The sequence below is a fragment of the Meriones unguiculatus genome, chromosome 17 (genome assembly GCF_030254825.1).
Source record: "Meriones unguiculatus strain TT.TT164.6M chromosome 17, Bangor_MerUng_6.1, whole genome shotgun sequence".
Classification (NCBI taxonomy): Eukaryota; Metazoa; Chordata; class Mammalia; order Rodentia; family Muridae; genus Meriones; species Meriones unguiculatus.
In genome coordinates, this window is record NC_083364.1 from 61,081,655 (window position 1) to 61,370,012 (window position 288,358).

Below are 288,358 nucleotides of genomic sequence, written 5' to 3' on the forward strand. Positions count from 1 at the left end.
CAAGAGACAAGAGTTTAGGGGAGTAAAACAGAGACATTTGCTCTTCCATTGGCAATTTGTGATAACAGTTTAATTCTGTACATTAAGAAAATCAACGTTTACATATAGTTATGCTGCCTGTAGGTTACAGAGAACAGAAAGTGATTTAGATGGAATAATATGAGACGTATTCAAAGAAGAAAAATAGCTGTAGGTATAACTCTGTTTTAATGAAACTTACATTTAACATTTTATAGGTAAATACTTCAGCCTGCATCTATCATAGACCTTCTCCCTCCTGCAGTTGTCTTACCATTTTGAGATCTGGCAGAGGTAATATAAACGAAGAACACCAAGTGCAAGGATACTTGCAGCTCTCAGTACTGTTCATACTCGTCACATCCCCTCAGGTTGCTCACTACAGAGACAAGAGATAAATAAAGATCGAGACTCAATAAGGATGGAATTAGACAAAGTTCACATTCCTATATGTTCCTTCATCAACAAAACAGTGAGCTTCTGCTTTTAAAGCATAAGAGAAACAGAATGCTTCCTCTGAATAATTTTGATGTGTATGTTTCTTAGCGTGTAATTCTTTAAAGGTAATTGAGGGGGCCATAGACACGAAATCACTTGGCTTTATTCATATTAGTCTGAATCACTATGAAGTATATGAAAACATAATGGATGCCTTTCATACAGAATTTAAAATGAAAAATGCATATTATATTTGATATTACAATATCTTTTTATTGGGTTTCAAACTTGATTCCAATCTCTCTCATTTTTTTAATTTTATTTATTATTTATTACAACTTATTCATTTTGTATGCCAGCTGTAGCCCCCTCACTCTTCTCCGCCCAGTCCCACTCTCCCTCCCTCCTTCTTTTCCCCCATACCCCTCTCCTAGTCCACTGAAAGGGGAGGTCCTCCTCTCCTTGTATCTGACTCTAGCCTGTAAGTCTCATCAGGACTGGCTGCATCATCTTCCTCTGTGGCCTGGCAAGACTGCACCACCCCAGGGGAGAAGTGAGACAGTTTTCAAGTCTGTATCATCTAAAGAAAAGAAGGCAACATTAGCCAGACCTAGAATAAATGAATAAGTGAACAAATGAGTAAAAGAATAAATCATAATCATAGGAGTGAGTGTTTGCTGCACCCATTCAAGTTATTATCACAGCAATGGTGATGCAAACATTACAAGTACCATGGCAGGAAAGCCTTTGTGCTGGGTGAGAGTTTCTCCAGCTGCTACTACCTGAAAGGACCCAGCTCTAAAGCTCTGCCAACTTCCTGGAGAGATGTGGCTATACCGACATGCTGAGCAGGTGGCCTAACACACTTGACCTGCTTGCTGCTTCTCTTTTCTCCTCCCTTTTTCTGTGGTAATGACTTTGAACAATATCTTCAATAAAGACTACCTCATTTGAAAAGTCTTTTTACAATTTTTTCATGAACTTTTTCATGTATCTTATGAGAATGTTTTAATAATATATTTAGATTAATGATTGTCTTACTTCCTCCTTCCCTTTTCTTTGTCCAAACCCTGTCATGTATCACCCTCATCTTTCTTCTTACAAAAAAAAAATCTATCTAAAATTTATGTGGAGCTACAAAAGACTTTACAGTCAATCAATCACTAGAGGAAAAAATAAAAAGAAGCGATGTTGAAATGATCATACTCACTAATTTTTAAATAAAGATGTTTTAAATAAAGATGCCATAAAGATGTTGCTACCAAAACATGTTACTGGCACTGAAAAGAAAAAAATTACACAGTAACAGATAAGGATGGAAGACCCATAAGTAAACTCAAGTATAAACGGTCAGTCTTTTTCAGCAATGGTGACAAGAAGTAATGGAAGGTCTATCCAATAACAAATGTTGAGAAAGATGTAGATCTACAGGCAGAAGAATCAAATTGGACACTCAATATCTCACACCACATATGAAAATAAACTTGAAATGGGTTTAAGGAAGCTTAGATGAAGTATTTAAATCTGTAAATACATTATAAAGAAAAATGGAGACTGCTTTTTGGCATCATTCTTGGGAAAGATTTTTATTGCCTTCACAAGCATCGGCAGAAAAAACCAAGTGAGATTATGTAAAACTCAAAAATTCTACACAGCAAAGCAAGCAACCTGCAGGGTACAAAAGCAGCTCTTTGATCTTAGCTATCCTGATTGGGCTAAAATGAAACACCAAAGTAATTATTTGCATTTTCCCACAGCTTAAAGATATAAGATGTTTTAAAAATATTTCTCAGACGTTTGTATCTTTTCTTAGTTCTAAACCCAGAAATGTAATTCATTTTGGTTTGATGTTTACCCTTATAAATTCTCTGTGTCGTTAGATGCTACTCCTCTGTCACCTGGATAGCTGATTTTTTTTTCCAGTCTGTTCGCTGACTATTCACTTGAGTGACCATGTCCTTTACTGTACAGAGGCTTCTTAGTTTCATCAGGTCTCATTTATCAGTTGTTAATGTTTGTACTTGCACTACCGCTATCCTGTTAAGAAAGTCTTTTCCTATGCCTGTAAATTGAAGCATATTTTCTATTTTCTTCTCCATCAGACTCAAGGCATTATGTCTAATGTTGAAATCCTTGACCTTCTTGGATTTAAATGTTGTAGGTTTTTTGTTTGTTTGTTTGTCTTTCTTTTTATTTATTTATTCTTTATTACAATTTATTCACTTTGTACCCTGGGTGTAGTGCCCTCCCTCATCTCCTCCCAATCCCTCTCACCCTCCCTCATCTTCCCTTATGCCCCACCCTTTGTACCACTGAAAGGGGAGGTCCTCCTCTTCTATCTGACCCTAGCCTATCAGGTCTCATCAGGACCATCTAGATCCTCTTTCTCTGTGGCCTGGCAAGGCTGTACCCCCACAAGGGGAGGTGATCAAAGAGCCTGCCACTGAGTTCATGCCAGAGAAATCCCATGCTCCCTTTACTAGGGCACCCACTTGGAGACTGAGCTGCCTATGGGCTACATCTGAGCAGGAAGTCTAAGTCCTCTCCATACATGGTGAGAGATAATAATCTATTTTAATTCTATACACAGATATACAGCTTGACCAGCAACATTTGTTGAAAATGCCGTCATTTCTCCAGTGTGTATTGTTGGCTACTGTGAAAATCCAGATGGCTATAGGGATGTGGGTATTTATCTGGGTCTTCAATTCTACTTTCTTGAACAATGTGTCTGTTTTTATGCTAGTCCCATGTTATTGTCATTACTACAGCTCTATAGTATAACTTGAAATCAAGGACAGTGAGACCTCTGACAGCATTTTTTATTTTACAAGATTGCTCTGGCTATCCTCAGCTGCTTATGCTTCTATATGGATTTTAAGATCGGTCTTTCAATTTCTATGAAAAATGTCACTAGAAATTTTATTTGAATTACATAGAATACATACATTGATTTTGGTAGGATGATTATCTTCACATTAATCCTATCAATCCATGTGTGGTAGGGGATGTCCTTCCATCTGGTATCTTCTTCAGTGTCTTAAAGTTTTTGATGTTAAAGTCTTTCATTTCCTTAATTAGCTTCATACCAGGTCTTGTTTCTTTGTTTCATTTGTTAGTTTGAGGCCTTTGTGAAGGTGACTATTTCCCTGATTTCTTTCTCAGTGTGTTGTTATTGGTATATAAAAAAAGTTTTGGGTTGGAAATTTTGCATCCTGCTACTTTGGTGAATGTGTTTATCAACTGTAGGAGTTTTCTGGTGGAACCCTAGGGGTCTTTTATGCATAATACCATTTGCAAACAAGAATACTTGAAGTTCTTAATTTCTTATTTGTACCCTCATTTTTTTTCTCTTATCTTAGTCCTATGTGTAAGACTCTGGGCACTGTCTTAAACAGAGGTGTAGAGAATGGACATCCTTTCTTTGAACATGATTTTAATGGAAATGTCCTTCAGTTTTTATCTGCTTAGCCTGATGTTGACCATGAGCTCATTGTGTCTTACCGTCATTGAGTTGAAATATGAACCCTACATCCATAGATTGTTCAGAACTTTTATTATGAAGGGATGTTGAAGTTCATCAAAGGCTTTTTTCAAATCTCTTATCATATTTCCGTTCTTGGGGCTATTTATGTGGTATATTATATTTATTGATTTGTACGTGCCTTAATCTCTGGGATGAAGCAAACTTGAGTGGTAGATGAGGGGTTTTTGTTTTTGCATTATTAGCTCTTTGAGAATTTCATTCAATGTGTTTTGAGCATATTCACCCCTTACAGATAAATCCCTCTTCTCTACTCTCCCAAATTTTTGTTCTCTCTTGTTTCATCATTAAGCCCAATTTATGCTGGCCATTTATCCTTGAATGTGTGGTCTTCCACTGGAGCATAACTGACATACAATTAAAGAGACCTGACTCTCCCTTTACCAGCAGCTATCAACTGCTAATGGCTTCCTCCCTAGGGGTGGGACTTTATATCTACCTCCCCATCCTCATGCTGGAATTTGATCTGTCCTGAGCCTTTCTGAGACTTGTGCATGTTGTCATGATTGCTGTGAGTGTACATGTGCATTGTTTTTTCCAGAGATACTGTTTCCTTGTAATCACCCAATGATTCCTGCCCTTGATGTTCTCTACCTCCTTTTTTACAGTGTTCCCTAAGTTTTGGGAGGATGGTATCTGATATAGATATTCCATTTATGGCTGAAAATTCCGAAGTCTCTTATGCCCGGCACTTTGATCATGTGTGGGTCTCTGTGTTAACCACCATTAACCATAAATAGCTTCTCTGTTGAGGACTGGGAGATACGTTAATCTATGGGTATGATGATAAGTCACTAGAAGTCAGTTTAATCTGTCTGTGTAGCAGAATAACACTAATAGGTTCTCTTCCACATGGCCTACAATATGTCTAGTCATAAGTTCTTGGACAAAAACAGTAAGGCCAGGTATGGGTTTCATCTTGAGGAGTAGGGCTTAAATCTACTAAAAAGTGCTTGGTTGTTCTCATGATGTTTGTGCCACTGTTACACCAATATGCATGCCTTTCGAATCCAGTCTTTATTTCGGCCTTCACAAATTATTACATTGTTCTTCTAGATCCATAGCACTGTTTAGCTCTATGAAAGCTAGCCAGTAGGAATGAGGTTTCCATGTCAGTACCTGTAAAAACAAAACAAACAAACAAACAAAAAAACAGGTTTTACTTTCACAAGCCCGGGAGTGGCAGAGGCGAGACAGCAGAGTCAGCAAGAAAGGAGGTTCAAAGGCTTCAGTACTAGGAATACGGTGCTAGGAGGTGTTTGCTTCTCGTGTTTCTATCTTTAACTCTTAAGCTTGCAGGCTATTTGGGACTGCTGGTCATGGCTAGAAACTCTGAACCTTCTTAACTCTTAACTGCCAGGCGGACGGCTCTGGCTGCTGTACTTTACCTCTTAATATTTCAGGCTGGTAGTCTTGCTATTTGAGGCTGCTGGTTGCAGTGAGAAACTCTCTCCATGTATATACTTTAACTCTTAAATTTTCAGGCTAGTAGCCTTGCTACTTGGAGCCACCAGCAGTGGTGAGAAGAAAGAAAAACCATACATTCACACAAACATATGGGGATCCCACAGATCATTCATTTGAAAAAAAAACATATATAGACAAACAGAAGAACATATGTAAAAGTAGCTGTTATTAGTCTGGCTCAGCTGTGGTCTCAGAGGCTTACTGCCTTTATCTGCTACCTAGACCTAGTCCTAGAAGCTTCTAGCCTCCATACAATCAAACTAACCTAGGCTTAGAAATTTTTCTGCCTCTGAGACTTACTCCTTAATAAGTCATCTTTCCTTTTCTTACTGTGCTCTGGGCTGCTTGTTTTAACTCAGCTGTTGTGACTCAAACTCCTCTCCCAACTAAGTTATTCCATCTGGCTTCTTTCAACCTCTGAATTGCTCTGTTTCTCCTCAAACTAACTCAAGCAATCTGCTCCAATCTCCTGGCTCCTTCTCATTGTCTAGCTCATTTGGTCTTCACCTGAGTTCTTTCTCTGCAACCTGTCTCTCTATTACTGTCCCAGTAAAACTGCCTCCTCTCTCTCTCTCTCTCTCTCTCTTTCTCTCTGTCTCTTTCTCCATTGCCCCTTAAGCAGCTTCACTTAAGGAATCTCTCTTTCGAGAGTGTCGGGCATATCTTATTCTGTCAAGTCTTTCTCTGATTCATCACTATTTTTGCCACTCAATTAGACATCACTTTCAAACATGGTTGCTTCCTTCTACAAATTATTTTACTTTCATTGTTTTGAATTAAAGGCATGTACTACCACCCCTAAACCTAAGCTTTTCTTTACCTGAAACTTGCTCTATACCAGGCTGGCCTTGAACTCAGATTTGCTTGCCTCTGTCACCTGGATCAAAGGCATATTCGTATTCCAGCCTGATCACATAGACTTAGAAGGTCTTTGGATGTGATCTCTTGCCAGAACAGCCATGTTCTGAATTAACATTCCACCACAGCCATATTTTTGGATGAAGCAGAGAACACAAACACAAACACAAACACAAACACAAACACATACACATACATACATACATTTACAATCAGACAGACAGACAGATTTTTGGATGAAGCAGGTTGATCAACAGTTGGGCAGCCTCCAGGAAGTTCACCTGCGTGCTTTTGCCAATCCGGCAGTCAATGGCTCCCAGCTAGTACCAGTTTGATATCTCCATGTTTTGTGATTTCAGTATATGATGTCTTAAGTAACAAGATCTCACTGCCAGGTTCTAGAAGACAGATAATAGTATTGGCAGTAGTCTGTAGGGTTTGGTGGCCTATGGACCTTCTTTGGCCAACAACCCCAATATTCATAATAGTCATAGAATGGAATCAGCCTAGGTGGCTATCAACCGGTGAATAGGAATGAAAATAGGTAACCCCTTCCTGGAACTCAGCTTTTTCTTTGTTAGTCTATGGTGTCTTGTAGAGGTATTGTCACCATTATAGGATTATTTCATTATCCCATGATAATGAATATCCATGTAACTTTAAAACACCTTTAGTTTTATTCACTTCTCACCATATTCCCTTCTCTTCTTTATACTCTCATTTTCCCACCCCAACTTAAACCCTCCTTTTCATTAATCAACCTTAAGCCTTTATACCCCTGCTTTATGTTCCTCTCCCATAAAAGTCATTCTCCCTATTGTCTCTTACTAACTTCCTGATTTCTATGCATATTTAAAGTAATATATAATTTATATTAATATAAATTATAATAATATAGAACAATAGATAGTATAAATTATATATATGATGATTCGAAACTAACATCTGCAATTGAGAGAAAACATGCCATGTTTATCTCTCTGAGTCTGGGTTCTAGTGTGTTCTTGAACTCAGTTTGCAAGTAATTTATTAAAAATTTTTTCATCTCAAACCAACAGAGCCTAAAACACTGAGCCCTGGGGGCCCTAAAGAGAATGGTGGCCCAACCAGGAACAATGCATGGAGAGGACCTAAAACCCTGGTCCATAGACCCGGTCTCCCTAGTAAGTGGAGCAGGAACTTTCTCTAGCATGAACTAAGTGGCAGGCTCTCTGATCACCTCCCCCTAGTGGGTGCAGCCTTGCTAGTCCACAGATATAGTTCATACAAAAAAAAAGTTATTCAGCTGTAAAGAGAAATATTTAAGGGAATCAAACAAATTTATTACAAGAAATAAATAACTTGATTTGAAAATGGATGAAAGAATTGAACAGACATTTTCTAAGTATTTTTATAGCTATCATATTCAAACCTAAGATTAAGAGATACACAACTCCATCCTTAAGCCTAGAATTCTTTCCAAATTTCTTGTTCCAAAAAAGCATTGTCACCAAATAAACCAGTGTACAAACTACTAAGATAATTTTCAACTGCATTTGGTTCAGTCACCAACTTCTCCAGTTTTCTATCCTATAGATTAAGTAAAAACCTATTTCTTCCCATCTTTCAATTACTCACCACTATGGCTTGAATGTAAAATGTCACCAGAGGTTCATGTGTTTGAACACTTAGTTTGTAACTAACATTAGTGATTGGGGAAGTCAAACAACCTTTGCAAATGGTACATAACTTCCAAAAATAGGATACTTAGAAGTGAACCTTTGAAGATAATACCCATCTCTCTTGACAATGAGTTTTCTGCCTCATGGGCATCGACCACAATATAATGAGCATGATCTGAGCCAGCCCAGCCACTATCTCTTCTGTACCATGTCCTCTGGGCAAAACAAATCCTTCCTCCTTCAAGTTGCAATCTACTTTAGAAGAAATTAATTGTTAGGATAGATAATTGTTTGTTGATGTTATTCCCTGTGTTTATAAGTAAAATAATATAACATGCACTGTTTTGGGTCTAATTTATTTTATTTTCCCAATGTTTTAGAAATTCATCTATGTCATTGTGTACCCTTAGTTTAATCAATTGACTGTTTAATAGCTGTGCAATTTTTGGAAGTTCCACCAGTGACATCAGGGGAATGATTGAAGCTCTGTAGTTTTCTCCATCTGATTCTGTGAGTGAGATGAGTTATTGTAACTGAGGAGAGATTATATTCTAAGGAGCAATAGAGAAAAAGAATACTGAGAATTAGGAATTTGGGGGCAATGACAACTTAAAGCCTAGAGAAACAGAAAGGTGACAAAGAAAAACTGTAAAGAGTCTACAGTTTCAAACCGGGCTATTAGAGTGTAGGTAGGAAACTCAAAGCCACAATTATGCCAGGTGAGTCTGGTGCCAAGAAACTGGCAGTCTTGAATGCAGGAGAAAGAAACAGTTTCCACAAGGCTAAAACCCATTGTATGGATTCTTGACAGTGTCTTTTTAATGGCATATCAACATTAGAAAAAAAAAAAAAACATCATGTTATTCTGCCTGTTTCATGCACTATAACCAATCACCGACCTGAGGAGGGCCTGTTGTTTAAAACTAAAATTGTCTTGAGACCTAAGAATAAAGAACTAGTGTGCTGGAGAGATTTCTCAGTGGTTATGAGCACTAGCTGCACTCCTAGAGGACCTGGGTTCAATTTCTGGAATCAGTGACCCACAACCATTTGTAACTACAGTTGTAGAGGATTCAAGGCTCTCTTCTTGCCTCCTCAAGCATCAGGCACACACATGGTGTACAAATATACACATAGACAAAACACTTACACACATAAAATAAATAAGCTTTGAAAGAGAAAGAGAGAACTATCATAAATGAAAGTACCTAGCTAGGGACACCCTGCCCCAGTGTGTAAGCAGGGAGACCACTGTAAGAAACAGTGGTGAAGAGTCACATGGAGATCAGCTCAGAAGTTTAAGCAGCATGAAGCTTGTGCTGTGGTTCAGGAATAGCTGTGTACTGGCCACTCAGACACCAGACTCAGACAGATGGAAGTTTATTGAATGCTTAGCCATGTCTGGCCAGTCAGGGACACAGTCTGAATTTGGAGACAAAAACAATGACCCTGAGCTGAACTCAGTGTAAGTTTTTAAAGGAAAAAAAAAATCATAACTAAACAGAAAGAATCAATTCTATTTTGCCTAACCAAGCAAGAAGAATCAATTCTATTTCAGGTACCTTGTGCCTAGGTAGCTAGACAAAGCATTTTAAGCTGATTGGCTGATACTTAGGGTAGGGAAACTTTGAGGACTGTTCCAGAGTAAGGAACATAGCATGACATTGTGGTCTTGCTTAAACAGAACATAAATTTATCATCAATTCAATCAGAACATTCAACAAGTATTGAATTTTAGGTAAAAAGATATTTTTATGTCAGGCAGGCAGGGCCTGAGACCTTGAAGTCATTTTCAATGGAGACTAAAGGCAAAATGGCTTCAATTATGCTAAAGAAGAAAGCAGGTGTCAACAGAGGAGCAACAGTTATGCTAAAAACTAAAGTAGGTCTCAGCAGAGGGACTGTAGTTATGTAAAATGCTTTTTTGTGATTTTTAAAATTTATTATTTATACAGTACTTTGCCTGCATGTGTGCTTTCATGCCAGAAGAGGGCACCAGATGTCACTATAGATAGCTGTGAGCCAACACATGGTTGCTGGGAATTGAAATTTTGGAAGAACATTCAGTGCTCTTAACCTCTGAGCCATCTCCCCAGCCCAGTTATGCAAAATGTTAAAGCAGGCCTCGGCAATTGAGTTGTGGAAGGCCCATTGCTCAGTGCCTGGTATTTGAGGTGAATTGTGAGCCATATTGCCCATGGATTACTGCAGAAGCTTATGATTCTGAGCCTGTAGCAAGAGAGCTTCTCAGCCTCCACAACTGTCTTATTGTGACATATGGTTTGTTGCCTGCTGTGAGGACCAGCTCTGGGCCCACATCCAGCGAACTGCTCATTTCTATAAGCTTTCTTGTTCCCACAGGGTTATGTAGAGCCAGGTACTGAAAGTGCTGAGACTTGCAGGGAAAGTGCCAGGTTCCCTCAAGTCTCTATTTCCAATGCAAAATGTCAGCGCTCTGTTGGCTCCACTCCATGAGGCATTGGAGGCATCCCACTTGCCTTGGAGGATGGCCATTCCTGTGGTGTGATCTTTGAGGCCAATGAGAACGTAGTCTCCACTGCAGAGACTACAATTTACCACAGCAATCAACTGCTGCCACAATTCTTCCAATGTAAGCCTCTGAGGTTGATGCAGCTGTAATACCAACACCTCGTTGAACAAAGCGACCCTCAGCCAGGACAGAGTACCAACCAGTGTGGTGAGAACAAAAAGGAATCTAATGTGGACTCCAGACACAGCCCCTCTACCCTTACGAAGAACTGGAAGATTCTAATGCTATAGAATCAAAAATAAATCATGACTGGTTTTATTGGTTTTTTCCTTTTATTCTATTGCTTCATTTTTTAAAGTATTTTAAGTTTTTTCCATTGTTTTTCCTGTTCTCGCCTTTACCAAATGTTGTTTGCATATTTCCTTCATTTGCTTTGTTTAACCTAAAGTATTTATTTTCTTTAGAATCCCACACATGAATTCGCTATATTTGTGTCTTTTCCAGCCCAACTCAGCGACAACATGTTCCTCTGTCCACCGCAGCCTTCTCTCATACTTGTCACGGCCAATGCATCTCTAGTTCCACCTTTCTCCACCACCCACTCACCTCTCCATTCGTCTACCTTTCCCACCTCCCCATCAAATGTCATTAGTTGTAGTGGCATTGGAAACTATAGTATGTCATATATGTATATGTTTTTTTTTTCCCAAAACAGTTTTGCATGTAAATATTCATTGCAATGAGTCATTGGTCTGGTTCAAGGTTTTGGGTTTCTGAAGCACCATAATCACTGGACCATTAACAAGACCCATCTCAGATATCCTGCTGTTGCCCAGAGTCAGGGTGATATTGCAAGGAGGCAGGGTATCTGGGGACAGGTTTTAGGGAAGCTCCTGGCTGCCGCTCATCTCCCAGCCCTCAATGTTCACCACCCCAAGGTTCTCCAGGCTCAACCTTTGTGCCTACAGCCTGCAGGTAATGCTGCTTTCACCCCACTCTCAGTCTCCCAGAAGGGCAAGCAGCGGAGAGAGCAGCTACAGCTGCTTCATGATGGCTGCTGGATGGTGAGCCTCAGACTGGCTCCATTCAGTTGTGACATGTTTCTGAGGAAGCTCCAGACCACTGCACACTACCCTGACCTCAGCGCCAGCTGCCCTGCAGCTTGGTTCACCAGGCATAACTGTTGAGCTTGTAGGCTGGAGGCCAAACTCCTGGCCATGGTCTCCGTCTGTCAGCAGGAAAGGAACTACTTTTATCTTTATTAATTTTTCACATTATAATACAAAATATTCTAAAGTATGTGTCATTTACTTCTTTCATTACTATAGTCACTGCTGCATTATAGTTTTAATGATTTTTGTTGTTGTTGTCTATTTCACTTGTCTTTGGTGTTTTTACCTTTACCATAGATGTTTTCTCCTGTCTGGAAACTACTGAGGATTGAACTCTGGGAGGAGGCTGCTCATTAAAATAATTCTCATGCAAATGATAAGAGATAGCCATCCCAAGAGATACTTAATTAAAGAAGCACAGAGCAAGACATGTGAAAAGATAATGCAGCATGGCCTGTTCCAAAGTTCATTATTCTTCAATACCTGAATCAAAATGGACTGACATGGTAAAGTTCCACAGAACAATTCAAATGCTGGGATTAGGGTGGGCAGTGTGCACATGCGTGTGGTGTCACATATGCTTGTATTTGAATGTGTGCGTGTTCTGTGTAGACACTTGCATGTACATGAGTGAATGGGTTTGTTTAAAGACTTTAGGTGTCATTCTTCTGGGGATTTCCCTTTTATTTGTTGAGGCAGGGTCCTCACCAACCTGAAGTTTGCTGAGTAGGCTAAACCAGTCATCCAGTAAGTAGGTGAGCTACAGACATACAGAGGCCCACCTGTCACCACATAATGCAACGTGGGAGAGGAAAGATAGATGTCCAGAGACCAGTCCTTCAACATGCCATATGGGCGGGCTGTAGGCATGTGTTTTGACATGCCAAGTGGTGTGGGCAGAGAAGGTCACCCAGAGGCCCATCAGCTGTGGAGCCCCCCTGCAGCAGAAGCCACTACAATGCGCAAATGTGTGCTAGACAGGTAGAAGAGGAAGAGAAGCAGAACAGTTTGAGCATTGTGAAGAAAGATGGAACTAGAGAGTTGAGAGTGGAGAGAAATAGCCTGCTGTGAGTAGTTAGCCCCAACTCCACCACCTGAAGCCATGGTGAAGTCCTAGCCCATGCTGGATGGACCAGATATGGTTTGTGGCCATGCAGTAGCAGGGGTGTCCAATGGCCATGCAGAACTGGACCCACCTTTCACTTTATGCAGCACTCTGGAGAGCTGGCCCCACCTCTCACCAGCTGCAGCACTCAGCTGAGATCCAAGCGGGCCCTGCACCTTACATGGGCAGCACAGTAGAGCCAGCCCTGGTAGAGGGGGCTGGAGTGCATTGGCCCTGAGAGCATAAAAGCAAGAGAGCTGACTCTGCTCCATGCCGGTTGCAGCACTGGGTGGACTAGCCAAGGTAGTGCTGGAGAGCTCACCCTGGCAGTACAAATGTGGGAGGCCTGGATGGCTGTCCAGTCCCAGATCCAGGGCTTTGAGTTGGCCCACCCCAAAATCCACCTCATCTGTAAACTGTTGGAGCACCTGAAAGGGCCAGTTCCACTGATCCAAAGCTGCCGGATTTCCTGCATGACACAAGGAAACAACAGGATAACCAGGAGGAGTCCTGGTGAAGATATTGATGGTGTGAAAGAAGCCAGAGACCTGGAATCAGACCAATGACTTGTTATAGTGAACATTTGCAAGTGAAGATGTGTGAACAGAGGAGGACACTGTGTCCACAGCTTTGTTTTGTTTGTTTTTATTTTCATTTAGGGGGAGGTAGCAAAGGTAAAGGGGCTGATATGAGGGGGACAGGGAGATGAATGGAATAGGAGTGCATGATGTGAAACTCACAAAGTACCAATAAAAAGTTGGGGGGAAAAATAGAGGAAAGAATAGAACATTAAGTCTACAAACCAGTGAACCTCACCATAAACAAAAGAGATACAAAGTGATACAATACAAAGATACAAAGAGATACAATACAAATTTGTGCCCGGAGTGACGGCATATGCCCTTAATCCCAGTACTCAGAAGCCATACAGGCAGGCTGATCTCTATGAGTTCAAGGCCAGTCTGCTCTTCAGAGTGAGTTCCAAGGCAACATGGTGAGAGTTTGTCTCAAAAAAGTAATCTCTCAAAAATAACTCTCCAAGCAAAAGAAACTAACTCCTGGAATATCCCTAACAGCAGAGTAAAAGAGCTCTACAATGACAACTTTAAAACACTGAAGAAAGTAGACACTAGAAGATGGAAAGACCTTTTATATTCTTGGACCAGCAGATAACGTGATGACTTGTCTATAGCATAAATTCAAGGTAATATGGCATAACTGACACATAGAAAAACATTGTTGATATTCATACAACTTGTAAATGGAAATATATTTTCTTTCCAGATAATCTGACAACAAAAGATCGCATTTTTAACCACTATGTTTTACTGACTCTTTGTGATTTTCCAAAGTGATCTATACCTACTTGTGATTAATTGGAAAAGGAAGTGAAATGTTTTCCTTTTTAAAATTCATGTATTCTCTTTACATCCTAGTTGCAGCACCCCTCCTCTCCTGCGGGTCCCTTCCCTAGCACACCCCTTCCCTCCCCATTCATCCCTCTCCTTCTCCTCAGAGAAGGGGGAGGTACCCCCGGGGGTACCAACCCACTCTGTCACATTAAGTCTTTGCAGGATTAAGCACATCCCTCTCCCACTGAGGCCAGAGAAGACAGCCAGGTTAGGGGAAAGAGATCCAAGTGAGGCGTCAGCGGCAGAGAGGGCCCCACTCCAGTTGTTGGAGGATCCACTTGAAGACCACCCTGCACATCTCCTACATATGTGCAGGGGGCCTACAGTCAGTTCATGCATGCACAGTCTCTGTGATTCCCCATGGGCCCAGATTCTGTAGGTCTTCTTGTGGAGTCCTTGACCCCTCCTGCTCCTTTGATCATTCTCCCAACTCTTACATAGGACTCCACAATCTCTGTCTAATGGCTGGCTGTGGGATTCTGCATTTTTTCCCATCTCTGCTAGGTGAAGCCTCCCAGAGAAGTTATGCTAGGCTCCTATCTATAAGCATGGCAGGGTAACATTAATATTAATACTTATTAATAACTTTAAGGAAGGAAAGAAGCTTTTGAATCACTCAGAACCCCCCTCATCCAGCCCCAGAGCTCCCCCTTCCAGCACCTGTAGATCTCCATGTCAAATAGTATTCATGTCAGCAAGTCATTTTGACAGAAAGCTCGTGTTTCCACTGTGTTCATCGCTGTTTTTTGATACTTACAAATAAAATTATTTTCTTGATATAGGAAGAGGTAGCACCTTAAAAACTATGCTTACTATCCAATATGAGAAATAAGTATCATTAATCACCATTCCAGGAAGAAAAGATACAGTTACCTTATTAACAGGATTTAGCCTTTATTGTTGCCTAAACCGTTTGACTGCTTTTCATTAGTCTTCTCTTTCCCCCTCCCCGTGTTGACAAGTACATTAATTTTCATTCTGTTAAGAAAAAGTGTGTTCAAGGACCAAATATATCAGGGCACAGGGGTCTTTCATGAGACTGTTTTTCCAACCAAGGACCATGTATGGATATAACGTAGAACCCCTACCCGGATGTAGCCCCTGGTAGCTCAGTGTCCAAATGGGTTCTCTAATAAGGGGAACAGGGACTATTTCTGCCATGAACTCAACGGCGAGCTCTTCGACACCACCACCCCTACACACACACACACCCGAGGGAGGGGCAGCCTTGCTAGGCCACAGAAGAGGACATTGCAGCCAGTCCTGAAGAGACTTGATAAGCTAGGGTCAGATGGAAGGGGAGGAGGTCCTTCCCTATTACTGGACTTGGAAAGGGGCAGGGAGAAGAGGGTAGGATTGGGAGGGTATGAGGGAGGGGGCTATGGCTGAGATACAAAGTAAATAACCTGTGATTAATATAAAAAATAAAGATAAAAAAATTAAAAAAAAAAGAGCAAGTGTGTTGCAGGTGGGAATGTGTGTGCTATGCTTCCATCTTATGGCAATATTGTGCTATTACATCATAATGAACATGGCTCACTCTAGTGCCATGATCCTGTACAGAAAAACTGTGCTCTCACTCTTGCTGGGTGTGAAAGGGGAGTGAAAGAACTATACTCTGTAAGAACTGCATCATACTAGGAAATAGAACTGTTGATTAAGAGCAAAGATTTAGGGGGAAAAATCACATGTCTTAGACAATTATATTTCTGACATCCCATATGGTTCTAATTTTATTTATTTATTTGCTTATTTATTTATTTATTTATTTGGTTGGTTGGTTTGGTTTGGTTTTCCAAGACAGGGTTTCTCTCAGTAGCCTTGACTGTACTAGAGTCACTTTGTAGACCAGACTGGCCTTGAACTCACAGCAATCCACTTGCTTCTGCCTTCCCACGTCCTGGGTTTACAGGTATGCACCACTAAGCCCAGCCTCCAATTATATTTAGTTCCCATTATAAATTTAAAGCACAAACAGATGAATTGATGACTTATTACGTAGCCCCAGCTTCAGTGTACAGTTGATTTTCCCTAAATCCAGGAAAAACATCTGTAGTTTCAAACAACTATGGTTCCAAATTTATTATCAAACATTGTGCCTACGTGGAACATATACAGCCGGTTTCCATTATCTTCAAAAATACTCCAGTGTGACAGCTATTTACAGAGTCTGTACTGAGCTAAAACTACGAGCAGTCTAGATTTACAGTATAAAAGAGGAGCCTGTGAGATGACTCAGTGGGTAAGAGAACCTGTTGCCAAGCCTGATGTCCTGATACCCTGAGCTTGATTCCCAGGACCCACATGGCAAAAAAGGAAAACTGACCTGCAAAAGTTTTCTTCTGATTTCCACATGTATGTACACACACATACAAAGAGAGAGAGAGAGAGAGAGAAAGAGAGAGAGAGAGAGAGCGCATGCACAAGGGCAAAACAAATGAATAAATCTAATAAATAATTTATCTCTTGGGGTGTGGATTGATTAAATACAGGTACATCATCTCATGTACAAGACTTGAGAATCATTGAATTTCAGCCTCCTTAAGCTCCTGGAACCAGTTCTCCAGTAACACTGTGGGGTGACTGCATAAAAAGAGAAGAGGTAAAGAGCTGATATGGACCAGATGACCTTCAAAAGTCTTCTGGATCAACGTTCCATGACTACAACTTCCAGATCAATATATTTGGTCTATGTGACATCCTGCAAGTGCACTTGGAAATTGCTGGAACATTGGAAATATTATCGTTGTTGTTATTGTTGTTGATTGCATTTGATCCAACCTTAAAAGAAGCTTGGCTTTCCTCTTATTTTTCTTTATGGGCTAATGATAGCTACTTGCCCAAGAAGAATCTGAGAGCACAGCAGGCTTTCTGAGTTCACACTTGGTTCCTTGCCAGAGAAACAGGAAAATACCCTCAGAATGGAGGAGGAGTGAACAGGAGACAATTTATGCAAGGGACAGCTGAGGCTACTACAAGGTTTGGCGGGAAATGTGGTTTGCTTTGTTTCCTGGTGGTCACCACTTTCTCATTTTGACAGATGTGGTTTTCTGCTTTTTTTTTTTTCCTCCTTAAGATGCTTACTGGGCTTGCAAAGGAAAATGCTGAAGGGATAAGGTCAACAAGCTGCCTCAGCACCAAGAGACAGATGCTTCGTTTTAATTGAATGAGAACTCTGAGACCTCTTAGGAACCAACTGTTTCCACTTTAAGCCGCTGGCTTGCTGTTATTTTTATGTAGACTATTTCTGACTTAAAATTCATCACCAAAAATCATAAACACTTTTTTTTACGTCTTTCTTAAATACTGCAAGTAGTTGGTATAGAAAATAGATGTAATTAAGAGTCGAGATGAGAACATTGTTGATTTGTCCTTACAACGAAGGGGCAGTTCAGTGACAAATACAGTGTGAGAGGATCTGCATATTGTTTCAGAGAGACTTGTGAACGTAATGTCTTCTGCTTCTCCTCCTCACCCCCATTATCTATTATCTATACTGCAAAGGAGGAGAAGAAATAGAGAATTGTGTGAGAAGAGAAGGAAAAGAGGAATGGAAAAAAGAAGAACATACTTAAAACACAAGAAGCTCTAATGCTTGGGCTAAAAAGACATACAATCTAAGTTAAAATACATTCATGTGATAAGTTAATAACAACCTATACAAGATAGTGAGTTTGCAAGTCTATCCAAAGCAGTTTGCAGATCTTATCACATTGTGTTTGTCACTGTTGCCCATCTTCCCATGATCTTGTTGGAGAGCCGTAACTTCACTGAATGCCCCCATGCAGTGACATTTCACACTCATATGGTGAGCTGGCTAGTTGTCTCCTTATCTTGACACAAGCTGAAATCATCTGGGAGAAGAGAACCTCAACTGAGAAAATACCACGTTAAGATTGGCCTGTAGGTAAGCCTTTTGATTAATAATTGATGTGGGGAAGCCCAGCCCATTGTGAGTGATGCTACCCTGGGCAAGTGGTACTGGCATATATAAGAAACCAAACTGAGTAAGCCATGAAGCTCAAGCCAGTAAGCAGTGTTCCTCCATCATCTCTGCTCCAGTTCCCGCCTCCAGGTTCTTGCTTGAGTTCCTGCCTGACTTGCCTTAATGTGGACTGAGAGCTGTAAGATGAAGTAAATCCTTTCCTCCCCAAGTTGCTTTTGGCCATACTTTATCACAGCAATGGACACCCAGCTAAGACCTACAGGGAATATTACCAGCCAGAATTTTTACACTCTGTATGTAGGTAGCAGGCTTTCAGGAGCATGTATGGCCAAATTTAACGGTGACAGGCAAATGTTTGGCACATTATCCAGTACAGTAACGTTTCATTTAGAGGTTGCTTACCATATTTAAACTTAAGTTGAATTATTTTTTGTTATGAAGGGAATAAACCGTCATCTCAAAATGAGATTGTTTACTTGAAAATATAGTAATATGATTTTTCTGCTCTGCAGGGAGTTCCGTGTGTTTGAGGAGAGGAAATTATTCCTCTCTGGATTAAATGAAGCCATGAGATAAAAGAGAAGGTCTTGCAGTGTGTAATTAAGATTAAATTAATCATCTTTTTCTCATTAAGCATATTCTTTTACAGTCATTACATATATTCAAATTATATTGCATTGGATTAAGAGGATTAGCGCTTCTTTGTCTGCTGAGGACAGCGGCTGAGAGTTTATTGCGCGGGGAGTCAAGCATCCTATTAGGAACCTTCCCTGGAAAAGGGGGAAAATGAAAACAACAGAAACCTTGTTTTCCTTGCAAAGAGGCAGACATACACATGCCTATGAGTGATGCCGTTCTATTTAATCTAAGGGAGGAAAAGACATCACTGAAGGCAATGACTGCTTTTTTTCTCCTGAGTTCACATTTATGATGTGATATTTGTTTTTGTTTTGTTTTGTTTTGTTTTGTTTTTGAAAGACTCGTGGACAGGGAATTTCAACAGCTGCATTCCTTTCTTCTGGAAGACATGGTCCCAGCTGTTTGGTGGGTCTCCTTCACCTGCACCTGGATCACACTGATGCCAGATGCTTCTGCAGTCAAGAGGTCCCACCAGCAATGCCTTTCTTCACTGAAACAAGCCCGGTAAGACACTGAAACAGTCATCAGTTACTTCCTGGTTTCTCTCAACAGCTGCCTCAGACCCTCTGCTAATCTAGAAACCTATCATTAAGAGAAGCAGTACCTGTGTCTGGAATAGCACTGACTCATCAGAAAGAAAAAAAAAATCATCTCTGGAGAATATCCAAAGACATGATCTCATCCATCTTTGGCATTGTTTGTTTAGTTATTTTTATTTGGGGAGCAAATAGTGAAATGTGTCACATGTGGACCATCTTTCAGGGAGTGTGTTTCTTCGAGGAGGAATGCACTTATTATTAGTAATGATACTTGTCTACAGTTTCTTCAACTTCTGAATTAACAGTTTAAGAAACAACTTCTCTCCATGTCGATTTTGTGTGTGGCGGGGAGGGGGGTTGTATTGTAAAGAGATAGCGTTAAAAAAGCATTAAGGCCATTTGTTATCTGTGGAAAATAGTGTCCCTGTATTTAAAATACCTTTCCAAAGGTCAGCCCGTCATCATTGGTATTTTTCCATCAATAATATGGGATGCCTGGATATAATCATATATCCAGGGGAAAATCAGTGTGTTACAACAACCAGGGCATTGCAACATGCCTGGGGCTCTCCAGGTTTTGCGGAGAGTTCTCCGAGTTGCCCAGCCTTGCAAATGGGACAAATTAGACACTCTTCTCCCCAAAGAATGTCCTTGCCAAATTCTTCCTTTGTTATAAGATTTCTCAAAAGACTTAGTCTGTGAAGTAACAGATGTTGGACAGATTGCCCTGAATGTCTTGCATATTCCATATCCGTGAAACACCGAAAGATCAGGAGAAAGAACAAATACATTTGATCAATACCTTCAAAATGGGCAAGTTTAAGAAGATCAGAACTACAGTCCCGATTCCTGTCCTGCTTTGTACTTTTAAAATATATATTAATTGAAATATAATGTCATCATTTTCCTCCTCCCTTGAGCTCTTCCAATGTTCCACACACTCTCAAGCTGATAGCCTTTTCTTATTTGACTGTTATTGCTACACAAACACGCATACACGTGTATGTATACATATGTGTATGCAGAGACATATAAATGAAACCATTTTGAGTCCATTCTTTGTTGTCTGTGTATATGCAGTTTCAGGGCTGATCTATCTGCACTGATAACCACTAAGGGAGCTCCTCCCTGGGGGAGGCTAATTCTCCAGCAGTTGTTAGTCACTTTTTTGTTCTTTCTCTAGAAGTGGGACCTTGGGACTCTTCCACAGTCCACAGTAGCATGATCATTGCCATTGTTCCAGTCTTGTTTATGTCACTGTTTTCTAGGAGAGATTGAGTCACAGCAGACTTCCATGCATTTAGCTCTTAAATCTTTCCACCTATGACAATGGCCGTCATGGCAAGATATGGTAAGGGTGCAATTAAGTGCCATTCACATGTTGGTGCCAACCAATAGCTGAGTGAACTTAAAGGTCCATTCAACAGGAAAGAAATCATATATGGTACTGGAGACCTAGACAACAAACCTGAGATGGCACAAGGTTTTACTGAGGATAGCTCTTTTTGGGATCCTCTTCAAAGAAATTAAGCATGTGAATGTTTGGTGAGTATAAGGTTATGCCAGACTATATGTGGTTTTTGCTTTTGTTTGTTTCAGATAGCTTCCAAAATTCATGTAGTTTATTTCATAATAAATGTTAAATATTGTCTATCATGTAAAGCAATAGATTTTTTTTCCTGGATGTTCCATAACTGCTTAAAGAAGGAAAAAAACACATTATAATAAGAATTATAATAATAGCTATTCCTTAATACTCGTCCACATCCATGGCACAGTGTGGAGAAAAAACATCATACAACTAATATCATCATTTGGTCCCATCAATAGAAGGGGATCATCTGCTCCCTTAGAAGAGTGCATACATGATCAGTCAAGATCTTATCAACAATCCTTCAAGAAAGGGGCCTGACTCAACAGTTACCTCTAAACTACTGGCAATTAATGGATTCTAGAATGAAGGAATCACTGTATTTAGTTCAGTACCCTCTTCCCAACATCCAACAGATAGCTCCAAACATGTGATCACGGTGACTGCCTGGTTAATTTCAGTAGGTGACAAAACAAAGCAAATGAGAGAGAAATTTGTTTGCATGGTGGGGAGTGAACAATGGTGGCAGGGAGGCAGGCGATAAAAGCAATCAGTAGGCAGGGTTTGCGTGCATGACGCTGTCAATAACAGTAATATTTTAAAAAGCTGTGCTCTCCTGTATGTGTACCACCTATTCCATGTTTTTTATTAAGTCAACAGGAAACATGAAACCTTTCTGGGAAGGAGGAAACTTTTCCCTTAGGTTACATGTTTCTTTCCTCTAGAGGAAAGCCTGGGGTATCTGCTGTCTGAAGTCCAGATGCTTATTTTCCGCGTCTCTGTGTAATAACTCAAGAACCCTTCAGGCCACAAGCCAGAATGTGATTCATTAAAATTCCTATCAGCTGCTTTTGTGCTGCGGTGAACAATCCCCTAGGGCACGGAGGCTTGTGGAAACCACCACCCTGGTTCAAAGCACCCACCCAGGATGAAACAGAGGCACTTTCCCTGAATGAACACAGGCATCCAAGAGCCAGCTTCTACACTGCTTGCTCTCAGCACTCCCTCACGCAAATTGTAAAGCGTTTGACAAAAACAAACAAACAAACAAAAACAGAAATGACTATAGAGCTTGCTCCATCCAGAGAAGTAGGGCCAAGCTTCTCCATACTTACGTTGTAAATAAATATTGTGACATTCTCTGCGTAATGCCCAACCTGATTGAGCATTACAACAAAAAGGAGTGGCATAACTGATTGATAATGTACCCCTTAATAATGCAGGAAAAACCAGCAAAGTGTAGGTGAAATGAAGACATAATCTTTGTTTGAAAGTCACACACGTTAGACGCCCTGCTTTCCACTTGTATCAACTCTTCTCAGCCCAGCTTTCATGCAGTCGGGCCTATGTATATTATATTAATAGAGCGATTTAGTTTCAGTAAGATTGTAAACTTGCTTTCCATCCAAAGATATCCTTTTCTTAGGCTAAACATTTTAAAAGTCTTTTATTCTAATATTCTACTTGCTTTTAAGAAAGATGGTGGGGAAGAACACGGATAAGAAAATGTTTGTCAAGTGAAAATGTCTTTTTCTGCCTGGAAAAGACATCTGCTTCTATTGTAATGACGCTGTCCTCAGGCTGTTTAGGCCTATTATAGCTCTCCGGTAGAATTCAGTAATTACTAAACCATCCTACAATGGCCCTGTCAATATCTTATGACAATGTCCTTATTTGTTTGTTTATTTTATTCATTTATGCATACTTTAACTGTAACTTACTTAATTATACGTTTTACAAGCTAAACTTACTATTTTATAGCAGGCTTATAAATCTTCTGGAAACTAAGCAATTGGCTCTTAATAACTGTTCAGAGCACTCTAGAACAGACCTGTATAGTAATCTACAAATTACTCTGAAGGCTACAATCAGGGTGCATACCTTGAGCGTTCTAACCCAAGCCCAGCACTGGTGGGAAAAGTTACCCAATATGGTTGTGGAAACATTAGCACAAGTAGCAGATTTCTGATCTTTTTCAAACAAGACAGGAACTCCAAGTTTCATATTAAATTTTGTAACTTCCAGTACCGTGTGAGCTCCAAATAATTTCTACAGACCAACTCTAAAATTGCTTCAGTTTCCCAACTCCGCGAAAAGGTGTGAACCCTGAGCTCTGAGCTCGTGACCTGGCAGAGACCCGGATGAGATGCAGTGGCTCCTGGGAAGCAACTTTCTGGCTGTCCCGTGCAGGGAGATGTTCACCCGTACAGGTGTTCCCTTTGAAGGAAAAGGATATTGAGTGCACTCAACCATGCATTCCGGACGGAGTTCTCGTGTCTAGGAGCTGTTCGGGCAAGGCCACGGGTCTCTCCTCATCCTCCCTAAGGCTACTCACAGCATCGGGGACCTGGAAAGGAACACTGGATGCCCAACTAGGAAGATTTTCTTAGTGTTGAAAAGCAGGGCAAGTTATTTCCCTGCTACTTTACTATATTGTGAATTTGTACCTATATAGCATAACAGAACTTTTTGATAGATTTTACATTTTTTTAAAATAAAAAAAAAATGTGATTTATAGCACCGTGTGGGTTTCAATCTGGGCTTCTGTGTTCGCTTGTGATAGAGCTTGAGTAAGAAAATGTTCTTCCTGAGTGAGATCACTACATCACTCAACCCTTATCAGAGAAGCTCCTTCCTGCAGTAGACAACAGAGAGCACAATTGCACAGTGCGCAGAGAGGGAGAGACTGGAGCACTCGTTCCTGAGTGAGGTGTCTTTATCAAGCCGCTCCCCTCAAGGCGCAGGGATTTATGAAGAGGGGGCAGAAAAAAAATCACTAGCCAGAGGTGTGAACGACTCCAAGGAAATGGGACTGATGTACATACGAAATCATAGAAACCGTAACGGCGCATACAAGGCCGGTCCCAGGCCGGAGAAGAAGTGGGCACAAAGTCCCACCCCTAACCGAGACGCTATTTGCAATTGATACCTTCTGGGAAAGACAAAAGTTCATTTTCTCCAGCGGAGTGTCATCGGTTACATCATCCGTGCGCCAGCACCGGCTTGTACTCAGGAGTACTTGGCCAACACAAAACTGGCTCCGAGTTTGTTTGGTTGCCTTTGTCGTTATTGTTAACGGTTTGATGACTGGGGGGTCTTTACCGGTTGCTTTGTTCATTTTTTGTTTTTGGAAATTTTGTTTTTGAGTTAATGGGTGGGGAGTGAGGAAGATCTGGAGGGACTTGGAGAGAGAACGGAATATAGTCAAAATATGTTGTATGAAAATTTAAATAATAATGATGATAAGGAAAAGTCATCATGATAATAGGACATGCTCAAAGAATGACAAGAACAGGTGACTTCTAGAATGACTCAAGAAGATGGATTGGATGTAAGGGTTTCCAAGCTCATTTTTTTCCCCAAAGATAATGAGAGACAATTTGCTCAGTTGCTAAATATGAGTGACCATGCTCTAAAACACAAATTCAGGTTACCCCATGTACCATATTCCAATGTACTTTGTGAGGTTTTCTTGTTGTTGTTTTGTTTTGGGTTTTTTAAATAGAATTTTAAATACAACTATTACACACATTATAAATAAACAATATCTAATTGCATATAATTCTAAATATATATGTCAAAAGTTTTCAAAGCAAACACCTGTATTCATGAGGCTTCATGTATCTTTAAGGGCACATGGAAGCTATCTGAGGGGCATGTCGTCTTGTGCAATCTCTAAAGAGTTTCAGGATTCCATTCTTTATGACCTCCTTATGAAAGTAGATTAATCCCGAAACTCATCACAGTCTCCTTCATCACCCCCCATTGTCACTTAAGACTCTGTCTCATACTCTTTCATGCAACAGAACACAGGCAGCTCCCTCTCTCCCAATCTTGCGGTGTGCTTTCCTGGCAAACGGGGCTTCTTGAGTACAAAGGGACATTTATAAATACTGAGGTTGATATAGTGAATGACTCTACTCCAAGCAATGCATTCTCTCACACTGGCTGGTTTCCCACCTTCTTTCAACAAAATTAAATGAAGGACCCGGCTAATTTGTTAGGTTATAAATCACCAAAAGTGATTGTGGGTAATCGGTCACACGGTGTGGCTTTTAAAATATAAGTCAGAAGGAATGTAGATAATTCAGTTGCATTTTTCGAACGACACAAAAAAATGTTTCTTGAAAGTCAATGTATGTACACATACATAAAATTCAGTATTTTCATCTAAAGAGTTTAAAAAAAACGAGTTTATGCAAAACCAAGTTTTCCCTTTCTTTCTTCCTTCCATCCTTTCTTTTTTAATTTATTTTTTATTAATTACAATTTATTCATTTTGTATCCTAGCTGTAGCCCCATCCGTTATCCCGTCCAAATCTCACCCTTCCTCCCTCCTCTCCTCCCATGACCCTCCCCCAGTCCACTGATAGGGGAGGTCCTCATCCCCTTTCATCTTACTCTAGCCTATCAAGTCTCATCAGGACTGGCTGCATTGTCTTCCTCTGTGGCCCAGGAAGGCTGCTCCCCCCTCAGGGGATGTGATCAAAGAGCCAGCCACTGAGTTCATGTCAGAGACAGCCCCTCTTCCCCATACTAGGGAACCCACTTGGAGACTGAGCTGCCATGGGTAAACAATGCTAAAATCTGTACACCTAAAGAAATTAAGCAAGAAGGAGTTTCCTCATTCAGAAAGGCAAATGGGATGGACATTGGAAGGAGAAAACAGGGAACAGGACAGGAGCCTACCACAGAGGGCCTCTGAAAGACTCTACCCTGCAGGGTATCAGAGCAGATGCTGAGACTCAGCCAGACTTTGGGCAGAGTGCAGGGAATCTTATGAAAGAAGGGGGAGATAGTAAGACCTGGAGGGAACAGGAGCTCCAGAAGGAGAGCAACAGAACCAAAAAGTCTGGTCCCAGTGGTCTTTTCTGAGACTGATACTCCAACCAAGGACCATGCATGGAGATAACCTAGATCCCCTGCACAGATGTAGCCTTTCCTTCCTTCCTTCCTTCCTTCCTTCCTTCCTTCCTTCCTTCCTTCCTTCCTTCTTTCCTTTCCTTCTTTCCTTCTGTCTGTCACTTTTTGTTTGTTTATCAAGACAGGGTTTCTCTGTGCATCCTTGGCTTTCTAGAACTCATTCTGTTGACTAGGCTAGCCTCGAACTCATTGATCCACCTGCCTCTGCCTCCTGAATGCAGATATTAAAGACGTGCACCGCCACTGCCCAGCTCCATTTCTTAAAACATAAAATAACTGGAAAAAATATACTCCCCAAATATACCACCATTTAATTAACAAATTCATTTTCACTAAGGTTTTATTCTTAAATTTAATACAAATCAACATTTTTATAAATTATTTTGTTCTTTTGGTAATGGTAATAAAATTTTAAAGGCAATATCATTGTATATACATATTTTCTTCCCCAAAATACTTATATAATGGGTAATAAAATTACTCAAGTTGCTTTGGTCATGGTGTTTCATCATAGCGATAGTAACCCTAACTTAGACATATATGTATTTTTTTCTTGGGGTTACAGCATGCGGGAAACCAGAATGAGGAAAGACGACAGCACTAAAGTTTGGCCCCTGAAACGTGACCAACTGTTGCACATCGAGGAACATGATTTCTCCACGAGGCCTGGATTTGGAGGTAAGTGTAACATCAAAAACTCTGCCTGCCTAGTGTGGTAACTCACACCTTTAATGCCAGCCCTCGGGAGGCAGAGTGCGGTGGATCTCTGAGTTTGAGGCCAGCCTGGTCTACAGAGCAAGTCAAGGACAGCCAGGGCTCAACACAAAATGAAACAAAACAAAAAACAAACATGCTAAAATCCTATTGCTCTCTCAAGATGGGACTGGAAATTTGAAGCAATTAGAACCAAATCATTAGTAAAAAAGCCATCTGCTAAAATAAGTAAACAAATAAATACATTTAAATACCTGTATATTATCTGCTCTTGACTGAGAACATCTGACAATGCATTCATTTTATACTGACCTTCAACTTCTTTTTTTTTCTATTATGCACACTCTTGCAAATAGGATGCATTCAATATTTAGAAGACAGATAAATGTGCAGTATAAACAACTTGCTGTTTCTACCGTAAGCTTAATTGGATGACATAATTTATAGAGTCTTACTGTTATTCCTACACGCTAGAATGCCTGGCTTTAATGGAAGAACAATTATAATATCTAATGCCATGACTTCCTGGGCCAAGTTTATTTTCCTCCTTTTTAAACCCTTTTAACAATTTAAAACTGAGTTTTAAGATCGGGCACTGTGTTAAGCCCACCCTTTGATGCACTGTGCCGTTTACCTTCAGTCACTACAAATAGGCAGCATTATGAACCTTCATATTCCGATGCAGAAACTCATGGTTAGAGAAGTTAGACAGTTTCTTCAGACCAAGCAATGAGTGGTGAAAGCAAATGGAGGATGATGGCGCAGAGCCCTAGGAGAGGGGTACTGTGGAGCACAGAATTCTTCCCTTCGAGTTTTTCTATATGATTTCATCATTGAGAGACCCCCGGATTGGCAAACCCCTGGGTTTCTTTTGTAAACCTCTGGGAACCTTTGGGTTGCTACTCTAAGACCTGGCCTAAATTCTATTTCATAAGTTATTCGAACCATCTTGAGCATCAGAATGATAGGAAAGGCTCTTAGCAGTCAGGGCCCTGAGCCCCATCTGCAGCATTCGTGGTCCAGTAGGTCTAAGTGGGACTGAGAGTTTGCGTGTCTGCACAGTGGGCAGGCGCTCCTGACGCTGCGTGGTAAATGAAGCGGATGAGAGAGAACACACCCCGAGAAGCACTGGGTTAGCATGCCGCCATCAGGTTTAAGTCTCGGTGAGCCTGTCGGCTTTTCTTTTCCGGAGTGTTTATCACTGTGGTTGGATTCCAATTCATGACTGCAAAAGCCTGGAAATTAATCAGGTTTAAAGCTGTGCTTGTTTAGGGCTGAGCCATGTATTCTGATCCATCTGAGTCTCTGAACTGACTGCTCCCCTCTGCCAAATAAGCTTCTGTGCCCAAGGCTGGTACACGTTTAGAAGGCGGTTCAACCAAAGGTGGTAGATTCCCCTCCTTCAGACTAATGGCCTCCCCAACGTCTTTTATCAGGAGAGAATTTCCTCCTGTGAAGCAGGCCTCTCATCCAGCCAAAGAAGGATCTGTAGAAGCCGCGCCCAGGATCAAGCCAGCAATAGTTCCAGCATGGGCAGGAGAGGGAGTTTGAGGCTTCATGCCTGCTGAAGACTTGTTGGCAACTGATGTTTTCCCCAAGAGACAGCATCCTTTTTCCTTGAGGGTGTGGCTACTGGAAGGCTGTCCATCCTCATGCCAGCACCGCTAATTGGGCTTGAATTTTTTAAAAAGGAAAATAAGGAAGAGCACATAGGGAGTGCCTAGGGTTCTTCCTGAGAATGGGGCATTGGTGGGGATGTGATCAAAATACACAGTGTGTGTGTGTGTGTGTGTGTGTGTGTGTAACTATCAAAGAGTAAGTAAAATACATGGTTTCAAAAACAAAAGATATCCACTTCATTGTCCTTTTGAAAACTCTCTATTTTTCTTTCTGCACCTCACTAGTTCTCTGTCAATTTTCCCTCAATAAATGCCAAAACATTTAAATAACATTTATTTTAAATAAGCTGACACTCACTCCAGAAAAAGTCTTCCGAAGTTTGGATAATATGGTCTACAACAATAATGCCGGTGTAGTGACCTCTTGAGGAGTCTGAGATTTCTAAAAACTAAGTAAAATCATTTGTAGTTGGATCCTTTGTAGCCACTAGGAGGCGCCAGTCTCACATGAATTGTAGACATTGGCCTCACAGTTGGACGCCGCTGTTGATACATTCTTCTCCATAGAAATTCAAATTTTATTTTTATTATTTATTTACTTTTTTACTTAATATTTATTATTTATTTTGAAGCTCTTGTGAAAGCTCTTACTGATTTCTTCCTCAGTATGTTTGCCATCTGTATACAGAATAGGCTACTGGGTTTTGTGCATTAATTTTGTATCCTGATAGCTTCGCTGAAAGTGTGTATCAGCTGTAGACGATTTCTTGTGACGTCTTTAAGGAAGATGTCCTCCTTCACCTCCTTCAGTTGTCTTACTGCTCTAGCTAAGACTTCCAGCCTTAATTCCTGGAAGCTAGGTTCCTCAGTTAAACTGTTCTCTGTTATAAAGGAAGGGTTTTTGTTGCTTTTTGTTTTGGTTTTTTGTTTGTTTTGCTCTGTTTGTTTTCCAGTAGTGTCTATTTTAGGTACATTAGCAAGAAAAAGGGAGAAATGGCTGTACTTGTTAATGGACATTAAAACAAACAATTCACAGATACCTTATTACTCAATATGTTCCAAGGATTAGCTGACGCATCAGGGCGTTTGTCTAAGGTCTGAAGCTTAGAACCAAAGTAGGCTTCTCAGTAGAGTCCACATTGTAACATTGTAACATTGTAGCATTGTAACATTGTGATATTGTAACATTGTAGCAAGATGCCCACATACTGATACTGCAGAATGCTAAGACTGCACCCTCTTTTCAAGGTAAAATATTTTTGCGTTCATCCTCTACCTGGTTCATCATCCTCACCTCCAGAAAGGCATAAGATGGGTCTAAAAATTGCCTGTTTGCCTGACCTATTAAAAATACATGTTAAGAAATTTTTATTGATGATGCCTTCTTAAATTATTTTTTCTGGGGTTACTTTATGACTATTAAATATGCTATTGAAAACATGGGACATACTTAGTGACAGGTGGCGTAACGTCTCATAATTATGAAAATCTTCTGACAATCATTGGCTGGACTAAATGGTGTTCAGGTGGCTTTACTCAGTCGTTCAGGAGGGGAAAATTCATAAATGCAGCCAGAAGTGTCAGCCTACCAGCTCCATGAAGGAGTCTCTAACCTTCGTTTGCTCAGCTTGAACAGAACAGTGCCTTCTACAGTGATCCATTTCTCTGTTCTCGGACGGCCGGCCTTCTTCCTTTGGGAAATCAGGCTACGGGATACGAAAGACAAGCTTTAATTTATCCCCCCTCTTTTCTATTTGTCCACAGCACAGGCTCATGAACATACTTCTCTCCAGCTAAATGTAACTTCAGCACTTCTCTTGCCTTAATGTGTTTTCCTAATTAGGTTTAGCATTAAAACCAGCTGCTACCGGGGTGGTATTTTTTTTTAACTTTTATAAAGCATTAGAAGATTAATTGACTCATTATGTGGAAACAGGAGGATGTAAATTTAGGGAGCTTTTTGTTTAACTTGGGTAATAAATTGCAGCTCATTTTCTTTATTTATGTTTTTCCCCCCACTATGTCTCCTATAACAAGGGCTTTCTGTTTTAGTCTTCCAGATGATGATTTCTTTGTTTCTAGAAAGTCAATTCAGCACCTAGATTCTGGCTGCTGAGTTGAGACAAAAGCCATAATTATCAAAGCCACTTGTGGTCTCTGAATGTCACAAAAGAAGCCTGGTAGTCAGAAGGACTTGATCTTATCCCTACCTAGCTCTGGATTTCAAACAAGTGCTTAGCCATGGAAGTTCATACAGAGGTCAGGTGGAGGAAAACAAACAAACAAACATGTGTACCAGTACCTAATGGAGTGCCTGCAAGGGTACGAGATAGCACATTTTACAATGTATTATAAAGACACTGGAGAGATGCATAATTGATACTTAACCCTAATTAGTCTACCTGTACAAAAAGGGATTCTTGTATACATAAAAAAAATGTTTATAAATGTGTGTTACTATCTAGTTAGTGTTCCTTGGATGTTAATTAAATGGGTTACTATTCAGCTAAATTTTATTTGATTTTATGCTTAAATTTGGGGACAGTTCTTACAACGGTATTATTAGTTATGATGTTAAGTCTATTGTTGACTCAATAGAGAGTAAATGTTATTTGGCAGAACATTTGAATGGGGTTAAGGGCACATGTTATGCACTTCTTCATTATTCTCCCAATCGTCCTACAAGGTGGGCACCATATTTGTTCTGTTTTACATTACCAAACTGAAGTGTGAAGATGGAGGAGAAACATAAGAACTTTAGTCTCTGTTTGGTTTTATGTGGCTACACATGTCGACATTTTAATCAGGTGCTTAATTGTCACTTTCTCTTATGAGAAAGTGCCACTCTGCTCCTTGTCTACAAAACAGATGTTTAATGAGTAGCCAACATTCCATAACTCTCCATCTTGCCTTTACATCTCCCTACCTTCCACTTAGCCCTCAGGCGTCAAAGCACAGGTTCTTATGCCCATGTGTTGGATGCCGTTGACAGGGACTCTTGTTGCCTGCTCTTTGATCACTTCTGCCTGGTGGAGAGGCCTTGCCAGGCCACAGAGGAAGGGGAAGCGGCCTGTTCTGATGAGACTTGATAGGCTGGGGTCAGTTGGTAGGGGAGGAGGGCTCTCCCTTTCTGAGGACCAGGGGACTGGGATGGGGAAGGAGAGAGGGAGGGGAAACTTGGATGATATGGGGGAGGGGATATGATCAGGATGTAAAGTAAATAAATTAAACAAGTAATAAATTTAAAATTTTACAAAAAGATGCTGAAATCAAAGCTCTTCTTTGGTTTCATCAGAAAAAGAGTGGTGGGAAATCACTGCAGATGTGTGTGTGTGTGTGTGTGTGTGTGTGTGTGTGTGTGTTTGTAAATATGTTGATAACCTATATGTTTGCATGTAGAGTTAAGAATAAAGGCAGGCTTGGGTTTTTGCATAACCAAGCAAGTAGTATTGCTTTATTGAGGACCAATTAAATCTATTACATCTAAAAACTGTACTGCTTATGACTTGTAACAGAACCCTTCGAGTGTATCTGTGCAGATTTTTTAGTGGAAAGCAAAAAACAAACTGTGGAGAGATTCCTTACTCCATAATATATAGTAGTGATGACTCTGTGCTCAAGTTTTCATCTGGAGACTCTGTTCACGATTAACCAGGACATTCTGCCACCCTTTCCAGACCTTTTGAAATCTCATTCTGTCGAAGTATTAGAATTAATGGGAAGATTTATTCACCAAGAAATGCCAAGTAGGGCTACGGATGAGATGTTTTCATGAATTTTTATTTTGATTGTTAATTCAAGAAAAAGGGCAAATGCAAACTCACCAATGCTGAGCCCTATGAAGGAATAATACTAGGCTGTTCCCAAGTCTATACATAGTCAAAATCTGCAGTAAACAATGATAGTTATAGAATTAGTGTCATACAAGTTAATTGATCCCATATGCTAGGAAGATGGTGGTTAGGACACAAGTAAGGCATTATTAATAAAAGGTAAGACATTAAGATATGTGAGTGACAGGCCAGGTACCTGTCTAGCTGAGACTCTTCTAAATAACAAATGATAATAAACAAAAAGGGAAGCTGGTGCTGATAAAGGTAGCATCAGGAATTAATGAGGTCCCAGAAAAGTGTCAAGAGAGTTGGCTTATTTTATAGTGTAATATGCATCCAGAAGGTTGCGGAGTTGTACGCATATGTGTGTCACATATAACACACTCGGTCATTCTTTAGCCAAGTATGGAAGCTTTTCAGGATGAACTCATCTAAATCCCAACATCTTGATTAAAAAGCTGGGACTCAGCTGTGCAGGATTAATCTGTATTTGTTAGTAGTTGAGAGTTCTTTTTAACTCAGGCCAGGCAATATGATTTAAATGAGAATGACTTACTATGGTAAGAAAATACATGCAGAGATTATGTATAAACATATGGATTGTGTCAACATGGATGCATATCAAATTTCATACCCCAAACAATGATAAAGTTATTAAAAGCAATCCCCCTACACACACGCACATACACACTCAGAGAGAGAGAGAGAGGGTAAGAGATGGGGTGTTGAAATTTCTTCTTAGCAGAACTAGAAAATTTTACAATGGCTGTCTGGCCTGCATTCTTTTGATTGCCATTTATACTTCCTGGGCTTGGGAGCCCTGTTCCAGGAGCCTCAGGGGCCAACGAGTTTGCAATCCAGCCACTGCCTGAAATTGCTTCAGTTTCTGTTGAGTGTATTTCATTGACCAGGCTTCAAAGATTGTTTGCTTCTTCCCCCGTGCCCTTTGTGGATGCTGACATACAAGGGAACACGTCTGAGTCTGCAGCCTTGGCAGAGTACTCGCGACTATCTCTAGGCCACCAACCACTGTATGAATGAAAAAGGCTGACACTGGGAGCAGAAGAGAAATGGGTTTGATGTTCCAAAGCCAAGGACTCTATAAAACTCACTGAACTGCCATTATCATAGTAAATGCACAATGCAACCTGCTCTTACATATATTTTCAGAACACTGTTCCTCCTTAAATCCATATCAGCCAGAAAATGAAATAACAAAACTGGAGAGCCTACTTCTGTAATTCATTGAACAGAAAATCTTTGGGACACTCCAAGCAAGTGATGACTGGAGTAACGTTTATTCTAGCACGTGCCCTAGGTATTATGTTTGAGGATATGATAAATGATTCAATGGAAAATAGATGAAACGATGAATAAAAATTATTGGAAAAAACAGATCACTGTCAATTGCTGAACAGTGGTCTTTCCCAGTTTTGGAAGATGTCCAAGATGATTATAATGCATTTCTCAGTAAATTATTTCTTTTTCTTTTTAAAGGTTCCCCAGTGCCGGTGGGCATAGATGTCCAGGTTGAAAGTATCGACAGCATTTCAGAGGTCAACATGGTGAGTTTTCCCATAGGGTACCAACCTTTTTCTGAAAAGAGTAAAATAATAGGGTTGAAATAATTTGTTTTTGAATAAACCACTTTAGCCATGTGTGTTATTAATCTATCCTACTTTGCATCATAGTACAGTTGTTTTGCTTCTCTTTTCCATTTACTTCCTTTGCCCTCCGATTACACTCTTATTTTTTTCCTCCCTTGTTGCTTTCTCACAATTTCTCATTTATGGTTTCCTGCAGAATATCATGCTAAATTTGCTGTCTGTCACACAGTCTTAAACACTTGATCCAAAACATGTAAGAAAAAAAAAAACGTGCAGTTTGCTCACTATGAAGCCCCAGCCACAAGACCTTGTTCATAAAATGATTGATGGACAGCTGTCCAAGCTTTATAGATAACTTCCATTTTCCTTGTTTGCAAATAACTAATATCAGGACATTTTAAAACATCCTACTTAATTCAGAAAAGGTCATTTCTCCCATGGTATATTATAGAAATACAGAAAAGCTTGATGTGTTATTATCCAGTGTAATACCAATATTTTCATAGAATATTTTTATTTTTAAAATTACTATTTTATTTATACTCATGTATGAAAATGGATATGTAATCATTTTATATACATATGCATGTTGGAAACAAAAAATTTAAAAAGAGTAAACTGTTGGATACAAGTAAATTCAAAACTTGTCTGTAGAAATAACTATTCATGTTAGAGCTCATCTATCAAAAAGATTTACTTAACAAAAATCTACAAGCAACTTCTGAAATTTTTATGAGGATACACATTTAGAAGCTTCAGAACAAGAGAAAATGAAGCGTCAGGGTATAGGTAGAATCGCTATTAAATAATAAAATAAATATTTTCAGGTAAAAGTGAAATTTAAAAAGAAAGTACATGAAAATGACCTCTTGTTTTCAGTCTTCCCTTTAGCCTTTTGCACTTCTCCACCCCCACCTAACTTGCTTTTTGTACCTTTTCCCATTGTTTAACCCGGTTTTATTCTTTTTAGCCATTTTTATGTTCTCTTGGCCTCAACCATACTCTTTTCATCTCATTGTCTCTATTTTTAATGTATAAGGACTGTCTCTGTCTAGGTAACATTCAGAATAGTTTTTCATTTCAGTGAGCACCATCAGTGGGGGGAGGGGATGTTTACTATAATAAGACTTAGCTGTGGCCAGCTTCTATGACCAAGCACTTACATTCTTTATTTTCAGATGGATTTCTTTTATGTTAATTTATTTATATGATCTGTGTTTTGATGAACCCTTTAACTTTATGTTTGCATGCCGAACACAGTGTCTTTCTGTTTTGTTTTGTTTTGTTTTGTTTTTTGGGGGGAAGGGTGATTTTGTTTGTTTTTTTCCAGACATGGTTTCTCTCTGTAGACCAGGCTGGCTTCGAACTCACAGTGTTCCTCCTCTGCCTCCCCAAGTGCTGGGAATAAAAGCGTGTGCCGATCATCACGCCCTACATTCAGTGCCTTTCTAAGACTCATTCTCCATCTTCCCATCCTTGCTTTTACCTGATAGTAGCTGCCAACATCTGTAGGGAGCAGAGGCAGCCCTGAGTGAGGGAAGTTTCAAGTAAACTATGTGCTGTCGACATGAGCCCAGAGCCTCAGCTGCATGGAGTGATCTCAAACCTTCTTCCTGGGGGTTGAGGTCAGAAGGAAACTGCAAAGCTTTCTCTTCTGGTCCACGTGTGAAATATGGACAGTATGTGCGGGAAATGTCCTGCAGAGCCTTACCCCTCCGCCAGTATTTTCAGCCTGAAAACTGCTCCCCTACAGAGATGGCTCCTACAAAGACAAGCTAAAGCTGTCTCCTGGGTCCAGCTGAGTACTAGAACCCCCGCCTCTTTGCGCATCTGTTTGCAATAACAGAATCCTTGCGGAGCTGCTCTGTTCAAGTCCATAAAATACACGAGCTGGGGGTCTCGGGTGCACAGGCTTCTCCAGCAGAGAGCCCAGACCACCTGACCCCCAATTTTATTTCCTGTCCGTGTGTGTTTGTCCTGTCGTCATTCCTCTGAAACACTCTCAGTTTTGTCCCTGGAGACACGCTGGATGAGTCGCAGCTGCCCCCTCCTCTTTTGTTGTCTCTTCTGCCCTCTTTACATGGGTTTCCTTCGTAAATGTGTGCGTGTGTGTGTGTGTGTGTGTGTGTGTGTGTGTGTGTGAAGTGCAGCTTGTAGGCCTTTGGGGTAGCCTTTGTACCCCTGTATTAATTTAACTTTGGATGCCTTTAGATGGATCCTGTGCCCTCCTGTTGGCCCTGGACCCCAGGCTCCGCCTTTCTCTAGCTTTGGTCTCCCTGTTCGCAGAACTTGCCCCACTGTTTCTTACCGTTATTTGAAATCAGCCTGATAGGAATCATCCTCGGTTTTCCACACTAAACATCACCGCCTGGACTTTTCTCTCGGGGTGTTAAAAGTGTTTTGAATTGAAAGTGTCGGTGGTGCATTACGTGAGGTATGCATGTATGAGATACACAGTATTCCGATCAGCACATAGCCGTCTCGTCACGCGAAAGCGCTGAAACGTCTTCCTGCTTGCTGAAATGCATACCACACTGCTGTCCCTCTGCTGAGTAATGCCACCCTGACTCCCTGCCCTCCTGTAACTTGGCCTCTGCTTATCTGCCTTTTCTCACCTCCCTAACTCCTCAAGCTCTCCAACAACAGTGCACTCGCAACCAGGATAAGGCCAACTGCTTTAGATTCTTTCACATGCGCGACACCTGCCTTCACAAAAACCAAGGAGACCTTCCTCCATGAACAGGGAAAAATCAAATTATTTTCATTCTACATTTTACATACATTAACCCTTATGCTTCATTCCCTTTTTTCCATATCTTTCACATGTGTATGCTAATGAAAATGTCAAAGGTTATTTACAGATATTTTAAGTTTTTTATATATATCGTTTATATATATACTGAATCATATATACTTATTTTTATAGAAATAACTTTGAATTTAGCTTCTACATAGGATTAAATATGCAAATACCACAATTAAGGGTACAGGGTGAGAGAGGAAAAGAGAAAGTAAATAAAGTTAGGTAACTGAAGAATATAAGTTCTCAGGACAAATAACCCTTTCAGCTGTTTTTTTAAAATTCTTTTTTTTTTTAAATAGTGATTCCTCCTCATAACTAAACGAAAACTTCGGGAGGTGTGAAAATTCCAGACTGATCTAAACAAAATCTTCTATGAGCCATTCATACCTATGAGCCCTATTTTGGCTTGAAATTATCTGCTTCAGCATCTATTCAGTTCACCAAGAGCTTAAGTTAACCATCCTTCATTTCACCACCGCTTGCCCAAATGATAGTGCTATGGACTCCCTAAAACAATGGGCCTAATCTAGACTGCCCTCACTCTTCCTGTCTCAAAGGCAGCTCTCACTAATACTTCTTGTTGTCTATTGGAATTCTAAAACAGATTTAAGTAATGTTTAAGTCATTCACAGTGGCCCAGCTCTCGCATGTGACATTGCCATCTTCTCTATTCTATAAACCCGCCCACTGGGAATCCCTAAATTAGGTTCACATTGCTGGTCGTTATCAGACAAACTTAGGCTTGTTTCATCATGCCCAATTAGAAAACACTTTATAAACATGAGTGACCTCCACCTATTGTCCCCCACTTCATGCTACCCACAGGTTACATTTTTTAGCTTTTTCTGTGTTTTCTTCCCATCCTTTCTCGCCTCACTCTGAATTCACTCTAACTTCTGTCTCGCTCTCCACTCAACAAGCTTTTCAGCTTGATCCTCATGATTGTGTTGGCTAGAGGCAAGCACCAATGTCAACTATCAGACTTCATAAGTTCAGTGTTTGACCAGTGTCTTAGCAAGGGTTTCTATTACTGTGAAGAGATGCCATGTCATAGTATCCTTTCTATCTTTCAAGTATCAAAAAGTTATCGTCTGTAGTCTTGAACCTCCAACTGCTTGCTTTCCACTAGTAAATGCTATATTCATGTTCATGTAGAAATACAGTATATTCAATTTGGTTGTTCTTTTTCAAAAAATAATTACAAAGTGATAAACATAAAAATAAATTTAAAGGTGAGTTACATATATATATGCTAGCACATGCTATATAATTCCAGCACTGAGGAAACCAAGGCAAAGGATCCTGAGTTTAAACCTAGATTGTGTTTTAATAGTAGGACCATAGTTTAAAAGAAGTAGGAAGTGGAAGGTAAAGGAAGAAGGAATGAAGAAGGGAGGAAGAGAGGAACGGAATGGGAAGGAAGGCAGAAACAGGAGTGGAGGAGGAGGTGTGAGGAAAATAAAGGACTAGCTTCACCCTACGTCTGTCTGAAACTGTGTGCCACACAAACTACGCACACCCTACGTCTGTCTGAAACTGTGTGCCGCACAAGCTACGCACACCCTACGTCTGTCTGAAACTGTGCGCCGCACAAACAATAACGTACAGGGCGTGGGCATCACTGCCGTTAGTGAGTTCATAATGCTGAAGTGACGGTCTGAGCTCTGTCTGAACCCTCCTGGTTCTCACTGTCCCCTTTCTCTGTGCCCAGGACTTTACCATGACGTTTTATCTCAGGCACTATTGGAAGGATGAGAGGCTCTCCTTTCCTAGCACTACAAACAAAAGCATGACCTTTGATCGCAGACTGATTCAAAAGATCTGGGTGCCTGACATCTTCTTTGTCCATTCTAAGAGGTCCTTCATCCATGACACAACCGTGGAGAACATCATGCTGCGAGTCCACCCTGATGGAAGCGTTCTCTTCAGTCTCAGGTAGGAGGGCTCCCTTTGGCTTCCTTGCACCACAGCCATCCAACCGAACCTGCTGAGTCTCACTTCAGACTAAACTAACAGCTCTGCTGTGCAGCTCAAGATGCTGAAGACTGATATATGAGCCAAATATATCATTTTATCCACTTCTGTTACCCCAACACTAATGAATTGCTTTCTGTTCTGTATATTGCTACTCTGGCCATATATTGTTTGGACAAAGAGAGTGAAGCTGAATTCTGGAAATCCTTAAAAGTCTGACACAATTGTTTAAGTATGGAAGCCCATTTTTTAAAAATTCACTTTACATCCCATTCATAGCCCCCTCCCTCCTTTTCTCCCGGTTCAACACTCCCTCTCTCTCCCCTCTACCCACCGCCATCCCTACTCCTCAGAAAAGGTAAGCTCCTCCATAAACCAACCCTGGCACATCAAGTCCCATCAGGAATGAGAAGAAGCCTCAGTGGGAAGTGATTGAAAAGCAGGCAACAAAGGCCATGTCAGACACAGCCCCTGCTCCCCTTACTAGGGTACCCACATGAGGACTAAGGTACCCATCGGCTACGTATGTGTAGAGAGTCAAGGCCAACCGATTCCTTTCTGTCCCTGTATTTCCAATGCTTCAGCAATTTCCAAGTGCACTTGTAGGATGTCATATAGACCAAATATATTGATCTGGAAATAGTAGTCATGGAATGTTGATCCAGAAGGCTTTTGAAGCTGCCAATATCTATAGGGAGCAGAGGCAAAATTCTCTTTAGTCATTCATTTCTTCATGTATACTGTAAAGCCTGTGGTATAAAAGGCCTCAGAGGACACTTCGTTGTGACATAGCAGAGTAAGTATGTGTTTTTACACACAAGACCATCCACACACTTACTTTCTTGGTGCTTTGAATAGTGACAATAAAATGCAGGTCACAGAAGATAAATGGTTCCACTCTTCAGGGGCACTGAATTATGTATTATGCACATGGATCTATCACTAAATATGCTGCAGGCTTTTGCTTCAGTACTGGAAAAAAAATTTCCAAGTGCTTTGTAAAGGAAACCTATAGATTTGAATGATCACCACTTCAACTCATTTTTTACTAGAGACTGCTAAATTTTGCATCTTCTAGAAAGCAGAACATATTTAAATCCACTTAAAGGCATCTGACTTTGAAGTCTTTTTTTCTGAAAGAAAAAAAATCATCAGAGCCAGAAAATGTACAGAGAGCTAAGCAGGAAATAGTGAGATAAGCAGTAAGTGTAAGAATTCACTCATCAATCTCTGTTTGAGCAAACACTACCCTGGTGGGTTTGCTTTCTTGTTGTTTGGACAGAACACAGTCAGGCCTGTTTCTCATTATCCTTGAAAGGTACAGACAGCAAGCAAACAATGAGAAGCTTCATTGCTGCACGCTAGTTAAGCCATATGGGTAAACGATCGTAGTTCTCTTTCTTACTCTATTTACAGGATAACAGTTTCGGCCATGTGTTTTATGGACTTCAGCAGGTTTCCTCTGGACACTCAGAACTGTTCTCTAGAGCTGGAAAGCTGTAAGTCTTTCTGCCTGGTGAGACAAGTGTGCATCATCGTAGGAACACACCCTCATACACTCACACACAGGGAAGTAGGCATGTGCTTAGCAATCATTTAAACATCTTATTTTTTCCATCTTATATAGTTTGGCTTTTCATTATTACACCACCTCTCTATTTTTCTAATGAATATAACAAACTGTCTTTACAAGGAGATGATTCAAGGGGAAATACCATGGTAATTAAATATTCTGTGATTTTCACAATAGCAATAAAAAGGCAACTTCTTTAGAGGGTGCATTTTCCTAACATTAGCCTGATTTCCCATGTTCGTAAAGTCCAGGAATCCTATAGAGAGACAAGTCCCAATCCTTTATCCAGTGTGGGTGGGCTCCCCAGAGGAACCCAGCTTGGAGCACAGACACTCTACTTGATGTCTAAGACTCATTTTAGAATTTCATCCAAGAGCGGTGCCGCTAAAGAAACGTAAAGGAATGGAATAAGCCCATGTGCGGGAGTACTGGGACCTTGCTCCAAGGCCTGGCTTAATTTTATGTGAAAATGCACACAGATAGGGCACACAGGAGAATTTTAAACATCACAGAGGGTGAAATGTGTCCATCTTGCCAGTCTTCAGGCCCCAGATTGGGGCTGGTGTTGTGATTTGTTTCCTTTTTGAAGTATGGGTTTGTTCCGTCCTTGGAAAATATCTTTCAATACACAGCACACGAATGCCACTGAGCCAGGAACTAGTGATTCAGAACTGTGTAAAACATGGCTACAGACCTCACCTAACTTCTAAGAGAGGAACCATTTGTGCCGTTTTAGATGCCTACAATGAAGAGGACCTAATGCTGTACTGGAAACACGGCAACAAGTCCTTAAACACGGAAGAACACATTTCCCTTTCTCAGTTCTTCATTGAGGAGTTCAGCGCATCCAGTGGATTGGCTTTTTACAGCAGCACAGGTACAGTAGCATGCGCAGTAATTCTTGGCAACTATTGAGCACCTAGGGTTTGTGAAGTAAGCATCTTTGTCTCCCCATTGTGAAAACTCTTACAACAAGATGCTTTGGTTCCACTCATGGTCCTCCATTCTATGCTTAGTAGAACACACAGAGTGATCTTTGCAATATGGAAATCACTGCTCAAAACCCTTTCTAGCCCAAAACCTTTTAGTGTTTTTCAATCACATTTAGAACCAAAGTTAAGTTTCTCAACATGGTCTACATCCTGAGTGCTCCTGTGAGGTCACCCCAACCTCTGCTTCTCCATCATTTTGTCCTCTACTTTCTGCTTTCTTGTTCTCAGACAATCTCATCTCATTTCTTCTATGTGGATATGTTCTGTCCCTGCCCATCTCATGACCAGCTGCCTGCCTCAGTCAGAACTTTATAAAATATATCCCCACATGGTGATATCCCAATTAGCCCTTCTAAGCTAAGCCGCTTCCCTCACTATTTCCTGTCTCCTTTTGTCTCCACAGACACACTACTAGCTGAAAAAGATGCCTCATTTTCTATTGTCTAAGTCTCTCTTTGGAAAGAGGCATGAAACTCTATCTGACTTGTTAACCATTTCTTCCCAGATCCTGGAACATGCCTGGGATATGGTGGATGCTCAATAAAAATCAACTGACACAACTGATTTAATGAGATGCACTGCTGCCCTAAAGAGAAAATTTGTTTAGAATTAGAAATACAGTATATACTCATCACTGTAATTGATGGAGTTAAGATTTTGGTAGTATTTATCCCAGGCAATGTAAAAACTGTTAATATGGCTGTTAACTAAAGGTAGGAGCAAAGCTTTTTTCTGACCTCCTCCATAACACCCCAACCCCACAGCCCTTTCCATGATCTTGTTAGTTCCTAGTACTCTGTGTCATCTTAGGCAGATGAAATATTGGTGGCTTAAAAGATCTGTGTTCAGCTACAAACAGTGTTTGCAGCTGGCTTACATGGGTCAGAGTTGCCCTGGCTAGGATCCTTCCCACCTGCTCAACCTTGGGAGCCTGAGGATCAGATACTGAGTTATCTATTCAGAAGCCTGTGTCTTAAGAGTGCAACCAAAATTTAAATCTCAAAGAAGCTAATTGCATCCCTGGGACCAATGGGTCTCTAGCTATTTAGTTCTGGGAGAAATGTCTGTTTCACCCTGTTCACTTGCATTCTTTAATATTCAACAACCAATGCTATTAATTTTAATCATGTTCATTGCATTTTCTGATATTCAAACAACACACATTCATGTTCCTTGCTCACTGATATAACTCTGGCACATAGATTTTTAGAATCAAATCACTGAATAAATATGTGATGGATAAATTGAAAAGAATTTCAAAATTCCAAGGAGCCATTGTGATACTAAGAACACCTCATGTACACAGGATGTTTTGATTCTGTTTTCCACTTCTCCTGCTCTTTTTTCAAGATGTCAGATATTTAATGGTTTTAGTCATTAGTTCAGTTAAGTCAGTATTTAAATAAATGAATGTATACAATGAATAATGATACATATGAGTTTTAATTTTTTATTATTTCAATGATAAAATAACTGATAAATTTCAACTATAATGTTTTTTAATGTTATAATGTGATACATAGAAAACACAGAAATCTAAAGGTAGTATTTCTGTACATATATATAATATATCTATATTTATAACAATTGCATTTCTTATGCTTTGCAAGCATAAGTATTCATAAATATATTTATTAGAAATTGAACTATTTCTCTAAATGTAGAGAATAAGTGTTCCAGTTTCTAACTCTATCTCTAAATCATTTTCATTCAATGTACTATTTATGCTTGTCACTCAAGCAGGATCAACACTAGGTAATTTTTATCCTCTTCTCTTCACATTTTAGAGTCTGTCAAAAATCAGACAAAACACCACTGAAAATCTGTTCACAAACATGCTTTTATGTATTTTTTAAATGAACTATAAAGCCTAAACATTCCAGTATCATTATACTTTCAAGAAATAGAACATCAGTTCCTATAAAAATGGAAGAAAATAGAATTAATTTCAAGTGTACAGCCTTATGTATCATGATGCAAGTTTGTTTTAATTTTTTTAAAGTAACAGAAGACTCTTTGAAAAAAGCTCATATTTGTTATAGAAGAAATTATTTATACACATGTAGGTATGTTTACTTGTGCCTGTGCATTCTACATTTCCAAGAAGTGGTTAGAGATTGGAAAGAATATCAATTTTATTTCAATACTTTGTAGTTCTAAATTTGTTAAAACATGCACATTTTTAATGAAAAGTAAAATGGATTCTAATAGAAAATGCAAGAGTATGGCAGTTTGAAAGCTGTGTTCATTTATCAAATGAATAGTCGTAGCCAGATTTAACAAGTTTCTGAGCTTCAGAAAAACGAGTTTAGAAACTGATTTCAGTTCATGAGTAGATAAGAGTTGTCTCCCGTTATCCATAAGTGTTAAATGCTGTGTCCTCCTGCTTGAAAATATCCACAGCTTCATCAAAAACAGATTGTACATAGGTGTCTTTACTCCTACCATCACACCTGCCAACTCTAACTACCAACATCAAATTGCTGTAATAGATAGATAGATAGATAGATAGATAGATAGATAGATAGATAGACAGATAGTTAAACCCATTTGGTTCCCATTGCGAAAGCTAGAACTTGGAGATGCAGAGACTTCTTTTCCATCTGTAAGTGAGGCTTACTTTTTTCTTACAATTCTTTTACTACTACCATTGCCTCTATAGAAACCCATGGCCAACTAGTAACATAAACAAATAGGGGAGGGTTTTCTGTCTTTTATCCATTTTAGTGCTCCTCTAAATAGAATGCTGTGGGTTCAAAAAAGAAGGACTCCTACCCCTGTGGAATGCCTCAGGAAATTATTTGTTATCAAAACTGAAGTACAGGGACAAGTGCCTGAGTTCAAACTCTAGCCTATCACCACCAGGGCCATCTTGGAAGAGTGGCTTACTCTAACGCTCAATTTCTTCACCTTTAAGAGGGTTTCACAACAGTCTCTGGCTATTGGGTTTTACAGATGAGTAGATAGATTTAAATGACTTAGAGTAGTGTCTGCCATGTGGGAAGTACTTCAGCAGTGTTACAGGATAGAAACCTACCATAGACTTCCTCTGAAACTCTCTACTGATCAAGGTATCAAAGCAGAGGCTGATACTCGTAGCCAAACTTTGGGCAGAGTGCAGGGAGTCTTACAAAAGAAGGGGGAGATAGAAAGACCTGGTGGGGACAGGAGCTCCACAAGGAGATCAATAGAGCCATAAACACTGAGCCCTGGGACCCTACAGAGACTGGTACCCCAACCAAGAACAATGCATGGAGAGGATATAAAACAGAGGCTAAGATGTAGCCAATAGACTCAGTCTCTAAGTGGGTTTGTCTAATAAGGGAAGCAGGGGCTTTCTCTGGCATGAACTCAGTGACAGGCTCTCTGATCCCCTCCCTCTTTTTGGGGAGGAGGGTGCAGCCTTGCCAGGCCACAGAGGAAGACAACGCAACCAGTCCTGATGAGACCTGATAGGGTAGGGTCAAATAGAAGGGGAGGAGGACCACCCCTTTCAGTAGACTAGGGTAGGGGCATAGCGGGAGAAGAGGGAAGGAGTGTGGGATTGGGAGGAGATGAGGGAGGGGGTACCGCCCGGATACAAATTAAATAAATTGTAATAAATTATAATAATAAATAAAAACGTTTTAAAATAAAAAAAATAAAAAGAAAATATCATCATCATTTTTCATCACCACCTTCCTTGTGATGCTTTTAATACAATCCAGGACCTTAGTGTCAGAAAATGGTTACAGATATAAAGGAAGCTTTTAACCCTGTCTTGGGTTGGCATCCCAAGTATTGCCAGCTTTTTTCTCACAGTCTTTAGTTATGTTTCCTTCTACCGATGGAGGCATCAGGAGAGGACTCCCTCCCCGCCCCACTTACACATGCCAAAAATTGAGTTCATGTTGCAAAAAGGATGATGCCACACACATCAAGGTATGAAGAGTTTATGACTCACATTATGAGCTTACTAGAAAGAGCAATCCAGGCTACAAAGCAGGTCTGAAAATAGGTGAGAACACAGGAAGAAACAATTATCTTAAGAGTTTTATGATGGCTTGGGAGTAGTGCTAAGGTAGAGTGCATTCACTTTAATGGAGTAGACAGTAGTGGCTTGGAGTTTTCGTGGATGCCAGAAGAAGTTTTGTTTTGTTTTTCTGTGTTTTCATAATTTATTATTATTATCATCATCATTAGTTTTTTGTTTGTTTGTTTTTAATCTGTGGGAAATAAAGGGGAATACAAATGGGGCCTGGGAACCCTCAGTATTTTAGTATTAAAGATCAAGTCAGACTCTGTTACACTAACTGGAATGATGACTCAAACTTCTTATGAGGTGTAAGGGCTTGTTGTAATGGGTTAAGGAGCTCTTTTGGCCTACTGTCCACCCACAGTACCATCCTGGTCTTCCTTTTCTGATCCACAGGGTGAAGAACCAACCCCACCAGCCAAATCCCAGATAGTAATTCTACAGAAAATTATTAAGTGAGATATACTTACTTAGTATTTCTGAGGGTCTGGGTTTAATCCTTAGCATTGCAAAATAACAATGAATAATGATGATGGCCAATTTTTGAAAGAATAGTCATGTAAGTTTATTTCAAGAACTCAGTAATGAACAGAACACTACATACAACCAACCCTCATTGTTCTCACATCCACGGGCTCATCCAATTGTGAGCTGAAAATATTTGTAAACATATTTGTACTGAACGTGACCATAACCAACTTTCTCAATAATGTAGCATGACAGCTATTTGCATTTACATTGTATTAGGCCCCATAAGTAGATTCTTTAAACTATATGGACAAATATAAATGGGTTAAATGCAAGTAATTCTACAGTATTTTATATGAGCATTTGTATTTCTATAGATGTTCATGTCTATGGGTCCCTAGGACCAGTCCCTTTACAAATCTGTTGGAGTAACTATTGTGGAATTCAATCTTTCTTTAGGAATGACTATTATTGTTTATGTGGACCTTGCAACAAATTATGTGAAGTTGTAGAGGTCGATATTTTATTATTCCACCCTACAGCCATAATCAAAACTTTCAGTTACACACACAGTAAAGTGAGTTATCAATAAAAAACAATGACACTTTGTAAGTTTTTGGGTAAGACCAAGCACAAATACAAGTCAGTGAATAAAGCAAAGGTAATGTATATTTTTAACTTTTGCATGTTCTGTAGAATTTCCATTAATGGAATTTGTAATGTTGAATTGTGTATGGGTCAAGGCATGTGTGTTAGCTAACAGTGAGAATCTTAATAATCTAATAAGATAACAAGGCTAGTTGTAGAGCCTCCCAATTCAATGTACTTGTCCTAGTTCTCAGTGTTAGGCCAATATACCTGCTTCTCCCAACACCTCTACCATCTGTGTCTTCTAAGAAATTACTACTAAAAAGAATAGAAGAGTTCTTTAGCTTTATGTTACCTGTAATTCTTTTTATAATTTGACCTATTATAGTCTCTACATTTTTGAATAATTTTATTTCAAAATTTTATTTGACACATAAAAATTAATCTATATACCCATTCATAAAACATATTTTAAAGTTTATTCATTATGTTATTTCAGTATGTATTAAGGTTGATACATAGTTATTACTCTGCATTAAAAAGTATGAGTAAGGGGCTAAAGAGACGACTCAGCAGTTAAGATCACAGGCTACTCTTTCAGAGGACCCAGGTTCAATTCCCATCGCTCACATGATAGCTCACAACCATCTGTAACTTCAATTCTGAGAGATCTAGTACCCTCTTCTGGCTTCCACAGGTACCAGTTATGCATATAACATACACACATACATACATACATATATACATATGTACAGGCAAAACATTCACACACATAAAAAATAAATAAATATGAATGGCTGGTTCTTTGATCACATCCTCTTGGGGGGTGGCAGCCTTACCAGGCCACAGAGGAAGACAATGCAGCCAGTCCTGATGAGACCTGATAGGCTAGGGTCAGAGAGAAGGGAAGGAAGACCTCCCCTATCAATGGAACTGGGGAGGGGCATAGGAGAAAATGAGAGAGGGAGGGTGGGATTTTGAGGGGATGAGGGAGGGGGCTACAGCTGGAATATAAAGTGAATAAACTGTAATAAAAATAAAAAATTTAAATTAAAAAAATACAAATGAATAATAACAACATAATTATTCAATGTAGCCTGGGAATGATGCAGACTAACACTAAGAGATTTCCTAAAGATGGTTTGAAATTTTAGCTTTAAATTTCTTTATATACTTTGGTATCTCTTAAGATCATATACGTCTTCCACCTTTTAAACTTCCATTTAGTGAATATGAAAAAGGGAATTCTGTTCACTTTGCTATGGATATGACAATAATGATATTTTCATTAGATTAAATAAAATCACCAACATAAGCTTACACTGTTCTGACAATATGCAAAGAATTATCACCATTTAATTGCCTGTTTGCAGATTTATCATGATGTCTGTGAAACCTCAAAGTAATGCAAACATGTTAAAGATGCCCCTTCTTTCCTTTGAATCCTTAGTGTTCTAGATCCCAAGCAAAGGTCCAGTGATCTACTGCAAGCCTTTTCTTACAGTCAAAATGTTCCTCATCATTTGTACCAGCTAATAAACAATTATTGACTAGGAAATATGGCCATCAATTAACACTGTCCTTACAGAAACACTACAAACAATGTAAGTGTGCAAGAGGGTCTTTAAAGGCCACACACAAAATGCAATTGCTATTCACCCCCAGCTCAAGTCTGGAAGGTTAGCGTATGTTTAGATGAATAATTAAGCATGCTGTAGGTCAGGCCATCTAACAGAGTTCTGAGAGCAGGTGGGACCCAGCAGGTGCTGAGTAAACAGAGGTGGGATATCACGTTCTATGTCCCCCGAGAGTTTCCCATGTGAAGAGCAGGTTGTTTGGCTGAGCATGGTGTTTCCTAGAAGCGTGCTTACTAGCTAACTGTTTCTTTCTCCTAGGGTGGTACTATAGGCTTTTCATCAACTTTGTTCTACGGAGGCACATTTTCTTCTTTGTACTGCAGACCTATTTCCCAGCCATGTTGATGGTGATGCTTTCGTGGGTTTCATTCTGGATTGACCGGAGAGCTGTACCTGCAAGAGTTTCCCTGGGTAAATACTGTATTTTATCCGTTGTAAAAACTGCAATATAGAGGGAAGGCCACGGATGCCGCATGGAGAAGTAGAGAGAGAGGTAGATTTGTCAGGATGAGGCTGAGTGTTCAGGCAAAAAGTGCTTTGTCTTCAGCTGACTCCAAGGACAAGTTGTAATGGGTTCTTTCTTTGGCAACTGAGTTTTTGGGGATGAGGGTTTTGCTGACTGACAAGAAGCTGAGTGGCAGATAGCAAGAAAAGAGAATAGGGTTATGAAACAAAAATAAACTCACTTTAGAAAGATTTCCTTTGCCACTAAAAATACCCCCTGTCCTTTACCCAAGTTTATTTGTCTTTGCAAGACAAACCTTTCACAGTATAGAAGGAAATAATTCATTTCCTTAAAGTAACTCACACTGCACTGTTGGTGTCTTAATAAATCCCAGGCCAGGGCATACTTAATTTGAGAAGATAGATGCTGATGAAAAATTAGAACTTAACTCAAAGGTCAGAATGAGATTCAATGACAGTAGAATTTCAAAAGAAACATGGTGCCTACTTCATTAAGTCACCATACAGCAATGATTACCCAAGGCTAGAGCACATTAGATGCTGCTGTCATTTGAAGCAAATGAATGGAACTGGAAGACACTATGTTAAATGAAGTGATGTTCTGATATGCAGGCACAGTCAAAATAATTTAATTACTCATTCAGATGATATTTTTCCTTGAAGATATTCAAGTCTGAAATGCTTGCAGACTGTGGCTTTTATACGGGAAAGAGGTGAACAAATTATTAATATTAATAATTTATGTCTTCAAATGATCTTTTGAAGTGTGCATAAATTTTGTGAACATTAACTTAAAAATGATCCTTTGGGGGAGGGCTTTTATTATAGTTATAATGATTGTGACGCACTTATTAAAATCTCTCAATATAGAGCTCTACAGGTTAAAAAAAAATATTAGGGCAAGCCGGAGATTGTCCTAAACCAGACAAGAAGGCAAATGGAATGAGCCCCTGGGTCCTCATTAAGTAACATGTCTTCCAAGGGCTTAGCTTGGCACACTCAACTTTACAAGGCCTCAGTGACCACCAAGTGGTTCTGAAATGGTTCCCATAAATTGGGGTGTGTGCCAGAGAACCTGCTCTGCTTGTGACTGTGTACCCACTGCTAGCCTCTCTCTACCATTCCACATCCCCTTGCCCTTTTCACCCTCTTATATTTAATATTATGCATTCTGCTAACTCAGAATACTTCGACACTTGAGGGAGTATGTGGAACTTGTCTCTCTCTCCTGACTCACTTCATTTAACATACTGTCTTCCAGTTCCATCCATTCGCTTCAAGTGACAAGCTATCACTTTTATGACTTAATAGTATTTCATTCTGTCTAGGGGAGATGTTCATCTATATGTCTGGTTTTATAAAAGTTTTTACAGCATTTGTCAATTGTACAAACAGATGGGCTTCATTATAATATTCTTATTGTGTATGTAATATCTTTTGATCATCTTTAATTCTTTATTATCATATCCTACTCCCCTTCTTCCAGTTTCCCTTCCTTTGTCTCTGAACTCTCCTTTTTTTGTTTGCAATTTTCTTGTAATTATCATTGTTATATATATACACATATAGATATATAAGTGCAATTTACTGAATATGTTTAGTGTTGCTCATATATTTTGGTGGGCTGATGCTTGCTACTGGATAGTCACTTAGGGAACTCATCACTATGAAAGACTGATTCTCCCTCTCTCATCAGTTTTTCATCTAAGGGTGGGGTCTCTTGAGATTTCCCCCATCCGTGTTGACAACCAGTGTTATCATTGCTCTCATCTAGGTAGCCATATTGTTCAGATTTTGTGGACATAGATTGCCTGACCTATATAAAAACACTACCCTGCAGCAGACATCCTGGTCCTCTTGCCCTCAGAATTTTTCTGTCCCCCTTTTCAAGATGTTTCCTGAGTGTTGGGAATAGGGATTATGTTTCAGATGTATCAATTAGGGCTGGGCACCTATGGTCAGTTGTTGGCTTCATTTTAACCAATTATGGCTTACTGTAATGGTCCCCGTTTGCTGCAAAAAGAAGTTTTAACCAGAATAATTTCTAACTAAATTCTAATACTTTTCTTTATGCCTACAGATAAATGTACTCTCATCCATATATCTATTGATAAGCACTTAGACTTAGCATTGAAGATCTTCGTTATTTTGAATAATGTAGCAATTACCTGGAGTGTGCGGCTACTGCACTGATGTGTTGATATTGTTTCTTTCTGATATATATCCAGAAGTGGGGTAGCTGAGCCATAGAATAGATATATTTTTAGTGTCTTGAACTTCATACTGTTCTTCATAAATTTGTTAGTATATATGTATGTTGTGCTTTTATTGGCCATTTAATTGGGGTATGATGATCACTCATTGTCGTTGAACTTGCATTTCCAATGTGTATGAAAAAATTGAGCATTTTATTTTTTCACAAATTACTAGAAAAATGAATTTCTTCTTTGAGAAGTATATAACTATATTCCTTGCTCATTAATAAGTGGATTGCTCATTTTGTTGTTAGGTTTTTTTTAATGTAAACCGTGTACTTTGGGTATAATTTGTTTCTCAAACTAATAGATTAGTTAGCAGTTTTTTCCCATTATGTAGGTGGTCTGCTCCCTGTGTTTGTTTCTTTTGCGGTGCTGAACTTCTCAGTTTGATTTAGCCACCTTTGTCTATTTTTTTGTTTTCATTTTTTGTGCCTCAGGAGTGTCACCCAAAAGTTCATCTCCCGTACCAATGCTTTGAGGTCTCCTTATATTTTCTTCTAGCAGTTCAGCATTTTACTCAGGTGTTTTACTCAGACAAGTGATTCAATCAATTTCTTCGGACTGTTACGATAAATGACTTTTCAGGGAAAATAGTGAGAAATCTGAACTTGTTAAATGCCTCGGGAAATGATGGTTTCTAAATGGTTAGTTACAGTGTAGAATCTGAAACTACCTGCTAGATGAAAACCCACTGTTCTGCATTTTACTGTGAACAGATCTTTCACCCATGGGCTTAGTTACCTAAAAAGCATTCACTTCCTGAGTAACCACCAGCTTTTCCAAGGACTTCTGCAATGTATTATATAACATCAGAAATCCCAATTGATATTTCCTTTAGTTTCTCATAAAAATGGAGAAGTAAGAAGTTCACAATGACGTGTATGCATGGCAGCATTCTAGCATGGGCCTGAAAATACAGGTCATGTGGTTAATAATCAGCAGCATCGTTCTTTCACTTGATGTGATAGAGGGAGCCGCCCAGGTTTAAGAAAGTCAGGGCTGAATACTCCATTGGTGATTGCTTTGCCTTATTCTCAAAGGCCTTTGTTTATCAGCACAAACAATAAATGAACAGATGAGCAATTAAGTTCCTAGCTCTGCTCTTGACTCCCAGAGCTGAGGGTTTTCCTCAAAATAGCGTCTGTTCTTTGGTTTGTAAAAACATTGTATAAACTTCACAAAATTGCTTAAATGGGTGCACACATGCAAGAGAAAAATCATGTAACCATCACAGAGATTACCAGACTATCTAACAGTCACTGGACTCTCTGGTAGCCCTACGAATAGAAATTGCTGCTTCTGGCCACTGAGCGGGGCTATGATAGCTAGTCCATATCTCCCTTATATGCTTCATATTGTTATTCTTCCTATACCTATATGGAAAATGTTCTTATAGGAATAATGCCTTCTTACATGAAGGCAAACGAAGACCATCCCCTCCCTCAGGAAAACAACTTATAACCCATCTACTGAAGAATGAACAAAGTCAGAAGTGATCTCTGTGTGCCTATTGCCATCATCATGCCTGGCCAAAGGTGGCCAATGAAATGCAGACATGAAAAATTCTCCCCAGACTGCCTTTAATTCACCCACGCATGTGCTTAAAAGTTAATATGGTAAAATTGCGAGAGCTCAGGGGAGCTGAGTCAAATGGCCTGACTAAATATTTTCTCATAACATCTTTCTAACTATGCATACTGATATCAGTAGGTGGGAATGTAATTTTCTAATGCAATATATGACCTTTCCTTGACTAAATGGTCAGCTCATGTGATTCAAAACCCCTTTATTGGAATGTTCGCTTTAATGGATCTGCAAGGAATATCATTTGCCAAGATTAATGTATTTCCAAGGGATGGCTCAAGATGTAATAAGTATGTTTAATGTGGTTCTAATAGTCCCAGCTTCCACTTCTATTGCCCTAAGAATTTATGTCAGCTATCATATCATTTACTCCTTTTATCCAACAATTCCTCCTACCCATTATAATTACTGATCTTATGAAATCTGGACTGCAGTAAAAAAAAAAAAATCTGAACTGGTAGTTATTAAAATAACTAAAGAAGTAGTAAATTAGTTGGGCTAATTTAAAGAAAATTATTGATAGTTAACTCCTCCCTGGCAAATATAGATACTGTAGTTCATCTTTATTAATCAATAAATAGTCAATGCTTCCAGTGTACACTCATAACTCGTGTATACTTGTAACTTCTCTAAGCCATTATTTTATCACTAAGTTCAAATTGCTGTCTATTGAAAAACATTAAAGTTCTATGAGCCATGTCTTATAAAATGAAGAGAAGACATTTAATTTTTTTAACTATTTATGAAAGTTACTTGATAGGAATATGATCTTAGGCTTTTCTCAGTTCCTAGAAGGATGGATTAAGACTTCTGGCCCAGAAAAAAGGGGAGGAGGTCCTCCCCAATCCGTGGACTTGGAAAGGGGCAGGAAGAAGCTGAGGGAGGGAGGGTGGGATGGGGAGGGAATAAGGAAGAGGGATACAGCTGGGATACAGAGTTAATAAAATGTAACTAATAATAATAAACAATAAAAAAAGAAAAGAAAAAAAAGATTTCTGGCCCCTGGAAGTACAAAGTACGCTCTTTATGCCTTTTGACATGTCTCCACAGGACTTTGTAGTGTCTTGCCTCTGAAATCTACCATATAAGGAAATTGGCTTATAATTTTATAAACAAAAAAATTCCCTTTCAGTTCCAAAATGAGAGACAATAGGTGTATAATAAAAACCACAGGTTTAAGAGGGACCGGGAGAAATCTGAATCTTGTTCCTGACAAAATGTGGGCCGATGACTCAGCCATTCTCAGCATATATTTCCTTCTTGTAATGTCTGGCCAACATTTACCAAAGTGCATGGTAGGTAAATATCTGATCAAAGCAAATCACTTTTAAGCTATAATCTTGTGTTAATAAAAATTCACATCTTCATTTTTATGTAACATTGTGTTTTAGAACCAAAGAATGGAAACCATATTTAAACCATGTTTAAAGACTATTTTCTGTTGTTTTTATTTATTTGTTTAAGTATTTATTGTTACTATTGTTACCAAGAGACTTGAGATTGAAAGAGACAGTCCCTTTGCTTAATGTTAAGAGCTAGAGCTGAGTTTAGAAGTTCAAATCAGTATCAAGGTGAGATTCTGGTATTTTCCCATGGCAGCTGTCAAACTACCAGGGTGAATTGTGCTTTGCTATACAAATGGAAACTTTATTTGAAATTGAGTAGCTCTGTAGAATTCCCATTGTGTTTGTCTTAGGGCTCCCTTGGAGGACCAACCTCAAAAAATCCTGCAGAAAGAATAAAAGGCTCTTGGTGAAAATAACTCGCAGTCAAGAGCAAATCACAGTGCTCTTCCTGATGTTGGAGACTCCCAACATTTCATAAACTAATTAAGGATTTCATTTGTACTTCCCTGATGTGAAGTTAAGAAATAAAACCACTCCAGCCAGTGTGCATTTCAAGTATGTACAAGATTGTACCATTTCTCCAGACAGTAATCTAGCAATATTCTTCTGAGAAATTATGGTAGAAATCCAATAGCTCCCTTAGCTAGTGTTTTACTAAAATTTGAATCACTTCTTCCTCCATTGTCTCCCAGAGCTCATATCTCTTCACCTAGAATCACAAGAGAACAAAGAGAAAAAAAGACAGATGGAGAAAAAGAAAGGGAAGAAGGAGGCGTCTAGATTCTAGGAAAAGGGAAGAGGAGGAAACAATGTTAGGAGAGGGGAGGAGAAAAAGCAAGGGTAATGACTGGCATTTAACAGATCCTCAGAAACAGGCTCCTACATGCACTCTGAGTTTCAGTTGAAGTGTAGTTTTATTTATTGGGGACCAAAGAGAATAATGATTTTTTTTAGCATTTTTTAAAGATTTATTATGTATATAGTGTTCTGTCTGCATGTATACCTGCATGCCAGAAGAGGGCACCAGATCTCATTATAGATGTTTCTGTGCCGCCATGTGATTAGTGGGAATTAAGTTCTGAAGAGCAGCCATTCTCTTAACCATAAAAGAAAACTGTGGGAAACAGTAGTCTTCAACATACTTAAGAGCAACCAAGAAAAAAAAAAAAAAGAAGTCTCTTTTCAGCATGAAAGAGCAAATTTAGATATGAAGATAACTCCTTAGAAGCAATAGTTATTAAAGAATTTAGAGAATTTACTGAAATGGCCTTATTATTTCTTTCCGAGAATTCCTTAAATTAATAGGGCACATTTTTACCTTTCTGAGACGATCAGAAGTTGCTCATTGAAGGACAGGCTCCAAACATGTTAGGTTTGGAGTGTTTAAATGGAAGGATGTTAGATGTTAGATATGGGCAACAAGACACAGAAGTGGGGGGAAAATCCACTGAAACCTTGAGATGATCAGAGCTAGGATGCAGAGGCTCGTTCCAGATCTGGGACACCAGACTGATTCTGTCCTCAGGAGGAGCACACTGATGACTCAGGAGTCAAATGGCTGTGTCACTGAGTTTGTCGTCCATTCTTCTTGAACTGCAGGAATCACCACGGTGCTCACCATGTCCACTATCGTCACCGGCGTGAGTGCCTCCATGCCCCAGGTGTCCTATGTCAAGGCAGTGGATGTGTACATGTGGGTCAGCTCCCTCTTTGTGTTTCTGTCAGTCATTGAGTATGCAGCAGTGAATTACCTCACCACAGTGGAAGAGTGGAAGCAACTCAACAGGAGAGGAAAGGTACAGCTTTGCCTTGAGTGTCAGCTCTTTTCAGAATGTGGTTGGCTTGGTTTCCTTTTCCAGTTGCTGGAATAGAACACCCTGACAAAAGCAATTTCCAAGAAAGAGGGTTTATTTTGGCTCACAGTTCAAGGGTACCATCCATCACAGTGCGGGAAGTCAAGCTGCTTGAAGCAGCTGGTCGTATTGTGTCCACCATCAGGAAGTACAGAACGAATAATGCAAGCTGCTCTCCTGTTCTCTGCTTATGCAGTTCAGGGTACTAGCCAGGGAATGGTGCCACTCACAGTGGGAGGGGTTTACCACCTCAGACAATGCTATTTAGAGAACCATCTACTGACAGGCCAGAGGCCCATCTGGCAAGCAATTCTAGACTCTGTCAAAATGACAATTAGAAATAAAAATCCCAGTTACAAAGAGTAATTTGACAAAGGAAACGTGAGCAAGAGTATGAAAATATGTGAAACTTTAGTCTCTGCTCCATGCTGGCTGTTCTTCTCAGTATCCTTGTTCATGTTCACAAGGAGCTTTCTTACATGATTGATTCCTCTTGGTGTGGATTGGTCTCTTGAGTCCTCCCTATTAAGAAAGGGGGGCTGTTGTACAAACCTGACCCTAATTGATAATGATGATGGTGGTGGTGACAGCTAGATAATATTAAGTGGTCATTTTATATTGGCATTATGCCAACACCTAAAATATTTCATGTAATTTGATTTTCATAGTGACCCTGAGAAGTCAAAGTCTTCTCACCTTCGTTTCACAGAGGTAAAGTAAGCACATAAAGTAAGGGTCACACCGCTAGAAGGGCTCTGGATTAGCGTTTGAGTTTACGACTTCAAAGGCTCTGCACTTAACCAATAATGACATTTTTTTTCTTGTGATGTAGAAGAGTGTTAGAACAAAACAAGGAGTTCTTCCACTCATAACGTCTTGGCAAAGGGATACCTTTTGCACTTTAAATGTGATCATGCTTTTGTTTTTACATTGCTTAATAAAATGTATTTGCTGCTTTTTACTGCTCTGTTTCACAAATGGTTTGGGCACCAGTCTCCTATTCTCAAAAAACTTATATAAGGTATTGCACTTCTGAATTCTGATAAAAGTCACTCATTTGTTTGCTAAACTACATTCAAGAAACAATCTCTGTGTGTGCACATATACATAATTTTAATGAAATGTGTTCACTCTGGCTTGAGAGATATTTTTAAAAGATTTTTTAATGTATGTATATGAATGTTTTGCCTGTGTGTTTGTTAAGAGTTCCACATGTGTACAGTGTCCACAGAGGCCAGAAGAGGGCATTCAATCCCTTGCAAATGGAGTTACAGACTCCATTGTAATCTATCATGTAGGTACTGGAAACAGAACCCAAGTCCTCTGCAAAAGCACTAAGTGTTTTTAACCGCAGGGCTATCTCTCCAGCCCCAAAGTTTGCAGATTGTCAATATGAGCATTTGTGCATACTCAGAACATCATTTGTTATTTTAATTTTCCTAATGAGAGCATTTCTTATTCTCACATTTTTTTACGTCATCATTGGCTGAAACTTCATATCAGTTGCCTTGTTTAAGTCATGAAGAAACAATCTTCTCTGCTTAAAATTGGACAAGCAGGATTTTGCTGAAATAGAATGATTTGACAAATGATACACAGAACACTGAGTTGTGATTCAGGCCTCTGAGAATAAATAACTTCAGTCTTTCACGTTATGTCCTTTGAGTCAAAGCCCTTTAGGAACTGACTGTTTTAGTCAACAAGCTTTTGTTTCTTTTGTTGACTGTGTGAAGCTTTGTCATACACACATGCATCCTGAGGTTGATGCAGGTGGGAGGACCCCAGAAGCTTTCAGTTGCGGGTGGCACTCTAGTGCATGTACACTTCCAGTGTTCTTGTGGGGCCTAACTGGTCTACATATCTGACAATCTCCATGTGATGCTCAAGCTCCAGGTGATGCTGAAGCCACTGGTCCTTACCAAGGCTGGAGAAAACTATGACTTGGATAAAATGGGATATGAAAGATAAATGGGAGAAAATGTGTGCAGAGGGAAAGATTTTCTTGTTTGTTTTGTTTTAATGTGGTGAGTGGTTAATCCAAGGATGAGATACGGAAGTAAACTGGGATCGCTAATCTATTTCTTTGACTCTGAAGTACACCTTCCTGCTTTAACCTGCCACACGATGTACCTGTTCACACCGCCTGAAATTTTTATTTGTTTATTTATTTTGTTTATTTAATCTCTTCAAAGCCTAATCCCAGTCTCACCCTCATGGCTTCCCTCTACCCCATCCACCTTCTCCTTCTTCTCAGAGAAGGGGAAGCCCCTAAAAGGTATCAACCCACCCTGGAACCTCAAGTCACAGCAGAATATTTCTATTATTACTTAAATTTGTTATTTGACAATTTTCCACATGGATATTCCACACACTGAATACTTTCACCCCAATCTTCCTAAACCCCTGTCTGTTTCTTCTACTTTCTCTCTCCTCTACAAATCATTTTTCTTGTCTCTTCATTTTGTTTTGACACACCTAGTTTAACCAGGGTCGTCTGTATGAAGCTATCTATTGCAGCTTGGTGAGCTCAGCGGTGGACACACAACTAAGGACAAGGACCTCTCCCTCTTCCAGAATCTGTCAGTAACCAATAGTTCAGCTGTTATATTTAAAAATGACATACAACATATCTGTTATGAAAGAGCTTTATTTGGAGGAAGGGAAGGAGAAGGGAGTTAAGGTCTGAGTGGGCCAAGTGAGTAGAGAGAGACAGATGGCGGGGGGGGGGGGGAAGAGGGGAATGGAGGGGAGGGAGGGGGAGATAGAGGGAAAAGGGAGGGAGAGAGAAAGATGGAGAAGGAAGGCTCCCTGGCACAGAAAGGGGACAGAGTCACGAAACAGCGAGGTGGGAGGTGGTGGGTTGGTGCACACGTGAACTGTGCATCTGCCACATAGCTGCCAGGCTGCACATGATGGACCTCATAGGTTACCAGGCAACCCAGAAGCAGGCTGCCTGCATGCTAACATCAGCTGTAATGGGTATCTCCCTTGAGCTACCCTCTTACCATGCCAATCTTACTGTACCTGCCTTTTCATCCCCAGTATTCCCCTCTGTACTTTGCTTTTACCATGTTCTACTATCGCTCCTCACCGAGAATAATACACCCTACCAACCTCCCCTTCCTGCTTTCCTGGCTTCCCAAGGCATTTCAGGCTAAACAAACACAACTAGAGTTAAAGCTCAGATCTGCACATGAAAGAGAAAATGCAGCATTTGTACTTTGTGGTCTGGATTGTGGCTTGGCAACGTTTTCCAGTTTCGTCCATTCAACTGAAAAGATCATAATTCCAGTTTTCTTTATATCTGAAAAAAATTATTGTATTGTTTACCACATTTACGTTATCTGTAGACATTTGGCTGCTTCCATTTTGTAACTACTATAAACAGAACGGCTATGAGCATAGATGGGCAGGTACCTCTCTAGTATGCTGTAACACCCTTTGGAGTTATACCTAGAATTGGTGTAGGTGGTTCCTATGCTAATTGTAATTCTAGTTTTCACTATTTTTTTTTTTGAGAAACTTCCAGGTGGATTTCTAAAGTGGCTTCAACCATTTACACTTCCAGCAACAGTGCATAACAATTAATATCCCTTTCTCCACAGCATTTGTATTCATGATGATAGCCATTATAGCTGAGATAGAATTGCAGTCATTTAAATCAGCATTTTCTGATGGCTAAGGATGCTGAACACTTTTAAAGTGACTCCTTGACATTTGTGCTTCTTCTTTTGAGAACTCTCTCTTCTTCTGCGGTCATTTTAAATTAGATTGCCTGAGTAATTGTTCAGTGTTTTTTGGGGAGGATTGCTTTGTTTTTATTCCTTTGTCTATTCTAGACTGAATCCTCTGTTAGATGTATAAATGGCAGAGATTATCTCCCTTTTTGTGAGCGGCCTTTTTACTCGATTGACAGTTTCCTTTGCTGTAGAGAAGACTTGAGTTTCTTGAAATACCTCTGTAGATTATTGGTCTTACACTGTTTCCTCTAGCAGTTTCAGAATGACAGTCCACTGTGTAGGTCCTTGATCCATTAGGAGTTAAGTTTTGTGTAGAGTGAGAGATACAGATCTTTTGCACGGTGATGCCCAGGTTTCCCAGTACTGCTTGTTAAAGATGTTGTCTTTTCTCCAATGTGTATTTCTGATAACTTTGTCAATGACCAATCACCTGTAGTTAGGGAGTTATATTTGGTTTCTCTATTCTATTCCACTGTTCTAGGAGTCTACTTTGGTTCCACTACCATGCTGTTTTTATTATTTTGGCTCCATAACATAACTTGAAATCAAATATGGTGTTACCTCCTACAATATTCATTTTGTTCGGGATTGTTTTGGCTGTTTGATCTTTTGGCTTCCACATAAATCTTAAGAATGTTTCTCTCTCTCTCTCTCTCTCTCTCTCTCTCTCTCTCTCTCTCTCTCTCTCTGTCTATAAAAAATGGCCCTGAAACTTAGGTTGACTTTGGCAGTTTGAATAGAAATATTCCCCATAGACTGTGTTTGAATGCTTGGCCCATGGCAAGTGGCACTATTAGGAGGTGTGGCTTTGTTGTAGCATGTGTGGCCTTGTTGGAGGAAACCTATCACTGCAGTGGGGGAGAGGGGTGGACTTTAAGGTTTCCTGTGAGTGCGCTATGCCCAGTGTGACACACAGTTTCTTGCTGCTGCCTGTGGATCAAGATGTAGAATTCTCAGCTCCTTCTCCAGCACCATGTCTGCCTGTATATCTCCTGCCATGATGATAATGAACTAAACTTCTGAAACTGTAAGCCAGACCCAATTAAATGTTCTCCATTATGAGAGTTTCCATGTCTTTTCACAGCAATAAAACCCTAAGATATTGATATTGCATCGATTCTATAGATTGCCTTTAGTATGAGACAATACCCGTGTTCCATGAGCATGGAAAATCTTTCCATCTTTTAGTGTCTCCTTCAATTCTTTTCTTCTACATTTATTTTAGTTTAGTGAAACATAAATTTTAATGTATGTCTTTATGGTTTTATGAATTTTATACTGTGATATCTTCCTTTCATCCTTAATTTTATTCATTTGTACCTTCTCTTTTGGCAAAAAAAAATGTAAATCTTGTTTATCTTTACAAAAAGTCAGTTCTTCATCTCATTGATTCTTTATATTAGCATACTTTTTAAAATTCTGCCTTGTTGATAATTATTTTTCCCCATCTAGTATTTTTTTGAATTTACTTTTTCTTGATTTTCAAGGCTTTAAAGTACATCACTAAGTTATTTCTATTAAATCTTATTCATTTATGTCAGCACTTAGAGATATAAATAAACATTACACAGGACTGCCTTCACTGTATCCCATAGATTTGGGTATGTCGTTTTCATTTTTATTTTATTCTAGAATTTTTAAAATTTTCTTTATTAATTTCTTCAGTGAACTGTTCATAAATAGTGTGTTGTGTTATCTCCCTGAATTTGTGTGTTTTCTATATTTTCTTTTGATGTTGATATTTAACTTCATTTCATTGTGGTATGATAGAATGCAAGATCTTTCCATCCCTCTTTCCTATTCCTCAGAAAGGGGTTCTCCTCTTTCCCTACCAACTGACTCCAACCCATCACATCTCATCAGGACTGCCTACATCTGCTTCCTCTATGGCCTGGCAAGGTCGTCCCACCAGGGGGAGTGATTGAGGAGCGGGCAGCAGAGTCCATGTCAAAGACAGCCTCTATTCCCCTTACTAGGGAACCCACATGGCTACTGAGGGGCCTATCAACTCTATCTGAGCAGAGGGCCTAGATCCTTACCATGCATGGTCCTTGGTTGGTGCATCAGTCTCCACAGGCACCCCCTGTGCCCAAATTTGTTGTCTCTGTTAGTCTTGTGGCACTCCTGTCCCCTCTGGCTTCTTCTATTTCCCCACCTTTCCAAAAGATTCCATGTGCTCTGCCCAAAGTTTGGCTGTGAGTCTTAACATCTGCTTTAATCCCCTGGTATGTGGAGTCTTTCAGAGAACATTATGGTAGGCTCCTGTCCCGTTCGCTCTCTTTAACCACTTCTTGTGTCTGTTCTATTTGGCCTTCTGAATAAGAATTAAGCATCCTCCCTAGGGTCCACTTTGTTACTTAGCGTCTTTAGATCTGTGGATTGTAGTATGGTTCTCCTGTATTATGTGGCTAATATATGCTTCTAAGTGAGTATATACCATGCTTGTCTTTCTGGGTAGGGCAGAATAGGTTAAGTGTGGCTAAGGCTCCTGGGGCTCTGGGTTCAAGAGAATCATGGGAAGAGAGGAGGAAGAAGCACAACACAATAGGTTGCCATGGAGAAGGAACCACATAGGACAAAGACCCCAGGAATGATATGAGAGTAAAAATATAAGCAAGTATTTATAAGATTTTGGATAGAAGGTAGCCCAGATAGGAATGTTTAAGGCAGATGGCATGAGATTCTAGTAGGTAGGTTATTGAACTAACATAAGTGGAATTATCTGCCCAGCCCAAAGTATTATAAGGCAATTATAAAATCTAACAGGTGTCTGTGTTGTATTGATTGTGATAGCAGGTTAAATACTGCTGTAATAATTATAGGGAAAATAATAAACATTATATAGCCCAACACCATTTAATTTCCAATGACAGCAGCCTATACAAAAGACGTGGAAGAAGAAAAATTTTGCTCTTTGCCTGCTTACTCACACTCATTGGTAAGTCCATTCCTTCACTGGCATTAGAACCTACTTCTTTGGGATTCTGAGGTATACTGAAGACCAGCCGAGACATCCAGCCCCATGGCTTGAATGACTACTGGATTCTTGGACCTTCTTTTGGTAGACAGCATTATTGGATTAACTGGACCATAAAACCATTCTAATAAAACCCCTCTATACACACACATATATCTAGAGAGAGACATTATATATATATATATATATATATATATATATGTATGTATGTATATATTCTATCAATTCTGTTCTTCTAAAGAATCCTAATAAGACACTTGCTATAAGGCGCTAATATGCAGTCAATTTTGGAGAAAGCTTTATGAGCTACAAAGAAGACTGTGAATCCCTTAGTGTTTAGGTAGAATATTCTGTAGATATCTGTTAGGTCATTTGATTTGCTATTTCCAGTGTTTCTCTGTGTGTAGGTTTTTATTTTTTATTTTTTGGTCTTGTTTTGTCCCATTGGCCTGTCTATTAGTGATAGATTTTCACGTATGAAAATTTCCCTCTGTTATGAATTAATCTGAAGCTCTATAACAAGTGGTACTTACTTTATGAACCTTGATGTGCAAGTGCTTCGTGTGCATCTGTTTAGAATTTCAGTATGCTGTTCATGGATTGTTCGCTTACTGAGAATGCTGTGACTTTATCTCTTCTTACTAGTTTTGGTTTGGAGTCTTCCACCGTCATGACCACCTCTACCACCACCACCATCCTCACTGCGCAAATATCAACATCACTACCATCACACACACACACACACACACACACACACACACACACACACACATCTCAGCCAGCAACAGAGAAAGCATCGCAGATAATTATTTTAAAAATCTTTCCTTAGTCCTGGACTAAACTCAGAGGGGAAAAGAAGGGTATGCCTAAATCCAGATCCTGGAACTCAGTTTATAACAGTCAGCTCTGTGTCTAGATAAAACATGCCTTATTTATGTGATTATCTGCAATCTGGAGGGAAAAGCCAAAGACCATGTCTAAATCCGTTTTTATCACACAGCTTACTCACAAACCTGTAAAAAAACAGTAGCTTAGATATATTTGGTCCTTGTGGAGCTCCTATCCTTTCCACATCATACTAACTCCCCCTTCTTTCATATGATTCCCTGCACTCTGCCAAAGGTTTGGTTATGAGTCTTAGTATCTGCTTTGATACACTGCTAGGTAGAGTCTCTCAGGGGCCCTCTGTGGTAGGCTCCTGTCCTGTTATTTGTTTTCTCCTATGTCCAATGCGCCCCCCATTTGTCTTTCTAAGTGATGATTGATCATCTTACCCTGGGTCCTCTTTTTCATTTATCTTCTTTAGGTGTATAGGTTACATTATGTTTATCATACCTTATAGGACTATATGAGTGAGTATGTACCATGTGTGTCTTTCTCCTTCTGGGATAGCTCACTCAGAATGATCTTTTCTAGATCCCACCATTTGCTGCAAATTGCATGATTTCCTTGTTTTTGATTGCTGAGTAGTATTCCATTGTGTAAAAATACCACAATTTCTATATCCATTCCTCTGTTGAGGGACATCTGGGTTGTTTCCAGGTTCTGGCTATTACAAATATATCTGGGCACAGGGGTCTTTTCTGAGACTGACACTCAACCAAGGACCATGTATGGATATAACCTAGAACCTCTGCGTGGATGAAGCCGGTGGTAGCTCAGTAACCAATTGGTTTACCATAGTAAGGGGAACAGGGACTATTTCTGACAGGAACTCAATGCCAAGCTCTTTGACCTCCCCACCCCCCAAAGGAGGAGCAGTCCTGCTAGGCCACAGAGAAGGACTTTGTAGCCAGTTCTGAAGATACCTGATAAAACAGGATCAGATGAAAGGGGAGGAGGTCCTCCCCAATCAGTGGACTTGGAAAGGGGCAGGGAGGAGATGAGGGAGGGAAGGAGGGTTTGGGAGGAAATGAGGGAGCAGATACAGCTGGGATACAGAGTTAATAAAATGTAACTAATAATAAATAAAATAAAATAAAATAAAACAGTAGCTTATTCGCAAATTGGGACTATATGCTTTGATTAATTACAGGAGTAATTCTAGATTGTCAGTGTGGAGAAAGAAAATAATTCTATTTTGTAAAATTAGTTTTCTTAAACATGATGATAACATTTATTCAGATAAAAAGTAGACACCAGGTTATATAGGTAGGGAAAATAATGATGATACTGTAGCTTTTATATATTTAAATTTGTCGTTGAATATTATTGGCTATCTGAGGCTAATAAGTCTTAACTTTACTGCATCTTTATCTTGTCCATATTCAATTTATTACAGAATGATTCTCTTATTAAAACAAAAGGAGAGATGTAATGCAAAAGTGTGGGTCCCCACCGGTTAGTTAACTGATGGCACAGAATCGTCTCCGTGTCTTTTTGATTTCGGTAAAATATTATAGTTTTAAATTGCTATGAACCAAATGCACATCTTGACAGATTTTACTCTGCAACCTCCAATTTAAATTCTAAATAACTTCATCTAGAACAGTCTCTCCACATTTGTTCATTTTTCAACTTCCCAAAAGATCAAGAAGGATTTTATTTTCTCCAAAAGCAATTACTAACAGCTGCTTCCTAGACACTGCTCAATGGTAGTGACAGCCACTCTCTTCCAGAATAAAATTCAAAATTAAAAAAAAATGCCAGTATAGATTCAATCAGGAACTGTTGCTAGAAATCATTAATAATTTACTTCATCAGAAAATTAAGCCAATTTCATTGTACTTAATCTGGCTTTGTTAGCATTATTTAGAAGTGGTTTTGGTTAAAAAAAAAATGGGAAGGACTGGCCAGTTTCATTTTAAAAGAATGAATAAAATCCTTTCAATAACTCTTCCCCAACTCAAGTGTAAGTAGAAAGTTACTATTATTCTGGTTTGAGACCTGAGACTAAAACAGAAGACATAGATATGTGCTTTACTATGTTCTGTCTACAGAAGAAAAATAAGTTGGAAAGCAAATACAAGGAGCCTATATGATGACATGATAGATCATACTCACTCTCAACTCATAAAGCCATGGCAGACTGTTCATGTTATTCAGAACAAAGAGGGATGCAAGTATCTGTGGCAACTGTGTATCAGTTCAGGACTAGATTAGAAATTATTGATAGTATAGTTGTATGGCATTTACTCATGCAATGCCTCAATATGTCATGGAATTAAATATAAACCTCCTTGCTAAACCAGTATCTCCCAAGACAATGTTTTCCACTTATTATTAAAATCATTTTTTTAGTCAAATGCCAGAAGCAAAACTAGAATTCTATTCTGTATGACAAGCAAGACAAGCTTAACATTTATGGAAACTATTTAATATCTGACTTACACTTTTCTATAGCTCTCATTTATAAAATCATATTTGTGACTTACAGAAGCAAAGTCTTTTTTTTTTTTTTTTTTTGGCAGATTTCTGGAATGTACAATATCGATGCAGTTAGAGCCATGGCCTTCGATGGCTGTTACCATGACAGTGAGACTGACATGGACCAGACTTCCTTCTTTCTACACTCAGAAGAGGACTCCATGAGAGCAAAGTTCACAGGAAGCCCTTGCACAGATTCACCGCAGATAAAGAGAAAATCCCTGGGAGGCAACGTTGGTAGAATCATCCTGGAAAACAACCATGCCATTGATACCTATTCGAGAATTGTATTTCCCATCGTTTATATAATATTTAATGTGTTTTACTGGGGTATATATGTGTAAAGAGGACTTTTCTGTTTGCTGATTTTTTTCCCTGTCTTCACAGCACTCAGGACTTGGCACACGTTAGATAAGTGCTCTACCATTCCCAAACTGAAGAGGAATTTTTTTAAATGCAAACTTCCAATGGAGTCAGATGGCGTTATATGCCTCCTGGATATGAGTTGGACAGTTAAACTGGGATAGAGCCAGCTGTGACTCTTGGCTTAAAGAAGATGTAAAAACTGACTGATTTACATTTAGTGCAGTGTTTAGAGTCTTGGGAAATTTGACTTTATAAATAAATCCTGCAGGTATGTGTATTATGGGAGAAAATTTTCCACCAGAAATGAATTGTTTGTAACTATTTCATCTTGACACTCTCTTATTGTGAAAATAATCTTTTTTAAAAACTAGGCAATAAAGCTTATTATGATATTTATTCAAGGATAGCTGATTTCTTAGTATCCGCCGAATGACAGATAGCACTGTCCTAAGGGGGAACTCCCATCTTCAAGTAGTTCCATCCACACACAACTGAGTCCTGTGAGCGACCTCTTCTTCTATCTCTAGTCACATTTCATATATATTAAATTTCACATATTATTAAGTCCAAAATGGGAAAAAATATTTAAACATCACTCTGTTTTTAGGAATATTAAATTTACCTACAGTCATCAATAACAGTATTTAGTATTTTGTAGATGAGGCATAGGTTTCATAACCTTGTGTTTGTATTGGTTATTTTTCTGTGCTGTCACACAATGACCAAAGCAACTTTTGGAAGAAAGAGTATATTTGCCTTCACAGTTCCAGAGAGGTAAGGGCCCACGTCGGTGAAGAAGCACAACAGGTAGCAGCAGGCACGGTGGCCCGAGGAGCCAGATGAGATCTCACATCTTCAAACCACAAGCAGAACAAATTGAAAATGGCTCGGATTTTTAAACTTTCAAAGTCTGCCTCCAGTGATGTAATTCCTCCAACAGTGCCACACTTCCTAAACTTCCCCCAACAGTGCCTCCAATTTGGGACCAAATGTTTAAATACACGAGCCTATGGGAGACATCCTCACTCATACCACCACAGCTTTTGTCCAATTTTTCTCCATAGTGTTCATTGGCTGCCTACATGTTATAAGACACTTAGCTGTCACATACTAAAAAGAGAACAAGAAATGCCTCCCCCCAATGTATAGTCATGAAAAAATGGCAAACAAGTAGAAAACCCAATTTAGTGATGGAGAGCATGGACTAATGTACACTGTCCTGAAAGGGAGGTGTCAAGGGAGGAAAAAGAACACCAATAAAGAGACCCTCAACTTATAAACAAGTGAGGGTTATCTGGACATCGTACCAAGCAAAGAAACTGAATAAAATGTGTGTGTCCTACAGTAATTTTCATTGCAACAACAAGCAAATCAGGCCAAGTGGGCATTGCATAAGCGTTGCTCAGTATAAAGCCTTCCCATGACCTGCATTCATTTTTCAGATTGGCTGTGTACGCGATTCAGCGTTGAGTATTTTATTCAAAAGGCACAATTTAGAGCAAATATATTGGCAGGAAATCAGAAAATGTCCCCCTTCTTATTTTGACTGCTGAAAATGAATTAAGGGTATGAACTAAATAATGTAGTTGGTTCAATGTAGTGCCTTTTATTTTACCACACAAACAAAATGGTTTGAATTATTGAATGCCAGTTAAAGAAACAAATAAATTCCTGCATGACTGACAGGAATATTGATTTTGCCCCTTATGAGATGCATAGGTTTCCAGAAAATTCTTTCTCTCTCCTATGTAGAAAGGAGTAAAGGAGAATTCTTTCTGAATTATGGCTTTGCTACTAGGCATTCTGAGACACTTTATTTTATTTTATTAATAGTTTTTCCAGTTCTTTAAAAAGCTTCCCAGGATTCTTCTTCTAGGATACTACACAAAAGTGAGCTAATATTTATTTTAAACATTACCCATTTAATTGTAAATAGACTATAATTTAAATTTTTAATTGTATGTTTAATGGCTGTTAAACTTGATTTATTAAGGAAATTTTATAGGGTTACATTTTGGAAAATATAGTATAAATTAATATCTTAGGTGGCTGAAGATCTATAGCTATTAATTAGTGTAGTAATAGTTGGATTATATTTATGATTTTAACAAAATCTGTGTGTGATTAAAAAAGAAAATAATTTAGAAACAGAAACACCCCAACTGTTCCCTTCATCCAGTTCTCTGGCTCTTTGGAGCTGGCTGTTTTTCTCATACTTTGAATTGCAGCATTCACAACGCCTAAAGCTTCCCCTGAGCATATTCATTTCACTATTTTAAATCAGATGTGTCGCTGGATACACTTGACAATCTAGGCTAGGAGAATGGGCCTCACTCATACTCCATACATTCTCTGTACTGTCTTGAGAGTAGTCGTTAATGCACAAGTGTTGGCCAATCAAATGCAACTTCTGCTAATATCTAGAAACACAGGCAGTATATCTTCCAATAATAAATGTCTAACACTTGGAAATAAAATCCGTTTCCTGCACCGGGGAATTATCAGACCATTCAGAACGAGCTGCAAGGATGTTCGTCAGCATGCTTCTCATCAAATCTGCCATTTGTGAAACTGAAGTGTTCCCGTTTGCTTCATTTCTACAAGGGGGAGACAAGATTTCTGGGGAGGTTCTTATTTCAATAAGAATGAAAGCACAGTTATTTGGAAAATATAGACAGGACAGAGAGCATATAATAGTTACCTCATTTCAATTTTCACTTCATTTACTGATCAAAATCCTGAACAGACTGCATGAGCGTTCACAGAGGGATAAGCCTGGATAAAACAGGGGGATTTCAGAACACAAGCTGCTTTGTAAGATATTTTTTAAAAGCCAGCCAGCTTGTAAATTGCCTAAATATAGAAATGAGCAGGTTTGTAAGTACTGCTCAAGGAAACCTATGAAAGTGTAGTATTTGAACTTAGCTTTATGGTTTTTGTTATAATTAGAAAAGTATAGTTTCCCTAGCCTTTAAAAATGGATACCAACTGATAAAACTGTGTCTACCAAAAATTAGACATTTAATATTTTAATTATATTATTAAAGGTTTTCTGTTAATAACATTTTTTCTTTTTTAGTCTGAATTATACTTGGATTTCTCCATGTTTCATTACCATAAAAGTTAAGTTGCAATTCTTTTGCTCTTGGTAGGATGGCCATTTTTATTATTTTAATTTTACTATTGATTAGCATGAGAAATCTTTCCAACTTCTGGTATCTTCTTCAGTCTCTTTCTTCAAAGACTTAAAATTCTTATCATACAAGTTTTTCACTTGTTTGGGTACATTTACCCCCACCATTTTTATATAATTCGAGGCTATTGTGGAGGGTGTCGATTTCCTGATTTCTTTATCAGTCTGTTTGTCATTTCTGTAGAAGAGGGCTAATGTTTTTTGTTTATTTTGTTTTGTTTTTTAGTTACTCTTATGTCCAGACACTTTGTTGAAAGTGTTTTTCATCTTGTAGGCATTCTCTGTTGTATTTTTTTGGATCACTTATGTTTACTATCATATAACCTACAATACTGATACTTTGACTTCTTCCTTTGCAATCTGCATGCCCTTGGTGTCCTTCAGTGGATTTATTGCTCAGGCTAGAAACTTCAAGTACTACATGAATAGATATAGAGAGACAGGGCAGCCTTGTCTTGCCCTGATTTTAATAGAATTGCTGTGGGTTTCTCTCCATTTAATTTCATGTTAACTATAGGCTTGCCATATATTGCCTTTGTTGTGTTTAGTTACATCTGTTTTATCCCTAATCTCTCTAGGACTTTTATCATGAAGGGGTGCTGGATTTTTTTAAACATCTAATGAGATGATCATATAGTTTTGTTTTGCTTTATTCAGTTTGATTATATTGTGAAATGCTTTTTCTAATTTTCATATAATGAACCATCCATGCATCTCTGGGATAAAGCTTATTTCAATATTGGGAATAATCTTTTTGTGTGTGTGTTCTTGGCTTGCAAGTGTTTTATTGAGTATTTTTGCACCTATGTCCATAAGGAATTGGTCTGTAATTATATCTCTCTGTGTTTCTCTCTGTGTGTATCTCTCTGTCTCTGTCTATATGTCTCTGTCTCTCTTTGTTAAGTCTTTATGTGAATTGGGCAATGTTCCTTCTCTTTCCATTTTGTGGAATAATTTGAGGAGTACTGGAGTTAACTCTTCTTTGAAAGTCTGACAGAATTCTGTGATAAAACCATCTGGCCCTTGCTTTTGTTCTTTTGGTTGAGAGATTTTTAATGACTGACTGTTTCTATTTCGTTAGGCCTTATAGGTCTATTTTAATTGGTTTTTTATCTTGATTTTGCTTTGGTAAGTGGTACCTATTGAGAAAATTATCCATTTCTTTAGATTTTTCCAATTTGGTGGAGCACAAGATTTAAAGTATGTTTTTATCATTCTCTGGATTTCCTCTGTCTATTGTTATAACCCTTTTATTTCTGATTTTGTTCATTTGCATATTCTCTCTGTGTCTTTTAGTTTAGATAAGGGTTTGTGTATCTTGTTGATTTTCTTCCTGTTCCACTTACTGGGGAAACCCACTTGGATACTGAGCTACCATGGGCTACATCTGAGCAGGGGTTCTAGATTACATCCATACATGGTCCTTGGTTGGAGATACAGTCTCAGAAAAGACCCTGTGCCCAGATATTTTTGGTCCTTGTGGAGCTCCTGTCCTCTCCAGGTCATACTAACTCCCTCTTCTTTCATATGATTCCCTGTACTCTGGCAAAGGTTTGGTTATGAGTCTCAGTATCTGCTTTGATACACTGCTAGGTAGAGTCTTTCAGAGGCCCTCTGTGGTAGGCTCCTGTCCTGTTACTTGTTTTCTCCTACATCCAATGACCATCCCACTTGTCTTTCTAAGTGAGGATTGATCATCTTATCCCAGGTCCTCTTTCTCGTTTATCTTCTTTAGGTGTATAGATTTCATTATGTTTATCATATCTTATAGGTCTATATAAGTGAGTATATACCATGTGTGTCTTTCTCCTTCTGGGATAGCTCACTCAGAATGATCTTTTCTAGATCCCACCATTTGCCTGCAAATTGCATGATTTCCTCGTTTTTGATTGCTGAGTAGTATTCCATTGTGTAAAAAATATCACAATTTCTGTATCCATTCCTCTGTTGATAGACACCTAGGTTGTTTCCAGCTTCTGGCTATTTCAAATAAGGCTGCTACAAACATGGTTGAGCAAATGTCCTTGTTGTGTACTTGAGCAAATTTTGGGTATATGCCTACCAGTGGTATATCTGGGTCTTGAGGAAGCACTATTCCTAATTGTCTGAGAAAGCGCCAGATTGACTTCCAAAGTGGTTGAACCAGTTTACATTCCCAATAGCAATGGAGGAGGGTTCCCCTTTCTCCACAACCTCTCCAGCATGTGTTGTCCCTTGAGTTTTTTATTTTAGCCATTTTGATGGGTGTAAGGTGAAATCTCAGGGTAGTTTTGATTTGCATCTCCCTGATGGCTAAGGATGTTGAGCATCTCTTTAAGTGTTTCACTGCCATTCTATATTCCTCTACAGAGAATTCTCTGTTTAGCTCCGTACACCATTTTTTAATTGGATTACTTGATTTATTGCTTTTTAACTTTTTTAGTTCTTTATATATTCTGGATATCAGCCCTCTGTCAGATATAGGTTTGGTGAAGATCCTTTCCCAGTCTGTAGGCATTCGTTTTGTTCTGACAACAGGGTCTTTTGCTTTACAGAAGCCTTTCAGTTTCATGAGGTCCCATTTATTGATTGTTGCTCTTAGAGCCTGTGCTGGTGGTGTTCTGTTCAAAAAGTTGTCTCCTGTGCCAATGAATTCTAGGCTTTTCCCCACTTTTTCTTCTAACTGATTTAGAGTATCTGGTTTTATGTTGAGGTCTTTGATCCTCTTGTACTTTAGTTTTGTGCAGGGTGCTAAATATGGATCTATTTTCATTTTTCTGCCTGTAGACATCCAATTGGATCAGCACCATTTGTTGAAGAAACTGTCTTTTTTCCATTGAAAAAGACTTTGGCTTCTTTGTCAAAAATCAAGTATTCATAGGTGTGTGGGTTTATTTCTGGGTCTTCTAACCGGTTCCATTGATCCTCCTTTCTGTTTCTATGCCAATACCATGCAGTTTTTATTACTATTCCTCTGTAGTACAGCTTGAGATCGGGGATGGAGATACCTCCAGATGATCTGTTGTTGATGCAATGAACTTTCCTCTTAGGCCTGCTTTCTTTGTGTCCCATAAGTTTGGGTATGCTATGTATTAATTTTTATTGAATTCTAGAGAATCTTTAATATCTTTATTTCTGTCGACCGATTTTTTTCATTCAGTAGAGAGCTGTTCAGTTTTCATGAGTTTTTAGGCTTTCTGATGCTGATATCTAGCTTTAATCTGTGATGTTTTCATGGATAAAATTAACTTCCTCGTTTTGGGTTTTTTCTTCTAGTACCTTCTGTAGGCCTGGATTTGTAGAAGTGTATTGTTTTAATTGGATTTTGTCAAGGACTGTGTTATTTTCTCCATCTATGGTGAGTAATAGTTTTGCTGGGTATGGTAGTCTGTCCTGGCATCTGTGGTCTCTTAAGAGTCTGCAGCACATCTGTCCAGGCACTCCTGGCTTTTAGAGTGTCTATTGAGAAGTCTGTGTAATTCTAAAAGGTTTGCCTTTAAATGTTACTTAGGCTTTTTACTTGGTAGCTTTTAATATTCTTTCTATATTCTGCATGTTTAGTGTTTTGAATATTATGTCATAAAGAGACTTTCTTTTTGGGTCTAATTTATTTGGTGTTCTATGTTTCTTGAGCCTTTATAAACATCTCCATATTCATAGGTTAGGAAATTTTTCTATGATTTTGTTGAAAATATTTTTCAGGCCTTTTGTCTGAATTCTTTTCCTTCCTCTTTCCTATTACTCTTAGGGTCTTTTCATGATGTCCCAGATTTCCTGGATGTTTTGTGTCATAAATTTTTTTTAGATACAACATTTTCTTTGCCTGGTGTATATATTTCTACTATTATATCTTCAAGCTTGAGATTCTCTCTTCCAATTCTTTTATTCTGTTGGTGAAGCTTGACTCTCTAGTTCCTATTCAAATTCCTAAATTTTTCATTTCCGTAATTCTCCCAGTTTCTGTTTTCTTTACTTTTTTCTATTTCCATTGTCAGGTCCTAAATAGTTTTATTCAATTCCTTCAATTGTTTGTTTGTGTTTTCTTGGCTTTCTTTAAGGACTTATTAATTTCCTCAAATTGTATTTTTCTAGATTTATTTAAGGGATTTAATAATTTCTTCTAATTGTTTTTCTGGATTTTTTTAAGGGATCTATTAATTTCCTCCAGTTGTTTGTGTTGGATTACGTTAAGGGCTTTATTCATCTTGATCTTAAAGACATCTATGAGCTTCATATTGCGAGGTTCAAGGTCTTTTTCTGTGCTTTAGCTATGTTGGCATATTCAGGGCCCACTGTGGTAAGATAGCTGGGCTCTAGCGGAGACATAGTGTCCTGGCTGCTATTGATTGTGTTTTTAGGCTGTCATCTAGGCATATAAGCCTAGGTGCTGATTTCTACGTTATTTGTTTGTTTTGTTTTTGTTTTTTGTTAGATGGGTTTTTTAGCATATGTGTTTGTTTATTGAACATTTTTCATGGGCATGTGTAGGATTTATGACAGGGCAGCAAGGACAGCTTCAGTGGAGTCATGACAAGCGGCATAACCACCCACATCTGAGGTTCGAACCTGTGGGTGGGAAAAAGTTGTCATCATCCTGTCATCCTGTGGTCTGGGCCTGGCCCCAACACCCAACCTGTGCAGGTACACCTAATGCCAGCCCCCAGGACAACCTAGCCTGTGCCAGAAAAGCAATCATGGTCTATTGACTAGATATTCTCTTCCCTGGTCCATTGTACTAAAGGGATGTAGGTAGCATGGTCCTTTTGAAGTTGTAGGGAGTAAGGGCTCTAGCCCCCATGATGGTGCAGGTGGCCAACAACAGACTTGATGAAGTCATTTGTGGTGCTGTAGCTTCTAATGTCTCAAGTCCAAACTCTGCCAACTTTGATCACCTTCTTCATTGCATCTGCAATCATGCTGGAGTGATACTCAAGATTGAGATGCTGCACCATCTTGGAAGCTGACAACAGCATGGCTGTGGGATTGGCTATATTCCTGCCCACTTCCTGAGCAAATGGGTGTTAAGCACCTATTTCAAAAACTGCATACTCAGCGCTGGAGAGATTGCTCAGAGGTTAAGAACACTCACTGTTCTTCCAAAGGTCCTGAGTTCAATTCCCAGAAACCACATGGTGGCTCATAACCATCTATAGTAATATCTCGTGTGCAGGTAGAATGTTGTATAAATAATAAATAAATATTTAAAAAAAGACCCTGCATACTCTGCATTGTAGCTCTCACCAGGGACCACACCAGCTCCCACAACATAGTCAGCAGCCAGATTGTCAATAGTGTTCCCATAAAGAGTGGGCATCACAAGCACATCAAACTGGCAAGGATTCTGAAAATTATACAATGCTACTCATTCTCTAAAAGTGGCACAATTTCTAATGACATAGCTGGAAAGTACACCAAATGCATTTTTTTTACTTGAGATTTTAGTTAAAGTCACACACTGGAGACAACATTTTCCAGGCCCCATTTTTAAAGTTTGTCCTAAAGATTACTAATAAACACCAAAACCTCTGAGGAAGAACTCTATCTGCTTTCCTGCCTGAGAAAGAACAGACAGCAAGAGACTAAATTATCAGCAAAATCCCACCACCGACTCACAGGTAAAATAGAGGATTTAGTATAAGCAGCTCAGCTTTTTAATAGGATTCGGCCAGGTCCTCTGGGGTTAGTAACTAAACACTTGCCCCAGCATGCCAGAAAAGTACTTTACCACTGTGATGCACCCCAGCCCTTAGGCATGGTTTCTTGCCCTTGGTCCTCTTGGCACAAATGATGGTTTAATACATTTTTTTGTGTGTGGAATGTTGTGATGTACCTTGCTTTGTATGGTTTTACCAGAATTCTGGGCATCTAATGCACTAGATGTCAAAGTGCTGGAAGAAAACTAGGCTGTGAAGTCTAGTATGTCGAAGACATTAGATAATTTCTTCTGGGGGTGCCCTGCCCCAACTTTTAGATTTACAGTGTACTAAAGTTAAGTTTTACCACACTCTCCAGAAGTCCCAGACACTGCCCTGGAAGCTTAAATAAAAGTAACAATAGCTCCAAGCTCTGCAAAAAGACTTGATGTGTCTTCGGGAGGGTTGCTGGCTGCTTTGGGGACTGTGAAATCTATTTCTCCACTTTCACTGGAGCAGCTCTTGGAGAAGATCCCAGCACTTCTGGAAGGATCTGTAATTCCTAAGGCTTGGCCTTAAAGCTTCAGGGTGAAATGTGAATTGCTGCTTTTCCTTTGAAGATCCTAAAGAAGGAGGTTGGTCTTGTCTCAAGCAGCAGTTAGAAGCATGAAGTCAACAAGGCATCTAAAGAAAAGGAAGACTATTCCACCCCCATTCACCACTTCTCTTACTTCATCAGAGAATATTAATGCAGGCATTTCTGAGCATTTCACACTTCACTTCAGAGAGATGCTATGACCACAAACCCAGACGCCAAATAAATTTTTTAGGGCAGCCAGGCTATCCAAAATAACTTAAAATGTGTTTTGTTAATTAGGTTGTGCCTCCAGGAGAGGTCATATGTATATTAAATCTTGGATCAATGAGAAAAAAGCCTGAGGACCTGCTGCATAGTTTTTAAATAAATGTGGAACTCAAAGATCCAGGGCAGGGGCAGAAGAGCTATTTTGTGAGAATGAGTTCTAAAAAGATAATGTACTTCCTAAGGTTGGGGTGGAGGTGGGGGTTGGAACTGAGGTAAAGGTGTTCTTAACCCTAAATAAAGTAGGTTTAGTAGGTCAAAATTCCAAGCCTACAATGTACCACATTAGACTTTAAGAAGAACATTCTGTGGACCAACCACATTTTCAGTTTCTACGTGTCATTCCTTTGTCTTTTATTAGTTTCTATTTCTAATTTACATTATCTTGACCTCTTTGTGGGTATAGACAGAATGCAGATTTACTTAGTTACTAATTGACTGACTAATAAATAACCACCTGTGTAAAGACATGCATGTATGCAGAACACTTCAGTACTACAGACTTATTTTCAGGCATTGTGGTGGTTTGAATGGCTTACATAGGCTCATATGTTTGAATGTTTAGTCATGAGGGAGTGGCACTACTTGAAAAGGATTATAAAGTGTGGTCTTATTGCAATAGGTGAGGCTTTGTTGGAGGCAGTGTCTTGAGTTTTGAGGTTTTAAAAGCACAAGCTAAGCCCAGTGCCGCTCTCTTCCTGATGCCTGTGGATCCTGATGTAAAATACTCAGCTACTTCCCCAGCATCTTGTCTGTCTCCCAGCAGGGCACTTGATGATGATGGATAAAGGCTCGGAAACTGTAAGCTAGTCTCAACTAGTCATGGTATTTCTTCAGAAAAATAAAACAGTAACCAAGACTGGCATAAGCTTACTCTTATTCCAATCATTTTTGGTTCTCCTCAGCTCAAACCTTAAATCTGGTCTGAAGAACCTGTCATGAAAATAATGTACAATTTGAGTCTTAACCACAGCCTTTCCCCAACTCTTTCATTCAGTTCAGGACAGAAGTAACTGACAAAAATCACTTTTTAAATTTAAGATGTTTTAGCTTTCTGTTTGTTGACTAGTGAGGTGAAGGCAGGGGCAGCTTCATAAGCTTACAGCTTGGTCTATGTCAAAAGGGATTCCCCTTGGGAATTTAACATCTGAGCTCATTATCTTGAAATTTGATTTGCTTTATATATGGATGGAAGAACAACAGAGCATTGGGGATGGACTTTCACTCAGCTCCCATAGTTGCCCCCTGTTTGGCATGGCCCATGACACAGATTCTGGAAAAGTTAGCTTGGTCCTTGTAATTCACAGCATTGGTGGATGGTCACAGAAGACACCAACTATACGTGAAAATTGCAGGACCAGTGCATTAGGAGGTGAAGTGTAACAGCTGGAGTGAGCTGATTGCGCATCCCATTTTCAAGTAATTAGTTGACCTGGCTGGGAGGGTGCTACTTCTTCAGTTTGACTCACTCCCTGTGGGTTGGGGTATTCTTGCTTACTTCTGAATTCTGCACAGTGGACAGAGGATGGGAAACTTCACAGCTCATGGACCTACAGCTTGTTGACACTCATGGGTTCACTTAAGTAGGGGACAGACACAGAGTCCTTCTGCTGACAGATAAGCTCTAAAAAAAAAAAAAACAGGAATGTTAAACATACAGGGTTGTCTTTTCAAAGGAAGAGATAGAGATATATAACCTGTGTCTTCCCAGAAGGCTGGGACTAGATAGGCTTGATAGTCTAGTACCCTCTGCACTTTCTGTATGCCCAGGTCACATTCTTAGTTTATCTCAGTCATCTTCCCTAGACCCTCCTCTTGAGCTGTTTCTCTGTTACTAGAACCCATCTTTATGGGAGAGTCATGTTGAACTGCACTTCCTTCTTGCCTCACACGGATTGACATTCTGCTGGCTTTGGTGGTTGCAGACACCCCTACACACACACACACACACACACACACACACACACACACACACGCCTGTGATGTAACGGCCTAAAGCACCAGTGAGCTCAAGCACTAACCCTTCCAGCCAGCAATGAAGTACATCATTTAACATTACAATCAAACAAGCAATCACCATGATAATAAACATATAATTATAACAGAAAGTAATATTTTAATATGTTAATATCTTTAATGGCAATTTTTCACGCTACTTGCATTTTCAATTGGTTTTGGGACCTCAAAATTTATACACCTGGCCCTTGCAGTCTGTGTTAAAATGTTAATGCAGGTGAAGGTTCTTTGGGAGGTCTATACACTAGGGTTCACTGAAATTAACTTTAGGTCTTGGCCTGGTCTGTGTGACTGCATGTCTCCTTTCCCGTTTATGTCAGCACATCCCACCCTCTCCTAATGACTGGCTTTCTTCACCTGCGAGCCACCTTCTAGATGATGTGAGCCCAGATCCTTTCCACGAACTGTCCAGAGCATAACTCAGCATTCTGCAGTGAGTGTCAGATCAGGCTGTCCACTCAGCTTCATGCTTCTAACTGCTGCTTGAGACAAGACCAACCTCCTTCTTTAGGATCTTCAAAGGAAAAGCAGCAATTCACATTTCACCCTGAAGCTTTAAGGCCAAGCCTTAGGAATTACAGATCCTTCCAGAAGTGCTGGGATCTTCTCCAAGAGCTGCTCCAGTGAAAGTGGAGAAATAGATTTCACAGTCCCCAAAGCAGCCAGCAACCCTCCCGAAGACACATCAAGTCTTTTTGCAGAGCTTGGAGCTATTGTTACTTTTATTTAAGCTTCCAGGGCAGTGTCTGGGACTTCTGGAGAGTGTGGTAAAACTTAACTTTAGTACACTGTAAATCTAAAAGTTGGGGCAGGGCACCCCCAGAAGAAATTATCTAATGTCTTCGACATACTAGACTTCACAGCCTAGTTTTCTTCCAGCACTTTGACATCTAGTGCATTAGATGCCCAGAATTCTGGTAAAACCATACAAAGCAAGGTACATCACAACATTCCACACACAAAAAAATGTATTAAACCATCATTTGTGCCAAGAGGACCAAGGGCAAGAAACCATGCCTAAGGGCTGGGGTGCATCACAGTGGTAAAGTACTTTTCTGGCATGCTGGGGCAAGTGTTTAGTTACTAACCCCAGAGGACCTGGCCGAATCCTATTAAAAAGCTGAGCTGCTTATACTAAATCCTCTATTTTACCTGTGAGTCGGTGGTGGGATTTTGCTGATAATTTAGTCTCTTGCTGTCTGTTCTTTCTCAGGCAGGAAAGCAGATAGAGTTCTTCCTCAGAGGTTTTGGTGTTTATTAGTAATCTTTAGGACAAACTTTAAAAATGGGGCCTGGAAAATGTTGTCTCCAGTGTGTGACTTTAACTAAAATCTCAAGTAAAAAAAATGCATTTGGTGTACTTTCCAGCTATGTCATTAGAAATTGTGCCACTTTTAGAGAATGAGTAGCATTGTATAATTTTCTCTCTTAGAGTCTTTTTTTTTTTTTTTCAGAAGCAAAGTATAGTCAGAAAGTTTGCTCCTCATTGGAAGTTTGAGCAATGTTATTTATGGACTGTCAGTTCCTGAGTGTTACCACTTTGAGCAGTTGGCCACTTTTAGTTCTTGATTATTTCTGTTGTTGTCTTGTTTTGTTTTTTGAGACAGGGTTTCTCTGTGTAGCTAGCCTTGGCTGTCCTGGAACTTGGCTGACATTGAACTCGCAGATATCTACCTTCCTCTGCCTCCCTGAATGTGGGGATTACGGTCATGCACTACCAAGCCTAGCTTTTTGATGTTTCTAAAAAGACTTATTTGTTATTTTATGTGTACAGGTATGTGCCAGATTGTTTTTATGCATGTCACCTGCATATTGGAGCCCTTGGAGGCCAGAAGAACATATTGGATACCCTGAAACCAGAGACAGAACTGCTATGAGCCGTCCATGTAGGTGTTAGAAACTGAACCTGAGTTCTCTCCAAGAGCAGTAAGTATTCTTACCCACTGAGCCATCTCTCCAGTACCAGCTCATAATTATTTTAAAAGAGAAAAACAGAAAACAATGAATCTACCCCCCTGATGCTAGGCTCTCCTGTCTATCCATATAATGCTAGAAAACGTCTTCTATACCATCTTACTTCTTTCCAAGTGCCCCCAAACATACCCATGAGAGAACACCTTATTCTCATAAGGACCAAGAGTAAGTCTATCTCAAGGCTTATGGGTAACACGATAAGTAACAAATTATCGCAGTAAGGAAAACGGTCATTTCCACCTACTATTTTGAGCTTATTGAGAAGGAAAGTCTGCAGTATCACTTAATAAAAAGTGTTATGCAGTCTAAATGGCGTTGCTATAGGCACAAACTGCAAAAGAAATTATACTGTCAGCAGTGAAGAAAATAGAAAGGATAACTTAGTTCTATAAACACTAGCACCAAATACTTGGTAATCTCAAAATGAACTAAGCACATTTTCTGTCCCCTGTGGACTTATACAATTGCATGAATATGTAAAAATTATTCCAATCAGTGTTGGTATAAATTTATCAAATCAAATATTTTAAGTTCCAGGAGATTTATCACATGTAGAATAGTTGAAGACCTTGGGCTGGGCCATTCAGTCATAGGCAAATCTGCCTTTTCTATAGTTACTAAAACTCAAAGATTATTGCGAGGTGCTGTGACTACATTAACTGGTCTTGTTTGATGAGTCTCCTCAGAGAGCCAACTGCATTAAATGCCTGCTCTGAAGATTTCTATTTGAGATGCTCTGTGTGACTTGTCACGTTCCTCTCAGGTGATAGCACCTTGCAGTTTTGAGACTTTTGCTTGCTTGGTGTCACTGGGAACTGGGAGCAGCTTTCTTAGGTAGGTGAAAATGAAGCATATTCACAAATACAGACACAGAAGTGTAAGGACAGTAAGGATACGCAGCTTGAGCTCTGTGGTCTGAACGTCTGTGTCTACCTCTTTGTAGATGAGGCAGTGTAGTCACCCGTGTCAGCAGCATGGCCTTGTGGGGAGAGTAGATCTTGAGGGTGGAGCTCTCGTGACTGGGCTTGATTCATGCTTTTGTATACTTTAAAAAACGTCAAAGAGCTGCCTTGTCATTCCAGCCAGTGAACATGCTCTCCAAAGGCCTTGTTCATTTACCAATCTTGGTTTGAGGGACCCACAGCAGACGCCGTGAGATGCAGAGTTCACTACGTATTGATCTCGGACCTCCCTGGCTTCTGTTGCTGATAAAATAGCCAATCAATGACAATTTTTTAAAGCCCTTCCCTTTCCACAAATGACAACCTATGGGGTTTTCATTCATGCTCCTGTTCTGCTATAACCATTGTAGTCTTTAAAGCTACTGGAACTCAGATTCTTTATACTAAAAAGTTAGCATAGCCATAAAACAGAAACAAAACATTAAAAAACCATCTTAGCCCTAAATGTGATGTTCTTATCAAACTCTTCCCCTCAAGGCTCAATGATCTATGAGGAAGAGGAGGCAGAAAAGATTTAAGAACCAGACATCGTAAATCCGTGGAAACAGCATCTTCCAGATATCCCAGGGTTGGTGCTCACATGAACTCACAGGCTATGGAAGTCCTGCACAAGGGCAAAGTTTCATTCCCAACCAGGAAACTATTTGCAAACTGATATATGCTGGGAGATAGGAAATCAGTTTTCTCCAAATGATCTATCAACCACACTCTAGGGCAGGCCCCACGCTCAGGAGCATCTGGTTAGCACAAAAACAGATGCTTTTTGTGTGTGCTTTTTTTGTTTTGTTTTTGCACTTTTGACATTTTGCTTTTACTCGTTTTGATTTTTTTTCTCTTATAAAAAAGAGAAAGAACATGGAATTGGAAGGAAAAGAAGGTAGGAAGATTCTGGAAAAAAGTTGGGGGAGGGGCAAGAATGCGATCAAAATATAAGAAAAAGCCAATAAAATAAATAAAGTAAATAAAATTTAGAAATGCTAGAATGAAAGTACATGAAGTGTAAATAAAATGTTTGGTACTAAAAATGTTACATTAGTAACAACTGTATAAATATTAAAGTCATATGTAATGAAAAACTATTTGGATCTTTTTTTGGTCCAACGGAGCACAAGCACTCTCTCAAGAAGCAAGTTCATATGCTTTTATTAGTAGAGGGAACTGTCCTCCTTTACAGATTAACTCCTAACTTCAGAGTCGGAGATATCAACCGTAAGAAGCACCTTGACAGTCTCTGAGTTTTAGGTTCCTCGATGGCTACTTTTCAGGCCTCAGGAAAAGGCTAGTAGGCGTGGGCGTGGCTGCGCTTCGGGGGCGGAGCCTGTTGCTCCGGGGGGCGGGGCCCCGCTTCGGGGGCGGGGTCCAGAGCGGTAGCACCGCCCCGACGTGCACACGCCGCTCCGCCCCTCCACGCTGTTGTCCAGTCAGCTTGTGGCCACGCGCAACAGGCCGGGCAGGGTGAGTGTGGTGGTAGAGGCGGAGTGGCAGTGTGTGGGCCTCGGGTCGGAGGGCCGAGGCCTGGGCGGCTACCGGGCGGTGTGCCCCTCGAGCCACCCGGGGACGCGTCTGTCTGGCTGGCGTCCTAGAGCCAGTCTGGGCGCGCAGGCGGGGAGGGCGCGGGCCACGTGCAGGCCTGACAGCCCGGCGCAGGGCTGCCGCGGACAGAGGCGGGGCGCAGGGCCTAGCGCCCCCAGTCCTGGCTGGGATTGGCCTAGGTGGCTTCTTCTGTCTCCACGAGCAGAAGGCGGCCTGCCAGTCGCCGGGTTGTCCAACAGGTGACTAGGAACAGGTTTCGGGAAGTCTAGGCTCCAGTTCCGCCAGTCATTATTTGAACTTCCGGCGCTGAGAGTTGGGGTTCCCCAGCTCTTTTTAATACCCGGGTGCCTCTGTCATTTGTGATCTCATGGCCCCTTAGATACATTAGCAAGACATAATTCTTAGTGTTTGTGTAAAGTTCCAGAACATAACCACCAGTCAGTAAGACATCTCTGAATTGATGAACATACTCCGTGTGCCGAAAACAGGTTACCCTGATGGTCTCCTTACAAGCAATATATATAATTAAAATTTTTGTTTCTACACTTTATTTTGTGTGTGGGTGCACAGATGCTATGGTGTGCCGTTGGAGGTTGGTCCACACTTTGAGAGAATCCTTTCTTTCCAGCTGTGTGGGTCTCAGGGATTAAACTCAGGTGGTCAGGGTTGGTCAGCAGACGCCTTTTTTTTTTTTTTTTTTTACCCACTGAGCCATCGCTCAGGCCCGCAGCATATAATTATTGCCAAGAGTGTTTAATTGAGCCGAGTTCAATTTAGTGTTCTCTAGTGGGCCTAAAATTCATCAATTAGGAACTTCTGTGAATGTAGATTTCTGCCTCCTGGGGCAGAAGTGGTAATCCAAGAGGCTTGATGTGTCTCTAGAAACTTGCATATTAAAAGCTTTAATGGTAAAATACTGTTCAGATGGAGAGAGACTTCCATCCCTGGTACCAATAGCTACCAATTTCTATGGTGACTCCCCAAGCATAGTCCTTATTTAGGCAAGTCTCCGAACTGTTGTTTTGTGGTTTTATTGTTCTGTTGTTTTTATTTGGGAGGGGGTGTGGTTTTGCTTTGTAAGGCTTTTGAGAATTTGCTAAGATGAAAAAAGTGAAAAAAAAAAATTCTGAATTGACTGTCTCATGCCATGCTTGGCTAGGTTTTGGCAAGCTAGAGGTAGCTGTACCTTAAGAAGCTCTTGTGACTTCTTGTCATTCAGTTTTACCATGGGAAGGATTAAGGCACCCTAAAATGTAAAGATTCTTAAGTTTGTTGGCTGTAGGAAGGGTGCCAACATTGATTTTCTTTTTTAATTTATCAGTGATATAGCAGTTACCAGCTTATATCTGGAACTCTTTTGGAAGTCTTTAAGTGCTTTTAAATCAACTTTGTGAAAAACAATCCTTCTTTACAGCTTGCCTCACTCTCCCTAGCTCTATAGAAGGAAATAACCTTATTCATATCTGAATGGTCCATAGGGCTTATAGGCATGTGCGCTGCGCCATTCTAGACCAAGCAGTCTCCTATTTAATGACTATTTCTTGGAATTCAAGAAATGTCATTTGTTGCCCCCCCCCCCATGCTTGTTACTGAATCTGAAATTATGGCACAGCTTGGGGTATTTGGAAATAGGCCTAATGGGGTAATTATGTATCTACTCTCCTCCACCCAAGACTGCTAAAAAAAAAGAAGAAGAAAGAATGGTATATTTACCCAGTGGCATCTGAGGTACTTTCCAATTAGCTGAGGCTCAGATCGTTCCAGTGTGAACGTATGGGAAAAAAATGGTGTAATAGTAGGCAAGGTAAGTTCTAAAGTGTTAGGGTTGATGTTTGTTGCTGATTGTAGGTGGGAAAAACCCTTAAGAGGTTTTATATTTGTTAAGTATTTTGGGTATGGTAGCCACACCTTCAGGTGAGTGTGCTGTTTCATTCACTGGTTATTCTTAACAAACCTTTCACTTGCATCTTCCTCTCCTCTTCAAATGTAAAACAGAGCAATTGTGAGGGTAAGAGAGGTGTGCCTCAGTTTGGAAGGTACCTGCCCTGGATTATGTCTTAGTCTTATGTCACCTTGGCACAAACTAGAGTTATCTGAAAGGAGGGAACCTTAATTGAGAAAAAAATCTTCCTAAGATCCATTTGTAAGGCATTTTCTTAATTAGTGTTTGATGTGGGAGGTTCCAGCGCGTTGTGTGTGGGCCACCCTTGCGCTGGTGGTCCTGGAATTCTATAAGGAAGCAGACCATGGGGAGTAAGCAGCACCCCTCCATGGCCTCTGCATCAGCACCTGCCTCTAGGTTCCAGCCCTGCTTGAGTTCCTTTCCTGTCCTGACTTCCTTCAGTGGTGAATGGTGGTGATGTGGCAGTATAAGCCAAACAAACCTTTTTCTTCCCAAGTTGCTTTGGTCATGGTGTCCATCACAGTGACCTTAACTAAGACAGAACCTTTAGTGATAAGTTTAACACAGCAGTCTAACAGTTTTAAAAATTAAATGTGAGAGGTTCAGCAATTTGCTAGGCGAAGTTCAAACCAAAATTAACATAGGAAAAAGGGGTATATGGGATGAATTCCTGTGGTGGCCAATGCAAGGTTCCAAGGGTATCTTAATGGAGTCATACTTCGTTGTTCTTCACATGGTTATATCAGCAGGTGGAAAGTGTTGTCCACCAGGGAAGCTATTAGAGACTTGGTGGCGACCGATTATCTAGGCAGCCTCTGCTTGTCTTGCACGTGCAGAAGAAAGGTGTGCTTATGGTGTCAGCAGTGTTGGTTGTGTGTTTGGGTTGCCTTTTCATTTAATGGTGCTAAGAACTCTCCAGAAATATTAATTGTATATCAGCCACAAGTTGGCCCTTCACACAGCAGGGGTTATAGTCTCCTTAACTGTCTATACAAGTGTCCTTTGCTGAATCTGTCTTCATATTTTGTATTTCTACATCTCTAAAGAATTCCATCTTTGGCAGTTCTTCATCTCACCAAAACTTTGCTTGCTTGGGTTAAGAATTGAAGCTGCTTTGTTTGAATCAAAAAGTATATACAAAATATTTTCAGAAAGCTTGTCTCATTGAGCACTTATCTTAACACTAGATTTATCTTTTTCCAATTGTCTTCAGCGCCTACTGTGCATTGTTAGTCCCAGTTATTTGTTATAGTTTGCTATGGTTCTTTGCTGTTTGAAAGCACTGAGCGCCTTGGTGTTACAATTTTAGATGCTAAAATGAAATCATTAGAGAGTTTTATATTTGTTCAGTTTCTACTTCCTAATTTGTTCATCTTATATCTGGGTTGCATTTTAAAAGTTCTTTTAAAAATTGGTTGATGCAGATCATTCTAGGACTTGCAAACCAGAATATACACTCATTTTATTCAGTCCACAGTGCTGCCAGAATGCTGCTTCACATAGGATGGTAGGGAAAACCAGCTTTCTTGCAATCCTGGCTACTCAACACTATAGGAAGTCATAGCATTTTAAGTTACTAGCCTTGAGGAAAATTTGGTATTTTATTATCACTGTGACTCTCAGCCCTCTTTGGGAACAGGGAATTTGCTAGGAATTGGAGGAACAGAACCTCTTCTCAGGATAAGAAAGAAAAAAAGAGAAGTTGTCAAGGTTGAACATTCCTAATCCAAACATATGAAATCTGACATGCCCCAAAATCTAACTTCTGAGTACCAACATGATGCCGTAAGTGAAAAAAATTTCTGGACCTCAAATTGGAAGTACATGAAAAGCAGCCATAAAATTACCCCCGAGCTGTGTGTATAAGCTGTATATGAAGCATAAATGAATTTTGTTGTGGTTTTGATTTTGACTTATTTACCCCACCACCACACAGTCTTGGTTGCTAGACCCTGCTACTGTTGGGTGGACTCTTCAGGGCCTGGTGGAAATTAGGTCATGGAAATATGCCCTTGAAGTGGATGTTGGTACCCTAGCCTCTTCTCTTTTTGCCTCCCTGCTACCATGAGGTAACTGCACTGTCTCATCCTCTTGCTGTGATTTTGAATCTCTCCACAAGACAGCAGGGCCATCCAATAGACTAAAGCCCTAGAAACTGAGACAGAATAAATTCTTCCTGTTGTAGTTGATTATCTCAAGTACACAATTTCAGGTTTACACTACATGTCTCATTTTAGATTTACAGGCATTGCAAAATCAAATACCTCTGGTCTCAAATACTTTTGCAAATGATGTTTGCAAATTATGTATTCTGTGAATATATTTGCACATTTTGAATTACAGTTCTTGAACCCACACAAGGGAGACCTATGTAAGTGACAGGAGTTGTAGTTTTGGGTGTTTGGGAGTGTTAATCCTCTTGCTACTCAGATGTGTGCCACAGGCTAACAGGGCTGTTACCATGGTGTCTGGTCCACTTGATGCCCTTGTGCCCTTTGTGCATGTTAAATTGGAAAAGTGCTGTGTTAGAGGTTAACAGTATTGGTGAATGATGACATGAATTCAGTGGCTGGCTTTTTTACCTCTCCCCACCCCCGCTTAGAGGGAACAGCAGCCTTGCTAGATCACAGAGGAGGACATTGCACCCAGTCCTGATGAGACCTGATAAACTAGGGTCAGATGGAAAGGGAGGAGGGCCTCCCCTATTAGTGGTCTTGGAGAAGGGCAGGGAGGAGATGAGGGAGGGAGGTGGGAATGGTAAGGAATGCTGGAGGGTGTTACAGCTGGGATACAAAGTAAATAACTTGTAATTAATATAAAAAATAAAATTTTAAAAAACAAAAAAAAGTTAAATATTTTTGAAGACCTGTCATATACCTTCATTTTTAAAGCCCTTAATTTTTTTTTTTTTTTTTTTAATGGGCAGAGGGCGAGTTCCCTGATAGTGACAGTTCTCAAGAATTTGAAAGTGCAGTTTCCAGTGTTTGGCATCTCATTTCAGCCACCAGGTGACACCACTGGCCCAGGACACATTGGATTCTGCCAGGGAAGGTTTCTGTTGTATGTTGAGCACCACCTGCCAGCAGACAGCTGTTCCTTCTTCTCTATCAAATGTTTATAACAGAGAGTTCATCTAATTAGATTCAGGGCATGGTGCTGATTGCAGCCAAATTCAACATTTTTTGGCTTTGCTGTTTCAGTGGCCATAGGCTAAACCTTTGAGTAAGGACTGATGATAGAGTTGAATGCTTTAATTTGAGATAATTAAGTCTCCTAATTAATAATGATTTCCAGGACTTAGTGCTTGTATACATAAGAAAATTGTGTTTTCCTTTAGATGAATGTACAAATTGAGTGGTGTTTAAGACTGAATCATCTTGGAAGAAATGACACTGGCTTTTAGCTGTCTCATCTTGGAGGCAGAAGTACTGACTAATATGGAGTTCTCAAAGAGGCAAGATGCTCATGGTCATGCATGGCATGTGTGCACTCCTGCAACCTAACCACGGCTTTTATTCTTTTGGTAGGTTTGCATTTCCTCCCTGCTTGTGAACCATGCCAAAGAAAGCAAAACCTACAGGGAATGGGAAGGAAGAAGAGTCTGTTCCCTGCAAGCAGGTGAAGAGGGAGGCATCTGGCAGGCCTTCTCTATTAAATTTTGACAGCCCCAGTAGTCTCTTTGAAAGTTTAATCTCACCCATCAAGGTAGAGACTTTTTTCAAGGAATTCTGGGAACAAAAGCCTCTTCTCATCCAGAGGGATGACCCTTCATTGGCTGCATATTACCAGTCTCTGTTCAGACTCTCAGATCTGAAGAGTTTCTGCAACCAAGGGGTGTACTATGGACGAGATGTGAACGTCTGCCGGCGCGTCAGTGGGAAGAAGAAGGTTCTGAATAAGGGTGGCAAGGCACACTTTCTCCAGCTGAGAAAAGATTTCCACCAGAAGAGGGCGACAATTCAGTTTCACCAACCACAGAGGTTTAAGGTAATAGCTCTCCCCACAGCAGACTTCTCATACATATGAAAGCGGTAGGATTTGGCCTCATATCAGTTTAAGATTGAATGTCTGGTTTGATGGTGGAGATCGTTTTGAGAATGTGTAGCATTATTTGGTTTTAAAATACATTTGGACTTGAGAGAATCTGTTACCTTTTAGATAAAGTTGTTGTGTGCTGGGGGTTGTGCGATGCAGGCAACCCTGTATCTCCTAGTACTAACATTACAACCTATACTTTGCCACATCAGCTTTTATGTGCATACTAAGGAGCTGAACTCGGGTTCTTCTGCTTGTGCAGCGGGTGTTCATCTTACCCACTGAGCCATCTCTCCATTCCAATCCCTGGCTATATGTTTTGAATCTCCAACAACCTGAGGTGGATGTTTTAGATATTATAGAGCTGTAAAATCCAAAGATTCCAACATTCTAACCTTACTAAAGTAACATTGCACCTCTAGGGTATGTTTAATGGGCTGATTGATTTTTGTGTATGGTAAGATCTTTGTGTTTTGTCCTGTTGCTGTATTTTAAGGTAGCATCAAGGTGATACTTGAAGTTATCTCCCTTTACTGCTTCAAAGCTGTGACTAGTTGACTTGCCAGATAGATATTCAAGAAAGACATGTTAATGTATTAATAACAACTTTTTGAGAGGTTAAGTCCTGGAATAACTTCTGGGTGGCCGTCATAAGTGCGGATAGCACCCTTTTATAAATCAAGAAAGCATAGTCACTGAACTTGTAACTGCAACTTGCACCCTATTCTTCCCCACTTGTTATTCTTAATACTAGATTCCATACAGTCCAGTGGTAGAACTGACTCTTAAGCTTTGTTCATTGGTATACTCAGCAAGCCAGATGTTTATACTATAATGTCTGTGTTAGTTGCTGTGCCTTCATTTCTATTAATGCTTTGGTCTCTTTAATATCTGTTTAGAGTTGGTGTCTTAGTTAGGGTTTCTGTGAAAAGATATCATTACCATGGTAACCTTTATAAAGGAAAACATTTAATTGGGCTTGCTTACAGTTCAGAGCTTTAGTCCTTTATCATCATGGCTGGCAGGATGCATGGTGTCGTGCAGGCAGACATGGGGCTGAAGAGATATTTTGGAGAGTTTTACATCTGGATCAGCAGGCAGCAGGAAGAGTGAGCTGGCTTGAGCTCACTCCGTGGGCCTGGCTTGAGCTCAAAGCCCAACCCTAGGGACACACTCCTGCAAGACCACAAATTACTCCAACAACACCATTTCTCCTAATACTGTCATTCTGTAAGTAAGAGTCTGTGGGAGCCCTTTTCGTTCAGACCATCACAGGAGGTTGCTTGGCTTTTCCAAATTGTCTTGAAGGTATGGATTCTGGAGCTGGGCTGCCCAGATTGGAGTCTTGGCCCTAGTGGAATGGTTGTATGCTTAAGTTTCCTTACTTGTAAACTAGCTTTGACCTTTCCCACCCTGTGAGGAGCATTGTTATGAGGGGTATTCAGTTAGCAGGATAGGATCTGCTATTGTCTACAAGGCCCAGTTGCTGACTTCCTCTTCCCTGACTTAGGTAACTGATCTCTCAACTCAGGCATATATGGCTCCTCAGTCTGCATTATAGCTGAGGAGTGACTCAGGAGGAAGTTTTACTCAGCTTCTTCTCCTCTGTCTCTACCCTTCCCAGGCTGTCACTTCTGCTTCCCTTGCTTTAAGTGTTTATTTTTTAGGAGTTTCCAAATGTAAATTGAAGCAATCACGGAAATCTTAGTGCCTCAAAGTTAACATTTACAGATTAGAACTTTTTTTGTCCTTCTGAAAACTGGGGGAAGGGAGGAATGCAAATGGGGCCTGTGGGTACAGGTGGGACATGGGGAGGGATAGGTGGGTGCATTTTGTTTTGTGTGGATATGTGTGTGTGCTTGCATACATACATGGTGAAGGCCAGAGACTATATTTTCCTCTATCACTTTCCATCTTTTTTTTACTTTTATTGATTGATTGATTGATTGATTGATTGAGGCTGGACAGTGCCTTCTTAGAGCTGGAGTTAAAGGCACACAGTGGGGAGCCAAGCTCAGCGCCCCTGTCTGTGTGGCAGGCCCTTTACTGGCTTAGTTCTTGCTAGCCCCTGAATACTTCTTTTTCCATAGTCTTTTCACAGCTCCATAAATGGAATCAGTAGCTCATGGATCAAGTCAAGCATGTTGTTTCTATTTTCCTCCTTTGTTACAGAGTCCTCTCTACTTCTACAGTGTCTCTACCCTTTCCTTTCTCCTTGGCACTGTGAGCACTTTGTTCATTCCTTGCTTGTGCTGCTTAATCAGAAGCTTCCAGATAAGTCTCTAATTTCTGCAGTCCCTTCTATACCCCAAAGCCAAAGCAAGCTTTTAAAAGCATAAATTGAATTGTTTCTTGCCAGTCTGTCATTTACCTGCTCACATCCGTTACCTGGAGTGGGTACACTACAAAGATTCCTGAGGAACCTTGAGGAACCTAGTGCTGTTTAATTGCCTGGCCTGTAATAATTGTAGAGCAGAGTCAGCCTAATAGACTTTGCTTTCTTATTTTCTGTTCACACCCCTTTTCTTTTTTCTTTGTCAAAGGATGAGCTTTGGAGGATCCAGGAAAAGCTGGAATGTTACTTTGGCTCCTTAGTCGGCTCGAATGTATACATAACTCCTGCAGGATCTCAGGGCCTCCCTCCCCATTATGATGATGTCGAGGTAAGCTGATGAGAGCCAGACTTGTTTAGTTGTCAGGGTTCACTTTGTTACTCTCGAGGTCTCTTGGACCAGGTCTGTGGCTGTTCTTGGTCTGTGGCTGTTCTTCTGTGTCCTCCCTGAAGATCCTGACCTTGTCTCAATGTTGGGGTGTAAAAGTATATGCCTGCAGACCAGATTTCTGCTCCTTCTCAAAGCAGGATTATTGCTGCAGCCTTGTTGATGAAAGATTGAAATAGTCTTTAGGAACGGGATTTTTATCTATAAAAGAAAAATCAACTTAAAATTAAGAAGTAAAGTAAAGTGAGATCACAGTCCTTACATTTGCTTTCACTTTGTCTATTTTCAGGCTGCCAACAATATGTATATTTTTTTCCATGTCTGAAAGTCTTGGTGCAGCCTCAGTGAAGGGCCTGATTCCACTTAAGCCCTGGCATGTTGACAAGTGTTGATTTAATTCTTATGTGGCTTCCAAAGTTAACTCATTGGCTTGGAGTTTTTGTAGTTTGATTTTTGTTCTTATACAAGGTGTGAACATGGATATAACAAAAGTTTCTTTTTATTCCTCTGAGAGCTATTTGATATTAACACATTGTCCAAAAGTGTTTCTTAAACATTCTTAATATAATATTAAGACAGTTTTAGTCAAATGAATAAAAAAACTATAGTGTTTTCTTATCTTCCAAGGCTTATTGTAATATTTAAGCTTTGGACCATTTACTTATATCAGATTTTTCTATCAGAGATTATGGCTTTCAGCTGCCTTCCTAGTAGAAAATTCAAAAGCTAGTAGAATATATAAAGAATCCAGCAATGTCTGAGACAGTGAAAAGAATTAAATATCTAACACCAAGAATCTTGTTTACCTGATTCAAAATTACTAGTAGTGGCAGCTTATGTCTGTGTATTATTTCTGATGCATGTTCTAGAAGCTTTTTGCCCACCAGTTGTCAGGAAGCTTTCTGATGGTCTCTGGTCTGTGGCTTCTTATAGGTTTTTATTCTGCAGCTGGAGGGAGAAAAGCACTGGCGCCTGTACTCCCCAACGGTGCCCCTGGCACACGAGTACAGTGTGGAATCTGAGGACCACATTGGCACACCAACACATGACTTCCTGCTGAAGGTATGGGAAGAGCATGGTGCACATCTCTACAGCTGGTTATCTATTTCTATGACAAGTTCAGGCTTGTAAAGGTCCCTATGGGAATGTATCCTGAGGGTTGTGGGTAGCCCTCACTCTAACCCACCAGATCAGGCGGCTTCCATAAGAGCTAAGGTAGTCTTCTATTCATTTTCCAAAACGTCTGTCTCCATGTATGATCAAGCTCAGCAGAAATAAGTTGAATTCAGTGAATCACCAACTTCTCTAGAATAAATGTGGAAGGTTTGGCCTTGGCCTGTTTTTTTTTTTTTGTTTGTTTTTTTTTTTACATTTAAGTCATAGTCAGCATGTAAACAGAGCACAGCCAAGGATGCCTTCCTTGTCTTGGGAGAAATCCCAGTGCCACCTGTTTTCCTCCTGCTAGTGTAGGTCCTCCCATCCCAGCATAGAGTTTCTAGCTGAGTAGCTAGGAAAGTGCTCATGGCATCCTCCTCCAGTGAGCCAAGTAGTTTGACCATATGTCTTGGAGTCTTGCTGCAGTTAGTTTGGATAGAAATATAATCAGGCTCAGGTAGGAGAGGGTCTTGAAAAAAGGATATATAGAAATAAGAATAACTTCATAAATGAGCTACATACTTTTCTTTCGATTGACTTAGATCATTTCAAAAATTCTTATATTGTAATGATTTGTGTGTAGCTAATGTTCTCACTTTTTTTTTTTGCATCTTGAAGGTAAAGCTAGTGCCTAATTCATATCTGTGCCCCTATGTCTTTCTTGATTTTAAGATTTGCCTGCAAGTAGTTAGGCAGAAACAGTATCCCTTTCTGGATGGGTGCCTATATTACAGCAAACTTGAATAAATAATAATGGTTTTATGTGTGTTTCATGAGTTGTCATGAGACAACAGCTCATTGGCCAAAATTCTGGTTTGCTAAATAGTTTATTGGAGCACAATCATACCCATTCAAAATGCATTGTTTTAATGTACTGCTCAATTCTATTGTGGGGCCTGTAAACCAAACATTGCTCAATAGGTCCCTTCAAATGAACTTGGAATAAAACACTGTGGCCAAGGTAACTAATAAAAGAAAGCACTTAATTGGGCTTGTAATGTCAGAGGAGTAGAGTTCATGATGGTGGAATGAAGGCCTAGCTCTCAGCAGGAACAGCTGAGAGCTCACATCTCACACTGCAGACAGGCAGAGAGTGCAGTGTGGGTGGCAGAAGGCTTTTGAAACCTCAAGCCTGCCTCCAGTGACACACCTGCAACAGGACCACAACGTCTTCATCTTTCCCAAGAAGCCACCAACTGGGAACCAGTATTCAGACATAAGAGCCTGTGTGGGCCATTCTTTTTCAAACCAGCACACTCATAGTCAGGAGTAGTGGGTCTCCTGTAAGAATCCCAAAGTCCATATCAACCTTCCCACTTTTCTAGTTCTAGCCTATGTCCTCGGTCTAGTGGGGGTTTAAGGATGCAAAAGTCCTTCTAGTCTCCTTGGGGTTGTACCAAAGTTAGGGTTGAATTAAGCTGAAGTCACTTAGTTATAGTGCCCTTTATAAATTATATAAATCAGGAGATCATAATATTTAGTTTGCAGTCTGTGGGGATTGAAATATAGAATTTTGATGCTTCCTTTACAATGAAATTCCTTTGATGAGATGTCTGTAGGTCTGTGTTAGCATAGTGGTTGTTGTAATAACACAGATTTAATTCATAATAGTCCCAGAGGTCAGAAGTCTTTAAGTGGCCTCACTGTTGGCAGAACTTCATTCCTCCTGGGGAAAATCTGCCTCCTTGGCATTCCCGAAGAGCCTGGGGCCAAGTATTGAGATCGCAAGTATTGAAATTCTTGTGGTGTGAATGAAGTATACAGATGAAGACATCTGTCAGGGTAGCACAGAAATGATAAATATTGAGTGTAATTCTTAAAAAGTGTTTATTTGCTTGAAGTACTGCCATTTTTGGTGTCATTCAAAGCAAACCAGCAGTCAAGCAAACCCTTAAGAATATATATACATATACACACTACATACATACATACGTACTTACTTACATGCATATATATATATCCTACAAACTTACGTGCATACATACATACACACACACACGTGTATATATATATATATATATATATATTTTTTTTTTTTTTTTTTTTTTTTCCTCTTGCTTTGAAGAAAATCTTTTACGTTCCCATTAAGCTGATATATTTGAGCTCTGTCTCCCAGGCTCCGGGATTTTAAACAGATCTTGGCTGTTTATTGTAGTTTGAAAGAGGACGAGAGCAGCTCTCAAGATTCCTTCTCAGACAGTCACCAGACAGAATGTTGTAGTCTGGATAAGATGAAAGCAAAGGTAGCTCTGGGCAGCAGTAAGCTGAACAGAATGCTTTTGTCATTGGTTTAGGAGAGAGAAAAGGTACAAATTGGAGGTAGCTTATCCACAAAAACTACTACTTTTTAATTACATTCACATGCTTTGCTGGGGTAGGCTCTGAGGAGTACAGGGTAGGTATGATATAGATGCTGCCAAGGAGACCTAAAGAACATTCTCAAGAGGTGAGTACTACAGTGACTGTAATAAAATCATACCCCCATTGCTGCCCTAGCCCTTGGGAACAGCATTTTTTTAAACTACTGAATAATACTGTAGGCTGTGGGGCTGGTGTCCCTCTTTAGTGATAGAGAGACTAAGGCCAAGGACAGCTAAGCAGGTTGCACTGGTCCTATGACTGAAAGCCCTAACTTAACCAAACCCAGAAACAGGGTGTTACCTTTTTGGATCTCAATCCTGTGAGGGTAGTTTCAGGTATGTCTTGTGTCACTTTAAAAATAAATACAATGACAGGCTCACAGACACCCCCTGAACCGGGCACACAGACTCCTTGGAATGTGTAGTGATTTCTAGAATGGAGAACTTAAACTCAAAACATGTTTATCTTAAAGCAAAAAGGACTAAGCTGTATATTAACACTTCTTTTTTTTTCTTTTAGCCTGGTGATTTGTTGTACTTCCCCAGAGGGACCATTCATCAGGCAGAAACTCCTTCAGGTATAGGCCACTCTACTCACGTGACCATTAGCACCTACCAGAACAAGTAAGGCCTTTTGCTTCCTTCTTGGGGCAGCTCTGAGGTATGGCCCAAAGCAGCCACATACAGGATACACCTACCGCTTATTCTGTGCTGACTCCCTCCATATTTATTTGATGTGTCTTCATGTGTGATTGGCCTGTCTGGATAGCCTGTGGACATCTTAGATCTCTCTCTCTCATATATATATATAATGATATGTATAGATACTGAAAAGTAGAGCATAGAGGGTCTCTTAGAGAGGCAAGGCAAAGCAAAAATCTGTTGTAACTGGACTTTTGGCTACTGTATTAGGTTCTTTTTCGTACCACTCTTCTCCACTCCAATCCCTTCTAACCCCCCCAACACTAGGTAGGAGAGAAAGAAGGTTAGAGGGGAAAGGGGGTGTTGTGCACATTTTTAAACTCTACTTTATTTGGAGTTCCTTAAAGCTTTTCCCTTCCAACCCCTCAACCCTAAGTAGGAAAGAGAAGGTTTGTGAGGAGAGGGGATGCAGACCCCTTTACTTTTCCCAGCTGTTTAGGGTCAGTGGGTTCTTTTAGGGCTATGCCAATTCTCTGTCAACAGCAAATTTAGCAAGCAGTCTCCTCAGCCTATCTCCTTCAAGCTGCTGCACCACGAAGCATTTTTCTCATGTCTCTTCCAACTATTATACCAAAGGTTCCTGGTCTGTCCAAACTGCCACAGGGCACACTTTCTCTAGTCTCTCCTATTTATATCCCTCAGAGTCCTAGACCATGCCCCTTTCTATTCTATGTGAGGTAGGCCATTACCAGCTGGCAAAAACCATGCCCTACAGGAGGCAATTATCAGCTGTGGAGAAAGTAAAGCCCAAACTAAAATCCCACACATGGGATTAAAACAAAAATATATGTATGTAACAACTGAGTTTTTAAGAAACCAAAACTTCCGTCTACAAGGGGGTGTTGATATCATTAGATTACTTCCTGCTGATTAGGGGCATTGAGTTCTTTGGGGCAAGGTTGATCTTTGCTGACAGGATATCCTTTTTACTCTGTGCACGACTACTTGACAAAAAGAAACGACCACTTGACAAACCAAAGCAAACTGCAGTAGCAGGGGGAGCAGCAGCTACCCCTCTTAGGGCTCTGGTATTTGTATGCCCTCTGAAGAGTCCCCAGAATTCCAAATATAAACTCTTCCTTAGCTAGCAAAGTCATCTCCCTGCCAGAGCATGCGACACATTATAGTTAGCTGCTATGTAATCTGAGCAGCCTTATCTCCCACACCTGGAGCAAAAACAAAAATCTAAATCACATAACATTTATGTGTTTTGAAAGAAACTAAAATTCTCACTATAACCTATAGCTCATGGGTATATCACTGTTGGTTTGCAGAGAGACCATTGGAGCTTAGAAGGATATGCTCAGCTCAATTGGGTATCAGGGATGGGTTCAGAGAAGACTTGACTTACAGCTGAGTGAGGCTTAATGGATAGTTAAGTAGTAAGGGTGGGTCATAAGGTCATGACAGGTAGAAGGCATTCTAGGATCAATGGACATCAACCTACTGAAAAGCAGTAACTTCTAAGGTGATTTAGTAAGTGTATGTCTTCTTCATCGGGACTGCTCTGCTGCTCGCTCGTGTTCAGGAGATTTACTGGGGGAAGTAGCTGCGTTCTGCCTGTGGTGGGGTTAGTGCCATTTGCACACAATTGGAAGGCCTAACTTTGTATCAGGCATCCATTTTCCAAGATCAGATGAGACTAGGCACATTCAGGGTGGTATGGCTGTAGACTAGATTTCCATTTTCAAAAGTACTTTGTTACTCTGACTAGGTAAAGAACAGAAATCTCTGAGGCCAGTCAAGATGAGCACGGGGAGATAGAGAGATGGCTCAATGGTAAGAATGCTTACTGTGTAAGCATGAGGATGTGAGTTTGGATGTCAGCATCCATGTAACAGAAAAGGAGTTTGGAATAGTGTGCGTGCATCCATAACCCCAAGGGAGAAGAGGGTCACTTGACTGGGCTACCATCATGGCTCTAGGTTCTGCTAAGAGACTGTCTCAAAGGAATACAGCTGAGAGAGAGAGAGAATGGCATCAGGTGCCTTGCTTGGTATGCATGCACACAGTCATGTGTATATCATCACATTAACTGACATGTGCTCATGTATTTACACATGTGCGCAAAAAAAAAAAAAAAAAAAAAAAAAGAGTAGGGAAAATTTCCAGGCATCTGAACCTTAGCAATCACCTTGTAAATGTTTGTGTATATTCTGGTGTCCCACCATTACTGTCACACAGTTAATCCCTTACTTCCTAATTCTGCTTGGTGGGGAGCATTGGTTCCATGGTAGAATTCTTGCCTTTTTAATTCTGCTTTTCTTTCATTTCTGTTTCTATTGCCATCTGGTTTCCTTTCTCTTACTTTTTTTTTTTTTTTAATTTCAGCTTTAAAGATAATTTTATTTTCTGTGTATTGAAATTTGGCTATGTGTATGTATTACATGTGTGCATAGTACCCTCAGGACACAGGAGGGTGTTGAATTCCCTGGAATTAGAGTTACATATAGTTGTGAGCTACCATAAAATTGTACTTGCAACCAAAACTAGGTCCTCAAGTTCTTTTAACCACTCAAGCCCGTGTGTGTGTGTGTATGTGTGTTTACTTGAGTGTGTTTGCACTATTTTCAAGCTGTTTTCTCTTTCAACTGTGGGCTCTAGGGTTACAATCAGGCATTCCTGGCAAGTGCCATTACTCACTGATATGTCATAACAACCCTGGCTTTTTTCACTTCCTTGGTTTCCTTTATACCTTGCATGTGTCATGCTATCAGCAATTCTGTCCATCTCTTGTTACCTTAAAATATTTATTTATGTTTCTGCTGTTAAGTCCTTCCTGGCTCTCTGTCTCCTATTCCTGAAATGTAGATCTCATTGGCTCCCTCTGGGTGTACCCAGTCTTTCTTCAGTCAGCTAGGGCCAGGAAAGAGTTTTTCAAGTTACAAGTTGCTGCCCTCACTGAGTGGGTACCGTGTAGCTCATGTAGGTACATGAGTCTGTGCTCTGATAGGAAATATAGGAACGAGAATGGAAAAGTATAATCTTAGGGCCACACCTTTCTTAGGTGTTTCTGTGCTCTGAACCTGGGTTCCCACTATGGTAAGGAAATTTACAGTCTTCTCCTAACACCTCTCAGAGAGGCATCACTGGAATAGCTGGGTCCTGCTGTGTGGGCTCCTGCAGACTGAATTGGGTAATGCCAGAGCAAAGCCCTCTGGAGGTGGTGGTATTCCTGAATTTTGGAAACTCCCAAGATTAATATTCTTACTCTTGGACTAGCGAGAGTTAATCTGCCATCAAATTCCTCTGTGATATGACATCCACCTACAACCCTGCAAAAGGGCCATGTATTTTCCTTGTCCAGAGATCTGCTTCTGTCCTCTTTGTTCAACAAGAGTGACAGAGGCCTGACATTAAGTCACATATCAGTATGACCTCCACGGAGTGGACACATTGGGGAAAGTGTGTCTCAAGAGGCTCTTGTGGCCTCTTTGCCACTCTTCTAGGATGGCAGGCAAGAAAGTGTCAGTTTTCCTGACTGAGAAGCAGAAGCTGTGCTGTGATTTTCATTTTGCTTGTAGCCCTCAATTTGAAATCTGTTGGCTGGCTACATGGGAGAAATTTAAACAAGCTAAAAAGTGTTTAAAGAAAGCAACCCCACAGACTTTTTTTCTTACTTAAACAGGTATACAGTTGGGAAAGAGTCAATTCTAACTGCCACAGAGGAGGAAATGAGATAAGTCTGCCTACCTCAGGGGGTAAAATTAATTGAACACTGATATTTATTTCCAGGTGTTATTTTTGGCTACTGGCTTGCTCTCTGCCCCAGTAAAACCATTATTAGGAACCAGTTTTGTTTTAAACTGTTGATACTGGTGTATATTTTACTGAGGATCAGCTTTCCTCTTACTAAGTAAAATGTAGCATATCTCTGTTCAAGTGTTTATATAGTATGATCTGTCTGCTACCCTAAATGTATTTCTGTTGGACTTAATGTATGTGAGATTTTTTTTTCTAGAACTTTTATTGAGTGTTGAAATTTTCCTTAAAGCTGTTCCTATGGAGGTTTGTGTTTAGTTTGAGCTGTTGAAATTCCTTTTTTGTGATAGTATCTATTTAATATTCTGAGTGCTCAGAAATGGTCAAATGGGAACCCAGTTTGCAGGTTTTGGTAGTAACGGGTATTTACATTATTGTTTGTTCGTTAACAACTTTGGTTATTTTTCATTTTCTTGTTTTATGTTCTAGTTCATGGGGAGATTTCCTTTTGGATTCCATTTCGGGGCTTGTATTTGACACTGCAAAGGAAGATGTGGCATTAAGGTCTGGAATGCCTCTGCGGATGCTCATGGTGAGAACAGAAGCAGATAGAAACAGGTGGCAAGTCAGGGATCAGGCAGGCAAAGTCCTGCCCCTTAGAGACCCAAGATCTTCTTCCCAGATGAAGCAAGCTAACTTGCCTTGCTGGCCTGCTGAGTGGCAGGACTTAGACAGCAATGGAGTATGGCTTCATGTGGTACCATTCATCTGGGACCATCTTTGATTGTTGTTCAAAAATGTTTTGTGTATTCTCCTAGCAGCAGCAAGACTGGGAATATCGAATAGATAGTTGAACAAATAAACATGACCACAAGTCTGTACCAAGCACGCATCAGCATCGGGTGCCCAGTTGGAGAAGAGGCACCTGGGGGTGTGTTCCTTGGCTTTCCTGACCTCTCCTGCTTTTGGGGCTGGAGTACTTCCGCTAGCTTCCAGACAGTATGTTGATTGGGACTGAGTAGGACAAAGGTTGCATTCATTACCTAAGGCACTCAGTTGTCTTAAGAGAGTGACTTGCTTTCCAAAGAAAAAACCTGTACTATACTATATCTCCAAGGATCCACTTTTCCAAGCTAAATTTTAAATATTACTGTAGTTATTGTTTTTATTTCTATTTTCACAAATGATAGACAGTGTAAGATAAAAGTTGCCGATAAGGAAGTAATAGGCTTCCTTCTCTTAAGGTCCAGCCTGTCCCTTGTCCCTCCCCACCATGGAATGGCACGATTTATGTCAGTGGGTGTTAGGCTACAGTATTGGGATTAAGCTCAGCATACTACAGTGAAAAATATGACCTGTGTAGCTACCTCTAACAGCATCTAGTAAAGGTTCACTTCTTTGCTTCTAGCAGGTGGAAACCCCAGCTGTTGCAACAAGAAAGTTGAGTGGTTTTCTGAGGACTCTTGCAGACAGGCTAGAAGGTAGAAAAGAACTGCTGTCATCAGACATGAAGAAGGATTTCATCATGCACAGGCTCCCCCCTTACTATGTGGGAAATGGAACAGAGATGCTGGAACCAGGTAGAGCTTACTCTTTTTCTCTGGGGTCATGGGAGACACTTCATGCTTTACTGGCTGGTCTCCACTTTGAGCACATTAAACATTTTAGACTTCATATGGCCAGCAATCTCTCCTCACTGTATGTGGTTTCACAGTCATGCTGCCCTCATTAACCTCCCATGTGATTTGCAAGAACTTACTTTGCAGTATGACAGGAAAAGTAAGAACTAATTTTGGTTGAGGAATGTATCTGTAAGTAGTCTTTTATTTATCATCTTCAGAAATGTTGAAGAACTTGAATATTGACATAATCTTGTTAGAAGTAATGTAAGCATGTTAAAATGCTGTCACACCAGATAAAAGAATGGTTGAAGATAACATGGATCTCCCAAGTTGTAGGTGCCTAGTATTCAACTGGTATATAATGCACTGCCAGATAAGTGCCATCAGTGTCCTTTATTTAGGAAAAGCTACCAAGAACACTCTCAAATTCAAAGTTGTATAATTTGACTTGTTGCAGTGTAAGGGTGCACATTGAGAGCTGTGGAGTATCTCCATCAAAAGGCAGTAGGCTTAAGCTAGGACATTTCAGAGTTTCCAGAGGACTTATGGAAGCAAAGCAAATTGGTATGGATTGGTGCTCTCCGGAAGTAGATGGGTGTCTTAGATATTCCCAGTGCGTGGGAAAACTGAGGCTTAAGTTATCTCAGATAAACAGCACTTTCAGGGTAGAGGAGTGTTGGGTCACTAATAACTTTAGCAGTGTTTGTTTTTGCCTGAGTTGAGACATTTATCTTAACAATGACTTGTTAAACAGTGTTCAAGAGAATGCTGAAACCTACTGCTAACTGGGCCAGCTCTTTGTCTCAGCGACAGCAAGAATCTTTTTCCTATCATAAAAGTGTCACCTGTTACCAGGTGACAACCACTAAAATACATAAAGTCCCTACTTAAATGCATTTTTATTATACAGGCTGAAGGAAGTTCAGAATTTAATGTTGATCACATCTGTTCAAAATGGCATATTTTACCAGTAGTGTTCTAGAATAGAATTTGCTAAATAAATCCCTGAATATGTTCCAGAATATTTATCTAATAGTTTCCCAAGTAACTACTATAGTCAGTAAGGTTATGATTCCTTAAAATTTTCCCATCCAGATAGCCCTATAAGGCCAGCTTGTTTCTTGTGGTGGCTCTGTTCATTTTACTAAATCCACCTTAGAAAGAATAAACTTTTTCTGTGTTGGGTCTTAAAGGACACAATGCTTCACTTACACAGACTACGTTTACACCATTGTCACACGGCTCATTCTTTCCAGAGTCCAGGTGTAGTAGGGGGGTGAGCATTCGTGCAGAAAGCAACACAGTTCTATGCACTGTGCTTTGATGGATTACTTATACCTAATGTGCTCTTTGTGTGTGGTGTTGGGAGGTGAATATAGGACCTTGTGTATGCTAGGTAAGCACACTCCCACCAGCCGCACACCTAGCCTTCTAATTTATTATTAACTTGGATTATTTACCTAATGATATATATCACTAGAAGAATGAGATCCATGGAGGTGCTAGCTGTACTTTTAATTATCACGATAGATGTTGGAGTGAGTACTCGGGAGAGTGTAAGCTATAAGATGCCTCACAAACAAGTTTGAACCTATCTGTTGGTATCTTTTTTGATAGCTTTCTCTATTCTAGGTAAAAAATTGCCAAGGTTGGACAGCATAGTAAGACTGCAGTTTAAAGACCACATTGTCCTTACAGTAGGGCCAGAGGAGAATCAATCTGTGAGTATCCAGAGGGATGAGAGTTCTTCTATAAATACTATTTCTGTGAGTTTTGGGTTACTCCATTTAGGTCATGCCTGTTTCACCGTACCTGTTGCAAGTTGCCCTGCCTGTTCGGTATGCAAGGGCTTACCTTCATCCTCAGAATCCTAGTCTTTCTCATGTGAATGTATCCATTCTTTGCTTCCTAATCTACTTCAGGGTACACTGCTCTTGCATGAACAACTGAAGACCTTGTTTGAGTTTCCCTGCCTTAGTCACTATCATCTCTATACTGTAGAAATCTGGCTTAAATTCAATACTATAGAGTACAAGATCTGTGCCCTATAATTTGACCTTTTTATTCACTGGTTCCCCAAACTGGCTGATAGGACAGTTTTCTAAAATTGTAAATTTCTGTAGCTAAAGAGATGGTTCAGTAGTTAAGGGCACTTGCTCCTCTCCAGAGGAGCCAGGTTTGATTTTCAACACCCACAGGCAATTCACAACTGTAACTCCAGTTCCAGGGCATCTGATGTCCTCTTCTGTTCTCTATAGCTTCCAGACATGTAGGTGGTGTGCAGGCATACATGCAGGCAAAACACCCATAAACATAAAAAAATGTTTGTTTTTGAGTTTTCTATGGTTTGAAATGGATCTTCTCCATTTATGATTTTTTTTAGAGCCTGGAAGACAATGTCAGATCTATGAGAACTACTCCATACCTTGTAGCTTTATCTAGTAATTCCTAAGCATTGAGGGAGCTGCAAAAGTAACGCCTAGCCATCAGGGAGCTTGGATAAGGATGACATAAATAAAACCACTAAAGTATGCACTCATACCTTGTTTTTTATTCTGATAACTACTAACTCTGAGACACTGTATGTTGGCTCAGACGTTTAGCTAATCAGTGACAAATAATAAAGGTAGGTTGTGGAAGACCAAAGGGAGTACAGATCATTTGTGACAAACTACTTAAATTTAAATGGAATTTTTAGTAAATAACATAGCTTCTATTTCTCAACAATTGATCACTTGATAACTTTTTACTTGTTCCTAGGAATATCAAACTTGATAGAACACAGTATAGGAAATTAAAGATGAAACTGATAAGCTGGCATATAAATCAGGTTCTCGTACATGCTGGGGCTTGTCTGTTAAAACAGTGACTTCAAGAATCAACAGTTGTATTGGTAACTTTGTGCCCAAAGGATTCTGCACAGAAATGAATACATTTCCTTTAAGGAGAAAGGCTATATAATATTTTTATTGCAGCCAGGTATGATGCTGTATGCCTTCATCCCAGGCAGTTTCCTATGAATTCAAGGCTAGCCTGGCCTACAAAGTGAGGATCCTGCTATCTCTATATTCCCTCAAAAGATTTTCCTTGATGTTGAAATTTTTTAACTCTCCTAGTACTGAAGCCCTCAATATTTTTCTTATAACTTTTTTTTTTAAAGGATGAAGCTCAACAAAAAATGGTTTATATCTATCATTCTCTGAAGAATCTGAGACAGACACACATGATGGGAAAAGAGGTGGAAACAGAGGTGTGTTCCAACTTAAAACAACTGTCTTTCCTGTGGTTTGGGTTATGGCTGGGATAAACACTTGTGATGGAAAGGGTCATGTGCCTTTATAGATGCAGTGCGGACCTGCCATTTTACCTGACTGATAGGACAAGCTACATCAGCCAACTTTGTGAAGCATGTATTGATGGCAGCTTTAAAACATAACAGCTGTAAACTTACAGGAAAAGTGTGATAAATGCTAGTCATCTGCAACAACTTAGCTACTCAAAGTAGGTTGTTGATAGGAAATTGATGACTTTTGTGAATTACCTAATTACAGTTGAAGTAGTTTTCCTGAAACAAGTTTCACTCTTATGAAGGATATATATTTTGAATTATGTAAGGTTATGCAAAATCCATGAAGTGGTGTTATTTCTGTACTAAACAGTGTATCCTCTTCAGGCTTATGGACTTCGCTTTCCTTTATCACATGTGGATGCTCTGAAGCAAATCTGGAGTGGATCACCCATTCCTGTCAAGGAACTGAAACTTCACACAGATGAAGAAAAGGAGAACCTGGCACTGTCTCTCTGGACAGAGTGTTTAATCCAAGTAGTCTAGGGCCTTTATACAGAGGAGTGTCCTTTTCTCTGCGCATACACTCCGTGAAGGGAGATTTCATTTCTAGGTGACTCATGGTGCTCTGATTAGCACTCTGGGTGGAGGCATGGTTAATGTGCTCATGGACAGGAGAGGGAACTCGGGAAATTACCAGGTATCCCAGACTATGATAAAATCATACTTCTGACAAGTTTATTTAATCCAGTGTTGTAGAAAAGGCACAACTCCATTACATGTGTCATATAGAACTATGTCATTAGCCTGGCTCTGTCATGGTTCTTTGGAAGAAACAACTCCGTTAAAGAGCCTCCTTAGCTCCAAAAATACTTTTTAACAAAACTCGAAAGTTGTTTTTTTGTGGGTTTTTTTTTTTTAACAACGAAAATATACATATCTTTGAGTATACATGCCCGTTTTCCCCATTAAAATAAACGTTTCATGAAATAATACTGCCACACCCATAAGAGGCACCGGTCATCTGTGGACATGCAGAGCTCTCAAATGTTGTTTAGATGATGACAGAAGCGCCAGAGACTGAAAAAAAAAAAAAAAAAAAACACCAAAGACCAGTATATATACATGGGAAGCCCAAGTGTATAAAAAAAAATACTCAAAGTAGGTAGCTCTTTGAGTTTAAAATATTCACTGTTATTTTACATTCTAAAGTGCATAGAGGTTGATACTTTTAAAAATATTGCTGGAGAATTTATGTAAAAATAGAGTTTTTTTTCTTTCTGGCAAAAATTGGGGCTGAAAGCAGTAGCTGTCTGAATTAAGTTTCCTGTCTCAGGAGGGTGCAGGCTCTTGACCTGTTCCTGAGCAGGAGATGGTAGTGCCTCTCTGTGTGGTTTTGCTTAGCTATAGTCAGTTTAAAATGGGAGTGAAACTGAGTTGTCTGTCACCAAGTAGAAAAAGTCAGGTGACAGAGGCAAAGTAGAAGCCCTGTTTGTTTTAGCTGAACCTTGGTTCAGTCCTTTACTCCGGGGACACATTCAGCTCTTAGATGTGACTCAGTCTTGCTATTCTCCTCCTTAAGCACAAGTCAGACAAAATGTAAGGTCACCACAATCAGAAGTATTGTCACTTCAGGACATCTTGGTTAATTAACACCATAGTGCTAGGTGGGCACCCTAAAGTTTATACATTTGTAGTTAGAAAAATGATACAGATTGGCCACACCACAGAAAGTACTTTAGGACTAGTGGCTTTTCCCTCAATAAGCTGAGGTTCCTCCCTGGGGTCACCTAATTAAAGAGTATAAATACTTATGGGTGTTTCAATTTTAAAAGTTTCTAAAATAGAAACTACAAGGTTTATTTAGTACAGCAGCAGCTTTGTAGGAAAGCTTAGTATGTCTTCAGGTGGTGCAGGAGTATGACAACCCGTAGGAATTGTTTCCCTGTGCTTTGTTCACACAAGCGTGGAGTAGGGCACTCATATGATAGCTAATGCAGGTAACAGCATTGTCTGTGTAAAGTGCCATCAAGAAGAGGATTCATGTTTGGTGGTTAGGAGAGAGAATAACATTTCAGCAAATTGGTCACTACACTTGGATCCATCAGGAAAAGAAATCATTACATTTCTTCACAAAGACACTGCATAATAACCAGTGAGAATATTTTAGCTTTTCCATGGAGCAGTAGTTTCAGCGCTTGGGAGAAAGTTCTTTCTGTGAGCAGTACAGTAATGTGGACACAGCAGCTTCCTTCCCATGCACACAGGGCATGAGTAGGTGGAGGTGCCTTTGTGTGATCCTCTCACAAGATTTCAATGTCCCATTTCTGTGTTTCTTCTCTCTCCAAGGGACGATTTATAATGACATGTGTCTTGTCATAATAGTTTCCTCCTAGAACAGAAATTTCAAAAAAGATGATTTGCTCACATGTGTGATTAGCAGTTGCCCAATTTTACAACCTTCTGTTCAACACACTAAGAATATTTATTTATATATATATACACACAAGGCATTTTGAAATGGGAAACTGAGTTTGAAGAACATAGCCATTATTTACCTCAAATTGGACGCTATTGTCAACTGAAAAGCTAAAAATACGTGATTGTAGATAAACAATGCCCAACAAAACAGTTTCCAGAGTAAACTCTAGCTTAGTGTCAGGTACTGGTTTTTGTTTCTATAGCAACAGTGGCTATGCCTGGACCAATTAAAGGAACAGCCACAAATATATTGGCTCTGACCTTGCAGAATTAAAGAACATAGTTAATTCCTCCTGCCATAAATTTTAACTGAGGGCTTTTAAGGATCATAGCAATTCAGTACAAAAGATGTTACAGGAAAAGAAACAGATGGCATTCTTTATTTTGTAGATTTTGGTGCTTCAAATTTAGAATTCCAACAGTTCATGAAAATTAAGGTTGCAGTGAAGGAAAAGCTATGTAGACTTTATTGTTGGGTTTTGTTTCCTGGCTGCATGACCCTTAGAGTTCATTATTTGCTTCTTCAAACCCTTTCTGTTTGTATATGAAAATTACTTCATTTGCCTTAAAACAATGTTCTTTACCTGGAAAGGGGTTTGGCACTTCCACTGACATTCAGAGGTAATAAGCACTGATTATTATCAAAGGCCCACCTTTAACATCCAGGACAAGCTCATCACTGAGGTAAGAGCTGATGGTTCCATCTCTGTTCAGTCTCCACTTCTGCCTGAACTGCCCATGTTCAGTCCACAATGCTACCTTGGCTCCAGGTGTGTCCCGACCACCAATCACATCAAGACATGTAGCACTGGCCTACACAATGGTTAAGAAAATGACTCCACTGTATTTGCCAATATAAATAGACAAGGTACCTTTTCTTTAGGGAAAGTCACAGGCATGCAAAGGCTATATCTTAAAAATATAATTTCAGTTTTATCTTTAAAAGTCTTTATGGCTTATAATATAGCATAAACATACTAAAATATATACTCCCAAAGGAGCTAACCAACAAGGAAGACTTGGGAAGTTGCTCAGTCTTCATTCAGAAGGACAAATGCAATAGACATTAGAAGCAGAAGAAGACAGAACAGGACAGGAGCCTACTACAGAGTGCCTCTGAAAGGCTCTACTGATCGAGGTTTCAAAGCAGAGGCTGCACTCTCTCCATATCTCTTCAACATAGTACTTGAAGTCTTAGAGCAATAAGACAACTAAAGGAGATCAAGGGGATACAAATTGGAAAGGAAGAGGTCAAAGTGTCACTATTTGCAGATGATATAGTATACAATAGTGACCCCAAAAATTCAACCAGAGAACTCCTTCAGCTGATAAACACCTTCAGCAAAGTGGCAGGATACAAAATCAACTCAAAAAAATCAGAAGCCCTCCTGTATACCAAAGACAAAAGGGCCGAGAAAGAAATTAGGGAAACAACACCCTTCACAATAGCCACTAATAACATAAAGTACCTTGGGGTGACACTAACCAAGCAAGTGAAAGACCTGTTTGAGAAAAACTTCAAGTCTCTGAAGAAAGAAATTGAAGATCTCAGAAGATGGAAAGATCTCCCGTGCTCATGGATTGGTAGGATTAACATTGTGAAAATGGCCATCCTGCCAAAAGCAATCTACAGATTCAATGCAATTCCCATCAAAATACCAACTCAATTCTTTTCAGACCTTGAAAAAAAGATTCTCAGCTTCATATGGAAAAACAAAAAACCTAGAATCTCCAAAACAACCCTATACAACAACAGATCATCTGGAGGTATCTCCATTCCCGATCTCAAGCTGTACTACAGAGCAATAGTAATAAAAACTGCATGGTATTGGCATAGAAACAGAAAGGAGGATCAATGGAACCGAATTGAAGACCCAGAGATAAACCCATGTACCTATGAATACTCAATTTTTGACAAAGCAGCCAAAACCATTCAATGGAAAAAAGATAGCATCTTCAACAGATGGTGCTGGTCTAATTGGATGTCTACATGCAGAAAAATGAAAATAGATCCACATTTATCACCCTGCACAAAACTAAAGTCCAAATGGAATAAAGACCTCAACATAAAACCAGACACGCTAAATCTGTTAGAAGAAAAAGTAGGGAACAGCCTAGAACTCATTGGCACAGGAGACAACTTCCTGAACAGAAATCCAACAGCACAGGCTCTAAGAGCAACAGTCAACAAATGGGACCTCATGAAACTGAAAAGCTTCTGTAAAGCAAAGGACACCATCATCAAAACAAAACGACTGCCTACAGATTGGGAAAGAATCTTCACCAACCCTCTATCTGACAGAGGGCTAATATCCAATATATATAAAGAACTAAAGAAGCTGAAAAGCAGCAAAACAAGTAATCCAATTAAAAAAGGGGGAACGGAGCTAAACAGAGAATTCTCTGTAGAGGAATATAGAATGGCAGAGAAACACTTAAAGAAATGCTCAACGTCATTAGCCATTAGGGAAATGCAAATCAAAGCAGAGGCTGAAACTCATAGCCAAACTTTGGGCAGAGTTCAGGCAATCTTATGGAAGAAGGGGGAGATAGACCTGGAGGGGACAGGAGCTCCAAAAGGAGACCAACAGAGCCAAAAAAAAAAAAAAAAAACCAAGTCCTGCAGAGACTGATAACCCAACCAAGGACAATGCATGGAGAGAACCATAGACTCAGTGGGTTCCCTAATAAGGGGAGCAGGGACTTTGTCTGGCATGAACTCAGTGACAGGCTCTCTGATCACCTCCCCCTGAGGGGTGCAGTCTTGCCAGGCCACAGAGGAAGACAATGCAACCAGTCCTGATGAGAATTGATAGGGGAGGGTCAAATAGAAGGGGAGGAGGACTTCCCCTATCAGTGGACTAGTGGAGAGGCAGAGGGGGAGAAGAGGGAGGTAGGGTAAAGTTGGGAGGGAGCTGCAACAGTGATACAAAGTGAATAAATCGTAATAAAGAATAATAGTAAAAAAATGTTTAAAAGTCTATGGCTGATGAGGAAGAATAGGGACAAAAGTGAAATGCAAAGACTTATTTTTAAGTGGCATTGCCTCTGGCAACAGGTCTTCAGTAAAGGTCTGCTGAACTGATATATTAAGTCCCTATTAGCTTAGATGTATATTATGTGAAGTTGGTTTTCTATTTAAGAAAACAAAACACTGTACAAAAGATAATCATATATAGTGAGCAGGTATTAATTTTAACTGCTTTTCATTTTGATGCACAAAAAGTAGATAAGTTATTGGTTTTAAAATAAAAAACATGGTAGTGTTTTTCTGTATTAGTGCTCTGTTCCCCAAGCATCAAGTATAATGGAAGAAGAGAGGGACACTTGTATTTCATTTTTTAAGCATCGTTCATAACAGTTTCTTCTACTATGACTCCACTGTGTATTCTGAAAAGAAAGGGTTTTAATGGGTTTTGAATCTAAGGAACCCTTCTCACAAAGGCATATTGCCCAGTTTGGCTCCTAGGAAGGGAATTATTACGGTATGTGTTACCTTTGGTTCTTAAAAACTGAAATTGTACTTTACAGATTTAAAAAAAAAAACAAACCCAAGTCCATTATATATATGTCAACGTTTTTATGATTGTACAGTAACCTGTTTCTAGGAAGCCAACGTTGTTTTTGGCATGCCAGCTGAATCTGGCAGTATTGTAGTTAACACAGAGATGACAGAAAAATCTTTACCTTGGATTTAAAGAGTCCTCGGCAGTAATGCCAGATCTGAGTGTCCTTCCCACTGTAGGGAGAGATGCATACAGACATTGTCCGAGCATCAGCTAGGTTCCCAATGACTGTCAAATACTCATCCTTGGCCCGGTTCCTTATTCTGATGTACACTGCAGGCTACAAAAAGAGAAAAAAACATTTTTGGGGTGGGGGGGTGCTTAATCTTCCAGATCAGAAAAGCAATATTTTAAAGTGAGAACTTACTAACTTTTAATAAATATGGGTTCACTCAGTTCCTTTGGCTAATATGTATATAATTTTCTGCTGACAAATCCTTGAGACCCAACCTTAAATTATGCAGTGTCTGTTAAACATTCTGAAAAGTGCCCATTTGAGAGGGTAAAAGGTAGTAATTGCATTCACCAGAAGTCAGTGTGGCAAGGCTTGAACAGTGAAGAATTAGGTACTTGATGAGTTTCATCATGTCTCAGATATGCTGGGAAGGATATGGAGTGTACTGCCCAATGTAAATCTTGGTGACAACAGCAAGCATGGTAATCAAGCAACTGTGTGGGGCAGTAATTAGATGGTCAACAGTTGCTAGGGAAGGTTGAAAAGACAAGGCCTTTATCTAAGTTGCTTCTGCATCCAAAAATCAGACTGTACTTCTTTGGAAAACATGACAGTTTTTAAAAGAAATCCAAGACCACTAAGAGTAAGAGCTAGTATTTGCCCCTAGATATATCAAGTCATGTGCTAAATGTTTTCTGTGTTGATAATTTTGTCAGAATAACTAGAACCTTTCAGAGAAAACACCCGTGGCTCCAGTTTTACTAATAGAGCTCATACAGATAAGGAGCCAGATCTCTGGCAGGATGGCTCAGAGACCCATGCAGAAACACACTGGTTATCCCTATGACACTATTCCTGTGCACATAAAATGGGCTCTGGAAGGAGCTCTACAGGAAGCATCCTGAATCCAAGGCCTTGGATCCTGAAGATAGAACAGAAAATAACACTATCCCCTCTGGATGAGAGTTGGCATCCCAAGGAGAACTCATGGTAAGAAATGATCTACTTTGTGTACTTTCACTGGACAAGTGCTGCCCAGCTAAGTAAAGCTTGGTATTATACAGCAAGACCCCCAATCAATGTTGTATTTTAAAACCAACAACACATCAACTTGAAGCTTTTTGCCTTTTGGTAAACTGCTACTGTGTTTAACATTTCTGAGGAAGCATTACCTAAGCACTTAAATTACCAAGTAGAAGGGCAAAATGATTTGGCCATAGACACCCATGAACAAGTATTTTAAAAAATGAACTGCTTCCATATTCAGGTGTATAACTATCCTGGTGGCACAAGGTATTATGTGGCCCTCCTTTTAGCTATTGACCCAGGAATCCCATGCTGAGAGAAAGGGAACTGCCTCTCAACAATATTGCATAGTTCTGACAACTTACCAGACTTGCAGGACAGTCTTGATCTAGACAGTGAGTCTTGTGCCATCAGCAGTGCTGGGGACCAAACCTTGACAAGGACTACTTAATTATGCATTCCTTTAGCCCTCTATTTAAACCTGTACCTCACATCATTGCCTCCAAGATAGTCTGGGTGTGTGGAATGGGTGGTGTCAGTGGGATCTTTTATTCCGAGTGTGGCATATTCAATAAACTTCTCTTACTATTTATTTGGTATATGGAAGACATGAAATTGAGAGTAGCTTGTTGAGGTGCCAGACCCAGGCTTTTACTCTAAGAATTCTGGCATCAATAATTATAACTAATATGTATGTGAGTATCCACAACTCAGTGTCGTGTCCTGCAGTAACAATTATTAATTCTTGAAGCTTCAGTGAGCTTTTATAGTTGCATTACCTTGCACATATAAAAAAAAAGTTATGACCTTCATGGATGAAAGCACTCCAATTACTTTAGGACTAAACATCACAGTTTTAATCAATTAGATCATGCAAGGCACTAAGCTAATTACCCTTATTACCATTTGTAGTCTGACTCCTATAATTACACTTAAAAATCACTGACATGCATTATAAGTACCTTAGTGACTTCTGTATTCCCACCCTCAAGGAGGATCATGTTTTGATTTCATTTCCTGGTTCCTTAACAAGTATAAGAACTATGGCAGTACCTGTACCAAAGCTAAATGAAGTAACAAACTCAAAGACTGAGAATTCTTTTGTTGGATTTAAAAGCTGTGGCCTAATTAAGCAATGGGAAAATAATCTAAAACATTGTTTTGAAATTAAATTAAATCAGAATATCTGGTATGGACATGCAATCTCAAGAACTTGAGAGATTGAAGGTGAGTCCTTTTGCTGAAGACTCAAATACTTTGGTCACAGGACTCAGCAGATTTGAACTGGAATGAACCTGAAAGTCTCCTCCCAATGTCTGGCTTCCAGAGTGCCAAAGATGCTGTGCACGCTGCCAAGGGAGGGCAATAATTAGTAGTCCCACCCAGCTGTGATGCCTGTGAACCACAACATTAACCTGTATGGCCAGATAGCCTTAAAGGTGCCACAGTGGCAACCATATCTTGGCAACAACCAATGGCTTTCTACTTAAGACTAAAAGCACGTTCACTAAGAGGGAAACCATGGCTGGTATTGAAAACCTAGCTAGAACTCCAAAGGTTATGGGTCTTAAAAGAACGACCTACTACCACTATAGTAAACTGCCACAATCCTAACTGCATTCTCACATCTACCTTGCTCCCCTCTCCCCCCCTGTGGCTATTTAGTTGGATTTCCCTTCATAGACTGGGAGTGAGGAGCATCCTGTAACATCAAAGTACTGAGAACCTTCTAATGTTGTGGTGTCCTTCCACAGAACAGCCCTGGCTTTGCCAGAACACAGTAAGAAACTTTCAGAGTAAGTGACTTTCAAAGTCACTGTGTTACCATAGTTAATACACACCCAATGTGTGCCCATAATGCTCCTCAATATTCACAATGATGACAATACGTTCTCTAGTGAGAAACTCGAGGCCCTAAGAAATGAAGTGACTGATCAGATGGCAAGGGACTATTTGGTTAATTATTGAACACTGTGCAAGGTTGGCATGTCCAAGCCTCACCACCTTTATCTACTAGACAGATTGCTCACTGCCTGGAGTGTCTGGTGGAGCTCAGCAAATGCTCATCTTGGTTTGAAGGAGGCCAGGTGTTTAACCTAAGTACATAAAAGATCTGGGTTCACATCTTGATTCTAAGACTTGGGTTGCCTTTGTCAAACCGCTTCAGTCTTGATTTTCCAATAAAAATCCTTACCTTAACAGACTACTGTCAGAATCCAGTGAAGCAGTGTTATAAAGAGAACACAGTCAGGTAGATAGCTCATCTGCTACCCATTACATACCTGGCCTGACTGGGAAACCTCACCCAGTTCTACATGTAGCACTTCCATTCTTGGTACCATAAACTGCCTATCGCTCTTGCTAATCATGCATTGTTTTTTTAATTACAGTTTTGTGGGGTGTTGGGTGCTCACCAGCATATATGTGTACATATATGTGGAAACTTTGGGTATGGACCCTTGGATTTCACCTACATTTGAGTCAGGGTCTTTCACTTGTCTGGAAATTGACAACTGTTCTAGGGGACCTGGCCAGGAGATCCCCCTGCCCCACTTCCCTCTCAATGGAATTACAAATGTGCACCATCATGCCTGGCTTTTAATGTGGGTACTGGGGATCAAATGTATCAGCCTTGAGCTCAGCATGTTTAATCTAAAACTGCAGCTCAACTAAGGGACAGATGATATCTGTCCTAGTATCTAACATATCTTCTTAGAGGACACTAAGCATCTATCCACTCATATTCATTCTTTTATCAAAAGTGTGACAGGTATTAGAGATAGAACAATGAGTAAAATAAGCACTGCCACTTCTTAAAAGTAGTTTCCAACAGATTTTTGAAATGAGCCCAATTCACCTGGACTGATGTGCTTATAAGCTATATACCCTGTCTTATAGAAAAATGATTAAGTCTTTTAAGATTTTAGTTTAGACTGGAGAGGCTGGGAGGCATCTAGGTGGACCAGGCACATTGAATTAGAAGGACAGTTACAAACCATTTGGTGAAGAATGAGAAAGAGTTCTATGAAGAGGGCATGGCCTTATTATCAGACTGGGTGGAAAAGCTCTTTGCACTTGGGTACATGTGATACAGACATGTGAGTGAGGAGATGAGGGTGAGGAAACAAGGGGGAAGCAAGGAGGAGTCAGATCCCCCAGGCTGTGATGAACACAGACTGTATCCTAACTGCAATGGGAAGCTTTGGAAGGTAAGACTGACAAGCAGTAGGTGTATGATAAATCCTATTCTAATTAAATTGCCAGGATTTAACCTGAAGATTACATAAGGGAAAAGCTCAGAAATCAAAGAAACTAAAACTCATTATATTAAGGATCATTTGATGGAACTTTGGATTCAACACTAAAATCCAATATTGGGTAAAATGTAAGATTCCTGCAAAAGAACATAACCTCCCTCCCTGGGTACAAAAGTGACAAAGTGGTCAATGCTTCCAATACTGTGTTTATGCCACTTCTGCCAGAAAATCAAGTTCTTTGGGTCGGGTGTTTTTCTACTTCTTACCTGCTTCATGGGGCGGATAGAACCAATAGTTTTCCACCCACTAAACACAGTCCAGTTTGGGATCTCATCAGGCACAAGGAGGATCTGCCTTCCTAAGAAATTGGATCCTTCATAAGCTATCCACCTGCAAGAATGCGTCAAAGAAAAACGTGGGACACTAAACAAAAACAACATCTTACTAAAAATAACTATCATACCATTATAGTTTACAGCCTGTAGGCCTGAAGATTTTAAAAATATATAATTACACATTTTTCCTTGGTAGACATCCAGAAGACAGCCACTGCATCTGAAGTCAAGAGTTAAATGTCATGCTCCTGTACTTTCAAAATGAATGAGGTTCCCTCCAACTATGAAATTCTGTATTCCTTTGATATATGAATCCTCAAAGCATTTTAACACTGATATATATGCCTCCCACCATTACTTAGAAGGGAAATATTCTTCCTTCCCTGGATTGTCACATGTGCTTAAGAGCTTCTCCAGATAGCAGAAACTTCTCTAAACATTTCTTCTACAACTGTCCACAACTTCCCAAGGCCACCAAGGACTACCCACAGAAATCCCCCTTTCACTCCTTTTTCAGAGATTGCTCCTCTGCAAACTAACAGTGTTGTGTTAGTCCCTAACACTGTTGTGTTCAATCTTGGTTGTGCTAAAGTCTGAAAAAGTGCTCAGCTTGGGTGAAGACCAAGACATTACTGGTGCACAGTCATGTCCATTTCTTCCCAGCCTGGCTATGGCTGCTTTTGCCACACTAACAGTTTCCTCGGTGTGAGACACAGGTGGCCCACAAACTGAAAACACTACCTGTCCCTTGACAGAACAGCTTGCTGAACCCTGTGTTCACTAGTTGCCAAACTGTGTGACTAAACAGGAGGATTTCCAGAAGAAACAATTTTCAGGGAGACTCAGGTTTCTGCAGAGCCTTTAAAGATTAAAGCATGGAGGATAAGGCTTGCTTCAGACACAGGACTCTGGCAGTGCAGTATATGTTGCCCAACATTCAGGCTGTCTCTAACCCAGGAGATAAGGTGGAGAGCAGGAAGTTTGTCTGCCCATCAGAAGGGAGACTTCCCAGAAGCAGTTTCTCCAAGGCTTGTGCTATGGACCAGTGTTCCCTCAGGTCCTAAGTGAAGGACCTGGTCTTCAGTATAGCTCCACTGGGATGTGGTTGAACTCTCAGGATATGGCACTTGGTGGGAGGTCCTAGAAGGGACAGTGTTAATCTGGTCCATTCCTCTTGTTTCTTGGCTTGTGTTGTTGGTTTTCACCAACTCATATTCTATCTTGGTATGCTACTTACACAGAGGGCTAAAGCAGCAATGAGGCTGCTGATCTCAATCTAGAACCTTCAGAACCATGAGATAAATCTTTTTTAAGTTTAAGTGCCTCAGGCATTTTGTTATAGTAACAGGACACTTTTGCTGCTATAGCAGTGGCTTCTATTCTTTTTTTCCAGAAGAAAGTGACTTTATGTTATAGAGAGCCATTGGTTAGTGTTGGAAATGACACCAACTACTACATAAAATTGTGGTCAGGAGGGAAGAACTTAGGAAAGCCTGATTTATTAAGTCAGCAGAGTCCTGACTCAAACTGATTAATGTGAGGAAAAGTCTACTCTTTTTTCAAAAAAAAAAAAAAAAAAAAAAGCTAGGCCAAAATATGGGCTGGGCAACCTTCCCTTGACCTGTTAAAACTGCCTGTATAAAGCTAATCAGCTGTGTGCAAAGGCAGGTCAGCATGACCAGAGATACTTTGCCACCTCTCCAGCTTTTAGCAAAGGAATCCCATTCCATGTTGATTTAAATGAATTTGACACATGGAAAAGGTACGTGGGATCTCATTACCATCATAGATTCAAAATCCAACACTGCACAAAGAGTAAGAAATACATGTCTTGGAGTAGGTGGTTCAGCATGAAATGGTATCCTGGAAGCCCACAGTTGCCAAGGAAGGGCTTTAAACAGATCCATAGTATTCTCCAATTTGCACAGAAATTCTGTTGTGGAGATTTGAGAACAGTAGATAGGAGGAAGAGGAGGAGGGGGAGGGATGGAGAGGGAAAGGGGGGGAGGAGGAGGAGGAGGAGGAAGAGAAGGCGGCGGCGGCTATCAAGAATAAATAATGTCAAGGTGAAATGGCACACATTTTCTAGAAAGGAGTAAAAATAGAAAGGTGAGAACTCTAGCAGTGTGTCAATTATCAGTTTAACTTAGATATGTAAAAAAAAAGTGTGAAAATCCTATATAGGGCTTTGAAATGTAACCCAGGTGGTCTTAGCTAGAAAAGGAATATTCTGGAATTCTATACTAAGAGTAAACCAATGTGAAATATTTTTCAGAGGAAAATTTAAGTTGTTATATGTATAAGCTATATAAGAACCATTTGATGTAATAGTTGACTTAATTTTCTTTTTTTTTTTTTGAGATTCCATTTTATTTATTTTCAGTTATAGTGGTTTTAACAATGTCAAGGTATCTGATTTGTAAATCATACCCTTGATTTTACATTCTTAAAAATGTTTCAACCTGGACAAATGAGAAAAATTTCTATATCAAATATAAAATCATGACAATACTTGTGCAGAAATTTCTATGTATAATTCATGAACCTTTCTGTGCTCATTGAAGGATAATCTATGAAATCTTTATGATAAATACTGGGAATTTCTTAAAAACATGATTTCTTAAAATCTTTTGTAAAATATAGAAATGAGAATAGCCTAACATCATAACATAATCACCAAGAGCAACTGGTAATCTGTGAAGCAAATTAAAGACAGACCAATTTCCCTTATGAACATAGATTCAAAAGTTCTTAATAAAATAGTTTCAAACTGTTTCTAGGAACACATCAAAAATATCATCCACTATTATCAAGTAGGCTTCACCCAAGATATACAGAGATGGTTAAGCATACAGAAATTGATAAGTTCAATCCACCTCATAAACAGACCAAAAAACAAAACCCACATTATCTTCTCATAAGATGCCAAAAAATAAAAATAAAAATAAATCTTTGACAAATAAAAACATCTTTTCATAATAAACGTCCTGGAGAGACTAGGGATACAAGGAACATTCATCAACATAACAAAGGAGATTTACAAGTCCATAACCAACATCAATGTAAATGAGAGAAACTACAAGCTTTTCCACTAAAATCAGGAATATAGCAAGGACAGAAAGTCCACTCTTAATTTTCAATTTATCTTCTGACATTCTTGATTTCCTTATATATTTAAAACAGTTAATTATCCACAAGCAGTGGACTTGGGGAGGGGCATGCGTGAAGAAGAGGGAGGGAGGGTGGGACTGGGAAGGGAGGAGGGAGGGGCTTATGGGGGGATACAAAGTGAATAAAGTGTAATTAATAAAATAAAATTAAAAAAAAAAAACCTTAAAGTTTTTATAAAAAGCCAGTTTTCCAAAATGTAAGCACCTAGGGCCTGGGAAACCTGGCTCCACCTTGACTAGACACAGAGATAACAGAAATGCTAAAACTACTATGGACTATATGAAAATGAGCACTCTTGTAGGGGCTGCTTTAGACAAGCTGTCATGTCAGAGTAAAATCAAACCATCTTAGTCTTTTAAATGGTCACTTGCCTTAGGCAATGCTTTTCACAGTCAAAGTAGATGATTTCCTGGAATTTCTCCCCAAAACGAAGTAGGCTCAAGTTATGAGCGTTACCTGGTGGAACTGCTCAATGATCCATGCTCTGATAGGAAACCAGCCCTTGTCCTTAAAGCATCCTTGTTCCAGATCACTGCATGCTATCATGAACTGGGCATGGTTTCATCTGTCTTATTTTAACAGAAGCTACTATGGTGTAAACAGGAGCAGGAGCACTGACAGGCTGGCAACAGTGGTGGGGACATAGCAACCCAGCCACTCTATCTCAAATCAATGACCCTCACAGCGTGTGCTCCCTCCCGTACTCACAATCCACTCTTTATCCACACGGACTGGGTATAGAAGTGTAAGTCCTTGTTCAAAACAGAATTCACAGCGTCTTCAAGATGTAACTCTCTTCCCTCACAATGTTCCAGGGCAAAAAGGCTGATGGAAGGTTCTTCAAAAACCTAACACACAGGAAGAGAAAAAGCATCATACTGGGGTTGGCACCTCTGAAAGACATCCTAGTCTCAAATACAACCCTAGGAGGAATATAGAAGGTACTGTTAATTGAAAACATTTAGAATGTGTAGATACAGAGACAATTTTCTCACTGAAACTAATTCATATCAGAAAACAGAAGCAATACCATTCTTTTTTATTCACGATAGCAGCTATGAGAGTTGGTGAATGGGACACCAAAACAAGGCCACATCCCTGTGTTTGAGGTATTGTTGGCTAGCAGAGAAGTTGGAAGTATAGTAATAGTATAATGCAGCATATAGTATAAAACAAATAAGCACGCCTGTGAGAGTACTCAGGAAAAGCAAGGTTACTTTTTAGCAGGAAGAAGAATCAATGCTGATGCATGGATCTGATGGTGCATGTCTGAAAGGATGCAACAGGTTTAGAAGGTAGAGAAGACTGGGGAAGGTGCTTTGTGAAAAGCAGGCATGTGGAGGGTCACATGGGAGACACAAACATTTACAGGCTTTGTTAGAGGAGGAGCCAGTAAAACCAACCGGCAAGAAAACAAGTCCCACAGGAAGGTGCTAGATGTGCTCACGGTCATCACTGTACCACATTGTCACATTGGCTGCTACCCTGACAGGGCAGGAACAGACTGACTGCTAAGGCAGAGTCAAGGACAACACTATGATGAAACAACTTCATATAAAGGAAGCAGTACCAACGCAGCCAGAACTGTGGCTGGTCAAATATGAGTAAGACAAGGCTCTTAGCGTCTCATTTTCATATATGCTTATGTATATGCAAATGCTTATATGTGGAAGCCATGAGAAGAGAAAAAAAAGGCTTTAAAGAAGAGAGTAGGGATGGTAACAGAACATGTGTTATGAGGGTGAAAGGGGAAACACTGGAGATGGAAGAGATTGGGGGAGAGCTGAGGAGTGGATCAAAAGGGTCAAACAAAACTAAGTACCAGGAAAAATGTCACAGGGGCACCTGCTACTTTGATAGCCAATTGAAAGTTTTTTTTTTTAAAGACAATAAAACATCATAATCCAACTGGTTCACTTACAAATGAACCTACACAGTGGAGCAAAATGACTTGTGAGTCATCCCTTCTAGAGGTGTTTGGAATTGCAAAGGCAGGAATCATTTAAATGTGCATGTTAAGAAGGGACTGGCCCAATAAATCAGGGAATTACATAGAGAGGAATCCTAGAGAGCTGTGGAAAGGATGAGAATCTTTTTATGGAGATATCACCAACATCAGGTCTGCAGAGTCAGGAAGAAAGAGATGGTATAAAATAGCACACCTCACAGGAGACTGGCTTGTAGATAAAGGAAAACTTATACATATAAATATGTGCTTACATATGTATTAACCTTGTCTAGAAAAACTGCTTCTTCTGAGACAGTGTCTAAGAAAGTAAAGGGCACAAGAGGAACAAAAACTTTTCACTGGAAGCCTTCTGCTGATTTATTTTGAACCCTGGTAATATATAGTTTATTCAAAAATTTATATTGGTAACTATTGTTTATTTATATATATAAATAAACATACATATACACACAAAAAATATATATATATGTGTGTGTATATGTACGTTTTTTGTGGGGTTTTTATAAATATGGCCACTAGGAAATTTACCTAGCAACAGCATGAATAAAGGAGAGTGAGATGGGAACTAACTGTGCCAATATACTAGTAGAATATTTGAGGTCCAATAGAAAGAGACGTGATATGGGGAAGAAGATAATTCAGAAACAAGGCAAGGCCAGGAAAACCAGAACAGTGATAAAGTAGGTATGCTAAGACAAACAAATGGATACACAGAGAAAGAAGTACAAAGATGGGGCTGTGTGTGTGTCTGCATTGGTAAAGAATTTGCCTTGCAATCATAAGAACCAGAGTTTGAATCCGCAGCCAAGCCTTAAAAGCTGAGCCTGGTAGCATGCACTAGCAACCCTAGTCCTGAGAGAGTGGAACCAGAGAGCTCACTGGAGCTCTCTGTGCCTAGCCAGGCTAGCCACCTGGTATGCTGTTAGCTCACTGAGAGACCATGCCCCCCAAAACAAGGTGGAAAGTGAGAAAGGAAGGGACCTCATGTCAGCCTCTGGCCTCTAGTACCCCCATTTGTGCATGCATACTGACACTTTAAAAGAAAAGCAAAAAGTTATGACTAGAAGCATTGGGAGTACACATTGTTATCCACAAGGAAATCCGGAGAAAAACCCTTCCCAAGAGCTAAGAACATACCGTTAGCATTGGAAGTCTTCATCCTAGCATAGGGCAAGAATAAGCTAGAAAGAGATGTGGGACATACACTGTACCTAGATACAGACTTCTGGGAGAAGCCCTGGTGTAGACAGGGTACCTTTGAAAACAACCAGAAGCTGTATAATAACTGAAGCATGAAAGAGGAGACTAGCAGGAGGATATCATTGTAGTGACTGACACATGAGTAGGGGCGGGTGGGGAGTGATCACATACTGACCAGGAGAAGAGAGCTCTTCACACTACAAGACAATGCCTGATGAGTCAGAGATGACAATGTGGCTGTCCACACAGCCAGTTTGCCAGTGAAGCTACCGATAGTGACCTGAGTGAGAACCCTTTTACTGGTGTGTCAGATGAGGAGTGACACAGCACGGGGAGGGCTGAGGGGTACGTGTCAACAAAGTGCAGACAAGGTGGGTGTACACATTACCCTTTAGAAATAATCATGTGGCAAATGAGGGAAATGTACAGGGGTCTATGAACTTGTTGTGGACACCACAGAAAATCACCGTGAATAGAAAATGAATGATAGAAGACAAGGGATGGCTGAGAGGTAGAGTAAGACATTTAATCTGATGGTTCATATTACTTCAGAATCTCTTGCTAGGCTGGTCCATGGGTATGTGTCTCATTGAAAGGAATTTACTATACATTCTCTGAAATGCAACCTGTTCTGTGTAATGTTACTTGTACAAATATGATTTCAAGGCCAACAAATTGGTATTAGGTAACCAATTGGGAGCTCTACCCCAAGGAAGACTATTTCTGGTGCTTTCAGCATTCTTTGGCTGCCTGTAGTCTCACCAACATGACTACTTGAACAAGCCCCCAAAAACCAACAGACAAGCTAGCATGGAAGGCAAAAATCTCATAGGTCCTTAATTCTAGACAAAGAGAATGCATACTCTCTTTTATTATGTGCCCAAGGGCCTAGAAGTCAAGTCTTGCACTCTTCCCACAACTTTCTGTAGCTGCACAAATAATGTATTATCTGCTCTGTCCAATATGGTTCTACTAGAGTATGTTGCCAGTGAAGACTTTGAATGTACTTCATCTACCAGTGAACTAAACCACTTAATTACATTTAAACTTAAATAACCGTATGTGGCTAGTACATGAGCTTAGTCTGTGCTCACCTAGATACCAGAGGGTAGCAAAAAAGAAATGAGATACTTCCCGGAAGCATCAGTCCTCTCTCCATGAACACGACTTACTGGGTTTTGAGGACAAAGTCATTACTAGTCACTGAGTTCTCAGTTCTCTAGTCGCTTCCCCTGATTTCTACAAACTAAAAATTAGAAGTATTTCAATAGTTGTCTGAATAAAAGTGATTAAAAATGAGGTAATCAACGTCCATAGGAAACTTGTAGATTTATTGTTGAGACTTTCCAGTAGCCTTATCCTTAAGGTTTTTAAAAAGCATTTCAACTGAACCCTGTCCACATATCTATTTGGTGAGCTATGGTTTAGGGAGAAAGGGCAGACAGGCAAGGAGCCTAGAAAGGGATGGAAATCAAACATCAGCAACTCTTTAGAAAAGGGAGACAGACAGTAAAGGTTTGCTAGTCACATAATGAAACTTGTAACCCAGGAGGGAAAAAGAGCCTATGAGAAAATGTAACTAAAATTCTATGCAACATTCTAACTAAAGCTTGCATACTGTATATGTCCCTTCTCCTGTTACAGAAGCGTGCTATGGCATTTTTGAAAAGGCTGAGTTTGAGCTCAAATTCCGTCAAAATTCTTAACATCTTAGAAATTTATAATAAAAACAAAAAGTTTGACTGTACAAAAATGAGTTATTGCTCTGTTTAAAATGATGCAGGGAAACTGAGGAAAATGTATCAAACAACCAAAATTCTTTTTAAATTTTAATTTTTTATATTAATTACAGTTTATTCACTTTGTATCCCAGCTGTAGCCCCCTCCCACATTCCCTCCAATCCTACCCTCCCTCATCTCCTCCCATGCCCCTTCTCCAAGTCCACTGATAGGGGAGGTCCTCTTCCCCTTCCATCTGACCCTAGCTTATCAGGTCTCATCAGGACTGGCTGCACGGTCTGTCTCTGTGGCCTGGTAAGGCTGTTTCCCCCTCTGGGAGAGGTGATCAAAGAACTTGCCACTGAGTTCATGTCAGAGACAGTCCATGTTCCCCTTACTACTAGGGAACCCACTTGGAGACTGAGCTGCCGTGGCCTACATTTGAGCAGGGGTTCTAGGTTATCTCTATGAAAGGTCCTTGGTTGGAGTATCAGTCTCAAAAAAAGACCCCCATACAAAATACTGTTTTAAAGGGTTTCTAAGAGTTTTATAAATCAATAAAGGGTACTGAAGTGAGAAAGCAGGTCTTACTGGCAAACAGTACAGACTAGCAGCACTGACCAAGTAAGAAATGACTAACATGACTCGATAAAAAATTAACTCAAAAAAAGTAGCCTATAAACTCAATCTTGAAGTGGATTCCCTTAGTGAGGAGAGCAGGGGCTGTCTCTAGCATGAACTCAGTGGCTGGCTCTTTGATCACCTCCCCCTGTGGTGGGGGATGTGCAACCTTGTCATGCCCCAAAGGAAGACAATGCAGCCAGTCCTGATGACACTTGATAGATTAGGGTCAGGTAGAAGGGGAGGAGGACCTCCCCTATCAGTGGACCAGGGATGGAACATAGGGGGAGAAGAGGGAGGGAGTGGTGGGACTGGGAAGCGACAAGGGAAGGGGTCAGGATACAAAATGAATAAATTGCAATATTAAATAAATAAATAAAGAGAAAAAATTAAAAAGAAAAAAAGAACTGGTGATATCTCCATCCCTGATCTCAAGCTGTACTACAAAGCGATAGTACAAAGTCCCATAAGTAAACCCACACAAAACCATACAATGGAGACAAGAAAGGATCTTCAACAATGGCGCTGGTCCTGCTAGATGTCTGCATGTAGATGAATGCAAAGAGTTTCATATTTATCACCCCACACAAAACTCAAGTCCAAGTGGATCAAAGACCTCAACATAAAACCAGATACACTACATCTAACATAAGAGAAAGTGGGGAAGAGCCTTGAACTGATTGCTACAGGAGACAACTCAAGAGAACACCAACAGCTCAGGCACTAATATCAACAATTAATAAATCGGACCTCATAACTCTGAAAAGCTTCTGTAAGGCAAAGGACACTGTCAATAGGACAAAATGACAGCTTACAGACTGTGCAAAGATCACCAATCCTACATCCAACAAAGGGCTAATATCCAAAATATATAAATAACAAGAAATTAAACACCAACAAACCAAATAACCCAATTAAAAATAGGGTACAGAAGCCAGGTGTGGTGGTACACACCTGTAATCCCAGCACTCGGGAGGCAGAGGCAGTCTGATCTCTGAGTGTAAGGCCAGCCTGGTAACAAAGCCAGTTCAGAACAGCCAAAGCTACACAGAGAACACACACCCTGACTCAAACAAAATAGTATACAGTATTAAACTGAGAATTCAACAGAGGAAATCTCAAATGGCTGAGAAACACTTAAAGAAATGTTCAGCATCCTTAGTCAGCAGGGAAATGCTTATCAAAATGACTCTGAGATTCCATCTTACTCCCACTGAAATGGCTAAGATAAAAAAACTCAAATGAGTGCACATACTGGCAAGGATGCAGAGCCAGGGGAACACTCCTCCATTGCTGGTGGAAGTACAAACTTGTACAACCACTGTGGAAATCAATCTGGAGGGTTCTCAGAAATTTGGGAGATCTACTTCAAGGCCCAGCTGTACCACTCCTGTACATCTACCCAAAAAGACACTTCACTGTACAATAAGGACAGTTGCTCACCTATGTTTATAGCAGCTTTATGCATTATAACCAGAAACTGGAAACAACCCAGATGTTCCTCAACAGAGGAGTGGATAAAGAAAATGGGGTACATTTACACAGTGGAATACTATTTACTATTAAAAACAAGGACATCATGAAATTTTCAGGCAATTGGATGGAACTAGAAAAGATCATCCTGAGTGAGATAATCCAAAACCAGAAAGACACACACAGTATGTATTTGCTTATAAGTGGATATTGGCTATAAAGTACAGGACAACGTTGCTGCAATCCACAGACCCAAAGAAGCCAAGGAGGGCCCAAGAGAGGATGCTGAATGACACTCAGAATAGGAAATAAAATAAACATCTCAAGTAGATGGATGGAGGGAAGTATGTGGGAGAGAGGACGAGAAGGGTAACAGGCGGGGATCAGGTGTGTAGAAAGTGGGGGTAGGGAGTAGACTGGGAGAGACAAAGGAAACCAGTGAAAGGTCACATCTCTGGGACAGGGGAGGCTCCTGGGAGTCTGCAGGGGTGACCCTAGCTGAGACTGCTGGTAGCAAGGGTTAAGGAGCCTGAAGTGGCCACCTCATGTAGCCCAGTAGGACTTGCAGTAGACGGAGGGGGACAGCACCTATTAAACCTTAGACCCAAAAGTTGTCTTGCCTTCAAAAAGTGTAGGGATTAAGATGGAGCAGAAAATGAGGAAATAGCAAATCAATGTCTGGCCCAACTTGAAGCTCACCCCATGGGAGAGAGCCAACCCCTGCCACTAGTATTGATACTCTGCTATGATTGAAGACAGGAACCTGGCATAACTGTCTTCTGAGAGGCTTCGTCCAGCAGTGTATGGAAACCAAGGGTCCTCTAGCAATTGGAGTAGGGGCTATCTTTGACTTTGTTGCCTGCCTTTGGGTCCTGTTCCCCTAGCTGGGCTGCCTTGTCAGTGGAAGAGGATTAGCTTAGTTCTGCTGAGACTTGAGGTGCCAGGGTGGGTTGGTACCCCTTGTGGGCCTGCCCTTCTCTGAGGAGAGGAAGGAATGGGGGTAAGCGAGTATGAGAGCCTTACGAGGAGGAGAGCAGGGAGGAGGCTGGGATCAGGCTGTAAAGAGATTAAATTAATAAATAAATGAAAAAATAAGAAAATGAATGAAAAAAGATGACTAACAATGCAAAGTGTGGAAATAACACACTTTCTTACTGACAATTGAAAGGACATCATTTAGTCAAATCTGACAACCTTTTCACTTGTTCCTAATCTCAGAGGCTCTTCTGATGTATCAGATATGTCTATGTGTGAGTTATTAAATTTTATATTGTTTTAGTTTAAATGTCTCATGTATAAATATATGTAAATGTATTAGCAACATTAGCAACACAGTGCTAATCTGGACAGGATTATGGCAATGGTTATCTCTCAGAGTGCTCAAGAAATACCTTAAAACACCAGCTATGTTCTGAGGCATTTCCCAACCTTTTAGATAGCAAGATACAAAAATTAATGGTAAGTATTCAAAACTGAAGATGACAGAATAATCTGCACTTTATAAGAACAATAGGAACCACAAGAATTTAATTACAAATTGAGCTCTGTAAATGTCATGGCTCCAGTCCAGGCTAAATTAGAAGACAGCAAACCACTCAGGGCTAAAGGTTCCTCTTGGGAGTCAGCAGTAACAAGACATTCCTGCCAGGTCAAGTCTAAGCCATGCAAAGTGGATACAGTTTCAAAGAGGAGTATGTGGGCAGGTTATGAAAGTCAAAGAATGTTTGAATAATTTATATATAAGTGAAAATTTAAATTAGGAAAAAAAACCAGTTCATCCTTGTCCCATCAATTAATAGATGTTGAGATTAATAATAGTCATACTTAGCATTGCTTAATAAGTGCTTATTTGTTATTAATGCTCTGAGATTATTAACACTAGTCTTATTCATATAAGTGAATAAATATATATTCATATTTCTATGATAAAAAGGGTCTAAAACAAATTTTCTCCCTAATTTATTTGGCAACAAATTTAACCTGAATAAACATCAGAATATTTATAATATTTGTCTGGTCTGTATCAATGCATAAATTTCATTCAAGAAATAGAGTGTGTTTAATTATAGAATGCTTTCTGTGACCCTCGGAGTGTTTTCTTAACCACCATATATAAAAACTCAACTCTTAAAATGTGAAAAAAACCTGAATCCAAAACTACATTCACATTAGGGATTATGGAGCTGAATTAATGCATTTAATCCCTAAGGTTTACCTCTGATATAGATACTACTCGGGCACAGGTCAAAGTAAGGGAAGGGGCTGGCTTTTGCTATGCCTAATGGCCCCAGAAGCCAATCCCTCTTCCGTTACTCTAAAACCTTCCAGGTACCAATCATTTTATGATGCAGGACACGAACAGTCAGCAATCTGAGTTTATCAGAGCTTCTCCATGCTCAGCTGGTGAGCATCTACCATCCCAACTTTCTACAAACAAATGCATCTGCCAAGTACGCCTGAAGGTCTGAGACATTAGTATATGTGCTCTGCTAGAAAAACTGCAATCACGCATCACACCTTCAATATAATTGTGCTAAAAGCTTACACCCAGTGCTAAGTTCAATTTCTTAAGAACCAATCTATGACATACTTTGATACTATAGTTCTTTAGGTTTCAAATCACTGTTTACAAGGAAAACGTGCTGACAGTAACTCAAGACTTTTTAACTGGTTAGGCTGTAAAGAGGACATTTTCCGTTGGTATTAGACACTGAGAACAGATCTTATCTGTACAGCCCAGCAACATCAGTTCCCCCACAAATTTGCCAAATGAACCAGTTTAAAAGGAATTGCAACCGAACTAACTTAAGAGACATGAACCATAATGTGTGATCTAAATACCACTTCAGAGAAATGTCAAACTACTGGGAAAAGCTAAATGAAATGACAATCTACTAGAAGGCTCATAAATCTTTTTTTAAAAAAGACTCAAATACTCTGGCTACAAAATCCTATTAATACTTCCAGCCTATCAAATCATAATTTTGCATAAACATGAATTAGCCCTCATCTGTGGGCTTGCTACCATGTCAGCACTGCCTTAAAGAGCTTCATTAGCATTAGCTCATTTAACCCACATGTTCAAGCAGATCATCAAGTGAAGATCTAGGAAGAACTCATGCTCGCCACATTCAGGTACGCATCAACAGTAGAGTCCGAGCTGAGCCAAGAGCTGTCAGACACCGAGACAGACTTGAGCAGCTACCCCACTACTGAGCCCCTTTCATTCATTTTACAAAACTACGTTTCACAATTTGATGTTGACACTCTTTTAAGATGTTATAACTCATTTCTGAAAGATCAGATAACATAGCATATGTCCATCCATCCAACACCCACAAGTGTTACATCTGGGACATTCCACTTGGAATTTCTAACTTTAATTGGCAAACACTGTGCATGTATTTATTTAGGCCCACTATATATACAGTGCAAGAGAATCAAATCAAACCCTTGAATATGAAACTATCAAACCTAATTTTTTAATGCAACATGTAATGAAATAACAATACTAATAGTATTTAACAATAATCAAAAATTATATCAAAAATTTAAGTAAATGAAATACATTGAGTATATCTGAACTTAAACTCAAGAGTTCCTAGAGATAGCCTGCTTTTCTTGCCTATGGTGTTGAAACTGTTCATGCATGCCGCTGCCCTCTGCTAACTCTACGTGGATACTTTATTTGAATGTGCTACTGTTTTATCTCCCAATGCTACAACAAATGCCATCATGTTGCCCTCACTGTAACTGCACTTCTTCCATTAGCTACACATGAATCATACTAACCTGCAGGTCTCTAGGATTCTAAGACAGTGATTTCCTGTCAATTGACTGCGTTTTTCTGCAGTTACAGCAAATCTTGTTACTGTCACATTTTAAGTACTTATATCTAAAGTAAGGTGACAGTGTCTCATTATTGTTTGGCTTTGTATTCCTGCTATCATCCTTGAGGCTTAGTATCTTTTCATGTCCTAAATCATTTTCTCCTTTGTCTGTAAATGGCAGATTTATATCCTCTGTTGATTTTCTCACTTCATTTGAAGCGCTCTCCTTGTATTCTATACACAAAGCCTTTACAAGTAAATATGTGCTGCAAGCATATTCTTTTTATTTGTGGCTTGCTGTGGCAGGCTGAGTAATTAATGCCTGAACATCCAAAACATACACATATCAACATTGTAATGCTGCGAGTCAGTGAATACAGTGTTATTTAACACCAAAGTTGGGACTTTAAGGACATGACCAGCAGTTAAGGATCTTAATCTGGACTACTGTAGTAGGTCAGTTATGACCACAAGGCTCTCTGAGAGGAAGGCAGGAGGTCAGAGATAAATCACAAGGAGCAGATACACTTCAGAGACCAGAATGGCCCTGAATGAGGGAAAGCTGGTAGTCCGTAGAAGAGGGAAAAAAATGGATTCCCACCTAGAGATTTACAGAAGGAAAGAAGTCCCATCTGCATCTTAAAATTGTCCCAGTGAGACCATTTCAGAATTCTGACCTCCAGGACTGTAAGACAGTGAATTCCTCCTAAGTGACCCCATTTTCAACAATTTATTACAGCAATGCTAAGACTCAGTGTCCCTACCAATAGACATGAAAAAATATAATCTTCATTATGAAGTGTGAAATGTGTATAAACTCATCAGAGTATGCAGAGCATGCAGAGTATGGGTGTTTGGAAAAGGGACCTCAGGAGGTAATTAAGGTTAAGCGAGTACATAAGACAGGGGACTGAATCTCAGAAGAACACTTGTTTGTTTTTTGTTTTCCTTGTTTTTTCAAAACAAGGGTTCTCTGTGTAACTGCCCTGGTTGCTCTAGACTCGCTTTGTAGACCAGGCTGGCCTCAACTCACAGAGATCTGGCTCCTGAGTGCTTGGATTAAAGGTTTGTGTCACCACACACAGAAGAATGGCTCTGTATAGGAAGAGGAAAAATTATAGCTAGGGAGCTCAGGTCCTCACCCAATGTGACCTTCCCTGCTGCCTGAGGCCCGTAGAGCAAGAGGGATATCACCAGAGGCCATTATACCTTGTACTTGCCACATTTCCCAATCATAAGCTCAACAAATACTTTTTCTTTGTAAATTACCAAGACTGTGGTATTCACTTATGGCAAATCACTTATGTCAAAGAGACACATCAGCTCATGTTTGCCTCTTAACCTTTTTTGTTACAAATTCCCACTTTCTGTGTCTAAAGATGTTCATCCTGATCTGGTGTCATTGGGAGAATTTCCTGTACTTTCTTCTAATCCACAAAATTTGCTTTTCATGTTTTGGTTATGTTTTGAGTAAAAGACTCTAGTTACTGTTTTTTGTTGGTGGTAATGTTTTTTTTTCTTCTTCATGTGAGAGCCACCTCTGTTACATTTTAGTGATAGTACACTGTAATGTTAAACAGTCTTAATTCTGATGCTACTTTTTTTAGGATTGTGTCATCAGAATGATAATTTTACTCTAATGTCTCCTACAGGCTCTTGTTACCATGTCTCCTTGGCTTTGCCCACTTAAAGTTTCCATGAGAAGAATTATTACTTCAGAAAGACAGGCTTCTATGCCAGGCCACCATGGAGACAGTAGACAAGCAAGGAACAGGTCTCTGCTCCTATGGTAATGTAGTTAGCAGGTTATTCAACAAGACACTGGGCCAGCCTTTACTTGTCCGAGCCTGGCAGTTTCAAACTCACACCTCCTCACAGCCAATAACTGCTCAGGTTTCCTATTCTCATGTCTGTGCCCATTATTCTTAAAATAGGCTGTTGAGCTTTAAAGCACCCCATCAACAGATGGCAGGGGAAAACTGTTTTCCCCATCATCCATCAACTCTGAAATCTACGCAGAGCATTGCAAGAGGATGAAAATACAAGCCCCCCAGAAATCCAAAGTACAGCCCCTGTTATGGAATGAACTGGGGAGCAGGACTAAACTGTACACAGGCACTACCTGGTTATATTTTGGTAGTCCTGGGTCATTTGCCTAATTATTAAAAAGTGAAGTCCTGAGTTTTAGAGCCATGGGCTAAGCTGAGGGCTAAGCAGAGGTGACTACAGGTCACACAGTTCAAAACAAACACAATGATCTGTACCTGATCCACAGTGACTATAGTTCAGTAGTTGTGAATAAGTGCAGAGATTAAAAAAAAAAAAAAAAAAAAAAAGGCAGCTAGAGCTGAATTGTGGAGAATGACAATTTAGGGCAGAAAAAGAATGTGTGTGTGTGTGTGTGTGTGTGTGTGTGTGTGTGTGTGTGTATGTGTATGTGTGTGTGTGTGTGTTTCTTTTTGTGTCAACTTGACACGGCCAGGATCATCTGTGAAAGAGAAACTTCACTTGAGAAGATGCCATCGTAGGACTGGCTTGTAGGCTGTAGGGCATTTTCTTGATGAAGGATTGATGTGGGAGGGCCGAGTGTGATGGCCTTAAGTGTGTAGTCCTGAACATAAGAACTATGATTGGTCCTTATGATTGGTGTACAGTAATTAAGCTGGATAAATAAATGTAAGATGAATATTTAGTAATACCATTTAGTAATATTTAGTAATAAATAATAATTAGTAATATTTAGTAATACCATTATTGTGCAGTATTCTTACTATTTCAAAAGAGAATTCAGACACTTTAAACTTTTCCCCCCCAATCAAAGCAGAACAAAAAGCCTTTCAGCTTTCTTCTCCCAAATCACTCATCAATTGTGCTTTCTATCCCGGAGCCTGCACAGCATGTATGCCACAACCACCAGGCTCAGCCTTCATGTCATCAGGCTGCTCATTTGCACCCAATACAATCATTTCTAAATATAGGAGGCTATGGTTTCAGCAAAACACTTAAGCTTCTTTAAACCTAACAGTTGATCTCTTTCATCTCAGAAAAAAATATCTGGTAGCCATCACCACGTACACCAGCCAGCGCTGGTAAAACCCTGACAGAGAAGCAACCCAACAGAAACCCGCTCCAGGGTGACTTGAAACTTAGATGAAGGAACTCTGTCAAACACATCAGTTCCCATAAACACAGTTACACCTCTACAGGCTCTGGATGAAACCCCCAGGCCTCAGTTTACTTTCCCAACACCACCTGCTCTGCCACTACTTTTCTCAGACGCTCATACAAAACCGGTGAATTTTCCATGGTAAATCCCATAAGAAATCTAAGACGGAATCAGGACCATATTCTGCTCTTCATCTGACAGGTCACCAAACCGTCTCTAGGCTCACTGACTAAAAAAGTACCAACAATCCTTTTCTTCTTTTTGAAAAGGAAGCTGGCTCTGTGACAAGGGTGGAACAAAGAATATGCAGAGGACAAACTTCCCCATCTCACTGCCAAAGCTCTGATGGCAGAGGTCACCACTCTGAGTTCCTACGTGTATAGTGGACTATTCGAGTAGTATCTTGTTAGCTTTAGCTATACCTGGGGAAAGCCAGTCAGGCCCACTGATGATTCTGTCTTAAAATGCTTTTGGCCACTGAGTGGAAATAGACATGTGAAGCCTCATCTGTGCGCAAGCACCCAATGTGGGTTTTCTTTTTCCCTGTCCTCCACTGTCATGAAAAGAGCCATGACCCCTATTAAAGACAATCTAATCACTCTCATCCACCACTAAGACACATGACAATCTCCAACTGAATCTATAATCAGTGCTCAGTCTCAAATGGAAACCACTCCACTGCTCTGTGACTGAGAGAAGACATGAAAAAAATCTGCGTCAAAAAGTACTAAGATTCTGGGGACTTCTGTGAATATTAGCAGACAATAGTCCGTCTAACATGTGTAAACTAGAAATGGATCGACTTTTTCATACCCACTATATTTATTAGTAGTATATTTATCTGCACTAGAACTAAAAGCTGTTAGTTCTAGTTCTACTGATTTGAAAATACCTGTTTTAACTGGTTTCTTTTTGCAGTGTTAACTGAGACCCAGACAAATTAAGAGACTGTCCCCAGATCACATTGGTGGGAATGAAATTTATTAAAAAATGTGGAAACCAGGCTGGGAAGCTCCTCTCACTGAGAAATTACTGCAACACTATTGCAACACAGAAATTACTGCAACACACCCAGGGATCTCTCGACTGTAATGTCCATCTCTACAGTTAATCTGAATAAAACTGCCGTTTGTAGAACACACTGATCCCAAAGGAAGATGAAGTCTTAAGGCTCTTCAATCTGACGGCATTGTCACTGGGCATGAAGTCTTAACATTACAAAACTGTAGGCAATACCCTTGAAAACTACAGTGCTCAACATCCAAAACAAAACCTATAAATTAGCTTATACGTGAACGTAACTCAGCAGGACAGAAACATTTCCTCTACTGAATCTGGAACCACACGGGGTGGTGCCAAAGGCACATACAAAAAGGTCTATCTTTCTAGGACCGCACTGGACAAACAGAGAAAGCAGACAAAATGGGAAAACAGGTCAGGGTCCAGGACTCTCCAGGAAAAGGAGACATGGAAGCTGCATGTGTTTGGGATCTGGAGAGATGGATCCTTTTATGGGGAATGCTAGCCAAGGTGTACTGATTTTGACATACATGCCTTACTGCAACCAAATATTATGCTCAAAAACTATCTTCTCGGGACTAAATCCATTTCACATGATCTTCCGATGGCAGAAAATGCCCATACATACTTTTCAAGTATTTGTACAGATTACCCAAAATTTAACTGATTCAGTTCACCAAACTAAAAATCTTTCAAAAAAACCTTTCATTAAGGTACTCTCATATTTAGGGCATCCTTTGTTTTGGGGGTGAATTAGCATCAGACATTATTTCTGTTGATGTGATCAGTAAATTTTCCTTTAAAAATAAAATCCCTTTTCCTGTAAACATGGGTGATTTTTCAGTGCTTTTTCAACACTGTCGAGACCTGTTCTGAGCGCACCACATTTTCCGTCTCTGCCTCTTACCATTTTAGTGGTCTTCCCTTGACAGACAGAAAGCATCAGGAAGTGCTTACTCTTTTTGAGTTACTGTCCATGGGGCAAGTGAGAGGGACCAACAAGTCTATTTCTATTTTTGTTCCCCAGCCAAGATGCTATTCTTAGCTTGATACCAAGAATACTCTCTCCAGGAATGCCTTGTGAAACAAGAGGAAATTGCCTAGGTTCAGATCAAAGGAGCTCAGCATGGACGCTATCCCTAAAGTCAGCTCTGGTTGCAAGGTCTGAGTCACTCCCACTCTTATCCAGGGCTTCTCATTAGCTCTGTGTGTGTCTCAGACTTTGACCAGCCAGGTTCTTGGAGAATCATCTTTAAGAGAATCTTGACGTATCCTGGACTCTTATAACTTTGGTTGCACAGACCCTAGAGAACAGTAGCCCAGGACAGAAAGCCCAGAGGGCTGCTTTTCTCATGCTTAAATTTCTGAATACATCTGTGGCAAAGAAGAATGTAGTCATTCAACAAATATGAGCCGCTATGGGAAATCAGATAATTCTGCATAGATTAGGGGGTAAAGTCCTAGTTTCCCAAAATCAAGATTGAAGTCAATGTTAATGGTACCCCCTATCTTAATATACACTGGAAACCTGAATAGCAAATTGTCCTATGGCTCAATTACTATGTAAATGTAATGATGGTACCCTTTTTATAATTAAGCAGCTATAACAATTTTAAAGCATCTCATTTAATACTTTAGTGGCTTTATAGGGTTGGTTTGTTGTTGTTGTTACTGTCATAGCTAACAGATGAGAAACTGCCAAATGTCAACCAAGCTGAGGAAGAGGACCAAACTGAGATTTAAGCACCAGTCCGAATTACTCTAAAGCTTGAGGGTTGCATTCCTACAGGTCACCTTTGGCTGGATGATTTCATGAGCAAACTTCAATTTCATAATAACCAATAATGAAGTGGTTCTTGTTTTTATAATTTGCTGTTTCCCACTGTAATATTTCTTCTAACATCATGTCATGAACTGTTCTTCAAAGAGGTCTGCCTTTCATGTACACTATTGCACTTAGGACACATTAAGAAGCCCGTAAGGCAGAAGTGAGCACTGCCACCTCCTTTGCAGACCTCAAGCTCAAGTTCAGAGGGATGACCCAATTTGTCTAGAGTTAAAGAGCTTGAAAGTGGTGCAACGACTTGAATCTGTGGCCCCTCTCAGGTACCCCGGTAACTTACACAGTCGCCTCACAATCACCAGGCCCAGAAGATTACTCACGTAGTCAATGGGCTTCAGCGCTCGGACTCTAGCTGATGGGCAGCCACAGGAAATAAGGTCAATGTAGAGGCCTTCTTCCAATACACACTGATGGTAGAAACCATCTTCTTGGTAATACAGGAGCCAGCTATTAAACAAGCAGTAAGACACTCAAATTACACTCAGTTCTCAAGGTTGCCCTATCACCAAACTATAGGAACCAGTGCACAGCAGCCATGGTGCTGGGCAGTACTGGTCAATAAACAGTGACTACTCTTGTTTAGTTTCTGCTTATTAAGCCTGGGTATGAGTCATATACATTATTTCTTGGTGTCCTCAATAACTGCTTCAATTGAAGATACACATTCATTTCTACATTCAACATGCTACACTAAAGATTATAAAAGTTAACATGATTTTTCTAAGATCCACCAACTAAATAGCAGAGTTGAAATCTGAAACAAGAAGACATCTGCTTTACACTAATGACATTTGTAAATTTAGTGTCTTCAGGTAAAAAACCCTGGGGTTAAATTATAGTGATGATTAATCAAAGTAATTAAGTTATTTTAGGAACCAGTTTTATTTTAAAGTGTATCTGTCACTTTTGTATCACACAGCTTAGAGAATTTCTTTTTTAAGTGATTCCTTCATGTTGAGTTACATTCAATACACCACAAACCAAATACCTGGTTAAGGATGCTCTTTAAAAAAAGAGGAGCCCAAGTGAGAAATTAACTGGTTATTAGTAATTTAGTTTGGGTGTATTTAAGTTTTAGCGCTATAATTTAACAATGTCAGGACTGTCTATAATTTACCTAGACCAAGTTAATTCTGAATTACTGTAAGAATGAATGCTGGCGGCACTATAATTTACTGTCATTTTTCCCTATGTAATAAACATTTCATTGTTGACATGTATCAAAGGTTTTAAATGTATTAGACAAGAATCACAGTCCTTTGTTTGCATTATTTTATTTATAATTGCTTAAGAATCCTGTGAAGTATGGCTCAGCAGTAGAGCACTTGCCTAGCTTGAGTAAGACCCTAGGTTCAATTCCTAGCACCAAAAGAAGAAAACAACCTTTTAAGGAGGGTGCTATCATTATTCCTCCATTGTCCCCGAGGAGCCTGAGCACTGGGGATGACCCGATTTACCTACTTCCATAGCTGGAAAGGGGTGGAACTGCGCTCATAGCCAAGTCTCCTAAAAGCTCAGTGTTCAAACAATCTCCGTGGTTCTAAAATTCTTTCCTCTTAACTTACTGTTTTACCCTTACACATACTGTATATCAAGGCATATGTAACTAATTTGTCTGAGGTCTCAGTAGCAGGAGAAAACAAAGATTTTCTTGTAGGAAAACCTAAAAGCTTCTTTTGACTTGATAAATGACAATTCATCTTTCAGAACATTTTCTTTTTCACCTTAGTGGAGACGAAACTCAAAGCCAGAATATGGTACTTAAACTATTTCAGGCCCTTGCCACATCTCTCTCTCTCTCTCTCACACACACACACACACACACACACACACACAACTGAGTGGCAGATAATCTTTCTGAACTCACAAGACTTTATGTTTTAGTGCTGCAAAATTCTCAAACCCTTTGGAAGTAAATATAAAAATAGTAACAAATGTAGAAAAGATCCTATTAGAAGAGTTATAAGGAAACACAGAAGGAAAACACTGGTTTTCTGAATGGGGAAGGGTTGAGGTCCAGGAAGTAATGTTTGTGCTGGAAAAATCTATCTGGATGAGTAGTAAACAAGTCTTAAAATTTTGCAGCTTAATGGAGAGCAAGTAGGTAATGAAAGTACATGAGGACCATATGAACAGCAACTGGGAGAGGCAATGGCTTTGGAATAGTGGGTAGCAAATAATGTCAATCCTTTCAATGCTAACAATTTTTTTCAATGGTGAAAGGTTTCTTGAACTCATTTAGGGAGACTGTAGGAAGAATGTGCTGCTGAAATAATATATTTTAGATCTGAGTATCAGTATGAGAGAGTTTTGTTTTTCAAGATAGCACTTCTCCATGTAGCCCTGGCTTGTCCTAGAACTCACTCTGTAAGCCAGGCTGGCCTCGAACTCACAGAGACCCACCTGCCTCTCTCTGCCTCCCAAGTGCTGTGATTAAAGGCATGCACCACCACCACCAGGCACTATGAAAGATTTTAATGTATCCTATAAAGTGAATAAATGTCATGTCATCTGCTGGCTCTATTTACCAAAGACCTGCAAAGTTTGCAAGGGTTGGCAAAGCAGACAGTGTACCAAACAGTCCTATCATTTATTTTCAAACATCCCACACGCTCAAGATTTTTACGTTTTAAATCCTTTTTAAAGTTAAGAGAAAGCTACCTCATGATACATATACAATGCAAATCTCCATGTACCTTAAAGTTTCACCACAAGTGAGTGTACCTAGCCATTGAATTAAACACAATAGCCATTCACTTTTGTGCCACCATGACAAGGAAAGGCACCATGAGCCCAGCCCATAGGGTTGATGGAGTTTGCCAATATGGCCCTGGCACAGAGGTCAAAGCATAACACAAATGGCTAAGTGAATGCTGGTGGAAGAGGAGGGGGCAAGGAAAAGTGTGGAGAACGGGTAAGGAAAATGCGAGCAGCTAATGGTATACAGCCTGGAAAAGGAAGAGGTAAACTTGATCTGCCTGAACAAGGGCTAGGAATACAGGCAGATTGGGAAAAATACTCAAGTGAGATGTGTGGCAGATAATTATGCTCTGCCTGGCTTGGGTAAGCGGGACGCTACTCCTCTGGTGAAAACATGATCTTGACATCCACTAGCTCAAAGAAGAAAAGGAAAATGAGGAGCATGAGGGATTCTGAAGGGAATGAGGGATTCTGAAGGGGAACTGTGAAATTCAGATTTGCTATCATGTAGACACTGGAGATATGGGGAATGCAACAGAACTGCTGACTTAACAATAGCTAATATGGTAAATATTATGCCATGTAGACTGTATTTGTTTTTTTTTAAGCAAATAAATGACAAAAAAAAAAAAAACCTGAGGTGTGATGTGAAGGTTCCAGAACCCTAATTCCTTATATGTGAAATAGATATAGAAATATTTTAAACAATAATAATATATCTTGTCTTGCCTGGATATAAATAACCGCTATTTTGTGGCAGTTTGTTGTACAGTAAATGTACAAAATAAACATTAAAAAAAACCTTTAGAAAATCATCTAAGAAAATACTGGACCAGGCACTGTGGCTCACTCCTGTAATCCTAGCACTTGGAGGAGATAGAGACAGAGGCAGGCAGATCTCTGTGAGTTCGAGGCCAGCCTCATCTACAAAGCTTGTCCAAGGACAGCCAAGGCTACACAGAGAAACGCTGTCTCAAAAAAACAAAACAAAAACCACTGAGAAATAAAACTATTAAAGGTCCCCATAATCAGCATTTTTAAATATTCTACATAAGCAAAATTATAAATCCAGCAAGATTTACATAGACTCATTAGCAAATGATCAATGCTTTAAAAGGGGGGAGTGATTTACTGTATATTCAATAAAACCAACATTTTAAATTCCCAAAATTCAAAAAAAAACAAAAACAAAAACAAAAACAAAATCTGATTATTAGGTAAGAGCAAAGGACCCAAGGAACACACTCACCAGCCACGGAGAACCTTAAAGGATGAAGGCACGAACGAGGTCAGATCGGCACATTCTTTTATGAAATCTATACACTCGCCTTGGAAGCCTGCTTTACTGAATGCTTTAAGCTGTGAGAACATAATAATAATTGACTGTGAAATGGCTGTCTAACATCACAAGCAAGTAAACTTTAAGGCATTCATAAAAGTTAAGCAGGACACTGGATGCATGTTTTATTTAGTATCAGTACAGCTGTATGAAGAATGGTGACATTCTCTTTAGAGTGCCTTTATTTTTCCTTATGTGAGAATGAAATTTCGATATTTATCATTTTCATCATCGTTTGTATCAAACTGTGTGGGATTAGCCAGATTTAGGGTGGTGAGGCATCTAGATTATGGATTCACTTTTCTGATAAGTATACCTCAAATGTACAGTCTATAGTTGAATATCACACTATATTTCTACTTGAATTTTTGTCAAGGTAAAACAAATAATAAAATCTCAAGTAAAGTTCTCTTTTGCAGCTCTAGAGGCATTGGATCAAAAATCAGAAAGAATAAATTAATTGGCCCTGTATATAAATATTTCGTGATCCTGTGGAGACTCTTAACTGGCCTGGCCCAAGGGATACGCTGCACTGACAGGCTCGCAAAGTAGCAAGGAACGCCCTGTCATAAATGACTGGCACCCTGTAATAAATGACATGGCCCTCCTGCACACCCAGCCATCAGAAACAAGACTCCTTCATCAGTGGACACTTGCCTCTTTCATCTCCCTCTAATGGGATCTGTTTCTTGGCAGTCCCATTCTGCACCAACTTTGTTTGGTCTGATATCAAAGATGAGCAAAAAGCCAGGAGGTGAGAGCACCAATGCTCCCCTGACCAACTGTGGCTTTCACAGCGTGACTTCCTGTTGTGAAACCACACTGTACTTCGAGCACCAAGCACCAAGGAACTCCCAGTTTTATGAAGAAGACCCACCACATTTCAACCAGGGTCCTTCTTGGGTAGACAGGGCATCAAGAAAAGAAGTCCCAAACAAGATGTATGCCTCACATTGTAAAGTCATAAAACATGAGGCACAGACTTCTGAAAATAGAGAAATTTTCTGCAGCTTGTGAACACTATCAAAAGTCACACAAGGACTGGAAAAACTACTTGAAAACGGATCTCAGAGCTGTCTTATTCACTACATGTGTTTCTGGCTTGTAGAGTATTTTTCATGTATTGATGGGTTTAATATTTGTTTTTCATTCAGGCTAAAGACATTACTATAGATATTGAACTTGCTCAACATGCATGAGTTCAATCTCAGCCTACCAAAACACACACACACACAGACAAACTCTTCAACATTTCACCATGAGATCAGGATATGTCAAGTTCCAGACACCAATAATGCAGGTATATTACAGTTATCAGACAACTCGTTAGAAGCCCCTTCCAGTATTTAGTCTAGCGTTATAAGCAGAGGAATTTAAATTCATACACAATATTTTTGTGCTAACATTTAAAAACTGGGTTCAACATATGTTTGAGTGTATTTTTCTTTTACCTCTAAAGTAAGAAAGTGTACAGTGAAGTCAACAGTAGACCAAACCTGCAAAATAACAAGCTCAGCCTGGCCACCCCACCCATCAGTGCACGAGCAGAGAGCAACTCCTACAGTATGTTCTGAGAATGGTCCAGAGTGGACCATCCATGTAAAGCATTCTCAGGGTATCAGAAGCCAACTCCAGGTGCAATAGCACCTAGAGTTAGGTAAATAGTTAGGTTGTAGTTTCCTAATAAAATTCCTATAAAATTAAATGATGGTGTTTTTGAAAAATTAAGGTTGGAGAAAACCCAGTCACACAAGTCATTATATTATTTTTCTTTAGACTTTAATGGACAATATATGTATAAAACAGATTAATGGGTTGCTTAGAAACTAAGTACACAGAAGAACAAGGTGTGAGTTATCTTCAAACTACATGCATCACCATGGACTCTATGGAAATATGTCTATTCCTAACAGTCTCCTCCATGGAAGTGTACATAGGCACGAAAATGGAGAGAGGAAAGAAGGGAAGGAGACAAGAAAAAAAGGAAGAAGGGAAGAAGAGACAGAAGAAAAAAAATTCTTCTACCTGATGACAAGGTTATCTCTTCACATATACTGCCACATTTTTCCCTTAAAACTATGCCCATGTGGCAGAAATTATGAACACTTTACGACTAAGATTTTTCAGAAATACATTTTACTGTATAGTTTTTATTCACGACCCACATTAAGAAAACGTAATAAAATCTAACTTGACAAACTAAAAATCTAGTAACTTAATTACTGACCGAACACAGATGGCCTGCTCAATTTATTTCACAGGATCAGCAGGGACATTCAAAGTAATTTCATTTACTTTAGCACTAAAATAATTTATATGAGAAGTTCTAATATTTCCCCCAACCATGTGGACCAGCATCACTGATACACAATGACTATTAAATAAACAAAAACCTCTTTGTTTCTACTCTTCAATTACACTCTACACAAATCACTTCAATTAAATACACTAAAAACATCTTATCTTTCTGATCACCCATGCAAAATTTTCTTTGTTTAAATAGTTCTTCCTGGGTGTGTCTGGCTCTGGATTGTATAAAAATCTCCCTATATCACTGGTTCTCAACCTTTCCTTAATACAGTTCCTCATGTTGTGGTGACACCTAACCACAATACATTATCTTTGCTACTGTAATGAATTGTAATGTAAATATCTAATATGCAGGATATCTGACATGTGACCCCCCAAAAATGGGTCATGACCCACAGAGTGAGAACCATTGCCCTGTAAATAAGAGAAGGCATAAATTATTATAAACCCTTCAGTTACTTCAAAGCTCAAGGAGGCTAAGTTATGCAACAGAAGAAAGTCCCTTGTCTCTTCTTCACAGATACAATTATGTATGGAGTACATTCAGTATTTCAAGAATTTTAAACAGTTATGTTCACAAGTAGGCTCAAGAAAGTTCTCAGGAATCTGAGGCAGTTGTTTAGGTCAAAGAGTGGAGTATATTAGAATTGATACAAAATAACCTCCCCTGGAAAGAAATTATATTTTGTAATATCTAATCTAATAATATTTATGACACTCAATAACCCGATAAGTCAGAGAAATAATGACAAGAATCCATAGTCTATTTAGTGTTTGTCTTGTTTGGGGAAAAACAAAACCACCACCAATTGTATGTTTGTCAGTCTCATGATGTATAGTACTCTCTATACATTTTATAGATTTTTTCCCCCTCAAGTGGCATCAAGTTTCCCTTAAGACAATTAAGGTAAAATAAAACAAAATTCCCTGTCTGACTTGAACGTGGAAATGTAACCGCCTCCTTACTCAGGAAAAATACTTTATGTGAACACACCCAAGACTTGCTTTTGTTTATGTAAACATAGATATGAAAATAGGCTGATACAGTGTGTGTGTGTGTGTGTGTGTGTGTGTGTGGTCTGACGCTGTGTAAACCGAGAGGCTTTGTACACATATCACCCATCATCGGTTACCACAGCTAAAAAAAAAAAAAAAAACACAGCTGATTTCACTGGGCATTTTCTGCTGCTTCCTTTCTTCAAGCTGACCTGGAAGCACTATAAAGAAAGTCCAACAATCCTGCCCCAAGCACTGAAGTTCATTTAAAAAACTAAACAGTAAGGAGTGGGAGGGGGGGAAAAAGAACTTAAAAGAATGGGATGATTTATCTGCACTTGAGAAATTCAGAAAAAAAAATGAAGTTATTCCTATTAACTTCATTATGTACACATGCTATTTTGACTCATGCAAAAAACATATGCTTAAAAAAACAAAGCAAAAGAAAAAAGGGAAGGGGGACACACATGCTTTAAAAATCCACAGCTGGAGGCTTCGAAAAATCCAAAATAATGTTTCTGGCAGGAAGTGTCTTTAAATACAACTATTCAATTATTTTCAAGAAGGAACTGTTCCCAAACAGCCTCAGCTAAGTAGAAAATAAAAACCTCAAAGCATTTCCAGTGAGTGGGAACATGATTAAGCTGAACCGAAGTGTAAAGACAATGACAGGAACAAAGAAAATGTACATACTCAGAAAGGACTTCCACTGTGTTAAGGCAGTGAGTATCACTAATCATCCGTCACTACACATGGTTTTCAGACAGGGATTTTTCTAACTAGGTTATTTGAAAGGAAACGGAGCAAGCAGTGTTCTCCTCCCCCTCTTTCTCGTCTATGGTGTTTCTTCTGTCCCTATCTAGGTCCTTCTTTCATTTTCATGAAAAGAGAAACTACAGGATGTCTACTTTCCTTCCTCCAGCTGTGTAATAATGACACTGGCAAATTCAGAATCTCAGGTTTTATGTTCATACATGAGGTTAATACTCACAGAATGATAACAAGTACTAACCACACACAATTACTAGCCCTTACCAGATATTAAACCAACACTAGGCTTACCTAATAATTCCTTTTTAAAACACAGAGAAAGAAAGAGAGAGAACACATGAGGGATGAAGAGAGGGAGGAAGGGAGAGGAAAGGAGGGAGGAGTTTAAGGTTATTAGAGCTTTAAAAAAAAATGATTCAACTATCAGAAGTCCGTGTACAGGGCAGTGAGAAGGCTCTGTGAGTAGGGGTGCTTGTTGCCAATCCTGATGGCCTGAGTCTGAACACCAGGGTCTACACGGTAGAAGGAGTGATTCTCCCAAGCTGTCGTCAGACCTCCACACACATGCAACCATGCCAGGAGAGCACAACCCTCCCCAGAAAATAAATCAAGTTAATGTAGTGGACATGTTTTTTAAGCCCGTGTTCACAATAAGCACGTCAAGCAGCAAGCCCTCCGCTCCTCTGGGGAAAGTGTGACATGCGGTGTGAGTGAGACGACCACAGGGACAGAGCAGGAAAGACAGAGACACGCAGGCTCCAAGCACCCACTGAGGTCAGAGCCAGAGCTCCTTCAGGCGGAAAGGAAGGACGCTGTGACAAATCCCAGGCAATCCAGCTAACAAGACTGCGTCTCTGCTCGCAGGCACCCACGGCAAGAGGAACATGCTGTGTCCCAAAGACATAAAAGTTATCTCAGGGAAAGAGAGAGATTTGAGAAAGTGTAAACGCTTTTGGCAAACGCTCCAACAATGATAAGCTAAGAATATTTTGAAACATACCAAATGTGGAGGCTCATTTATCCCAAGCGGCTCCTGAAAGACATATTAAAATATTTTAGAGATTGCATCCTATCATCTTAGCTGACTTTCAGGATATTTTGAAAATACCATTCAAAAAACAGTCTCACCAATTTCCTAATAAGTTCCTTCACCTGCCTATGACCCCTTCTATCCCACATAACTGACAGAATTTTCTTGGAATGGTTTTAGGATTCAGGACTAGTTTATTTGGAGTACCACTGTAGCTAGGAGAAAAAAGCTCCCCCTGGGAGGAGAAAGGGCCTCAGTTTCTGATACTAAGGCACAAGCAACTAGGCAGCTCTGGGGTGTGTCTTCCAGTTTACTACATGGTCAGAGTGTTCCATACTTCGTGAGTGCACACGACGACAGGCTGTTCCTTCTGCTTGGAGAACCCCGTAAGGCACCACAGGGATCCTTTCCTTCGGCAAGGTCTTAGCCCCCAGAGACAGAGCGTCCTTTCCCCGGCTCTTCCAGTACCACCACACACTCCATCCTCTTACTAACCACACTATGATTAACTGCCCAGAAATCTCTCTCCCTTGAGAGATCAAGAGCTATCGGGGCAGTCATATTCATCTCCTATCTCCAGTGACAAGTCAGACACACTGAGTGATGCTGAATAAATGAACTGGTCCTACCGTAGAGATGTCTTGGGTGTGTACTCCTATCTACTAGCCCCCCTCTGTCACCAGCAGAAATACATGTGATATTTTATTTATTATATACAGATACACAAAAGAGAAGCTAAACCTAATCACTTTAAAACAAAGGTGTACACCACCGCTTCTCAACCTGTGAGTTGAGACCCCTTTCCACAGGGGTTGCCTAGGACCACTGCAAAACACAGATATGAACATTATGATTTGTAACAGTAGCAAAAATCACAGTCTATAACTGCGACAGAAATAATTTTACGGTTGGGGGTCACCACAACCTGAGGATCTGTATCAAAGAGTTGCTGCGTTGGGAAGGTTGAGAACCGGCGCTCTATCCAGCCAACTGTACCGTCTGCACGCCTCCGGCAGCAGTCCGCCCCACACTTCACTCACCAGCTGGATTGGTCGGATTGACAAGACTGTATTACTTGATCCTCCCCAATCAAAAAAGCATTTGTATTTTCCTTTCTCTAAAATGTACTGATCTCCACAGAAGAACTTCTGGTTGTAGGCAACCCATCTAGTGGGGGGAGAAGAGGAAAGTGTAGAATTGAGCAGCTAACAGCTTTAAGCCCCGCTGACTCCCCCGGGCTCTCCAGGCAGGGGCTACATACGCGCCACTCTTCACGTGAATGGATCTTGTTTCACTGCCAAAGCCGATTTCTTCCAAGTCAGAAATTTCCTGATTTGTAATGTCAATAAATTTCCCACTTTCTAGGTCAGATTCAAACAGTGTGATAGAAGATTCTATAAAATTCTAAAAAGAAAGAAGAGGCCTGTTTAAAAAAGCATACGCAACACAAATTCCACATATGGTCAGACACAAGTAACTCCAGGAAGAATGTTCAATGGCATGAAATACAATGTTATAATCTCTATTCCTATATAGTTTAGAGAAGAATATTAAGCCTGGATTTTCTCTAATCTTAAAAAAAAAAAAAAAACACATGTCAAATAAACGGAAATTAGTCAACAGTTTTAGGTAAATTGCTAGGATTAGACATATCACGTGTAGCACTAATGACAGGAAATGCTCAGACTCTCACTTGAACAAAAGCTGCACAAGGCAAAGTCAGAATATAAAGTACTGTGGGCAACAGGAGGCAGTTTTATGAGCCTTAAATACAACTAAAGCTTTCAAAAAGCTACTTGTTCAAAATCAAAATGAGGTCAGGAAAATTATTTTTAAAGTTGATATATTTATGATCTTATAAAACCTTTATACATAAACACAGTGAACTAAAATGTCAGGGGCCACTCACGTGAGCAACATTAAAACTCATTAGTAGTACACTAAGAAACTTTACAATGACTGGATGCAATTTTGTATCACAGCCCTCCAAGAAGAAACTTAAATAATATATAACAAAGGATACTTGTAATCAAATTAAAAAACAAATAAGAAAATTTTCCATTTCTCTCTATCCAATGATAAGAGTCTCTTAAGAGTATCTTAAGATTTCTTAATATTATCTTAAGAGATAAATACTTTTAAGAGATTTATATAGATACCTATATAAATAATTTCTTTATGAACATTTCTTTCTGAATATGTGTAATATTTGTTGATTAAGGTCCTGTCCTTTCATTTCTATTAATGATGAAGAGCTCGGGGTAGATGAACACACATATTTGGACTCAAATTCACTGTCAGCTCCTTAGCAGCCGTGTGACCTCCGTTCCATTTCCCACGGCGAGGTGTGGAGGACTCCTGCATAAAACAGTGCTTCCGCTGCCCCACACCTCACCTGGGGAAATGGAGCGGAGGTCCCAGGACTAGTGAGGAGCCTAGAAATGAAAGGATAGCCCTACAGCCCAGCACAGTGGCAACAAAACTTTTAAGAAGACATGACATGAAGCTTGGGGTGCATGGTGGGGACATGGAGAAGCTGGAAGGAGAAAATGGGAAGCAATTAAGATCATATTTCATTGTATGCATGAATAAAATTCTCAAAAACAGAGAGAAGCTTTGTACAGTGGAGCACAGTGTATTCCCAGGCTGTTCCACCTGGCTGGAGCTCTCTGGCCATTCATCCTGGCCAAATCAGTGATGTCCAGGTTCAGCGAGAGAGCCTGGCTTGAATAATCAAGTGGAAAGCTTAAGTGGAAGATAAGTGTTGAGTGTCAACCCTCTGGTCTAGACATATTGGAACACACACACCCCAACATACACATACAGAAACTCATGCACACACCTACACACACATGCCTTCCTATTAGTTCAGTGTTTGTAAGTAAAGAAAATGGTGTCAATTTCTCTATACCTCATGATGCTAAACTTCTTGCCTTCTTAATTTGTAAAAATAAGGTCTATAAGTACAAGAATTCTGGGTGAACACTGCTTTCTTACAGACAAGTAAAATAGAGTTCAAAATGAAGAAACAACATCTTCAGTGAGAATAAAATTTCTTTAATCACCCTACACTAAACAACTTGTCAACTAACTTTCTGTCTGTCTGTCTCCTTCCTTCCTTTTTCCGGTTTTTTGAGAGAGGGTTTCTGTGTGTAGCCCAGGATGGCCTAAAATGCAGAGATCTACCTGCTCTGTCTCTTTAATGCTTGGATTAAAGATGGTGCCACCACCAACCAGCCAAATTTCAAGGATTTAAAAATTGCTGACAAAGAGAGATCAAATGTCATATCAAACTTCAGGGTGAAAGACAACAGATTATTTATTTAATTATTTATTGTCTAAAATGTTTTCCACAAAGTAATTTCTAATCCATAACTGAATTTTCAATTCTATCTCCAGAGGAACCCTTTGTAATCCAGAAGAATTACCTCTTTCATGGCTTTCACATGCTGCATTGAAAAAAGCAAGCAAACAACAACAACAAAATAAAACCCAAAACTTTCCAGCTTACATTTTTTTTTTTCAGGTTCATACTGAATCAGCCACCATCTCAGCTCTTTTTAAAATAAAACTTCATTCCTAAAACACATTCCTTGTTTCTTCTAATCTCTGATTTAACAAACCACACACACACCCACTCATAGTCCTTGAGCCATATGAGGAATGAGATTTCAGGAGCCTACAATCACCTTTCTAGTCCCCAGATAAGCTTCCTGAGGAGGGTGCAATGTTATCAAGTGATTTATTTACAAGTGATTTATCAACAACGTTCTGCTGACAGTATGAACCTTCCTCCTCCAGAGGAGCCCAGACACGCCTCACCTCTTTCCCTCCATGCTGAAAGTGCAGGCACCAGCTTTCAGCACAGGATCCAATCATGACTGGACAGGGCTCAGCCTGGTACTTGTCAGGAACCAGTGTCAACAGTGACCAACAAAACCAGATCTACCAGTAATGGTAAAGCTTCGGGGGCAGCCCTCCATTAGTGACCTCTCTATTTCTCAAGACCAAAACTCCCTGTCTCCATCCCCCGTTCCTCTGACTCTGCTGAATACCTGTTATTTACTCTTTTGCTGGGATCCTAGGACTGGAAGGCACAGTGAGTTAAGATGTGCCTCTGATCACTGCGCTTAGTGGAGAAAGACGTAGAAAAATGACTGACACTTGCACGTGTGTTGTGTATCTGCCCTTTCAGAAATACTTGTGTTAGAGGGATGCATTGACTTGAGCAATGACTTGCACATGTCACACTGCAGTAGTAGGGGAGCTACTGCAGCAAGAAGAGCCAGGAGAGGAATGGCCTGGAACTTCAGGACACATCTGACAGTGAGCTTAGGGGAGGAGGGGCCTCCTGCCACAGGATTCACTACAGAAAGCAAGTGCTGAGAGCATGCAAGATCACAGAAATATATCACACACCCTGAGTTCTCTACATTGTCTCCCAACCCCAGAGTCTAGTGGGAGTCTGCAGGAATGGCCCTGGTGGTGTAGCTCTCCAGTTTCGGATTTCTGCTTTATTTTACGGCTTTTATTGCCTTATAGCTTTTATTTTCCATCTTTTTCCCATGTACCCCTCTCCCTCTGAACCAATACCCTGCCTTGATTATATTCTGCATTTTCCTTTCAAACCTGCCAAACACATAAGTGTACCATCTCTGACAGCCAGAGCTGGAGTTGAAAGCCAGCCTTTGTGCCCAGTCATGTGCCAGTGCTGGTTCCAACCTCCTGAGAATAAACCTCTACATGTCACATGTACAAAACATAGAATTACATACGGAAAAGCCCAGGCTGAGGGTGTAGGCCATGGGTAGTGTGATTGTATAGCACCAATGAGGCCTTGGGTTGGCCTTCTCAGCACCAGAAGAAACAAAACAAACAAACAACAACCCAAAAGACAGTGAAACAAAACATCTCAATGCCTTACTCTAGCGGTGAGTGGAGCAGACACTCGCAGCCATGTATAGGGTCGGCCTATGAATTCTAGGTAATTACATCCCTGACTTTTCTCTGCACACTTAAGTCACTGAATATTCCACAGGCAAAGGTAGGTTTTTTTTTTAGCTCAAGGAGGATCAATGATGGTGAAATGTCTTTAAAGGCCATGTTCTATTTTATATTTTAAAGCAAATTGACTTATTTACTACAGTCTCAAGTGAAAGAAAACTGTGAGAGAAAACTGAGAGATACTTTATGCCCAGAGTCAAACCACAGGGCTCAGCAACTTGCTGACTTTTAAACCCTCTTGGCTGGTCCAGCTGGCAAGCTCTTATACTACGCCCATGTGTGGGCACTGTGATCCAGGTGCCAGCAAAGTCCTGCTGAATTCATTAACTTAAAGGAAACAGTGGTTTACACCACCACCTGGGTTCAGAGGTCTGAAGAGAGACCCCAGGTCTGGCAAAGATCACAATCATACAGCAGAAGTCAGTCTAGACAGTAAGCGAGTATAAAACTGAAGGAAAACATGCATGGTGAACAAATTTTATTGAGGAAGAGGAGGAATAAAACTTTCTTGACCCTGAAGTCTGAACTCCACTGCATTCCTTTCAGTGTTCCACTTTCTTCAAAAGCAATCAGCAGCACGTGACTATCTGAGTGACTCATCCAGAACTGGGAATACATTTTTCCCTGTCCTCTTCAAATCATTAAATGGCACAGTTCCCATTCTCCCCAAGGAACATATCCGCTATTTGACCTTAGTAAATCCGGAGTGTTCCTTGTGCTGCAGCCAGGATATCTGACCTGACGCTACAAGACACAGCTTTCCTGCCTATCCCCGTTGTGATTTCACAGGGCGTTAACAGAGACTGTGAATGCTATTCTTCCCCTCTCCAAGGCTACAGACATTCCAGACTATGGGATAAAGGCATGCCATTCCAGCTTTCACCTTAACTCAGCAAGGCTGTCAGGGTCAAAGTCACTCCTTCGCATTTACATGCCTGGCTGAGGAATACACACATTTTCAAAATGTAACTTGAGTAACATGTGTTTGAAGAGTTTTGACAACATAGACATACATTTTATGTCTAAAGCCGTATATTGCTTTTAGTATAACTCACCTGAATGCATGTTAGAGATAAACTTCCAGAACAGTATCTGAAAGTTGTATAAACATGTTACACATGTGTACTGGTCCGTCATGTGACCCTACATGGAGGCTGCCAGTGAAATAACATGCCTAATAAGCCTTTTTACTGGAATGAAATCCAGTTTTCCGCTGCGAAGGTACTCTTTAGGGCCATACATTTGGAACAATGCAAATGGTAACACGACATGCGTTCTATAGAAGACTTGCTCGCTCTTCAGCCGGCCTAGCCCCTAACATGTTCAGCAGTGCAAGTCTCTAGTAAAACCATAAACTAATACTTGACAAATACTAAGATTCTCATAAGGATTAGAATGTCATCCTAAAATCTAACTTAGACTCAGCACAGAAAAGGCTTTATTGAAGAGCACTTTTGCTTATTTTTTATAAAAACTCATAATTTTCATACATGCTCTAAGCTTTTGTATACAGCAGAAATGAATGTGTTTATGTCACTTTTCCTGCTGTATGTTTCTATAAACTCTTGTCTACGTAGAATATCTCTTGATTTAGTAATATTTGCTTTAACGTCTCTCCTTGCATTTCCAACTCTTGGGAGGTTCCACCTAGTGACTTGGGTTTTTTTGTTTTGTTTTGCTTTTGGTTTTTTTGGTGGTGGTGCACTTTTTGTTGTTGTGGTGGTTTTGTTTTTTGTTTGTTTGTTTATTTTTGTTTTTTTTTGTCCTAGTCATAGTTGTTGGTCAGAGGTGCCAACACATCCTTTCTAAATATTTCTATCATTAAAGCTACCACCTGATTCTCATTTTTTAAGTAGGCTGAGAAAATTTTTTAGTGAATATCACTGACTAGAATTGTGGCCCTAGAGTCTTTAGTGCATGTGACTACAGTGGTCTTAAGAGGAAAGCTGCTGTGTGGTTGTCGCCTGCCCGCATGTGTGTGTGCTTGCATGCGTGCGTGAGTGCGTTTGTGTGTGTGTGTGCCGTATTATATATGTGGAGATTAGAGGACAACCTAAGGGAATCAATTTCCTCCTACCATATGCATCCTGGGAACTGAACTTGGGTCATCAGGCTTGGAATAAGGAGCTATCGTCATGGCCCATCCTGTTATACTTTATTGTTGGGGAAGACATTCACAACTCAGGGCTGTAGCAGGATTTCCTGGCTTCTACCCACTAGATGTCAGTAGACCCACATCCCCTGAAACAGCAATCCAAAATATTTCCAGATACTGCCACATGAATAAGATTGCCTCCAGATGAAACTCCCTTCACTCATTAGCATGGGCCAATCTCTTGCTATAAAATCACGCCTTCGTTTTCCTTTCATGACGCGCCTCCTGTCTGTCCTGAAAACTTTTCATGTGGGTAACCTTGAGCTGAGCCATCAGCTTTCCTATGCAGTCCAGGTAGGAAGAACAGACAACTGTCCATTTTCTCGATGCCCTACCAGACTGCCTGCTCTGGATGTTTTGATGGGCATTTCACAATACATCTAATAAAGGAGGTGCTCAAAAACTGACTATGGAATCAGTGGATGAAAAGTAAAAAGTAATCTGGGTGCTATGGCACACACCTTCAATCCCAGTACCCAGGAGGCAGAGGCAGCAGGATCTCTAAGAATTCTAGGCTAGCCTGGTCTCCAAAGTAGGTTCCAGACCAGCCAAGGCTACACAGAGAAATTCTGTCTCAAAAAAGTTAAAATAAAAAAGTAAAAAATAGATACTCTGTAATAATCACCCTTGGCAAGAAAAATAGGTAATTCCCATTCAGTTGGATGCTCTCAGGCTACAATCTCAGGCTCTAACAGAAATCATGTCCAATGTTCATGAAAAGATAAAGCAGGTTCGAATTAATGTTTTGAAGGCACACTCACAGCTTGTAGGTACCGGAAAGACATGATGGGGACACTCAATGCCCCACAAGTACTGCTATCTTCAAAGTCTCCTTCTTCAAGTAGGAATTGCTGGCCTTTGAAATGTTCCTTGTCATAGGCAACCCACCTGAAAATACAGGGTACTCAATTGAGCCACTGAGAAAACTAGGTCAGAGAAAAGTATGATGATACAGGATGAAGTTATTCATCTAGTATTCTAACAATGGCCTTGTTTCTATGCACTAAGGACAAATGCTATGTATCTCGTGGATCAATAACTTTTATAGTTTAGAAGCTTTTCCCAACAAAAGGTTAATTGTTGAATTGCAACAGAGCAAGCTCATTAAGTGTTTGTGGCATGACTCGTACTATACCTCACCATGGTCAGAGAGTAATTTGCCAAGTAGAAATAATAGAAAGTACACACAGCCAATGAGAAAAGTTTCAAACTCATATCGAGATGTAAGGAAATCATTTTCATTACACTGAGTAAGCCCTTTTTGGAACCAAGGAGAGATTCCCTTCTTAATCACTTACTCAAGGCTTAAGCCCAGGGAACCCTTCATGCAGCTTCAGATAAAAATAAACATGGAGAGGATTTTCCCAAGGAAAAACACGAGAAGGCTCCTGAGCAGCAATGCTCTATTTCGACTAAAAAGTCTGTAAATACTTATGGGTGGGAAACCTTCATCCTCGCATCTCCTCAGACCTCATGTTGGAAACAGGAGGCATTTCTGCAGAGTCCTTTCCAGCGACACAGGTTTCCTCTGCTCTTCTAGTCTAACAGCATCGGGAGACACAAGCATGGCTGGCTCTCAGGCTCCTCTGTGAACTTCTGTGAATCTAACCTCTTTATGCAATGTGGGCATCAATGACTCACAAAATGTGCTGCCAATAAAAAGTATCCTTTACCTGTGCCATGCTGTAAGAGTGGGACCTTCCAAATGGATAGATTATAAGGATGACTATTCTTATCCTCCACAGCCAAGGACCTTCTGATTCAGAAATGTGAGAAAACTGAAGCCCACGATGTGTGTGTGTGTGTGTGTGTGTGTGTGTGTGTGTGTGTGTGTGTGTACACAGCACAAAGCTGTATACATTCAGCCATCCTTCATCACTCTTTGCCTTCCGTCTCTAGGTGCATGCAATGCTGGGGAGTGGAACGAGCCTAGAAACACGCTGGTAAGTTTTAGCGAGTTTGAAATACAGAGAGTAGTAACATGATTTCATTCTTAAACTGTAATATGAAAATAAATTTCACAGAAAGTTTAACATAGTCTAAGCCTTCTTTCATATTAAAGAAGTTATCTGAAGCTTGTTTTGACCTATGTTTGACTGAGAAAAAGAACGAACAGTACAAAAGCTTACAGTACAATAAGGGAATTATGAATCATTGGTCTTGCCACTCTTGGACCCTCACGATGGAAAGGGATGAAGAAGGGCCTATCATATCCATATATCGTCACTACCAGATAAAGAGCTAAGAAATGGTAGAAATGACAAGCTAACTCAATTATTTTCTAAGTGGGAACATTGTGTTTTCCTTCTTGACTGTCATATAAAACTGTGTGTATTCTCTATCACAGAATCATCTTTTGATTTTTTTTAAAAAGGCTATTTTTGAAATTTAACAATATCCATCACACTAAATTTTAACAGATAATTTTTTTTTTCCTAAGGCAGAAAACTAGTTTTAAATCCATCTAGTTAGCAGGAGAAACAATTTAGGTCTCAGGGTGAGAAAAAGACCAACACCTTCGATAGCACAGTTTTAACAATACGCATGTGCGATCACAAACCAAGAAACACAACAAATAAGCACAACAGAATAAAAACGTGTCTGCCCAAACTGCATCTGTGCTTTAAATACAAAGCGTGCTTTTAATTCAGGGGTGGTGGTTAAACGATTGCCGGCATACCTGACCAAGAAGCAACATGATCTACACTTCTACAGTAACTTTCTTCTACTCTCATTTGGCTGATGTGGAAGTCACTAGCTTGCATCACAAGCTGCAAATACAGGACTGTAGGTGACTGTAGACAGGTTCGTACCTATGAGTATTTTTAAAAGCATTGTTTGCTACTGGGGCATAATCAACTTATACGATTGATGTCGCATCGATACTCGACATTAAAGTGAACCATGTCCAAAATAACCCATGTGTGAAGGGAGACATGAGAATGCTTCTGTGTGCATCTCAGCACTGGCCTTTCAACAGCAAGGCAGCTTTGAGCAAAGTTTCTCTTGGTGTTTTTACGCCTGCCGGACACAAACTCCAAGACTAGACTGGCTACAACCTTTCTAGGGTTTTTGCTGCAGTAATGATGACTGAGGCTAGGGTCGCAGCAACAACCCCGTGTTTATATCTAGTGGGCTTTGGAGGGTTTCCACAGGGAAACAGGGCTGTCTCTGACATGAACTCTGGCTCTTTGATTACCTCTGCCTGAGTGTGGGGAGCAGCCTTGTCAGGCCACAGAGGAGGACTTTGCAGCCACTCCTGATGAGACCTGATAAACTAGGGTCAGATGGAAGGGGAGGAGGACCTCCCCCATCAGTGGATTGCGGGAGGGGCATAAGGGGATGGAGGGTGGGATTGGGAGGAAATGAAGGAGGGGCCTATAGCTGGGGTACAAAATAAATAAATTATAATAAAAATAAATTAATTAAAAAAAAGTGGTTCCAGGACAGAGGACCATAAGTGTCAGCACTTTTGACTTTGGAATCGCAGGGCTCACTCTATTTCTTTGATAAGGTAATGCATTACCAAGGCCCTTACAACATAAGTTATCCAACAGAATAGCAGATTAAAAAAAAAAATAGGTCAACAGAATAGCAGATTTAAAAAATAAAACCTGAGATTTCATGCATGTTCATAATCTATAAAAAAGCAAATTTACCTTACAACTGTTGTACAGTATTTTAGAAAAGCTAGTTATTGAAGTTTTACATTAAATACACAATACAGTTCCTATTTCAAAATCTTTAAAACCAGTAAGCAGGCCGTCACTATTAAGTGGTACATTTTACTTCCTACAGTACAGAAGGAAGTGGGCTGTAAGGTCAAGGTTGGCAACTTTGTCTTATTTAGCACATTTTTTAAGCTAATCTTCAGAAGTAGAGAATAAATCATAGACTGAAAATATGACACTCACACTCCACCGATGACACGAATTGATCCAATGCCACGAAAGTCCTTATCACTTTTTAAAAACTTAGGGACAGAATCTATATGTTCACTGAACTCTTTGGTATGTCCACAGAAGTAAGGTTTTTCATAAATGATAACCTGAAAAACACAACACTGTTATTTAATGTGCTCATGTTGCAGCATGGATACATTCTGAATTACATAAGTGGCACCTAGAACATAAACAGGGAGCAACTTCTGCTTTTTGTATTAACTTTGCAATATGAAACAGCATTGGATACTCACAAGGAACATATGAGCCAGTAGAGTTCTTAGGCTCCAGCACCGATTCTCAGGCTTCCCTCACATTAAGGTACCTGGCTAGGATTATATTTTCCTGTTTGTCCAAATGTTAGGACCACTATGTAGGCTAAACTGTTTTATAGGCGATACTTGAATTTTCTTTTATCCCTCTTGTTTTGTGAACTCAACACAAATCTCCCTCGTAACCCATGAGATTCAAAAACATGCAGAGCTTCCAGTACATAAAGCTGAATTACCTACTGAGTTCACAACCAAATACTCCTATAACAATGGCTGCTTTTTATACTTGTTGATATTTGCTGTAGAGGAAGAGAGGTGTGCCGTTTTAAATGTAAATGCAATACTTTCTGAGACAGAAATGAATGGAAGCTCAAGTGCTCTGATAATTGCACATTTTGCTCACATCTGGAGGTGTATTATAAATGGGGCAGGAAGCAGAGGCACAGCAGGAGAGAACTGTTACCACACATGACTCTGTTTTTACATCTGAAGGAGCCCCTGCCCTAAATAGTTGGCTGTGATAACAGTATTAACCTGGCCACACTTCATCCTTCGTCCTGCCTGTGGCTAACAGAATAATCTATATACAATTAAAACCCTATTGGTGGATTAAAGCTATTGGTGGATAAATCCCTAGACTTAAATACATAAAATTAAACAAAACTTAAAACTCATTTCTTAAAAATATGTTAATCTTGATAATTCTATAGCCTAGATTTTCTTAGGAAACTATAACACACACACACACACAAGCAAAATTAAAGCATGTAAATATATATATACAATGAAGTTTTATTTGGGCTTAGTAATTGTTGCATGTGTTGATATTCAAGCTAAGTAAAAGCAGCATTTCTTTATGAATAAGCTCTATGACATCAGCAATGTTAATTAATTTCTAATTGGCAAGTTGTCATTACTTATGAAATCAATCTGCTCATATATGCCTACAACCTGCCAGACTGCAAAAGCCCCAGGACGTCTCAGCCTCTCACACACACGAGGATGTGATTCACCACAACTTGGAAGCACAACTTGGAAGTCACAAAGAGAGTGTCACAGGTAATTCTGCGTTTATTACTTTGATCAGCAGCTTGAAACATCTGCTGCAATTTTAATCACCTGGGAAACTTAGAAACGTTTTTACCTCACTCAAAATCAAAACAGTATACTGAGAATGGGAACTAAGCTGAAATATTTGTAATATTCAGATGATTCTGGCATGCAGTCAAGGCATAAGAGACACATTTGGGCGTGTGAGTTTTAAAAGATTCATCCCTGTGATGGAGAAGATTGCAGTCAGTTCTATAAACTGCGATGTGGAGGCCCTGGAGAGCTCCCTCCACACCCTCCTCTGGCAGGAGAGGCTACTTCTTACCTCTGAAGGCTGTCTGCATCTCTGACTACCGAGGTGGCTTCTCCCATCTCTCCTTACACACATTTTGTAGTTCTAGTTCCTCCTCCTGCCACATGCTTGATTCTGTCACTTCTGCCACCCATTTTTCACTGCCTCTACCCCAGTAGAGGCACTCATACTTACAAACTGACACCGATCCAACAGGACCTCGCTGTAGCTCATCAGCACTGGCCCCTTTCCAAGCACCATCCTCAGATCCCTGCTGCATTCACTTGGAGCCACTTGAGCACCAGCTTCAAAACCAATACCTCCATCACCAAATAGAAGTCAAATGCATCACCCTCCCTACACAGCGGGCACTGGGTGGCTTTGCGGGAAAACAGGGCCCTTCCATCTCTGTGCACTGTCTTCACTCCCCATTCGCAGCCTCAGCATGGGCCCTCAGAAATATTTGTCACCTCCAACTACTGCAGCCTCTACTTGTTAGGTAGCATACAGTCAACTATATAATATCAAAATACTTAAAAGACTAGTGCTGAGTCTTCTGAGCCAGCTCAAGACTTACCTTTAAGTTCATAGGCATTTCTACTTTCAGTCCACCCTAAAGATAACAAGGTATATAAAGACAATGTAAATACATAAAAAGTAGGAAAATAACAAAGGTATGTGTAAGTTACAAAAACAAACAAACAAACAAAACGCAACAGTTAAGACATATAAATTATGCAGCAGTCAAAATTAATTATGGTAAATTTAGGACCCTGCAGTAGCTAAAATCAACTCAGATTGATCTACATCAATATAGATGGGGCAAGAAATTTTAAGAAGCTTTCAGATCATACACAAGCAATTAAAGCCCTAATAGCAACTGTAGAGTATCCCAAACAGAAGAGGGGAACAGCTAACAGCTTCAGAAGTCACGCTTGGCAGAGTGGACTCCTAAGCCCATATCCAAATGCATCTCCTAAAACCACTTAGGTTTTCTAAATAAGGGCACCGCACCATCTCATACCTCTACCTCCCAGTTCCGTCAGCAAAGCTGATCATACCTAATGTCCTGTAGCATGAAGATTGTACACTATATATAGTAACATCGCTCTCACAAAGCCCTCACTTCGTAATGTTAGTGTTTAAAATGCTATTGCACATTGTGATGTTTCTTAGAATTTCTGCATTTGTCTTTGTTTCTATTTTCCAAGGCACAGAACCAAGTGTTTTTTTTTTTTCACATAGCCTGCATTTATCTGATCAGTTTGCTCCTCAAAAAATAAATAAGTTTTCCACAGAGATGCTGTAGGCACTTATTTAATCTTTAAGAAGGTAAACACTGAAAGAGCAACCAATTTATTATTAATGCTGAGTTTATTCTTCATTATCAAACTGGAAGAGACAATCTACTACAACTAATTTTCTAATGGGCATCAACAAGACAGACTGTGGACATGATTAAATATTTAAAATTTCATAGAACAATACTTATTAAAAACTGCATGTGTTGTGATAAACCTGCCACAGTTCAAAGTAAATGCAAACATTCTGTATAATATAAACAAAATACAATATACAGTTTGGCAATTCAGTGGAGCATGCATTCTTGAGACTGAGGGCTATCAGCAAGGAACACAGCTGTTTGATCTGCTAGGAAACATCAGCCTTTGGTTGAATCTGCTTACCATCTGAAGAGGATGCAGTGATTTCATTTCTGTTGCAGAAATCTCAAAGAGGCCCTGGTCTTCCTCCAAAATTGTAGCTTGCCCCTTAAAATTAATGTCTGGGTAGGCCAGCCAACTAAACAAAGTACAGATGGTTGGTTAAAGTATGACAACAATAGTTTAGCTTGGCACTCTAAGAGGGAAAAGGACTATCAAGAAATTCCGTAATAGAATTACACTAATAAAGTGTATCAAGGAGATCAGACAATCTATAAGGAGGAACGCTAATACGTTCTAAGTATTTACATTCATATATTCTCTACCTTTTAACCTGTTTCTGAGTGTTATGTATCAATTACTACCCTAGAATATTGTATATCAATTTCTGCCCTAGAATTTTCTAAGACCTAAGACTTTTAGGTCTTTTAGGACTTTTGCGGCACTTTTAATGTTGGGAAGACTATAACTTAAAAATCTTTGTTTGCCAGCTAGTACCCCAGGACTGATCACTCCTCAACTAGGTGAGGGTGACACTCTGCCTTTGCCTTTCAGAACAGAGAAGTAAAACACAGAGCAGGCACACGTGACTGGTACTGAGAAGAGAGCAACAGTTAACATGAGCTAGAAATTGTTTAAGGTCCAATTGTTTAGGTGAGAGACATGTTTTTATTTCTCAATCTCAAAATGTGTCTGATAAAAAGACAATGCAATCCATCTATCAGGAAGGCTGGGGACTCTGTGCTTGCTCCTAGAGGCCATACATCAAAGCCTTAATTGGATCCAAAGAAAGACAGACTGTTTTAGACCACGGATTAGTCTTTCCTGGGTATCCAGAAGCATAAACAAAATTAACTAACTAAAACTTCAGAATCTGTGTGTCACCTACTGAAACATAGAGCAAAGAGTTAACTTTGGGGCCCATTGATCATTATAATAAAGAAAGGCTGACACATACACTCCTGATCTCACGGTGAAGGATGTAGACTTGGGGACGTTGAGTTCTTCCAGATTGGGGACAGACCGGTGTATGTAGATGGGGTAGCACCCAGGGTCAGACGGTGTGCACAGCTCTATCTCTGGAATGCTGCAATCCTGAAGAAGAAAAATCGCCTTTGAAATCATCCAGAGACACACAGGGCTGTAAACACCCTGGACCCAGGGTTACAATGACTTCATTGTGTAGTGGGACCTCTCCGCGAAAACAACACAAGGGAGGGAGGAAGTGGTTAGCCCGAAGCATGGCTTTTTAACTCAGTCTTTCTCAGGAGTCATACACATAATGCAACAATCATACACATGTTGCTAGAAAAGCTATTGTCTCTTTTTTAATGTGTTTTTTTTTTTTTCTGCTTCATTTTAAAAACACTTGTCCCGCTAAGAATGGCTCACTGTCTAAAGGGTTTGAGTGCCAAAGGTCTGCAAGTCTTCCTTCTCAGAAGCATAACAAAGCCTAAAGGGAGGAAGGGACTTAAAAAAAAAAAAAATCAAACTGATCCCTTGGGGGACATAAAAAATAAATAATGGAGAGGCACTGCCCCTCCAGTGTGTTTATCTAATTTACATCAACGAAAGAGAAGGAACTAGAGGTGAGGGGAAAGGAAATGTGTTTTCCTACTTGTGGGACTCTTATTTTTTTAGCACAAGTTGGCTTGATGATAAAGTTATTATGAAATTTTACTCTACCCTGGCCTTTAAAAATGAGACACTCACTGTCATCATGCCCTGTCTAACCAACCTTCCTTTAAAATTACATTTTAAAAAGAGCCCTAGCTCTTTTTAATCTATTTCCATTGCTGGTGTAAACTGCAATAATTACCTTAACTCACAATTAGGAGTCAGGCAGAAGCAACTTTAAACACCTCAACTTTTTAAGAACTACTTACCCTGAGACACTCCCAGGGTCAATACACATCAGATTGCTTTTTAGTTTTGCTTTTCTATAGTATCAAGATCCACACTCACTTCCCAGGGGTCTGCAGTCACACCCCAGCCTCTCTGCTTATCTCCATCCCAACACTGGCCTCTCAAAGTTTTATACATGGTACTCATGATGCAGCTACATAGATAACCCTCTTTAATTAAGGGACATAGTTTATAATATCTAATATTCTCTTGAATGATGGTTAATATTGTTCTTTCTTTTAATTAATGATGCCTTTTTCTTTTTTAATAATTTATTTATTTTTATGTACATTGGTGTTTTGCCTGCATATATGTCGGTATGAGGGTGTCAGTTCCCCTGGAACAGGAGTTACAGACAGTTGTGACCTGCCATGTGTGTGCTAGGAATTGAACCTGGGTCCTCTGGAAGAGCAGCCTGTACTCTTTAACCATTGAGCCATCTCTCCAGCCCAATACCCTTTCTTAAGGGATTAGAATCACAATGACTTCTCCCTTTTCCAAAATCACAAGATACCATTCTGTTCAAACACACAACCCTGGGTACTCAAGAGTGCTTCATCATACAATTCAACTTTCAGTAACATAGTTCTCACCTTGAGCACCTGAAATTCAGATGAAGGCATCTTAATAAACTGAGTATGTGCACTAATCAGAGATACCACTAACTACAGACTTGACTACTTCCTTTTTTTTAAAAGAGTTTTTGCCATTTTAAATTATTTAAACTCTCCATATGTTGAATTCTCAATCATTCTCATTAATAAATACAATAAGATGTTAACTAGAATATACTATTCTAAGGAATTAAGTACTCAACAGATTATATTAGTTAAATTGTGTTATTGCAATTGTCTTCCACAAATAATACAAATTAGGTAAAGAAATGGATTCTCACTACAGACTATTAGAGTACTAACAGAGTACATTCATTACATATAATTATGACATATAAATTGCAATGCTTTGCCTTAAAATATACTTCTAAAAACAATTAATGTACCTCCTTTTCAGAAATAAGTTCTAAATTGCAGTGAGCTAAAGCATCATAATTTAAATGGCCTTCAATATAAAAAAGAAGTCTACTTCCTTCTGAAGTTTCACTTCACAATTAGCCAGAAATGCCCAGAACAGTCACCTGTCAATCTTCAATGGTCCTCTGTGTACTGCTGACAACGGAGGGCTGCTAATGCTACTTCAAATGCTGCTGTATTAATGTTCCCCTAGGGAGCTGGGGTACAGTGGTGGAATACATAACTAAATGCTTCACACAAACAAGTTTCCTCTGTATTGTGTTACACAAACAATGTGTGGGTGGTGTACTTCAAAAGGGAAAAAGCTAAGAACCATTCGTGTCTACAGTAACACAGAAGGAAGTGGCAAAGCAGCCAAAGCATAGTGATGGCTCAAGAAAAAAAAATGAAAACAAGAGTGAGAAGCCTTTCATCCTCAGATACTACAGGCCCAATTTTCACTCAAGTTGACTGAAAGAAGATTTCACTAAGCAGTCTTTGGGGACAATAGTCACAAAAATAGCATCTTTTCAAGGCTTGTATAATTGCTGACAGGCAAAGGCAGCCAAACTCTAACAACTGGAGGGTCCTTTATGGTAACCTAGCAACAATAAACAGCTGACTCCAAAGTGCGCAGACTTCATCCCCCACTTCTCTACTCAATGCCACATTTTGCAAAGGTACCCTGGTGAAAACTCAATTATTAGTATGGAGAAGTCAAGGTTATAGGGAAGAAACAGTAAGAACGAACTGTACTTAACAAAAAGACTGTACTTAACAACCCTTTTCCCCCCTCAATCTTACACAAGATGCCTTTAATCTAACAAAGATCCGTCTTCATGGTTCACTAATAACAGCATTAACCTAGGTGATTTCTGGTTATAACAAAAAGAGCATTCCTTTAAAACGAATGTACAATGCCCAGTGAACAAGGCCATTTACAACACTGGCTCTGACTACAGGAAAGACTGCCTGAGACACACTGCACTGTCATCCCCACCCCTAATCATTTTCACTGGCTGCAAATATGAGCCTTAAACAGAATCTATAAAAGCAGAACACTGAAGGACCTCCTCCATCTGTTCGTAATCAAGGGAAGACATCATTAAATCAGAGCCTTAACTTCAGAGGAGAGCAACTGAAAACAAGATGATAAAACAAGATCACTCTGGACTAGGCAACTCCAAGCAGGACAAGAGCCTCCATGAGAAAGAAGCCATCCGTAGGCAGAATTCTGACACAGCTGAAGAAGGAAGTTCCGCGCCTGATTCTCACTTTCAAAAATATTTATGCATTTTATGTTAGAAGCTTTGATTTTTCCTCCCACAGTAAAATTGTCAGTCTGTTGAAGATGTGTAATCAATCACACTATAACTGAAAAACAATGACTCAATGAACAAACAATGGGAAAAAAAATGCGAGCAGGACTCTTATTTTTCTCATAATATATTCTAAGCAAAAGGCAGATGTGCAAATCTGCCTTTAAATTTCTATGCTTGGCAGATTAAATTTGGTTGTATCTTGTTTGATCTAGTGGAGTTGTAGGAATGGCTGGTTGCCAACTCTTGCTAACTTTTTCCCCAGTAGAGTTGGCATGGTGCCTGGCAGTCACAAGAAAGGGGCAAAACCACAAGCTAAGCAAATCCCAAAAGATTCCACCTACAAATTAATGATTAACTTGAAGAAATTTCTCTTAAGTTAGATAATGAAATGACCACTTAGATGGGCTTTGCAGACATGGTCACAGTTCCAAAAATGAAAGAAGACACTGTCCTCTCTGCCATGGAAATCTTTTTGCAGTGCCACAGACCCAAAGATGCTCACCCCTTTTTTGACTAAAGAGACTCTGCCAAGACTCACTTGTCTACCATGCCGTCTAATTTTTGTTGATCCGTTTAACACTCTAATCCAGACACCACTTATTCTGGTGAGGTGCCTATTTCCTGAATGTCTCGGGCACCTCTGGCCTTCAAGCTACCTGAAATAAGATCAAAAACTGAAAGAGTACCATTCCCACTGCCCAGTACCATCATCAGGACGATAAGCAGTCACAAATACTTGTTAGATACGAATTTGTTTGTAGTTCTGACTTGGATACAATACATGTAGACTATCCTTATCATAACTTGAATATTTCTGTGTACTACCTTTAATTTTTCTCTGTAACTACCAAGGGTTTAATTATATTGATCAAATCATGAGTAATTTCCCCGCAACTGATAACTTGTATAATTTTTTTTTTCAGAACTTTATACTTGAGTGATTGCCTATGCAATACTCCTATCCTGTCCTCCCAAACTCCAAAATTCATGGCCTCACTTCTAAATTATTGAATTATTGTGTTTTTTCTCTCTCTCTCACACACACGCATACTCTCTCTATATCTATAGTCATTACATATCTACCTTAGAAACTGCACTGTATCATGTCTTATAATTTTCCTGAAGCAAATCTTGAGGACATAGAGAGGAGAGCCTGTTCTAATCTGAGGTCTGTCCTCATCAGTAAATCCACTCCTCCTTTAAGCCATCACAGGGGCTCTCATAAAATGTCTCCGTGTTGGAAGACCTTTTTCATCTTCAATAATACTTTCTAACAGGAAATTAAACAGCAACGCTTTCACTCCCTCTCCCAATTCCTCCTTCTCTAATATCCCCCAGCACATTCACATATATACACAACCTCCCCCAATAAACACACATGCAACACAATCATACTAAGTAGTAGCATTTAAGTTAGAAAAAAGACAAGATCTGAAACTACTACCTTTTTCTTAAAGATTCCTATAGTGAATATACCTAGCATTATATCTATGTCAGATACACAGACACATATATCATTTTACATTATTAGATTTTATAAATTTAAGTATTTAATTTTCAGTTATTTGCTTAAACAACTGATATGTATAAATTTAAATATGAAGATTAAAACATTAGCACAAACATTACTTTTTAGCACTGTTAGGCCACAGCACAACTTTAGTACTTGACAAAAACAAAAAGAGTAGAAAATGAACAGTTGCATTACCTTTAAGACACGCTTGATAGAGCCCAGTACAAAGTTTCTTTCTGGGTGCCTCCTGTTCTGAAGAAGCCAGTCCCGATTTAACACTTTTTCCCCTTCTTCCAATACACATTTCTGACCTTGGAAATGGGGCTTCTCATATAAAATCCAGCTAAGCAAACAGAAGCACAAGGATCTGGTAAATCTACTTCTTCGAGAAAGAGTACTGAGTAGGGGACAGATCACTTTATGCATTTTTTAAATAGCTAGGTTACCCTTTTCTATTAGCATATAATGTTACTTTCAAAGTAATAATACAGACTAACTTAAGTTTTAAAATATCTGTACAAATTACAAATGAAAATACTGAAAATGGGAGGCGGGAGGCTGGAGACATGGCTCAGCAGTTAAGAGCACTCAGTTAAGTGGCTCTTGCTCAGGACATGGCCTCGGTTCCCCCACATGCTATGTCACAGCCAACCGTAACTCCAGGTTCAGGAAATGTAACACCCTCCTCTGACTTCCTCGGTCACCAGGCACGCATGTGGCACACATGTAGGCAAAACGCTCATGACATAAAATGAAAAATAGTGAATATATTTTAAAATACTAAATATCCTATATACCATGTGTCCATCTATGTAGATGAGGGCAGAACACTCACACACATAAAATAAAATATATTTAATAAATTTTAAAATACTAAACACTGTATCACAATAGAAGCCTGGATATGTATGTGTGCATACATACACTTTATGTCACATACACAAAGCCATTTATATGAAAATAATTTAAGGTCTCCAAGTTATGTTTCCATGTTAATTTTTCTATCACTGGATACTACAATCATGGACTCATTTTCCTTCGTGAAGACAACTCTTCACCGCACTGTTTACAGTGCACGTACCGCCCACAGCTGACCGAAACACTGGACCCAGAAACTCTGGCTCCAGTATGTCCACGGGGCAGTGTTCATAATAACAAAGGAGGTTTTCCCTCATTTTTAGCCCATACTAGGAATTCCTCAGTTCTTGAGCCTGTCAGCTATACAAATGACTCCTTGCTATACAAATGTGGCCTTCACATTCCATAGCTTCCCACAACTCTGAACTCAGTTTTCAAAGCCACGTTTCATTCAACTTGACTTGCAAATCTATCTTGATAACACTGCAATTGCAAAATGACACGAATATCATTCCATGTATCCTAGTAAAGTGAGGAAAGAGAGTATGACTTTAATAAAAAAGTACAAAGAGCATAGATGTAAGAAGACATGGTTAATTCTAAATAATAGGTTGTAACATTTCAAGAGGGTCCTTACCAGCCCCTTACAACTTTTATCAGTGCCCCATTCGGGAAAGACCATGTTGTAGCATCAGGAATGTTACAGTAGACCTCTTGTTTATATTTACTTCCATGGAGATCATAGATAATCATCTGCAACATACAGGAAGTAGGTGTAATAATGACTAATTTTAAAAATCCAAAGAAAAGTTCAAAATGCCACAGAACATAGACAATAAAATTTCCTGCATGAAAAAAGCAAATGTTTGAAGCAATTACTGCAGATGTTAAATCCTTAAGTTTAAAAATAAAAAAAAAGCCTATATAAGTTAGTTGAAAATATTTGTCTTCAATTTCTCAAGCAAAAAGTAGCCAAAATTTTCAGTATTTACATTAGCCCATAAGAGAATATTATGCTTACCTTCCCAGGCCTTGGATTACACCTCAGATTTTGTTTGTCAATATTCTGAAATAATAAAAGTGGAAGAACTAAGACATAACTGGGCAGAAAATATACATTTATTACAGAGTTCACATTCTTCACTCATAAACTCATTTGTCACACACTTATTTGATAACCATGCCATACATACACACTTCTACAGACTAGAAAAACAAACAAACTGTAAATATAGAAGAAAGTAACAGAATGTCCATGCATTCAAGAAGCGCACAGCTCAGAAAAGCAAACAGATAATCACACTCCAATAACAATTTTTAATGTTCGTCTGTGGGTCTCAGAATCTGATTTGATCTGCTGCTAGGTGGAGCCTCTCAGAGGACAGCTGTGCTAAGCTCCTGCCTGTGAGCATAGCACAGTTAATAGAGCCAGGGGCTGGCTCTCTCCTGTGGAGTGGGTCTCAGGCCAGGTCAGGCATTGTTTGCACATTCCCTCAATCTCTGCTCCGTTATTATCCCTGTACATCTTGTAGGCAATGTAAATTAGATGCTGAGATGTACAGCCAAACATTAGGGGGGGGAGAGCTTGTGTGGAAGAGTGGGGGGGAAGGATAGAAGGACCTGGAGGGGACAAGAACTCCACAAAAAGACCAACAGAATCAACTAACCTGGGTCCAGTGGGGCTCACAGAGATAGAACCACCAACCAAGGACTTAGGTCCCCTATGCATATGTAGCTGGTGGGTAGCTTAGCCTTCATGTGGGTCCCCTAGCCAGGGAAGCAGGGGCTGTCTCTGACATGGACTCTGTTGCCTGCTTTTAGATAACTTCCCTCTGGCGGGGCTGCCTTACCAGGCCACAGGGGAAGAGGATGTGCTCTGTCATGATGCGACTTAATGTGCTGAAATGGGTTGGTAGTGGGGGAGGCTTTCCTTTTCTGAGAGGTAGGGGAGTGGGCATAGGCAGAAGAGGAAGGGAGGCTGTGACCAGGAGGAAATATGCGAGGGGGCTACGATAGGGATGTAAGGTGAATGAATGAATGAATACCAAAATAATTTAGGCTTTAAAACATAGACATGGCACCAGCACAGAGGGGAGGCTATGGAACAGAGGAGATCAGAACGGGCTTCTTGGATAGTGACATTAAGAGAATTTAAAGGAACAGGATTTTAAAGAGTGAAAAACTGAAACAGGTTGGAGCAAATAACAGTAGACAAAATATTCCAAGAAGAAAGACACATTGATATTTCCTTGGGCTAGAAGCAGGGAAAACAGTATGGAGCTGTGAGAACAAACAGAAAATAGAGAGTCCAGATTTTCCAGCGCTGAATTGTGTCTGCTGAATGTGATAAGCAGGGGGACAAAAAGACCAACATTTCATCTAATACCATCGATTATTTTAAAATCACCTTGACTTTTCAGAATAACTGTTTAGTATTCAACTATTACTATGTTACTAAGGCTGTTCAAGGTTAAGATATAGGCCTTTGAAGATTCTCTAGAAAGTTCCATAATATTGGCAGTGCCAATAGCGAAAGCTCCAGGCTAAAAGAATATCCCATTTTTGACATGTGCGTGTTTCTAAGTCAAGGAAAAATATTAAGTTGAAGGTGTTTTTTTCAGCTAGGCTGTGACTTTTTGTTTTTCATACTAGGCTGCTCAGCACTCTGCTTTGTGTGAAGCATCTCCCAGAAGAGGGTATAGATAATGGGCAAAAAAGTAAAAATGTTACCAAACAAAATTTCATGAGATAAATAGGCTAACTGGGAAGTAGCAACTTCATCATACAGGGAAACTTGAGAGATTTAGCCAATTAAAGTGTTATTTAAAGTGAAAATACTAGCCAAAAACTGTAAAATCGCTGGTTTTTCCAATAGGGCCTTTACATTCTAAGCAATTTTGTTTTCTTGTTAAGAACAGATAACTAAAGCATATATTATATTTCAAAGAATAATCCTCAAGTTTTAAAACTAAGTTTACACCTCAAAGTAGTAAGTGTATGTGTGTATATGTGTGTGTGTATGGTGTGTGTACTGAACCTGGGCTAGGTGACGTGAATGCTAAGTGACCACTGAACTACAGAGTCCCTTCCGTTTATTTTCTTTTGACCCAGGGTCCCACTAAGTTGCCAGGCTAACCTAGAACTTACAATTCTGTCTTAGCCTCCCAAGACACAGGTGTTTTTAATAAGCCTGCAGGTAGCCCCACAGACTAGCCCTCTGCTTCACTAACGAGCACGGTAACTTACCTCAATGTACGCACTCAATCTGCCTGGGTGGTCTTGAACTCGGAAATATTTGGACACTGGTTCCTGAAAGGCGCCACCAAATCTGGTTCCCGTTTCTGAGGAATGAGTCCGGGAAGTCTGCAAGTACTGATTATAGGCACTCTTTAAGGAAGAATGCAACTTAGAAGTCAGATCCGATTTTTGTAGAAATGACGCCTTTTCTGACCAAGGGCCAAGCTGCAGATTGGAGGTCGTTGGTTCACTGGACTCCATGTAGGACCTGGAAAATCCAGCACTCTCCCGTTCATCTTCGGGGTAAAAGGTGATGGAAGGATCTGGCAAGTAGAAGGTGACACGCTCCTTCCTTTCAGCTCTGAAGCCTTTACCCGAAGTTGCTGCTGCTGCTTCCTCCTCTTCCTCCTCAGCCACCTCTCTGTCGTCTCCATCAAAGTTTCTCTGCAAGCGCTCTGACACTGACTGGAGAAGGGATAAGACTGAGGAGGGCTGGTTTGCGCTCTCCCTCGATTTTGTGGAGCCGTGGTGACCAGGCGAGACCTCGCTGGATAAACCGTCCTCCTGTGAGCTGTCATCCTCGTAAATGGGGCTCAGGGCTAAGGGATAAATTTTGTACCTTTTGGCTTCCACTGATAAGAGCATTTCTGAATTGTCTCCATCAAATGCCTCACCCTGTTTGCCTTCCTTTTCAAAATGATGGACCAGGTCAGTTCTGCTCTCAGACCTTTCACACGCCAGGCCAGGCATGCTGTTGGAGGAGGTGTCAGAAAACAAGCCAGAGCGTGTTCCCTGTAGTTCTGTGGGAGCATACTTGTCCTCCTCTAGAAGGGGCTCATCGTACAATATAGTAAAGGAAACATTCTCTTGTTCTTCCTGAGAAACAAAGGCTACATTCGGCTCTTCCTTCTCATCTCTATAGTCCAGATCTTCCCTCTTGTCATATACTGCAGTAACAGACACTATTTTGTTGAGCCTTACCACTGCGTCCTCCTCTTGAAAATCTGGCATCGTTAAGGCTGGGTAGCCCTCATAATCCTTACTTAACGTAGGTGATTCATAGCCCCTGAAATGCGAAGCAAGTCTGTCATCGTGAGTTATCAGTCCTTCCTTTACTTCAGTGAGCTGCTCTTCTGCTTCTCCAGCACTCTTCTCCATGTACTCACTTTCAAAGACAGGATGCATAACCTCCACTTTTGTAATGATCACCTCTGGTCTTGTTCCATTTGTTCTCTCAATGGCCACCTCTGGAAGTGATAATTTGGGGTTCTCGATGCTACCACCAGAATCTTCTGAAGCTGTTACTTCCATCTCTATCTTAGAAGGCACCAACTCATTTCCACTTGACTCTCTGATACTTCTTTGGACTCTTTTTTCCAAAATGTCCAAGGAAGAATGTACTGTGTTTTGGTGTGTTTCTTTCACGTCTAACACAAATGGGACCCTCTCAGCTTTTCTAAGGACATCTTCAGCATCCCCTTGGGGAGGCACAGGTCTCTCCATCTTTCCCGTAAGCCAGTCAGTATCTTTCTGATACGTATTCAGCACTTCTAACCTAACAGGCACCCCTTCTGCTGTGTCAATTTCTCCTCCAGAGTCCTTTGAGTAAATCTCTCCCATTTCTAATTCAACAGGTACTACACCTCTCCCATCAGTCTTTGCAGCATCACTTTGCTCATCCTTTTGGTAAGTGTCTTCCATTCCTAATGTAACAGCTGTCACTTCAGCCTTTGAAGTAATACCCTCACAATCTTTTTCGTAGGTATTTTCTACTTCTGACACAACAGATGCGACCCCAGTCTTCCCAACATCCCCTTCCGCATGCTTTTGGTAAATATTTTCCATCTCAATCGAAACAGGTGTCACCTCAGTCTTTACAACATCGCCCTCAGCGTCTTTTTGATGGGTAGTTTTCATTTCTGACATAACAGGCATCACCTCAGGTTTGCTAACATCCCCTTTGCTATCCATCTTATAAGCTTTTTCCATTCCCAAAGTGACAGGTAATTCCTCAGGTTTTTCAACATGTATCTGAGCATCCATTTGGTATACACCTCCCCTTGTAAAAATGTCAGCCTCTGGCTCAGCTTTCGTAATGTTTAATTCATCACCCTTTTTACATGTTTTCTCTTTATATGACATTAGAGGTGCTGCTTCATGTTTCCTAATGTTCATCTCAGCATCCCTCTTACCTGTTTTTCCCATTTCTAACAATGAAGGTATAATTGTGATTTTCCCTGCATTTACTTCATTATCTTTTCTGTGTGCTTTCCCCAAATCTAACATTGCAAGGGGTGTGCTTTTACTATGTCCTGGCAAACTTTTTTCAGATTTGCATACAAGACTATCAGACAAACTGCTTTTAGAGGTGCTAGGCACATGGGTGTCATCACTTGCAAAAGGAGGCAGGTTGAAATTTAATACAAGAATTCTAGTGTCCTCTGTTGCCATTTTGTGATTATCCACATACTCCGCTGCCTTTTTACAGTCCTCACTGACAAATAAATGTGGCTTCACTCTATCATCTAACCTTGTGTCGGACATGTCTTCAGCTTGTAAAACAGTCTCTGATTTTTGCAAATTTACAGTGTCAGACTGTCCAGCTTCACTTTCAAAACGTGGGGACTGCTGATAGGGAATAATTTCTCTTCCTTTCATTGACTCGGTGCCACTAACTAAGTCGCTTACGGAGGAGGATTTACTTAATACTTTATATTCACTAATTTCACATGTGCTTTGATTCCCTGCCTGCTCTGATACCAAGAACTCCCTAACTATAGGTGGTTTAACATCACCACATTTATAAACTTTTGAAGTGTTAGCCTGAGGTTCAGAAGCCCAGGTATTTTCAATCTCATCAAAAGCATCATTTATCAAATTTTCTCGGGCTGCATAAATAACCTCATTGACTAATTCACTGCTCTGTTCTTCTAAGATACAAGATAAATTCACTCTATCAAAATCAAAAAGGAGACTTGTCTCACTAACTGCGGGCGAAACACTGGCCTTTTCTTCCTCTTTGACTTCTGACATATTGTCCACGCCTTTCTCGTCCGAACTCTCTTTCAATTGGATCCCTGTTAATGTCACTTCTGATGGGATGGCTTCTTTCACAGTACCTGGATTCATTACATCATCTTTGGCGAGATGCTCCCGGCAGGTACCAACAGTGCGTTTGGATTTCAGTTCTTCCCTGACAGAACTTAAAATCTCCTCAGTCAGTGTATCAGCTTTTGTGAGTAAACCACTTCTGAGTAAAAGTGGGTCACGTGCTCCTTTCCTGGCTTCTGTCTGCTCAGCAGATGCCTCAGAACACTGCTGGCATGAGCGGTTAACTGACACTGGTGCCTCAGCAACTGTTCCTGTCTCTGCCTTCATGGGACCGTCAAAGTAGGCAGTGGTTGGGGAATCGAGACATGCCTTCCTGGTAGAAGACCCCAAACATCCCTGAATTGGGGTCACTTCTGCCCCTTTTGGGTTAGGTGTCTTTAATTCCAAATAAGAGCTATTATGGCCCAGTGTGTCAGTAACAGAAGCACCTTCACATGTGATATTTACAGTAACACTTAAAGCCTCAAAATTACTTGGGAGGTCATATGAATTTGTAGCTGTGCTATCTCCCTTAGAGTGACAACCGGAGGAAGATGCAGCACTCGTGCCAGCACTCAGGAAATACAAGTTTTCTCTACAGGCTTCTTCCCCTTCTGATCCCAGTAGAGAAGGCACAGCCAGTGAACTGCAGTCCTCTGGTGCAATCACATTTTTCTCCAAATGGGCATCAGAACCCAGAAAAGATGAATATACTTGTGTATTGTCAGTTTCTTGGAATTTTGGAGAAATATCATCTAAACCCAGTTCTTCCATTTCGGAGACACTAGAACTCGTTTTCATCACACTAATAGCTAGAGATGAGCTGATTGAGCAAGTGCTAGCTTTACAGTTCTGTGCCATGTGCCTTGTGGATTTCTCCTCTGGACCAGGAGGTATAATCCCAGACAGATTACTTCTGAGAATAGAAGCAGAGTTAGCTGGGATGTCTATCTCTGTTTCTTGTACACTGTGGTGTTTGGAGGCAGGAGAAAGCCTAGCCTGGTGATTCTCTTTAAAGCCACCACCTAAACGTATCTCTTTAATCTCTCCGTGATCCACGGATTGAACACCTTTGTCCTTTTCAATTGCTAGAGAATTTAACTCTGGCAAAACAGTCTCCTGTAGCGTGTCTGCAGCTGTTACTTGAGAAAAAGAAATGCCATCCTGAGAAACGTCTCTGGGTTCTGCCTGAGAAACAGACAGCTTGGATGAGGCGACTCCTCTTTCAGAACACGACTCTCCAGGGAGGCTGCTCTGACCACCGTCCTCTGCTTTCAGTAGCCTTTCAGCAGTTTGGCTTTCCAAGGGAAGAGACTCAGACTTCTCTATGGTGCTCTTCCTTGCTTTAGCATTTGAGGACATTAACTCTGCCTTCTTAGGACGATGCGCTGAAACAGAAGTGTGCTCCTCAGAGATACGTCCATGCTCAAAGTTCAGCAGATCTACCTCGGCTACAAGAGTGCCAGTGGTTTCAGGACCCGAAGGAAACAGGCATCTTTCACCGTCAGGAAGAATTTCCTTGGATTTGAGGATAAGAGATGCATGTCCAAGGTGTAGGGCAGCCTCCCTTTCTGCAGCCTCAGGATGAGTCCCCATACCTTCTTCTCGACAACCATTAGGATGAGAGAAAATGCTACCCTGTCCAATTTTACTGAATGGAGGTCTCTCACTCTTCAAACCGGGGAAACCCAACTTGTCAAGCCTGTCCACTCCAGAAACTGAGGTTGGAGGTGAGGCGCTGCCATCAGAAGTTTTACAGTCCAGGTTAAGAGGTGTCTCAGCACCAGCAAAGACTTTGGCTTGTTGAAGATTGTCTAAGGAAAAAGAAGATTCAGAAATGAGATTTCTGTTAAGTTCAAAATTCAGCTTGGGTGTTATTTCCCTTTCTGTGCATGCTACGACTGCTGAGTCACTGACGCATGTCAAAGAACCAGGGTCCTTGTGATTTTTTCCCACGTCAGGAGGAGTTTTGACATGTGGCTCCAGACCAAGCACTCTAGTTTCTGTTTCACACAGTGGCTCAGTATCTTTGGGTAAGGACTCAATTCTGTCTTCTGGGGCTCTTACAGGATTTAAAGTCATGGACTCACCCCCTGGGGCACCTCCTGTTCCTTGCATGTTTTCTGAAACCACATTTTTCTCTGAGTCTCGGGCAGGTAACCTCTTTCCTTCATTTACAAGTTCTGCGTCTGTCACAGCATGTCCCTGGAGAGCATTAATGCTTGTGTGATTGACATTCCACCTTGATGGGTTATCTGCAGCTGGCCTGTCACAACACTTACTCTCTGGCAGCCGTACATCTTCATGCATAATTGATTCATTTGGACTTGACAAATTTGTACTTTCCACTTTGGTAGCGGCACTCCCATCGGATGATTTACAACAAGAGGAATCAGCAACAGCAGGCTTCTGAGGCTCAACATGCTCCTTGCTCGGCACTGACATCCCATCACTCACTGTGGAGCTGTTTCCTTCCAGTGTGTTTTCTGTTGCAGTTTTCCTCTGAAATTCTGGACAAGGGACTTGGCTACTTCTACTTCCTATAAACAATGATGAACAAACCAAACTGCTCTCAGTCTGTGAGTCAGATTCCCCTACAACTGAGCTGGGCTTAGACACAGAAGAAGGGGAAGTCCAACTGCTCCCAGAGCCTCCATGGCTATTTTCATTTAAAAAACCCTTAGATAAAGAGATATTCTGCAATTCTGGGTCATTTTCCAGATGGCTTTCGATGTTATTTATTTGGCTAGAGACTCCTAACGGACCTCCAAGCGAATGTCCTTCTGTGGCTACATCTTTGCTGGCGGGCAACAGTGGGACCATCACAGTGTGTGCTGTACTTCCAGGGCCAGCGTGTGCCTGTGTCCTTGAGTCAGTGCTTCCGTCTTCTCTGTCTGATTGATTCACAGTTCCCAACACAGTCTGTTGCTTCAAGTACTTCCTGATTTGTGCGGGTCCTCGATAGGTTGCATATGTTACCGAAGGTGTCTCTGGTTTACCAACAGTGTTTTTTCTATGAAAAAAAAAAAAAAAGACAGCATTGGTATTGGGCAATATAATTAGTAACAGTATTCCAGTAATTGTGAAATACATCCTTTAAGTAACATGTCTCATGTAATAAGTTTTGGAGTAAATTCTAAAAATTTTAGTTAACATTTAACTGTTTCACTAAAAATAGTGAAGATCCGACAGGCAGCCTGTAATCACCAAGTCTGTGTTCATGTTTGAGTGCCTCAAAACTGTTCCTCTTTATCTCACTGCATAGTATTTCTAATTGTGGGTAACAGAAAGAATGTGAAATGGCAAAGCAAGACTTGGGTTCCTGTTCTAGCCCCCAAATAGCCTCCTCTAAGGGAGGACACCAACGGGGCTTCAGGTTGGTGTCCTTAAGCTTATACATCACTGATTTCTCCAATCAGAATGTCCAGTCTACTCCTTTAATTTTACATGTGAATTTAAAAGGCAACTTTTTGTGTATAAATTTGAGATGTATTAAAGAAAGATACTGGTAAGATGTGTAATTCATAGTTAACACTAAATATACATTAACTCAATGACAGAGTTCTTAGCAATTTCCTCTCATATGGAGTATTTCAAATACTCAACTCCTAAATACTAAATTGTCTGGGCAAAGCAGACATCATAATAGAGTTTTAGAAGGACAGGAGAAACAGCCGTAGCGGGAAGTTCCTGATGTTCTCAACACAACTTGCTGGGAAGAATCTACCTCTAAAAGCTTACATGTAAGCCCTGTATAAACATCATTCCTAGCCTCTTAATTTTACCATCAAAGGGAAAGTGACCTTAATCCTGAACTCTAAGAATTAAGCTCATAAATGACCTCCACCACAAACTAATTCCTCCACTAAGATGGACTTTTATTCTCTGGTCTTTGAACGCACAGATCACAATATTTACCACATTAAGTTATAAGGAGCTAGGAGGTTCTTGCCCACTATTCTGTTAGAGGTCTGAGTGGACAAGGTGTGCCATCATAATCTGTATATTTCAATCCTTCACAAAAGAGCTACACAATAGCGTCTATGTACAGCCCTCTGTGGATTAATGCATGGCTAATAATCATTCTAAATGTTAGCAATCTACTTCACACTATCTTGCTTATGATTTATTTTTTATTTTATGTGTATGTATGTGTGCCACATGAATGTATGTGTGCCACATGAATGCATGTGCCTGCGGCCATCAGAGGATGGCATCAGATCCTCTGGAAGCAAAGTTACAGACTGTGAGACACCTGACCTGGGTGCTGGCCCTCTTCAAGAGCAGCAAATGCTCTCAACCATTTCTCCAGCCCCTAATGGCTCATTCTTTCTTAAGGTAAACACTAAAATGTTTAAACCCTGAACACAAATTAAAATATAAGACCCTGAATATAAAGATAAATGGTGAAAATATTGGTTACACGTTTTATGTGACTTTTTCAAATAACACCTATCATAATCTAAAACATTATATAGAATCTATCTGGAAAGTAGAAAAATCTAGTTAGTATTCCAATGCCTTTTAAAATACAGTTCATCTTTATTGTTACAGCAATGTTAAGAAAGCTAGATTTATCTCAGTGATATAGCTAAGTGCCTCTCCTTCAGAATATAAAAACTTCAGCATACATCTTAAATTTTATGCCTCTTACATACATCTTAAATTTTAGCTGAACTAGTTTATTTCACCTCATATAAATTCTGGCTCCTAAAATCTTACCAAGCCATAAGCATAGACAAGAAAAAAATCTGTTCCATTCATTTATTTTACTGTTTATCATAAACTAAACTAGATGCAGATAGAAAATCAACAGTGACTTTAGCTACAGAATGAATTTCAGACTAGATCAAAGAGTTACTGAACAATCTCTGACTTTAAATAAAGCAGTCTTTGTAAGAAAATATTTAAGACACAACAGGGGCTGGAGATATGGCTCAGTGATTAAAAGTACTTGTTGCTCTTGCAGGGGACCCTGGTTGAATTCCCAGCATCGACATGGCAGCCCATAACCATCTTTATTCCATTTCCAAGGAATCTCATACCCTCTTCTGACCTCTGCAGGCACCAGGCAGGCACGCAGTACACAGACATGCATACAGGCAAGATATTTATACACATAAAATAAAAAAGAAAAACAGGTAAAAGTAGTCTTACTGGAAAATCCCATATCCCGTACCCGAGTATGTAAGTTATTCAGAAAATACAAGAAACTTTCAGAACAACATACTAAAATCCAAACACCAGAATAGGTTTCTGTCATTTTATTTCTTTCAAAATTCTAATGCTGTATACTTAAAACCCATTAACAATAGACTACAACTATTTTCTCCAACAAATTCTGAAGAAGTGGGTAACCCAAGAAATGTACGTGATGCCAATGAAACAGGAAATAGCAGCTAAGAATCATATATAGTGAATGTAGGTACCCTCGGAACTGCTCTGTGTGAGGGAGATACTGAGGCATTTAATCTTGCTTAGTAATGACAAAGTTACTAGAAAAATGTCTTGTATGGTTCCAGAGTATTAAGAAGGGAAATATGTGCTGTACCTTTCTATTTTGGGGGTCTTTTTGCATAATTTCAAGTACGATGCCTTTCATGCCTTAGTCTAAAATTCTAACCAGATAATCTTCTGCAGCACCCTGGATGGAAACACTACATATTTGTAACTCACGTGCATATTCATTATATCAAGCAATTGCCATGTTTAAAGCACTGAACTTCAAAGTCTCAAGCCTAGCTTTATGCATTATAATTAGTCGTTTCAGTTCTGAGCAGCTATACTGCCATGAGAGATCATTCAGCCAGCACTGCCTACTTTCTACACGGTTGTTTCAGAGGCTACAGCTGAATCACCATATCCGAATAAGGATGAAAATATCAAAAGGTTCTCGTTTTCATTTTTAAATAAAACAGAACTGCTACGCATCTGTGACTTTGGAAGGTTTACCTTGAACAAGCTGGGCAGAGAAGAGAGGATTTCATGTACATAATCATGCATGTGATCTACACCTTACTATATCCAAAAATACACAATCCCCAAAATAACAGAATAAAGTAAAATACTAAGAGATTACAAGTACTGACAAAAACAGGCATAGACACGCAAGACACCATGTGACAGTTTACACAGTCTCTAAATGCTGTACTACAGTTTGGATATACTGGATGTACCTGGTATTTCAGCCAAAAAAATGGATAATTTATTAGAGAAAATTCTATCACACCGTGCAAATAACAACCAGCCCTTTAGAAAATGCAAGACAAAGTTAGCACCAGTAAGGTATTTGCACTACCACCTAAAGGAGGACGAAAAGGTCTAAGGACATGTAGAGAGTACACACGGTCACGTCACCTCAGATCTGGCAGCAGAGACTATTATGGGATACCGTTTCCAAGTCCTTCAATTAATGAGGTTTACCAACTAGGCTTACAAAGCTAGCTCCAAAAACTTAGGGTTTCATTTTATTTAGTTTAGTTTTTTTTTTTTTTTTTTTTCAAGTAACTTTCAAACTTACTTGGGCATATCAGTGATTTCCTGTTCGCTGTCTTGTGTTGTATCCAAAGAAAAGGCATCAGAGAGTTCTGAGGAGCTGGACTCTTGCTGATCCACAGGAAGGGCCTGAGTTCTCACAGTGCAGCTGGCCATCTCCTCCTCCATCTGGCTCCCCTCCTCACGGGGGCCACTGGGAGTCTGTGGGTCTTTCTCAGGCTTATCCTGGTCATCTTTGAAGGAAGACTGTTTAACTTCCCCAAGAGATGACTTTCCTGAGATATTGAATAAGTTCCCAAGAAACTGAAAAAAGCTTTCTTTTCCCTGTCGGTCATTGTCTGCTGTTTTGGCATCTGACGTGGAATTAGGAAAGTCATTTGGCTTTGGGGGATCTTCCACCATTGGGAGAATAGCTGGCTGCTCAGCATGGTTTCTTGTGTCCTCACCTTGGGGAATCTGAAAACAAAATAAGTAAACATCATCACTTATAAAATAAAGACTGACTAAGACAGCTCATGCATGGCAGAGGCAAGGGACACACATGTGACCCAAACCCTGGGCTGTTGTCTTCATGCTGTTTACAACCTACTCAGATCATAGTTGATACAGCTTAAACAAAGCTGTTTATTAACATGACAGAGGGAGACACTCCAACACCCTGAACAGGAGTAACCAGTCTAGGTTTAAAAGAGGTGACAGAGAGGTTGTAACTAGGTGATACTTCTGGGAGGATAGAAACCCTCTGAAGGGAACATAAAAGTTGACTATGATAACATCTGTCTATCTGTCTGTCAGTCGCTCTTTCTCTGTGTATGTGTGCATGTATAAGGCATTAGCTTTTAAGGGGATTACTATAACTGGAAATTAATTAGAATGCAAAACTGAGAATCGTGAGAATAGACAGACATAAGAGTCAGAACACGGCAAAACTTACATGTACTTAAATAGGCCCCTGCCCATTATAAAGCTAGTGGGTATTACTTCAGACACTTAGTATCTAGACAAGGAAACCCACACTGCCCTTATCATTTCCATGTTGTGTTCACCCATAACTATGCTGCTGTGTTATGTAAGATTGTTCCCCAACATGGTCAAGAAAGACAGTAACATGGTACATCACTTCCAAGTAAAGGCCCACTGAAATATAAGTCCTGACTGGGGATTACATACAAATGAAGACATGCACTGGGCATTCTAAGGACGCTTAACATTTTCAGAGATGCATTTTACCTGCTCAAAATCCAGCTGTCAGTAAATCATATTCATATTCATATGAACTACTCACGCTAAGATCAAACTAGGAGAACAAAGAGCATGCTGGCATTTCACCTCACACTCCTCCAGGATTTCAAAAGGCCTTAAGCAAATGTACCAACTCACCTGCCTTCCAAACATGCTTACTCACATAGCTGCATACTTGGAAAAGGAATGCACACCCAAAATTGTCTGTCACTCACCAGGCTCAAGAGTCCTCATAAAATAAGAACTCAAGTGTGAGTCAGGGAAGGATCAAAACATGAAGGTAAAACCACCTTATGGCACTCTAGGCTCACATGACAAAGTTTTGTAAGAGATGATGATCTTCAAGAAAGCAAAGCTATCATAATTACTCATGTCATTTGTTCACCTTAGTCCGTGCTTTAATCCAGGTCTGCAACAGCTTAAAAGAACATTCCACTAACCATTTATCAAACATAGTATAAGGCAACAAGAATAATGTTAATAACATGACGACGGGCAAAATAACTTAGAGTATTCTAAGTATTCTAAGTTAAATTTTATATTTATTTATTTCTCTATTATTTTTGGTAACAGCATTTTCTATTATTATATCAAGTTAGGACTTGAGATAACTGGTAAGCCTCTACCGTTGGAATGCACGAGCCTTTTAGTCACTACAAGGCTCACCTCCTATGGTTTCATCTGTGATTTGATCCCACTTAATTTCCACCTCCCCCACCCATCCTGCTCAGCAGCAGAGCCCTGGCTGTTAAGTCAGCTCAGCGGAGCCATCACCTCAACTGCCTCATAATATGAATATGGCAGAAAAGATGCTAGTTTACTCCTTTTTTTTTTTTTTGTCCTTTGAATATTTCATTTAATTTGTTCTGATTTCTGGCCAGGCTATTTCTCCCTGGGTCAAAATGAGACAGCAATGTAATGTGAGCATGTGGGTCGCCCTTTGGTGTAACTAGCTTAAGTGAATGCCCCTCAAGGCTCCTCACATACGGGCTGCTGACTATTGTTAAAATGCTTGAGATCAAAAGTGCAAAGGAATCAATGCTTGCTTCTCTTCATTTTTAATTTTCAGCTTCTTAGACTGATGCAATGATAAATTTAACAAAGGATTTTTTTTTTCAGTTTCTTTAAATGTGTCAGTTGCTTAATTTTCCCCTCATAATCTTCTGAGAATTCTTTCTCAGTAATTAGAAGATTCTCAACAAGAAGAAAGTTTCTGAATTTAGAAACAAACGTGAACATGCAAGAACATTCAACTACAACACCTACAATAAAATCTGCATTTCTATAGTTAAAATTTCAAGCCTGATCTAAAGCAGCTGTTCTATGCCCTGGGCCTGGGAAACAATGCAAGTTAGGCCAACCACAGGCTCTCATTAGGTGGGGCCCACTTCCTTCTGCCAATAGGCCTGTTTACCATTGTGCTAAGGAGTCAGTAGGATAAAAGCACTCAAGATTCCGGCAAACACTAACAAACACTAATTCCAGTTATGCACAAAGATACAGTTATTCAGCATGTAAAATATAAATGCAGTGAGGAAAGCAAGTGCTTTGAGAATAATTTTATCTTTTTTTTTTTACATAGTGGGTTGTGATATATGATCTTTATCTAAGTTCATCCATCTCCACATATTCTTTGCTACATGCATTATTTGTACTGGTTAAGATTCACTTAGCTATGGTCTTCCGGGAGTTGACAATTGAGCAAGATGCTGATCATATGTGTTAGGGGTGGGAGAGGTGTAGATGAGAGGGGAGAACAATGGAGAGCCTAATTAACTTGAGGTGGGATACAGACTGCATAAATAAAATAACATTTTAGCTTGCCAGATCCAAAGTATAACATGTAAACTGTGAATGATGTGTGCTACAACACGGTTTTGGCAGACGACTAAAGGACAGGAGGAAAAAGGGACCAATGACAAAGCCCCAAGGTTGGGGTAAAACATTAAAATTCATGGAAAAAGAAAGAAAGAAATCTGGAAAATATACTGAGAACACCAAAGCCAGAACAAGTTGTTCCCTCCAAGATAATGGTCTCCAGACAAAGGACAAATTCCAAAAGCAGAAGGGAGTAAAGAATGCCAAGACCACTGCAGACTGCAGACGAGGGCTAGCCCCTACCAGATCGCCTGGGAACTCTGCATTTACTCTTCTTTCTGCCCTCACCTATTTCTAACTTACCCCTCAACTCCTTCAGAACTCTTCTACAGGTATTGCCAATACCCTCTAAATTAATTACCGAAGTCCTGGGTTACAAACTACCTCAGTGTTTTCTCTGTCTTGATCCTTCTGTTCACCAGTAAATCTCTCTCAATCTCTCTCTCTCTCTCTCTCTCACACACACACACACATTACACACACATTACACACACACTTTCTTCTTTTAGGAAATAAAACTCATGAATGTAGAAAGCTCCATTTCACTCATGTTAGCATTTCTAAGTACACTACACACACACTTTCTTCTTTTAGGAAATAAAACTCATGAATGTAGAAAGCTCCATTTCACTCATGTTAGCATTTCTAAGTACACGGACATGTTTCATAAGAGGTGCTCAGATTTTTGTTTGTGGGAATACAGAGGATGAGTAGGGTATGAAAACCACTCAGTATATAAGAGAAACAGTTGTTCTCAGAGGTTCATGAGGCCTAGTCCATCCTAAACTCAAGGTATTATACAGTGAGTAAGCTACAAAGAAACAAGAAAAGTCAGAACATAGAAGGGAATCTTTGAGAGACTTTAATCCAGGAAGAATGACAAATGATATTTTAAGTTCCAAGACAGAACTGGCCTTTTGTTCCTATTGTACAAGGCAGCTGGGCACTTGTGGGAAATGGGAAGATAGAAGGGTATAGGAGAAATGTAGAAAGTGATGGGACAATGTGATCAATTCCTAATAGCTCCAATAAAGGGACAGTGTTAGCCTTGAAGAGAAGGAAAGTTCCTCTTCAGAGTAAAAGTCAGTGCTAAAGCCTGAACAATTCTCTAGTAAGAATTTTGTAAGCAAAAGTGGCTCTGATGTCAGGGAACAGGATGGGGGAGATAAACAAACAAACAAACAAACACACCAAAGGGGATTGGAGGGAGTTGGGATTTGGACTCTCCAAACAATGACAACTTGGAAAAATGTTTCTGGAGAACACTACCCTAAATCAGCAACAGATTAAAGCAGGGTGAGCAAAATAGCAGTTAGGAGAAGGTAAAACATTAGTCTTTATTCATTAACAAGAATGAACCAGGACACTATCACTGGTGTTTGCACCTGGCCAAGAAAATACACTTAAATTTTTGTTCTAGTAATACAAGAATTTTTTTAATTAATCTAATCAGCACTGTCGTTTTTACTTAAGTCTGTAGAAGGTGGGAGGGCTATACCAACAGAGTAAATGACATTTTGAGGGTGTTGCCAAATGAATAAACTGAGTGGCAAAGAGACTCTTCCTACAAGACTTCCTTGGTCCTCCTATCCACACAGTTCTGACTTTTTTGTGCAAAACAAGGATGGCCCTTCAGAAACCAGCTCCTTCCCATCCTCAACTCCAGGGATATATACCTCACCTCTGTTCCACCTCCTGGATCCTATCTTTACTATAACCATCCTAGCTCTGACTCTTAAGCTCAGGCCACCACAAGTGTCCATGCCTTTGAATCTTTGCAACTCTATCCCCACTGACATAGATATGCCCATCAGAGCAATTCTCCAGCCTCAGCACAACCTCCTTCCTTCAAGTCTAATTTTCTATCCATTCCCACAAATGTTTACATCTTCTTTACTCAACTGTCAGGTGCAACAGTACCCTCAAAACCTTTCTTGAGCTTTGGTTACTTTCCCCTGATCTCCAGTCATCCCAGACCATGAGAAATGCAGTATATTTTTTCCACATTGACCTGGATGTTCTGGCCTGGATGCACAGCACATTCATGCACTCCCAGGGAGATCTCACTTCCCGTAAATGCAATCAACTGGATGATCCCCAAATTTGTACTCTCAGCTCAAACTCCTGAGACATGAGCCTGTACATCAGACTGTCTACCAGGCACCTGTCTCCATCTCTTGGATACTTCATTGAAACTGTATAGGCAATACCTCTGGAAGTGAATGTGGCCACACTGTACCTTCACTGTCTCATTTTCTCTAAATTACAAAATCCTCCTGCAATGTTAAGAGCTGCATGTCTCCTCCCCTATGACAGGGCAGCCTAGTCAATTCATTGACAAATGAATCTTGGTGTAAAAATAGGCAGGGCTTCCCCAGGAACTCTTTTGAACCCTTTCCCCAGTCCTGAGACCAATCATTAATATCCAATCACATTCAATAGAGGACCTGCCTTCTATTTAAAAGGCAGTCCCTCTTTGTCTGGACTTGGCCTCTCTATATCCATAGTGGCATCAGCCCCTGGCCTACCTCTTTCTCTGGTTCTGCACATAAGGAGCAAAGAAAGACTACATATCCTGACACAAATTCCTCCACTGGGCACCAGCTCATCATCCTTGGTAACTCCTTGTGGATCCCATCCACTCATTTACCCCTTTGGTAAGCCTCTACCATACAGAAGTCCATGTCCAGACACTTCAGGTTCTCCTCTCTCCTGAGCACCAACATCGTTAAGAAGACATTACTAGTTCTGACACCCTCTCCTCCTTTCCCTACCACAGCCACTACCTAAGTCCCTGCAAGCTGACTTGTTCTCCACTCATGCTGACCATACTTCCTTAGAGACCCTGACTCATCTGCTAACTTAACAGACTCCTTCCCCTGTGTTGAGATTATACACATCTGAAGAATGCGACAAACACTATGACTTTGGTTTCTGTACAGCCATCCTGCAGTTCCCCTTCCTTTTTGACTACTCTCTCCACACCCTTCCAGGTCACCTCCGGTAGCCATCTCCTGCACATCATTTCCCTCCAGTTCTGGCCTGGATGCACAGCACATTCATGCACTCCCAGGGAGATCTCACTTCCCGTAAATGCAATCAATTGGATGATCCCCAAATTTGTACTCTCAGCTCAAACTCCTGAGACATGAGCCTGTATATCAGACTGTCTACCAGGCACCTGTCTCCATCTCTTGGACACTTCATTGAAACTGTATAGGCAATGCCTCTGGAAGTGAATGTGGCCACACTGTACCTTCACTGTCTCATTTTCTCTAAATTACAAAATCCTAGGGCAGCCTAGTCAATTTACTCGCTTTTTGTTTCTTGTTCCCAAGTTCTGATAAAAGTCATGGTAATCTCATAGATGTTGAATCTCAACATTCTTTAAGTAAAAAAAGGTACTGAATATAAACATAGAAGGAGGCTCTAAGGGCATCGTAACATAAGCTTTAATCCCAGCACTCAGAAGGCAGAGGCAGGTGAATCTCTCTGAGTTCAAGGCCAGCCAGGGCTACAGAGTAAGACCTTTCAATCAAGCTTTCAATTAGTCAATCATCAATCAACAAATAGCAACACTAATAAACTTTAAAAAGCTAAATTGAAATAAAGGAAATTCACCTTTGAATATGCCATTTCTTCTTGGCATGTATGTTTTTGTATGTTGTTTATATGCATGTGTGTGATATGTATATATGTTGTGTGATCACACTACAGCCAGAGGAGGACATCAGGTGTCCTGCTCGTCCTCCACCTTCTTCCCATTTCAAACATGATTCCTCACTGCACCTGAAGATAGGCTTAGCTAGCAAGCTGCAGTGATGCCTGTCTCTGCTTCCCCATAGTGCTGGGGCTACAGGTATACACTGACCACGCTTAGCTTGGTGTGAGTGCTGGGAATTCAAACTTAGATCCTCAGGCTTACACAAGAGCTCTTATCAACTGAGCCATTGCCCTAGTCTCTGAACATATTATTGCTTATACCTAGTACCGTTTGGGAAGAAAAGAACACCAGAGAACTGTGTATATAACCCCAAGCTCAGGAACACACATTTGGCTATGGCACAATGGTGCACTTTGCCAGACAATGAAATGAGAGAAAGGAAGAACAACAGAATGTTAGAGAAGCCATTCCTTCCTATTATGGTACAGAGATTCCTCCAGTTTTACAAGAGAGTAATGTTCTAGGATTAACGTTGGATGCCTGGGGGGCAAAGGTACTCACATATATAGAGAGTGTACACATACATCAGAATCAGTGTTCCTCCTAATAATGTAGCAACCTCCTAGATCTAAAACAGGCTGGGCCTGTTGCAAGTCAAACCAGATACCTTGCAACATACCCAGCACCCAGGAACCCTGAGATTGCAAGGCTCCAGACCAGTGCAAACAGGCCCATTGGACTGCAAACTTCCTGCAATCCCTTTTTCATCATCAGGAAAGTGTGGTGACAAAAGTGCATTCTACACACACACACACACACACACACACACACACACACACAGTCCCTTATATGCTGCCTAGATAGTCCTTTATTTCTAATACTGGTAGCTACTTTTAATGCTTACATCGAACTCCTAGTCAGAAATTCTCCCTACTTCCCAGCCCACACTCCAAATAAAACCACACAAAAAAAGTATAGAACATTCCTGAAAATACTTAGATTTTCAGGCAGATGGAATCTGAGATTTCAGAGGGACATGCACAGAAAAAGAGGATAGGAATGTTAATAATCAAGTCTGGAGCTCCCAGGGAAAGAGAAGTCAGGCAAAGATGTGCAAGTTAAAAGGCGAGGGAGGGCCAGGATGGCAAGGCATCATGCTGAATGACTGACACCGGGGAAGGTAGGCACCTTCAGCCTCTACATGAAACATCTACATGAGTGGTTCTCAACCTTCCTAAGGCTGCAACCCTTTAACACAGTTCCTCATGCTCCCCACCACAGAATTATTTTTTTGCTACTTTCACAACTGTAATTTTGCTACTGTTATGAATTGTGAACATCTGATAGACAGCATATCTAGTATGTGACCCCCAAAGGGGTCATGACCCATAGGTTGAGAAACACCTACATGAAAAGTTATTCATCCCAGGGAGAATCAGTGACTGAAGTGAGAAGGAAATAGCCAGAGGTAGAAGCTAAAGCCCAGTGTTATAAGAAAGAGACAAGCCAAAAAGCTTTCTGGAAGAAAAAAAAAAAAACAAGACTTGGAAGATGACGTGTTTCAGTTGGCTAAGCAGACCAAGAGTGAAGAACAAAAGGCTACTGAGTGTGGGTAGCAAAGGGTCATCAGCAACCTTAAGAGTTCAGCTTTTGGGGCCGCAGAGATGGCTCAGAGGTTAAAAGTACAAGCTGAACTTATAAAGGTCCTGAGTTCAATTCCCAGCAACCCCATGGTAGCTCACAACCATCTATAATGAGATCTGGAGCCCTCTTGCATGCAGGTACACATGCAGGCTGAACACTGTATAAATAATAAATAAATATTCTCTTTTAAAAAAGAGAGAGTACAGCTTTTAAAGACTAGCTTCCGTTCATTAAGGAGCCATGGAAGCATCTCTGAATGAAATCCTGAGTGCTCAAACTTAAACATTAGGAATGGAAAGAAGACTGTCAGAAGCACAGACCAAGATATATTAGATGTTAAGATTTCTGGCACAGAGGCCTACTGCCATATTTGTTGCCATATGTATTTATTGAACCTACAAAGCTGTGACTCTCCAGCAAATCTCTGGAGACAGAAGATTGGATGACTTCATCCAAATCTGCAGACTGAAAGTAGTGGCAGTGGGCAGATGCAGGCTGAGTAGAGAAATTAGCAGAGACTGAGAGAAAATGGAACCAAGAAAGCAGAAAGGGTTGCTGAAGGCCTACAGTGTAGAAGCAAGGAGGGGTTGAGAAGATGGACAGGAATTAGTTAACCAAAGAACCCCTAGAGTTTGAGATCTCAGAAGTAACTGTGGAACACAAGTACAAAGCTTCATACGTAGCATTAGAAGTGAGATTCTTGTGTGGGTTAACTCTCAGCAGCTGAAGGAGAGAGAGAGCTCCAGGTAAATCAGCAGGCTGGCCAAGCGTTGGCTGCAGAAGAGAGAAGAAGGTGAGAGAAGTCAGAAGACCTGAGAGCGCAACCAGGCGTGATGATGCATTCTGCAATCCCAACATGCAGAAGCCTGAGTGGGAACCACAGCAGGCAAAAGCCACGTCTGTGTTACACAGTGAGACCCTGTCTGGAAAACAAATCAATCAATGACAATAAAAAATAAACAAAAGAGCAAGATTTAGTAGCCAAACTCAAGCCAGTGAAGAAAAGAAAGGCGATCCTGACCTATTTCTTCCAATGAAGCAAATATTATTTTCACTTTCATTGAGAAAGGAAGAAGAATGCACAGCTTAATTTTCTTAGATATAGTTCATATACACTGCATATAATTTTCAGCATGTTAAAAAGTATCCATAACAGTAATAAAACAAAACAAAACAAATTCAGATAACTTTCTACTCTTCTAATGACCAGGTTAATTTAACCTGGACTACCCAGATGGAACCAACTGACTGTCACAAATCACATATAAATAAAGAGAGCAACTAATTCCAAATGCCGCAACTGTGGTGACAGAACTGGCTGAACAACCCAAAAGTCCAGTTCCATAGAAAACCACTTAGGAAAGCTGAAAAGGTCAATGATTTTCACGGATTTCGGACACTCACCAGCAACTGTGCAGGTAGCCTATTCACTGTTGGTGCTGTCCTGTCATCTCAGCAGACTTACACATGAGACCACCAATGAGATCCCTCACACAGCAACGGCGTCTAGCAGGGATATACTAATTTGTACCTCCACAAAGTGCCATTAGGTGTCCATACCATTCCATAAAATGCAACTTAACCTTTAAAATCTCTGTGGGCAAAGAAGCTATGAATTTCACATGCTCTGATTTAGAGATTTGAAAACTAAGGCACAAACATCTAAATACCTAAACTGAAGTTCACACTGGGGCCAGTGCAGCCTTCCTAAGGCTCTCTCCACATCCCACCTCAGGGAGCAGGTACAGGGCTAGGCTGGCTATCCTATCAACATAAAATAAATGTGCTCTTCTGTATAGGTAAAACAAAAATCTAAAAGGAAGAATATTCAGAAATTTAAACTCTTTTCTTGGTGTTACACCATATAATTGATAATTATAATTAACTAATAATATTAGAAATAAAATTAATTTAAACTGTACCTTTCCGGCTTCTGATGAAAGTGCATTTTCCTTTTTCTTACTTGTGCTCATGGGCTCATTTTCAACACTGAAAGATAAAAAGCACAGTGTCTTCTGAAATTAAAGGGAAATTATCCAACATGTACAGTTTCTCTACCTAGACAAGAACTTGAAAGGCCGTTAACCTGCAATGGTCGGAGAGTTACAGAAACAGGCTGATTGGAATCGAAACTGGAAAAGGGCATCCAACCCCGCTCATCCAGGTCTCTGAACCTCCTGTGAATTCATCATGCCACCTGTAGCCTTATATTGATGATCTCATGACAGCAGTGGCAGAACCAAACAAAGAAGTACTAGTTCACTGCTATCCTGACCTTATTTACATCAAGGCTCTCCACAGCCTGATATTATTTTAGTGCCTATGCTTAGCAATATTTCTATTCGGCAAGTCATTATATAAATACATAGTTTCACCTGGTAAATTCTTTGAATGCTCAACTACAGATGCAGGTTTATCTGGTCCCAAATTGTCCGAGATAGCACATTAAGTAATCGATTCAAATTTTAGGGCAGTCACTTTTAATTGTCTCATGTGGAACTTCACAGATGCTCCAAGAAATGACACCCAAAACTAAACTGCACTGCCGTTGCTGTCAGGCAGGTACGATTCTTAAATCTAAATGTGTCTGTGTCTATTCGTTATTGGGTTTTCACTTTTTCCTCATCCTTGACAAACTGAGTATCTCCAATAAAGATCATTAGGACTGTCTACCATGGACCAAGAATTGGGCTTGGCTTTTAACACAGCAGGACAGGGAACTCAGATCTTCACTCAGTCTATTTCTGGAGATTGCTACACGGTCTTCAACAGTGCAATCTGTTAAATGTTACAGCTGCTGAATGAACACAGTACTCTGGAACACAGAACAAACAAAAGCTTCTGCGCGCTCCATAAAGGAATACCATGGGAAGTTTGAAAGCAGGGAGTCCGAGAATATAGTACTTCTGGAAGACACATGTTTCATTTGTTTTTACTTTGACACTGGAGCATACAACTTGGGACAGGCAGAGGTATTCCTGTAGCAGATGTTAATGGAGCAGAGGTTAATTGAGAACTGGCTCAACCCGTTTTGGAATGCAACCCTTCTGGGCCCTGAGCACAGTGTGAAGACTTTAGAGGCCTGAGACGGGACAATTACATCCACTGTGACCATGGACCCATGATCACCATTGGTGCAGTAACTGGAAGAGGAAGCTTCAGTAATTCAGATCAGATGAAGGCCAGCCCCAGGGCAGATGGGATGGGGACAAGTAACTGATGCTCCACAGGCTTTTCTATCCATAAAAGCGGGTGCTGTCCGGGAGAATACCCGAGGAATTATCAGTGATAGTCCTAAGACAAGTGTATGACAAAGCGCATCAACACCTGGAAGATAGGCTGGATTACATGTCCAAGATTCTAGGCAGGAATGTAGAAGCACAGAGATACACCTACGCCCCGAACCATTTAAAACGTCAGAAGAAAACATAAGCATGTTTTTAAAAAAACTGGATAAGCCGAGAACAGTAGCACACACGTGTAATCCCAGCACTCAGGGAGGGCATAGGTAGATGGATCTCTTGTGAGTTCAAGGCCAGGCTGGTCTACAAAGCAAGTCCAGGACAGCCAAAACTGTCCCGTATTCTTATCCTGTTTCATAGGATAAGAATACATTAGTGACTGCAGTTTTAAACAAGAATGGGTTCTTAGTTTATTATTATTATTTATTTGTTAACTTTACCTGTTGCCACAGACAGTTTATATCTCAGGTGTTTGTTTGTTTTTTAAGTTATACATAATTGACATTAGGCTACTTACGCTCAAGCCAAAAAAAAAAAAAAAAAAAAGAACTGGCATGTTCACACCAGCACACTGTAAGGGTCTGTTCAGGATCATACTAACTACACTGGTTGTACAAATGAACCATGGGACTCTATCTTCAACAGCTAGCAGAGAAACTAACCAAACATACAGCAACTGCTTAATTTAATACCCCCATTCCTAATTACCTAAACTCCATGTCAAACAGACACCTCTAACCTGCCTGGGCTGCATGTGACCAGGGTTAGCTAGGAACGCAGTATACACAAAATTTAAAACTTACTTCAAATGTTATAATGTTCTTTTCTTTTTTATTTTCATCTAAGCTTTTGTGACTCAAGGGTGCCACTGTTAAGAAAGAACTCTACAATGACAAAGTCGTGTCAGAATGTCAAAAGGTCAGACACTCCTGAGTTTTGAGAGTCCTTCCAGTATATTTCCTTGGTAAAACTGTAAGTAAAGCTAGTGAAAGTTCTTCTAGTACAAAAGCTCTGCTGAAAATGCACCGTTGGCCTCCTGCAACCAAAGTAAAGAATCTGCAAGGAGCTGTAATCACTTACAAGTGCACACGAAAGGCACATGCATACATTCACATAAACACACACACTATACACATGTACACATGCAGTTACACATATATACACCACACACACATAACTTGAAAAGCCCAACAGTATTCAGCAGAAGGCATGGTATGAACAACGAAGTAAAGCTCACATTACCACTTGAGTCTCTAAACTTTTTTCTATAATCCTCTGATTCTTATCACTAAAGCAAAACTTTAAAATGTGTTGTGCTGTGCTTTAGCTGAGTGCTACGAACAACACATTTTAAAATTGTGTTTAGGCTGAAGAGAGTGATGCTTGGCTGGACCACAACACTGCCCTCTACACTGTGGAGGCAAGGGGATTAGACGTGAGAGCCCAGATGGGCTGCCTAAACAGTCTATTTTTAAAATAAGTCAGCACTGTGATAGTGATAATCATCATTGCCTAATTCAAGATTGCAACACTTCTTTTTCAAACGATTATAGTCTCATCTTAACTGATCTCTTTATGATTTCTCTGCTTCAATTAATTCTTCACCAAGAAGATCAAAGTGCTCGTTAATGTCATCATGACATTCTTCTGTTAAAAATTCAACAAGTCTTTCTATCCACTGGTAAATGAGATGAAGGGTATCACATATAGAGGCACAGATGCAGAAGCATCCGTGCACGCATGCTCACACACACACACACACAATTCTCTATATGGTTGAGATACACCTGACACATAGAATCATTTGTAACTGCTAGAACATGCCAGGTTCTCAGGCCAATAGTCTCCTGAACCAACATTTCATCTTTTGCATTTCAGTGTCTCCTGTGTTTGCTTTCTTCTGACTGAACCCAGGAATACCTGCTTTTTATTGTAACAGCTCTCTGCCTGTTTGTTCAACTCAAATATGAACTTCTAAATTCAGTGAATGTGTCATTTCTGTCACACAGCTGAGCATAGTGCACAAGTACCGTCAAAGCACTTGAATGTGTGTTCAGCGTTAAGGGCTTGGAGGAGGTTATCAGTTTGTGTCTGCATCTCCCATCAGAAACCAGGCCCTACTGAGCACACCCTGCCTGATCTCTGTCATCCTGTTGTAAGGACAATAAAGAGTCAGGTTAGAAGAAAGAGGATTCTACAGGAACAAAATCTTTTCAGTGTTTTGGTTTTTTTTTTTCTTTTCATGATTAATCATGAACGTTGTTACACAATCCTGTGAAATGAAACCCTAGGAAGCAGAAGTATTTAATAAAATAAAAAAAATTTAATTGAATATTCTTTCATATTGTGTTTTGGGCAGTATTTAATAATTCTCCAAATTGTACACAATGTGATGGACCAAGGGCCACACAAACATTGTTTGCAGTCCACAAAATCTCTTAATAATCAGAGCATTTGGGGCAAAATAATAATTGCAAAATGTCATCATAAATTAGCCATTAAATTGCATTTTAAATAGGAGTTATGTTGTATATCTTCATAGTCTATATTGGCATGATTAGGAAGGTTCTTCTTTATCAAGAATACACATAGCAGTCAGGGAAGAAATAAAGAAAGAAATTAAAGTCTTCCTAGAGCTCAATGAAAATGAAGGCACAACATAACCAAACTTGTGGGACACAATGAAAGCAGTGCTAAGAGGAAAGTTCATAGCGCTAAGTGCCTTCAAGAAGAAATTCGAGACAGCTCATTCAAGCAACTTAATGGCTCACCTAAAAACCCTAGAAAAAGAAGCAGACACACCAAAAAGGAGTAGACGGCTGGAAATAATCAAACTCAGGGCTGAAATCAATCAATTGGAAACAAATAAAACAATTCAAACAATCAATGAAACCAAGAGCTGGTTCTTTAAGAAAATCAACAAGATAGACAAACCCTTAGCCAAGCTAACTAAAAGGCAGAGAGACACCATCCAAATCAACAAAATCAGAAATGAAAAGGGGGACATAACCACAGACACTGAGGAAATCCAAACAATCATTAGGACTTACTTCAAAAGTCTATATGCCACAAAATTTGAAAATCTAAATGAAATGGAGAATTTTCTTGATTGATTCAACTTACCAAAGCTGAATCAGGACCATGTAAATCAATTAAATAGTCCTATATCCTCCAAGGAAATAGAAGCGGTCATCAAAAGTCTTCCATTCAAAAAAAAGCCTAGGACCAGATGGTTTTCAGCACAGAAGTCTACCAGGCCTTCAAAAAAGAGCTAACTCCAGTTCTCTTCAAACTATTCCACAAAATAGAAACAGAAGGAATATTACCAAACTCATTCTATGAAGCCTCAGTCACCTTGGTACCTAAATCTTACAAAGACCCAACAAAGAAAGAGGACTTATGACAATCTCCCTTATGAACATTGATGCAAAAATACTCAACAAAATACTTGCAAACCGAATCCAAGAACACATCAAAGATATCATCCACTATGACCAAGTAGGCTTCATCCCAGATATGCAGGGGTGGTTCAATATACGGAAATCCATCAATGTGATCCACCATATTAACAAACTGAAAGAAAAAAAAACTACATGATAATCTCCTTAGATGCTGAAAAAGCATTTGACAAAATCCAACATCCATTCATGTTCAAAGTATTGGAGAGATCAGGGATACAAGGCACATATCTAAACATAGTAAAGGCAATATACAGCAAACCTATAGCCAACATCAAACTGAACGGAGAGAAACTTAAAGCAATCCTACTGAAATCAGGGACAAGACAAGGCTTGCCCACTCTCCATATCTCTTCAACATAGTTCTGGAAGTCCTGGCTAGAGCAATAAGACAGTTGAAGGAGATCAAGGGGATACAAATTGAAAAGGAAGAAGTCAAATTATCACTATTTACAGATGATATGATAGTATACGTGAGTGACCCCCAAAACTCTACCAGGGAACTGCTACAGCTGATAAACACCTTCAGCAAAGTGGCCCGATACAAAATTAACTCAAAAAAATCAGTAGCCCTCCTGTATACAAAAGACAAAAGGGCTGAGAAAGAAATTAGGGAAACAACACCCTTCACAATAGCCACAAATGACATAAAGTACCTTGGTGTAACCCTAACAAAGCAAGTCAAAGACTTGTATGAAAAAAATTTCAAGTCTCTGAAGAAAGAATTAGAAGAAGATATCAGAAGATGGAAAGATCTCCCATGCTCATGGCTTAACATAGTAAAACCAGCCATCTTACCAAAAGCAATCTATAGATTTAATGCAATTCCCATCAAATTACCAACACAATTCTTTACAAACCTGGAAAGAAAAATTCTCAACTTTATATGGAATAACAAGAAACCCAGAATTCCTAAAACAATCCTCTACAATAAAAGATCTTCTGGAGGTATCTCCATCCCTGATCTTAAGCTGTGCTATAGAGCAACAGTAATAAAAACTGCATGGTACTGGCATAGAAACAGAATGGTGGATCAATGGAACCGAACAGAAGACCCAGAAATAAACCCACACACTTATGGACACCTGATCTTTGACAAAGATGCCAAAACCATACAATAGAAAAAAAGATAGCATCTTCAACAAATGGTGCTGGTCTAACTGGATGTCTACATGTAGAAAAATGCAAATAGATCCATAGTTATCACCCTGCACAAAATTAAAGTCCAAGTGGATCAAAGACCTCAACATGAAACCAGACACACTAAATCAGTTAGAAGAAAAAGTGGGGAAGAGCCTTGACCTCATTGGCACAGGAAACAACTTTCTGAACACAACACCAACAGCACAGGCTTTAGAAGCAACAATCAATAAATGGGACCTCGTGAAACTGAAAGGCTTCTGTAAAGCAAAGGACACTGTCATCAGAACAAAACGACAGCCTACAGACTGGGAAAGGATCTTCACCAACCCTATATCTGACAGAGGGCTAATATCCAATATGTATAAAGAACTCAAGAAGTTAAAGAGCCACAAATCAAGTAATCCAATTAAAAAATGGGGAACAGAGCTAAACAGAGAATCCTCAATAGAGGAATATCAAATGGCAGAGAAACACTTAAAGAAACGCTCAACCTCATTAGCCATGAGGGAAATGCAAATCAAAACGACCCTGAGATTTCACCTTATACCCATCAGAATGGCCAAGATGAAAATCTCAAGTGACAACACATGCTGGAGAGATTGTGGAGAAAGGGGAACCCTCCTCCACTGCTGGTGGGAATGTAAACTTGTACAACCACTCTGGAAATCAATCTGGCGCTTCCTCAGACAACTAGGAATAGCGCTTCCTCAAGATCCAGCTATACCACTCCTAGGCATATATCCAAAAGAGGCTCAGTACACACTAAGGACATTTGCTCATCCATGTTTGTAGCAGCTTTATTTGTAATAGCCAAAAGCTGGAAACAGCCCAGATGCCCCTCAGCTGAAGAATGGATGCAAAAATTGTGGTACATCTACACAATGGAGTATTACTCAGCAATGAAAAATAAGGAAATCATGAAATTTGCAGGTAAATGGTGTGACCTGGAAAGGAGCATGCTGAATGAGCTGTCCCAGAAGCAGAAAGACACACAAGGTATATACTCACTCATATAGACATGTAATATAGGATAAATCTACTAATAATCAGTACATCTAAAGAAACCAATCAAGAGAGAGGACCCTGACTAAAATGCTCAATCCCCATCCTGAAAGGCAAAGAGGAAGGCCATCAGAAGAAGAAGAAAACAGGAAACAAGCAAGGAACCTGCCACAGAGGGCCTCTGAAAGGCTGTGCCCTGCAGACTATCAAAGCAGACTCTGAAACTTATGGCCAACTGTTGGGCAGAATGCATGGAATCTTATGTAACAAGTGGGAAATAGTAAGATCTGGAGAGGACAGGAACTCCACAAGGAGAGCAACAGAACCAGAAAATTTGAACACAGGGGTCTTCCCAGATACTCATACTCCAACCAAGTAGCATGCATGGAGATAACCTAGAACCCCTGCACAGATGTAGCCCATGGCAGTTTAGTGTCCAAGTGGGTTACCTAGTAATGGGAAGAGGGACTGCCTCTGACATAATCTGATTGGCCTGCTCTTTGATCACCTTCCCCTGAGGGGGGAGCAGCCTTACCAGGCCACAGAAGATGACAATGCAGCCACTCCTGATGTGATCTGATAGACTAAGATCAGAAGGAAGGAGAAGAGGACCTCCCCTATCAGTGGACTTGGGGAGCGGCATTCGGGAAGAAGTGGGGAGGAAGGGTGGGATTGGGAGGAGAGGAGGGAGGGGCTTATGGAGGGATACAAAGTGAATAAAGTGTAATTAATAAGATTAAATTAAATTTAAAAAAAAGAATACACATAGCACTCAAGGATAACTAGTCCCCAGAACGTACAGATTAACCAAGCAGCATAACCTGAACTGGTCACAATCTGCTTTGCTGGATTTCAAGCACAGGAAAGTTTCCACCCAGCATGGTAGTACACACCTTTAATCCCAGCTCTAGGGAGGGAGAGGCACACACTGATCTCTTTGTGTTAGAGGCCAACCAGGTCAAGAATTCCAGGGCAGCCAAGGCTATATAGTGAGACCCTCTCTCAAAAATACTAAAAAGGAGGAGGAGATAAAAAGAATAAGAAAGAAAAGAAAAGAAAGAAAGGAAGAAAGGAAGAAAGAAGGAAAGAAAGAAAGAAAGAAAGAAAGAAAGAAAGAAGGAAGGAAGGAAGGAAGGAAGGAAGGAAGGAAGGAAGGAAGGAAGGAAAGAAAGAAAGAAAGAAAGAAAGAAAGAAAGAAAGAAAGAAAGAAAGAAAGAAAGGGAAGGAAGGAAGGAAGGAAGGAAGGAAGGAAGGAAGGAAGGAAGGAAGGAAGGAAGGAAGGGAGGAAGGAGAAAGAGGAACAAAAAGACAAAGAGAGAGGGAAAGAAAGGGAGGGAGGGAGGAAGGCCCAGCTACAAGACACTTTCCAGGAGAAGGAGAAACAGGGTTTATTGCTTTAATTTCAGAACAACACTGACAACATTCTTCCTCACCGAGAAGGAAGATCAACTTCCTTCTATTCCGACCCCACCTCTCTTGAATACCAGTCTTCCTACAAAGACAAGATTAAAGCTATCCACACTCAGCATTCCACTAGAAACAAGCCAAATTGTTTGAAGGTTTAAATCCTTAAAATGTAATACTTCCCTCCTCCCCACCCCACAGAAACTTTGTCCAGGAAAAGAGAGTTTTGTTATCTTTACAGTGTAGAATACAAAGAATTAAAGGAAGGATGGAGGAGTAAGTAAGCCTTGTCTTACTTACTTAACCAAAAAAGCATAAATACGAAGGTCAACACACAAGCTCCTCACTTCTAAGCAACCTTATCCAGACCCTATCTGAGACCCAAGACTCAGACATGTGGCCTTTAAGCATTTACTTGGTGCTATACATTAGACAAACTACTGGGCAATGAAAAACATTCTAAAATTCAAATAATTTCCATGAGGTTCTGGCCCACCATCTAAAATAACATATGCTCTTGCTTTTAACAGAACCCTTAGCAGATGAGAAATGTGAAGCTGACCAACCAACACATACAGAGCAACCCACCTGCATGTACTAGGCACTCTCGCCCGGCCTAGGCATTGAGCAACAAAGAAAAAAAGAGAGAAAACAAACCCTTTGTCTTCCTTGAGCATTTTGCATATATAACAGAATCACACAGGGTGCTGAGTATATAAAACAAACATCTGATTGTCAAGTGAGCCAACTAAAGTAGGCTGAGGAATCTCCATTGTAACAGTCACCCCCACCCCCAGGTGTTCAGCTGAGGTCGTCCTCTGACACCACATTCTTGAACCATGAACTGAGTGCCTCTGGATTCATCTGAATCCAATGCCAGGTGATTATATAGGCAAGAGAGAAATCTGGTCAGGGAAGGCCACTATTTAACACTATTTAGAAGAGGTCAGTGTTGATACATAAAGATTAAATCCTTACTGGAAACCCCATTGAGAATGGACTAATCCAGACACTGCTGTACAATCTGAGCAAATAGCTGTCACTGTAATGAGCACAAAGACTATCCCTAGGACAGAGTGAAAACCCCTCACTGCAGCCCACATCACAGACTGAGGCACAAGGCACAAGCCCACTGCCAGTCATGCACATATAATCAAAGAGCTGCTTCCTGGATGGCAGAAGGGTAGGCTTGACAAAGCAGCCTTTCTTGGAGGGGAAAAAAAAGTAAATATTTAGGATTAAATCTTCCAAACAGCTTGGCTTCTTTCTAAAATAAGCCTGCCAGTGGGGTGTGGTCAGTGGGAAAGAGAAGTCACCCTTGGAAAGCAAAGCTCTCCACTCTGGCCTCTTGTAACACTTGTCCTTCCATGACATTCTTTTTCCTCACACATCATGATTCTGGTTTTGTCAGAAAAATCTACAGATACTAAAGATCTAAGTACAGTTGCCTCACGTGTCTTATGAAGGCTTACCCACAGATGCATGAGTGGACGATGCTTTGGCATTTCTAGAGAGCAGGCAACCCTAGATGGGATGTCATCACTGCCAGTCAATCCAAGCACTGCTAAACACTGGGTCACTTAACCTTAGTTGGGCAAGTCCTTCCATTTAAGCATCACCTGCGAACTGGCTGTCCTAGGGAAAGCTGGTTGCATCTAGCCTTTTCTGAGAAGAACTGATACTCTCTTTGTCTTCCATTCCTCTTAGCCCCATGATGCCTGAAATCTCCGCCGCTCTCTGAATGTTCATTTCCACAGCACAAGGGAAACCATCTTGAGGTTCTGCAGCAACAGGGATGGTAATACAGCAAGCAAAGAGAAAAGGAATCGGACCAAGACTGCATTGTCTTCTCTCTCCTCACCAATGTCAGCTGGACCTAGACCCTGATCCACTAGCCACATCTTTCCACCTGCAACCTCATTAGACCTGTCCTTCCTGACATGTTTCTTCTCACCGCATAAACGAACTGAACTAACTCCTGTGATGAAACTAGAAGTAGCCAATATCTGGCCTTCATTATATTATGACCAAATCCTACTCCAGTCGTCCCTGGACTGAAGAAAAAGAGGATACGCAACAAGGGCTCTTTCACAGACTCTTCTAGCTATAGTCACCAGCAGTAAAATGTTCTGCAAAACAGTAAAGATGTCCCTTGGGGCCATAAGACAGATGAAGGGCTCTTCACGGAAGCAAAGTCACTGTCTTCCGTGGTACAGACACTGGTGACTGGCTCATGCTTTTACTGGATAGCTTCACACCCTTGCCCATCACACCCTTGCCCATCCTGGTGGCTCTTGTTAAGCTTAGTGGGTCACAAAATGAAAACAAAACACAAAGATATGATAGTAGAGAGGGGACTTGTTAGGAGGAGACGGGTTGGTTGCACTGGACGGGGTTGAGAAAGAATGAGTGACTAAGATTATGGAATTAATAATAATAAATACAAAATTTAGGTTAAAGTAAAAAAAGAATTCTTCTCAAACTGGATATAGGCCTCTTCTAAGGCAGCACATTAGAGACAAAAGGCTTTTCAGCAAAACCCTCTTTCTGGATATGATTTTACAAATACATAAATAGTGGGACAGACCAGCTAATTAGATGGCTCCCAGGCATGTAATCTCTGGATGTTTGTGAGTCTGCAACTACAGGCTCAGAGAGAACAGACTAATCTAGAGTCTTCCGTGGGAAAGGAACAAAAAGACTATGTCCAGGAAGCCAAGCACAAATGAAAACAAATGCCAGTGCATTATAACAAAGGCACGTGTCCAACTGTCCCTTATCTCAGTGTTACTGGGGCTACCTCCCGGCCTGTCCTCTATTCTGTTAGCTGCCACAGTCTCAGCCCCCGCTGTCGTCCTTAAACACATTATGACTACTACCCCCACATCCGCCTTAGGGGCTGCCTATGTCATGGAGGCCATGCATGTGAGAGTGGAGATTGTTTTCTTTCCTAGAAACACAGCTTCCTACTGTAAGCCCTAAAGTCCTCTTTGTTCAATGATCTACTGAAGTCTATCATGAATTAAACTGACTTTTATGGAGTAGCTTGTGGGCCCATCTAGCAAGCCCTATTCTGCCACTATGAGAAAAAAAGGTTTCCACATCAATGATTCAGAGACAACCGCCTGGAAAACTGTCCGTTTGTCAATGACGACTGCGGGCAGCACAGTGGCACTTGTACTTCTTAAATGCCCATTAACAGGACATAAAACAGGTGGTTATGGCCCGATTTCTGGGCTCCAAATTAAAAGGTAACTAGAGGCTGCAATTGTAAGGCAATCAAACAGCATGTACTTCAGCTCAAACATCTGGCATCCGTTTGGTTTCAGAAATCTTGGGAGAAAAAAAAAAATCAAGGGAAGGGGGAAATGTAATGGTTCTGATTAGATTTGGTTGCCTTAAGAGTGTCTGGCGCTGCTCTGCTCCATATGCTGGCCTTCTCCCGTGACCCACATATCTACAGTGCTTTATTTTCAGTCTCCCACCTCAGCCCTCCAACACATGACCGTAATTACAGTTCAGGGCTGGTCTGTGGAGTGAGGCTCTCAGCAGCTTAAGTTGCACCTGAGCTGCCTACCACTCATCCTGCATGGCTGCTCTTTCCTCCCCCAAAGTCCTTCACCTACCTCATGCCCTTCAGATGCCCATCTGACTCTTAACACCTGCAGCCCACCTCACAAGAAGTGAGGCACCACTGGGAACCTTCCACTTTGATGTGAACTCAAACTGGTATTCTAGCTGCTTTCTAAAACGGGGCATTTGTGGGTGGGGTGCATGTCAGCAATAGAGGGTTTGTCTAAGTGCAAGGCTGTAGTTTAGGTTACCAGCATCACAAAAAGTAAATACATACATAAATAAATAAATAAAAGTGCTAACATGGGGCATTCATCCATGTGCCATTCAAAAACAGTCCTGAAGGACTGTGTCTCCCTGGAGCTCTACAGAGCTGGAGCCTGGCTGACATTCTCCAGCTCAAATCCTTCCTTTTCTTTAAATTCCAAGACGAATATAAACATGCAATGTAAATATATAAGCACAAGGGTCATGAAAAAAATATTCAAAAGCTAAACTGTATTTCAACTTCTTGCTAGGACCCCTCCCCGCGCGCGTGCGCGCGCACACACACACACACACACACACACACACACACACACTCCTAACTCATCGGCTCTTGGCCTCTCTGCATGCCATGGCCGCTTTTCCTTCCCTTCGGTTTAGTCTGCCCACACCGGCAATTTATACCATTTATTTTCTTCTCTCATCCAGTAGAATACAAACTCTTCTAAGTAAAGATGTTTAGATATTTAAACCAGATTTTTATTATTATTATTTATTTACTCTTTACATAGTTTTCTGCCCACATGTACATTTGCAAGCCTGAAGAGGGCACCAGCTCTTACTATAGATGGTTGTGAACCACCATGTGGCTGCTGGGAATTTAACTCAGGACCTCTGGAAGAGCAGCCAGTGCTCTTAACCCCTGAGCCATCTCTCCAGCTGCCTTAAACCAGATTTTTATAAATGATGGTACGACTAAGATTTTTATATGAGGATTAAATTTTAAGGTGCTATAGTTTATTTAAACATATGTAATATTGTAGAAAATATTAAAGTACTATATTGAGGGGACATATTTAAATTTCAATCCCAAAGAGGACTTCTTACTTGTAAAAATATCTGCATATGTAGATATGCACTTGGGAATGACCTGAAAGGAGGAGACACGTCTCTGAAAGAACAGAGTTCTGAATGTGCCTTTATTTTATATTTTCATAGAATATAATGCCCGTTTTACAAAAGCATAAGTTACTATTAAAAAATTTTCAAATGACCTAGTACTATAGCTGAGTAAAAGAAAAAAAATTAGTAAAAATGCAATTAAGAACAAATAAGTAGACATTTAAACTACAAATATTACACAGTGATTAACTTCTTTGTTCCACAGTATATACCGAACCATCAAAGAGGATCCGTAGGTCTACTCACAACACTGAAACAACCAAAATTACTGCAGCTCACAGCTTCAACTCTGACTAACCAACGAGAGGCCACCTCCAACTAGAGCATGCTTCTCCAGAAAGCAAAAGGCGGAGTTTACACCTCACCTAACCAGCTGCTGTTACTGAGATGTAAAGTGCAAAATACTCTATTGTGAAGGGAAGGCTGGCAATCACCAGAGAAAACACTGGCCACTTTTTAAATAAATGAAATCCAAAGAAAGAAATTTCTGATACACAGCTTCTAGAAATCACATGACCTCAGTATGTGTAAGAACACAGAAATAAGCCAGGCGCGGTGGCACATGCCTATAATCCCAGAACTCAGGGGAAGCAGAGGCAGACAGATCTCTGTGAGTTTGAGGCCAGCCTGGTCTACAAAGTGAGTCCAGGACAGCCAAGGCTACACAGAGAAGCAGCCCTGTCTCTAAAAAAGGAAAAATAAATAAAAAATGAAAACAGAGAAATACCATTTCAAATACATGACATAAAAAAAAATAGATAAATACAAATTAAGTTCCTAAAAAGCATGCTATACCAATGATACCACAGAATTTTGGGAGCCAACTTGGAGTCCACCATGAGTCTCCTTTATGTTCCAAAGAACAGTTTCAAAGACACTGGCACTGAACACCTAATGCATGTCTGAATAAGCAGAGACTTGGACTGTGTAGTCCTTCAGCAATCTCATCCAATGGCCAGCAGAGAGAGGCCGTGTAATGGAGTTCAGTGCATATGCAATAAAAAGCTCAGCAGCAATGACATTCACAGAGTTTTCTGAAAAGTTGAGTAAACTCATTTAATTTTGTCCTTTGGAAAAACACTAAAATAACAGTGAAGAGGAAATAAAAGGAAATCAGCTACTGGATAAAATGAGCAAAGGGCACCTCATTGGAGAGTTTTGAAGAGGATGAGCCAGACAGAAATTATTTTAAAGCAGACAAACTACAGTGTAAATGACTGCAAAAGCAGTTGTCATTTTGGCTTAGCCTAAGAATTCCAGAAAAATTCCAGTGACTTAGCGGGCAAAAGTAGAAGAAACACAAGGCTAAAAAAATGTTACCTGGCATCCCAACTAACATCTAGAAATTACACACATTTGGTAGGAAATTAGGAAGAAATGTTAAAGTCTTCAAGGTCTGGAATCTAAGCACAGTAAAAGGGACCACAGAGAAGGGGGAGTTTTAGAAAAATTTTCAAACCTAGAAGGCTAAGACAAAAGTCTCCAGAGTGAAAGAACACAGAAAATCTCCATTAAATGCAAAGGAACCAATGTATTATTAACCAATCTATTATTCTCCTTTGTGCTGGATTAAAAGGAGATTCAGTTTTCTCTAAATTTACAAAGGAAAAAAATGTTAGTCACATGAAAGAAAGGGGCCCCCCAAATCATATTACTAGAATTCTCAAAAGCAACATAATTAAAGAAAATAGCTTCAGAATCCACCAGGGTGGGGGTGGGGAGGTTCAGAAATGTAAAAAAAAAAAAAAAAAAAAAAAAAAAGGAAAAAAGAAAAAAAATTATCTCACATCTATTATTCCATTCCTTGCTGATACAATCCAGCACAACTAGGAACTTAACCAAGAGAAGTATGAGATAGAAAGGTGGAGGGCGCTGGTGTAGATTTGAATAGGGGAGGGGAAGAAGACCATAGGAACGAGGGGGCCATAGAGGTGAAGGGAGCAATGCAGTGTAGTAATGCGGAGAAATGGCGAACGTTTGCTTGGACATCCTAGAAGGAACAGTGAAAAACAAAAGGTCACATCAAGGAAAGGAATCACAATACAGGGCCTGGCTAGACAAAATAAACTTACATAGGAATAAAAATCTGAAGACTACATTTTTGTTTAATCCCTCAAACTACAGGAATCTACGTTTCATCTTTTGCTATCAAAATAATGCTGCACTTACTAAGCCCTCACAAGCAACTGTATCCTGTTACAAACTTAATATGTGTGATGGGATTCCTATAGAGAAGCCAATGCGTATGAGGGTCTCTGACATCATTATAAACTCCTCTTTCCTTCCAAACTGGTGTGTCAATTTACTCTTGTCTTAGTGACTTTTGTTTTGTTTTGTTTTGTTTTGTTTTGTTTTGTTTTCAAGACAGGGTTTCTCTGTGTTGCTTTGGCTGTCCTGGATCTCCTTTTGTACACCAGGCTGACCCTGAACTTCATCCTGTCTCTGCCTCCCAAGTGCTGGGATTAAAGGGTTGAGCCCCATTACTTTTAAATTGCAGTGACAAAACACCATAACCAACGCAACTCACAAAAGAAAACATTTCATTGAGCTTATGGTTTCACGGAAAAGAAACTTGTATTTGCCTGGTTTAGTTGTTGTCTGGAGGCGTACTGTCTCCATCTGCTAACCAAGACCTAGCACTGGAAGCTTCTAGCCTCCCTATAATTTAACCTAGGCTTTCAGCCTCTGAGACTCACTGCTTAATAAGCTCACCCTTGTTCTTTCTGAGCTCTGGGCTGGCAGGTTCAACTTAGTTGTTCTGGCTCAAACTCATCTCCCAGATGATTTATTCAATCTGGCTTCTTTCTCAGCTCTTGAATTGCTTTGCTTGGCCTCATACTAACTCCAGCAATCTGTTCTAATCTTCTGGCTCCTTATTATCTAGCTTATTTGGTCTTGCAGAGAGTTCTCTTTCTGCAACCTGTCTATTACTGTCCAGGTAAAAATTCACTTCTCTTTTTCCTTTTCCTCTCAAGTTGGGCATATCCTATTCCAGCAAATCTTTCTCTGATTTGTCTCTGTTTCTGCCAATCAAGCAAATATCACATTCAAACATGGGTGCTTCCTTCTACAAACTAACTTTACCTTCATTGTTTGGGATTAAAAACACTTACCACCACACCTGAACCTAAGCTGTTCTTTACCTGAAACTTGCGCTTGATACCAGACTGACCTTTAACTCAGATCTGCTTGCCTGTGTCCTGGATTAAAGGCTCCTTTGTATTCCAGTCAGATAACACAGACCTAGAAGATCTTTGGATGTGATCTCTTGCCAGAACAGCCATGTTCTGAATTAATATTCCTCTGCAGTTTCAGAGGGTTACAGTCCACAAGAGCAGTGAAATGAATGGCATGAAGTGCTGAGAGTTTACATCTTGATAGACAACAAGCAAGAGGGAGAGAAAGCAACATGGGCTTTTGAAAGATACAGTGGCAATACTTTCTATCTGGCCACACCTCCTTATCCTTCTAACAGTTTCATAACCGTTTCACCAAGCGGGACCAAGGATTCAAACATACAAGCATTTGGGGACTATTCTTATTCAAACTCTCCCTCAAGGAGTACATGAGTAATGTTTATCCATTTAAGTTGTTTATCGTGCAGGCAGGGACCAGTGCATCCGTGCAGATTTCTAGCTGCAGGCCACGGACACTCATTCGGAGCCATTTTCCATGGCCAGCCTTCTCGCACAGGTCTTCCCAAGCTAAGCAGAGAATACTGTCACATAATGTAGGCTTTGGATTTAGAAAGAAACGTCCGCCTTCTGCTTCCACCGTTGGTACCCTGAGACTTTTGATACTTTCAAATCCTTCAAGAAGGAACAAAGAACCGTGCAAGATGAATTAAAGGTCTCCCAACCTTGTATAGTGGGTTTCAAGAAAAAAAAATTAATCTATTCAAGAATCACAAGCATGGGATTCTCGTAAGAGGCTAGTTTTATCTTGTCACCACTAATCCGCACAAGAAGGAACAAGCCTAGCTACCAAGCAAGTGCCTGCTTCTGTGTTTCGGGACACTTCCATGATCCTTTAGAAGTCAAAACACTGAGGGAGAGTCCCGGGGCTAGATACCTGCCAGGTACACACAGGGGAGGTGCATCGTGTCCAGTTGCAAACCTTCAGCCGGTTCTCTAGCAGCCTCAAACTACTCAGTGCTTAGGTCACTACCCACCTGGCACTCTGATTCCGCAAGGAACCAGACTCCACCTACATCTGAATTATTTTGTTTTAATTTTTATTTTTTATATTATAGTTTATTCACCTTGTATCACAGTTGTAGCCCCCTCCTCAATCCCACCCTCACTCCCTCATCTCCTCCCATGGCCCTCTCCAAGTCCACAGATAGGGGAGGTCCTCCTCTCCTTCCATCTGACCCTAGCTTATCAGGTCTCATCAGAAGTGGCTGCACTGTCCTCCTCTGTGGCCTGGCAAGGCTGCTCCCCCGTCAGGGTGAGGCAGTCAAAGAGCTAGCCCCTGAGTTCATGTCAGAGACAGTCCCTGTTCTCCTTAGTAGGGAACCCACGTGGAGACTGAGCTGCCATGGGCTACATCTGAGCAGGGATTCTAGGTTATCTCCATGAATGGTCCTTGTTTGGAGTATCAGTCTCAGAAAAGACCCCTGTGCCCAGATATTTTGGTCCTGTTGATCTCCTTGTGGAGCTCCTGTCCTCTCCAGATCTTACTATCTCCCCTTCTTTCCTAAGATTCCCTGAACTCTGCCCAAAGTTTGGTAATGAGTCTCAGTATCTGCTTTGATACATTGCTGGGTAGAGTCTTTCAGAGGCCCTCTATGGTAGGCTCCTATCCTGTTTCTTCCTTCTTCTAATGTCTGTCCCATTTGCCTTTCTGACTGGTATTGATCATCTTACCCAGGGTCCTCCTTCTAGCTCAGCTTCTTTAGGTGTACAGATTTTTGTAGGTTTATCCTATATTATATGTCTAGTATCCACTTATAAGTGAGTATATACCGTGTGTGTCTTTCTGTCTCTGGGATACCTCACTCAGGATGATCTCTTCTATTTCCCACCATTTGCCTGCAAATTTCATGATTTCCTTGTTTTAATTGCTGAGTAGTATTCCATTGTGTAAATGTATCACAATTTCTGTATCCATTCCTCTGCTGAGGGACATCTGGGTTGTTTCCAGGTTCTGGCTATTATGAATAAAGCTGCTATGAACATGGTCGAACAATGTCCTTGTTGTGTACTTGAGCAAATTTTGGGTATATACCTAGCAGTGGTATAGCTGGATCTTGAGGAAGCACTATTCCTAATTGTCTGAGGAAGCGCCAGATTGATTTCCAAAGTGGTTGTACCAGTTTACATTCCCACCAGCAGTGGAGGAGGGTTCCCCTTTCTCCACATCCTCTCCAGCATGTATTGTCACTTGAGTTTTTTATCTTAACCATTCGGATAGGTGTAAAGCGAAATCTCAGGGTCGTTTTGATCGGCATCTCTCTGATGACTAAGGACATTAAACATTTAAGTGTTTCTCTGCCATTCTGTATTCCTCTACAGAGAATTCTCTGTTCCCTATTTTTTAATTGATTACTTTATTTTTGCTTTTTAACTTCTGTAGTTCTTTATATATTCTGAATTCTTGACAAGCCTGCAGGAGGAACAAAGAGAGCAGAGAGAACACTACTGTGGGTCCACCTCAGGCTACAGCTACTACCGCATCTCCCAGAGTATTCTGAGTTGACAGACAATACTAGCCAAAATGTACTCAGGGAAAAGTTACTGTGAGATCTGAGGCCCAATTAAAATTTTCATCCAACATATGGCACTAATGAAGCACTGCGGGCCAATGAGATGGCTCTGTGGGTAAAGGCACTTGCCATCTAGTCTGACAACCTGAGTTCAATCCTCTCATGGTCAAAGACAGGAGCAGACTCCTGCAGGCCGCCCTTTGACTTCTGTACATGCACACCCATGTACAAACACACCCAAATAAAACACACGGAATAAATATTTTCTAAACAGAAACATTATCTGAACAAGTCTCCCACACCAAAAACATACTTAAGTTTCTGCTCTCTCCCCCCCCCCATAATTTCTGATCCGCTGACATCATGTTTTACTCAGTCGTCTTTATATGTGGCCCACAGTGCAGCATCATATTGAGAACATAGGCACATCAGCTTGTAGAGTTAACAGAGTTGAATTAGCTACAATTTCTTCAACTTTTCTCTCATGCTAGCTCTCTCTTTTCACGGAAAAGCCCTGGGTGGAACGGATATCAACCTACACTTTCCTGCCACCACTGTTTCATATAGCATTTCTAATATAGCTGAGCTTCTAAAGTTCTGATTTCACTACAACTTTGAGGAAGAAATGGAATACTCCGTGGAGGGATTATTTTTCTGCTTTACAAACTGTCATGATTCCTTTTATGTATTTTCCATTGATGAATAAAATGCTAAAAAAAATGCTATTGAGTCTTTGCCTCAATAAAATCAGGAGTTCTGATTACACTTCCAGCATAGTTAGATTGCACAACGGAATCCTTTTCCAGGGACCCCCACAGCAAGAATTCGCAAGTGAGCAATCCCACAGGTATTCTATGAAAACCCAAGAAACAAAATCTCACAAAAGGCAGTGTAGTGTGGTGAAACTCTAAAACAGCTTACCATTTCTTCTCTGCTGCCAAGGGCAAGCTCCATGCTTCGAGTTATCCTGGCAGACCAATAAGATAGACACCTCCGGGCTTTCTAGAATTTGCAAGGCATTTTTACTACTTCAAGTATGAATTGCTTGGTACAGGCATGTCCTTATTCATATCAGTTTGGCTCTCAGGCTGGGGCATCAGAATCACTGAGGTTTTTCGTTTTTGTTTTTGGCAATCCTATCTCCTACTCTACAGTCCATTAGCTTCCTGACCTCTGTCATTCAACACCCTCAGCTACAATGACAGGCAAAAATACTCTCCAACCTATATTTCACAAAGCCAAAGCCCACTTGGAGAGCAGAGAATGTACTAGCCTTGGCTCCAAATCACTAGTGACCTCTTTAAATGCTCTAACCAGCAAGCACAGATTCACTCTTTATCAGTGTTTGGGAAAGACATACCAAGATAAGATGCAACTCCTGACCTTGTATTTAGGGAAGCTGTCTCACCCTCTTCTATCACTGACACTCTAACAGAGAGTCAAAGTCACAGGGCCCACTCTGAAACAAAAGGCTTTATTCAAATGTGAGTTTTGTTTGTTTTTTGCCACAGGGTCTAAGACACTGTAGTCCAGAAGGATCTATGTAACTCAGGCTTGACTTGAGGGCCTCCTCCTGCCTCTGGAATAACAGGACAACAAGAATGATCTAACATGCTCAGCTTTTAACATGCTTAAAAAGTATGATTTTGAAAGGTAGAGGAGAAAATGGTGTTTAATGAACCAGAGCAATGGAGTCAGAGACCTAAATTCAATTCTTATCCTGGAGCCTTGCTCCTTGTGATCACAGGAAAATCATTCTCCACTGGGAGTGCTACCCCTCTCCTTCCCCCACACCTGTCTGAGGGTATTCTGAGTTATTCAAATGACCAGAGATGCTGCTGGCAATTAGTAGGTGGAATCTTGGGCATCAACTGTCCTTCAATGGACTGAAGAGTCCAGTTTAAGAAACTGTTACACTCAAAACAAATCGAATCTGCTGTGAAGCACTGTCCCATCCTAAGTGTCTTCAAAACTGTAGGAGGCTTCTAAGTATAGCACCCCTTTAGCCTGTGGGTATGCTGTGAATCACTCTCAAGCAAAAGCTCTCTGCCCAGGGTAGATGCACAAATGGGTCCTTGAGAAATGTTCTCCTCACCATATTAGCTCCCTTTCTGTCTTCCAGGTACTGCATGGAGCCCATAAACAGGTACATCATGCCTGATACAGCTAGGGTGCAAGCTTGTGCAATCATTTTCACAAAGCAGATAAAAATAAGAAGGCAGGTGTTCACATAAAAAGTTCCCCATTCCAACAAGATCCAACACTCCCAGTGAGGAGCCATTCTCTCCAGAGACCCAATGTCTCAATTCTAATTTTCTGGATGTCTCTCTCTCTCTCTCTCTCTCTCTCTCTCTCTCTCTCTCTCTTCTCTGGGTCCTACCAGCATACATCTCCTGACAGACCTTAAATTCCTGAAGGCCCTTTTTCTGCCTGCCACATCTGTTCCTATTTCTCCAATCCTACAGAAACACCCACATAGATGGTCATTTAAAGTCACCTATGCCATAAGGCCCTCCCTGGACTCCTATCTCTTCTAAGACCTACAGTCTTATATGCCAATCCACTGGGCTGAACACTATAATGACGACTGTCTAAATGAGATGCATTGGAATCTAGGAGTTCTTTACAGTATCCTGTGAAAACTTTCAATTGCAGTTTTCATTTTTACATAACTGATGCTGTTAGTTATCTGGTCAACCAACACAGAAGGTAACCAACAAAAAGGTAACCTTACCCTTCTTTGGTTGCTAAGGGTTTTGTGCCAACAGAGTAGCAGCAAACTCAATACATAAATAATGTATTCACACCAAGTGAAAACTGAACAGCACACAGTAAAAACAAAGGGTGTCTCTCAATGTGTGGAACATTATGGTGGAGACTGGGCAACCCCTAAAGGCCTTGTGTCTATCCTAACACATCCCATCAGTCTTTGTTTCCCCTGGTAGCAAACAAACATTTGGAAGGATGGAGGGAGGCAATGTCATAAATTTGACTTTCATTAGTCTCATTAATACTTACAGTTCATTTTACTTCTGAAGAGGTTGCTAAGGAGCTCTGTTCTCATGGAGTGTGTATCCTGTTTTGTATTTGGGCATGAGTAGGCTGAGTAATAAAATGCTCATGAGCCAACACAATGAGTGCAGGCAGGAAAGGAGCCTATGCAATGAAAGCCTGAGAAAATCCATTTCACCCCAAGATACACACAATATAAGGCAGATGTTAATAGGTCATGTACATTAAGGGGCCTCTGTGCCCCAGGCACGGGTGAAAAGTAGCTACGAAACTTTGAGCAGCTCTCTTTAAAACTGTTTCCATGTTTACAGTAAAATAGAGATTGTGATCATTTAAGTTTGTTGAAAATTATGCCAAATCACTTCCCAAATTTTAAACTTTTAAAATTTTGCAGGATGTCATTGCTGTTTACTCGGGAGCCCTTTTCTTGGACATCTTTACATGGCTAGCTACTGTTCCAAGCAACATCACATCTACTACTACAGAGGGTGAACCCTCCTCTCATGAACAGGAAAGGGTTCACTGCCACAAAGAGAAACAACCAAGGTGCCCTTTTTGTTTTGAAATGGGATCACAGTGACAAATCACAATTCTCTTTCCAATCTTGTTAACACCAGTGTTGTTCTACTACTGGAGCGATGGGTGCTACTGAGTGGTTCCATTTGTTTCCTTACACTTTCAATAACGGCTTTGTGTTTGTTTATATCTGTGAAAAAGAAAGATTTAAGCTCATACAAAACAGCTAAACACCCACATGAGGGATTATCAGCAATCCCCTTAACTTTCGGCCAGCTCTAAAAAAGACGAGGACAAAATCAGTGCTCACGAAAGCACAATTAAAATCGCCTTGTGAAAAGCCACAGCCCGTGCCTATCAGGTGGTAAGGAGAGACAGAGAAGGGATAGGTGAAAAGATCTAGCTGCTGGACTAATCAGCTCCAGGCAGAAAGAGTTCAGAATGGAGGAGTGCCTGCCTTAAAAGGGCAAATAGGCCAGGGGAGCAGGCAGGATTTCAGGACAGTGCTGATAGGAAGGAGCTGGCTTGCTTACTCCTTTCCACTACTCTCAAGTTTTGTCCCGTGCTGAGTCTAGAGCTTTCCTCTCTCTGAAGGCTGCTAGCTATGTTACAGCCATGGCAGGCACCACATCCCGGTGAGACCTGTCAGACTTCAAAACTATCAGGAAGGACTGTGAAACTTCGAACTTAAAACCATCAACAACCAGGACAATAGCGTCTGAAACTTCCAAGGAGAACAAGTCAATTATAATTGGCCATTTCTTGGAAAGATGCGTTTTGCGAACAGGTGATTATAATGGAACTGTTTCACAATTAGAAAAACCAAGGAGCGCCAAGGAATAACAGCAAATCAAACCCTAAATAGTAATAGAACTAGAACCAACAGTTGTTTCCAATCCATTTTTTTTCTTTGAAGTCCATCAGCAAGTCTTTAGTCTGAGGTAAATATAGCTCTCTCTAGAGGGCAACCTTCCAAGGACATGGGTTACAGGTTCTTCTGGTGCAAGCGAAGTCCGCCTCACTTCTCAAAAAAAGAAAAGTTTAAAGAAGCGAGTTACCTCCTTTAGGGAGGATAAGAAAATTTTACAAAACAGACGTTTTAATGAGTTTTTAAAACGTCAGTCTTTGTAGTAGCAGGGGTAGAGGAAAACAGGGTTTTGGAAATGGGGCACACGCTAACGATTGCTAAGCCAGCCCCAGCCCCGGTTCCCCGAGCGCTGCAGACAGAAGTCCCAAGCGAGGGAGGAAGGAGGAAGGGCGGCATCATTTAAACTGTAAACAAATCTGGTGGAGACTCGAGGCTCTGGATGAAGTCTCGGGAAGCTCTCACCGCAACTCCTTCCCGAAGCTCTCCGAGCAAAAACTTCAGATGGCAAAGCGGGGCGCGGAGGACCCGAGCGGAGGGGACAGAGTCGGGGGCCCGGATGGCGGCGGGAAAGGAAGCGCGGGCAGGGACCCGGCCAGGAGCAAGAACTTCCCCAGATCCAAGCCACCCAGGGCGGGACCGAGGACACCCGGGCAGAGGGGACGGGGCGAACGGCGGCCCCGCGGCTCCCACCTGGCGGCCCCGCGGCTCGCGCCGGCCGGCTGGCCGGTCCCCGGCTTCTCCTCCTCTTCCTCTTCCTTGTCCCGGGAAGGGTTCCGCGCCGCGAAGAACCGAGAAAAGCTGTGCCAGGGGGCGCTGCCCCTCCTGCGGCCGCCGGACATGTCCCCCGCGCGGCCCCGACGGGGCGGTGGCCGGAGCGCGGGTGGCCACAGCCCTGGCCTGCGAAGCGCAGCGGGAGTCGGCGCGGGCCGCCGCGCGGCTCCTCCAGCCCCCGCCGGCACGAGCGCTCCCCGGGCGGCTCCTCCTCCCGCCCGCGTCCCCAGCAGCCCGCCCCCCGGGAGGAGCCAGCGGCCGCGACCGCCCCGCCGCCCGCAGGTCCGGGAGGAGCAGCCCGGGGATGCTCGGCTTGGGCTTCCCGCCCAAAGCACCCCAGCCCGCGGCCCGCTTGGCTTTGGGAACAGCTACTGTAAACGCACCGCTTCCCCTCCCACGTTAGGGCGGTTTTCAAAGAGGGGAATCAATTAAGGGGCTTGTGGAAACACCTGGCGAGAGGCAGCGCCGGCGTGCCCGGCAAGCCCCGGAGCCAAGCACAGCCCTTCTAAAGACGGCTTTAGCCAGCAAGGCAGAAGACACCAGGGTCCCAGCCGTCCAGCTGTCAGCAACTTATTTCTGCTTCAGCTGGCTCGGATGCCGAGTCACTAACCCAGGTGTGCTTTAGTTCTCACCCTTCACCTTTGGGCTACTCCCAGAATCCCTTTTCAAAAAAAAAAAAACGACGCTGATCAGAAACAAATATGAATCAGGTGTGACTCAATCTGGAAACTGCTGAAACAAATATTTTGTTGTTGCGCCGGTGTTAGTGTAGTCTGCAGCCCCAAAGGTCCCTAAAGTATCTGGTTATAACAACGCGGCTTTATATCGTGTAGCTAGCTGCTGGTACAGGAAGCACAGTGGCACATTCCCCCTGGTGTGTTGCTTTGTCTGAAGCCAGAACTCCAGAGATATGAAACTCAAGGAAGTGGCCTGACATTTAGTACCTAAAAATGTTATATAGGCAAAGTATTCTCCCTCTGTGGCTGGCTGGAGAAGTGAGCAGGTTGCACATCTAACCATAAGCCCCAAGTAATTGTGGCACTGGTTACTGAGCCGTCCACTGCCCCACACATGCCCCTTTGAAGCACTTTAATACTTCAACTGGATTTGAAACTAGGAGTACGTGAGCAAGGATCACATAAAATTAGATAGCGTAAGAAAAGTTTCCAAGCTAACATTATCTCGGAAAAGAATACGCATTAAAGATCTTCTAATTAGAAAGCCCAAAGAGGATTCAAAAGCAAAGCACTGAGGCAAACGTTCCTGTAGCTACAAGGCCTGGAGAACACATCTCTCCCCAAAGCATTGTGAACTGAGTGCCAGCCGCCTCTCCTACTTGCCGGTGATGAAAATGGTCCCTAAACCCGTACATCGGGTGCAGGCAGGGAGTCTGTCTGGGGATAAAAGTGGCTGGGAGCCGGTAAGATTATGAAGCAATTCTGATTTTGAATATTACTTCTCTCAACTGTGTTAGGAAAATGCTACAGTAATTCACGTATTAATATTTCTTTATAACATGCAGAAGCACTAGATTCACACTATGGGAAGTCTTTGGTATTAAATTTTCATTTATTTGGGTTTCCAATACTTACTTAGACATCTTACAGGCTTACAGTCTCAACTTATAATAGCAGACTCTTGAATCCTAAATTCTGGGATTTCATTATGATATCTGTGGGGAAAAAGTTTCCAATTTTAGAGTTGTAAAGATCTTAGAAGATGCTAATTTTGTTCAATCATTTTCACTCTTTCCATTTTCATATGGGCATTTAGTAAGGCAGGAGCATTCTTACTGCAAAGCTGATGACGTTTAAGTTTGAAGACATCTCAAGGGCACAGCCTTTTCCAGTGTGAGCGATGATTGGATGGTTACTTGTTCTTAGATGACAGGGAAAGGAAACTCTTTTTTGAAAGAGAATTGATTGAGAGAACAGAACATTCCTTCTCTCATACCTCCAGAATTAGTAGGTACTAGAATTCTTGGGCTCATACTGAGATCTGACGAATAGAGAAGACATTGGCTTTGAACTTGCTGGGAAAACATTTATGGAGTTTTAAGCTGCTCCTCTCCAGAGGATTGTTCAGTTATTGCTTAAATTCCACTCTGTTCATTGTGCAACTCATGAAGATTTACACTCAATATGTATGACCACAGGTTCTGTCAAGACATGAATACATCTGTGGCTTCCAACTTTGCACGTATGTACGTAGTGAGGGTGAAACAAGATTTGAAGTGTACACCTGGAGTATGACATATGTCATGTATTTCAGACAACTTTGCAAGGCGCAGAGTTGTTTCTAATTGACATGCTTTCTGTCATAATAATGTGGTGTTCCATAATGCACTCTACAATTTTCTAGCTACAACCACTCCAAACATTGTTTTTCTGTTTGATGTAAACTATGTCAAATAGAATTTTTCAGACTTCTTACTTGTAAGGGCTCAAGCCTATGCCTATACATGTGAGCTCTGTATGTGCGTGGTGGTGTGTAAAGTTGCTTGTTTTCATGGTGTTTCTATAAATAATAAATAAGACCAAGTGGACCAGTGGAAAGACTGAGCTATCTAACTCCATTGTTTGTACATATAGTGACATTAAAGATATTTCCATATGAAAGGTTTTCAAAGAATATGCTATGAATTTTTAATATGTAGGCATATGCCAAGTAGCAAATAGAAAAAAAATATTTCGCTTTTATAGAGTTGCTAAATTTTGTAGAATAGTCAATCTTTTAGAATTACTACATTGCATTCTATTATCTCCCAAATAATTTTATATAAATTTCATTTTCACTTTAAATGCTTAAAACTGAACCCCAACAAAAGAGAATAGTTACAATGGAAGAGGGAAAGGGTTGGAAGGGAAGGAATGGGAACTGCACTTGATCGAAACACATTGTATGTGTGTATAGAATTCTTAATCAATATAAAAAGAGATTCCTGCAAAGCTTTAAAGACTGCAGATTCCACAAACCTCAATATGTATATTAAGTGCCTAGGATGTGTCAGACCCATGCTCATGTTTAGAGACTAAGACAGTATGTTTTCTTTCAAGGAACACATTTGGAGGGAAAGCAGATTTGTGGTGTTAGAGAAGGGAAATTGTTCTATAGGAATGTGTGGGGAAGAATTTCCCAGAAAGCCCACAGGATCAAGTAACTGGCCTACTAATACTGGATTCTCTGCCTCCTTGGACTACATCACTTCCAGAAAAAAATTCTAACCCAGGAGCCCATATGATAAATGAGGAGGGCTGAAGCTTGTCACATGTGAGTGAATTGCTATTCCCAAAGCACAAGTACTGTATTGCTCAAAAGCATGAGAATCGACAGGAAGTGCTGGTCCTTGAAGCATTTAGATGAGAATGCATGAGGAGGTTAGAAATGCTGAGCTTTTCTGTTGTTGTGGAAACTCTACCAGAGGGAAAAACTACTGAATCTATCTTCGAGCACAGTATTTACTGTGTGGCAGGTGGCCCAGGAATATTAAGACAGCTGTCAACATCAAGGAAAGCACCAGCCCATGAAAAAGCAAACAGATGGATTGGGGCACTTCACTGGCTGCCTCTTAGAATAATAGCTGTTCTTGGCCAAATGAGGCAAAGTCAAGCTGCCCAGGGCAGCAAAAAGCTATTACTGGATAGAAGCACTCAATTAGGAGAGGGGCGGAGGTATGGCCTCCCATTTTCTTTGTCTGTACACTCAAGTTTTCATTAAAAACCATCACAGCAAATAAGGAAGGAGAGAGGAGTTTAGTGTTTCTCATTTTGTTACATTCTGATTATCATGGTTTGTGGCGTTGGGAAATGCCTTGTCTTACTGCTTCAATGAGAGCAGATGGTGAAATTTTAAAGTAATTGGTTATTCAAACTTCTATGGAATACATGATGTTTTATTGTACTGTTTTTGGTTTTATTTGAAAAGCATGTGGAGAGTGAAACCATTCAAACACATGATTTAATGGTAAAATGGATGTGTTAGTTTGACTTACATTGCATTTATTATTTTATTCCTCGGATATATTACATGCAGAAGAAAAGAAATCCTTAAAAATTTTGTGACCATCAAGGATTGAATGTGGACTTTTTAAGTAGTATAGAGTAGTTTGCTGATATTGAAATATTCTTTCAAATATATATTTAGGAGAATATATTTGGAAAAGTAGATTATACGGCATTTTCCAAAGTAATTGTTCACATCATTTCAGCTTGGAATGCCATTGTCTGTCTCAAATGCTATAAAAATGAATGCAAAACTAGAATATCATTTTAATATTCTATTTAATACTAATCAGCTTCATACAGTGGCAGGTATAATGCCTCAGAATAACAAGTTAGTAATAGATAAGAAACTCAGACCCCATAATCTGTTTCTCCGAAACACTTCCTCTGAGTACATGGGCTACGCACTCTTGCGTAGTTCTGAAAGGCCATTTCAGGACATCTAGTCTGAAGAGAACCATTACTGATATGTGTGTGGACTGTACTCCCTAAGTGCTGATTGTGCATCTTGCTTGTTAGGTTAGCACAGAAAAGTTTTAGAGTTTAGAAGCTCACTTATGAAGTTTATTTTCACTTGTTTTAAAGTTAATAGCATGTGTGTTCTGGAAGCCTGATTCTTCTGACTGGGACACTTTGTATTCATATTTATTTGTTGTGAATGGCTAACAGACAAGATACAGAGATGGCTACTGCTGTGAGCACAGGTTTTGATTAGGGCGAGAAAGCAGCTGGACATGCTACATGTTGTCAAATAATAGGAACCACAGTTTTCCTGAGGGGGCTTTCCCTAATTTAAAATCGAGGCTAGCATTGTTTCCTGTGCACAAATTGACGCTGCGTAGACTGGAGTTGAAATCAGTTTACTTTGGTGTGGAGTGGTAGAGTAGTGAATTGAGAACTGAACACATACCTCACGAACTTATTCATGGAAATTTACTCCACTCTGGACTACTATCACCAACAGACTTTGAGAAATTTAAAATATTACAAACTGTAGGGCAGCAGTGCAGCCTGGTGATACAGTACTTGCCCTATATGTGTAAGGCCTTGGGTTCAATCCATACTCTGCAAAACTAAAAAAAAAAAAAAAAAAGCAAAAGTACACTTGCAACTCTAACTTGTGGGAAGTTAAAAGAAAATATTATTAGTTTGAAGTCAGCTTATGCAGCCAAATGGAGGCCAGCTTGAGCCACTAGTAAGAGTTTGATTCAAAAAGCCAAAAAATCAAAACTGCCTTTTTTTGTTGTTAAATTTAATAGTAATAAAATCACATTCAAATCAGTCATGCACCTCACCTAAGAAGTAACCTCAGTTCCTATAGAGGCATCAGCCGTTCACAGCCTGGGAGGGAATGAAATGAACTTATTTAAAGCACCGTTTTCATTCTTCATCACATCACATCCTGGAGGGTTCCCAGTTAGCACATTTGGTTTGGGGTTTGAGTAAATCACTGCCAGGTTTAGAACACATCTATCTTTGCATAAAATCTGACAAGTTGCAACTGGCAAACTTCCTTAGCAGCTCAACAACGTAGTCAGAAAACTGAAAAAGTAAGACAAAAATGTTAATTATTATATATTTACTTAGAAATCCACCAAGAACACTGTATTTCAGAGAAACAAAACGAAAGGGAAAGTACTGAAACAAAGATCTAAATAAAAAAATTAAACGATGATTTTCCATCCACTCTGCTAGTACTAGCTGCTTCAAACTTAACTACAAAAGTTGGTGAGAATAATGCATACAACAAACAAACAAAATAAATGACAACTTCCCAAATATTCTGTCTGTGAAGATGTCATAGGCAGTCTGTGTTCAGCAAACGTTAACTCAGTCCTTTTAGGCCAGCTGCTTAGTGACTGGGGTACACAGAGGTCATCTAGTCCCGAGCCCCTCAGTCTGGGAAGGAAACACAAAACTAGCAAACGGTGGGCAAACTTCAAAAGGACATGAGAAATGTGACCTGTGTGCAACAGGTACATGGCGCAGGAAGAGAAAGTCGCACACTGTGTAGCTTGAGCAAGACTTGCTGGATTTTATAGACGAAATCTCAAGAAGCATCAATCAGGAAGTTCTACAACCAGCACATATTTAAAACACTTCCTGGCACAGGAGTATCTGCAATAGGAATATCACACTAGTCCCCCAAATAAAATAAGAAAAACCCAGCATAATACAGAATGCATAATAGTATGTCGATTACAGACATATACCTAACATTTGCTTTGGCTTCTGTCCGATTTGGTCTAGAAATAAGACAATAAATGGAAGTCTCTAAATTATAAATCATCAGACAGCATGTGTAATATATGTGGTATCCATCGGTTTGGTATGTTAATACGAAATTACCTTCAAGTGAACTCTATTGCATCCCCTTGACCTTCTTTTAAGAATTGCATAATTGAAAACTAAATTAAAATGATAGGTATGAGAAATATGCAGTGGAGAAACTGCTGCCCCAAACCCAATGCGACCTATATAATTTGAGTTTGCAACTGCCAATTATTGTCTTGGACAGGTTAGACCAGTATATCTCATTGAAGTCGGAAGTCTTATGACTGATGAAGTATCTAATTTAGGAGTAAAATCAGGTGTGTTCAGAATCATTTTGACAGCTGTTTGCCAATCTTCTGTGAAGTTCCTCTCTCACAGCTGCTACCTGGAATTCATGCTGAATGGAACACTGTTAGCTTGCCAGTGCTGCTGTTAAGAAGTACAGAAATGGGGCTGCGGAGGTGGCTCAGTGTTTAAGAGAATGTACTGCTCTTGCATAGGCATTGGAGACAAAGGAAAGAGCAAACACATGTCTTTAAAGTGAGAAAGGGCTTGACTTATTTGAATACATGCTTGTTGGCATGTTCTATGGAGGCAGATCAGTTGAACCTGCTTGGGAATATTTTCAGTTCTGTTGTGCACCTGAATGGTGTCAGACTGAGGGGTTTAATGACTCTGTATTTTGGTTCTAGAGAGCCAGTGAGGTCAGATAACATGTGTCAGGGTCAAAGTCCCTGGAAGAAGGACCCAAGGTACACTATTATATGAAGGTCAAAGGTGAGTTGTAATTGAAACTCTAAAATTTGGAGATGCTAGGACCATGAAACACCTACCAAGAAAGATGCAGGATGGAATGGAGCTGGCTCAAGAAAGAGAATATGTGTACTACAGGTGGCAGAGCTGGAGGGCAGGTTGTCCAAACACTTTGGCGTCCAGTGGATTCCACTTGTAATAAATGCCAGGTATGGAGCTTCAGGATTTGGTGTTTGCTTTGCTGGATTTCAGTTTTGCTTTGGCCCACTCGTTCTTTGCTATGCCCTCATTCATCCCATTGGAAGAGGAATGTTTATTGGGTACTCTTTTATATAGGATGCAACTTGCTTTTGATTTTTTTTTTATAGGAACTCACAGGTAAGAGGTTGCCTTGAGTCCCTGACGAGACTTGGGCTTTGGACTTATGAAGCATTGTAATTATTAAAGACTATGGGCACTTTTGAAGTTGGATAAAAAGCATTCTGCATTATAAGCTTATGAGAACAAGGGATGAAAGCTTAAAAGTGACGTGTCTGGGTATCACGCTGACAAGGATAGGAGTTATCATAGTTAATCTTTACTGGCAACTTGATGGGATATAGAACTATCATGAAAACAAATCAGTGGGCATATCTGAAGGATTATCTCAATTAACTGATACAGGGAGAACCATCCTAAACACAGGTGGTATCATTCCACAGGCTGGGGTCCTAGAACATAAGTGGTCAAGGCTATGGTTATTCTGTTACACCAACCTGATATAAGCAAGTATTTTCACAAGTAAATGAATGTAATCATGGAAATCATAATATTGATGTAGCAAAATTCTGAAAAAATAATTTCATGTAATTAGGATATACTATACATCATAATTTTTATCAGAACCCATAAAATACATAAAAAATACATGAAAAAATATATAACACTCAGTTATTCTGTGGCTTATAAAGCAGGCTGGACTACAAAGAAATATTTAAATGTAAAACAAACAATGCTATAAGATTTGAATATTTTACAAAATGCTGTTAAAATACAGATGTTTAAACATGGGAAAAGTTGTTTCAACTTTGAGGTATATTGCAATTATATAATATGCTAAAAACAAATGTAATAATTTGGGTTTATATACATATGATGTCCTATATTATCTCATTTGCTTCCATAGACTCTTTCCTTAAAAGTGACATTTAGTGATAAGTGATGTTTATAACCATTAATACGTCTTAAAAGATCATGGAAACAAAGGCTAAGTATTTTTTCTTTCTTCTAAATACTTTCCCATGTGTGAATTACTAATTAACTTAGTCTTAAGTAGTTTTAAGAATTAACTTTTATCTAACTTGTCAAATATGCTTCATCTAGGTTCAGAGAATAAAATTTTAGTATTGATGGGCTTAAAATGAACATTTAAAAAAGCCCAGAACAAACAAAACATAAACCAAACACTCAACAAAAGAACACAACCAGTAGTTTGTAGTTTATAATTTTCTAAAATTCCACTTTTAGTAATATTACTAAATAGTACCTATATTTCTGTTACTGGTTTTGAATCATCTATTCTAAAGAATGCTCTGTTTTGAAGCCCAGCACTGGCATTTCCTAGCTCTGTGGCCTCCTTCAAATCATTGAACCTTTTATGTCCAGGACGGAAACACTTTCCTCTGAAATGGAACATTCTATCCTGGAGGGAAGCTCTTTCAGGATCAGGAACTTCTAAAGGGCAGCTCATTCAGACTCAGGAAGACAACAACTACTAAGTCTCAGGAAGTTCCTGAAACTTACCCAAGTCACACTAAGCAGTAAGAAGACCTAACGGAGGAAATTCTGACCAACTGAATTGTCCACTGATGATGCAGACCTCCATGAATTCAGCTTTTCTGAGTTATCAGCCATTCTAGGAGGAGTGGAACTCTTTGGTGTTGTGGCCAACTTTTAATTGCCCATGATCCTAAAGGAACCTTTCACTCATACGCCAGAGTAAGTAGCCCAAGTTAGACTTTGGAAGATTTCTTTGGTGAGTTGTTCGTGCCCTTTCTGGGCTGAGTAGATGTTTCTTCATTATCTACCCAGGAAAGAATCACACAACAGGTTGAAACTTCTTAATCTACAAAACAGAGCCAATAGAACATTAGCACATAGGGTTAAAAAGACAGAATGATGTAAAGTTCTTCAAGTGTAATAATACATGGTGGGTAAAATCTGAATTATTTCTCTGCCCTCCTAAAATTGTTACAGTATATCTGTTTTTGTTGTGTCTTTCTTTACACGTCAGCATAGGCTATGAGGATGGCATTAGTAGGTAAAGGTACTTGCTGCCAAACCTAATGGACTGAGTTCAATCCCAGGAATCCAAGTGGTGAAAGAACAGAACCAACTCTTGAAAGCTGTCTTCTTACCTCCACATAAAATAAATACACGCTTTAAAAAAAAATCACATTGTCTACCTATAAAGAGTTGTATACCCCAAAGATGTTTTTGTATAGTTACTGTACTGGCTAGTTTCACGTCAACTTTACACAAGGTAAAGTCATCAGGGAGAGCTTCAACTGAGAAAATTCCTCATGACAGCTGACTGTAGACAACCTTGTAAGGCATTTTCTTAAATAGTGATTTATGGGGGAGGGACAAGCCAATTGTGGTGGTGCCATCCCTGGGCTTGTGGAAGCCACAAGGAACATGTCAATAAGCAGCACTCCTCCACGGCCTCTGCATCAGTTCCTGCATCCAGGTTCCTGCCCTGTTTGAGTTCCTGTCCTGACTGTCTTTGGTGATGAACTGTGATGTGGAAGCATAAGATGAATAAACTCTTTCCTCCCATAGTCATCGTGTTTCATCATAGCCATAGTAACTATAACTAAGATGGTTACTAACCATAATAGATACAAAGATGGGGTGCTTGTAAACCAAGTGAACTGAAAACTTCATCTGGTACTCAGAATATGGATGATTACGTCTGAGCATGCACTGAAACCAGGCTGGGGAAGGGGTTGCATACAAGATTAGTGGATGAGACTGTTAAGTTCCTTGTTATCAAATGACACAGTACACACCTACAAACATCTTTTATATATATTAAAACAACTCTAGATTACTCATGATTCTAAAGCAATGTAAGTATTACACAAATGTCTGTTAATACTACATTGTTTATGTAATGTGATTATTACATAAATTCTTCGCATGTACAGACTGAACACAACATTGCTTCATATACTTCTGACTTGTGGTTGGTTAAATATGTAGATACAAACCCCTTAGATTTGGAGGACTGACTGAGGGCATTTGTGCAAGAGCTTTGGGCTACATTGCTAGGGTGTAAGCCAAGTCACGAGCATGGGGTGCTTGGGGAACTCAGGATGTGTACTTAGTATGAAAGACTGGAGCTGATATGGTTGTAATCCTCTCTCCTCCACAAAATCAAGTGTTGGAAAAAGTGAGAGGTACATAGGTAATCAGCTACTCAATCCTTCCTTCCTTCCTTCCCTCACTTTTCCATCCTCCCCACTCCCTCTCTCTATATAAATTAACTCTTGCATTCTGCTATAATAAAAAGGTTACTAACATGCAATCTTGTTTAGGGGGAAAAACAAGTCAGTTATAAAAATAATAAATACTTCTTAAAATTTACATTTATTAATTTGAAGATGCAATATTGTCATTCAGCCAATGAAATAAAATTTATCCATCATATATGAAATGTTCTCAGATTATCCCTCATTAGATTGATTTCAGTGAAGGCAAGGAATACTTTACATATATGAATGACCCAAAACATGGGCTAACCAGATACCCAAACCTTTATAGTTGTGAAGTGACATACACATATGCAGGTTTACAGGACCAGGTCTGAGCAGAAAGTATGGAAATATTCAATAAGCACCAAGAAAATAAATTCAGTTCAGTCAGTTGACTCAGATAATGCTTGACAGTAAAACACCAAACACCACACCAATATGTTATTCTTTTCAGCACAAACAAAAGTACTCTAGTTGATATATTTCAATTTTTATTGATTAGTGACACTAAAAAAATTACATATATACTAATTATCTGTGATCCCTTATAAATCTTTAAAGCTGTTTCACTAACACAATTCACGCTTCAAAATCATATAATAAACTTTCAGAAGACAATTAAAAAGAAAAATACATAAAAGATATCATAAATCATGATAAGATATTGAGATGGCTTATAACTGGTATTTACACATTCTAATTACAACAGCGTGTAGATGTTCACAAGAAGCTGGTAATTAAGGAGTTTTGAGGAAATATTAGATTTCATAGCTAATGGCCAGATTAACAATGTCTCAAGCCCTTAAAAAGTTCTTCCAGAGTCCACAAAAGCAAGCAGAATATTGCAAAATATCCTTGGTTGCATAAATCTTTTAAAATAAAATTAAGATTATCCAGTATGCTTTATATAGACTCCTTTAATTGAAATTCGTGGAGGTTTCTGGAGACTATCTTTTCACGTCTTCACAGCTTGGATCTGATCTGATAATAAATAAGACAAAACCACTGTCAGCCTCACAAGGGAAATAGTAGTAACCCTATTCTCTAAATTAACTCAAGGCAAATCCATATAACACAGAAGGCCCTATGCATACATCTGTTTTCTTAAGGTACAATTAATAATGCTATAATAATTTTTGTGTAAGTTCTAAGTAGGTAAAGAATTAACTAGTTTTACAGGCTTATTAACAATCCCTTTGGTCATTGCTTCTTTTTGGAAGCAATTCCTTACACGGAAATCTTTTCTAGATAATTACTTATAACCCACTACACACACACACACACACACACACACACACACACACACACACAGTAACTCAGACTTCAGTTCTTACACTCCCCATCCAGCTACACTTTTGCACCCTTTATGCTGCCAATACTTGTACCTCAGTTAATGCCGTCATTATCTCTATGGTTATGTCAATGTCACTCAGTGCTCAGACAGGTGGTATGCATGCTTTCTTCTTCTAAATTTTGTTTTCCCTAGAGGTAACAATCACAACCCAAGCCCATCTGTTTACTACTTCTGCTACTACTACTTGTTCTCCTCCTTCCTCCTCCTCAAGCACATTTAACACTAACTCAATCCAAATACTCTCACACATGAAGCACATTATATAGTCCATCATTTTCCCCTTCCTCTTAAAAATCATTAATGTGTATGGGTGTTTCGCCTACATGTATGTCTGTGTGCCATATGCACGCCTAGTACTCACAGAAGCTAGTAAAGGGCGTTAGATACCTTGAAACTGTAGTTATGGATGGTTGAGCCCCCAGTGTGGGTTCTGAGAATTTAATTCAGGTCCTCTGCAAGAGCAGCCTTAACCACTGAGCCATCCCTCTAGCCCTTGTTTTTACCCTCTCGAAGCGCTTTTCTAAACATCATGAGGACTCTTCAACCTAGACAGCCCTTCTGTTTCCTCTTATTATTAGTTGAGGATTTGCATTAACAGCCCATAGATTTGTTCCTCCATTCCTGAGCTGGTTTTCCTAGTTTCTGAGCCATTTAGCTATCCTTCTTCTTTTCTCTTTCCATTCTTATTTTGTGACTGTAAGATGCATGTGCACATTTTCATGTGTTTGTGAGTGCATTTGTGTGCTGGTCCATGTGTGGAGATCAGAGGACAACCCTTACTGTTGGCCCTCATCTTCTATCTTAAGGCAGGGTCTCTGCTGTTGTCAGGCTTGCTGACCCAAAAAACTTGTGTGGACTCTCCTATCTCAACCTCTTGTCATAGGTATACTGGGCTTACAGATGTTACTGGCTTTAATAAGTATCAGGGATTTAAACTTGGGCCTTATGTCTACACAATGAGCACTTTACCAGTTCATTGGGGAGATAGGCCCCTTGATCTTGGGTTCTTCTTCTACTGTCACACTACTTATTTCCTGAGAAGGTGATTTTAGTGTACTTTCCATGATCTTTTCTAGGAACTGACCAGTGCCATGTACGATCAATACTATCTTAAGTAGCTGCCGTTAGGAAGTTTGATATCTAACAATATCTTTCCTTATATGGAAACTATTTCCACCTCAGGAAGATTGCAAAAGCTTCCATGGTCTTCAGGGCTGAATCTTCCTAAAGATGGAATATTCTCTTCCCTTGCATTAAGTTCTCAAGGTTCAGTTCTGGCAAATCCTCTTTGATGACACTACTTCCTATTTGCTTGGTTTTTTCTAAACTGCCTCTTGTTTGGGTATTGGATCTTTTCAATACCTCTTTGGTTTTGGTTTTCGTGTTTTGAGACAGGAGTTCTCTGTGTAGCCCTGGCTGTCCTAGAACTCTCTGCACACCAGGCTGACCTCAGACTTGGCCACCTGTCTGTTTCCCAAGTGCTAGGATTAATGGTATGGACCACAATCTCCTGGCAGGGCTGCCTTTTGTTCTCTTGCAAATTTTTTGTCTTGTTTTATTTTGGGTTAGGTCTCACTAAGTAGTTAGGCTGGCCCTGGGACTCTTGATCCTCCTGCCTCAGCATTTTGAGTACCAGGTTGCTTGAATGCACCATCATGCCTGGCTTCCAACTTTGTTCCTTATCCCTTTGTCCTGCTCCCTAGAAAACGGGCACTATTTTTCTTTTGTCGAATTTCCATCATTATTATATTCTTATTTTCAAATAACTGACTTATTTGTTGCTGAAATTTTTTTCAGTAAGTAATATCTTGGTCATATTCACAAAAAATGACATTTTTAAATGATAAACTTTAATACTTTTTAAAACATTTTCTTATATAAATCCTCTCCCTACTCTTCTTCTCTTCCAAGTTTTCATTTGTGTATTTCATATTTTTATGCTTAGATATCTGGTGATCCTTTTGCTATCTGCTTATATGAGTGAATACAACTAAAACTCAGACTAAACATCAGAAATGTGTATGCAGTTTGTCAAAAATGGTCATCATTCTACTGTGTCTGGTTAAGACATTTCCTTGGAAGTCACCAAATGATAACTTTAGTTAGTGACTTTTTTCTTGGAAGAGTCTGTTTTCAGAGATGACTCTTGTTATTATCTGCCACCTTCACCAGCGCCACCTCCTCCTCCTTTTGTTTTTTATTTTGTGGTTGGTGATAGTATTTTAGTATTTTGTTTTTGAAGCAGGGTTTCTCTAGGTAGCCTTGTCTGTCCTGGAACTTGCTCTGTAGACCAAGCTGGCTGGAACTCAGAGACTAGCCCAGCTCTGCCTCTGAGTGCAGAGATTAAAGGCGTGTGCTCTGATATCTGACTACTTCTTGATGCGATTCCTCAGAGACAGCATTATCTTCCACCTCCTTTTTAGTCTGAGTCCTCAGAAGACCCTCCCTATCTCTGCCAACTTCTACTGTTTCCTGGTGGGGTGGAAGACAGAAGAGAATCACAGTATTCCATATGAAAACGTGCAGCTCCCCCATGCTTTCAGTGTACTATTACCACACACAGGTGTGTGTGTGTTTTCCTGTCCAGAGACAGTATTTGAACATTTGCAAATGATAATCCCTAACTTTTTTTTTTTTTTTTGGATGGGGAGTCATGTTTTCTCTTTTTAGCTTCGGGTCCATCTTTTATTTTATTTTTTTCATTGTGTATTTTTTTTTTCAATTACCAGCATATTTTGAGCCTTTGAGAAGATCTTCAAAGCCAGTTATGCTGTGTACTATCATTTCATACTGCCAGCTTAGGATTCAGCTTTTGGACACCTTTTAAGCCAATCAACATCCATCAGATACCCAAATGAGATTTTGCAAATGAGATTACCATGTTTCCCACATTCATTCCTTATGTACATGGAGTTAACATCTCTTTAAAACACTGCCTTCATTACTTTTAATACCTGAAATTAGAGTATGTGCTCAACCCTCTGTTTTTCATTAGAGTGCTCCTATGCACAGCATGTACAGATATAGGTACTCGAATCTAGAAGTGGGGTAGGGTGGTGGATTAGAAGTATAGTGCTTGTCTAGGACGTGTGTTTGCTTAACGCATGTCATGGCTGTCCTGGGGCCATTCTTGGTATTCGAAACAAACAAAATAAAACAAAACAAGATTAAAGTCTGAACTCTGGAGGCAGTGCTAATTTTTCACTTTGCCTATAATATGATAAAATAAGTTTCATTAGTTGGGAAAAACTTAAAAAGAAGTCACTTGAAAGCTGGGTAGGAAGAACATGCCTGTAGTCTCATTGTTGGGAAATTCATATGGTGAGTTCCAGGTTAGCCAGTGCTACATAAATAGTGATACCCTGCCTCAGAAAACAAACAAATGAACAAACACCACCACCACCAAAAAACCTACCCCTCCTCAAAAAAAAAAAAAAAAAAAAAAACCTCACTTGAAAGTTTCAGAACTAGAAATTCATGCTGATACTCAAGCATATAAAATTACTAAATCTTTCAAAAGAGAATATAATCATGTAACATTAATAGTTCATGAAAAGTCCAATACTAAACTTAAAGAAATAATATTAACTTGGGACAAAGTGAACCTTGTTTAACAGGCTAGGAGACGTCAGGATTCTGAAAGTGAGATGAATACAGCTCAAAGGTATTTTGCAGTTTTCTTTTCCTATGGGTCTTTCGCTAAGGAGTGGCATTAGAAGAAAAATAGCCTCTTTTATTTACTATTACTTGTTTTGAAGGATAGGTGTTTACTGCTTTCTATGGTCAAATGGATGACTGAAACAATAGAATCTATACTGTTTGCTATTCTATAACAAATACAATGAATGATCATCTAGTCGTAAACAAACTGACATAGCCTTTAATTTTTTTTAAAGCTCTGCAGCTTCTGCCTCTTTTAAATAGTGACTAGGTAAGAGAGCAAATCTGACATGCACTGAAGGTTTTCTATATACATGGTACTTTAACACATATGCACAATATTTTATGAAATTTAAGTTTTTCATATCACAGATGTCCTCAAAAGGTAAGAAAAGATGTTTTCTAGTAGAAAGAGAACTTAAAGGCAAATATGCTGCCTCAATGGCTCAACTCTTTCTGCAAACTGGGATGCTACTACTTACCTTGCAGAGACTGATGCAATAAAAGGACAGAAAAGCACTTCTAACAACATGCTGTTCTCACAAAGACTTGGGAGGTAAGATAGAAAAAGAAAGAAACACAACTGGTGCCAAGAGGTGAAAATTGGTACTGTAATATTGGATCATTACTGCCACCTAGTGGCTATTGCTAAAGACAAAAAATAAAAATACAAATAAGTTGGGGAAGGAGAAATGGAACCCAAAACTTAGATGCCACAGCATCCTCTTTTCAGTACTGTGCTTGAAATTAGTGCACACAGAGTGTTAGCAGGGCTTCTATTCCATGCTGCACCTTCATTGAGAATAATGGTCCGCAGTCATGAAGGAAGAAATCAGGGATGGAATATGCTTCTCTACAGGTTTATCCTGTAACCTGCCAGTTTTTTTGTTTTTTGTTTTTTTCCTGGAATTCCATCCCATAACCTTGAATACTTCTTAAAATAATTTGAAAATTGAAGTTGGTGGGTTCAAAGAAAAACTGCCTTTTCTAATTTTTATAAGCATTAGAGATGCTTGTTTTATTTACTTATAACATATGACTACAATGTTCCTTGCAATTTAATAGTAAATATTTTGACTGAATAAATACAAGCTAGAAAAGAAAGTCTGTACCAGTCAGTGGTGGCACACACTTTTAATCCTATCACTTAGAGGTAGAGGAAAATAGATCTCTGAGTTTGAGGCTAGCCTGGTATACAGAGTAAGTTTCAGGACAGCCGGGGCTACACAGAGAAACTTTGTCTTGAAAAAACAAGGAAACAAAGAGAAATGAAAATGAAAGTCTGTGAAATTCACTAGAAGACCAGATTTTACATCTTTCTGAACTGTGCTGTTAGCATTTGTATGTAGATTATTTTTCCATCCAATACAACAGGCTATAATTCTGCCGTGGTTTCCAAAACATGGAAGAAAACTGAAAATACTATTCTACACATATCTAATATTAAAAAGCTAGTGCATAAGGAAATAATAGCTATAAATAAAAATTGTGATTAGAATTTGTATCATTTTTACTCTTATTCAGAGTAGAAAGAGTCTCAGTAAGAATAATCAGTCATTCTGCTTAAATCGAACACTTAGCCATACTCTACAGAAAGGACATAGAGAACACACACTTATCTATCGCTGTGCAGGCCACAAGCTGTTCTTACACAGTAAACAATACAATCCTAGGGAAAAGAACATTTATCTTAATTTATTCTCTAATATCGTAGTGCTGTACTAATCTGTTATACTTATTTTAATGAAAAAAACTGAACTGAAAATAAACAAGATATTAACGGAATAATAGTATTTATAATACTAAGTGTCAAAACTTTTACATGTTATGTGTAAGTTATATATGAGGTGTTATATACCATAATTCATAAAAAATAGTTGTAATTTGGTCCTAATTATTAACAGTAAGGCCTAACATTTGTCCTAAACTTCAAATATGATTTTTAGCTACTAGATTTATTGAAAATCTGGTTCTATAATTTAAAATAATTTTCTAGACTGGCTATAATTATTGAATATAAACACTGAAACACTTAAAGTAAATCTGCTAGAAAAACATAATAAAATAAATGCAGCAAGGCATCAGATACTTACTGTACTGTTTTTTCTGACAGCAGAAATAAAAACAAGAAGGGGGCATTGATGTAACCAAATTAAAATATACAAATGAAATGAATGAATGAAAAAGAAGCAGGCTACAGATGTGCAGTATCTTGTGACATACCTTGAAGCCAGTCTACACCCTCTTGCAACCCTTCTCCTTTGATGGCATCACTAGCACTGAAATAAAATCCACAACAAAAATCCATTTATGGTATCATACAACTCTAGAAGTAAACAACATTTTTGCCATGTTGCAAAGAAATATACGCTAATAACACACATCTCTGCAAAACTGGTTAAGTATTGAAATAGAATACAAATAGAAAAATTAAAGTCTGAGGACTAGAGAAAAAGACACCGAGACTGATTTTGACTCTTTAGTGATATTAAGAACACATAAACATGTGGCTATTTTGCTACTGCAGAAAAGTTTTCTAGCTTTCATTATCCTACTTCACTCTGTGCCATACTCCAACTGCATTTACTTGTTAAAATATTTAACTTAGGTCACAATATAGCGACAGAATCAACTGACTTTGAAATATAACTTATTGTCTATACAGTAAAAACCCATAATTATAATGTGGGTTTTGTTGCTGTTGTTGCCTAAAACTTTCTATGCACTGACTGAACAGACTCCACCCTGCAAATACAGGAATTAGTTGTGAGCAACCGTGCCTAACTCATAAACTTCCATAAGCTATTAGAAGAAAACAAAACTCCCATCGATTGCTACTGTACTTTTATATTTATTACTGTGGGAATCTTTGGCATCTGCAGCTGAGGGAATATTACTGCTGATCTGACATGGTCATTGTAAGAATTACATATTTGAAGCATGCATGTAAAAGCAAACTGCATCCATTTTCTTCCATCCTTAAACTTAAACCTCTGATATGATATTTCATCTACAATTATGAGTATGGTATAACAAACTAAAATATTAAAAGTTCAAATATTCCTCTTGAAAAATCAAGACCAATATTACATGTTACTTATTTAAAAATTCATGATCTATACAGTAAAAACCCATAATTATAATGTGGGTTTTGTTGCTGTTGTTGCCTAAAACTTTCTATGCACTGACTGAACAGACTCCATAATATTAATATTAATAATAATATTAATATAATATTAATATAAAATTAAAATTTCTGAATAATTACATTATTTTATAGCATTTACTTAGTGAGCAAGCATCACCTAAAGCATAGTAAAGAACCTAAAGATTTAAACTGGTTCTAGTTAAAGAAAATTACTGCCAAGTTATTACTTGCTAAATTGAGATTACAGGTTAGTGAAGAATTATTTTCAAGTAGGAAGACAGAAGTGTAAGTAAACAAGTATTCAAAGCACACTTTTGATTACATATCATAATAGCAAGACATCAGTAATAGAAATACTTAGGTCAGAAAAGCCCAAGATACTGATTTTGGCACACGTAGTTCTAGACAGGTAATAGAGGACAGAGCTCCTTTTTAGCTGGTGGAGGTGATTCAAACCCTGCTATTTCTCTGAACAAGTTCCCTGTGTGCTGTGAGATAAACTGAGACTCAGACTGGAGCAACATCAAGCTCTCCACCAGGTGCCCCAGGGCTTTGAGTTTTCTGGCCCAGAGTAACTTGTCTGTGGCCACATCTTCCAATTTCTCCCTTGACTCCTTTGTTTTAGCCATGCTACTTGCTGTTCCGGGAACAGAACAGGCACACTCTCAGCCAGGAAGAGCCATTTTCTTCCAGCCCTCTGACTGGGTAGCTGTATCTCTAACCAGGCCTTTACATGAAATGCTCCCAGACTGAAATCAGGCCACAAAGACAATACATCCTCATGCTTTCTCTTACCCTAACAACATTTCTTCATCCAGTCATCTGATGTTTTATATAATTATTTCCTTATTGTGTGTTTATTCCACAATACACACAACCAAATAAACCCCAAAGAACTAAGTCAAAAATATGCCAACATGCTGGATAGTGGTGGCACATGCCTTTAATCCCAGCACTTGGGAAGCACTTGGGAAGCAGAGGCAGGTAGATCTTTGTGAGTTCAAGACCAGCCTGATCTACAGAGTGAGTTACAGGAGAGTCAAGGCTACACAGAGAAGCCCTGTCTTGAAAAACAAAAGAGAAAAAAAAAAGTAAAGAAAAGAAAAGAAAAATATGCCAACACAATGAGGCCCTAGGCTCTATTTTTAGTAACAATGGTCAAGAATAAAAACTCTGAATTCTTCTTTAATTTCACAGACTATACCAATATACTTGTATTTAAGGACTATCGCCCAAACATCTAAAGCTGGAGAGAAGGATAAACATATTTTTAATTTTGTACAGACTTTAAAAAAAAACAGAAAATTCAGAACAAGTCTTATACATGAAATGCTAATTTGAATTTTACAAGATGATGTCCAATTTGAATTAAGGAGAAGTAAAGTTATAGGTAGGCATTTTCTATGTCATATGGAAAACATAGAACCTGGGAATATAACATCTTTACATTGTCACGATTTCACCTTTCACACACAAAACATTTTGAGATCTCATAATTGAATAAATCTGTTTAAATACAACTGTTAATTAATTTAAATAGAAAAGGGATAATTCACTCATAACATTGACAAGTTTGAATATTCTGCTTTCCATCAAAGCATTAAAATATTCAGCAAAATACAAAAGTTATTATTTTTTTAACATACATTATGTTGCGAGAACAACAATTTGGAGTCCAATGATTTGTGATAGCAAAGGTTGTATCGCAGACTTTTTCTTTGCCTAAAATCACACTTTTCTATAATTATCAAATACCATTGGACCTCAGATTCAATATAGAGTAGCACCACCCTTCCCCCTACTGTTCAAAAGTAGGGAAGGCTTCACTCTTTCCTTCCTGGGCAGAGGGACATCTGGAACTCATGGAATCCCAGGTTTACTTACATGCTACTCTGTTCAGCACCAAGGCTAGCTCTCAGAGCTCTTTTCTTTTTAAAGGTATTTTTACTAATTCTTTTCAATTTTATACAATGTATTTTGATCATATTCATTCACACCTCCCTACCCATCAAACTTCATGGTCTCCCTCTCTTTTAAAACCCAGGGATTTCAGTTTGTGTTACCCCCAAATATTTCGGGGTGTGGGGCCTGCCCTAGTATGTGGTTGGCCTATCAGGTTACCCTCAAAGAAAATTGTCTCTTCCTTTCCCAGAAACTATCAAAATGCCAACAGCTCCTCAGCTAGCAGCAGAACTGTGTTCCCATTCCCCGCTCCATGCTGAGGCTCCTAGGCTCCACTTTGTTGATTTACATGCTATGTCACTTCTAGAGCCGGTACACTTCTCTGCTTTGTGTCTAACTCCCCCTTAGTTATTACTGCAACTCTTATAAAACATAGGAAATGCTATACAAGACATGTTAGGGCATGGGAGGGTAGGTGGGTAAGTAGCCAAAGAGGATCTCAATAAGGTAGTACGTAGGAGTTAATTAGGAAACTGTTTCCTAAACAAATAATGCAAAGACACTGTTTACTATTATGTCCATATTAAACCATTATCTCTACTTCTTCATTTGAACAAATACAGTATATATAATATGTAGCAATCACAAATATGGAGGGAAAATAAGACAGCAACCAAATCTTGGCAAAATCCTAACTCCCAGAAAGCTAACCATAAGTGTTAGGAAGACAAACCACCAAAAAATAAAAAGCAAAAAGCCACATGGTAATGGTGAAGTACACTAGCAACCCAGGAAAATTAATTTGGTGAATGATTCAGTGGCTTGGCTGATAGAAAAGCAAGTCACTGTGGTTGAAAACAGAAGAGTAAGAGGCTATTTTATTTATGGTTTTCACTATAAGAGGACATATACATATATATACTTTTTCAAGCACCAAAGTATTTGAAAAGTTAAAAGCAGTATTTTCATGAGTACTTGCAATTCTATGAAACAAATACTTAGTTTATATTCTACCATGTTTGGTTGTTTATAAAATGATGTAAAAAACAAAACAAAACAAAACAAAAAACACTACATCTACCTCTCACAGACTTTTCAGAAAGACAAAATAAGAAATACTTTTTTTTTTTTTTTTTTTTTTTTTACCAAATATGCCATGGCTTATCTTTGATGTTCTCTAAACACAGCAACTGAGACACCTTCACAGAAGTCACTGCATCTCTAAGATCCATTTTGTTTGCAAAGAACAAGATTGGAATTCGGCGGTGCTTAATATCTGAAAAAGAAGAGAACACCATCATGACACCCTGTGCTCTGGATCACTTTGCCCTAGCCCCCTAAAATTGACACACACATACATAAACACTTAAAGACGCACAGTTAAGCAGTCATCTAAGCCTGTGGGTCAGCATATCAGACATTGCACATCAAATATTTACACTAAAATCCATAACAGTAGCAAAATTAGTTATGAAGCAGCAACAAAATAATTTTATAGTTTGGGTCACCACAACTTGAGGAACTGTATTAAAAAGCTGCAGCTTTAGAAAGGTTCAGAACCAGTGATCTAAACAGAAAAAAACCTAAACTATTTGATAAGACAGACCATGTGCCCTCTGGCTAGAAGCTTTAAACCAAAGAGTAAGGTCAGGGATGGGAATTTAGCAGTCACAGAGAAGTATTTATGTAAAAAGGCAAGGATTTCTCTTGCTTTCAGTGTCAGCCCTATGCAGGGAGAAAAAGAAGCGCGTTCTGCTTTAATTTGAAGTCACAGACAGCACTATAAACAAGTGAGGTATTGCTTATAACAAGGTATTTTCCCCATTACAATTTTGGAAACATGCTTAAAGGTTTTGAGAGGTTTTTTTTTAACATGTATATATTTACTGTGTGTGCATGTATGTACATGCATGTGTGTACACATGTGCATATGTGTCTATGTACATGCATGTAGGTGTGCCATGGTGTGAATGTGGAGGTCACAGGACAAGTCATGGGAAGAAGTCCACTCTCTCCCTCTCCATCATGTGTGTCTTGGATTCAAACTTTAGATAGATGCCAAGTTTGGCAGCAAGTGCCCTTATGTAATGAGTGAAGCCAAGTCCCAATGTTTTAATGAGCTTAGAAGTTAGAAACCGTAACTGGTAGGTGGTCACAGAATCTCCTTGCTACCTGTCAAGTCCTGTCCAACTGCCCTCCACAGGAAAAGCAATGCACAGTAGCATCTTCACATCTTATAAAAACACCATGTATTTCCAGCCATAGTTATTATATCTAATTCTCTATAAAAATCAACTTGCCAATTTCATTGCACATATTTACCAATTTACTTCATTCCCTATCTTACCCTTGTGACCTAAGCAACACTTAAAAATAAATGACCACCCCTGCTCAAAGGAAGCCCATTGGCTGCTCAGTTTCTAAGTGAGTTCCCTAGTAAGGAGTACAGGGGCTGTCTTTGACATGAACTCTGTGGCTGGCTCTTTGATCACCAACCCCTGGGTGGTGCAGCCTTGTCAGGCCACAGAGGAAGATGATGATGCAGCCAACCTTTATGAGACCTGACAAGCTAGGGTCAGATAGGAGAGAAGGAGAACCTCCCCTATCAGTGGACTAGGGAAAGGACGTAGTGGGAGAAGGAGGAGGGAGAATGGGACTGGGAGGAGATGAGGGAGGGGGCTGCAGCGGTGATACAAAGTGAATTAATTGTAATAAATAAATATATAAATAAAATTAAATTAAAAAACACACTCAGGAAAAAAAAAATGAAATGACCAGGCATTCCTAACTGCCTGTATCTCTAATTCCAGGAGATAGGATGTATTCTTTGATCTCTGTTGGCTCTGCACATCTGTGGTACACATAAGTACACTCAGGCACACACATATACACTTAAAATACATGATTCAGTAATAAATAATAATTCCACAATCTAGTTCCTCTTCCCCCTACTTGAGTTTCCTCCTTTCTGTAAACATGGAAGGCCAAACAAGCAAAAGCTCGTCTGTCGCTGCTCCTTGGCTACCATGTGCTGTGAGAATAAGGCAACCAAAGCCTTATTGTGACTGATGTCCCAGTGTACAGAATGCCACCTCCTCCCTCATCCTCTCTGTCTGAAAAGCGTTTAAGGAAATAAATGCCAGTAGACAACAAACAAACAAACAACACTGAAAAAGCTTAGAAATTAAAAAATTAGACAAAGTTGTTACTAAATTTTGCATAACCAATAAGCTTAAAATTTACAAGTGTAAATAAAAAAGAATTTTATCTCATAAACATTTTTTTTCTTAGATGAAAGAACAAACTAACCATATAGATGGAATCCAAAGCACAGATATCACAGACAGAAGAAGTTACAAAGATACCTGGGTGATTTAGAAGGGTATCAAGTTCTTCTTTAGCCACAACCATTCTTAATTTATCACTACTGTCAATGACAAAAATAATGGCTTGTCCATCTCTGTGTAGTATAAGGAAACAGAATAATAAAATTTTAACACCACAGGCAATCTTACTTGGGTCCTAATAATTTGGCATTTGTTACATCTGAAGTTCTTACTAAAAATTATGTCCGTGTACTCAAAAAAATCTTGTTTGGAAATACTTGTAACACAAGTAACTGTTGTTAAAAAATCTTGTTAACTAAACATGATCAGTAATAATTCTGATCTACGATTTCCTTGAAGAAAGAATTTGAATAAAGAATAAGTTCTTTGCTAAGGGCAGCTGTGGTACCTCATTACACAGGTGTCTGCGTATAACATACGGTACAAACACTGGAGACAGAGAGACTGGTAAAACAAAACATCAGCTAAGGTGACTTCTACAGGCCTTTCTTCTCTCTCTCTCTCCTCTCTTTCTGAGATATGGTTCCATTATGTAATCCAGCCTGGCTTCAAAATCATTATATAGCTCAGGGTGGCCTTAAATTTTTTTGATCCTTATTTTTTAGCATTACAAGTACTAGGATTATAGGTATGTACCACTATGCCTAACTTGACGGCTAGTTCTTAAAGTGTAGCTATAACAACCATAGATGAAAACTGACATCAAAAACAGAAGAGAACAAGGGCAGTGTCATGAATATATGAAGTTACATTATTATAGCAAAAAACACATAATCACTTGGATTTCTAATCATTACTGTCATTAAGATTTATCCATGTGGTTAAGCAAGTTTTGCAAAAATACTTACTTATAATAGTGTTCCCAGAGATTCCTGTACCTTCCTTGACCTGACATGTCAAACACTGTAAAAGACAAACTATAAACAAAAGCAAAACATTATTTATATTTTAAGCAACTAAGTTAAACGGTTAACTTTTTAATATTTTAATTTGTTTTCTATCAGATAAATCATCATGCCTATAGGATAATAACTATGATTAATATTCAAGAAAAAGTTAAAAATAAATTTATTAATCTACATATGATTTTTCAATGAATAACATAAGAATGTTTCCTTTGCTAATGAGGTTTCAAGAGTTGGCCTAAACTTTAAGTGCTGAGAATAAGCTAAGGATATAGTACAAAAAGGCTGGAAGGCATGGAGATTTGAAATGACTAGTGATTTCCAGGTAAGTCTGGAAACACAGCTTCGTAGTCACAGAGAAAAGGTAGGTTACCTGGATGATTTGAATTTCTCTATGCTGAATCCTATGGTCGGAACTATATCTTGAGACTGAGCCTGTAAGAGAAAACATAAAAATTTAGACATTTGTAATTACAAAGATGGATGTTTCCTCAAGTCTCCACATTTCTCCATTTCTAAAATATGCTACCAAGGAGATAACATGATTAAATACTATAATTTTTGTAATAGGGTCACTGTGTATAAAATTATTTACAAATATATAAGGTTTAATTGCCAATTATGAATTGGTATAACCCATATGTTTAAATTCACATTTTGTTTTATTAAAAAAGGTAAGCAAGCTTTCATAAGTAGTTTAAAAGTCACTTTGAGTTGCTGCAGTGAGCTTTATAAACACTTAACACATACATACTGAATTTATGTGCACTTGGGACTGTCTTCACATCCACCTGGTCCCTGCTCTCAAGGAGGTCATCACATAACGTAAACAACAATCAACATGTGACAACATGGACGAAGGGTGCTCAGGAGTGACATCTGACACAGGAGTGAATGGTAGGAGTCAGTCAGAGCAACGATCCTAGGGCAGGAGGGAACTTGCCACTCAGGAAAAAGAAAAGGCACATGTGTTTAAAGGCCAGTGCTAAGTAAAGGAGTGAGACAGTGCTGAAGAAAGACTCTGATGGCTCCGGTAGGGGAAAACTGAAAGGTCGAAGAGAACAGCAGGACATACTTTGACAGATTTCATAGACATTTGAAAATGTCATTTGAAATGTACTGACAACTGAACTCATTTAAGCAAAACTATATCCGTTACTCTTGACTCCTCCCGTTGTTACTTGCCATGGGCGAAACCATTCATTCCCTAGGACATACTGGCTCTGTGACACTACCTTAAAACAGACCTTTGTGGATTAGGCGAGGGGCACAGGGGGAGAAGAGGGAGGAAGGGTAGGATTGAGAGGAGGCGAGGGAGGGGGCCACAGCCAGGATAAAAACTGAATAAATTGTAATAAATGGCAATAATAAAAAAGAAAAACAAAAAAACCTGACCTTTCCATTTGTCGCTTTGAATTACAATAGCCTCCTAATTACTCTAATTAGCTATGCCACCTGGTACAAGTTAGTTAAGCCAAGGTTTGCTTAAATGTCAACTATATTATCGTGCTCATAAATTTATTATGAGAATTAAATGAGCTAATAGGTACAAAATACTTACCATGTTGTCTATAAACATTCCACAAATGTGTGCTATTATAATTATACTCTCATTTTGGCTAGTCTTATACCTATGTTTTCCCATATTGCCTTAAGAATAACTTAAGAATAAATTAAAAAAAAAAAAACTTGTTACTTTCATGTGAAAGTAAGAATAAAAGATGGGAAAATTTTGCCTCGCATTACCATGTTCACTTGGGTGCTTTTCTTTTGTAAAATTTAAATCTGGATGGAAGAGAGGCTGAAAGTGAACTGGCGCATTGGAACCGTAACAGTGATGTGTTCCGACCAGGCCTTTCCCAGAGCAGCTCTTGCTTCCCTCTCCCAAGTCTGTTTACTCAGCTTTTCCTTCTACCCAGTCTTTGGGCTGCATTAACATTTTCCCCAAAGTATCCCCCTTGCTTGCTGGAAAAATAAATTATTTTGTGGCACTTAAGATCTTGCCTCATTACTCTGAGGCTCCTTGAACAAGCTTTGGAATAAAGTATTTACTTTTTTGTTTTTCCCACAATCCTACCATTTTCATTTAATTCTTTTGCATCATATAATAAAGGTTAAAAAGTTTAAAAATACCACAGCAAATATACACCAAATAACAATAGTCTCTTCACTGACTTATAATTAGAACACCTAAGTTGACTCTACATAGTTACCTAGGTTATCCACAAACTCCCTTTTAAAATTTAGCTTAAAGGGATAAAACCCCAACCTTTTCTTCTCTAAAGTTCTAATGGAAATAATCAACAAAAGAAGCTCCAAAAGTTGACCAGGATAGCACAGATTCATATGGAACTCATTTTCCACTGAAGTGATTCAGAGTACAGGCTAGGCACAGCACATACTCAGGAGACAGGTACAGTGGATGTCCCGGAGCCCCTGGGCCAGCCACCCCAGCAAAATCTGTGAGCTTCAGATCCAGGAAGGGATCATGCATGTCTGAAAATGTAGAATGGAAAGAAACTGAGCAGAAACCTGAAATCAACCTTCTGTCTTTCTGCTATACACGCAGCGGGCACACTCTTATTCCCATCTTCCAAACAAAGAGTCACGTCTAATATTAATTTCCCTCTGTTTTATCCAGGAACAAATGTATCCAGGACTGCACTGAATGGCAACAAGAAAGGAAAGAATGTAGACTGTACCATCTAAGTCCAGCAGTGATTAGACAATTATCAATAGGACCGGAACAGAATTTTTAAGAGAAGTTTTAGTTTCATCAAGTTTGCTAAAAATTATATCCACCATGTAGGCAAAAAAATCCCCTGGTCAAAGATGATGATGATGAAGATGATGACAATGATGATGAAGATGACGGTAATCAGACACCTATCTATTCATCTATTATCCAAAATATATTTAAGTGCCAATCCTTATTCTAGGTATTTGTTATTCAATGCCTGACAAGTCAAGGAGTGAGGAGAAATTTAATACATAAGGTATCAAATGAATTGCACAGATTACTTTGGAGTTTTTCAAGTTCATGCTTTTTTCCCTTACCCTGACCCAAATAAGGGTCTCACCATGTAGTCTTACCTGACCTGGAACACTCTATGTAGACCAGACTGGCCTCAAACTCATAGACAGTGATTTGCCTGACTCCTGAGTGCTAGGAGTAAAGGCATATACCAGCATGCATGAGCCAAAACTACATTATTCCTTACAAAGAGTGATTGGGTGAAAAATACCTTCACAACTGAGGATATTCATCATTTCAAATACAGCATTAGAATAATTTATCTTAAAAATAAGTTTGAGTATAAAATCTATTTATCCCAAAATCAATTTTATCTACACAAACAAGAGACAACTTTCCTACAAAATAAGACATGGAACAGTCTTAATAATCTTTTCCTAAGAGAACACTGATCCTATGATTAATACTTTATTAACTAAAAACAGTGCCCAAACTGTAGATGAAAGCTCACAAGTGATGTTCAGTTCAAAATAAGAAGAAAGAAAATGTAAAAGCTACACCTGAGTAACAAAAGTACGGAGCCTCTAAGCCTTCCAATTCAAGTAACACCTCCTCGCTATTAGTATAGTTTAAAAAGGTAGGGGTGTGGGAGCTAAGCAAATTGCACTCAGGATCTTCAGGTCAATTTTCTGAGCCAGGACAGTTGCTTACTGCTTAAGGTTCAAGAAATCATATTAGGAATTATATATAACAAAGCCTATATACACTGCATGTGCTAGACTTCTTTATATTCAGTAAATACATATATATATATTCATATATATATATATACATATATATGCTGTTCAAAATTGCCATCTATCACTAATATGCACACCACTGTCTAATTATCCATAGAACTTAGAAAACTTATATATCTTTCCTTTTGTTTTGTTCTTCCAATGAAGAAGAAATTTAAACAAATTTAAACAAAGTCAGTGCAACCGTAAGTAAACTTAGCCAATTCTTGAAGCTCTTTAGGGGCATATAAAGGAAGCAAGAGAGGGTATTCCAGCTTAATGATCAAGATTTACCTGCACACTGAATAAACAGGCTGCACATGCAGCAAGCAACAGGTCACTGATATCCCTTTACCAACAGTCAGAGCAACAGGACTTCATATGAACACAGAAGTAACAACTTCAAAGGAATGTTGCATAAAACTTTCCCTAGGGGACTGGGAGGGAATGAGGGATGGGGACACGGCTGGGATACAGAGTTAATAAAATGTAACTGATAAAAAATAAAATAAAATAAAAAAAAGAAAAAAAAACTTTCCCTAGTATTAGAAAATGTCAAGAATTACAGAAATACTTACATTTGAAGGTTTCAGTTTGTTAATGATGGTTGTTTTCCCACTATTATCTAGCCCGAGGCACAAAACATGAACCTCCTTCTTCCTCAGGCCAAGTAAACCTGAGAGTCTGTCCAGCAATCCCATAATGTGACTTAAATATTTACAAAGCAACTGTAAGGAAAGAGAAACAATTATTTCAAAGGTATCTTACATATGGAATATATTGGTATGCACATGAAAAATGTAAAGATAATGGCAGCACACAAAACTGCCTGTGTGGCTTTATTTTAGTAAACAGTGTAAGCCGATTATCAGAAAGAAGCCTTAACTGACATGCAGGCTGGCAGCATATAAGCCTTGGCAACAGGAATAATATTCCTGAAACAACCAAATTTATAATATTCAAGAAGTAACTCTTGTTAGCTTCATGTGGAGTTTGCCAATTGTAGCTTTCAAAGTTATTTATGAATATTTATTTATAAATATGGAACACTGTAGGCAAGGAGACTCAGCTACAGTCTGATGCTAACACTCAAAAGCAGAAGACAAAACAAAAACAAAAACAAAGAAAAAAACCCAAGATTTAGGTTTATCATTTTAACTAATATATATATATATATATATATATATGAAACAAGGCCATGTTTTTATTTTGAAATAATATGTAATTATAAAAACCTCACTGTTTTTGTTTTCTGCAGAGTTGCTTCCAGTTTGGTTGGGTTTTCTATTCACAGACAATATCGTGGTTTCACCCAATTCTTATATCTCTCTTAATTCACCACTAATTCTTTGAAAATAATGGATACGCTCCATAATTTTAGTCAATCTTACTAAGGTCAATGTTTTCTTAATTAGCAAATCTACAATATCCCACCAGTATGTAAAAGAGCTTTAATTATGATGCCATTATAGAAAAAAATGCAAACTTTAAACACATATGTATGCATGCACATGCACAAACATGTACACAGAGGCATGCATATATACATATGTTATAAATACACAAATGTACACGCACACACGTGTGCACATGCACACTCACCCACACATACACACAAACACACATATATATTTGTTAATTTGTTCCTTAAGTGTTTAAGGGGAAAAATCTGTCTTAATCAGCTTTCTCTTCCAGTAACAAATGCTAAGATAAAGCAGGTCACAATTTTAGAAGCTACAGTCCAGGACAGATTCCTCATTATTGGAGACTAAGTTCTTAAGACAGAGAACTTTGGGTGGGGGTTATTATTAGTGTTAGCTGTAGGATACCTCCCCTCCAGTTGTTGGCTGAGGAGGGGACGGTTGGAGAGACCACCCCAAACAATATACAAGCTAGTGCCATTCCTCTTAGTAGGCCATGGGAACTTAAAGTTAAGACACTATCGCTGAAGACATCATACTCTTTGGTCACATACTATGGGGAAATCCAGCTGGTACTGACTCAGAAGCGTCTTCCCTGGTATCTAGCCTTCCTAGTACAGGAAAGTTCTATGCAGACACTAGGAGCCAAAAGTCATTACAAGTCTACCTCACCCTGAGAGCTATCATAATGACCTAGCTGACAGGCTATGCCCATGGATGCAAGATTGACATGAAGGTTATGGGGATAACCAGCTGCTTTGTGGTAGGATTTAAAGCCTACTTTTCAGGAAGAAACTAATGTGTGGTACAGCAAATCTGACCAAGAACCCACAAACAGGGAAGTCGTAGGGAAGAAACTACTGTTATTACCATACTACATGGACACAGTAATAAACTGCTCTCTACACTTTGGTTTAATGCAGTTCTCAACCTTCATCAGAGAAGCTTCTTTTTCCAGTGGATGGCTGTCGATATAAAGATTCCCAACAAGTACAGAGAATAAGTTAACTGCAAAGGGCGCAATTCTAATAGGAACACCTATCTATATCACACCCCTCTTCTCAAGGCTTAGGAACCATTCTGGAAAAGGAGGCAGAAAGACTGTAAAATCAAGGTCGGGAGCAGGTGTGCTGCCAAGCAGAACTTCTGGACATGACGGGGCCAGTGTACTCATGAACTCTTGACAGCCTTGGTTGCCCACACAAAAACTGCACAAACCAGCCAACATTCCAGCATGGATTAGGGAAGGGCTCATGAGGCCACTCCTCTGTCTGAGAAGCTGTTGGCTGCTAGGAAAGTCAATTTCCCAGGGATGTGGTCATTGGCTGGTTACCCATGTGGATGGCTCTACCCCCATGAGCATAAGGGTAGTAATAACTGGACTCACTGGGTTATTTTAAAAGAAAGAAGAATACATGAAGGTGGGAGGGGTCATAAGAGGGGGGCTCCAGGAAAAATTGGTGTTGGGGAATAGGGGGTGGATATGATCAAAATGCACTATAAACAAGTATGAAATTCTTAAAGACTAAATTAATATTAATATTATATTGAAAAATCCAAACTACACACTTCACATCTCCAAATAAAGCTTTTTAAGGGGCTTTTCCTTAGTTTCATCAAATCCTAAATATTACTTTATGATACAAAATAATACTCTTTTTACTAACCACCCAGTACTACTGGCACTGTCAGGATATACCTGTCTACTAAATATTTCCCTTTATTTTCTGAAAACTAATTTCCAAAGTTCTTGAAACATTAATTCACTTCATTGATTCTCAGGTTCATTTAAGGTCATATGAACCTGTTATGTTATAATTCCTTTTATATGTTTTATTCTATACTATCCCAAGCAAGGGTATTGGGGTAAGGCTATCAATGGGAAGTTTCTAAGTCAAATGCATAAGAAAAGTGGCTGTACAGTTGACATTTTGCTTAGTGCCTTTGGGAGACCTCTATCAGTAAAATGTACAAAATCGAATTTCAATGATATGCCTACAAGGAGTAGTGTATCCTTCCTGAGAGAGTCCTACAAGAAAGCTCTCCTTCTTATCCTAAAGATGGGTTTAACCTTAGGTACTTTCCTTTGAGCTAGTTCAAAATCTTTTCATATCAGAGATTCAAAGCCCATTTCAGAACATTTCTTTGAATCCCAGATTAAGAGTTGGCATTTGATGAATCTATTTTAAATTTATCTTGTGATATGAAACATTTCATATTCATCATTTTAGTTTGAATTTGCCAGTAAGTCCTATACTATGCTAAGCATGTTAACATAATGCTTATATATTTTTTCATTTTCCATATAATCTTTAATATATTTTCAAAGCTATGACGTCTTTTTCTGGGCAAGTACTACAAAACATTGTTAAAAAGTTCTACCATCGGGTATTCAATTTTCAAGGCTCTTTGTGACTTTTTATTATTTTTTTTCAAATACCTATGATTTCCTACTGAAATATTTTAGAGCATAAAATTTTAAAGAGTCGTCAGCTTTTCCATTTTTTTTCTCACTTAGAAAGTGAAAAATCCTATCACAGCAGTGTTTAAATTTGCACTTATTCCATCACTAGTAAAACTGAATATTATTGCAGAGCTTGCTTTTTATTAGTATTTCTTTTATATGCTTTCTTTTATATTCTGCCATATTCTGGTAGTTACTCCTTTGTTTAATGTATGTAGGAACCCTTTCCATATACATGAACTGAAAACCATTTTAGTCAATTAAAAATTGACTTCATTATTGTTGTTTTGTAGTACAGAACTTTTATCTGAAGATATTGATGGTTTTCTTCAATTTTAGGTCTAGAAATATTTCCTTTTCTTCAGTATTTTAAACATATTAACTAATATTTTGTTTCCTGTATTGACAGTTTACTTTTCAGAATTTAAATTCTAATCTGCCTGAAATTTATCTGGGTGTGAGAACTGATTCAGATATCTGACTGTCCTTCTTTCCTCCTTCCTCCACCTTTCTGTCTTATAACACAGCTAGTAACTTTTTTCCAGTTTCATTTTTCTTATTATCTCTTAATTTCTCAATCTCCCTTTTAAATTCTTATCCATCGGTAGGTTCTCAACATTCAAAGCTGTATTCTCTGGAAAAGAATTCTTAAGAATTACTTTTAAAAGAATCTCAAGGTGTCTTAAGTTTGAGATATTTTAGACACTATAAACCACTCTTTAACATGCTCACACAGGCTGTAAAGCTCCAAGAAAAAGTCCTATTTTAGGTGAATACTTGTCCATGAGAACCCTTGTTTTGGGTTTTTTTGTTTGTTTGTTTGTTTGTTTGTTTTGGAAACTATTTCAACTTTATATAAGCTGGGAAACCTGATCTATTCTTCTATTGGTCTGCTTATGACATAATCTTTCAATTCACATACCCCTATATTTTGTCATGCAAAACAGTAAGTTTCCTTTCATTAATGTCTCTTATTCAGAATATGAAAGATTTAATAGTTTCTTCAGCTTTGAAGGGAAATTGTGCCCTGAAAATTTTGTGCTTTGGAGGGATAGATATTCTGCTGATTTTATTTTCTTCTTTTATTTCCTTACTTTGTTTAAGTTTGTAGAAAGCAAGATCTTGGGCACCAAAGGCTTCTCCAAAGGCTAAGTAAAACTAACTTGAGGTAAGTCCATAAAATGCTCTTTAAGAAGAAACATCCCACCCCCTGAGATTGAGGAAGACTAGCTAATCAGTAAGAGAGAAGATCAGAATAAATTGAAATAACAATCTGCAGCACTGAGAGTGAACTAAAGATTTGCAGTTGAATAATAAACAGTCAAAACACTTATCACAAAGCATTCTCATCCATTTTTGTCCAATTTTGTTCAGAATTTCTTCAAAATTCTGGTTTAAAGTTTTTAACAAGAAAAACTCATTGTAATGAACTCACAAATTAAAACATTACACAATTAGATTAAGATAGCCACTCAAGCAAAAGCTTGCCCAAACATCTGAGTTAACATCAAAAATTAGGACTTTTCTTAAGCATTTCTTAAGGTTTTGTATTTTCAATTATATTTCTATGCAATTAATGCCCACAGCAAAGGAAAAAATTATGATATGGTTAAAACTAGAAAAACAATTAGCTTTATACTATCTTTCACTACTCATGTCTATTTAAATTTTCTAAAGATCTTAGGGACTGGTTATGTAGCAAAATGATAATGTGCTTGCCTACAATGTGCAAGGTCCTAAGTATGATCTCAAGCACTGAAAAAAAGGGAAAGAAAAATAAATAAAAATATACTGGAAATAGCACAGCCACTAAAAGAGCTTGATTCTTTTCCAGAGGATCAGTTTGGTTCCCAACACCCACTAACTGAAGCTGTCGAGCACCTGTAACTCCAATTCTTCTGATGTAGCAAAATTCACTACATGAACAAATACACACAGAGAGACAGTGAGACAGACAGACAGACAGAGACCGAGACAGAGAGAACTTAAATCTCTAGACTTACTATCATCTTTTTTTAAAGGTATAAAGTTGATATTGAGTTGAGACTAGACTACCTTTAATGGACAGAAAGAACAGCATATTGGCTAGATTGGGAACAAAGCTGAAAAGGACTTACTGTATGTATGGTGTAACACTGGCAGAACTGGTAACTAAAGTAAACTTGCTAAGATGAAACAATCCCTGTACCTGAACTAAGAACACGTGGGTTTGAACACTGGCCGTGTACTACTCCTGCGTGTTAAGCAAGCCTCTTTGTCCTATACCGTTGAAGGCTCATGCATAGGTTTCAAGGTTGTCCAGTCTGGCTGATATTTCAGTTTCTCATCTCTTTCGTTCCCTTTATATGTACATCAGCCAAATTCTCCTAGCTGCTTTCTGAGAATTAGCTTCCCAGAGGATTACTGGTTGCCAGGAAAGCACTGAAGAATTATCACGTTATCCACATGTAACAGCTTAGAGGTAAGCTGCAGAGAGAGACAAGATTAGACAGAGAAAACTACAGAAGTGCTTTCTGTAAACTTTAAACATGTTAGCAGTCTAGACTGTTGCACATTCCTACTACCCCAATTAAGCAATCTATGCAGTTAAAAACTGTTGATGATTAACTTTCAACTGAATAAATCATACATCGTATAAAAAGGCCCATCTTGGGCAGCGTTTAAGTCAACCAGGCAAGCAAGCAAGCAAACTGCATTCGCCAAAAGCAGTTCATTTCACTTTCGAGGCTCCTAAGAATTCATCACATACACTCAATTCTCCCTTCCCATCTCTCACGGATTAGAGACAGTAACTAGTCTGGATTAAAACAAAACAACAAACAAACAAGCAAAACATGGGCAATACAATAGCTTAGAGCAGTTCTATATCGGACAGGGAGAAGGTGTCCTCTGGCTGCCGGAACGAAGTGGCTGCGAACAGGTAGCGGAACTTTTTGAAGCAGTGGATCCTGGCACCGGATCTACGGCGCCACAACCACAGCAGAACGGTAGTGTACACTTAACAAGGGTGAAACTGATGACGTGTAAAATCATACCCAACAGAGCTAAAAGATAACACAGAGGTGGAGATGAAGTGAGACAAAGAGCGGGATGCGGGTGGAGATACCTGGTCTTTGAGGCCAATCCGAAGCCCAAGGGGCTGACAAGGACAGCAATGGACGTACTCGTATACCCGTTTCCGTGGGCTCTTCCCCGGGAGCCTCAGCCTCCCTCTCTAGGCCTCGTAGGAAGGATCCCTTGTCCCAAGCACAGCCTCTTCAGTAAGTTGGGGGAAGCGGCGGCTTCGGCCGCGGAGCATCAGTGGCTGAGCGGACGCCAAGGCGCTCCGCGTTCCCTTGGCAACAGAAGCTTCTTCCGGTCCCAACGCCACGCCTCCTCGAGCGTTGTAGCGTGTCGGCTCTCGCCTTCTTCTGCGGCTGAAGGGCTCTGGGTAAAAATGACCTGGTTCCGGCAGAGGACCTCTGTGTTAGAGTGAGCACAGAGGACACGGGGAGCCGCCAGCGTGCTGGGAACCGGGTGGCAGTGTCTTCGCGGCTGCGGGACGTGGTGGGAGGCGGAGGCCCGCGCACAGCCTGCCGGGTAGCACGCTGGCGGCCTTGGCTGCGCGCGCACCTTTGGGAGCTGGGCTCTAGGCTGAGGAGAGGATCTGCTAGGACATCATCCCCTCCCGTCACACAGACCCTGCCCTGGGCTCGGCTGGGACTAAGCGGGTCCTGCAGAAGTATAGCTGTTAGCATAGGCAACAGAGGGAAGCTGGTGTGAAAACCATAGTTTTAGAAAAGGTTAGAGACAGTATTTGGCAAAGTGGGGTCCTGTCCCAGGTGCTTTGCTGTCTCTTGTCCTGAAGAGATTACCACTAGGCATGGGTTTATGATTACAGTCCTTAGGATCAGAGAGCCTGGCGGCCAGGAGAGGCTTTTGATAGTCAACAGTTGGTTACCTTCCTAAATTCACTTGGAATTTGTAGCAATAGAAATAAATTGTAATGATTGAAATATTTTAGATAGACACTTTCCCTCACAGTTCTATTGTTCTCCAGTGGGCAGGCTACAAATGCAACAAATTTAAAGATCTGCGGATTTTTTTTTTTTTTTTTTTTTTTTTTTTTTGGTCAGTTCTTCACGGTAGCCGTTTCTACAATCCTACTTCTCAAACGGATGGATGAGTTTCATGACAAACTTGTATTTAAAAAATTTCACTTCTTTGTTTCTCTTGTTGGCATAAGTGTGGTTACTTAAAAAAAAATTTTTTTTTTTTTTTTTTTTACTAGGCAGTGTATTTAACAACCATACTTGTTTTTTGGTCCATTAATGAATTTGGCCTATTAACTGCACTAGGTAGGGGGAAAGAAACTGAAAGGAATCCATCAAAGAGATTGCGGTAAAGACACTTGTACATGTGTCACTATGGAGTTCCTAAGTGTTCCTAATGTGGAATGAGCTGTAGTTCTGGACTCCTGACTCTTGAAAGGCAAAAAAAAAACAAACAAACAAAAAAAAAAAAAAAAGGAAGGTGAATGAACAAAACTAACCAACTGTATATCCACAATTATTGACAGAAATATATAATATACCCAGTGGTCTTAAAAAATGACCTTTCTGTCATCTTCAAAAAGGTATTTTATCTAGTGGTGGACTAAAGAAAAATATATATACCTGACTAATAGCAAGTGCTCAATAAATACATTTCCTTTATTTTTTTGGTTTTGTTTTGTTTTTAAACAAAGAAAATCAGCTCAGTTCCTGATGTGGTTGTCCTTTAACTTCTGGCTCCGTGTGTATTTGCAGGGAGCTATTAACCACTTCTCTGTGATCCTGAACTTTGTGACTCACTTTGACAAAACGTGGATGCTTATTTGCTTATATAATATTTTCTTTCTATATTCTAGATATAGAATAGAGCTTATGTCTCAGATTTTTTCTTTTTCTCCCCTTTAGGTAGAGTTCATCAGTTTTTCTTGGTACAGATCATTCGGGGAAACCTAAAAATACAAAAGACAGACTGAGCAACCAACTTTACAGTCTACTTAGATGACAAAAAATATTTTATTGTATTTATTCATTTTATTTTATGTGTGTTTTCTCTGCTGTGTGTATGTGTACCACATTATTACTTGGTGTCTGCAGAGGCCAGAAGAGAGTATCATATCCACTGGGACTGGAATTAGGGATGGTTGTGAGCCTCCCAGTGGGTGCTGTAAATCAAAGGTGGGTGCTTTGCAAGAGGCACAAGTACTCTAGCCCACTAAGCCATCTCTTCATCCCCAACTTAAGATGATTTTAACAGCAAAAGGTAAACAGTTATTTTAGATAAGTGTAGTTGATCTGCTATTTTGATGTTATTAGAGATTAAAGAGTTCACACAAAACCTAAATTCCATTTGGTAATCTAGAAAATGTTGAAAAGATGAACCCTAAAACACAGTAAATAATTCAGATGTTTGAGTCTGCATTTTGATGTTTGCCAGTTGTCGACTACCTTGAGCATACCCAGAAGCACAACATAATTCCATTTGACTTACAAAGTTAGTTTGACTTGCTTGAGTTTATTGTTGAGCACAACAAGCTTTTAAAACAGTCTGTGATTTTTCTCAAGTCTACTTAGGATACATCTATAAGAGAGTTTTAGGTACCTTCTTACCACTTTTCATTTCATAGTGGCTGGTTGCAACTGTAGTCCGACATTTATAAAAGAGTGAGATAGAGTGGATATGTTACCTCTAACCATCTCAGGATTGTGCAGATGTATTTTCTTGTCAGCAGCATATTAGGAATCTCGAAAATCCCCGATTTATAATTTATTGGAAGTTTTGCTGTAGACATTGATGGTCTAAAGATTTGTTAGAACAGTGGTGTGTATGTGTGTGCTGTATATGTATCTGTATAAACTACCTCTGTAATACATAATTTCATTCACCCAAATCTCACAAAATATTTGCCAGTATAAAATCACTACAAAAATATGTATCCATTAGTTAGTTATAGTGATTTCTGTGAATTTATGCCTAGACTTCACAGTCTGTATTATTTTGAAAAATCACAATTATGTTTTGCATACAGAAGTTCTAAACACCCAGACATAGATACTAAAAAGTAAGTTACAATATTATACTTGCACATAACAGTACAAAACATCACAAATTCAACCACCAAAACTGTAACTTTTATTTGGTAATAGATATTTTAATAAACAGGCTTTCTCCATCTGTAAGACCCTGATAATGCCTTTTAGGAAATCATAGAAAAATAAAATACAATAATTAGCAATTTGTACTTTGTACAAAAATCTTACTATGTTGCTCAGCAGATTGTTTTGCTAAACATCATATCCTTCCAGCAAATAGATGTCATATATAATAGAATTCACCATAAACAATCTCTTATATTGAGAGCTGGACATTCTATAACACTATTAACTTGTATGCATGCCAGCACATGAAGATTTACATGGAATATTATAGTAGATTTTTATAAGATGAAAATAGTACCACCTTCCAATGAAACTGGAATACTTCACTGCTATAGTCAAGTAGGTAGTAGGTGGGATTGCATTTCGGGTAACGCATTTTGCTGCATTTGTGTCTCTACCATATTGTAATTACAACTCAAAAGAAAACTTGGACTGTAAAAGCAGCCCGGGAGGAAACCTATATGCCCTAAGTAACGATATGATTCCAAATTGAGAAAACATGATGTGGTGCTACCCCTTCTTGTTGTCACAGACAGATTTATGCCCTCTTGCAAGAATAGATGCCTCTAGTGCTGAACATTTGATGAGAAATAACTTCAACTCAGTTGACAAAAAAAAAAAAAAAAAAGACTTTACAAGTCTTTAACTTATGGAAGGAAAAGATAATCTCTCTGAGGGATTAAAGAACTCATTCTAGACAGATGTTATCTAGGTATTTTATAGAAATACACATTTTAGTATTATTTGTTAGGATTTGTGCCACAAAGACTTTTGTAATTAATATTTTAAGTGCATTGAAAATGCCTAACATTTAAAATTTGGAGTGACCATTTAAATATCTAAAGTGTTTAAGCAAATAGGCATTTACATGTATACTTACATATTTGTATTTGTTATACTAGAACAGCAAAAAATATGGAGAAAAATCTTATCTCATTAGTCACAATCTAATTTTACATAAAGCCCAGAGAAGAAAGATTCATCTTTATATTCCCACACATTGCAGACAGACAGCTTTTCCAGAAACGAAGCACCAAGCACTTTTTTAAAAAATCCTTTCTGTTAAGAGGGACAATGAACAAAACAACCTCATAGTATTGCCCATCTACTTCTAAATGACAAAATATTTTAGTGTTTTCTGTGTGGAAACAAATCCAAAATAAATTCTTCTAAATAGTTAATATCTGCATACCTGCTTTTATTTCTTTTTAAAATTTAGGTGGGAGCTTAAAATCCCCCCCCCCGAATAGTATCTGATAATATTGTCAGGCTAAATAAACACTATAGGCCTTTCAAGACTAAACTATTTTTAATTTCATAGCTTTTGAAATAGAATATATGCCAAATGTTTCTGCCATTTACTCTGCAATAGGCAAACATAAATAAGCAAACAGAAGAAATACTAGTATGCTTGAAAGTCCTCCATCTCTACTATCTGGGCAGAGAAGACTCATTAGAGTCCTTATAAAACAAAGTGTTGGGTCTTCTAATAATATATTTTAAAATATTTGATGAAGATGCCTTTGAAAAATTTTCCCTACTATTTACTATACATAAAATCCAAGCAAATATATATGTATAAATTGTATACATATATATATTCACTTTCCTACTTTAATAACATACATTTCTCTTTAAAACTACACTTCCTTCCGCAACCCCAACATTGACTTTTCTTGGTCTAATCAAACTACTCACATAGTAACATTTTGCTTTTCTACCACAGACCTACCAATTTAGCTGCATATTGTACAGTCCTGTCCCTTGCACTGGAGTTCTGTGTATCTGTTTTTTTTTTTTTTTTTTTTTTTAAGTAACATTTCTACTTTGCTTCAATATCAACAAACCTACCTCTTCAGTCTTTTTCTGTGATTATCTACTTTTCTGCATAATCAGTTTCTGGTCTGCCTAATCACTCTCATTAGTATGTAAATATGCTTTAACATCCTTCATCTAAACAAAACAAAACCCAAAACCAAGAACTCTCCTGACTCCACTGGTCCTTTGGTGCTGTCCTATTTCTCTTGGCTTATGTCACAACAAATATTTTGAAGACTTGTTTACAGATTGTGATTCCATTTCCTGTCTCCCTTCTGGATCCATTCGTGGCAGGCTTTGACTTTACTGTGTCATAGAGACTGCCCTCAGTAAGGACTTCAAAGAGAACATTCTAGATAAAGTTGCCATATACAATGACCATTGTTTTATTGTGATAGTCCTTCCTTCTTTCCTTTTTCTTTCCTCCCTTCCTCCATTTCTTTCTCTTTCTCTTTTTCTTTCTTTCTTTCTTCTTTCTTTCTTTCTTTCTTTCTTTCTTTCTTTCTTTCTTTCTTTCTTTTTTCTTCCTTCCTTCCTTCCTTTCTTCCTTCTCTTTCTTCCTTCCTTTCTTTTTTCTTTCTTCCTTCCTTCCTTTCTTTCTTTCTTTCTTTCTTTCTTTCTTTCTTTCTTTCTGTCTGATTTTTATTATTCTTAACTTTGTATGCACGTAACTATGTGTATGGACACATGTGGGGATGTCCCAGGAGCCAGAAGAGGGTACCAGATCTCCCTAGAGCTGCAGTTATAGTCAGCTGTTGTGAGCTTTTGCATGTGAGTACTAGAACCAAGCTCAGGTCCTCTGCAAGAGCAGTATACACTGTTAAGCCATTCCTCTAGCCCTGCTCCTGACTTTAAAACTCCCTATCAACTGCATTTCTCTTTTCTGTACCTTACCTTGTACTTCTTGGTTTACTTTATTAGCTTCTTATTCTCTGCCTAACCCTTAAACACTAGAAACTTTTTGAGCTGAATCCTACTCCTACTTTTCTATTGTACAGGATTATTCTTGGTATTGAAAATGTAAATACTGATAATATAGACTAATGAACTTCAATTCCTGACCTTCAGCCTTAATAGTTCCTTTGAAATCTCAGATGCAACTGTTTTTAACTGTGTGTGCCTCTGCATGTAGAGGCCGGCTGACAAATTTGAATGGACTTAGTCATTTGCCATCCACCATTATGTTCACCCTGAACTTGGCCACTTAGGCTAAACTGGCTGACCAGAAACCCTTTTGTCTACACCTACCACCTATATGGATTACAGGATTGCCATGATGCTAGCTTTCTTTGTTTTTTTTTTTTGTTTTTTTTTTAATTGGGGGTTATTGGGCTTAACCTCATGTCTTCAAGCTTGCAGGTAAAGCAGTCTTTTGCTGAGCTATCTCCCCAGCCTACATCTGCCTACATTATACTTCCATTTGAGTATAGTTACTTCTGGCATTGTGTAGCCAAAACCAAATGTTCCCCCCCCCCACCTCCAGGGCTCCTACTTCACTGCCATTAAATCAATTGCTGGCTCCCCAAATGTAAATTTAGTTTTGATTTTTCTGTCTTCTTCACCTCTCATTCCCAATCCACCAGTAAACCTGGCATTTAATCATCCAAAAACTCTTCCACTTATCTCTATCTTCAGCTTGTCTACTCTGACAACACCTACCTTTTTCATGCCCTTTCATATTTTCCTCATAACTATATCATTCTCTATATTCTCACATACTCTAAATTGCCAAATGTTAACTGCTCTCTTTACTTGGAACTTTGTTCTCACTTCTCTTAAATGTTCCTTTCAGTTTTTCAGATTTCAGTTTAATATCATATCTGTACAGATGTTTTTACCTCTTACTGTGAAGTCACAAATGCTTGTAGCTGTAACATGTGTGTAACATGATTATTGGTATAACACATGACTATTGTGTGTCTTTACTTTTAAAATGTCAATCTCATGAGATTGGACATTGCTTGTCTTGGCCATTACTAACCCTCTGTTGGATGTCTGTATTTATAATAAACACCTTTAAAATAAATCAGTATGTAAGCACATATACTTATTTTAATTTGAGGAATTTTTTAGTTTGGGGTCAATAAGATGACATGATTTTCTTTATTTTGATAATGTTTTAAATATTACATGGTATAAATAGGTTTAAAAAATTTGGGGAAATCATAGAATTATGATTGTTTACATTAAATTATAGCTACTTCTATATTTAATGCAGAGTGGTAAAGGTAAAATAGGGAAACAGAATATTTTCATTTTTTTCAGAGGGTTTTGGAAATGTAGAAGAAAATAAATACATCATATAAAATTGGAATAGCTATTTGCTTTTGTTTGAAGATACTATTCAGTGAAAATTTAAATATAAGTAAAAAATAACTAGAAAAATTTCACATTACTAACCTAAATTCATTAAGGATTTTTAGGTTTTCTTTTTGTTTTCTCTTTTGAGAATGTAAAACGGGTTGTGTTTTCTAGCTGATCATATAGGATATCTGGCTAGTGTGAGATAAAAGAAGAATCATGTGAAAAAAAGAAATTTTAGCATCTATAATGACATTTGTTTTCAACATTTTGAGAATTGGAAAGTTATTAACATTATGTGATTGAATGGAAATATAAAATGTGCAACCACTATCCAGTTACACAAAGATGTACTCTCAGCCCCCATGGACAGAGGAAGGAGGATATTGAGGCCAGCCTGGGCTATTAGGGAGACTCTATTTTAAAAAACGGATGAAACAAAACAAACATCTTTAAATTGAGACTGCAAGCAGTGGCCTTTAAAGCAGTTGGGGAAAGAAAGAATATAAGCATTTAAAGTTCAAAAATGTCAAGTAAAATCCAAAGTGTCACATAAAATTTATGTGAAGATACTGTTTCAAAACATTCAAGGTTGTGGAAAATACATATAATATCGTAAAGTATGTTGATTGTAACCCATTTCATATCAGTTCTTCGGTATCATTTAGACAGTGTTTTAAATTTAATGTCAAAACTAAAAAAAAAAAATCCATGAATTGGGTAATTCATTAACATGTATAAAATATATTGACAGTCGCATTTAATGAATTAGTATTTTAAAAATATTTTTATAACATTTATTAAAAATCAAAAGCATTAATATAAGAGTATTTAAATATGACAATAGCCTACTAATGTATTTTTGAAACATAATTGTTTCATTTTGGTGTTTTCATGAGTTTTTATTTTTTCTAATTTAATGTCAATATATATTTTCACAAAAATGAATAGAATTATTTAAATCATATATCCACATTCTCAAAATACACTTAAGTTTCAAAATTACTAGTAAAAGTAACATGACATAATGTTAACTGATTTTCTTCTAATAGTTTTGTTTTTAAAGGAAGTAATCACTTTACCATCTTATTCTTTTTATTACCTTTTTATCTGTAATCCTTGGTGTTAATGTTATAGTTAATGCTATGCTTGTAATCTTTCAAATATGAAGTCATTACAAGAGGTATAATGAAATTTAGCAAGAATTACTAGTTAAAAATTATCATTTACGTAGAGCCTTAAACTCATTGGCACAGGAGACAACTTCCTGAACTTCCTGATCCAACAGCACAGGCTGTAAGATCAACAATTAATAAATGGGACCTCATGAAACTGAAAAGCTTCTGTAAAGCAAAGAGCACTGATAGCAGAACAAACCCCCAACCACAGACTGGAAAAAAAAAAATCTTCACCAACTCCACATCTGATAGAGGGCTAATATCCAGAATATATAAAGAACTCCAGAAATTAGACACAAACGAACCAAATAATCAATTTAAAAATGGGATACAGATCTAAACAGAGAATTCTCAACAAAGGAATATTGAATAGCTGAGAAACGCTTAAAGAAATGCTCAACATACTTAGTCATCAGGGAAATGTAAATCAAAACGACTCTGAGATTCCATCTTACAACCATCAGAATAGCTAAGATCAAAAACTCAAGAGACAACCCATGCTGGAGAGGATGTGGAGAAAGGACAACCCTCCTCCATTGCTGGTGGGAGTGCAAACATGTATAACCACTCTGGAAATCAATCTGGGACATTGTCAGAAAATTGGGAATAGTGCTACCTCAAGACCCCACTATAGCAACCCTGGGCATATACATGAAAGACACTCCACTATTCAATGAGGATATTTGCTCAGCTATGTTCATAGCAGCTTTATTTGTAATAACCAGAATCTGGAAACAACCTAAATGTCCCTCAATGGAGGAATGGATACAGAAATTGTGGCACATTTAGGCAATGGAATACTACTCAGCAATTAAAATCAAGGAAATCATGAAATTTTCAGGCAGCTGGATGGAACTAGAAAAGATCATCCTGACTGAGGTAATTTAGAACCAGAAAGACACATGTGGTATATATTCACTTATAAGCAGATATTAGCCATATAATATAAGATAAACATATTAAAATCTCCAGACCTAAAGAAGCTAAACAAGGAGGACCCTAGGGAGATGCTTAAATCTCATTCAGAATGGCAAACAGGATAGACACCAGAAGCAGTAGAAGAGAGGAAACAGAATGGGAGCCTACCATAGAAGTCCTCTGAAAGGTTCCACCTAACGAGATCAAAGCAGATGCTGAGACTCACAGCCAAACTTTGGGCGGAGTGCAGGGAGTTTTATGGAAGAGTGGGGGATAGAAGGACCCTAAGGGACAGGAGCTCCACAAGGAGACTAACAAAGCCAAAAAATCTGGGCCCAGGGAACCTGCAGAGAACGATGCACCAACCAAAGAACATACATGGAAAGGATCTAGCCCCTTGCTCAGATGTAGCCCATAGGCAGCTCAGGGGCCATGTGGATTCCCAAGTAAGGGGAGCATGGGCTGCCTCTGTCATGAACTTGGTTGCCTGTTCTTTGATCGCTTCCCTATGGTGATGCAGCCATGCCAGGCCACAGAGGAAGAAGATCCATGCAGTCCTGATGAGACTTTATAAGCTAGGATCAGATGGCAGGGGAGGAGGACTCCCCCTTTCAGTGGACTAGGGAAAGAGGATGGGGGGAGGATGGAGGAAAGGTGGGACAGGAAGGAGATGAGGGAGGGGCTACAACTGGGATATAAAATGAATAAACTGTAAAAATAAGTTAAAAAATTACTCTTTTAAAACAAAACATAAACTGTTGATATTTCCCTTGCACACAAAATGAAAACTAAGCTCATAGAAAAAAATCCTCCAAGCCATCTATATTCTATGTACAGGCTTTGAATGTCACAATCTAAGGGGAGTTATTTTAGCAAAATTATTATTACAGTATTGGAAATGAAGCACATTCAATGATCTTTAAAATCAAATGTTCCTCATATTCATTTCTTTACCACCTCTGTAATGTTGTGCCACTCTGACCCCAAATGCTCCCCTTTCAAGTTTCATTTCCTTTTTTTTTTTCTACTCTTGGACTAATTAAAAAATTTATAAAACTTAATGGAAGCTCCGTGTTTTTATAAAAAGAAAATAAGAATTTTGCATAGTATCAATATGCTAATATAAAGTTCTTTGAAGGACTGTATATAGCACAAGAAGTGAGAAGACATTAAATTAAAACTTCAATTGAAATCTGCATGCAAATGGTATGAACTAGAAAAGATCATCCTGGGTGAGGTATCCCAGAAGCAGAAAGACACACATGGTATATACTCACTTTTAAGTAGATATTAGACATATACTATAGGACAAATATACTAAAATCTGTTCACCTAAGGAAGCTAAGCAAGAAGGAGGTCCCTTTCTCACTCAGAAAGGCAAACAGGATGGACGTTGAAAGAAGGAGAAAACAGGGAACAGGAAACAATACCCTACCACAGAGAGCCTCTGAAAGACTCTACCCAGCAGGGTATCAAAGCAGATGCTGAGAATCATAGCCAAACTTTGGGCACAGTGCAGGGAATTTTATGAAAGAAGGGAGAGATAGAAAGACCTGTAGAGTACAGGAGCTCCACAAGAAGAACAAGAGAACCAAAAAATCTGGGCACAGAGGTCTTTTCTGAGACTGATACTTCAACCAAGGACCATGTGTGCAGATAACCTAGAACCCCTGCACAGATGTAGCCCATGGCAACTCAGTCTACAAGTGGGTTCCCTAGTAATGGGAACAGGGACTGTCTCTGACATGAACTAAGTGGCTGGCTCCGACTGATCACCTCCGACTGATGGGAGCAGCCTTACCAGTGCACAGAGGAAGACAATGCAGCCAGTCCTGATGAGACCTGATAGGCTAGGGTCAGATGGAAGGGGAGGAGGACTCCCTTATCAATGGACTTGGAGAGGGGCATAGGAGGAGATAAGGGAGGGAAGGTGGGATTGGAAGGGAGCTACAGCTGGAATGCAAAGTGAATAAACTGTAATATAAAAATAATAAAAAAGAAAATATATACATTGAATGCTTTCCATATAGTGCAGAAAAATTTAAATCCACATTATTAATTAATTGTCTATAATAGCATTGTCTTAATGATACTTTGTGTGTATATGGCAATGATATTTTTAGATAATATACCAGTGATATGAGAACAAGTTGTTTTTAACAATGATCACATCAACCATTTTGATGGGAAAATAGATTATTCAGTTACAAGTTCCTTAGCAAGTGAGTGGCTACTGTTTTTATTTCTTCTTCTTAAGAGTTTCTAAAGACCCTATTTTAAATAGATTTAGTAAAGATAAACAAACATATGACAACAAATAAAGCATGCCCAGTTAAAATGTCATCACGGCTTTGATAATAATATCCATATATCAGGATTATAAAGAGCAAATGTCACTGCCCCTGTCAAACTGAGGTAATAGAATGAATAGTGTCACTTTTTTTTAGATTGAAGGAAGGTATGTTTAAATGAAAAACGTTATAACAAGTTTTGTCTAGAGCACAAACAACTAATTCTACAAATAATGCAACACAGCAAAGCGCCATAACATTACAGAACCACCAGAGCATTTCAGATAAACCTTGACACTTGTGGTTTGTTTTTAAGAATTGGCTTTTTTCACTCCATATGTTATGATATGATTTCAAACACTTAAAGTGATATTGGCTCTTTTTAGAAGAGAGAAAACAGAAGAGTGTCTTATGTGGGAACTACAAATATGAAAAAACCTGCTGAAATGCTCATTTTAACCAAGGGTTGGTGGGGGTTAGGGAGGGATCCAAGGAGCAACTGCCTTCTGTGGGAAGACCTTGGGCTTGAGCACCAGCACAAAACCAGAAACAACATCTCATAGCAACATTGCTTACTTAGTACATAAGCACTTGTGTAACTCATGAAAGCAATTATAACTACACATAAGATCTGAACTTATATATGGAATATATAGAAAACAATGGTTCTTATGCCCCCAGAGTTCTCTTTATAATCATGTACTGAATGGAGACAAAGATGGATCTTCCTTTCTGTGAGTACTAATGAGAGATACTGGTGCCAGCTGACTAGAGATCCAGAAGTACTGTTGCTATCCACTTTCACTTGTTCTGATTTTCCATTTGATTTGATAACACATCAACTAAAATGCCATTGTGGCAAATTATAAATCACTAGGAGATAAAAATGATGTAGAAACATGGATAAGGACAGATATGTTACTCGAGAGACTGTCATTAATAGAAATAACACTTTTTGAATTTACAACTTGTACAATAAATGTATATTTAACCTGTCCCTTTCTGCTAATACAAAACTGGAAACCATTTGCTCTGGGGTTGTGGTTCAAAGGTATAACACCTTCCCAGTATGTACAATTCTCTGTATTTCACTTAAGCCTCAGCCTGTATCCTGTTTTGCCAGGTAATATTCTTCAGTGTCTTTGCTATTCTTAAAAAAAGAGAGAGAGAGAGAGAGAGAGATTGTAAAAGAGTAGGAGAAATAACCTTTGAAATTTTCTCTTAGTATGAAACAAATCAAAGATTCCCATTTTGAAGAAAATGTGGCAGTATGGCTGAGTATAGAAATTTAACCAAGTGTATTACTTTGTTTTGTTTAAAAATTGCTTTAATTGGGAAAGCATTAAATGTAATAAAGTAGAAGTGATGACATCAATGAGAGATCCATAAGCACTGTAGTTGTCAGATTCTTTTTGAAAAATTTAAGTTTAGTTAGAAGTCCTATCCCTTCGAAATTCAAGTTCTCTCAACTTGCATGCTTCATTTTAAAATGCAGTACCTTGAAAAGCTAAACATTTAGATACATTCCATGATTTCAAAAGAGAAAAATCTACCAACTAAACAAAAAAACCCTACTGTTTTTCTAATAAATATTTAAAACATCTAATTCTTGACTTTTAAATGGAACATTAAGAAAAAGATGGAATTTTTAAAAAATAAAATCTAAGCTGATGAACATCAATTATTTAGACAAGCCTGACCTAAAAGTATTATTGAAATGAAGCTATCCTGTTATTTTTAAAACCAATGTTAAAAGTCAAAGCTTCCTCTGTGGCCTGGCAAGGCTGCTCTTCCCCAGGGGGAAGAGGTGAGCAGAGAGCCAGCTACTGAGTTCATGCCAGAGACAGTCCCTGCTCCTCTTACTAGGAAACCCACTTGGAGAATGAGCCTACAGGCTACATCTGAGCAGGGATTTTAGGTTCTCTCCATGCATGGTCCTAGGGTAGGGGCAGAGGGGGAAAAGAGGGAGGGAAGTGGGATTGGGAGGAGACGAGGGAGGTGGCTACAGCCAGGATACAAATTGAATAAAATGTAATAAATTATAATAATAATAATAAAATTTTAAAAAATCTATCATTTTTCTTTCCTTTGACTCTATCTGATCTAGTCATGGGTAATCACTTTCTTCCTTGGTTAATGAATCCTGTTTGAATAGATTTTATGCAAGTTTGAAACATATTATTACATTTGCTAGAAAAAATAGGTTTTGGTTTGAAAAAAAAAAAAGGATGTTTTTAATAGCTATGTGAAGGATGACTTCTTACATGGACTGACTTCTGATGAGAGTATCTTAGAGAACCCAAAAGCATGACCCCCTGTACCAAACAAGAGTAATGGGTATTTGAGAAGAGATCCTGAGGTTCAGCATAAAAAATGCAATTCACTCTTGACTAGCTTCTATTTTTCTTTTTTTTTTTTTATAATTATTCTACAACAAGATCTAATGCCCTGTGGCAGAGTAACCATAGCAAACTGCAAGGTGGCTCCAACATTTAGAATTTAATATGTCAGTGTACTTAAATTCACTTTTGTGGAAAAAAAAATTATGTGTATTGGGAGGCATGTTGTTCTGTTCAACCATTTGTTCAACTATAGCAAATTAAATTTATACTTTTCTAACATTATAAAAATCAGAGAGGATGTTGGAAATGTTATGTGACTTTTCAGCGCCTAAAGGGAAAAAATAACATCCCCAGTTGTACCCAGTCTACTCTTCTATGATTTTGAATCTTTCAAAGAAATGCATCAAAATATGTTTTGATTAATTATGTCTGTGAGTTTATTCATCTGCATGATATTCAAGTCGTGAAAGTTAAGATGATCATAATATAAGAAATAATGCATAAGCTTTAAACCTCTTTTTTTGCATAAAGATACAGATCCCCTTGATTCTTAAAATACTGATTTCTTTTTATTCAGTATTTTATTCTTAGTTAACTGAAGCTGCAGAAAAGAATTGTTTTCCATTTTGAAATTTTTTTCTTTTGTGCTTAATTTTGTTAAGCAAAGTCAGAAGCCACATCCTCTGGCGTAAGGGCTCCCGTTTGTATGCTACGACTAACAGTAAAACTAATGTTTTGCAGCCTTCCCTGCCATCTAGCCCCTTGCATGATTTACTAGGCCTGTGCTTCACCATGCTGATTTAATGCGTGTATTGATAGAACCTGAGACATGAAGAGACAGGATGAGGGACTTAAGCAGAAACAGAGAGGGCTGAAAAAATGTAAAAAAGAAATAGAAAAGAAGACAATACTGGTAAAAAGGTTGAGATGAGAGTTTAACTGACTTCCTCTCAGAGCATAAATTTAATGGAGAAAGATATCAAAGCATTTAGGAAGCAGGTTGGATGGTATGCAATTTCCTCTTCACCATCACTGCTATAGAGAACTTTACAAAAACTTTACTTTTACAGATTAAATTTGTCTTTCTTTTCTATTATGGGCTACAGCAGGATTTAGAGCTGTGGTTGGAAGGCTGCCTTATTCAGTTTGTAGCTGGGTAGATTTTAAGGAGTGATACATAGTATAATAAATCTGTGATTCTAGCAAGAACAACTCATTTTTCAGCAATTATAGGGCAACTCTGCAAACTTTCTGTAATCCTTCCTGTTACACTGTCATCATTTCATATACTTTTTAGTTGAATGTTTTAAATACCCCATCTTTCTTCTTGATTGTACATTTGTTTTACATTTTTGGCAATAGACCAGAAGTTGACTATCAAGCAAATAAAAAATTTACATGGTCTGATTTTCAAAATTACAAGAATTCACTCATTAGAATTGATTAGGATTTCTTAAAAGCAAGTACATAATGTATATGCACATTTTAGTTATCAGAGATTATTCTTAACTGTAATTATGAAAGTCATTAGCTTATTTTTGGATAATTATACTTGTATGTGTCAAATAAATATAGTTATTAAACACAGGCACCAGTGAATCTCAGAATGTGCCATATGATATTTTTAACTGAATTTGGTATTTTAACCATTAATATTCCCAGATCTTACTTCCTCTTGGACCATAGGGTGCATGGCCATTAGGCAGCAAAGAAATGGCTGTTCTTATATTTTAATATTTCTGTTTAATTTTGTACATAGTTCTATCTTGTTCTGTCCATGATGAAGTTCACAATAGCACTTAACATTATCATGCTCATTGCTTGGTAAATTACAAATGTAATTTTACAAAACTCAGAAGAGGATATGGAGGGAGAGAGTAGAAAGAGTGTTCTAATATATCAGTAAAGACATAAGATAGAAACACAATTAACTAGAAATAGAATTGCATCATCAAAATTTTAAAATAAAAATATTAACAGATTTTTAATCTTGCCATCACTGAATGTAAATCCCCAGAACTTTAAATACTATTATAGAATTCATTTCATCAAGGCATACAGATGCTACTGATGTAGTCCTATGATGGACCATATTATTCTATTTCTTATTTTTCTAAATACCTTTTTGTTGTATTATAAAAATAAATATATGTGATTAATAAATTTAATCATTTGTTTACATCTGTTATCATTTAGTAGATATTTAAAGACAGATAAATATGGAAGGTTTGTATTTCCCCTAAATGTATCCAGATTTGTGTAAATGTATCAAGCAAACTGCACAGAGTCTATGAGTGACATATGGCCATGCATGTAGGTGGCTGGAAAATGTTGCTAGCTGTTTCTGACACACTTATTTAAAAAGTGATGCAATTTCCACCTTTTCCTTTTCAACATAGTTAAGGAATACTCTAAAGACATCCTTTTCTCTCTATACATGCTTTTTTAGAAATGAGAAAAATTAGGCTGCAACAGGAGGGGAAAAAAACCAAGAAGATGGCTCAGTGAAAGAAAATGTGTGAAAAGATCCAGTATAAAGGAACAATAAAAAAATATCATACAAACAAAGACAAAAGGGAGAAGTGAGGATCTTTAAGTGGAAACAGCTTTAGTGTGGTTTAGGAAGTAATTTGGGGATGTGGGGAGGGATACTTTTGTTGCCGACATCACATAAAAATTAGTTCATTAAATCCACATCTTTAGACAACCTGCTCTGCATTTTTCTTCCTTCAATACATGGCTTGTTCTTCACTTATCACATTGACAATTATTGTAGTTTCATGGAGAGCAGGTGATTTTATAGTTGAGTTTATTTAAAAAGTAGCACTATTTTAATAAGCTGACAAGTTCACTGGAAAATATATTTGATTTTTGTTTTTTGCTGCAAGCCTCAGAGAAGATTACAACAACACATCTCAGATGTGTTCATATTTTTATATACTATGATGGACCAAGGTTTACACATTATATGTTTATGCATATATACGCTTAAATGTGAAATCTATTTATATCATGTTTATAGTATCCATAATAATTTCTTAGAAAATTTTGAAAACAGTTCAGCATGTTCATGTAACTTATTTTTGTGAACAAAATATTGGAATTGATAATGTTGGAAAATACACCAGTTATCATTCAACAAAATGTTTTTATTATCTTGGGCCACTGTAAGCTGTCTTAAATTAAGTAAATCATTTCCCGTTAAATCTATGGCTAGTATGTTTTTACCTTTTATTCAAAGAAGTCTTAACATGAACAATTCACTTTCTCAATGCTTTGATAATTGTTTTTCAAACTCGTGAAGATGAATCCAAGGCCACAAGCCACAGGTTTACTCCATGCATCAGTCTATGAAAACCATTAGAGCAATGGACTCACTCTTAGTCTTTCCAAGGGTGATTCATGTAACATACTAGAGAAATACTGTATAGTTAGTAAAAAATTAGAGGGGGAAAAGCCTCTCAACAACCACCTACTATGAAATGTGTAGAACCCTATAAAGTTAATTTAAAAATATAGACCCAGCCTTAGAAGATTTAAAAGCACAGTATTTTTGTCCATCTCCCTCCCCAACAATGCCCTTCATACTGTAGTCACACCTGACACGAATGCACTACATTAATCATTCCTGCAAATCATTATAACAACATCAGGCACCAACAGTTGAGTTATTAAAAATTAAACAACAGTACAAACTGTAGAGTTGAGTAAAACTATTGAAAAAGAAGTATGTCAAGTTGGAAGCTACCTGATGATCACAAAACATGGAAGAATGGTCAACTATTTCTTTCTTATCTATCATCAATCTCTACGTACATCTTTGAAGATGCCACATCTGAACAATTTCCTTTAGGTGAAGTCCATAAACACATCCCAAACATTTCTATACAGAATTACACATTCATGCTGAGTTATTTATCATTATGTAGTGATAATCTGCAGTGGGCCAGAGTCTCATTTGCAGGCTATTCAGAGAGGAGCTGTGTAGCATGATATTGAAATCCAGGATGGAAGCATAAACGTAAAGTGTGCAGCCATAGTCTGAGCAGGAGACTGTGGGTTGTGAAGGGATGCCTGGAGAACCAGAAGAATGAGTCGTAGAGGATATATCTTTCTTTGTAGAAATGCTGAGGCACAAAATACAGGTGTTTATAGTACTTTCATACATGAAATCCTTTCTCCTGTATGTGCATCATATGTAAACGTAAGGTCTGTATGCTGCTGACTATTCGTCTCTGATGTCCAATGAGTATGACTCCAATTCGTCTAATGTCACTGATGAAGCATGAAGAGGGAGAGAAGGGAAAAGAGACAGAGAGTGGGGAGGAACAGAGGGAGAGAAAGAGAGGCAGATTTTGAGCATCTAGAGTTAATAAAGACAAGCCAAAGAAAATGAATACTTAGCTATGTTAAATATGTACCATGTCATATTTGACAAAAGCATGTTGGTTAATTGTTAAGCAATCATATAAATAAATAGCAAGAATTTTATATTTCCTTCTCCTTGGTTCTATAAAATATACTGTAATCTCAAATTTAATGATAGAAACAAAAATTTCATATCTGGATAGAATGTTTACATCTCTCTATGCATAAGACTATTTATAGTTCAAGTAGTTACAGAAATTTGCAACAGTCATAGGAAACGCAGAGCATGTAGGATAATGTGAGCATGATCTGAATTCTCATAGCCATTCTGTAATCTGAAACAAATGACATTAAGCAAGCCTGGTGGTGGTGGCACATGCCTTTAATCCCAGCACTTGGGAGGAAGAGGTAGGCAGATCTGTGAGTTTGAGGCCAGCCTGTTCTATAAAAGAAAGTCCAAGACAGCCTGTACTACACAGAAACACCCTGTCTAGAAAACCCAAAAGAAAAAAAAAGTGACATTAAGCAAAATTTACCAAGTCTGTGGAAGTAAAAGTGGAAATGTATTTTTCTACATTGTGCATTTTCTAACCCTATAGCAACTGCATTACTATGCTGAAGAGGTACACAAAAAGTACAATTGTACAATGCAAAAGTTATTGCACTAATAAAAAAATTTAAAAATAGTGAAACATATAAAAGAAAATCCACACAGAGACCCAAACCAATGAGCTAGATTCATAGGCATTAACACAATTGAATCTCAAAAGCTGGGTAAAAAAAAAAATCAAGAATAATACATGACCTTTTGTATTTTAAAATAATTTTACAATTTATGTGAAATACAGAAATAAGTTATTCACAGAGGAATAAACATCCAGAAAGACTAGTGATGACCTTGGGATGGGAGGAGGTGTGATAGACGTGGCCTACACACAGAGCTTTAACTGTTTAAATGGATCCTCTCATAAACTTAGTGGTGGGCACACTGGAGTTTATTACATTATTCTCTGTACTTGTTTGTGTGTATATGAGAAATAATTCATAAGAGTCAATAAAATCCAGTATTTGACTTAGAAACAGTCATTATTGTTAACCATATAAGAGATTGCATTGCTATCTTCAAATAATAATAGTTTTATATGGCTACATCTAGTTCTTATAACATTTTTAATCCACAACTTGAACTTTTCTATTGGATGATCTTTAAGTCAATGGAAGATGTTTGATCATTATAATACATAGAAGGACTCTAATGTGGCACGGTAACAGTAGATTAGATTGATTTAGTGAAGAGTAGAAATTGTTTATGCATTATTAGTATATATGACTAACAAATTACAAAGGCAACAAACACTATGTTGCTGTAATATCTATGATGTGAATAAGATCAATATGCAGTTTGGAAACGTTACATTGTCAAGAAACTTTTTGAATTACATATATTCTTTGAAAGAAAAATAGTTGAAAATGTCACTTCCAGTTTCCACTGGACTGATAATCAGGAATGACAGAAATCATATACTAGCCTTAGGAAAAGTGTTCTTGATTGGTGTGAATTTGAAATTCCAGGAACAGAACATTTAAAGTAATAAGCCTAGAATTACTTACTCAATGCTCATTCTCGAAATCAGATCAAACGTCGTAAAACCCGCTGCCATGAAGTTGCTCTTGTATTGCCCCATCTTTATAGAATCCAACCAGTCGCCAACTGTAACAAACAGTGGATATTCGGGAACATCGCCAGGGGATTCTGGCATTCTATAGGAAAATGAAACACAGCATTTACAAGCCAGATAAGCCAGGCTTGGTCATTTTTATTTTCACCTTTTACAATATTTTTGTATCTAATATTTTTATCCTGCACTTGAATGAACTTTAATTTTCTGTCTTTATGCAAGTAATTAGAACAAACTGCTTCTATCAAATTAATCATTTCTTTTGCCACTATGGGAATGTCAGAACACAGTCCATGTGTTCTGAAGCTATGTGAGAAGGTTTCTGGGAGCTTGCGGGGACGCTCTGAATAAACAGTGTCTCCTGTGCTCTTTACAGGCATAAGGTTATTGCGTAATTCAAATGCTGATTTCTGTACCTGACCCCCATATCTAGTTGCAATCCTTGTTCTGAGAATCTCCTGTTTCAATGTTGTACAAACACAGCTTCCCTGTTGTCCCCTGATATGCCAATACAGCAGCTTACAGCCAGTAGATGAGCAGGAGAGAGAATAGTGCTAGATTTCCTGCCCTCCAGGAGAGAAGGAATTAGAGAAGGAAGTAGGAGACTGAGCCCTGGGCACAGGTCCAGGAGAAATCAGAAGAGAGGAGCTGAAGCAGAGAATGCCATAAAGAGGAAGTATCTAGGGGAATGATGCTGGGGAGAAGCCAGACTAGTATAGAGGGTTAAGAATAGAGTAAAGCTGCTCGTATTGTGCTGTAAAGCTTGATAAACAAATAATATAATAGAATCATAATTATTTTAGTGATAGCTGGGTTAAGAGAGAAACTGAGAAACACAGTTTTATAAAAATAACTCTAACACCTCTGTTTCTCCATAACATGGATATTTTGAAATTTTTTTTGGTATACCTTCTAGGTATAGTAAATTCGAGTGGGTTTACTTTAGATCACGCTTTATCTTACTTGTTATTACTCAGAATGATGTTTCCAAGCACGAGTTGTCCTCCTGACCGTATACAACCTAAACCCATGTAACCTTGCCCTTGTGACTGTATACAACTTGAACTCAAGTGAACTTTGCTCATTTGACTTGCTTAATCTCCAGGACACCCTCAGAATATAAATTGTCTGATGCCCTGAATAAAGTTGGATATTGGATGAGATTATAATTTTTTTTTTACATTGAGGCTCCACTCTCCCAAGGCTCATCTGCCAAATGCAAAGGCAATATAGGAACCTGGAAATATTTTGATGTTTGTAAAAATGCTTGGTAGGAAAAGTGTTTTTTATAGCAATGTATTCATTCCAATAAATGTGTCATTTAGACATTCTTTTTTAAATTATTTATTTATTTTTATTATTACAGTTTATTCTCTTTGTATCCCAGCTGAAGCTCCCTCCCTCAGCCCCTCCCAACCCCACCATCCCCCCTTCTCCTCCCATGCCCCTCCCCCAATCCATTGATAGGGGAGGTCCTCTTTCCCTTCCATCTGACCCTAGCCTATCAGGTCTCATCAGGACTGGATGCATTGTCTTCCTCTGTGGCCTGGTAAGGCTGCTCTCCCCTCAGGGGGACGTAATCAAAGAGCCAGCCACTGAGTTCATGTCAGAGACAGCCTATGCTCCCCTTATTAGGGAACCTACTTGGAGACTCAGCTGCCATGGGCTACATCTGTGCAGGGGTTCTAGGTTATCTCCACACACAGCCCTTGGTTGGAGTATGTGTGTTTGCAAAGACTCCTGTGCCCAGATTTTTTGGTTCCGTTGGTCTCCTTGAGGTGCTCCTTTCCCCTCCAGGTATCTCTATTTTTTCCCTTCTTTCATAAGATTCCCTGCATTCTTCCCAAAATTTGGCTATGAATCTCAGCACCTGATTTGATACCCTGCTGGGTAGAGTCTTTCAGAGGCCCTCTGTGGTAGGCTCCTGTAATGTTCCCTGTTTTCTCCCTCTTCCAATGTCTATTCCCATTGCTTTCTGAGTGAGGACTGAACAACTTCCCTATGATCCTCCTTCTTGTTTATCTTCTTTAGGAGTATAGATTTTAGTATGTTTATCCTATATGTCTAATATCCACTTATAAGTGCGTATATGCCATGTGTGTCTTTCTGCTTCTGGGATACCTCACTCAGGATGATCTTTTTTAGTTCTCACCATTTGCCTGCAAATTTCATGATTTTCTTGTTTTTAACTGCTGAGTAGTATTCTATTGTGTAAATGTACCAAAATTTTTGTATCCATTCCCTTTTAAGGGACATTTAGGTTGTTTCCAGATTCTGGCTATTATGAATAACATGGTTGAGCAAATGTCCTTGTTGTATGCTTGAGCATATTTTGGATATATGCCTAGGAGTGGTATAGCTGGATCTTGTGCTAGCATTATTCCTAATTTTCTGAGAAAGCCCCAGATTGATTTCCAAAGTGGTAAATAATCTTATATACACAACTTACATTATCTTTAAAAACATGTTTATACTTTGATTCAAATCAGTGTTTACTAAATAAAAAATGTTCTTACCACAAGTAAATGACTAAACTGTGTTATTAGACACTGAAAGTTAGCCCAGCTTCCAATTATTTTGTTCTTAATATTTTTATATGATTTATTTATTTTTCTTATTCTATGTACGTGTGTGAGGGTGTCAGAGCCCCTGGAACTGGAATCACACACTGTGAGCTGCCATATGGATGCTAGGAATTGAACCTGGGTCCATTGGAAGGGCAGGCGGTACTCTTAACTGCTGAACCATCTCTTCAGCCCTCTTAATATTTTTAAAATGAATGAAAACATTTGTAGACACATAATTTGAACATCAATATGTTTAAATAGTTTAGCAACCTTTTGTCATCAATATTTTAATTGTGCCAGTTGAAACTAGAATCTTATGCAAAAGCACTTGGCTAAGCCTTATGAAGTTTAAACATAGTCTTGAACACTGGCGTCTTTCTGATAAAATATACATGGCTGTGAGCATTAAGTTCTAAGCTGAAAATTGAAGACCACTTACAATCAAAATTAATTAAAAATTCTTTCCATTTCCTTTAATGTCTTTTAGGAGCACGTGTTGTACATAGTTCTCCATCTAAAGACTAGAAGGTAGTTTTGTGCAGTGCGAGACCAAGCCCCTGCTAAAGACCCAGGATTCCTTCCTTTTGTTACTTTCTTTGTTCCACTAACCTTTCCCATTTTGTAAACTAAGATCCAGTGTAAAGCAGAGTGGGTGCAAATAGGAATAATGGGAAACCCCAGAGGTTTTTGGTTCTTCTTATATGTAATAGAACTTTGTGTATACTGCACTCTATACTGAGTATGGTTTCCCTTAATGGTGACTTTACATTTAAAAAAAAAAAAGCTGTTTGTGCCAGGCAGTGGTGGCACACACCCTCAATCCCAGCAGAGGCGATCTCTGTGAGTTTGAAACCAGCCTGGTGTACAGAGCAAGTTCCAGGACATCAGGAGATACACACAGAGAAACCTCATCTGGAAAAACAAAACAAAACAAAAAATGAAAAGAAAATGAACAACCATCCACCGACAACAACAAAAACCTATTAAATTCTATTATATTATTGTAATTCCTATTCTGGAAGTGAAACCACAATAATGAGACTATTTAACTGTGGGTTATTTAATTCTAGTTAATATCAGAATGACTCACAATTTTACACAAAACAAAAATTAGTCATGCCCAAAGTTCGTAAAGCTATCATAGTATCTAATGACAGATGCTGGATTGCCACAATGTTTTTTTTTTTTCCAAGCTTCTTAGCTGTATATATGTTAATAAATATCATCCGTCAAATAAAAATTCATCTATGAAATACTAAATAAGAACCACAGTGGCAAAGAAACTTAACTAGATTTTTAAATGACAGCATTTCTCAGAATCTCCAATTGTTAAGCATGTCCTCTGAATATGTAAAGGGATTCAAAATAGCTTCTGCATAACTTTCTTGAACTATTTAGACATATTTTTATATGTCTATGGCATATTTTTTAGGAAATACTACTGTACTTTACAGGCTGACTCTCAAAAGAGTAAGGCAGCCTTATTGCCCTTGTGGACTTTTTGCATTGGTTAGAAAGTGGAATGTTTTATTTTAGGACAATATGGCTCTAATAACTGCAATTACTTCTTAGAGAATTTTGTTAAAATAGAACAAAAATAATTTGTAGTAACATTTCCTTCATATTCTTATTCTTTTTAAAATTGTCTTTGTTTTTATCTATGTTTGAAATAGAATTTCACTGTGTCTCAGCCCGGCCTCACACTCAGGATCCTGCAGCCTCATCCTCTAGAGTTCTGGGGTTATAGACAGGCACCTCTACAACTAGTTCATGTTCTTCTTGATGCACAGCTGAAGTCAGATGAGGCCCCTTCTTTACACTGAAAGGACACCAGAGTAGACGTCACAGTTTCATGAAACTGGTGAATAGAAATGTGATTTGCTAATTTACTGTCATTAGTATAGGAAGACGATGGAAAAACAAACACCCTTTAAAACTAATGACTGAAGTGGCCAATTTCCTCATTAGAAAGTGGTCACATTTGCTCCCCAAATCTTGTAATGTCATAATTTCCTTTGCTGCACACGTTGGTAGCCTCGTTAACACCCTGGCCTTTCTGCAGCTGGCCTGGCCCTTGATTTAGTAAGGTCGGGGGCCTGCATTGTTCACAGCTGTTGTGCAGTAGCCTTTATTTCACTTTATCTTATATTGAAGTTGAAAAATGCTGCAGTGTTCTGGCTTTCAGAGTTGGGCACTATCATCCTCACATGAATTCTCTAGAACATTTACCTAATAAACAATAAATGCCCTTTCTTATCAAACCTGCACCATGATAAATTCGGTCTTTTTTTTTTTTTTTTTGCTGAGATTGTGGAAATTGCTGGTCCTTGGTGATTAGTGTAGGTGCTCACCTGCTCCCTGAAACACTTCATGGCACAGCCAGAAGCTTGCATTTTAAAAGTCCATGTTGTAAGCTGGAGGAGTGGCTCATACCTGTACTCTTGTTACTAGGGAATATTACAAGTTTCACATGAAGTTTTCATGACTCAGTGCCCATTCTTCTCTACTCATGGTTAATTCATATATCAGTATTCAAAAATACACACTACTCATGAAGTCATTGAAAGAAAAATTTACTCTGCAGTTTTCAAATGTTCGAGATTTGACATTGCATTCTTTTCAATAGAGCCTATCATTTAACTTGATCACAAATTAATGAAATAACTTTGAGACAAAAATTTAAAGCATGATTTGACTCAAAATATCCTAAAATATCAAATGCTTAGAAACATGTAATGTATCTTGTCTTTACTTAATGCTTATGGGTAATGAATGAATAGTATTTGCAGTGTGATCACTAATTGTGTTAAGTTGGAGGCATTGATTTTGTAAATTTTATTCAGTAATTCTGTTTTTAATGGTTTGTATTATTTAACACAAATAAAAGTTGATAACTGGTAGAAACCTAGGAATAATAACCAAAATTATAGATATGGACACTCAGGGAGATAAATCCATGGTAAGAATAATGCTTTTAAAATAATCTCTTATAATTCTCAGTAAGGTACCCAGCACATGGTCCCTAAACAGAGAATAATGGGACCTCAAAGAAAGATTCCTTTTGTGAGGAAATACTCCAGAGTAATAAACAAACACCATGTCAGATGGAGCTGCAATGCATTGACAGTGGCTGTCATTATATCCTCATGGCATTGATCCCCAGCACCACACAATGACAGCAGCATAGTATCTGTGTGAGCAGCAAAGTGTCATGATGACTAGTAATGTCTGCCATTGCAAAGAGAAAGAAGCGACGCAGGTGTTGTGCTGCACCAGAAAATTCAATCTGTAGAAATGCCTAAGGATGTAATTCTGGAACTATGTTCCTGCCATATTTCCTTTATTTCTCTCTATTGTAGTAGTTATATCTGTTTTCAGCTGGCACATTGCAGGAGGATGCTTAGGGAATATATGACTATATGTCTGCTATCTATCTCTATGAGGGAGGGCGCATGCTCTACATCTTTGAGTTTACTCAGTAAAAAATATGGTGACCAGTTGTGCTACAACCAAAATATTTAAGAGGTTTTTAAGAAGCTTCATTTATGAAGTCTTTAAATTAGACTTCATATAAATATTGCAAAGAAAAATCCACCTGAAAAAATAAAACTGTATCTTCCTTTCTTATCCTTGTATATTCAGAACAGTGAAGGGCTGAGAACATCTGCACATTTTCTGTTATTCTACACTCTGTAGTTTATACGAATATGGACTTTTGAGTTGATGGACCTTGTTGCTAATCTAAAGACTGCCTCTTGTGTTCTTTTGATAAACAGCTTCCTTTAGTCTCCCTTTCTTTGTCTGAGGCACAGGAACAGCAGTAATGATAATTCAAGGAAGACATAATGAAAAGATGCAATAGGTACAATGATTAGGGCGTTGCACAGTCTCAACAAGCAGCACTAATTGTTGCTTTATAACACAGATTATATATCAGCATCACCACAGTGAATGTATTATAATTATCTTGTGACTATAGCTCATTCTGTTCAGATTTTCTCACGGGCAGGTAGGAATTTCACACCAATGCTTTATATTCTATCTCCTTTCCACAAAGCTGATTATTGTGCAATTTCTGCACAGGTTTGACCAGGCAGTTATTTCTGGATGATAAACATCAACAAAGTACAGGCAACAACAGTCAAAAAGAAACCCTCTGTAAATGACTTGCATATAGACATAAATACTTTTATAGGTATTGATTGTATACTACCTTGGCAGTATTGTAAAAAAAATGTCTTTTGAAAGTGGATGGAAAATTATATATTAAATTGTTGAAAATTATTAACTGAATGCAAGGTAATTTGGTCTTATGTTTCTCGTCCTCTTCTGAAGCAGAAGCATTACATTGAAGGCATGACCATTTCTCTGCCTTCCTCATTCACTGGAAACCAAGAGATTGAAAATTCAACCATACACTTGTATGTACTAAGGAAAATAGTAGTTAGAGTTCCTAAGAACTACAAGTTTACAAGATCTCTAACCATGGCCAGTGCATAGTGAGAATATTTACAATGTGCCTTGGCTTAGGCAGATCACGACTAATGATCCCACTGAGTACTAAGGACCAGCGCCATCCATCTAAGCAATTGCTGCTTATTCCCAGATACCATCTTTGAACTGATGCTTTAAAAGTACAAAATGGTGAAAAACCTGCCCATAACTTGAATAGGGCTTGGAACGGAATTGGAAATGATATTTCCTCCCCCACTACTCTTTCCCTTCCTCCTTTTTTCTTTTTGTAGTACTAGGCACTGAAGCTGGGGACTTGCTTATGGTAAGCAAGGGTTCTACCAGGGACTATTTCCACTAAGCCCTAGAAATGTCATTTCCCTGTTGCATTACAGCTCGGCCAAAAAGTGCAGCAAGCAGACGGCTAGCTAGTATTCTTAGAAGATATCAGTGTCTAGATTGCTGGAAAGGATGGAGAATGACTGCACATGAAGATGTGGTAGGGTTGGAGAAGGTAGGTAGAGGCCAGTGAAAGGACATTATATGATACTTGGTTCACTTTGTACTACTAAAGTTCAGGTAGCCAGGTATATACCTAGACTCTGTAGGATTATACATATTTGGAATTGGGAACTATGAGGTTGATCCCAAGAAATGTGGGAGAGAGGACAAGTAGAGGGGAGGAACAGAGTACAGTCAGGAATTGCATCAAATGCTCCTCTAGACATAACCTTGATTCTCAAGCCTGTCCCATCCTACCATGGGTTGTGACAACTAAAAATAACTCTTTGAAAGGAAGTGATTATAATAATGAGAGAACATTGATATTGCATTTATGGAAGTTGCCTGCCCCATCAAAATGGTAATTTTGAAAATCTATTTAGCAGTTAGTTGGATTTAAGGACATTCTTATATAAATTACCATGATCTCATATATGTCCATACACTTTTTCAAATAGTGTATTTGGAGCTCTACAGAAATGTGAGCATGCCTGTTGGGAGGCATCAGGCAGAAGAATGTCAGGAGAAGACACGAGTGAGAACTGCTCTTTCCAATCCTGAAAGCTGTGGATCCATCAATATCTTTCCTATAGATCCTCTGTTGTTTGTAAGGAACGGCTACAGATAGGATTTATGAAATCTCTAACTTGCCAGCATAAAATTTTAAACTGCGGGTTTCAGAGCCTTCCTCATTCTCTCTAGTCATCCTAATTTTCCCTTCACTCACTACTCCTGTCAAGAGAAAGAGCAAAGATTTCTCAAGTGAATTCTTGAGAAAAAGGCAATTAGAGCGGAATAAAAGCCATGGGAATGCAGCAATGAGAGAAACCTAGAGGTTGGGGAAAAGGGAAGTCTAACGATGAGTACCTGTGCATCATATACTCAGGCTCTTTACTGTGTCTCCATGTGTGTGCATGTGCAGATGTGCATGTGTGCATGTTGCATGCACATAGGTGTGGTTATACAGAAGCTAGGGCAGGACACTAAATCTATTATTTTCTGCCCCACTTCTCTGAGACAGGATTTTTCACTGAATTGGAATCTTGCTATTTTGGTATGGCTGGCTGGCCGGCCAGCAAGTTCTTAAGCTTCTTAGGTCACTATCTCTCCTGCTGGGGCTATAAGCACAAACAATCAGCCATACTTGGCTTTTTTGGAAAATGTGGGTGCTGGGTATTCAAACTCAGATGCCCCTGTTTGCAGAGCAAGCACTCTTAGGTACTGAACCATTTCTCCAGCTGGCCTGTTTGAGAGGCATGCAGTAGCAAAGACTGATGGTCATGTTTCCTTAATCCAACAGTAAGCTGGAACAGACATGCATTCATGGAACTTGAGAGATGGAGGGGCTTTTCATGTGCAGGTACTCACCATCATTTTATAAACATAAAACCAACCAGGTCATCTCTTTACAATAAAGTACCTCAGGTCTCTGGGATTGGCAACAGAGTGTGTGGATGGCATCAGGAGTGTGGACCCAGTGGAAAGGCAAGGAAAACCCATTCTGGCCCTTGTGATAATAAGAATAATGATAAGTTTCAGGCACAATATCCTGGAAATGCTGGTTCATTTTGTTTCTCAAACAAAAATATATTAAAACAAAAAAGTTCATGTGTCTCTGTCATGAACAAGGATAGAAAAATCACTCATAGAAATTTCCATCTGTTCCAGGCAGATTAGATTCTGGAACTGAACAAAACTGATGACTTTATATGAAGGATGCAATTCCTGGCCTGTGCATGGCAGAGTTCTTCAGAGCATGACAGTCACTTCATCACGGACCTCTCTAGTCCTTAACCATAATCCTGCATCTGCCTTGACCTCTGTATCCCTTTTCCTTTTTTTTTTTTTTTTGTTATTTTATGATTTGAGATTCTTCCTGAGAATTTTACAAACATGATGATTATTCACAGTCTCACAATTCAGCCAAGAAACTGCTGTATCTCTCTATTAAAATGACGATGATAGCCAATTCACAGTTAGATAGCTTTGCTATGGCCGCCAATAAGTTAACCTCGAGTCACAACAAGGAGCTGAGAGGAAATGATTTGAGCTTAAAGGTATGATGTGATGTCCTCTTTCATGAAGGTAGACTCACTTTGTAGTGTGTTTGCATTACAATGGTCTCTCAGCAGTGAAGCATAGAGATTGTGTTTTCAAGAAAATATAAAAGCAAAAGCCAAAAAAACATTTTCTTGACTCTCTCACTTATAGACTACAGGTTTCTGGAAATAAAAGTTATCGCCATGTATTGATCTCTATTTTAACTTTGTATTCCCTCTATATTGTTTCATAAATTTTATATTAAAAATGTTCACTTTGAAGCTGCTCATGAACCTGTGTACCTCACTGCTAAATCGTGAAGACATACTCCAGCTTTGTGTTTGCTGAAGCTTTGTGAAGGCGTGGGCAGCACATTCCCTGAAATAGCCTCTTTTGGCTTTTATACCGTGGCCCCATCCCTGCTTCCTGTATCACCAGCCTGGCTCTTCTTTTGGTTATTGCATTTTGGGGACGGTGTCTCAAATGTTGGTGTTCCATATGGTTGCTGTTTCTTCTCTTTATTTTCATGCTCTATATTCTTCATGGGTTATCTTAACTGTGTTAGTGCCTTCAAGCATAATCTATATGCTGATCAGTTTCAACTATATACGTGTAGCCTAGATATTTGAAAAATATTGTGTATATGCACGAGTGTGTACATATGGGTATGTGCACATGACTGTAGAATGCCATGGAGGTCAGAAGATGTTGTATATATCTTGGAGCTCAAGTTTCAGGTAGCTGTGAGCTGCCTTGTGGAAGTTTTGGAAAATGACTCAAGAATGCTGTGTATTCTTAATTGCTGATCTATCTTTCTAGTCCAATAGCCCAGCTCCTTTACTTCACATCAATCTATGTATGTACCTATGGAATTTTCACTACTATCCCACAGGCATGCTTGGCTCAGAATGCCCCAAATCATCTCATTTCTGCTCCAAAATGTGTTTCCTGTGTCCTGGAAAGTATGCTATCCACTGCTTGTGAAAAATAAAATAAAAATAAATAAATAAACATATACATAAATAAAAATTAAAAAAAAACCTGACAAATACCTATTTTCTCCTTCTTCATTCCATATTTATTCAGGGTCCGAAACACATTAATATTGTGTATGTGCTGCCAAAAAATAAATTCCTACTCTTCTCTACTGATGTCAACTTTTTCTCATTTTATAACTTAGGCCTTAAACTTTTATAGCTTGGATTTCTGAAAAGACATCCTTGACTCTGTTTCCCATCTTGTTCCTTGTTTTGCATTCATGGTCTAAAACAACACTTGTCTTCCAGAAGTACAGCTGTAATTATATCATTCTCCTTGCTTAAAGATCCTTCAATGGCTGTCCATTGCCTTAGTGATAAAATCCGAAGTGCTTTTCTTTTCTGTGCTTCCTCCTTACAGCTTCCTGTGCTGGGCTGCTTAGAGGAGACAGGCTGCAGCAATAGTTGAATCACTAGCTATTTCATGCTTGGCTTCATTTTGCTGAGGCTGCCAATTAGTGATTTAGAGGTGAACTCTTACATGCTCTGCTGTGAAAAGAGGTCTGTTTCAAATAGCCCTTAAAAAGCCTAGTCTTCTTGTTACTAAAACCCCATACTGACTTGAACCTGTGACCCACAGTTGAATGTCGGCATATCCTGTGGCCATCTTGTGTTTTGGGAAGGTATGCTTTGGTTATTTATAATCTAGTACAAAAGAAGACATTGATGATATTTTAAGTGCAATATTTTAGACAGAAATGAGGATTATTTTTGCTTCCACTTTTTCCTTCCTTCTCATTGCTCTTCAGAGAGAAGTGAGTAGATTTACTTAGTTTTACTTAAGGTTATAAAATGCTGCATGACTGCCTTCATTTTCTACTCACCTGCCCTATTCTGATTTGGGGAGAGGAAAGTAACAACAGGGAGGCATGATCAGACCAGCAGGCAACATCCTCACTTCTGTTGATTCACAAATCACCCTGTCTTGCTTGCCATTTCAAATAGAGGGATGGACCATAGAATGGAAAGGAACGAGAAAGGGATACACACATGCCCACAAGTTCTCCTTATAATGATAAGAAGGATCAGTAAAGAAACATAAAAATCAAAGATCCACATGAAAGAAACACAAACAAAGCAATGCAGGGGGATTAGATATAGAAAGGGAAGAAGGAGAATTTTTTTTTCTAGTGAAAAATTCATATTTTTCTTTCATGTTAATGTATCCGTTCAGCTGATAAATAAAATAAGGATTATACAGGGTCCACAACTGGACAGTTACCAAGGCAAACTCATTCCTTCTACCTGTTGTTCTTGCCTGTAGCCTGAAAAAAAAAAAAACCTGTGATTTTTTTAGGAAAAAAAATACCACCATCGTGTGTCTTACACAAGGATGTCCTCCACCAGCGTGTGAAGGGCGCTGGGATTGCGGATCAGTTTGTCAAGGAAGCTGACGATGTCAGTAAATTTCGGCCTGTGGTTTCTTTCCTTCTGCCAGCAGTGGAGCATCAGCTGGTGCAGAGACGGTGGGCAGCCCATTGGAGCTGGAAGTCTGTAACCTTCTTCAATGGACAAAATAACCTAAATGCAAACATACGCAGATCACTCCCTTACTTTTTGGTGACAATAAGATGTATGTACGTAGCATCTTTATATGCAAGCAGTACGGACCAAAATACTGATAAGCATCACAACTACTTACGATGAACACACAGGGCCCAAGCAAAGGTAAACACCCACGTTCTGAACAGGGATTGCTGGGAGAAATTATGCTGGGAAGAAAATATGCTTCATGCATGCGCTGCTGGTGTACAAGTAGTTAAGTTTTACCACAGTCTTAAGAAACGTCTTCCGTATAACTTTACTCAACCGTCTGAAACCCTGACGCCCACAGCAGAAAGGAGGCACGATATGGACACATTTAGTGCAAACTGTATGTGACAAACAGGTGTGTTTCTCGAATCATTTTTCACCCTCCGTACAGTGAGGTCAGTGTATTTTTAAAGCCCATTACTCTCCCTTTGTAGCATATTTCATTCCTTGTCATTGACTTTGGGTTTTCCGTTAGCCTGACACAGGACGCAGCAGTAATGGTGATTTCTCATCTGTCCCAAGGTTGTCCAAAACACGAAAAGCTATCAATGGCGAGCATGAAGGCATAAAAACACGGGAGCCTTCAGTGTGAGCAGCCAGTAGGTCTCCGGTGAGGAAGAGGCTCTCTCTGCAGGAGGTGGGGTGACTACTTGTGTGTGGTCATGGGGTAGTTTACAGGACAGTGGGTTTGAAGTTTTGATTCCGGTTAATTTTAATTCACTTAATTTAAATTTGAACTCCCACTTCCTGAACTCTAGAGAAAAGAATCTGCATAATAATTGAGAATAACAAGGAGATGACAGCCTGCTGTTTAGAAGCCCCATAAAGGTCAGGTAGACCATTTGCTTGTTTAATGAATTACCTGCAAGCCCTTCCTACAAGGAATTTTCTAAAGGTGGAATAAAATAGATTCTGAATTCATATAAATTAGCTTTTGAAGAGATCAAAGGTAGTGATTTGAACCTTTGTTTTTATATCATCTATGTTTTTAAACCAATTTAAAAGAGAAACAGAGAAACGGAGGATCAAACTTATATTTAAAGACAGATATCAATTAAATTTACCCCCCCAACACACACACCAACAATCAAAATATAAAACCATTACCCATTAACATCACTGTCTTAAGAATTCTGTTGCAGGACCATCTACATATTTGTTACTTTTTATTTTAGACAGTGACATCTTATTTTGATTTCTTCTTAAATCACCATCATTTGACATGACTATAAAGTATTCTGAATTTATGTCAGAGGCCATTTATAAAAAAAGAAATATTATTAATTTTTAAGTTTAAACTTTTCAGCATTAGAGAATTTCTTATGATCACAGCAGTATTTTTGTGACCATAATACTTTGTTTGCATGTACATGTGTGTCTCTTTCTGAGCGTGTGTGTGTGTGTGTGTGTGTGAGAGAGAGAGAGGGGGGGGGGGTAGGGAGAGAGAGAGAGAGAGAGAGAGAGAGAGAGAGAGAGAGAGAGAGAGAGAAAGATCTCCTGTGTATGGGCAAGAGAAAGCCAGAGACTGACTTCAGGTATCTTCTATCACCGTCTACTTTACATTTTGAGGCAGGGTTTCTCGCTGAACCTGGAGCTTGCGTTTTTGGCCAGACTAGCTGGTCATTAAGCCCCTGGAATCCATGTATCTCCTCCATCCCAGGAACAAGTGCTGGGATCCAAACTCAGGTTCATATGCCTGAACAGCCAGCACTTTACATATGATCTTTCTCTCAGTCCCAGAATACTTTAATTCCCCATGGATATTAATGTTTTACTCTCTGTTTTACATTAAATTATAGAATATGATTTTTCTCATTTTTTGGCTGCTTTTGGTACTAAGTAGGTTTGGGTTTAAGTCATTTTGTTACATGTTTTAGTAAAACACAAATGGATAAAAATGCTTGAAACCAATCAAAACTACTCTGAGTGTTATGCTGGCTGTTATGGAAGTGATTATCAGAAATAGGACAGAATAGCTTCTGAGAACAATTTTGAGGTTGTGCCCCGGGAGCATGAGAGTCAATTTGCCAGAGTTATGTGGTTGTAAGTGCATAGAATAAAACAGTGACAAGTGAAGTCACATTAGGAGGGAAGGTTGCCTTTACTGAGTATTTTGTATGTGTGTGGCTCTTGTACTTTGTTGTTGCTGCTTACAGTTTAAAATTACTCACTGTGGTGGTTACTATTGTTGCCAGTTTTTATATCATAAAAGTTACACTCAGGGGTTAAGGAGACCCACCCAGATACTCTGTGGCAGAATTAGGCTCTGAATTTAATTCCTTCAGACTTTGAGATATCTTCTCTGCTATTCCCCAGATACTGCTTTCAATTTTCATGATAGAATGTTCTCCTCTCAAATTTTATATCGTGAAGCAAACATGCACGTTGTATTATCATTTGTCATTATATGTCTAATTTGTCTAATGTCATCATTTGTCTAATTTGACTTCAGTGCTTTCATCTGGGCCCTAAACTTAGTATTTTCAGTAAATTAAAACAAAACAAAACAAAAATAATGTAATCTTCATTTCTGAACATTTCTGAGGCTTATGGACACCTGTACTATCGTGTTTATTACTTTTATTTTAATTCCTTTCTTATTGCTTTTGTTTAGGCTATGCATATATGAATGCAGGAATTTCACCACTGGATTTTTCATTCTCCTCATTTAGCATAGTGTCTTACTTATTAGTAAATGCTAATGGTCTAAACAGAAACTGTTAAAATAATATTTTGATTTATCTTGATAGAAGAACAAATATATATATATATATATTTGTAAAATTTAAAATAGCTATTTTAGATAGACCCAGGAGACAGCATGATAGCATGTGCAGTCCTAGAGAACACAGTCATAATTTAAAAGAAATCTCATCAAGCGACACTATCCAAAATCTTATTGTTAGATATGAATCTTAGATCATTCAGGTGACAGGGGACTTGCTCTTCCTTATGAAAGAACTTCATTACACTCCCCATTTGGCTGGCATCTTCATCTTAGCCCCAGAGGGATTTCTGTTTTCCAGGGGCTTTTCTAGACAACTCACAGAAAAGGTTAACAAAAACTCCAGACCACTTGGCATCTACTAGGCAGGGAACCCCCTCAGCGTTTCTCTAAGAGAAGAGAGTGATAAGAGGGTAATATGGCTGTGTCCAGCAGCACATTGGTCCCTGCAAGGCGGTCTATGGGGTAGTGGATCAGGAGACACATAATTTTACTTCTTGCTTATCCCTGTGTCGTTTATAGAGTTCACATAGAGAGTTTCTGTTTCTTCAGTTCTTTAGCAATCATATTATGAAATTTATTTTAAACCCAGGCACAGGACAGGTGTCAAAATCATAAGGAATCCATCTTGTAGAGCAACAGCAATAACGGTACAATGGTGCTGATGATGCTCCAACCAAGGACTATTCATGGAGATAACCTAGAACCCTGACAATGCAGCCACTTCTGATGAGAACTGATAGACTAAGATCAGAAAGAAGGAGAGGAGGACCTCCCCTATCAGTGGACTTGGGGAGGGGCATGCATGCAGAAAGGGGGAGGGAGGGTGAGACCGGGAGGGGAGGAGGGAGGGGGTGTGGGGGGATACAAAATGAATAAAGTGTAATTAATAAAAGTAAAAAAAAACTGTAGCTAATATTAAAAAGATAATAAAAATTAAAAAATTATAAAAAAAGAAAAACACCCAGAGAATTATTGAGAGACTTTTTGTCCCATTTCCAAAATTATATACGTATCATTTTTTGAAGTTAAAAATTCGATTTTATTTAACAAGAGAAGTAACCATGAATTTTCTAAAATTGCCAAAATTAAGAGCATTTGATATTCACTAAATATGAAAATGTTTCCTCACGGATACTTGTTGTAATACTTGGAGCCATAAAATCAAGAACTCTGACAGCATATGTGGGATTTGTTGAAGACATTGAAACCCAGCATTGGGAAGAAGCTTATGTAGCACAAGAAAAACGGAAACACATGTAATGTCACTTCTCAGGATGCTCATTATTTTTATCTGTGAAACAAACCTATGGAGTATCTATAGTTCTTATCATTTTCCAGCTAAGACTCCTAATCACAGGAAGAGTTAGACTCGTCTAAAGTTGCTAACACATCTAAAAACTCTAACTTCAAAAGCATACCCCTACTGGATATTTGATAATTTTCACCCAGACACATATTGATCATTTAAAACATACTAGTGGTCGTTCTAGTATAAAAGATGACGCAGCATGATATATATCTGTAATTCAGAAGAGTGTAGTCTAGTGAATGAGAAAAAGCCCTGTGAGTACGGCCAGTCTCATCTAAAACAGGGGCCCATGGGAGCACACGGCAGAGCCTAGCCCAGCCTAGCCCAGCCTCAGCTGGGTACAATGGCACCCGGAAGTTTACAAAGGCAAGTGGGGTCTCTAAAGAGGTGCTACTTGAAGCAGATTTGTGTGGATGGAAAACATTTATCTCTTACATCATTAGTGCTTTTATATTATAAATACTAATTGTGATATCTTAATTGCTATATTTTTACTGTACATGGTACTGTGTTTTATGAAGCTAATTGCGTACAAATGTAATTAATGTACTTTTAGTATATTATCCCCATACCTGCTACCCTCCTTAGCTTCTCCACATGTTCTCATTAGCAGCTTTTTCCCTCCCTATGCAGTTTTACTCCTACTTTCAGGTCATACATGCACACATGAATTCATATATGTATTTAAAGTTCAGGATCCAAAAATGAGACGCAACATGCGATATTTGAATTTCTGAGACTGACTTCAACCATTTGATTGAGATACTCATCTCCAGTCTTTTCTTTCTCTATTTATGTGGTGACAGACAACTAGGCCGATTTCAAAACTTAGCTACTCGTTTACAGTAGTGCTACGGCAAGCACCGGTGTATGAAAATTTGACTTTCAGTAAAGAATAAAACAGTTTTAACAAGTGAATGATAATAGATTTTGCTTTTAGAAAGGCTTACTGTGAAAAGTCTGAAGGATATTGGCTGTGAAGGCAAGAAATGATAATAACTTCTAGGTTTTTGGCTTGGTAGGAAGAAAAGTAATCTGGAGGCTGGCATGTCAAAAAATCTAGTGTGTGTGCGTGCGCATTCATGGAGGCCAGAGGTCAATATTAGTATCCTTGTACATGGGTTTCCACCTTATTTTGGCCTGGAGCTCACCATTTCTGTGAGACTTGTTGACCAGTGAGTTTGGAGGGGTGGAGGTGGGGTTCCCTCCTGTCTTGGCTTTCCCATTTCTGGAAGCACAGATGTGTGTTGCCCAAGCTGGCTTTTTGTCTATGTGCCAGAGCTCCGAATTCAAGCCTTCATGATTGCACATGAAGCACTTTACTGACTGAGCCATATCCTCGGCCCATTGGTCCAGTTTTAATCTTCTCTAGGGTTTTGTGATTTATATAAATATATATATACACACACACATATATTTGAACAAACACTGAGAATTTGTATGCCAAGTTATGAGCTGGGAACACAGCTCGCCTCATTTAAAGACACTTATGGTTATACATACTGTAGGTAATAAAATTGAGGATTAAACAAATTGGTAGATTAGTCAACATGACATCAAAAATAGACCAATGTCATCACCTCTGAACCACAGAAGTAGAAGAGGCAATGTCTCATAAGACTTAAGCCACATCAACTCATTCGCCCAGGTTTAGCTCTTGTCTGTAGTTTTCTTGTGTGGTCCCAGCTGCCACCATCACTTGCCTTCAGATGGCTTCCATGTCTGGAGCCTTAGAGAAACTTTATCACTAGATATCAGGATTCACGACTTTTATTACACATCTCTTCATCTTGGTTTTGAGTCTTCCACCTCTGATCTGTCCTGCCCTCTGCTCTGGTAATTCAGAAACAGCTCCAGTCCCTCAGATGGTTGAACTGAACTCTTCAGATCTTCTAATCTCTTCATAGCACTTTCAAGCTTGGAGCCATGACATGTCAAGCAATGGATGGAGACACAACTTTCAGCTCTGTGAGTTCCAATAGGTGTGTGTTGGGGATAGTGGGAGGAAAAGCTGCATTAACTGTTCCATCATAAACATTTTTTTTTCCTGGGGCAAGTTTTGTTTTTATGGGCACTTTCTGATCCAGTGGTCAAGAAATAATTGGAATAGCTCATGTGCACCTTGACTATAAGAGAAATTGGGGCTCATTGACTTAGGAGATAAAATAAAATCCAGTGAACTGATAAAAAATAATCATAAAAGGGGGATAAATTAATGAATGAATAAGGTATAAAATGAGAATATATTATCAAGGGTTGACCTATTATTTAGCCTAACATTTTCTTTCTAAGATGAAGTTTCCTAAAACCATATAGTTCAGATAATTCTCAAGGTTTCTTTTCTTTTCTTTTCTTTTCTTTTCTTTTCTTTTCTTTTCTTTTCTTTTCTTTTCTTTTCTTTTCTTTTCTTTTCTTTTCTTCCTTTCTTCCTTCCTTCCTTCCTTCCTTCCTTCCTTCCTTCCTTCCTTCCCTCCCTCCCTCCCTCCCTCCCTCCCTCCTTCCTTCCTTCCTTCCTTCCTTCCTTCCCTCCTTCCTTCTTTCTTCTTTCTGTCTTTTTTTTTAAATGTGTATGAAGTCATCAGAGCTTGACTTTACAGAAAAATTATGAGCCACAATGTGAGTGCTTTTGTAAGATCAGTCTTTAAAGCCATCTCTCTAGCTCATGCTCTGTCTGTCTGTCTGCCCTTTCTCTCTTATTCTCTGCACAGCAGAATATCACAAGAGACTATATAAAATGGAGTTATTTGTCCTAATAGGTTGGTGAGAGAGTAGAAGAATAAGGAGTGGTATGAATTACAGGACTCTCATAGGTTAAAGAGTTGCTGGTGACAATCATTATCTCTAACAATTGAAAGTTACACTCAAAAACCTCCTCCCTGAGGACTAACTTTCATAGTTCCAGAAGGTGCTTTGCAGGTTGCCATCGGAAGGAAGTGATTAGTAGCCCTATCCTCTATGATGTTTGTGAACCACAGCAACGACCAGCATGGCAAGATGCCCCTAAAGGTTCAATGTGACACTGAAATCTTGAAAGTAATTAACACTTGTACTTAAGGCCCACTGAACACTGGCAAATCATGCCTGGTAGTGAAAATCTAGCCAACTACCCATTGGCAAGTGGGGCCATGAGTCTTAGAGAATAACTTTTAACCTCTACTAAATTATGATTCTTTACTACATTCTAAATACTTATTTTTATACCCACAGAAAGGTGTGGCTCTTAACCCTTATTAAAGAAGCATCTCTTTGTAACAACTGACCAGTGCTCCGTTCTGGTGCAGACATCTCTAACACAGCCCCTGAATGGAAGGCCCAGGGAACATTGCAGAAGATGAAAAGCTTACACAAGTCAGAAGAACAGGGAATCCATTTGTATCTCCAAGAAATGACAGGAAAACTACATCTGTGATAACTCAATAATATGGTTGCCTAAATAAGACCTGAACAATGGCAGTACAATTTTTTTAATGGTTTTTTGAGACAGAGTTTCTTTGTGTAGCCTTGGCTTTCCTAGATTCACTTTGTTGACCGTGCTGGCTTTGAACTCACAGCTATCAGCCTGCCTCTGCCTCCCTGAGTGTCGAGATTAAAGGTGTGCCACCACACCGGCCAGAACCAAGTTTTTATTTTCCAGATCTGTTACTGTGACTTACACTTTTTAAGAAACATAAAGACTGGGTCCCAGACTAATTTATTTAAAACTTTTATTTGTTTATTTTTAATAAAAGAAGGCAGTATTTTCAGATCTCAAGGCCATTTTCCTGGTGGGAAAAGCAAACTTTTCTTCCTTGCAACTTCATTTTAAATTCAGAAACATATTGGGCGACTTCTAATATTACAGTTCCTTGGTCTACTAACACTATTCAAAAATCTATTTTTTAAAAAAGTAGCTGAGTGCAAATGGAAAGGAAATGTAAAATACTCTTTATGTAAATGACCAGCAGAGAACAACAACAAAGCAAAAACAAAACCAAAAACCCTTAAGAGCCCAAAATGGCAAATTTTTTTCTTTTGAGTGGAAATCAAAGGGGTAAAGGTGCAGCTCCTTTGTGTGTGTGTGAAAACACTATAGATGCTGAATGTTACCTAGTTTTGTGATCATGTAGTTAGATACGCTATTTTTTTCCCTCAAAGTTCCAGGTGGCACTAACCTCTATGAGTTACTGGTTTCTTCTACGTGCTTTGCTAACTGAATTATTTATAATGGAGATTCACTGCATTCTTTCATCTTCCCTATTACTCTTGTCTCTGAAGCAGGCGTCCATCCATCGGGCAGCTGTAATTAGTGCTCATTTAATTAAGAGAGTGCCTATCAACCAGATGCCTGGACACCAAGAGTGTGAATTCCTGAAAAGCGGAGAAGAGGCCATTTTCAAGATTACTTCAGTGGAATACATATTCAAATCAGGGCAAAAATTCCCTCTGTAAAATGGAAGGTTGAAATGATAGGAATGGGTTTTTAGCAATTTACTGTATCTTACACAGATCATTACACAGGGACCATTACATAATACAGTTGAGTTCGGAAAAATCTAATCAGTGAAAAAAAAAAAATTGAAAACGACTGGACTCTCTGAGTCATAAAATCACACTGCATTTCTAGGTAAGTGGATTCTGTACATCCTTCCGTCTTGGCTGCAGCGCTGACCCCTAACTGAGAAGGGTTATAGAATTATGAGGGCGATCAAGAAATACAGAAAACAGATATTTTCTTCCTTCGTCAATTCCAGAAGGGTGCTTCAAACCACACTATTTTCAAAAATAAAAACCTGAAAGATACACCCCATTTTCCCCCTTCAAGTGAGTTTCAGAAAGTAACCTAGAGGGAAAACTCATCATTATTATTATCATCTTATTATTATACAAAGCGTTTAAAAAGTGAGGAGAAAAGACCCAAACCCCGCAGCAGCACTGTGCTTCCTCCGAGCAGCCTTAAGTGAGATGTTCCCTGAGGTCTTCAGGGGAAAGCGGAGGAGCTACATGGCAGAGTCTAAATGAGAGCGCACCCAGGAGGCAGCCGAGTTTCAAAGGCCTTTTTAGCATCATCGTGTCCGGGAAAAGAAAACAAAATCCCAGATTACAGTCTAATAGAGCAGTAGCTCTACCGAAGTCGCTTCTCATTTGAGGGAAGCTGGCCTTTTGCCCACCTACTGACTGTGGATTTGGTTATTTCCTGTTCCCTGCTGTTCGTCTGTTGCTTCCCCCTTCCCCCAACACCCGTGCATCATTACCTGGTGCACATTTTGGAGCGGAGAGGAGCGCGGTGCCCTTGGTGCCATTTTTGGAGCTCACGCACCACGATGTATTCCCATTACGTAGTAAATTACAAATGATTTTGAACTTGAATGAGAATAACAT

General features: G+C 39.4%; 5 protein-coding genes across 15 annotated transcripts in view; 2 read left to right on the forward strand and 3 right to left on the reverse strand.

The window, feature by feature from the left end:
* Positions 1 to 19,079: 19,079 nt before the first annotated feature.
* Positions 19,080 to 65,551, forward strand: Gabrr3 (gamma-aminobutyric acid type A receptor subunit rho3). Its single transcript, XM_021660553.2, has 9 exons — positions 19,080 to 19,195; positions 26,310 to 26,422; positions 33,408 to 33,475; positions 38,032 to 38,255; positions 39,711 to 39,793; positions 40,604 to 40,744; positions 47,826 to 47,978; positions 54,820 to 55,016; positions 65,201 to 65,551. Exons 1-9 carry the CDS (start codon positions 19,080 to 19,082, stop codon positions 65,498 to 65,500), a joined length of 1,395 nt encoding a protein of 464 aa, XP_021516228.1. The 3' UTR covers positions 65,501 to 65,551.
* A 15,950-nt stretch (positions 65,552 to 81,501) lies between these two features.
* Riox2 (ribosomal oxygenase 2) lies at positions 81,502 to 104,269 on the forward strand. Of its 4 annotated transcripts, none has more exons than XM_021660556.2 (10): positions 81,502 to 81,596; positions 87,105 to 87,564; positions 90,156 to 90,275; positions 91,266 to 91,394; positions 94,368 to 94,471; positions 98,741 to 98,843; positions 99,660 to 99,831; positions 101,491 to 101,594; positions 103,034 to 103,123; positions 103,547 to 104,269. In XM_021660556.2, exons 2-10 carry the CDS (start codon positions 87,133 to 87,135, stop codon positions 103,703 to 103,705), a joined length of 1,413 nt encoding a protein of 470 aa, XP_021516231.1. In that variant the 5' UTR covers positions 81,502 to 81,596; positions 87,105 to 87,132; the 3' UTR covers positions 103,706 to 104,269. The 4 variants fall into 4 exon arrangements, with proteins under 4 accessions (XP_021516231.1, XP_021516233.1, XP_021516232.1 ...); XM_021660558.2 differs by having other exon boundaries at positions 101,506 to 101,594; XM_021660557.2 differs by having other exon boundaries at positions 99,663 to 99,831.
* On the reverse strand, positions 102,405 to 211,445 carry Crybg3 (crystallin beta-gamma domain containing 3). 2 transcript variants are annotated; one of them, XM_021660555.2, is made up of 23 exons: positions 211,173 to 211,445; positions 187,313 to 187,379; positions 176,988 to 177,418; positions 172,558 to 173,480; positions 167,387 to 172,281; positions 165,162 to 165,206; positions 164,778 to 164,893; positions 163,478 to 163,625; positions 158,491 to 158,627; positions 157,557 to 157,671; positions 156,449 to 156,484; positions 154,231 to 154,364; positions 151,078 to 151,204; positions 144,419 to 144,561; positions 144,198 to 144,324; positions 143,128 to 143,160; positions 137,961 to 138,070; positions 134,332 to 134,458; positions 117,879 to 118,018; positions 113,931 to 114,054; positions 109,328 to 109,486; positions 106,294 to 106,453; positions 102,405 to 105,551 (listed from the first exon to the last, which is right to left on the reverse strand). In XM_021660555.2, the coding sequence occupies exons 1-23, from the start codon at positions 211,319 to 211,321 to the stop codon at positions 105,463 to 105,465; spliced, it is 8,535 nt and encodes a 2,844-aa protein (XP_021516230.1). In that variant the 5' UTR covers positions 211,322 to 211,445; the 3' UTR covers positions 102,405 to 105,462. The 2 variants fall into 2 exon arrangements, with proteins under 2 accessions (XP_021516230.1, XP_021516229.1); XM_021660554.2 differs by having other exon boundaries at positions 167,387 to 173,480.
* A 10,829-nt stretch (positions 211,446 to 222,274) lies between these two features.
* On the reverse strand, positions 222,275 to 247,271 carry Arl6 (ADP ribosylation factor like GTPase 6). The gene is made up of 8 exons (XM_021660551.2): positions 246,857 to 247,271; positions 240,444 to 240,593; positions 236,486 to 236,547; positions 236,056 to 236,124; positions 235,226 to 235,320; positions 233,007 to 233,136; positions 229,034 to 229,089; positions 222,275 to 222,777 (listed from the first exon to the last, which is right to left on the reverse strand). The coding sequence occupies exons 2-8, from the start codon at positions 240,564 to 240,566 to the stop codon at positions 222,752 to 222,754; spliced, it is 561 nt and encodes a 186-aa protein (XP_021516226.1). The 5' UTR covers positions 240,567 to 240,593; positions 246,857 to 247,271; the 3' UTR covers positions 222,275 to 222,751.
* A 2,618-nt stretch (positions 247,272 to 249,889) lies between these two features.
* The window catches only part of Epha6 (EPH receptor A6), a 955,104-nt gene continuing 916,635 nt past the window's right edge, over positions 249,890 to 288,358 (reverse strand). For all 7 annotated transcript variants that reach the window (XM_060370600.1, XM_060370599.1, XM_060370601.1 and 4 more), the window contains 3 exons: positions 278,758 to 278,951; positions 266,766 to 266,915; positions 249,890 to 265,061 (listed from right to left, as the gene is read on the reverse strand). In XM_060370600.1, coding sequence (XP_060226583.1) covers positions 264,947 to 265,061; positions 266,766 to 266,915; positions 278,758 to 278,951 — 459 coding nt within the window. In that variant the 3' untranslated portion in view covers positions 249,890 to 264,946. The remainder of the gene's footprint in view (positions 265,062 to 266,765; positions 266,916 to 278,757; positions 278,952 to 288,358) is intronic.

Coding starts and splice junctions, on each gene's coding strand:
- Gabrr3 (XM_021660553.2), top strand. CDS start 19,080: ATGGTCCCAGCTGTTTGGTGGGTCTCCTTCACCTGCACCTGGATCACA. Junction 26,423..33,407: donor CACGAGGCCTGGATTTGGAG/GTAAGTGTAACA, acceptor TTCTTTTTAAAG/GTTCCCCAGTGCCGGTGGGC. Junction 38,256..39,710: donor AGCGTTCTCTTCAGTCTCAG/GTAGGAGGGCTC, acceptor CTCTATTTACAG/GATAACAGTTTCGGCCATGT.
- Riox2 (XM_021660556.2), top strand. CDS start 87,133: ATGCCAAAGAAAGCAAAACCTACAGGGAATGGGAAGGAAGAAGAGTCT. Junction 90,276..91,265: donor CCCATTATGATGATGTCGAG/GTAAGCTGATGA, acceptor GGCTTCTTATAG/GTTTTTATTCTGCAGCTGGA. Junction 98,844..99,659: donor TGCCTCTGCGGATGCTCATG/GTGAGAACAGAA, acceptor CTTTGCTTCTAG/CAGGTGGAAACCCCAGCTGT.
- Crybg3 (XM_021660554.2), bottom strand. CDS start 211,321: ATGTCCGGCGGCCGCAGGAGGGGCAGCGCCCCCTGGCACAGCTTTTCT. Junction 143,161..144,197: donor CAATCCGACCAATCCAGCTG/GTGAGTGAAGTG, acceptor TATGTCTTTCAG/GAGCCGCTTGGGATAAATGA. Junction 105,552..106,293: donor GCTTGTCCTGGATGTTAAAG/GTGGGCCTTTGA, acceptor TTTCTGTTCTAG/GAGGAAACTATTATGACAAG.
- Arl6 (XM_021660551.2), bottom strand. CDS start 240,566: ATGGGATTGCTGGACAGACTCTCAGGTTTACTTGGCCTGAGGAAGAAG. Junction 236,125..236,485: donor GAGAAATTCAAATCATCCAG/GTAACCTACCTT, acceptor TTTTGTTTATAG/TTTGTCTTTTACAGTGTTTG. Junction 222,778..229,033: donor GGGTGTAGACTGGCTTCAAG/GTATGTCACAAG, acceptor ATTTATTATCAG/ATCAGATCCAAGCTGTGAAG.